At 35.6% G+C, this 288,358-nt stretch overlaps 3 protein-coding genes, 2 long non-coding RNA genes and 1 pseudogene across 10 annotated transcripts; 3 read left to right on the top strand and 3 right to left on the bottom strand.

Annotated features, from left to right (window-relative positions):
* Window positions 1–12,761: 12,761 nt before the first annotated feature.
* LOC118613862 lies at window positions 12,762–14,876 on the bottom strand. The gene is made up of 2 exons (XR_004955976.1): window positions 14,787–14,876; window positions 12,762–13,632 (listed from the first exon to the last, which is right to left on the bottom strand). It is a non-coding gene; the product is annotated as an uncharacterized LOC118613862 (long non-coding RNA).
* Window positions 14,038–122,075, top strand: EEA1 (early endosome antigen 1). Of its 2 annotated transcripts, XM_036237973.1 has the most exons (30): window positions 14,038–14,281; window positions 35,382–35,474; window positions 41,848–41,973; window positions 46,199–46,326; window positions 50,345–50,399; window positions 50,491–50,556; window positions 52,428–52,467; window positions 53,356–53,469; window positions 54,126–54,247; window positions 55,120–55,275; window positions 62,129–62,245; window positions 69,145–69,483; window positions 74,619–74,768; window positions 75,781–75,900; window positions 82,541–82,744; window positions 85,421–85,621; window positions 86,547–86,660; window positions 88,826–88,981; window positions 90,754–90,893; window positions 96,850–97,180; window positions 98,233–98,334; window positions 100,096–100,290; window positions 105,606–105,788; window positions 110,644–110,829; window positions 112,023–112,154; window positions 113,123–113,308; window positions 114,249–114,487; window positions 114,754–114,874; window positions 117,701–117,799; window positions 118,507–122,075. In XM_036237973.1, exons 1-30 carry the CDS (start codon window positions 14,258–14,260, stop codon window positions 118,627–118,629), a joined length of 4,362 nt encoding a protein of 1,453 aa, XP_036093866.1. In that variant the 5' UTR covers window positions 14,038–14,257; the 3' UTR covers window positions 118,630–122,075. The 2 variants fall into 2 exon arrangements, with proteins under 2 accessions (XP_036093866.1, XP_016003135.2); XM_016147649.2 differs by lacking the exon at window positions 41,848–41,973 and having other exon boundaries at window positions 14,039–14,281.
* A 1,349-nt stretch (window positions 122,076–123,424) lies between these two features.
* Window positions 123,425–185,079, bottom strand: PLEKHG7 (pleckstrin homology and RhoGEF domain containing G7). Of its 5 annotated transcripts, none has more exons than XM_016147668.2 (17): window positions 184,906–185,066; window positions 181,224–181,945; window positions 180,674–180,696; window positions 167,240–167,367; window positions 157,886–157,926; window positions 154,096–154,191; window positions 153,258–153,401; window positions 149,435–149,530; window positions 148,781–148,882; window positions 145,340–145,453; window positions 139,086–139,260; window positions 137,432–137,547; window positions 136,986–137,079; window positions 131,756–131,835; window positions 129,674–129,827; window positions 125,923–126,020; window positions 123,425–124,848 (listed from the first exon to the last, which is right to left on the bottom strand). In XM_016147668.2, the coding sequence occupies exons 1-17, from the start codon at window positions 184,934–184,936 to the stop codon at window positions 124,741–124,743; spliced, it is 2,322 nt and encodes a 773-aa protein (XP_016003154.2). In that variant the 5' UTR covers window positions 184,937–185,066; the 3' UTR covers window positions 123,425–124,740. The 5 variants fall into 5 exon arrangements, with proteins under 5 accessions (XP_016003154.2, XP_016003146.2, XP_016003171.1 ...); XM_016147660.2 differs by having other exon boundaries at window positions 154,096–154,194; window positions 184,906–185,065; XM_016147685.2 differs by lacking the exons at window positions 180,674–180,696; window positions 181,224–181,945; window positions 184,906–185,066 and adding an exon at window positions 173,001–173,276.
* LOC107512299 (40S ribosomal protein S24-like) lies at window positions 150,614–152,276 on the bottom strand. Its single transcript, XM_036237975.1, has one exon. The coding sequence runs from the start codon at window positions 152,259–152,261 to the stop codon at window positions 151,929–151,931; it is 333 nt and encodes a 110-aa protein (XP_036093868.1). The 5' UTR covers window positions 152,262–152,276; the 3' UTR covers window positions 150,614–151,928.
* Window positions 185,080–239,309: 54,230 nt separating the features above from the next.
* On the top strand, window positions 239,310–239,428 carry LOC118614749 (annotated as a pseudogene).
* Window positions 239,429–249,592: 10,164 nt separating this feature from the next.
* Window positions 249,593–263,656, top strand: LOC107512312. The gene is made up of 3 exons (XR_001597258.2): window positions 249,593–249,691; window positions 262,933–263,073; window positions 263,549–263,656. It is a non-coding gene; the product is annotated as an uncharacterized LOC107512312 (long non-coding RNA).
* Window positions 263,657–288,358: the final 24,702 nt, after the last annotated feature.

The following is a 288,358-nucleotide window of genomic DNA, read 5'->3' on the forward strand; positions in this document are numbered from 1 at the left end:
TACATTTTCTTTATTCATTCATCTATTGATGGACGCTTAGGTTGCTTCCATATCTTGGCAATTGTAAATAATGCTGCAGTTAACATAGGGATAAATATATTTTTTGAACTGGTGTTTTAGTTTTCTTCTAATAAATAAATGGAAGTGATATTTCAGGGGCATATAGAAGTTCTATTTTTAATTTTTTGAGGAAACTCCATACTGTTTTCCATAGTGGTTACACAAATTTACATTTCTATCAACAGTGTGCTAGGGCACCCTTTTCTCCATATCCTCATCAGCACTAGCTATTTGTTGATTTTTTGATGACGGCCTTTCTGACAGGTGTGAGTTAATATCTCATTACAATTTGATTAGCATTTCCCTGATGATTAGTGTTGTTGAGCATCTTTTCATATTCTGTTGGGCATCTGTATGTCCTCTTTGGAGAAATGTCTATTCAGGTCCTTTGCCCATTTTTAAATTGGGGCATGTGTGGGTGTGTATGTGTGTGTTAAGCTGTCTGAGTTCCTTACATATTTTGGATAGTAACTCCTTATTGGATATTTGTGAATATCTTCTCTAATTCAGTATATTTCCTTTTCATGTTGTTGGTGGTTTCCTATCCTGTGCAGAAACTTTTTAGTTTGATGTAGTCCCATTTGTTTATTTTTTCTTTTGTTTTTTTTTTTAATGTATCTATCCAGTTTTTCCTACACCATTTATTGAAGAGACTGTCTTTACCCCATTGTATATCTTTATCTCTTTTGTCATAGATTAATTGACCATATGAGAGAGGATTTATTTCTGGGCTCTCTAATCTATTCCATTAATGTGTGTATCTGTTTTCATGCCAGTACCATGCTATTTTGATTATAGTAGCTTTGTAGTTTAGTTTGAAATAAGGGACTGTGACATCTCCCACTTTGTTCTTTCTCAAAGTTTCTTTGGCTTTGTGGGGTCTTTATGGTTCCATATACATTTTAGGATTAGTCTAGTTCTGAGAAGAATGTCATTGACATTTTAAGAGGGACTGGATTGAATCTGTATATTGTTTTAGGTAGTAAGGACGTTGTATTCTTAATTTCCTCTTCTGATTGTTCATTATTGATGTATAGAAATGTAACAGATTTCTGTATATTGATTTTGTATTCTGCAGATCTACTGAATTCATTTATTACTTCTAATCTTTATTTATTTATTTTTTTGGTGGAGTCTTTAGGGTTCTCTATATATAGTATCATGACACCTGCAAATAGTGACAATTTTACTTCTTTGTTACCAGTCTGGATGCCTTTTATATCTTTGTCTTGTATGATTGTTGTGGCTTGGACTTCCAACTGTATACTGAAAAGAAGTGATGAGACTGAGCATCCTTGTCTTGTTTCTGATTTGTAGTTTCTTGAGCGACCTGTAGAGGAGGAAAAATAATCCTCTCTCTACCCTTCTAGAGGCTGAGATACCCTGTAAACACACACACACACACACACACACACACACACACACACACACACACATTAACAGGGGAAAAACAAATAGAAATATAATAACATGTATGCCTCATGCATACATGGGAGATACCAGGGGAAAATGAGTAACTCCTCCAGGTGGCCTATGTTACCAGTTTAAATACCACCTCAGGCTAAAGATGACAGAAGGAAAGGTGTGTGTGGAAGGGGGATGGGATAGGAATTTACTAGGAAAATTATGGTAATCAATGGTCAACTTAGTAATGCAGATTTAAGTTGGCGTCTTCTCCATTCATAGATTTTTTAGAAAAATGTAGTCATGTTCCTCTTCCTTATGGAAGTAGATTTCCTTTATAAAAGTAAATGACTCTTGTGAAAGAATAATCTCTATTATTTTCAGAGCTTCTCTTGCATTTGTTGTTTCTAAAAATAATCAGCTCAAAATAATTCTTGTACCAAAGAGGCATATTTTGGAGGTGATATTCTGCTACCTGTCAGAACAGAATTGTCAATCTGGATTTCAATGAATTAGGCAGACCTATTGTTTTTGAGGTTAATATCATGTTCTACAACCTGAGAGAGTGGTATTAAGCTGAATGTGGTCAGGATACGCTACCCCTAAATATGCCACTTTGGTATATTGATAATTTAGAGCTGAAGTAATTCAGAAACAGCAGATAGAGTTAGAGCTGTGGAAATAAATTTCTAGGCCCAAGAGGGACCCCCTTATGCCTGGGGTGCCATGTCAGCAAACAGAAAATTAGATAATTTTTATGTGCCTGTAAATGTTCTACTTGACCAAAAACCTAGTATATTCAGTCAGCCAATCTCCAAACACCAAGCCCACTCTGGGCATTCTCATCCCCCAAAAAAGCTTCACCATGTGGCTTCAGCCAATTAGATATTTTCTATTTGTCTCTCCCTTGTTCTTTATTCTTTATCCTATAAAAGCATCTTGCCTTCTGCCAATTTTGCAATTCTTCAAAAAGAGGCTATCCAATTCATGAAATGTTAGTTTGTTTATATCACCTGAATTGTCTTCTTTAACCTTTTCTTTGTTTTTTTTTTTTTTTAACAGTTCTCTGCTTTCCCGTGTTCTGCCTAAAAGCTGGGCATAAATTTCTCCCCTTTCCTGCAGCAGGATGAGGAGAGCTAGCCATATCGCTGGTCATAAATTGAGGCATATAAAACATTTTTAAGAGTTTATTTGAGCAAAAATTGATTCGAGTCATGCAGCACCAAGCCAGAAGTGGTTAGGAGCACTTGGCAAGATTTTTATAGAGAAGAGGTGGAAGGAAAGCAATGAAATTATTTGATTGGTTATAGCTTAAGCAGTTGCATTATTTGGGAAAGTCTAGCTGGTTGTTGTGACTGCTTGTCCTTGGGCTTTGATTTCCTAACTTTGAGGTGTTTTAGGCTTAGGCTTTGGTTTGCTTACAGAGGATACTAAGGCATTAGAACTACATTAGTCTAATGGCCTCCTTGTTTAATTAATTTATCACACTGGAGATGGAGAGCTAGCACAGAGATGAGTCTGCATAAACAAACCTTACTAAAATTACTCTTATCTTCCATTAGATCCTTCCATATATTTCCTAGTCACTTTCCCACAATTTATCTGCCATGGAAGCCCCAAACTCCTTTCCTTTGTCTAGTCACTTCTCCAGAATGTATCACTAACCTTTATTAAAATTATATAACTCCCAAGTTTAACCACTTTTTTAGGTTTCTCACTTCTTTTTTTTGTGAAGTCCTTATGAAAATATACATATTAACATCAATAAAAAGCATGTGCCTTTTCTTTTGTTAACCTCTTTTTTGTAAGTTTAAGTCACATCCCCCGAGGTACTTAAGCTAAGAAAGTGAAGTCCTCTCCTACATGGTAGAAGGAAGATTATTTTCCAAAGTTGTACTTAAATCTTCTTCTCAGTTTGATTTGTTCGTTTGCTTGTTTTCTTTTAACTAAGTGTCCATTTTAGTATTAACCACAATCTATGAAGTAAAATACATTTTTGGGTCCCATTTAGCCAACTAATCTGTAACAGGCCTTGTCCTTAAAATATTTTTAAAAAGTGCACCACATGTTATTTTCAATGTAATCTTGCAAACGTGATGTTTAATATATTTTAATGTCATTTAGAAGTGATAATATGAATGAGGTGATTGTCTTGACTTATCAGGTAGACTTTGTCTCCCTTAACAAAGAAAACACTTTTCTTAGTACAGGTAGATATAGATAGAGTGAGGAAGATGAGAGGGACAGAGGGGGAGAGAGACAGAGAGCTTCTTTCACCCAGAATATTTTTTACACAATAATAATTTAACTATTAATAACTTAATAATTATATTAAGTAAATTATTTCATCATGTCTCATTGCTCACTCATGCTACCATCTCTATAGTAATAAGACATTCAGATTAGTATTTCATAAGGGATCATTTATGTGAGCCCTGACTACAAACAGTACTCTAGATTTTCAGAATATTTAAGTAATCTATGGACTTAAGCAATGCACTGTTTGAATTAGATGGTCTCTGGAATCTTCTGCTACTAAATTTCTATCAAATCATAAGGTGAGATGGAAGTGCATTAGGTCTAAATTTTATACAACTCATCATTCTAATTATGCCTCCCAAGGAGGCCAGCTGGCTAGCTGTCAAGAGACTTCAGGAAGTTCATTTGCACTGGTAAATTCACTGGGGTTAAAGCTCTGAATCTTTGCTTTGCAGATTCAAAACTTGAATTTTTGTCAGCACATTAAAAATGAAGTTTACTCTTGGCAAACTCATATTATTCAAGCCTATAGAAACTGAAATGTCATTTTATTAATTTACAATGGGAAATAAAATATTCATGTGGATTGCTATGCTTGCATCAACAGAACCAGTGCATTTACTCTTTGAAGACAAATCTACCCAGGAAGCCAATTATAATCGAAAGTTTGTGGGAGTCTGTATTCAGGACAAGAGGAGATAGTTGAATGATGTACCTTATGGACACTTGTCATGTACCCCACAGTATTTTGAGTCTGTAAAGTTCTGTTCTCCATAACAGGGAGAAGTACAAATCAGAGGTACACATAGGCCATGTAGCTTAGTTTAGGGGAGGGTGTGAGAGCTAGGGATGAGTAGAAATTAGACAAAAGGAAGATGAATGTAGGGAACAGTCCAGACATATGGAGTAGCATATGTAATAGCCCACTAGTAAAGGAGAAATTGTGATGAGCCAGGAACCTGCAATTATTCAGCATGCCTGAAGTGACAATATAAAGAAAATAATGTTAAGAGATTAAGGGTGGAGGGGTTGCTGGGGCAGGAGTATGCAGAGCCTTGCTAGCCACAGTAAGGAGCTAGGGTTTTTATCCTCAAAATAATGTAGGGAGAGTAGCAGAGAAAGATCACTCCAGCTGCAGTGTGGAGAATGAATTGTAGGAATGCAAGACCAAAATCAGAGCTAAGTTGCCACCCAGATTAGAAAGGAGTGACTTGAAAATGGGGCTATGTGAGCTAGAATTCACAGGTCTGGGTGATTAAATATAGGCAGAAATAAAAGGGGAACGAAGATGACATTCAGATTTCTAGCTTGGGCGTGGTGGTGCCAGCACATAGGGAAATGAATGAAGGGTGGGCAGAAGAAGAGTCAGATTAGAGTTTAGACATTTGAATTGAGTTTGAGGATACTGTAGGCAATTGAAGCATATTTATTCAATAGACTGTTAAATATTTGGGTTTCACGTATAAAAGAAAGAGCCAGACTGAAAATTTGGGGATCACTAACAAATAAATAAGATGTAATAGAAACCTTAAGAGTGTCTGGTAAACCACTGAGACTGTATGGGAGGTAGGTAACAAAGGTCCTGTAGCTGTAAATCTAGGTGAATCCCACCTCATTTAGCCAAATTATTAAAATCAATAAATAATGCCAGTTACTCTTCCATGTACATTCTGATAATATCCTTCCAAAGTTGAGTAGTTCTAGTACAGAAAACTTGAAGTTCAAGGTTATGACATGATTTTCCAAGCAAGGAGACTTCTTGGAAGGCATAGTGAGCTCACAATCACATAATAAAATATTCTGCTTGTATTTGTGAAACAACTTTATGCTAGCCTAGAAGTCATACAGTGACTGTTCATTTGAAGGAAGTCGCTACCTTCAAGGGAAGAAGAATTCAGTTCTATCTTTTGGTGGGAAAAGTGTCAAAGAATTTGCAGATAAGTTTTCAAAACATCGCAACTAGGGAAAAAGGAGGTTACATATTTTGGATGGTTTACCCGGTAAATTTACTACCAATGACTGGTCTGAAATTTAATTTTTTCTTTCTCTTATATTTCTTTCTCTCTCCCTCCTTCCCTCCTTCCCTCCCTTCCTCTCTCTCTTCCTCCCTCCTTCCCTTCCTTCCTTCCTTCCTTCCTTCCTTCCTTCCTTCCTTCCTTCCTTTTTTCCTTCCTTCCTTCCTTCCTTTTTTCCTTCCTTCCTTCCTTCCTTCCCTCCTTCTATCCTTTCTTCCTTTTTCTAAAACTCACTTACCACTATTGACTGCACACTGTGTCACAATGAATAAACTCCAAATTCAATATACATAAATTGTTCTTTGAAAAGTTTTTATAAAAAACAATACAAATTTATGATCTTACAGTTCTGGAGGCCAAAAAAACTGGCCATAAGTCTCACTAGGTTTCTTCAGGGGCTGGCGCCTTCTGGACACTTAAGGGAAGAGTGTTTTCCATGTCTTTTCTTGCTTCTGCATTCCTTGACTCATAACTCCTTCCTTGCATCATTCCAATCTCTTGTTTCCATTGTCGCATCTTCCACTTCCTCTTTTGTATCAAATCTTTATCTCTCTCTTTTAAAAAAAATTGTGATAAAATACAATAACATAAATTTACTATTTTAGTCATTTTTAAGTGTACTCTTCAGTGGCATTGAGTACATTCATATTGTTGGGCAACCATCCTACCATCCATTTCCAGAAATTTTTAAGTGAAAAAAGTTTTAAAATGTTTGCCGTTATTTTTATATTTCCTTTCAGTGGTATATGGAGGGAATCACAGCTTTGTAGGCATGGATAAATTTCACACTTCTGATCCTCAGTGAACTTCATCTCTGATATTTAACATAGAGCTGTAGACAGCATATATGATGTGTCTAGCACTGGACCATGCTCTTTGCTCCTAATAACTTAGATTTAGTATATCTGAACCTATAGAATCTAGTTTATTTTCCAACATTCCTCTAGAGGGAGGATAGCTTGACTCCTATTTAACACAAGGTCTCAACTGCTCTGCCTCGGGAGTTTGAATTTGATTCACTCACTGCATCTACTGGCTCCTTTGCCCTTTGTCTCCTCCTTGGGCAGGGTCAGTGGAAAGCACCAGCAAGAAATCCAGACATATATTCTCTTGGTACCATGTCTACGTATTTTCTAAATATATGTCTACTGAAGGTCACAGCTCATGTCCTGCAGCTCTCTTTCATAGTTCTCTTTAGATTCTGGTAACTGCTTCCTCTTCTTGCCCCTTCAGGCACTAGTTCAACTAGATATATGGTAACTCCTGCTGTTGCTAACCTAGGTGTGCTTTACCGTTTCTTACTGGTTTTCTTAACTTCTGACCATAGGTATTTAAATAGTCTCCTTTAAAATTTCTTCAATTCTACTTTACCTTCTGGGCCCCTGACTGATTCTTTCTTTCTTTTTCCTTTTTTGAAACAAATCTCAGAACCCTATTATGTAAAATATAATAGTGAAGCTACATCAACTGACATGAGGGTGAATAATTGCTTATTTCTCCCCATCCACTGAGGTTGCCATTGAGAATTTAGGGCTTGGAAAGACACACTTAGAAAAACACAGGACTTGGCAAATCCGAGGGAATACCAGCCTTAAACTGTGCTCTGATGATATCTGTCTACCAAACTTATTAAACAACTTTATCTGACCTCACAAACACGCTTGAGAAGCTTGTGAGAACAAAGCTTCAGATATTAACTCTGTGGAGGAGGAAAAACATTCTCTTCTTCCTTTCTGGGTCCTTTTGCATACATGGGAGAGACTCAGGAAGACTGAATAACTTCCCAAAGTGACCCAAGCCATCACCTTGAATACCATCTGCAGCTAAAGACAAAAGAAGATGTTGAGGGGAAGGGGAAAAGCCAATTATGGGAGGATACCAGGAAAAGCAGTCAACAAGGGTGAGGTTTTTCTGCAGAGTGAGTTTTTGTCTTCTCAGTTGGAAAGAGTTTCTAGAGACTGAGTCATCCTTCTCTTCTTACTACAGAGAGAGACAGGCTTACCAATGGAGATTTCCCTTTTATGTGTAAATGTCTCTTACAAAGGGTAACTTCTTCATTTTCAGAATTTCTTCCAAATCTGCTGTTTCTTAAGAATAACCAGCCTAAAATTATCCTTATACCAACAAAGCATATTTTGGGGTGGCAAATTTTGCTCCCCTCCAGTTCCATTTCTATACCGCTTTTTGTAACAGTACTTTTGGTTGGCTGTTCATCTAGGAGGTCCATAGGTTTGTCTCAGTTAGAACTGATAAAAATGATGATTTGGATTTGAACATCAATTTCACTTTGATTTATTACTTTTTTTTTTTTTTTTGCAAACAGGCAATATAAAGATATTTGCAAGATCAAAAGATAAGTTATCCTAGATCCCCATTGCTTTTCTAATACCCAAATTGTGTAGTTTTAGGAAACCCACATGGAATGGGAAGTCTACCAGGTCAGAAAGTCCCAACCATGAACTTTCTGTGTATGACTGGAGGAGCCATATTGGCACTCAAGAGTTCCACTCTATAGATGGGAATTTTTGTTTGTGTCATCTCTACATGATTCCATAGTCTGTTTTGTATGCCATCAACTTGTGGTTTAAATGTAATAAGTTTGGCTATGGCCTATCACATGTAGAGTAATAGCATTATTTTTAGTAGATCTTAAAACATAACTATTACTTTGGATTTTCCCTAAATTTGCCTCCAAAGAAATTCTGTGGAGACTTGATATTTTTCTTGAGGTTAATCAGGTCTATTAACATATAGGGAAAAAGCAGTAGAGAGTTTTGGAGAATTCATGTATCTCCCCATTTCTTTGAAGTCTTCATTTTTGCCTCTCTCCTCTTCCTGTCCCCAAGGGCTGAAAGAAGCATAAAGTGACATTGGGCTTTGATGAGTTGGTTCAGGGTGGTTGCAAAATGTTTAGAATATGCAAACAAACAAACAAACAAACAAAAAACCCACTAAGAATTATATAGTTTAAAAGGGTAAACTTTATGGTTTGTGAATTATATCTCACATTTGTTTTAAAGGTACAAATAAATAAGCAAGAGAAGAACATTTTTTTAAGTGAATAATTCAGTTAAAAAAAAAAAAAGATCTACTTGATGCCATATAGCTGTTTACTAGTCCTGTGTGTATTCCTTAGAATCCCTAAACTATTTTTGCCTTACTTATACAGAGCTATCATCTGCACTTTGCTCATTGAGTTGTGATTTTTTACGGATTGCTTCTAATTGCAAATTAATTATTTGGTTATCACACAAGAAATTAACAAGAGAAAAAATGTTCTAATTTATAGAAGGTGGGAAATAGGTTGTTCCGCATAAATACTAAGGAATTTTGAAATCAAGAAATATCCATATTATATTAAAAGAAAAATGAATACCAAATAGGATCAGAAGATTGTTGGATTGCACTCGATATTGTTGGATTTGTACCATATATTCACAAGTAGGAAGATGTTAGTTTCAGGAACCCTATAAGGTTACTCTTACAGGAATAATTACATACACCTCTGTTTTACTTAGTTTGGGCCACTATAACACAATTCCACAAACTGGTGGTGGAAATGTATTGGTCACAGTTCTGGAGGCTGGAGTCTGAGATCAGAAAGTCTGGGTGCCAGAATCATTGGTGAGGACCCTCTTTCAGGTTTCAGACTTCTTGTTTACTCACATAAAGGAAAGGACTATAGGGCTCTTTATATCTTTTATAAGAACACTAATCCCATTCATGAGGGCCTCACTGTCATAATTTAATCACCTCCCAAAGGCCCCACCTACTAATACTACCACCTTTGGGGGTTAGGATTTCAAGATGTGAAATTTGGATGGACACAAACTTTCAAACCATAGCACCTTCTTTCTTTTCTTTATTCATTCATCAACAAATATTTATTTATTGCGAACCATGGTTGACCACTGCTTTATTGGAGATACAGCAGTGAACAAGAGATAAGTTCCTTACACTCGGGGAACTTACATTCTTCTTGGGGAGACATAAATAGACAAACAAGAAAAGTCAGAAATTTTAGTTTTTTTTCTGTTGTGCACAGAATTAAAATGGGTGATGTGATAAATTGGAAACCACTTTAGATGAGGTGATCCTTAAAGATATCTCTGGGGAGGTAACTTTTAAGGTACTGTATGAATTACACAAAATTAACTAGAAGATATCAGGGAAAAACATTTCCTAAATAGGAAATGGTTGATGTAGAGGCAGAAAATAAGCTTTGTGCAATTGTGGCATAAAGGTTCAGACAAAGGGACAGTGTTAAAAGTGGAAGGCAAGGATGTAGGCAGGGCCAGATCTGTGAGCCAGGATAACGTATTTGGATTTTATTGTGATTATAATAGAGAGCTACAACAAAGGAGGACAGTGACATTATTCCATTTGCATTTTTAAAAGTTGTTCCTAGATGCTATGTAGTGAATGGACTATAAGGAAACCAAAATAAAAGCAGGGAAACCAAACAGGGAACTGTAGTCTGGACACAAGACAAAGGTGCTATGGACTAAGGTGACAACGGAAAGAAGTAGCAGATTTAGGATATGTTTTGGAGGTATACCTGTCAGGATTTTCTGATGAATTGGCTAGAGGCACAGGAAGTGATGAGGTAAGGAGAAATCAAAGACAACTCCAAGATTTTTGTTTGATCCAACTAAGTATCTAATAGTAGTACATACCGAGACAGGAAAACTGGTGAAAAAGCAGTTTCAAAGAACAAATGAAAGTTTTGCTTTGGCCATGTTAAGTTTGAGATGCTCATTAGACATAAAAGAAGAAGTATGAAGTAGATGGTTTGTTATACAAGTCTGGAAATCTGTGGAGAGGTCAGCACTGGAGATTCAGACTTGGGAATCTTGGGCACACAGATGAAGTTTAAAGCGAGGGGACTGACTGAGATCACTTCTAGGCTGTGTGTGATAGATAAAGGAGGGGTGTTAGGACAGAGTGGGGAGCACTTGAACATTAAAATATACAGTAGGGAAGCTGTAGATTGAGTCAGAGAAGGAATAGTTATTGAGGAGAAAAAAGCAGAAAGTGCATTGTCAAGGAAGAGAAGAGAATAAAATAATTCCACAAGAGACTGCCCAACAGTTTTGAATATAAATGAGAGTCAAAGTCAAAAATGATAAAGTCATCATTGGATTAGACAACATGTAGGTTATTAGTAATCTTAACATGAGCAGTCTCATTGGAGTAGGTGAGAAGGAGGCTTGACTGGAGTGGGTTAAGAAAATTCAAGGTAAGACAGTGAAACAATTATAGGTGTGAAAGTCATTTTAGAGATCTAGAGAAAGAAGACAGGAGGAAAGTGTAACATAAACGCTGCTGGACTGTGTTGAGTTCCAATTAGAAATCTGTGGCTATAAGGCAAAATGAGCCCAATAGCCCCAGTTGTACATGTGCATCTCTAGTGATATTCAGCTGCTCCTGTGCAGCACAGAGTAGGTAGATAGCTGGGTTTGGGTTCTGCTAGATGAAAACAATAGAAGAAGAGAGAGATGAAGAAGTTCGAAATATTTGCAAGAATGGGGGGACTATAAAGTTGAATCATGAACAACTGGATTCTGATGAAAATGACACTAGGGAAATGGCTAATAGTAAGAAAGAGAGGACAATGGACCGGAGATCTTGGTGGAGTCAAAGAACTGATAGACTATTAATGTAAGATAGATAAATGAATAGGAATTAGTGGCCAGATAGGATAAGCAGAACTGTTATGTGTGGCAAGCTGCTAGATTAGTGAAACGTATTTTAACATGATCTCTCTCATCTACTGCTTATTTTCTTTTGCAGAATTAAGTTCTCTAGTGTATGCCAGTGATGGAGTTGTCATAAACTGCAGGGGAGCACACAGATTTTTGAATAATCCATTTGCTAAGTGGTAGATGAGAGTCTATTATATTAGTCAAAAGGTTCCACAGGGAAATTCTAACAACAGAGATGGCTTTAGAATGTAACATTAATAAGCAACTAAATTAATTCCTGAAAGACAAACAAAAAAGAGAAACATATATCACTTTAAATGGAAAAACTGTTTCCTTTCTCTGCTTACAACACTTCTGACACTAAATGTGTGGGGTTTTATTTCACACCAAGCAATTCTCCAATTCTCCGGACATCAATTCAATTCTGATACTAACTACCCATAGTTAACACAGACCCCACAGTTTAAGGGTTTAGTCCTACAGAATACTTTCAACTTCAGAGATCAGTTGAAAGTCCCAGGTTGTCATCTGTACTTCATACCAACTATGTATAAATTGAGCATTCCCACAACACCATTCTCAGGTTCAATAATATGCTCTACCAGCTCATAGAACTCAGGAAAACACTTTGCTTACTATTACCGGTTTCTTATAAAGGATACAACTCAGGGATGGCCAAATGGAAGGTATGCATAAGGCAAGGTAAAATGGAAGGGCTGCAGAGCATGCCTGTTCTCTCCAGGCATATCATTCTACCAGCATCTTGATGTGTTCACCAACCCAGAAGCTCTTCAAATCTCATTGTTTGGGATTTTCATGGAGGTTCCATTACATAGGCAGGATTGATTGGCCACTGGTGATTAACTCTTGCAGCTCCTCTTCCCTTTAGTAGATGGAAGCAGATGGTTCTTAAAATTCCAACCTAATCAAGCTTGGGTCTTACTGGTGTTCAGCATTATCCTAAGCTATCTAGGGAGCCCCCACCATCAGTCATTCAGTAGCATACAAAAGGACACTATCACTCTGGGGATTCTAGGGTACTTAGAAGCTCTATGTCAGGAACCAGGGTCAAAACTCAAATATTAGAACAAAAGGTGCTTCTAGCACCCTAACACGCAGGAATTCACGAGGGTTTTAGAAGCTCTGTGCCAGGAATTTGGCACATAATAAATAAATATCTATTTATTATTTCACACAGTTTTATCACCCTAGTCGGCTAAAATATTTCCCATATTGTCCGAAAATAATGCACCAGTGGCTGGAAAGATGAGAAAGTGTGGGCTTTGCTATGTTTGCTTGGAAGTATTTAAGTGCACTATTATCAATAGTGATTAATAATGTATTAGTTGTAGGCAGGGTTGTTTTACTGCATGCACAGTAAAAAACAGAACATGTTTGGGATAGAAACAACACATATCACATAATATTTTACACTTTACAGAACACTATTACATTAATTCACTTGAGAATAATATTTGCTGCATCTTTTCAAGATACTTTCCAATAAGCACTCCATTCATTGCTTAGTAGACTTCAGTCCCCCTCCCCTTCCCAAGGTCAGTTGCATTCATACATCTAGTTCCCTATTTAAATAACATTAAAGGCTTCCCTCTTCCTCCTAGGGTTAACAGTCAAACCATTTAGATTGTGAATACTAGCTGAACGGTAAGACTCTAAGCTGTGATTTTTGAGTTTAAACGACATCGTTCTTGGAAGTTAGTTCCAAGTCCACGTCCTCGTTTTGGCATATGGTTTATTTGTGAACTCATAATTTTTTCTTAATCTGTAAAACAGACGCATTAACACTTCATATATCTATATCAGAATAGGTTTTAAAATTCTTTAGAATGGTCCAAACATGGACTTTAGAAAGATAAAATGCAACATGTTACCGACATAAGTCCATTAAATATTGTTATAGTCTCCAAGAGACAATCTCAAACTTCTCTTGCTAACTTAAATTCCAGTTTCGTCCTACCCTTTCTTCTGATTCTTTATTTTTCCTTTGTCTGAAATTGGAAGCCGGAAGGGAGCAGGGAAAAGAAACAAGGGGTCGGACAAGGGCAGCGAAGCCCAACACACGGGTCAGTTAATTGTGTCTGCGATTCTCTCCTTTGCTTCCACGCAGGGGCTAAGCGCTTCCAGCAGAAATGAGGATCCAGTCCAGGTTCAGTACAGGCAAGGGTCACCTGAAAAATTTTAGAGAGCAGCCTGAGGTCTCGCCGCAGATACTCATCCCCAAGCCGCTTCTCCAGTCACGGTCGTGGGCACCCCCACGCCTGGCCCCAGGGGTTCCAATCCATTTTCCTAGCGGGCACGCGGTCTGCGCGCGGGCGCGGCCTCTGACAGAGCGCGCGGGCGTGCGCTCGGCGGCCACTGCGTTCCCGAGATCGCCGGAAGGAGCGGCGGCACCAGTATCCTGCCTCCTGTCCGTCACGTAGCCGCCCACGCCGCCGCCGCTGCCGATTGGCGCGGGGCCTGGCCAGGCCTTTCCTAGCCCCGCCCCCTCCGCGGACGGACAGGCCGAGTGGGCGGGGCGGTGGCGGGCAGGCAGGCCCAAGCTGTCAGTTACAGGGGTGGCCCAGCCGGCGGGCGGGCGCTCGCTGGCTACCTCGTCGGTCGCTCGCGCGCGCTCCCTTTCGCCTCCTGTGGGGAAGTCGGGGCCGCCCGAGCGGCCGCCGCCACCGCCTCGCCCCGACCTCCTCCCTGGTCCCCTCCAGGCTCAGTCCCTTCCTCTCGCTCACCCCCGAGTAGTCAGTGGCCCCGCGCTGGGTCCGGAGAGTAACCGCGGCGGCGCCGGGTGGTGCTTAAACCATGTTTAGGAGGATTTTGCAGAGGGTAAGAGAGTGAAACCGTCTTTCCGGCAGCACGTGAGCGGGAGAGCCCGAGCCCTGGGCTGCGGGTGCCGCCACCTCGCTGTGGAGCCGAGGCGGCGGCGCGGGCGCCCCCTCCTTGGCGCGGGCTCCTTCCTTCTCTAGGCCCCGCTGCCCGGGAGACGATTAGGCCGCGGTCGTCCGCCCCGGGGTCGGGTCGTGGGGGAAGGGAGGGCGGGCGGGGCGGCGGCGGGGCCAGAGGCCGGAGCCGGGGCCGGGCGCCCAGGCCCGGCGCGCCGCTCTGGCGCGGGGCTGTCGGTGCGAGAGGGCAGCGGGGCGGGAGGGTGTGGTACAGGCGCGTTCCTCCCAGATCCTAGAATGGCCGTGTACATGGAGAGTTGTGCCCGCGGGACCGGCCCGCCAGCCGCCTGCCGAGCTGGAGATGGCCTCGTGGGAGATTGTGGGCGGCTTGCTTAGCTCTAACCCACCGTTCCTGGCCAGGGTACCCCCCAACTTTACACCACACGCACCTGCCACGTACGGCTTCAGTTTCTCATCTGGACGGCGTTGGAGGGTAATGTGGTGAAACCCGGCCTAGCATGGGCCCAATCGTGGTACCGTCTCTTAACTGGCAAAGTCAGCTGAGAAGGAAGATATTACTCACTGTTGGAAACTTTTTTTTTTCCAATTAAAATTGCGTTCTCCCCTCCCAGCCAGTCCCTTTTTTGACCTGTCCAAGAATAAATCCGCAGTAGGCTTTAACCAGTGGTATACACTTAGTCCTTCACTTTCTGTCAGTGCTATCTGTATTTGAAATCTGGAAAAACTCTAAGATATAAAGATTAGAGTATTGGAAAGCTGTAGGTGTATTCTTTAGGAATCAGTTCTTAGAATAACATAAAATCTTTTCCAATAAGAGTTACTGTACTAAAAATTTTTGTTTTAGATAGCTTCTTTTTTTCTCTTTGATAGGGTGCAATAAAATGTAAATGACTGCATAGTTGGTGCCAAACCCATTAGATGGTATTGACTGAGTAGGGTAACTAGTTCAAAAGACAGAAGAAATTAGTGAATTCGTGATATTCAGCCAAAGAATGTGCCAAAGAGCCAACCATTGTACAGGAAGAGAGTGTACTTGCTTCTGCATAGCTTTTGTGAGATGTTTAAGTCATGTGAAAGTTGGTCGTATATATCAGGGAGAGAAATGGTTAGCTTTTGTATCTGCCACCCTTTATTGACTTTGATGATGTTTTTCAGTGGTTTCGTCAGAGTTTTTGAAATCTTGATAAGCTGGTGATTTTGGCAGTAGCCAGGGCATGCCCTTTGCTTTTGCCGTCGGTTCCTGTGTTCAACAGTAAAAACATCTGTGCATGATTTACTTGTAGTACTTAGAGATTTTTCTTTTGTCGGACCTGGAGGAATAGATTACCTCATGCCTCTGATTTTTTGTCATAGTTCCATAACTGAAAATTAGTTTGCCTGTGGTTTGTTTTCAAGTTCATGTATAAAACAAAGTGTTGGCTGACTTAAGAGTAGCTTCTGGTAGTTATAGATTAATTTTCAGAAATATGGAATGCTTTCCAGTATTCTTAGCTTAATGTTGTTAAGCACTGGTGTTGGTGCATACACAACTGTTGCAGAAGTTCCAGTTGAAACTACAGATTTGGAATTTTGGTTATTGCTGAGATGTGATATGGAATCATCACATAGGAATAAGTTGATTGATAACAGTTTCTTAACCATGGCACTATTGATACTTGTGACTGGATAATTTTTTATTTCGGGGGGCTGTCTTTTGCATTTGTTAAGATGTATAGCAGTATTCCTGGTTTATACCCACTAGATGCACACCCAAATCCCTTTCCTCCTATTGTGACAACTAAAAATATCTCCAAGACTTTACCAAATGTCTTCTAGGGGCTCAATTGCCCCTGGTTAAGAACCACTGTGTTAAATGTATATAATCTTTTATAGGAAAGTTTGAATGGTTTCTCACAGGTAAATTTATTTATTTTTCATTGTACTTATATTGAGCATCAGTAAATGCCAGTTATATGCTAGGGGCTGGGAAACAGTTAAATAAGATATGGGCCCACCATTTACAGCTCACAGCTTGGTTATGGAAGTGGACATTTAAAAGTAATTACATGCTAGATTAATTGGGTGGATCACTTTGTAAATTATATAAACATCTAAAAATGCTATGCTGTACACCTAAAACTAATATAAAATAATATTAAATGTCAACTCACATTGGAAAGTAAAAATTAAAAAAATGTAATTACAGTGTTATGTAATGGAAGAATGGAGAGTGCACTGGATGCTACTTTGTAGGAAGGTGTTGGGACAATCATGAAAAACTTCAGGGAGGAGGGCATATCTGGCAGAGGGAACAGCAAATGCTATGACAAGGAGTCATAAAAGGGTGGATAATATTAGGGGAACATAAACAATCAAGTTTAGGAAGTGAAATATATCCAGGGACTGGTGGGAGATGAAGGTGCAGGAGTAGCTACACACCAGATTATGACAAGCCTGGAGTGCCTTTGGAGTTCAGCTTTTATCTTGTAGATGGGTCAGTGTTAATGCTCAGAATTTTATAAGACATTTCAATAAAAACCTTAAAGAAATCTTGTGATTTTATTAGTACTTTAGAACCTAGAATATATATTTTATTAACTCCACAGGTGATATTTACTAACAAGTATAACTGGAATCTTTAAATTATGTGTAACAGGGTAACCATTTTATTTTACCCCACCCTGATAATCTTCTCTGCAGAGATATTAAGATGTAAGATTAAATCTAAACTTGCTGATTTCAAGATTTGTTTGAAATGGACTCTATGCTTTGAAATTATATTGCATTCCTTTAATGTTATGTTTTTAGATGGACTTTTCATTTAACTGTTATAATTTTCTCCTAAATAATGTCCTTTAAATAGCATTTTTGAACGTAGAAACAAGAAATATGCTTATAATAACTTATAACTCAGTCTTTAAACATCACCAATAAAGTCCCAGGGTACTTTACAGAAAATTTAGTTTCTAGTTCTCCTCCTCCTTCTGCTCCTTCTCCTTCTCCTTCTCTTTCTAAAGGGTGTCTCTCTGAGACTTGAAGGGTCTGAAGAAAATATCGAGGTAGCTTCAATATATATGTATTGACTTTTTGGCTTGATAGTCCTTTGAAGAGACGTGTGAATTTAAAGTGCTTGATGGCCAGAAAGATGATCAACATTTAGTACTTTATGTAGTTCATAAACTTTGTTGCAATTTTTTTCTTAAGGAACTTACTGTGATTTAACATTAGTGTATTTGATGTACTTTTACTGGTATATATCAATGATATTGCTAAAGGAAAAATGAATTTAATTATTCTAGAATTGTAGAAATAGAAGGCTTCTTTTCTAGTCAATAGGCCTAAAATGAAGAAGTAGAAACAGAGATTCAGTGATTTACCTATAGCAGCATGGTTAGTAGATGTCAAAACAGACTACAACCAATTTTGTCCAACTTCTAATCTATTTCCCTTTTCCTGGCACCTTGTTGCCCTTTTCCCCCACACTCAACTGGTGTGATTAGCACTATACTAGTCACTGCGGAAGGTATAGGAAAAATATGAGACATAACTTATAACTTCTCCCTCAAGGAACTGATATGATTAAGTGCGAAAGTAAGTGATATAGACAATGAAGGCTTTAGTAATACAGAGGAGGAAAGATCAGAAATCAACCTGTGCGATGTGGTTTTGGTGAATATTTGTGATTAGGAGAGAAAGAGACAAGTTTCATTCTAGGAAGGAGTTAAAAAATGAGTGAAGACTCGGAGATGGGAATGAATTCATTCTCCATGCCTACCCTCCTTCCTTTGCATATCGCCTTTCAATAAGTAAATATTTATAAAACTTGCTATGTGCTAGATACTGGGGATACAACAGTGAATAAGACACAATCTCTTAATCGCTTAAAACCAAGTGACTTTTAGAGAGAGAGATATGTTTAGAGTAGAAAGAAATTGAGAGAGAAATTTACAAACATAGTGTTATACCTCGTTTTGGATATTCTTGTCTAGCTCAGCCCTGTCCAGTGCAAATGAGTCATATATGTGATTTAAAGTTTCTACTAGCCATGTTGAAATAAATTAAAAAGGAAGAGGTGAAATTAATTTTAAAAGTGTATTTCCTTTAACCCAATATATCTAAAATATTTTTAAAGTAATCAATATAAAAATTAATGAGACATTTTACATTCTTTTTGTACTAAGTTTTTGAAATCTGGTATGTATTTTGCACTAACAGCACATCTCAATTTGACCTAATCATATATCAGCTGTTTTAACTGCCTCAGATAGCTAGTAGCTACTATATTAGATAGTGCAGGTCTAGTTGAATAAATATATTTATAATTTTTAACTTTTTATTTAGAATTAATTTCACACTTATAAAAATTGCAAGAATAAAATAATACAAGGAACACTTGTATACTCAATCTAGATCGATCTATTATTAACATTTTATTCTATGTGTTTTATCATTTGCTCACTTTCTTTTCCCTTCTCCTTCGCCTTCCCTTTCTTTTTGTCCCTCACCCCTTTCCTCCTCCTCTTCCTTTGTGGTGGTGGTGGTGGTGGTGGTAGTGGTGGTGTTCATCTTTCTTCCTTCTTTTTACTCCTCCTTCTCCCCCTCTCCTCTTCCTCCTTGCACCCTCTTTCTCTCTAATTTTTTTTTTCTGAATCATATCAGGATCAATTATGATCCTTTACCTCTGAATACTTAAATGGAGGATAGGGATATTTTCTTATATAACCACAGTATAGTTGCAGATGACATAAGTTTACATTGATTCAATTTACTATCTATCCATAATCCCAGTTTGTCAATTGCTTTGATAATGTCCTTTGTACCATTTCCTCCTCTCTAGTATAGGACCCAATTAGGGTTATATATTATATTTAGTTGTCATGTTGCTCTAGCCTCTTTTAAAATAGAAAATTTCCATAGCATTTCTTTGTAATTTATGACATTTGTGAAGAATGCAGATCCTCTCCCGCCTCCCCCCCTCCCACCCCCCCAGAATGTTCCTTGTGTTACGTTTGTCTGACATTTTCTTGTGATTAGATTGAGATTATTCATTCTTGGCCAGAATGTTTCCTAGAAGATGTTGTGTCCTTCTCAAGTTTTCACATTCGGAGGCCCATGGTGGCCTTCTTTCATGGGAGATGTGAATTTGAATTACCTTGTCAAAGGTCAAGGTGTAGTTCTGTTTTTTTGACTAGATAATATTTTTTTTTCCTTTGTATCTACTAGGCAGATACTCATAAGACCATGCAATTATCCTGCTCCTTATTAAAAATTTCCCTAGATTTTGTATCTATCATTGATTTGTGCCTGATTTAGTCTTCACCACAATAACTGCAAAATGATGATTTTCCCACGCCAGCATTTCTTCCGCATTTATCATTTGGTCTTTGGCTTCCCCTCGCTATGTCCCTTCCCTACTGGCTCCCTTCCATCCTAGTTCTGCCTCCCTTCTCTAGCAATCCACTTTCTTCTCAGCACCATTTTTCCTTCCTTCCTTCCTTCCTTCCTTCCTTCCTTCCTTCCTTCCTTCCTTCCTTCCTTCCCTCCCTCCCTATTAGCATGGATTCATAATTTCATTTTTTTTATGGTTTATAGCTTAGCACTGTATTTAATTATTTTGGTGCTCACATTGTCTCAGGATTGAACAGTGGGAGCCCCTTCAAGATGGTTCCTGTGCCCTTTTGACATGTCCCTATCATTTTTTGAGCTCTTCCTTTCTGCCAGAACAAGGCATTCCAAACTTATCCTTTAACTACCCTTTCCCAGCCCTAAAATTAGCCATTTCTCTGAGGAGCCCTTTTCTTTTTAGTAGAGAATGGTTTAGAAACCAAGGTCTGGGGTGACTTTCCTTCTTGTTTCTTTTGGTGGACAAATCTAACTGAACTTTTGAACTTTATTCTGTAGACATTGGAAAGTCAATAGATTTTATTCACCAGTAAAATATGTTTAACATATAGGGGAGGAAAAATTCTCTACCCTCTTTGGGTCTTTGGATAGGAGAAAATGATACAAATTTTATTACATTTTTACATGTATATGGGAACTTTCACAAGAGAATGAAGACCTGAAGAAGTGACCAGAGCAGAAAGTGTTTATACCTTTTAGACAAACAATACACTTGTGAACAACTGATAAGATAAAGGGGTTTGGGCTAAAGGTAGTAAATGGTGAAGAGGTAACTAGGAAGATAATGGTGAGTTTAACAAAGTTAGTTTGTACAGATTTCTCAGCCCCAGATTCTCTGTCTCTGGTGATAAGGGTGCCTTCTACCCTTTTGGTACAGGGAGGATACATTTTACATGGGAATTTTACCTCCTACTTTAAAAAAGAAAGAGGGTCAGAGTGTTTCATTTGTTTGTTTATTTGTTTTTTGTACATGCTGTTTCTTAAGTGCCTTTAGCTAAAAATAATATGCCAAAGTGGCATATTTTGGGGTGGTATATTCTCTTTTTTTCAGGCACACAGTAGGAGTTAATCATATTGATTGAAATGAGTATCGAAAGGAATGGGAAGATTAATTTGCCAGTGTTTCATGTGATGTATTAAAACTGTAGAAGAGTATAGGTGGAGATCACATGGGAGTGATTTTAATATTTTAGGCATAAGTAAATATGATTTGCATTAGGATACATGCTATGTGAGCAGAAAAAAAAGTGATGAATAGGGACAACCTTTGACATCGCTATCTCCTAAACATCTATTATGGGCCTACTATGTGTTGTGGACACATTGTTGAGTAAAACAGACATGAACCCCTGAGGAGCTTAGTGTCCGGGGGAGGAGAGAGGAACTAAAGAATCATATAACTATATGGTCACATCCTTGAGTGGATATTAGGAAGAAGAAGAACAGGTAGCCCAAGAGCACATAGCAGGAGGCCCTGATCTAGAGAAGGTGTCCCAGATTAGTTACACATTTAAGTTTGATGAAATTATGGCTCATTTATTGACATGAATTTAAAAACTAGGATTAATTTTCTCTGTATGGATTTATTTTTAGCCTTTAACTACCCTTTCCCAGCCCTAAAATTAGCCATTTCTCTGAGGAGCCCTTTTCTTTTTAGTAGAGAATGGTTTAGAAACCAAGTTTTCTCTCCTAATCCTGGTGGTCTTTGGTTGGAGTTAGAGATAATATAATTAGTGATTAAGAATGAACTCTGGAGTCATACTATTACAAAGCAATGTGATCAGTGTTACTAGATATACAGAGGAAGTTTGTGAGCACAAAAGAAAAAGTAATTCTGTGGCAGAAGGGTGAGGGATAAGGGCAGAGACAGGGAATGGAGATTGTCGAAGGCCTTACAGAGTATAGAGGTGTCTCAGGCAAGATGGGGTGAGAGAGAGAAGGCATTTTAGAGACAGTGACCAGGTCAATAAAAGAGCCTGAAACAGCCTGGCACAGCACAGCAAAATTGTGAGCATTTCTGCATGTGTATGAAGATAGTTATAAGAGATGAGACTGAAAAAGGTTTTGGATTTTATACTACAGACAATAAGGAGCCATGGAAAGTTTTTAAATGATAAAATTTTGTAATAAGGAAAACTCACAAAAATATTTTTCCCAGGTAATCTTTATAAAAGGTAAATCCTATGAATCACTCTTCTGTCTAAAGTCTGCTGGTGACTACTCAGTGCCCATAGGAGATGTTCAAATTCTTTACTTTGGTACACAGGCCTATAATGCTCTGGTTCCTTTAACACCATTTCAGGCTCATTTCCACATACACCTCTGTACAGGTACTGACCTTGCTGTCCTCACTAATTGTATTTCCCACAACTTACCCTGTTCTCTCATTCTGTCATACCTCTGTAGAAGCTTTTAGTTCTGCTCAGTGTTCTACAATCATTGCTCAGTTCAGGTGAGTTCTAGGACTTATTTGCTTACTTATTTTCTTCTCCTAAAGCACACCATACTAATTAAGAGAATGGGCTTTTAGAATTAGACTGTCATTTGAACCCTGCACTCCTCAATTAATAAGGGTGAGATCTTATGCAAAATTTCAAACTCTCTGAGACCCAGTTTATTGAATTGTTGACAATAATATGTACCTTACAGTGTTATGGGAGGATTAAATGAAATAATGTTCATGAAACACTAACCACAGTATACCCAGCATTCAATAAACATATAGTATATAGTAGCTATTGTACTATGAATCTCTAGAAAATTTATTACATTGCTTTTGTAATTTGTTTACTTGATTCCTTCCCTACTAGACTGAATTTTCTTAGAGTGGGGATTTTATTTTCTTTCTTAGTGTGCAGGATTTAATGTGTGCCAGATGCTTAGTTGTTTTCAATAATAAATATATGTTGACTACTTGATAGCTGTGTAGAGAGGACGGGTCTATTCAGGGAGAGACCAGCTAGAAAGTAATAACCTTTTAGTTCCTACAATTGTTGCACATTAGAATCATTTGGAACCCTCTAAAAAAGAAAAGATTCCCAAGTCCCTTTATTGAATCAGAATTTCTGGATCTCTGGTTGTCGGTCCAGGGGATTGATGAAAGCTTGAATTCAGGCAGTGGCTTTGGGGCCAGAGAATAGATTGATTTTTCAATAAAATTAAGAGATAGAATTGGTAAGATTTGTTGACTTGTGAGTAGTTTGGTTAGCAGAGAGGATGGTGGAATGGACTAAGGTAAAGAATAGAGAAGGAAGAGCAGGTGTGGGGAGGAAGATGAGTGTGAACTAAAGGTGTGGATATCTCAGTGGAGATGTTAACTAGGCAAGTGGAAATATAGGCCCAGCACTCAGGAGACATGCAGAGGCAAGAATTAGATTTGTGTGAATGTTAAAAAGAGAAGTCATGTCAAACAGGGATTGAGAAGAGTCTCCTGAATGGAGGAGTTAGATCATATCTAGTTCAGTTTTAGGAGAGTCATAGGGAAAAATGACTGGGAAGTAAGGAAAAAAATGTATGTTGCACAGACTACACTTCCAAGAAATATGGAGAAGAGGAAACAGTAACTAAATATTAAATGAACCAATGTAATCTGCCATCCTTAGACTTTGTTCTAATAAATGCTTTTTATTTTCAAGAATCACAAATTTTATCAAATCAGTTTAAGCTGAAAGAGGATTTATTGTGAGGTTTCAAATCAAAGAATAAGATTTCCTATACAGCAGGTCTCTAGAGAGTAGGATTTAGCGTGGTGTTAGAGGCGGCTCTTCCCTCTTTCTCGCATTCAGATGGACCACTGGCATCTTGTCTCTGCATTTCTACAACCATCCTCCTTGCTGCTGTTTACTCGATATGCTCAAGACCTCAAATTACCATCCGACAACATGATTCTACTTGCTTATCACCTTTCTTTACATAACTAACTGGCCCAATGTCTAAATTCCCAAATCATAAGAAAAGAGTCTAAAAATGTCCTCTTTATCTTTTCTTGTCGGGTCATACACTGGTCTCTGGCTGGCCAACAGAGTTGCTTCTTCTGGGTCAGGTGATCACTGTTGGTTTAGTCATCTGGGGTTGGGAGTAGAGTGGGGTCATATGGTACTTAGGATTCTTCCTTCTCAGAGTTGGCACCCTGAAACACGTCTTTTACAGATCATTTTGGAAATAATTTTGTCTCTAAAATAGTGATAATAATTTTGATTAGGTTCATTAGGTTCTAGGAATAAAAGGTCCAGTTTAGCTCAAAAATAAGATAGTGGTGGATGTGCTTGGCAATAAGAAAGATGGAATTTCATGGAAATTCAAAATCAAAAATTTAACATGGGGTGGAGCCTCTGAGACATTTTTATTGAAAGGCTTTAAAGGATGCATGGCAGTGCTGTTCAGGACCTCCATGATAGGGCTTTATAGGTTTTTCACTCTAGGGTTCCATTGTTAAAGTATTCAGTGATTCTTCACATATTTGAGTCTTGTAGCTATATATTTTTGTTTCTGCTATCAGCTAATTTTCTTATCTATTTTAGCTTTTTTTTTTTTCCCCCATAGCTTCTGCATATTCAGAGTCTGTGGTCATTTGAGACTTTGGCTGGGTTATAACTTTGATTTGCTCAAAGTAAGGTAACTTACTTTAGGTTGGATCCATGCCTATTACATGCACTGCGATTGATTGACATATTTATTACATTTACAAGAATAATTTAGTTGCATAGCCATCTGTTTAAGTATTATATGGGCCATAGCAGTAGATGAAATTTAATAAAACTTCATTCTTTCCCTCATCTCAGTTTTTAATATCAGACTATGATTGAGTTTTATGTAAGTATGCTAATATAAAAGTTTTTCCAGAGTCTCAGTGATACTTTATTTGGACTTTATTAGCTATGTAATATTTGGAAAATGATTTAAGAATTCCTATCTTAATATGGTGCTATGCCAAAATGTGTTGTTGTGTGGGATGGATTAAGTGGTAAATCATATTGAATAAGATCTCTGTTAAAAAAGTATGAATTTATTTTATTCTCTAAGATGTTTATTTTTTTCAATATAACATCCGTTTTCAACTTCTAAATATTTAAAGTAATAATTTAGTTTAAAAATATTTAACTATAATAAAAGAATATATTCCTGGTTATGAAAATCATGTACATCATGGAAATTTGAAAAGTTTTAAAAAGAAAATTGGGAAGAAACATAGGGCTGTAGCATAGTGGGTAGTTTAACAATAAGAAAAGAAATTTTGAAGTCAGGTGGAATTCTAGCTCTGTGATCTTAGCTAACAATTTATTTAGCTCTCTTAACCTTATTTTTTACCCTTGACTAAATGGGAATGATCCCTTTGACTTAATTCAAAGGATTGGTGTGAGGATTATAAATAATTTATAATGTAAATAAATTATTTGCTGTTGTGCCTGTCATGGAGATTATATGTTAGCTATTATTATTGTTAATAGAAAGATAGAATATTTTATTTAGCAGGCTACCAATTGATATTTTTTTAACTGGTATAAAACTGAAGTTTCTTATGTGCATGATTTTGAAAATGCAAATGATCTAGGGGAAGTTGATTTTCTGAGCTTTTCAATAAGATCATGCCTTAGGGCTATTTTGGTTTTAAGTGTTTGAGTATAAAGGGACCAGAGCAAGTAGAGAAATCACTGATTTTGGAATCAGAAGACCTGAGTTCAGGTTCTACCTCTACTACTGTTGTGATGTTAGGCAAATCATTGAGCTTTTCTTGGCTTGACTTTCCTTAATCTTTCTGGTGAGGGCACTTTTCCCCCCCTGACTTAGTTGCTTTTGAGAGGTAAATTACTTAGGTGATTTCTGAAGTGCTTTTAGGGTAAAAGTGTTCTTTGAAAACCAAGGAAGTCCCAGGATTTTGAGTCTGCAGATCATTTGCAACCCCAGAATAGCATTTTAGGTATGTTATATAACAAATCCTGATACTTTTTACTCTGTTTCTAGCATTTTTGCTGAGAAAACACAATGTCTTCAGGAAGGAAGGATTCAGTGATAAAATTTGATAACTCATGTAAAGTGACTATCATAGCACCTTGCACATAGTAGGCTCTGAAAGAGGTCTTCTCTACGGAGATCTCCTCTCACCCAGTGTTTTAGCCCTGTATGGGTATCTAAAATGCAAGTAAGGTACATTCATTATAATGGATACTTTGGTGTGCACCTAGATCTCCTTTCAGGATGAAGAAACGTTCCCCTAGCTACCTAGAGCCATGGCTGCCAAAGCCTCCTAACTTCTTTGGGAGTCACCCTTACAGAAGGAAGTTGCTCACCCAGGATTATGTCCCCTTCCTGGAAGTAGTCTGCCCTTAATTACTGGTCTATGTGGGGGATACAAAGAATCATTATCCCCTTGCTTTAATTTGGGACTTTTGTGAGGGACCATCCCAGCTTCAGGACTCTTAGTAGGATTAATTTAGGCTACTGTTGCAGTGTGTTACTGATCAATACTGTTTAGTTTCTCCCTGGGCCCACACAGGTGTTTCTGAGAGCACTCCTCAGTAAATCTCGAGCTTGCAGATTTTAGAGGCTCAGAGTCTGTTTCCTTGGAAACCTGAATTACGAGTCATCTGCTGTTTGGATAGTTTTTCTCAGAGATTTTTGCATCATAAAAGATTATTATATTCAGGATGGATTTTAATTTTATGAACGTTGTGTTCTACTCCTTTGAAATTGATATTCTACATATCTTTTATAACAGGAATCCATGGCTAGTAGATTAGAATTTCTGTTAGATTCTGAAATGCTTAGTAGTAGGTCTGCAAGCCTTTTTGCTGGGATTTTGAACATGGCGCATAGATGCTCTCCTCAGGCAATTTTATTATCAGCACCTTTCCCAGTTCCCTCAAGTGATTTTAAGACAAAAAATGAAAAGTGGCTTCTTCTCAAAACTAGACTATGAACCCTGATTTTGTTATATTTTTGTGTCTGTTTGTCCGTATTTGTTGCATCAAAACATTTAGTACTCTAAACTTGTTTAAAATATGTAGATCAATTTTAATTATATGTTAGATATTTAAAAGCATGTTAGATATTTAAAAAATTTTTTTTTACTTAATATTGAGTTAATTGTATGATGTCTATAAACCCAATTTAGTTAGTAGTAACATCTATAATTACTTTGAATAGTCTTGGTCTCTAACTGACTTGACTGCTTTTATCCCACTGATTTGGCTGCTTTTATCTAACTATTGTCTAACTATTAAGTTACTTTCGTCTAACTATTAATAACCAAATCACTAAGTTTTAGAGTTTTAAAAGTGTCCATAAGAAAGCTAAACATATATAGAGATCAGAAATATATTTAGGGCCCAAACGAATCATGGAATGAGAAAAGCTAGAAGGACCCCATGATCTTGTCCTGTCCCTGCAATTTATCAGTGAAGAAGTTGAGATTAGAGAAGTTGTCTTGATGGGTATCAGAGAGATGACCAAGAAACATTTTAGATAGTGATAGTCTCTCTAGATTACTGAATTGGGACCTGAAAAACCCGTTTTATTTATTTTATTTTTTTGAGAAAACTGTTTTTAATTGCAACTCTACCATTCGATAGCAGAGTGATGTCAGGTTAAGCCAGTTATACTTTCTAGGGCTTAATTTCTACATCTATGAACTTAAACAATTGTAACGTGATTTCTGAGTTGCTTTCCAGCCTTTAAATTTTGCTTCTAGGTCTTTTTTGAGAGAAGTGCACTTAGTGATAAGTGTCTACTATTTATAGTATATCTACCAAATGCCAGGCACTTATTCAAACATGTTATGTGTATTATTTCATTTAATCCTCACAATTCTGTGAGGCTGCCATTATTCTACTTTACAAATGGGAATTAGGGGCTTAGAGAGAGGTTAAATAAATTTGCAAACTGGGTAAGTTGGAAGTTGAATGCAGATCTGTATGACTCCAATTTATAAATTCTGAATTACCATACTTAGATTTAGGTGGAGTTATGTTTTTGGAACACTTGACAGGCCCTGCTGAAAACAAGAGCCGATTGCATTTAGATAGGTTAGGCAGGGAAGACAAGATACAGAAGTATGTTGTGTACTGGTGGATGAGAAATTTTGGAGAGGGCTAGAATCAGATGCAACAGGGGGCATAGTTTCTTAGAGGCCACTTTGAAAGACAAAATGAATAGATACTGCACTCAATTTAGCATTAATAATTTAACAATATAGGTGACTGTATTTGCTTGCTCATGGAAGTTGTAGATGGCTCCAAGTTAAGTGGAATTGCTCACATTTCAGAAAATAGAAATTGTTCTCCACTGAAAGCTGATGTAAATGAGTTAGGGTTAAGGTATATTTGTAAAGAAGCTTACTATTTAGATGATATGATAGAAAAGCATCTATGGAGTTTTATGGTTCCATAAGTTTTTCAGGTCAGGGTCATATTATTATAAAAGTCTGCCTTTAGGATCTGATACTGATCAGGATATATTCAGTTTTAAGAAGGTGGAGAAATAAGGAACTCTTAGGACAAAAACATAATTAGTAAAAATGAAGTATGAGACAAAATTAAAGGTATTAGAATTGTGATGGATATAAGAATGAAAGAGTGTTAGTGACGGTTTTCAAGGCTGAAGATTTAGAGCAGGCAGGAAATTATTTAAGTGACATTTTCTATGAAGTTTAAGGCTGACAGCTAGTAGTGAGGATTAGGACTACAGTAAGTATAGAATGAGAAATAGAATTTCCCTTCTCTAATAATTATTTCTAATAGTTTCTTGTGTATTTCCCACAATTTTTGATATATATGTATGTATGTATGTGTATATATATATACACATATATATGTATATATATATACCCATTAACATACAAATATGATCATACTCTTCACGTAAGTTTGAATTTTTTTCACTTAATATACTTTGGCGATCTCTTAGAATCAGCACTTTCAGAACTACCTCTTATTATTTATTTTTTTATAACTGCATTATATTCTATTTAATGGATTATCAAAATTTTATTAGTTTCTTATCGAAGGACATTTAGTTTGTTTCCAGTTTTGCAATTGTAAGCAATACTGCAGTGAACATGCTTGCATATTTGTATATGTAGGTGGTAATTTTGTGAATTTGTCCATTGGGCAATCCCTAGAAATGAGTCAGAGAGTATGTACATTGTTTGTATTTAGTTACAGTTCCATTAACAATGTTTTAGAGTGCCGATTTTCCAACACTCTTTCCACCAATGAGTATTGTCAAAGAATAGGAACATGTTGATTTTACTCAAATATCCTGAAAACCAGGTTGGCAGTTTGTCATTTTTAGTCTTCCAGTTTCTTTTAACTTAAAAAATTAGAAAAGGTGGAAAAGAGAATGATGTAAATTTTGGAGTAGTTAGTTACATTAATCCTTTTTAATGAATGAATCCTATTGTGTGTTGGTTAAATTCAGATGGACACTTTTATTGTGTCCTTACTAAAAACTAGGGTGACCTCATTCTATGTAGGGCTCCCATCCTCAAAAAAGGTTCCTTTTTTCTTTTGTAGAGAAGATATGACATTACATCTACTGTGTGTAATTATATGTATTGCTGCATAAAAAACCACTCCCAAACATTAGCTTTAGCTTAAAACAACCACCATTTTATTTGCTCCAGATTCTGTAGATCAGCAATTTGTGCTAGACTTAACTGAGTAGTTCTTCTGCTGGTCTCTCTTGGAGTTACTCGTACAACTGGAGGTATCTGTTGGTTTGATTGGAATGGATAATCTATGGTGGCTTTACTCAGATTGCTGATTACATTTACTAGGCCGCATGTGTCAAGGCTCTCCTGGGCTTTTATTGTAGCAGAAGGGTTTCCAGCAATGAGAGAGCAAATTCCATTGTGCAAGCACTTTTCAAGTCTCTGTATCTCATTTGCTATTCTACCATTAGCTAAGGCAAGTCTCATGGCCAGTTCAGAGTTTGTGTGGGAGGATTACACAGGAGAATTATACAGGCATTAAAACATAGGTGTGATTCATTGAGGGTCATTACTGTAATAATCAACAATAGACACTACTTTCTTCTTTGTATTGTATGAGTAAATGGTATGAGTAAATGGTATAAATAAGATAATAGAATTTAAAGGACAGAAAGATTTCTTATCTAAGGGAGAAGATTCAGGAAAGGTTTTATGATGTCATTTAAGTTGGAAAGACTGATTTTATCAACAGTTAGAAAATGGTGATTTCTAAATTTTTCGTTCTTTCTACATACATTGACATTTTCTGTAAAGCACTTTTTAATATCAGCTAGGGCTATTGGGTTGTCATGAATTTCAGTGCATACAGGAAAGGTAGGATCAATGCTTAATATTTTTCACTTAATTACTAATTTTCGGAGTAAGATTTGGTACTCTACTTTAGTCTTTTGACTTTCTCTTTACTTAAATATTTTATGAACTCCTGGCTTTATATTTAGTTATTGAGTTTCAATCGATTGTAGTCTATGTGGTTTTTAATGTGCAAGTTATCATAGCTTTAGCTAGTGGAAGTGCCTCTTTTACCATTTGGGTGATCTAAGCTCCAGTGCTGTCCCAGGAACATTGGAGATTGTTGGTTCTTTTCACTGCCACAGAAACAATTCCAGCTCAGTGAGAGTTACAAAAGGTAATATTTATTAAAGGCATGTTTTGAGGTAGAAATGGGTCACACCTAAACTGGCTAACCTCGTGGAAACGAAAGTACCCTATGAGGATCAGGTTACAGCAAGAAAAGAAGGCTTTAACAAGTTGGAAGTGGGAAGGTCTGAATTATATTAGGACCACGACCCGGTGATTACAAAGACATTCCTAAGTGATTGGCATGTAAGGTCATTTTGTTTGACATTTGGCTGCTATATAACACTTTGCCTAGAGCTCATGTGCTTACCCAGAATTCAGCCTGTTATAATTAGAGTCATGAACTTTTGGGAATAGACATGGTATTATATGATGGTATAATGAGGCTGAGGTTGTGGGCAGGTTAGGGTAGTACCTTCTTCACAAGTATCTCTGGCTGGGTTAAACCAGTTATAGGTTTATTGCTGTCCAGTCCTTTGTTTCTCAGGATGCAGGAGTGATCCTTTAACTACAAATGGGGTGATCTTTGGGAAGTCTTTGTGCTGGGTCTTTGTTTCTTTGTTCCCTTGTCGCTCATGTCTGACTAGCTACCTCACATTCCAAAGTGACTTTTTGTCATTTTGACAGGAAAGACCCTTTTAGTGTTTGATAGCTTCCTTGCTTTTTGGCACATCATGTCTTAGATTTATCTTGTATCGATTCTCCTCCAGGCCTAGAATCAGCCATTTCTTCACAAGTCCTGTTTCCTTTTAGTGGGGAATGCTATTTAGACATCACTGTCTGGGCACTTAATGTGCTTACTGATTGTAGGTTGTCATTGCTTTTACGCTTTTAAGTGATAAGTATATATGTATATATACACACATGTACATACACACAGATATAATCATATTTAAAAAGCAAATAAAACATGAATTAAAATTATTTTTGTTATACTGAATTTTTTGGAACATTAACATAATTATTTTCCCTAAAAATACATAAAGTGGCTTTTAAATAGCAATATTACTGTTAAGATTACTAAGCAAATTTTACTACCTTTTTTAGCAGTTCCCCCCCCCCCCCTTATACTATATCTTATTAAGGCTATATAGTCTAAATGCTGTATTCTTAAATCACTTAGAATAATTTTTTTCTCTCTGTGGCTATACCACCAACCTGAGATTCAGTTAGGTTTTTAAAATTAAAAAAAATATTAATAAATACTAAATCGTGGTAACAAAATTTACCATTTTTACCACTTTAAAGTATGCAATTTGGTGGCATTAGTACATTTATATTTTGCCACCATCACAACTATCTATCTCCAGAATATTTTTATCATCCCAGACTGAAACTATGTACCACTACATAGTAACTCACAATTTCTGCTACACCTTAGCCTCAGGTAAGCACTATTATACTTACTATCTCTACGAATTTGATTATTCTCGGTACCCCATATAGGTGGAGTTATACGTATTGGCCCTTTTGTGTCTGGCTTATTTCACTTAGCATAATGTTTCCTAGGTTCATACATGTCGTAGCATGTTTTAGAATTTCCTCCCTTTTAAAGACTGAATAATATTCTATTATATGTATATACCACATTTTGTTTATACATTCATCTGCTGGTGGACATTTGAATTGTTTTCATCTTTTACCTATGGTGAATAATTCCGCTATGAAAATTGGTGTACAAATATCTATATTATTAGATTTTAACTGGTTTTTAATAAATGAGGATTATTATTAACTAAGAGAACATAGGAGGTAAAGCAAATTTTTTTGCTGGGATGGTAAATGGTTGAGATAAATAAAAGTTTGATTTTGGTTATGATTCATTTCAGGTGCTATGGGAAATCAATTAGGAAACAATTGGAAATGTGGGTGTTGAGGTATAGGGTACTAAAGTAGGTCTCTCTTTTATAGTCCTGGTGAGAGATGATGGCACCTTGAACTAAAGAGAGGGAGAAAGGCTAGATTCAAAATTTATGTAGTTGATTGAATTAACTTGGTGTTTAGATGTGAAGGTTAAGGAAGGGAGCATGTAATGCTTTGGATTAGGCAAGATGGGTATGTGCTGTTTCTATAATTTGAGGTAGCGAATGCAGATGGGTGAAAGGTTCGTGATAAAAGGTAATGAATACGATTTTAAATAAGCTGACTTTGGGGGTGCTTTCAAGGGATTCAAGTAGAGATATTTAGCAGGACAGGAAAATATGAATTTTAAGTTTAGCACAGATCTAGATTAGATTTAGAGTTTTATTGTCAGCATTGGGTGGGGGTTATTAAAATTAAGAAAGTAATTGAAATTACCTTGAGCAGGGAGTCCTTAACCCCAAGCCCAAGACTGCTACTGGTCTGTGGCCTGTTAGGAACAGCGCCACACAGCCGGAGGTGAGCGGCAGGTGAGTGAGTGAAGCTTCATCTGTATTTGAAGCTTCATCTGTATTTGCAGCCACTTCCCAGTGCTAGCATCACTGCCTCAGCTCTACCTCAGATCATCAGGCATTAGATTCTCATAGGAGCCTTGGTCTCTGGTGCTAAAAAGTTTGGGGACCACTGAGAGAATATACAATGAGCTAAGAGGTTGAGCATGAAAACTTCCTGGGTAGCCCTGAGTTGCTTTCCATGAAATTTTAAAAAAATTTCCATGGAATAGTATTTAGTTGTAAATAAACCTTCTCACTTCATCTGTATGTTGTCAAATCTTAGCTCTTAATAGTGGAAAAGGGGTAGTGAGGGTGTTCAGAAATCTTTGGTTATCCATTTATAGTACAAGGCTCAGGTAATGTGTATAAAGCACTTTTCTCAAGGTCTGCATGTAGGAGGTGGCTTTTCAAATGTAACAAATTTGTGGAAATCTTCCTAATTGGTTTTTATAGTGGCCTGAGGATGAAAGGGAAACAAAATCAATGTTGAAAGTTACATTTTCTAAGATGTCTTATAAATCCTCAAGGTTTTGAGGTTTTTATGTCATTTAATTTTTAGTAATTATATGCTTTCCAGTTTCAGAAATAAATTTGCTAAATATAAGGTATGCATAATATCCTACAACCATGTTTCCCCCCGCCCCAAAGACTTGCAAAAGCAAAAACTTATTTTTAGTTAACTCATCTTTTCCTGGGAATCAATTCATTATTAACTCAACTTTGGCTGGTTTGCCTTGTTTGCTATCTAGTTTCAGCTAGAGTGATGTGGGTTGTGTATTTTCTTATTAAGTGTTTATTATGGCTCTTCTGTGTACAAAGACTGTTATAGTTATCATTTTAGTCAGTTTTAGTGCTTTGAAGATAGGTAAGATTTAGAGATGAGGTTCTTTAGTAGCAATGAGACTGTGAAACTGATTTGAGTAATTTTCCCATTGAAATTTTTGCTCTCTTCCTGATTGGTCTTCTCTTTAGTGAAGTCATATGTAGTTGGGGATGAGGAGGTTGTTGAGAATTTGGAATTTTTGACTCAGTATATCACCAGATATTAGAAAAACTTTTGTTATTCATCTACAAATATTTGCTTTTTATAAGCTACTAGATGCTTGTTCTCTGTTTTTTTTTTTTCTCTCTACTAGATTAATATTTCAATCACATTTACAAGATATAGCTATTGGTTACTTTGGATTACAGCAGTGTAATTATTCTCACATTTAGATTATTTAATTGTATTCAGTGTACAACTAGTCTGAAATAAGTAAAATATGGATTTCAAAGAAACTCCATTTTGTTAAAACTCCTGTGATAGTGATATTTTCTTTCCAGGAGCAGTAAACAATAGTAATTTTTTTATTTGCTTGTTTATTTGCACAGTTAAGTGCTTTTCTTTCTTCAAAAGCTTGATTCTTTGATATCTGTTTTTGCAGAGATTAATGCTGCTTTATATCAATCATATAGTTGCAGATAATATGAATCCGCTTTTATATAACCAGCAATCTAGGATAGTCTGTTCTTTGTGGGTATACATTCTTATTTGGTTGAAGTAAATACTTTGAATACCTCTTGGCCTTATTTAGGTCTGTTTACTAGGATAATTTTAGCCAAATTTGTAAAAGAATATTTTTGGTGATGGTAATAAGATTATTACAGGATGTTTGTGCATTGAGGCAAATGTGTAGTGAATTGTTCTAGATCTTGGGTGCTTGAGGTGCATCTCAGTGAAGATGTCCAGTGGAAAAGCAGTGATTTAGTGGATTAGTGATTAAGAGCCAGACTGCTTAAGCTAAAATCTTTTTTTTTTTTCTTTTTCCATTTATTAGCCATGTGACTTTGGGCAAGTTACTTAGACTCTACCTTGGTTCTCTTTTATGTAAAGTGGGAATGATAGTATATACCATAAAAGTTTTTTGACGAAGATTATTGAGTGAGTTCTTATGCTCTTAACTTTTTTGCCCAGTGTTTTACTGAATTTCCAGTTCCTTTAAGATAACACCTAGGTATTAATGAATGATATTGTTAGATGATAACTATTGGAGTGGAGGAAAAAAAGACCTTTAACCCTCCAAACTGTTTCTTTTAGTGATGGAATATCAAGTATTGGAGACAGATTGGTAATGGTTAGCATGGATGGTAGATAGATGGATAACTAGATAATGTGGACAGTATTGGTCTTTTTAGCACTTCTCAAACCATTGTAATTTAGTTGGTGTAGTAGAGCAATGCAGAGGAATCAGAAGACCACAATTTTAGTTCTGCTTCTTTCTGATTTTTGTTCAGAACAGTCTTGAAAAGTCCTTTAGCTGCGTTGAATCTGTTTTCTCATATACAGAGATAACATTTATCCTGCCTCTCAAAGAGGTGTCTTATGATTAAATAAGGTATTCTGTGAAAGTGAGTGAAACTATAAAGCACTATATACAAAAGTAAAATTTTTATTAATTTAAAAAGACTGAAAATGAGATAATGCATTTAGAGATCTTTATACAGTATTAGGTACAGTTTTCAATAAAGGGTAGCTGCTAGTACTATTATTATTGAGAAGACGTCTACTTTTTTATTTGTAAGGCTATTTCTGATTACTATGTAGGTTATTAAATTAAATAGTTCATGAATATATCGTTAATATATTCTGGTTTGATTCCCTCCCCCTTCTGTTTATATTTCAGACTCCTGGGAGAGTTGGCTCTCAAGGTTCTGATTTAGATTCATCAGCAACTCCTATTAATACAGTGGACATCAATAATGAAAGCTCTTCAGAGGTATGAAAATAATAATTTGGCAATAAAGTTCAATATTTTTAGCAAATATTTAGAGTAATGATTGGTAATTTAAATTTTAGTAGGAAAAGTTCTCATAAGTTATTTCTTACTAAGAAGTGCAGCTTTTGAATCATACATGTAGATGTATATTGGTGCCTAATTGTGAGAATGAGAAAATGAATATTAAGACCGAAAAATATTATTGCCAATTTGTCTTTAATGCTAATGTTATATCAACTAATGAAGCTTAAATCTGTTGATAAAGAATTTGTGGTTAATAAGTATCCATTTATGTGCTTATATTGTCATGAATTATTCAGTTAATGAAAAATTAGGTTATCTATAAAATTTATATATTATTTTCTGTCTTCATTTATGACTTTATAAGAAATTTTTGATAGCTTATTAAAAGTTAATAAGTCTAAAATAGAAATAAATTTTTGAGAAGTCAGCCTTGGTAGTTGCTTTATTATTATTTTTTTAAACAAACAATATTTCACATTATAGAAAAAGGAGATAAGAAAAGAGAAGAACATAAAACCACCTATGATACTGTCTCTAAGAGATCTGTACACATCTGCTCTGATAGTTTTTGTCAGTTGTCCCTTTCTGGGTCTGATGGTACCACCTACTGAGTCCCCTTTTCTCTTTTCTCCCCCTTTTCACCTCTTGGTTGATGAGTCTCTCTCATGTTAGTTTCTGGTTATTTTTCCCTTTCTAATAATTAATCTCTCTATTTTTTCTCTGACTGTCTCTTTATTCGTCTATCTTCATGTATATGCATATTAACCATAATAAGATTTTACAAGATTGTGAGAGCGAAAAGTAACAGATGGACTCTATTAAGAACAAATTTAAAGAAACATCTTTAAAAAAAATTTCAAACTGTATTCATGATATGGTGAGCTCAAAGTTCTCAGCCGTACCCCTGGAAATACCTATTAATAATTGTTGATCTCAGACCAAAAAAAATAAATCTTTAATGAGTAATGAATAATGCCATAATGCCTGATAATCCTGCTATATTTTCTTATTAGGGTCATTTTCCTGCTCTCAGAGATAGTTGTACTCCCTCCTCTATCCTCAGATCTCTCGTGTGTCCTATCCTGTTCTCAGCTTCCCTCCGTCACCTTCTATTTCATTGAGAAAATAGGAACCATTAGATGAATATTCTCGTTTTGTCACCAAAGCTATTCTTACACCAGTGTTCTCTTTCTTACTTTAATAATTTAAGTTACTTTTCCTATCACATTTTAACCCTTTCTTGTGTTCTTTGGATTCCATTCTCTCTCATATTCTCAATGTATCCTTTTTCCCTCCTGCCACTTAAGTTTCTGCCTATGTCATGAACTATTTCCATCAGATATAAATACTACTCTAGAGGTACCATTAACCTAGGACTCCCTTAAATTAAGTTCTGTGCTTGAAATTCTTCAGACTACACAATAATATAACTTTTAAGTACTAACCTAATTTTGGGTGATTGACTATTATGAATTCTTGGGGAATTGTTTTTCCATGTGTCCAGTGCTAGGATACAGACTTGTCAAAGTCTTGGTCGGTCTCTCTCTCTCTCTTTCTCTCTCTGTCTGTCTCTATTTCCCCTCTCTCTCCCCTCTCACTCTCCTTCCTCTTTCCTCTCTCTCTCCCTCTCCTCCTTTCCTCCCTCTCTCCTTCTTTCGCCCTCCCTCATTCCCTCCCTCTCTTTGTCCCTCTCTCCCTCCTTCTCTCAATATCTCAATTCCTCTCAGTTCCGCTCTCAGGCTCTATATTAATAGTTTCTTTCTTAGGTTTGTTTCCTTATTACTCTGAGGCTGGCTTCCCACTTTAAACAAAGTCTAGGTTTTAATGTTGTACCCTTTGCTGCCTTCTAAATGGAATTTGAAATATCATGGTCTCCAAGACTTTAAAGAAATAGAAATAAAGCAATAGTTTGCTTTGGTGCTCATTTATATCATGTTTTATATTTTTTATTATATTTATATATAATTTATTATATATTTATATATTATATTATATATTTATTTATTATATTTATATTTTATTATGTAAAATATAAAACACATATATAAAACACACACATATATAATGTCTTAGTCAGTAGGGGTTATTACAGCAAAAGTACAATAGACTGAGAGGCTCAGACAATAGACATTTATTTCTCACAGTTTTGGAGTCTGGGAAGTCCAAGACTAAGGCTCCAGAAGATTCTGTGTCTGGTGAAGGCTTGCTTTTTGGTTCTTTGGTTCATAGATGACTGTCTCACATGGCAGAGGGGTGGGAGAGCACTTGGGTCTCTTTTACAAGGGCACTAATCCCATTCATGAGGGCTGCATCCTAATGGACTAATTATCTCCCAAAGGGCCCACTTCCTAATACTATCAAAATTCATATATTTACATATGAATTTTGGGGTACACAAATATTCAGTTCATAACAAATGTATAATATGTATAATACATAATGTAATAAGTGATGTTTTATATCAGTTAGTTGATATTAGGACAGTTGTTCAGACTATTTAGCGTACTGTATTGTCAGGAGCAAATGTCTTTGTTCACTCTTTATTGCTTTCCAATCTGGCTTCCATTCTTAGTACCCACTGAAACTATGTATTAATGACCTAAATAATGCCAAATCCAATTTTCATTTTCCTAGTCCTTTGGCTAGAGAGAGCAGCATTTTCTTTGGGCTTTTTTCGTAAGTACCCATTGAAGTTTCCAGGTTGCTAGGTTCTCCAGCACCTAGTATGGAATATATGAGACAAAAATAAAACCCAGAGTACTCACTACTCACTACTGTGTCAGTCTTTGGGTCCAGAAATCTTTAGCTTGTCTGCCTTCTTCTCTTTACCTTTCACAGTCTTCTGATGTTTGTTTCACATATAATGTCTAGGGATTTTAGCTTTACTTAGAAGGAGGAATAGGGAACAGTGCATCTATTCCATTTTGCCTGGAACTGAAAATCTGCCTATTTAAGAAGTTGGAATTATTTGTCTTTTTATTGTTGAATTATATGAGTTCTTTATCTTTTTTTTGGTACAAGTTCTTTGTCAGTATTGTGATTACCTCCTATTCATTCCACTGGTGAGGGTTATGGGGATGACTGAACACAAAATTAGTCCAGCTCTGGACAGATGAGATCAAGGGCAGTTTATTAGTCACATATGCTCACAGTCTAGGGAAGAAGTACATTACATGTCATGCAGGACCACATGAGGATTGCACTTGAGAACAAAATGAACAACAGGGGCTGGGAGAGGCAGGCTTTATAATGTCAAGAGGATGAGGTGCCGCATGGTTGTGACAGGAGGATGTGACTAGCTTGTCTGAATAATTCCATAGACTGGTGGGGAACTGAAACCCACTACTCAAGGATAAGCAGGCCCTGTGCTTGTTTCCTGTGAAAAGGAGGGTTGTTTGACTGAGGACTTTATCTGCTGTTGTGGAGTGGGGAGGAAAACTTGCAATTAGGCCATTTGAAACCTTCCAGTTTTACCAGGTGTCAAGGCAGCATATAATAATGGGCCTTAATTTTAAGCCTTACACCATCATCAGATATATGTGATGTAGATATTTTCTCTCAGTTCGTGGCTTGCTTTTCATTTTGTTAATGGCATTTTCAAAGAGAAGAAGTTTTTAATTTCAGGGAGGTCTAATTTGTCAGCCTTTTCTTTTATAGTTAATGCTTTTTGGGTTTGTCTATGAATTTTTTTGCTTACCCCAAGATTACAAAGACTTTCTCTTATGTTTTCAAGTCTCTGATTTATTTAAAATTCTTGTGTATATGAGGTGGTGGTTGAGATTCATTTTTTCCCACATGAATATGGAAACCACGTTTTTCTATGTAGTTGTTTTAGAACAGTTTATCGAAAATGTTACCTTTTCCCATTGAATTACATTTTCACTTTTGTGAGAAATCACTTGACCTTATATGTGTGGCTGTATTTCAGTGTTCTTTATTCTGTTTCACTGATTTTTATTTATATTTGTATACTTATGTCAATACTGTCTTAATTACTATAGTTTCATAATGTCTTGAAATCAGATAGTTTAAGTCTTCCAATTTTATTGTTCTTTTCTAATTTGTTTTTATTATATTATAGGCTTCTTGTACTTCTATATAAATTTGAGAAAAGTTCTACTAAAATTTTTGACTAGGATTATATATAATCTACAGAATAATTTTGGGGAGAGAAGCCATCTTCATACTGAGTCTTATAATCCTTGCACACGATATAATTCTATTTCTTTAATTTCACTCAGTCATGTTTTGTACTTTTCAATGCAGATGTCTTATATATCTTTTATTAAATTTATTTCTTGGTAATTTTTGTTTTCCATGCTAGTGTAAATGGTATTTCTTCTAATTTTTTTTCCATTTGTTTCCGTGATGTAGATGTACAATTGACTTTTGTATGCCTATCTTTTATTTTACAATTTTGCTGAATTTGTTTATTTATTCAACAATTTTTTTTTGAGAGGGTGGTGTATTAGGGTTCTCTGAAGAGAAACAGAACCAGTAGGTTCATATGTATGTTTATTCTCAGCACCATAGAGCACAGTAATCACACTCAGTAAATACTTTTTGAATAAACAATCAAATGATTTTATGTGGAAACTTATAGTGAAGAAACCAGAGTAAAATGAAAGGCATAAAGCTGTTGTAGCAAAACTATGCAATGATACCTTCTTTTAAAGAAGTATTATTCTGCAGTCATAGCACTTGGGAACTATGGTTTCCTGAAAGATATCTCTTTTATCATTAAAAAAAAATTGAATTCATGTTCCTCACTTTCATCCCCTGGCTAATCTACTTTAAGAGTTGTTAACAAAAGGAATAATGATATTAACAACAGCCAACATTTTTTGAGTGTTTTCTTTGCACTAGGTGCTATGATAAGCACTTCATATGTATTATCTCATTTAATTCACATGAGACGTATATGAAGTCGCTGTTATTGTTCTTTCACTTAACAGATGAGGAAACTGAAGGTCATAAAAGCTACTAAGAGTAGCGTGAATCCACGATTCAAGCCCAGTCCTTCCTCTTAAATGCTACCCTGCCTCGCCTCCTACTTTGGAACATTATTTGCATCTTTTTTTCCTTCCTTGCTATTGTTGTAAGTGACATTAGCGACTCAGGGAGCATCTTAGCCTCCCAGTTCTTAATATTATCAATGCAAAAAGTCTTTACTACGTCTTTTCTGGCTACTCAAGCCATGGCAGGAACTTTTCTACCTTATTATGAGGCAGAATAATTTTACCTGAAATATTAAAATCATATCTCTCATTTCTTACCATAACTGTCTATCCTTTCAAAAAGTTTATCATATTTTTACTACTTAACTTTGGCCTTGCTGAGTATTACAGGTTTTCATTTTCTATAATTTCTTTTAGTCTTTCAACATTTCCAGGCTTTGTTTTTTTTCCTTTCTAACCATACATTTAATGACAGTTGTTATTGGTGAATACTCACAATGTGCCAGGCACTGTACTAAGCATTTTATGTATTACACAGTAACTCTAGAATAGGTGCTAATATCAAGCCCATTTTATAAATGAGAAAACTGACATTTAGCAAGTAAAGTGATTTCCTTAAGCTCATATAGCCAGCATTGGTTAAGAGTGAAATCCACATCTATTTTTGACACCAGAATTCATGACATTATAACTTTTATATCCTATTTTCCTTCACCACTGTCTTCATTTTGTTCACTTTTCCCCTGATACTGTTAATTCCTTTATTAACTTGCCTTCTACTACTCCTATCTGATAGAAGCTCAAAGCATAGATCACTGTAACAGCCCTCATTTTAAAATACAGATATTGTTAGGTATAGGTAATTTAGGAGGTTGTTTTAAAATGATATTATTTGGCTTGGAAGAGTAGAAGGGTCACCTACTTGGGATTACAGGTGTGGGCAAGAATGGAATCTCAGGCTAGCAGAATATGGTGAAGACTAAAAATTGATTTCATTATAAGAAATTTAGAATATTATATCACATGAGTACTTTTTATACCTACTAGTCATTTCTGGGTCTAAAATAAAAGCTAAATTGCTAATAATAGTTCTTAGATAGGTAAGGATAAAGTGCGATCAACAACAATAATAATAATTCAACTACAGCAACTGGTTACTATAATTTAAGAAAAAATGAAGCAATGGGAATTTACAGCATGACAACTCATTTTAGAAGTCCTAACTTTGAGTAGATCTTTTTTACCTTTTGTACACTTACTATCTGAAAATTTCCTTTACATATCTTAAAAAGTGATACAATAATTATTTTTCTGTTGTGTCTATTTTCATTGTCTGTATTTGTTTTATAAATAACTTTATGTATATCCTCCTAAAAGTTGTTATTTCACAGGGTTTCATCTGTCCATTATGTATGAAAAGATGTATAACTGCTATTGATTTGTCGGAGCATTACCAGAAAGTGCACGCTGAAAATGAAACAAGAGGACAGGAACTTCTTAATGACTCCAGTGTTACTGTGGGTCCTGTATATTTTGTTTTAGCAGCTTGGTTATGGGTTGCTCAAAATAACTTTGTTTTTCTTTGCCTTGGTGTTGCTTAACCTTTATGCTACAAGGGAATATGGATTGCTTTAATTATGCATGCTTTAAAGAAAGTTCAATAAGGAAAGAAGCTCTTGGGAAGCTGGCTTGGTTTCTCTTGCTGTTTGCAGCTGTCTTTTTGTGACTCTAAATAAATATAAAAGTTTAAGTTAATATTTCTGCGTAAATTTTGTCATAAAGTTTGACATGTGAATGATATTTTATTTCAGTGTTTGTAAGTTCTTTATTACATAGGTTATGTTTTACGAATGCATTAAAATGCTTTACTCTTACATAGAGGACTTTACATGTGAACTGTTACTGTTTTTATTTGGGAAAATATACAGCATTAGAACTGAATCTACCAGTCTCAATCTTCATTTTGACTACCCAGACCTGAGGGAAGTGACAGAATGGCATGCATTCATTATTAAAGATGGATCACTCTAATGTTTCTCAGTAGTACGTGGGGATAGTGCAGACCTAAGGCTAGGCGTAGGATCCCAGTAAGGGGAAGTGTTGCCAGTGTTAAGGCTGGAAAAAGTTGCTCAGGTGATCCTGATGTATCTCTTTTCTTTGAAAATCACTACAGTACTCTAGGGGGTGGTGGTGGTAGGGAACAGCTTTTCCTTTGCTACTTTTACAAATCTTACAAAAGAATGAAACTTTTTGTACTAGGAAAGACAAAAAAATCAGACATTTTTCTGTTAGATAATTTTGTATATAAGGAAACATTTCAGCAAACATTTACTTAATTAACATATTAACAGAGTACCTCTTAGTTGCCAGGTATTTTGGTAGGTAAAGGAGTTAAAAAGATAAGTAAGATATGATTTCTACCCCCAGGAAGTTTCTATGATAGATTTTGTTTGCAAAGCATACAATGGCTAATTCAGCTTGAGGGGAACTCTGGAAAAACTTCACTGGGGAACAGTGAAAGCAGACATTCTCTAGGGTGATGGGGAAAATGGTGCATATAAGAGGACAGCAGCTAAATTAGCTGGAGCAGTACCAGCAAAGATAGAGGCATGAAAGGTTCTTGGAACTCTGCTTTGCATTTTACCAGTTGTCTTCCTTCCGGAACATATGGGTCAACTCTTCTGCTTTATCAGTTAGCCAAAATCAAAAGTGACCATCTCACTTACCTGTCACTGTCCTTTTAATTCAAAGGATATTCGGTACAACAGGGATGCCATAAGTATCAAGGTAAAGGAAGTTCTTAGCTGTAGTGGATTTGAGGAAGGATTACAGATAATTGAAATTTAATAATAAGCAATTTATTATTTTTAATCTTAAGTAAACTATGTATATGTGGGAGGGTGGAGTTAGTTTTTTTTTGAGGGGGGGAAGTTGGTGAGAAATTTGGAATGATTAAGGGAAATAATTGTAGCTGGTTGTTCTTAGTGTTTTATTGTTTGCTTACAAAACTTTTGCAGACATTCTCTCTCTAGCAACCTCAATTTCCTTGAGATTGTTCAGAAATAGAGGTGGAGTCACTTAATGTCCAGAATTAGTATCACAAAGTCCCTGACCTGAAGATCATGCACTCTGTTCATGGAACATCAGTCAGGCACTCATTCTGAACTTATTTTACTTTTATTTTAAATGAGTGATGTGGTTTTAATGAACTTTTCCTTAATCTACCCTTTCTACCCATAGAAGGCTAGCATTGCTAGAAATAGCATGCAAATAATTTTTAGAAATCATTGTTGAAAGAGAAAATAGGGTGTAGGAAAAATTATAAAATATGAGTATAGGAATTAAAGAGGCTTGCCCAAATTAATAGAGTGAATGACACCCAAATCAATGATTAATATTTTTATATCTGAGACATCAAGCAAAGGTTTAATACCATTCATTTAAGAAGGTAAGGAAGTATATGTATTTTAGAAAGATTTACTTTTATCAGTAATATCTCAAAATTAGAGTTTTATTTAAACATGCAAGCTCTATTCACATGGAAAATTCACTTAGGAAATATTTTTATAATTAAATATATTTTAAAATATACTGAAGTTTTCAAATTTTTCTTGAGAAATGAACCAGTTCTTTCTAGACTATTAATCTAGTAATATTTAGAAGTTTTAAGAAGGTGTGGTACATCTTAATGTGATCATTAGCTTCTGGCATCAAAACTTGGAAGAACCATGACTTGGAAGCAGAGACAATTGTCAAAAGCCAGAGTTGTAAAGATTAAATAGTGTCATCAGGATGTGGGCTTCTCTGAGAAATGCTCTATAATTTGCCTTCTCTGCACTCGCAGAAGTTGAAACACAAAAGAGACATGACATGTTGAATGTTACAGGGCTTCATGTGCTGTTGCACTAAAGGCATGTCAACTGTTATGGAAAACCGTTACTGGGCAGAAGAAATAAGAATGCCAAATTAAGCGTAACGTAGAGACAATATGAAACATGATGGTAAATAAGAGATGGTTTTGATGAAAGAGAGCATAATACCACTAGATTAACTCACAGACTGGGGGCGTTCATTCATTCAGAAGACAATGCTGTGTACCAAATATCTCTGGAGCCTAACGGCATTATTCTGGTGTCCAAAAGCACACCCTCAGTAGTACTGTCTTTGCTCATTTCAGGAATTTCATACGAGATCATTGCATTTACTCACCTGTTGTTCCTCTGCCCTTCACTCTGGTTCTAATCAGAACATATCTTTGTTTCCCAAATACAGCATGGCTGTGTTTCATGCCTCTTCCCGAACCTTTATTCATATTCCACCATTTACTTAGAATGCCTTTTTTTTTTCCTTCTCACAAGAAACTACGTATTCATTCTTTAGTACCTAATTCCAGTGTCTGGTGTACATTATATATGTATGTATGTGTATTTATATATATTTTTGTAAAGCATAATATGTATGCACATTTGTTTATTTTTTGTAAAACATTAACTGCTGCCACAGGCAGAGCTGGATACCTCTTCTGTGTTCCTAAAGTTTTTTACATAGACTTGTGTTATAGTGTTATCTGGTAATGTATGTCTACAGATCCCCAATACTCAGTGAGCCTTGACTATGCCACATAATGTGTATAAATGTTAAATGAGGATACACTATTTGCATAGAACCCAACAAAGAAGCAGAATTTTTATTTACTTTTAGTTTTTACATGTTCAGAATATTATTACTTAGCTCAATCATTCCTTGGAAGATTTGATAATCTGCACATTATTAAATGTCTTTTTTATTTGTTCGTTTATTTTACCAAATTCTTCGCTGCCAGTTTCATTCATATTTCATTAAATAAATATACAATGTAGAAAATATGTAGTATGTTCAAAATTCTACATTAGTCATTAAGGAAACAGATGAAAAGCTTCAATGTGTTGTGTATTATAGTGAATGTGGAAACTTGATGAGCTAATGAGAATAGTGCTGGAGGAAAAAGCAGTATATGCAAGGGCACAGAAGTGTGAGATACCAGGGTGTGTTTAGGGAAACACAGGTACGTTAGTATTGTTGGAGCATGTTGTATATAGAGTGTGAGATGTCAAGAGAGAATAGTCATGCAGGACTGTGTATGCTATAACCATATAATGATTCTGGGATTATTTAAACATTTTTTAAATTTTATGGGACTATATTAATTTTAAGCTTTTGCAATGTTAATCTTAGGTTAGCAAGGAAATTCGTTTCTCAGCTGTTGTAGATAGATACTCTGTGGTAATTATAAGTTATATACTACATTACCTTTTTCTTCAGTGATTAGAATGTTTCACGTTCTTAATTTTTTTTTTGTTATTATTCCTATGGAACTGAAATTACTAATGAAATATTTAGAGAGAGGGAGGACATGATGGCAAATATTCTCGACTAGTCTTCTAGTTTCGAATTAACTTCTCAGATTAGAATTATATACTGTAACCATTAATTTATTCAACCTAAAAGATAGTTATAAGGGCTTTCTTTATATTTTGTAATCTCCAACCAGAAGAGACAATGATGAACCTTTGTACAATACCAGAATGTGGGATTAATACCATAAATTGTAATTTACTTGATGGCATCATTCTTTGAATAAGACACTTGACTATATATTATAATATATATATTTAAAAATAATATATTTAAAAATGTATTTTAAAAGAATTATTTTGCTGTATTAAATATTATTTTGAAAGCTTTCTCTACCTTTTTCTATAGGGTTTCATATGTCCCCAGTGTATGAAATCCCTTGGATCTGCTGATGAACTTTTCATACACTACCAGGCAGTTCATGATGCTGGTAATGATTCAAGTCATGGAGGAGAGGCTAATCTTGCTCTGAAGCGGTACAGTATAATAGTTTTGAAGTGTAATATTGTTATGAATATGTAATATCATTGTTTAATCGTGAAAAATTAGTTTGTAAAAACAATAGCATTTTTACATCATTTAATTTAAATCTGTTCTCCTTTAGCATGCTTTCTTCCTTTATTGTTATAACCTATTCTGTCCTTGACCAGCAACTATCTATACCAGCATCTACAACACGGTCCAGAAGTTATGTTTTTAATGAAGATTGTGAGTTATCAAAAGCTTAAATTATATTTAGCATATTCTGTTTAATAAAAGATGATATGCTCTGTTTAGAAGATTTTATAATTTTATAGTAAGTTGTTAAAATAATGAATTTAGCCAAGAATTACAATTTAATAATTATTAAAAAAATTTTTTTATAATCAGAATATAACAATAAGCACACATACACATTCTGCTTCTTGACAATTTTGCCTGACCATTTTAAGAATTAAATTAAACTAAAATATAATTATTTAAAACAGCAGTCACAATATAACTTTGTTTTTCTTTTGCTATTAGTAAGAACTCTTGTTTTAGAACCCCACTAAGGAAGAAAATTTGATTTCATTCTACTTGTAATTTTTTTCATGCTTTTCTTTAAAAAAAAGTCTTTTGGTTAATCTGCTATAACATAAAGAACACCATATAAAAATCATTATGATTACATAACTGTGGTTGATAGATAATGTAGAACTATAAAATATGACTGTTTTAACTTACTAAAATATGTGGGAAAAAACAGTGCTTTTGGGAAATATGAATCTTTCCTGTTACCTGACTATAAATGCTCCTCAGTATTTTTATGTGTGAATTAATAATTTGTGGTATAATTTTTTTTGTCATTTGTTAGGAAATAGATATAAAATATGTACTTAAAGCACATTATAAATGTTTTTTATATTTAATATCAATTTAACAGAGTTGCTTTATCAGCTATTAATTAGACAGTGTCCAATATATTGGACTTTCAACATAAAATCCTCCATAGTTTATCCTTGTTTTTGCTTCTTTTCATTTAATGTTTAGCTCACTGAGGCCTGGCTTCTGCCATACCATTCCGAATCTGCTCCTTCAAAGGCCAAGAGTAACTTGACTTATTTTCATTTCTTATTATGTCAGAAGAAGAAATTATCCTTTATCTTCCTAGGTTCTTTGAGTTAGTCTAATAATTAAATTGGCATGAGATGGAATAGCAAGAGAAAATAACCAAATTTAATTACATATGTACTTATGGGAATCCCACATACATGAGAGAGTCAGAGACCCCACATGCATGAGGGGTTCAAAGACAGAAAAGTAAAAATGAGATATATGATATTCAAGCTGAAGAATGAGGTAAGGTACCTTGGGGTTTCGAGGGGAGGAAGGTCATTTACAGGATAAGAGCAGATATTGAGTAATTAGAAGTTTGCCCAGCCCTGGGTCATAAAAAGTGATTATTATTATTACTATTTATTTTTTATTGAGGTACTTAGATCTTTATAACACTTAACTGAAAGCTACATTTCTGTATGAATGGAGTTTCTTTGGTCTTGTGTCTCTAGGCTAAAATTTTACTTGTAGCCTTAAAATCTGATGCTTTTATGTTGTTGGGTATCTCAGAAAGAAGATGGGGGGAAACATTTCTTTACACCTTGGAGTATCTCAGACTGGTTGTTTCACATCAGTGCAGATAAAACTATTTCATTTTTTTTAATGAAAGAATAGAATTTTATCATTCTCCTATTGATGAGCATTTAGGATATTTCCAGTGTTTTACAATTACAATGATGTGATATATATCCTGATGGATGTATCATTTGCACATGTTTGAGTGTATCCGTAAGGTAAATTTCTACAAGTGGAAATTTTGGACAAAGTTTTTATTAAAATTTTTATAGAAGTTGCCAGTTGACTTTCATAAATACCCTAGGTTGTTTTGATATGTTATGCATTTCAAAAGGTTTTCTACTGTAGGCAAATTACTTTCACAAATCTATTGGAATGGCACTTTAAAAAAGATTAATTGGATCAACTGAGCCCACCAAATTAGAGTTGAATTGGAATTATCTTCTTTGGAATTTCATTACATTTTACATGAGCCATTTAACTATATTGTTATTAATTACTTACTTTATCATTTTAGTTTATATATAGAATGAGAAGATTAATAAACAGTAGAGAAAACTTAAAACATATCCACACTTGAACATCTTGAGAGTCTGGCATAGACAACTAATGTCTGTTGAATAATGAACAAATTCTTTACATATGAATGGCTATAAAAGGTAGAGGACTTATTTCTCCATCTCTTACATTCTGTTAGTTGACATTTTCTTTCCTTTTCTACTATTAATCCTATTTCACAGATAAAACTGACTCTGTTCTTTTATTCTCTACCTCTGCCCTTATCCCAGAGAATAATTTTCCCAAAAATATGTTCTATTATCTTTTACCTTGCTAATAATGCTTGTGATGTGGACTGTCTTTTCCGTTATTAGAAATTATCCTGTTCTCCTATTCCCTTTTACTAGAATCAATTCATTTGAGTATTTCTAATTAACTCGTTTCAGTTCCTGTGTCTTCTACCATGGTAGGCATTTGTATTGACGTGGAAGAAGGCGAGTCCTTTTTTTTTTTCTTTTTTCTTTTTGCCTTTGCTTTTGTATTTGTCTTCGTTTTTGCTACTTACAATCCAACCAGGGAAGATATATTCCTAACATCCAGGAGAATAATCCCCAAACTCTTTTATCATGGAATCTTTCCTCATTAGAACCTACAATGGTCTCCTGCTAATCATTCTTCGTCATACTGATTCTTTGGTGAGGGAAACAGAATGTGAGAAGGTTCTGACAGGAAATAATATGTCAGACTCAAGGAACAGAAAGAAGCCAATGTTATTAGAGCTAAGCGAATGAGGGGGAGAATTATAAGGCGGGGGACTAGATGATGCAGATTTTATAGTCCTCGTTAATGAGTTTAGATTTTATGCTAACTGCAGAAGGAAACTATTGATGCTTATTGTTAGTAGATTAATGTAAGCTAGTTTGTTGCTGGCTCAGCCACTTGACAGTCAGTTATATCATTATTTCCATGATAAAGTATTTTTCCACTTACAAACAACGAGCTTTAAGAATAAAATTATTTTTCTACGGTTTTTGTATATATGCCACTATACATAAAATCTACAGTTTTTATTTTTTTAAATTGAGAAAATTAGAATATTAATATATAGTTGTCAGCATTTGGGCTGATTGGAATTTGGTGTCACCCCAATGGTAGCGGGGAGAGAGGTGGATAACTATGGCACAGATGTGTAGTTAGCATTTTCCCTTGTTTCTTCCTCAAATGACTGCAGTGAAGAATCACACGTCATTGAGATTTAATAGTTTTATTAAAAGTATATTTTCGAAAGACAGTGCCCCAAGAAGGCACATGGTCACAGCTATGAGAGCTTCAACGGAGTGCTATAATATCAACCATAACAACACTGAGGGCAAAAAGAAAGGGGCAAAAAGGAGGACCACAAAAAACAGAGCCCAGAAGGGCAAAAAGGGCCCAGAAGTGGGAATGTTTGCCTTATATTTGGGCTGTGATGGGATGATTCCAAAGGCATTTCTAGGTGGTTGGCAAGTGAGAGCATTTGATTGACACCTGGCTGCTATATCACTTTGCCTAGTGAGCATGTGCTTACTCAGAATACAGTCTGTTATAATTAGATTCATGAAATTCCCGGCATAAACAGTATTATAATGACCTTCTGTGCAGGTGTCTGTAGCTAGATTAGGCCAGGTAAGACTGTGACCCTCCTATTCTTTGTCTCTGGGGATTCAGAAGGGATTCTCTAACTACCAAAGGGATGTTCTTTGAGTGGTCTCTAGGTTGAGCCCCTAGTCCTTTGTTTCCCCCATTGCTCATGTCTGACTAGCTACCTAACATAGTCACTAACCATGATTTGTTAAGAGACAAAATCGTTAATTAAAGAACATTAACTATTAATTTTCTCCCTCTCCCCCCATATATGTTTAGAGATGATATAACACTACTTAGACAGGAGGTCCAAGACCTACAGGCTTCACTTAAGGTAAGGATAAAAATGACTATATTTGTTTATCTTCAGTGTATCAGGTAATATTCTAAATTTGCTAATTAAAAATCTTTTTTTTTTCCTTTAGGAAGAAAAATGGTACTCAGAAGAATTAAAGAAAGAATTAGAAAAATTTCAAGGGCTTCAGCAGCAAGTAATTGTTTTTAAGTACTTGAAGTGTGTCTGTTAGTTGTTTGTTTTAATTTCGAAAATTAAACATAACACTTTTCTTGTAAGCAGGTAGCCTGATACAAGTAACTTATTGATTTGTTTCCTGTGTTTAATAGCCCACAGTATATATCTATTGTTCCTAATGAGTGCAAACAAATATATGGGAACCTGAGATATAACTTCTCGAAGGTACTCCATTAAAAATCGATTACCTGTGGACTGTTTTTTTTTTTATAGTAGGCTACAATGTACCTAATAGTTACAAAATATAGGTTCGAACAATAGTGAAACTCTTCAAAGCATTTGTGGTTGTGACAAGTTGGAAATGACTAAAATGTCCATTTGCAGGGAAAGAACTATTATTAACTGTTATAGGGAAAGTTGTTTGAAAACATGGGAAAACTGTTGTGTTAACAATGTTAGGTTTTAAGAAACTATAAAAATAGCCATATATATGCGTACACATACAAGACATATATGTACTATATGACTTTACATAAAATAGTACATAGGAAAAACAAGAAAATTACTTTGGTATCAAAGTGGTTATCTCTGAGTAAGATTCTTTTGATATCTTTGATTATAGTTTAGTGTATTTTCTAGGTGAATATCTTAGTCAATTATGATTTTTAGTATAAACATATTGACATTTATACTAAAATTAAATAAATTGCATAAATAATAGTAGAATAATGAATTTTACCAAATCCATATATAGTTTTCCTTTGTAAGAATAAATTGAATACCCTTCAATAATAGTTATAATATTTTTATCAAGTAATTAGTGATCCCTTTCCATATTATCTTAGAACATTATGACTCTCAGTCAGTCTTTTTGCCTTTTAGACTTTTCACCAAAAATTGTCATTTGGACTAGAAAAGGCAAAAACAAATAAATGGATAACAAGTTATCAGTCTTATTACTACTCAGCTTCTATAACTGAGATTGTATTAAAGAGGTTTTTAGTAATCTAAAATACTTACAGATTATTTACTCATCTTTTACATAGATGTCATTAATAAGTCACACATGGGCTATATTATTCTCTGTACCTGAAAACAGAGGAAATTGCTTACTGCATTTGAGATGACTATTTCACATTTAATAAGTTAAATAAATTCTCCTCAGTGCAAGGTGTGTAAATGGACTTGTTGGAAGATTTACCTTTGGGAGAAAATGCATTTGAAATATTGACAATTCTTGGCAATCAATATGTCAAAATCCAATGTTTAGAAAAATAAAAAGTTGTACTATGAAGTGCTTCATTAAACTCTATCAGATGTATATAATTCTTTAGAATATGAAAACAATGACAAGGCAGTTTATTATTTTGTTCCTAATGCGTGTGATAAATTAAGCCTTATGAGATATATTCTTTATTTCTGCTTCTTTTAAAGATGATTTATGATCTTGAATTAAAAATTTATGGTTTTAAAGCCAATTTTTTAGTAGTAGTAGTTCCATGACATATTTACCTTATATAAATTTTCAAATATTATAGGATTGAATGTTGCCTGCTGACTTAAGTGTCTAGAATCTATGTTTATAAGTGTAATAATTTATATTTGTTACTGAATTTATGGAATTTAAGATGCTATTTATTACATGACACACAGTTATTTCTTATATGTTAATATAAAAACATTCTTAGAACTAGTGAGCTGCAGTCAAATTATTATACCAGTCTGCTTAGTGTTACCTTAGAGACCTGGAAGAATGTGAGCAGGACAAAACTTAATTTTCATCAAAATCTGACAGAATGTAGCTTTCAGAGACTTTGTTAACATTGGCAATTATAACAGCATTGGATTTTTCACTTAATGCATTTATTTATATCTTTTGTTTTCATTGAGGAGCCTAAACCTGATGGATTGGTGGTAGATTCATCAGCAGGTAACTTTACTAAAAGCAGATTTTTTTTTTCATTTTTCTTGTTCTCTATCTCATCCGTCCTTTTAACTTTTTTCTTTCTTTTTCTCTTATGCCTGGTATATGAATTTTGTTTTGTGGTTATACTTTATGGCTCTAAAATAGTGAAGATAACAATCATATTTGAAGTTTACAGTGCTTGTTACCTGTGAACTTTATAGTGTAATAATTTTATTAAAATCTTAGTATTTTCTTAGTTCATTATATTCTGAAGTTATAAATAAACTTCTGGAAAGTTACATTAATATATTTGCTTAATTAAAAGTTAAATCTATATCAAGAAATGATATACTGTTTTTCTCTTGAAATCAAATGATGAAACTAGTATCTTTGTAACTGACTTTAACTGGAAGAATGCTCAATGAATAACAAAAATTATATTTAGAGGTTAGTTGCCTTCTGAAATCTCTTTATGAGAATGAAGTATTAGAAATTGACCACATGTTTTAATTATTTTAAGACCTTGATTGTTCTTTAACCGTTTCTAATTTTATTTCACATTATATTGAATTTTGGGAGAGAAGCAGTATATATTCCTTTTTGGTCAGTTGATAGATATAATAGGAAAATCACTGTGAAGTATGAAATTAAAAGAATTTTTAAGATAAATGTTTATAGATTATTTGAATGTGATGTTAAATATTCCTTTCATTTATTTTACATGTTGTCAATTATGACGTGTTTCTTCAATGAAGCAGAAATGCTAAATTCTTGAAATGTGAAGATACTCTACTTGTAATTGGCAGTAGACATGTCAATTGTCTTTACTACTGCAATGATTATGATATAAGTAATAACAATTTAGCAAATGAAATTAACATTGTTTTTGAATAAATACTGTATTTTTTGTAGAACTACAGTCTTTGGAACAACAGTTAGAAGAAGCTCAAACAGAAAATTTTAATATTAAGCAAATGAAAGACTTATTCGAACAGAAAGCAGCCCAACTTGCCACGGAAATTGCAGGTAAATTCAATAAGAATTTTTAGCTAATGCATCAGTCTCATTACCTTTTTGCCATTATACATCCTAGAAATACACATTGTATTTTAGTGATAAAGCATTTGTTATAGAATATGGTGGTGATTACTGGAATTTAATAGCAGAATTGCTATATAAATTATTCTGTTTGTCCTCCTACCTCTTCAAGGGACTAATTTTTTCTAGAATTCCTTATTTTTAGAAAAAATGAATTTTCTTTTGGGGTATCTTAAAGTTTAACAAGTAACATATTGAAGATATTAAATACTTGTATGGATTTAATATTTTGTTATACTATCAGTTACATATATTATTATTTTTTTAACTATATACTTTTAGGTAAAATTTTACATTTTGTCTATATAAATAAGGTATGTAGTAGAATTTATATAGATAAAAGCATTTGATTATATTGTTTATTTAATGTAATCAGAAGTATACTTTTATTATATATGTTTGAGATTATCTAAAGAATGTGACTTTGAATTGATGTACAGATATGTACTACAGTGTACAGGAATATGTTTATGGTTATCTAAGGAATGTGACTTTGAATTGATATACAGATATGCACTACAGTTTACAGTTATAAAATTGTTTTTAATGTCATGAAACTAATATATATATATATCTTTAATTAGATATAAAGTCAAAATATGATGAAGAAAGGAGTCTTCGAGAAGCTTCTGAACAAAAAGTGACACATCTGACAGAAGAATTAAACAAAGAGGCAATTCTAATTCAAGATCTGAAGACTGAACTGGTAATTTGCAAACCATTTATTAGAACGTGTACCTTTATAAAATGAAATACATACTCTGATGAAAAAATTTTTTAAATATAGCTTGAGTCAAATGAAAGAAATAAAAAATTCCCTGCAGTTCTACTACCTTTGTATATACCATACATGATTTTTAAGATAAAAATAGAATTTTATGATAACATAATTTATTACCTTTACATTTTTATTTCTATCTTAATATCTTCTGTCTTAATAGTAGTTTCCATATATGCATCTCTGATCCTGACTTTCCTTTACACCTTAGGATACTTCTGATTGCATTTATAACTTTCATTTCGAATTCAACAAGTATAACATTAAGTCATCATTTTCCTCCATTTTCTGTCATTGGTACTGTAAACCTCCCCAAGCTTAACAACCTTGGGTCTATCTTTGACTCATTTCTGTCCTTTATTTAGTATCCAATAAATAAACGAATAAATGAATCAATTACATTCAATCTGGAACAAACACTGATTATACTTAATTACATCTGCTCCTTCTTCATTTTTATTACCAGTCTCCTAAGATAGAAAAGGAAGGAGTGTACCATTTATCAAGTGATTATTATGACCAATGGGTGTAGTTCATGAAGGAAAGGAAAGCATAGAAAGCACTATGGATAATTGTGAATTTGCTATTTCGTACCTTGAATGGTAATACTGTTAAGTATCAGATAGAGTATCATGAAGAGAGGCTTGTTGGGGGAAGAAATCAGTGTTTGATATTTGAAGTTTAATAATTGATATTAAAGATCATTTTCATTTTTATTTCTTTGTAGTGAAACCATTTAAAAATATATATTATTTTAGTTTTTCACTGTAATTTTTAATGAACATCATGTTGCTTCACAGCTTCAGAGACCTGGTATAGAAGATGTTGCTGTGTTAAAGAAAGAACTGGTCCAAGTTCAAACACTAATGGATAACATGACTTTGGAACGTGAGAGAGAATCTGAAAAACTCAAAGATGAGTGCAAAAAGTTACAAGCAGATTATGCTAACTCAGAGGTAATGAAGTTCAGTGTACTTAAATGTGATCAGTATTAACTTGTTTATACTGTTGAGAGAAGCCAGGATTTGAGATTTTTTTTGAGTGACCTATTAAAACAGTATTTGCCTTTTTAAAATTTGCTCTGAATAATATTTTTATATAGTCAGTATGGTCTGAGAGTCAATATTTTCTTCTTTGCTTTATGTTGCTAGACACTTAGAAAAGAATGTTTGGGTAAAGGAGTATTGCTTTATTTAATAAATGATGAATACTGTGTAGAGATGATGTTTAAAGTTAAATGTGCTCCAGGCTACTTAGTAAGTGGTAATTGAATTTCTTTCAATTAGGTCGAGGTAAAGAAAGCATTTGTAATAAGTGTTCTACAACTCTTTCTTGGTGGTATATGGGTGCATATTTCTTTATAAATCAGCCATTTCATTGAGTTGACATTTGTTTCCTTGTAAATTATATGCACTGGTCCCAGTTTTCCTCAAAATAAATTGTTCCTCTTTCCTTCATGAGATATTTGAAGGCTGTTCATATTTACTGAGATTCTTTTCTCCTTCAGAATAAATATTCTCAGTTCTTTTTATCATTTCTTATGTGACATGACTGGCTATAAATCTCATATAATTATGTCAGCACATAACAAGTTCTAGGATATGTAATAAATATATTTGCAGAAAAATGCTAGCCTTCATCCTTTTTACTGTATAGGAGGTATTGTTATGACTACTATTATTTGTAGTTCTTAAGCTCTTTCATGTGATGTGGACCTGTTTCTCATATTTCCAGTTTAAAAGTAAAGTTATAGTGACCTTTCAATTTGTATTTCTGTCTTAGAGTTTTTAAGCTGATGATTTAAAAGCCACTCTATTCATATTTAGAAATATATTAAAGAGCAATGAAGTATAAATATTATTGACAATCCATGTCATCCTTTTTCTTCTTATATCTTATCAATGGGGGAGTAGTAAAAGTTTATAGGTATAACATACATAAGCATGTGAGGCTTTATGATGCTTAACATTTCAGATGTTAAAGCTTGTGAATTTCAGGCACAGATTTCCCAAAAGTGATCTTTGTAGCCCAAAAACATATAATCCCATAATTTTTCAAATAATTTCAGGGAGTTTATGAACCTAACAGAGACAGTTAAAAGCTCCTAATGTGTAATCAAGAGAGGCTGAATCAAAGAAGTCTCATGAGAAAAAATCCCATTTAGATAATGTTACAGTAGAAATACTTAAACCTAGGTGAATCCAGTCATTTACTTTTGTGCTTTAAAGGAGTTCAAATATGTGGTGACAGAAGGAGATTTGACTTTGGATGGTAAACTCACAATGCAATATACAGATTGAATATATTATTGAATTGTACATTTGAAACCTATATAATTGTGTTAACCAATGCCACCTCAATAAATTTAATTAAAAAAGAATTACTTTTAAGTCTTCCTGCCTATTAGTATTTCTCAAATTAAAATAATTATACTTTTTTAATTAAAAACTTTTAAAATGTTATTTGAAATCTCAAAATGAATCAATAGAGTGCTTAGAATTGAATCACAGTAATGGTAGTTTTAGAATGTCTATTTTAAAGTGCAATCCTTCCTGACTTTTTTCAGCTGGGAATTATGGAGTTATTGTTGTTATACAAGTAGAATTTGAACAAGGAGAAGAAATTTATATATTTACTTGTATTTTGGGAAAAATATTTTTGAGTAATATTTTATTTAAAAATTACTCCAAATTTCATTTGGAAGACTTTTATAAATTTATATTTTTATTCATATAGATTAAAGTACCCTGATATGTAATGAGAAGAGGTCACTTACAATGAAAAAGTTATAACTAGAGTTATAAAAGATTGGGGATGATAGGATTTAGTGTCTTCCCACATTGTCCTCCTGTCTACACGGTTGACTAGGAGAGAATGACTTTTTTTTCTCTCTAGGAAAGATATTTCTAGGACAGAAGGAAAATGATTTAGAAGTTCATTCTTTACATCTTAACTTCTTTCAAGTTTTCATAAAATTTCTATTTCAAGTGTTTTAAAGGAAGTTTTAAAATAAAGAGATTTATTCTTGCTGAATAATTGGTGATTTGATATTTTATTATATCTTTAGTAAAACATAGATAATATTTACTCTTAAGTTAATTAATAAATATATAGTGATTGAGACTCCAGATTGTGTTGAAATATTTTGAACAACTTTAAGAAATGGTAACATAAGAGTCAGAAGGAAGTTATTAGAAACAAACTTACTTTTTGAACACCTCTAGTTTTGGATACTACATTAGGCACTTTAAATACGTTAATTAAGTTTGTTACATATATGGAATCTGAGGCTCAATCTGAACTTGTGCAAGGTCATACACCTAATATAAAGCTAGAGTTAGAACCCAGGTCTTATCTAAAGCCTGTCTTCTTTCTGTATCATGTTATCTCCCATTTTAGGTGGTCTGATGATTTGCCTTTAAAGTAAATTTGTGCTGTTAATCTTGACCTAAGACTGTTATTACTTTTTATATGTTGCTATATTGTATATTGTAATATTTATATTGAGTATAGCTTAAGGTAACTTTTGATTCGTGTCTCATACCATTTTTTATGTGTAAAGAAGTTAATGTTTGAATACTCCATCACATTTATTTGTTTATAACTATTTGTTTTTAGCTTCTGCTTACTTTTTAAATAGATGGCATGTTTTTTATTCAATTCCATTTATTCTGAGTTAAATGTGATGGTAAATTATAGTGCTTAAAAAGTTAATAGAAAAATTTTATTTTCTGTATTACTACTTTACCGAACTTAAATATTGACATCAGAAACAAAACACATTAATAGGAATTAAGGAAGCTAAAAAAATCCAGTGGTTTATTTGGTATTCTTAGTTGAGGATGAAGATATATAATCTGGTGTATATTGTTAAACATGTCCTTATATTTTATTACTTTCATTAAATATATACCTTATGAATTCATAGACGGTTTTTTAGGGGGAGAGAATCTAGATATTTTAGAAGGGAATATAGAAAAGTAATTCATTCTGAAAGATTTGAAAGCATTTTATAAATACTAATTAAACTATTTTATAGATCAGAAATTGTGAAGATTTAAAGCTTAAAAAATATTATTAAAAATTTACATTTTTGAAAATATCAAAGCTGTAATTAATTTATATTTAGTATGGTCTTTAATGCAAATTATTTTTTAAGTAACTTATTTGTATTCCAAATAAACTCATTTGAATCCCAGGTTTACAAGCTAAACTGTTGATAAATACATGGAATAAGTATGATTACACTCAGCATAGTTATTAAGAGAGTTATTAAGGAGAACATTTAAAAATGTGCTAATATAAGAGATCAGATTTAGCATTGTTTTTGACATTATTTTATTGTGCATTCAATGTGTACTTTTGTCAGTCTTGTTTTCCACCTTTCATCCATCATTTTATTTTTTTTTCTGCTTTCTAATGGAGATGCTTAAACTTGAGGTAATGTGTTTTTGGAAGGCTTTTAATATTAGTGATACTTTTATATAATACCTTTGTCATATGGCAATTTTGTGTATTAAGGCAATCTTAGAACTTCAAAGATATGCTCATTTTTGTTTTTATTAATCAAGCAAATTTTTGACTATATTTAAATGACTTTACTAAGAGTAGTAGAATATTTGGACAATAACTATAGTTCTGTTTGCTAGCAGGATGTTTGCTCAAAATATCTTTCCTTAATTATTTTGTAATTTAAAGTCTTTTAGTAAAAATTAAATGTCTAATTCAATAACATGGCTTCAAGGAATACAAACTGTTTATAGGGCCTGATATACTGTTTCAATGGACAAATATCTATCAACTCCTTGGAGATAGAATCGCTCATTCCTTCAGTGGGTATTTTTGAATGTCTATGTGTCAGCAGCTTTTTAGGTGTGGGGAATATAACAGTGAATAAGACAAGAGTGCCTGCCCTCATAAAGCTTATATCTCTTTTTAGAAGCTGAACAATATCTGTTAACCAAATCATGATAGAAAGTCAGTAATATGGGGTGACTCCGTAATGTAGTGGTTAGCACATCTGCTTTACATGCAGAAGGTCCTGGATTTGCACCCCAGGTGGAACCATGGGTCATACCCCGGGTGCCAGGCCCCGGGTGCATGCTGTGAGTGCTTGGGAGGAGACGCCCCACCTTCAGATATCCCATTCTTACGGGGAGATGGCAACATCGGTAGGTCAGGAGTGGAAGTGGGGAGGGAATTAAAGTAGGTAGGGGGAAGAAAGTCAGTTAATGCTATAAAGAAAAACAGGATATACAGTACCGGAGGTGGGAATAATTTGGGACAATTTTGAATAGAGTGATCAGGCAAGAAGTAAGCAGGAATTAGGAAGTAGAGCTGAGAGCAATAAGAGGCAGTGCTAAAGCTTTCAAGGCACAGGTGAGCTTGACCTGTTAAAGAGGGAGGAAGGATGGGGTGGCTAGAGCAAAAAGCCACTTTTGTTTAAATTTCACTATAGTGATACCTGAACAGTGAATGTATTTATTTCTCAGGAAATTTTGTCCTTCTTTAATCTTTATTTTTTCCCAAATATAAGCAAATACTTGATTATTGTTAAAGATGCGTTATGTGCAATAAAGTTAAAGTTCCTGTAATTCACTGCCCTCCCCTTCCCCATAATTAAAATGTACCTTTTGCTGTATATTCTTCACACATTTTTCTTTTTTCTTTCTTGTATAAATTAAAAAATTTAAATGCTTGTATTTTTCTTTTTAAAAATTCTAGTTTAAAAAAGATACTACTTAGTGTACAAAGGATAAATGATACACATAATGTTCAATTCTTTAGGTGTTAACATTATAAAATTATAAAAACATATCTAAAAACTGTAAAATATAACAAGATATTTTTAGATATTTCTTTACATTTTCCTTGTTTAGTTTCTTTTACATATTGGAATTTATCAACAAGGTAGACACTAGAGAGGTGTTACACCTGGCTTACTACAGCTTATAAACTTTCAAGTGGAATCATGGTGTTTAATGAAATATACTCATAATTTGCATTTTAATATGTATAGTTATTTATTTCTATTTATTATGTGTTAAATCCTCTGATAAGATATATATAAGTAGGAATTTAAATGTAATTTATTTTCTTTTGTGATAAGTTAGCATTTGCGCTATATGATTAAAATATAAATATTTAAAATAGCTGAATTATTCCTAATATTTCTGTTAATATTATTAATGTTACTAACAGAAAATGATTCTGAGATTCCAAGTTGTTAGAAGTAGCATTTTGAAATAAAGTCCCTGTACCTATATCCATGTTATCTATGTCAAGGTTACATAATCAATTTAAGACAGAAGGTATTAAGATATACTTTTAACTTGAACACAGTTACAAATACATGAATAGTTCAACATTTCTTTCTTTGAAATATGTATATGTTATATATTATATTGAAACATCCTGTATAAGGTATAACTGTAAAGTAATGTGACCGATTGCCTTTCAGTGTATCAGAATTGGTTTGTTTACATAAATGTTTTTCGTAAGAGATCAGGCCATGGATATAATCTCAAGACACGCTGTCATTTCTAAAAACATTTTGAAACCTCTTTGAATTGACTTTTAGCCAGTTTAGAAAACACTCAAAAAGCTAGCTTCATTAATTTATGGTTATTAAAATAAAAGAAGCCTAAGTGTTTGATCATTTCAGTTCAGTCGCTAACCTTGTTTACTAGGTGGTTTCCAAAACTTAAAACCAAAGCCGCTGTAAGTAGATGAAGATACACCACCAAGGAGAATCCTTTTAAAAAAAAAAATGCCACACTTTCTGGAAGGGTTTCCAAAAGAGGAATAGCAGAAGATCTCTTGGTGTTAATGTCACAATAAATTAATAGCTCTTTAAGTTTTCTTTCTTGAAGATGAAAGTACTTATTTATAATATATAATGAAGGTAACTGCTGATGTGTTTATTAAGAAAAAATTTTAATTTGTCTTATTCATATTATAAAGTTTAATTTTTAACAGAGTAGAGACAGTGAAATAATTTTAACTTTAAGAATGTAAAAACTAAAAAAATCCAATAAGCACTATTAGAAATATAAAATTCTTTTGTTAATGTCACAGGAAACCATACTTTGAAAGCAATGCTTAGTCTTTTTCTCTAATGGTTAAAGCTTTCATGTATAGGGAGCCTATATTTTCTTTGCTTACCTTATCTTTCTTTTTTATTATTTTAAATGACATTAATTTTTATTAAAAATGTTAAAATACATTACAGCTAATTCATGTCCAGATACTGTATCTGATCATAGAGTGATGCAGGTTAATGAAACTATGTATAACTTCCATTTGATAACTTCTTTGGACAAATACTTTCCGCGACAGTCAAAAATATGATTCACTACCTTTCAAGGTGATTCTTTGTATGTTTGCATTTAACATGCTTCTAAAATAAAAAGAAAAGGCTATGCTATAGAAATGAGGAGAAAATGTAGGTTTAACCTGCATACCCTCTTTAAATTCAGGAGGATTAAAGTACAATTTTAAAGCCAGTAAATTCAAGTTTGCAGTTTGATGCTTACTTCAGACACATAATATAGGATGTCAGGTTTTCATGTATTATTAAATAAGTGAAATTGTGTATTTTGGATATATTTTAAAAACGATTTTTCACCAAAAAAGATGTGTAATGGTAGGATAAAGAACCAAACTGAAATTTTAAAATATTATTTCAATTTAAGAAAATTGACAAAAATTTATATAACCTTAAAATCTTTGGATGCTTCCATTTCCTTTTTCATTTTAGTTTGCTTGCTTGCTTTATTTATTTGTTTATTTACTTATTTATTTATTTAGGCCACAATAAGCCAGCTAAGGAGTGAACTTGCCAAAGGCCCCCAAGAAGTTGCTGTGTATGTGCAGGAACTACAAAAACTTAAAACTTCAGTTAATGAATTAACACAAAAAAATCAGGTGAGAATTTAAAAACTACATTTGTGATGAATTGAATTTCTATATCCTAAATTTTAATCTTGTGTATGTTATTTGCATATGGGCACAATACAGTGTGACTTATACTGTATTTTTTTTTTAGTGTTAAGTATATTGACATTGTTATGCAATTAATCTCCAGAACTCTTTTTATTTTACAAAGCTGAAACTCCGTACTCATTAAACAGCTCCTCATTCATTGCCACTTCCTGCATCACCATTCTACTTTTTATATCTATGCATTTACTATTTTAAGTATCTTATTAGTGGAATTATACAGTTTTTGTCTTTTTCTTCTTGTCTTATTTCACTTAGTGTAATATCCTTAAGGTTTTCCTTGTTTTGATATGTGTCAGAATTTCCTTCCTTCTAAGGCTCAGTAATATTCTATTATATATATATATATATATATCATATTATCTATTTATCTGTTGGTGGCCACTTGGATTGCTTCCATCTTTTGATTATTGTGAATATTGCTGTTGTGAACATGGGTATACAAATATCTCTTGGAGACTCTGCTTTCAGTTCTTTTGGGTATATAGATAGAAGCAGAATTGTTGGATTATATGGTAATTCTGTTTTCATATTTTTTAAGAATGACCATAAACAGTGCACACGGATTCACATAAACAGTGCACAAGGATTCCACGATTTCTTTACATTTTTGTCAACATTTGTTATTTTCTGTGTGGTGTGTGTGTATGTGTGTTCATAGTCACCATCCTAATGAGTTATTGCATCATGGTTGATTTGTATTTCCCTAATGGTTAGGGTGTTGAGCCTCTTTTTATGTGCTTCTTGGCTATATAATTTCAATAGGGTTTTTTTTTTTTTTTATTGTTGAGTTGTAGGAGTTCTTTCTGATTGGACATTAACCCTTTATTGGATATATGATTTGCAAATATTTTCTCTCCTTTCTTAGGTTGCCTTTTCACTCTGCTGTATCTTTTTGTTAAGGAAAAACACTCCTATGTCTCCTCTATTCTTAATAAATATTCTGACACTGATGTGTCAGTGTCCCACACCTCAACAGTTTTGTGACACTAGCTGGGTATCTGCAATCTATCTCAATTCTGGGACTGCTTACGTGGAGATAGTATCAGATCCTACAGATAAAGGGTTCATTCTCGCAATACTGTGACTGCTCCCTTCAGATGTCAATGGAAATCCAGCTTGTTACCTGTAATTCTGACCAACTGGCTATAAATGGGAGGTTACCACAGCCCCCTCCTGGGGTTCAAGTAATTTGTTAAAGTGACTCACAGAACTCAGGAAGACATTTTGCTTACTAGATTACTGGTTTATTATGAATGACTATAACTCAAGAATAGACAGATGAAGAGCTGCACGGGGCAAGATATGTGGGAAAAGGCACTGAGCTCTCATGCTCTCTCTCTTCTCTCCACATGTTCACCAACCCAGAATTTCTCCAAACCCTGTCCTTTTGGGTTTTTATGGAGTCTTCATCACACAGGTTTGGCTGATTAAATCATCGACCATTGGTGATTGATTCAGCCAGTAGCCCCTTCCCAACCTGGAGATGGTGGGTGGGACTGAAAGTTCCAACTTTAATCTTGGTTGGTTCCCCTGGCAACCAGTCCTCATCATTAGGAGCTTTCAAAAAAAAAAAAAAATCACCTCATTAATATAAACTCATAGATATTTGAAAGGGACTTGTTATGAATCACAAAAGACATCTTTATTGCTTTTATCATAAAGAAAATTCCAAGGTTTTTAAGAATCTGTTCTAGAAATGGGGATGAAAACCAAATGTATATTTATTATAAATCACATCGTACCTTTGATGCACAGTTTTTAATTTGATGTGTTTCCATTTATTTTTACTTTCATTGCCTGTGCTTTTGGTTTCATATCCAAGAAATCATTGCCAAATCCAATATCATGAAGCTTTATTTTGACTATTGTAGTGTTTAATTAACTTTGAAATCAGGATGTGTGAGGCCTCCAACTTTCTTCTTTATTTTGTATTTTATAATGTCAATATTTCCCACCTTTTTTCTTTATAGATGAACAATAGATAATATTAATTTGGGGGCAAAGAAGGTAATGATATTAATACTCCCCCCCCATGTCTTTACTTTTTTGGTGGTGAGAGAATAGCGAGTTAGTAAACCTGTATATTCAAATATATGGAGAATATGTTGTCTTTGCTTTAATAACTTGAACATAATATTTTGACGAAATATAACAAGTGAAAAATCAAGAAAGAAAAGAACGTGGTAGAAGGGAAAAAAGAGGATCAAGTACATAAAAGAAGCCACAGTCATGAGTCTGTAGGAACTGAGCAGGGCAGCTGAGGACAGGACATTGTGGACATCACTCATTCATAAGGTCACCAGGAGTCAGAGCTGACTCAACTGTACATTACATGTACATAATTGGTTGTAAATATTAAGGTTTTTGACAACAGCCAGGTAACCTAGCTTGGAAGCAGATCCTCTAACTCTTGTCAAATCTTCAGAGATGCAGTTCTGGCCCACAGTTTACTACAACCTCATGAGAGACCCTGAAGTAGACCCTCTCATCTAAGCTGCTTCTGGATTCCTGACACACAGAAACTGTGAAATAATAGATACAATTTTAAGCTGCTAAGTTTGGGGGTAATTTGTTACTTATGCCTTGGAGAACAGTTCTCAAACTTCTTGATCTCACGTCAGCTTTACATCCTCAAAATTGTTATGGACCTCAAAGTGCTTTTATTTTGAGAGGATTATATCTAACATACATATTAATATATATGTTAGAAATTAAAACAAAACAAAATTTAAAGTATTTATTTAAAAGAACATTAACATTAAACATTAAAATTAAATATTTACATAAATATCATTTCTTATGAAAAGTGACTGTATTTTCCAAAACAAAGAATAGTGGTGGTGATTTATATTTTAGCAAACCTCTTAATGCATAGCTTACTACAGGACAGATGGATTCTCAGTCTGCTTTTATATTTCATCTGTTATGATATCGTTGAAGGGTATGAAGAAAATTCAGTCTCGCACAGATTGCAGTTGGGAAAGGAAGAGATATCTTAATAGTCGTTTCAGATAATTGTTGCTATTTTTATTTGATACTATACTGAAACTAGATAAAGTGTAGTTTCTCAAAAGTTGGTTACAGTGTAGACTCTCAAACCATATCGGTGTGGTTTTTGTACTTTGTAACATTAAAATTCATTCCTCTATCTTGCCTTTGAGTGGATCTTTCCTGTGCATGATTTTGTAACATCGTGCATTAGTCATGTGGAAAATATTGGTTCACCAAGCTATGCAAACCCTCCAAATATTGACACGTTTCATTGTACAATACAAAAACAATCACATTGGTCAATATTACCATCAATCTCAGAATCGGCTTTAAGTATGAGGAAGTGTCAAGCTCATCGTGGTACAAGTTTTCCAAAATTCTAAACCCCATTTGAAAGCTTTAATTTTACCCTTGACAGCAAATACTGTCAGTTTTATTTTTCGAAGTGACAGGTTCTCTTCCTCCCCACGTCTGAATAATCACAGTTCGTCTGTCATTTTTTCTAGTAAAAGTGTTTCATGAAAAAAAGCAACTAACTTAGTTTATAATTCAAATACATAAATGCTTTTCCATGTGGCAATTATATTATTCTTTAGAATGTAGTAGAAGAGATCCATATGCACTTCCTATTTTTTTGGTTTTTCTATTTCCTTGCAATTACAAATATTGCAGCTATGAATATTCACATCCAAATCTCATGTATTTGTGCAAGAATTTCTGTTATATACTTCCAAGTGAAATTTCTGGGTTGTAGGCTATGCATATGCTCAAATTTACTAGGTGACCTCAAACTATTTTCCAAAGTAATTATACCAGTTTACCAGGATTGGTGGTCTGCTTCTTAGAAACTGACCAAGATGTATACATGCAGTAGATGTTTATGTCCAAAGTCTTTTCAGCTTAGTCTTTAAAAATTCTAAGGAGCATTTCACAAGGCAGAGGGGTTAATAACAATTCATTTTGAGAACTAGATATACAGAAGGCATGGGAATGTGTAAGAACACAAAATATGAGGCGTTGAAGTGCTACAAGTAGTTCGATTTGTTCTTTCTTCCAAGCTGTTTTGAGGAACAAAGGAGATGAGACCCCTGAAACCACTTTGTTAGCTATCAAGTATTTAAAAAAAAAAAATGCTTTTTTTTTTTTTTGCATTCATTCTTATCACCTGGGCAAGTAGCAAGTGAATAATGGAGCCTAACACAGGGAAATTGACTCTGTAAGAAAATACTTTGAGAAAACAATTGGCGAAAAAACCAAAAGAGGACTGGACATTTGGAAGGAAAGAATTTTCCTTGAGCAAATGGTAATTATGTTATGAGTTAGGCTTAACATTCATTTTATAATATAAACTTGAATAGGATATATTTGGGGGAGCACGAATTGACTCACACTGAGTCTCTAAATTGTGTTGTGAAAAAGTTATTGGACTAAAAATTATAATATGTGACTACCACTTGGCAAAGTCGTATTGGATTCTTTCAACTGTAGCTTCTTCGTCTATAAAATGGGGATGGTAATGCCTTTTTCATATTTTGGTGTAAGGACTAATATAGAGAAATAAATGTGCCATTATTATTTCCTTTAATGGAGTCTAATGTACTTAAAAAAATCAATCTTCAAAAGCCATGTATTCATTATACTATTTTGCTTCTGATTCCATGCGAAGACCATATTGAGAATGAAAAATTTATAGTGCTAAATATAGTTAGCCTTTCGCATACAAAAATTATGTAGTGTGAGTGGATTAGGTTCTTTTAAAAAGAAAGAAAGTGATTTAGGTTCTTTTAAAGAAAATTTAATTGTCTCTCATCTGTACAATAAAGAAGATAGGTTTTGATTAATTGCTTTTGGACAAGTGAATTTTAAACAGGCAACTGTTATGTATTTTTGCTTTTTAAAGGATTAAGCTGTGTGAGGGGTCATTTATGTATTGAACTGGTGAGATTACTTGGTAACTTTATAAGTAAGCCTTTGGGGAAGAAGGCTCACTAACTCATTAGAAGCTTTCATTTTTGTAGAATGTTTTAAAATTATATCTTACCCAAGTTCTCAGTATTTGTAAGCATGGTTGCATTTATGAAATTCAGTACTTTAGAATTTTTTTCAAAAAGGTGCAACATATTTATAGTCAATGAATAAACTTAATTTAGCTTCTAAAATTTTAAATTTAAATTCTAAAATAAATATCATTTTCTGAAAGAGAGAATGTAAAATTATGTCAAGAAAGATTTTGAGTTACTAATTAGTAACACAGGAAATATTTATAAAGAGAATTTTCCTATCATATAGTTTGACTTAAAAGTATTATTTTTTTTTCTAATCTTTTGACTCTACTTTCTTTATTTTTTAAAAATTTCTGTCGGTTAGTCAAAGCACACATCTCTTGGCTAATTTTGCTGTAAACCTCTGGTTACTCTTCTTACCTCTCAGGTTTCTCTCATCTTGTCTCTTACCTATACTTACACAATCTTTCTGGGCACTGCTTTTTCTATAGTATATTCTTACTTGACGATTTATATCACTGCCTTTTTTCTCACACAAGTTACTGCTGCCTTTCCCTCCTTGGTACCTAGATTTGTTACTCTCATTGAGGTGACAATAGTGTTTGCTGTTTCCCCACATAAAACTTGTCTGTTCCTTTCTGTCTTTTCATATTTTTGTGTCTTTTTGTATAGAGCAGATGGCATGAGTCATGTATATGTATTACTTAACTCATCTCACCACTTTTCCAAGCTCAAACTTTATTTTTAGGTGATCATAACTTACGAGTTAGCTCCACCTGACTTTGCTCATTTCGTTTTTTAAAAAATTATGTGCTTAAGAAATTTGACACAGCTTTTGTATTAATCCTATTTTGCTGCACAGTATGTTTTAATGTTCTTAGAAGTTTTTTTTTTTATGTGTGTGTTTCATTTAGATTATAGTCTGTTAAAAGCCCAGAGTCTTTGATTGTCTACTATTTCTGTATTACCCTCTTGTAGCACACGGAATATAAAAAGTGAGTATAATAAATGTGCATGGTTTGACTCACCAAGTGCTTACAGTGGCTTCTTATCTCGGCTATCTTTCTTACAGAATTGAGTCAAAATCCTAATTCATGTCTTATGTGTAAATATGTTGGCTTAACATGTCCGTATATTAATTGTAAGAACTACTGAGATCAGACTTTGACATTGTATTAGGCTGGCTGATTCAGATCTTTGATTGGAAGTATCATTTTATATTTAGTATATGATAATGTTGAGTAAAATAACAAAATCTAAAGCAGGTAAGTGACATTTTTAGATCACTATTTTTACATACTTAGAAATTTCAATTAGTGTTAAAATTGTGACTCTTAAAAACAGTCTTTGTCAAGAAGAACAAAGATCAGGAATGAGTAGGATCAGACATGCTAGTATAGCGATATAGTCATGATAAGCTCTTACCAACTATGAAGTTGCAAAGCCAGAAATCAGAATTGCCATAGTATATTGTTGTTCAAAGTAACTTTTGATGATAGGAGGTAGTTTTAATTTTTAACTTAAATGAGAGACTATAAATATTCGTACTCTAAAGAATCTAGCAGATTTTAGGGTTTTGATTTTATGTCAAAATGTTGTTGGTAATTTTTAAAATATGTTACAGAGTTTGGTCAAGTGGACCAATAATAAAATTATAAGTTAGTATGTAATAATTTAGCTCTTCTTGGCTAGAATATTTTCACTGTTTTTGTGTTGTAATATTGGCTAAAACATTTAAGAGGAGATGGTACTACTCTAAAAATTGTTTGAAAAACTATAATCATTAAAAATATTAGAAAAGGAAAAATTGTTAAATTGATATTTCAGAACTTGACTGAGAAGTTGCTGAAGAAAGAACTTGACTATACTCAGTTAGAAGATAAACATAATGAAGAATGTGTAAGTAAAAAGAATATACAAGCAAGCCTTCATCAAAAAGACCTAGATTGTCAACAGCTTCAGTCAAGATTATCTGCATCTGAAACCTCACTGCAGAGAATACAGGCAGAATTAGGTGAAAAGGGAGAAGCTACTCAAAAACTCAAAGAAGAATTATCAGAAGTAGAGACCAAGTACCAGCATCTTAAGGTGGAGTTTAAGCAACTACAACAGCAGAGAGAAGAAAAGGAGCAGCATGGGTTACAACTCCAAAGTGAAATTAATCAAGTAAGAGATGTGACTTTTACTAACTGTAATTCCTCCTATGATTTCTTCTTAGTGTGTTTGATAGTTATTTGATCATAATATAGCTTATTAAAAGTTGTCATTTAACAAAATTAACTTACTATTCATAACTGTAGCATTGAGTCAGATCTCATTTCATTACAGTTTCTTTTTTTTAAGAAGAGGAAGAAATGATAGCATCTGCCATAGTATTGTTGTGAGGTGTTAATGAATTAATACATATAATTGCTTAGGATAGTACCTGACACATGGTAGATACTCAGCAGGTATTGGCTTTATAATTAATTCAAATTGTTGACTATTCTTCAGTTTAAAAATTCTCATCTTTTTTTGTGTTACTCAATTTTCAAAATATAATTATTGTTAAACCAATAGTATAAAAATTAGATATTTTAAAAGAAGAAGACATTTAGTCCTAGCAACTATTTTTTATAGGTAAATAATGTACATCAGATGAAATTTAATGCAAGTTTTGACTTTGCCATTAACTGACTTTTTAAATTATGTACTTTATTTTTTATAGATAACATTAAAAATTGGTTGAAAATGGATATTTTGGGAAAAATAAAGTCCTCAACTACTTTTTTTGATAATGTTCAACTACTTTTCCTTAAATGGCAGTGACCCTTGCTTTTGTGTCTTCAATTCTTCTTTCTTCTTGGCCTGAGATAGTCTTCCTATTCCTCTTCTCATTGATGAATACTAATTTTACTTGTCACTTTTCTAGAAATCCTTTTCCGTACAATATCGCTTCACTGCACCATCTCCCCTCCCCCCCCCAAATAAATAAAAATGGTTTAAGCATGTACGTATCTTGATCGTTTCACTTACCACAGTATAGAGTATAGTTATATTGTTATACAAGTTTCTTCACTAGACTGAACTCTTTGGATGCAAAGAACATGTCTTATTTATTTTTTATCCTTACTACCTGGCACATTGCTTGTTAAACAGCAAAGGTTTTAGTGAGTAAGTGAATTCATAATGGAAGAAAGGCTTTGGGATATCAGTACATAACAAAAATAAATTAAATGACTCAGTTCAAGTAAACAAATTGGGCATTAATGGTTTCTAAAAGACACCATGCCTTATTGTTAGGAGATACAAAAATGAAAAAGGATATAGTATCTACCTTAAATGATTATGTAAATCTCATTGAGGATAAGACAAGTACTATCCTGTACCAAAGAACATGAGAAATATAGTAAAAGATCCTATATAGTATGAGAACTTGAAAGAGCTCCTCTCCTGTTCTCTTCCCCATATAGTACTTCATATTGTGTAATTATTTTATCCAGTTATATGATCAGGAAAAGTTTTGTATGAGAGAGAAGTGGTGCTTGAAATTGTGAATATTGGATAGGTTTAGGCAAGTAGAAGTTTGAAGATAGGTGGGGATTTCAGGCAGAAGGATTAGCGAGAGTAAACTAGTAGCAGGAGAGTATTGTAAGAACCAGGAAGGGACACTGATTTGCTCTTAGGATAGGGTACGTGCAATAAGAGTGGACTATTGTGTCTGGAAAGAACATTTGGGACTTTATTATGTAGGTTGCCAGTGGGCAGAAGGGCATCAGGAATTTTTGAGAACCAACTTAGATATTTTTATAGGAAGACTTGAATATGTAAGGATTTGCTTTAGTCACAGTTCTGTACAAAATAAAGAGATCATACTGAAGACCTTGAAGTGATACCATTTATCTTCTTTCTTTCAGCATGCTATCTGGATTCTACCATCAAAATATGTCTCAAACCTGTCTACTTCTTTTCATCTACACTGCTACTGCCCTTAACATTAGCCACCATCATTGCTGACCCGAGCTACTGTATTAGCCTTCTTACCAGTTTATCTTTTTCTAGTGACCTCCTTAAACTATTTTCCGTCAAGAAGACAGACACATATTTTTATAACATGAAGAATATCACTTTATTCCTCTTCTTAACACTCTGCTTAAAGTGGCTTTGCATTACACTTTGAATCAAAACCAAATGTCTTAATTTGGTATGTAAGTCTCTGTATATAGTATGGCCCACACTATGTCTTCAAACTCATCTCCTACCACTGTGAAGCCATGTTGGTCTCTTTTGAGTCCCTCAAATACACCAACACTTTAAGTACTCTCCTGCATCATGGTCCTCTGCCTGTGTTTTTTTCTTTTTAGTGTGCTCTTGACTTCAGTTCTTCAGAAGGCTGGCTTTATTTCCTCAATAAAGTCGTCCAGGACCACTCGGTTTAAATAGCTTGTTTTCCATATGTTCTAGACCTGATCTTTATTTCAGCAAGCTGCTTCTTTCTTCCCTTTTACAACACTTTGTATTGTATATTAGTTTTTTGTTTACTTCCATATTGTCTACAGGTCCCATTGGACAGTGAGTTCCTTAGTGTGAAGAACTTGTTTTATACTATATTCTATCACCCTGTATACTTAGTGCTTTTAGTAAATATTTCTTGGAAGAATGGAAGTGAACCTCATCTTAAACCTTTTTTTCAGTTTTATTAAAGTGTATAGGCATGAACTAGGTTTGGTTTGCTCTCCACTATATCATGCTCAGTATCCGTTTCAGTGCTGACAAAGATAGGTAGCTGGCAATTGTCAATAAAAGAATTGAAAACAAATTAGCCTATATTCTTCATGTTTGTGTTCATGAACACTTCTAAAATAGCCACAGATGTGCATATAGTGATTTGTTACATAATTAAAAGATTAGATGCCATAAGTTTAACTTTTAAAAATTATCTAACATGCCATCTTGAATGGCGCAGTGGTTTATCAGTGTGGATTTAGGAACTAGCTGCCTGAATTCTAGTTCTGTGGCCTACAAATTCTGATCCTGGGCAAGTTACTTAATTTGTGCCTCAGTTTGCTCATCTATAAAATGAGGATAATAATGGAAACTTCTTCATAGGGTTATTATAAGGATTAAATTAGTTCATATTTGTAAAGCATGTAAAATAGGGCCTGATACATAGTTAACATTATTAGGAATATAATGAGTAAAGAATTATGTATTTACATTTACAAAGCTGAATTTATTAAAGAACATATACATGTATATGTATACCTCAAAATGTGACTTTGAGGTAGACGATTCTATTAAGAATTCCAATGTGTATTATTTTTACTTTTAATTTAACCTATTTTTGTTTAAAATATTTACTCTAAAATGGTATAGGCATCATTGTATAAGTGATTTTGGCCTGCTTCCATACTTGAGTAGCTTTGATTTGAGAGTCATCATTTCTTTATTATAGTTGAGGGATTTATCAGGAATTATACAATAATGAATGACAAAGTTACAAAAAATACATTTCCTTTTTTTTTATTCCCTTTAGTAAATCTTCACTTTAGAGCAATAGTTATCTTTAAGTTGGTGGTTCTCAACTCTATTTGCACATCAGAATCATTTGGGAAAATTTAAAAAATTACCAGTATCAAGGGCCTCACCCTGATCCAGTTACATCAGCATCTTAGGCATATGCCTGGCCATTCGTATACCTAAAAGTTTTCTTTGTCATTGTACTGTGCAGTTGAGATTGAAAACTGCTACTTTTTAAAGTGTTACTTTTTGGCAAGCGATTTCTGAACTTTCCTGAATCCAAATATCATCTGATTCTTGTTATGAAAACATGGATTTCTCAGCTTCAGCTCAAATGTACTAAGTGTAAACTTCTAGAGAAGAAGTCTGATTATCTGTATATTAACAATGAGATCAGGAGATCACTCTCCAGCAAGTTTAGGAACTAGACATGGGTGATGCCTCTTTGTAAGAGATCAAGCAAATACTTAGATACTTAAAAGTATAAGTTTTAAGGCCCCCTTTGTTTTCACATATCAAGATTGTGTCTAATTCTTTTAGTGAGGAGAAGGTTGGGTAGTTATGCTAATTCTGCATTAAAAAAAAAGAAAATAAAGGAGATAGATGGCAAGGTGCTGGCTAAGGACAAGGATGGATGCATTCTCTTTAACTTATTGCTTCCTGTTTTAGATAGATAGAAGCATATTTTACTTTAGAAGGTAACTTTTTAAAAAAATAAAAGATAGGATATATTCCGATAGCTAAAATTTTTTCATAGCATAAGAATATAGTGGGTGTCCACTTTTCTGATAAAACTTTAGTTTTTCCTTGCCAACTACGCATTTTACGGAGAAATGTGCAAGTATAGAGCATATAAGTATAAATATAACACGAAGGCTATAGATTCTTAATATTTTAAGATTTAACCTGAATAGGGTTGATTAAAATCAATTATATAGAATGCTTTTTATTAATTTTTAATTTTGCTGAGGTAAAATTTGAGGATGGTGTGTCGGAGCATTCTTGGTGCATGAGCTTTGTTCAATGTCCTGCGTCCTTATCTGCATGCAACTCTTTTTTGTTCTATACTCACAGCACTTGTGCAGTAATTCTTCAGAAATGAATAAAACTTTTATCTTTTTTAATGGAAACTCCCCCAATCCAGGAGAAAGTAACTGTTATTTCTGGTGGTATTAGAGAAAAAAAAAAGAATTTGAGAAAGTGATGTTTCTAAGCTCTAGGTCAAATTTCTCCTTTGGCTTTAACTGGGTGACAATTTTAGAGTTAGTGAATGAGGTTTGCCTAATGTTAAAAAAAAAAATTCTTTTCCCTATTTTATTTAGAAATTATGTACAATTTGGAGGGCTTTGGAATGCTTTGTGGTCTCTTCAATAATCAGTGCAAGAAGTCAATTGCAGTAGTTCATAACTATGGAAAACAATGAGAATCACTGTGAAATGTTTTAAAATATACTGTGAAATAGGTCTGAGTATGCCCTGAGTGTCATAATTTTTAATTTTAATTTTACTGTTCTAAGTTTCTCAAGTACTTATGTTCAAGCAAGTTCCTCTGGTTCACTGTATTTTGAGAGCAAGAAAAGCAGAAACCGTGATGTTTTATGTGATTCTATAATTTTATGTGATTCAAATTCAATTGAATATTAGGTTCCCCAAAGTATTATGAAAATTATGGTATTATACTTATATTGGAAAAAAACAAAACATTGTTTGGAAAATAGGTGGTAGTAGTGATGGTGCGTGCGCGTGTGCGTGCGTGTGTGGGTATTTATATATACATATATATATATACTTTTTTTTTTTAAGTTACATGGCAAACTTCTGGAGACAGAGCGCCAACTCGGGGAAGCTCATGGCAGGCTGAAGGAACAGAGACAGCTTTCAAGTGAAAAGTTGATGGATAAAGAACAACAAGTGGCTGATCTACAACTCAAACTTTCTCGTTTAGAAGAACAGGTAAGCTATCATTTCAAATGAGTTTATAATAGCAAATTTAATGATAGATTTGAGACATCTTGAATATTGTTATGGTTTAGGCTTCTCATTCTCAAAAGCTTTAATTAATTGGACAGTTATTTTTTTTAACTTTAAATTGTGATATTTATGTCTCCCAAATAAAAACATCCTACTTATTAATTACATTAAGTTATTTTGTTGTGACTATATGCCCTAAAGCTCTCAAAAAAAAAAATGTACACAAATACTATTCTTTCAACTTTAGGCAGGAAAAATTCTGGGACTGAATCTCTGTCAGGTTGCTAAGGAGGAGCCTTCCTACCCAGGAAGGACCATTTCCTAATAAAACAGTGAGAAATGAATGGTAATGAGGATCATTAATGACACATAGTTGGTACATATAAACTTTGAATTTTCATTTAAGGAGTCACACTTTTAAAAATTATGCATATGATTGACTGCTTTCCTAATTAAAGGTGTAGTTGCCCAAAATGCTAACTATTATTAGGTTAAAGAAAAAGTTATCATTAAATTGTCTTTAATTAGAATTGAACAAACATTGAGAGTTAAAATCTGTAGTTTCAGCTACAGATTTTCTAGGCCACAAATCTTAGATATGTTAGATGATCCTATTCTTTTCAATAAGTGATAATTATGACTGTTATAGAAAAAATAAAGCAAATGTTAATACTGTATTTAGATTATTGTTACAAAAAATTGTATGTAATTCCTTAATCATATTAGTATACAAAAACAAAAATAAAGTAAATGCCAATGTGGAGAAAGAATTCGTTCTCAGGATGAGAGTCTATTTCTATGAAATAGCTTCTTAATCATAATATTAAGATTCTATAAATAATGAGATACTGCTTCTTAGGTTGCTCTTATATATTGTCTGAATTTAGTTTTCTTTTCAGACTTGAAAATTGTGAGATTTGAAGTAATGCCAGATATTTAGGAATGATAGCATTATGCCTTTAAGTTGTCAGCTGACAGTCTTCATTTTTTTAAGTTGAAGGAAAAAGTAACAAATTCCACAGAATTGCAGCATCAATTAGATAAAACAAAACAACAGCATCAAGAACAACAAGCTCTTCAGCAAAGCACTACAGCAAAACTTCGAGAAGCTCAGGTAAATATCATTTGAATTATTAGTCTTTTAAACAAAAATAGCCAAATAATAATTTTTTTGTTGTGATAAAACTAGATAATGCAAAATACTTTATTATGAAGGATTTCGATAATTTTCAATTCCTGGACAATAGGAAAATCTTTCTCTTTTGATTGCTATGTTGAAAATGTTCTCTAAAATATTTTAAAATTATTATTGCAAAGAGATTTGTTATATATCATAAGTCTATTTATAAATACTTATTAAATTTCTTTATTAACTAAACCTATTAAGTTTTTAAATTTAAATAAAATGTGTTTAAATTATTTTTATACATGATATATTATTTAATATTGTTTACTATTATTTTTACTTATTATTTTTCAATTATTGTTGACATACAATATTATATTAGTTGCAAGTGTATTATTTAAATAACTTATTTGAAAAATAAAAAAATACAAATAAAATTTTCTGGTTTAGTTAGCTCAGTAAAAAAGAATCTCTTGTATTTCCTGCAGCGGAAACTTAGTGTTTGTTGGTCATGGCTTTCCCCGCTTCAGAACTGTCATATGAACATTGGAATTTTAGGTATAGAAAGTTTAAGTGATTGATTAAATTTATACATATTCTATAGCATAGCTTAGAAGATTGAAAGAAGTTAAATTTTTTGTTTTCTTATGGTGAGGGGGAGGGGGAACCCAAATATTTGAAATGAATTTGACTTTGACATTTACTTATTCCTTCAATCTTTCATTAATTCACTGAATATTACTGAGCACTGTATGTCAGGCCCTGCGGTAAGCACTGAGAATAAAGAGATGAGTAAGACATAGTGCTGCCTTCTAGGAAATGGCAATCTAATGCTGTGCATACAGAAACAGTGTTGGATTTAAAGGAAGCAGTAAGTAACATGCCTCTTTTCTTTCTGAATTTGGAGAGTGGCATTGAAGTCACGTGGACAGAGATCAAAACACTGTATTCATTTATTCTTTTATTCAATCAACCAACATGTATTAATGTCTGCTCTTAGCCATTTGTGGATATGGTATGAAGAAGAAAACAGGTAAAAATGTCTGATCTCATGGAGCTTAGTGAAGGACAAACAATAGCCAAGGTAAAAGGGAAAATATATTATGTGTTAAATGGTGATAAGTGCTAGAGATAAAAAAAAAAAAAGAGAGAGAGAGAGAGAGACTGGGAGTAGGAAGTATTTGGGGAGCTGGAGGTCAGTGACTGAACTGTTAGATAGCATTGCCAGGGAAGGCCTCTCTGAGAAGATGAAAGTCCTGAAGGAAAGGAGAGTGTGAGCCATGTGGATGTCAGAGAGAAGAGCATCAGTACCTCAAAAGGTCACGAGGCAGGAGCACTTAACATAAGGAAGCCAGTGCCTGGAGTGGTGCGAATGATGAGAAATATTAGAAGGGACACAGAAAGATCATAAAGGGTCAGAACATGTTGAGCCTTTTAGGTAATTTTAAAGATTTTATTCTGAGTGAGATAAGAAGTCACTGGAGGGTTTTGAGCAAAGGAGCAACGTGACCCGAGTTAGAATTTCACAGGATTACTCTGGTTGCTGTACTGAGAGTAGACTGTAGGGGCACGTGAATAGAAGTAAAGATATTAGCTAAGAGATTACTACGATAATCTAGACAAGAAATGATATAGGTTGGACCAGAGTGGAAAAAGAACAGGTAGTGAGAAATGGTCAGAACCTAGATGTATTTTAAAGGTAAAGCTGACATATTTACTGATAGATTGATATGGGGCTTTGAGAGAGAAGTCAAGGATGATTTCAAGGATTTTGGCCCAGATGGTCAGAAGGGTCCAAGTTAATCAAGATGAAAACTGAGAATCCTTTTAGCTTCGGCAACATTGAGGTCATCAAGGACATCGATAAGAGCAATTTGGATAGAGAAAGAGTCTGAAAGCCAGATGGAGAGAGTTCAAGAGAAAATGGGAAGAGAGAAGTTTGATCAAATAAATATGGATAACTCTAGGAGTTTTACTGTAATAAATAGCAAAGGAATAGGATGGTAAAGCTGAGGTAGGGAATTTGGCACAGGTCTGCAGCCAAATGGACTTTCTTATACTGTGTACTCTGAATTGAATTCATTTAATTGCTTAGAGACAAAGCTAGAAATGATAGCCTTTCACCTTTTTATAGACAATTGTCTCTTAGACTGATGGGAGAACAAAGGGCTGAGTTATTAATCCAAACTTAGTTTTTAATACAAATTTCCCAATTAAATTCTCATTCTCTGGAGAGGAATAAGAAAAAGATGGTAAAGAAGCCCGGCAAAGTCTCTGATATGAAAACATGAAAAGCCTAAAAACTAATAAAAGAGGTGTAATGCATATATACACACACCTAGAGGACAGTTATCTAACTCGGATAGAGTCTGAAAAAAAAATCATTAAAAACGTCTTAGAAGTGACAATCTGAGTTGCAAAGGATGCATAGATGTTTCTGGGTTGCAAAGATGATGATAGTGAGGACTATACCCCAAGGAGAAGTTACAAGCACCAGGATACTAAAGCTTGTGTGAACTAAACTGTTAGGTGTTGCTGGAGCTTTTACTGTAATTAAGAGATTAGAGAAGACTCCAGAGCATTAGACATGTGTAAGTTTGTGGAAGGCCTTGTGTGACATTTATTTTCGAAGATAGAAAGGTATTGAAGGTCTTAAGATAGAAAGGCCATAGCCAGATTTGGTTTTTAAATAGGTAATTCTTGTGGTTATATGAAAGATGGATTTTGGAGGGAATTTTCTGAAACAGGAGATCAGTTTACAAACTAATAAATGGAGTAGTTTAGATGAAAAGTAATAATGATCTTAGTTTAAGCAAATTTTAAAAAGAAGTCATAGGAACAAATATGAATAATACTTGGGAAGTAAATAAAACTTGTTGACGTAATAGTTGTAGAGAATGAGAGAGAAGGGAAATGACTTCCTGACTGATAACATTGAGTGCATAGTAAATGGAGGTGTCATCACTGTGTTTCTGAACATGAGACAAATGGTTGTCACAATATTTAGGGAAACGTGAAGAATGCAGTTTTGGAAATGTCTTGAGGCACCTATGGGACATATTAATTTAAATATGTTGTATATTTAAATATGTTATATATATTTATATATGTTGTATATACTAGGTGTGAGAGACATCAGTATATAGAGGATAAATTAGAATAGATATGGTCAGCCACGGAAGATATATAGTGAGAGAAATAGATAACTAGTAACACAAGACTTCTGGGAAACACCAGCACCTAAGGTGATGGATGAGTAGAAGAAGAACAGTCCAGAGACAGAATGATCAGAGGAATTAAGGAGAATCTACAGAGTGGAAGCTAAAGGACTTCAAAGGTGGGTGTGTGGTGGGGATGCCTAGTATGATAAATGAAAGATATCCATTAGATTAGGCAATTAAGAAATAAATTAGTGACTTTGTCAAACATAATTTAAATAAGACGATATAGATGAAAGTCTGATTTTTGATTGATGAGTAAATGAGAGATGAAGGAGTTAAAAATATGCAAATGTAAATATACATTATTTTGAAGTTTAAATGTTAGTTATATAGAGAGTGGGCAGAAACTGTAGTGGGGCTTGGTTCAGGAAGTGTTTTTGAGAATGAGAGATAACTGAACATGTTTATAGTCTAGGACAAAGGGACTGGTAGAAGAGGGTGATTGAGGATGTTGGAGAAGGAGAGGTGACTGAAGGAATAAGGTCCTGATAAGAAGCTATGATGTCAGTCATATAATGGGTGGTGATAAATTTGAATTTATCCTCTATTTTACCCTTTGAAGCTTGAGGAAAGGAGGCAAATTGGATATAAAATTATATTTTTTATTATATATAATAAAAAATTATATATAATATATATAATATATGTAATATATATTATATAATAAAAATATATAATAAAATTTTTTATTATATATAATAAAAATTATATATAATATATTATATATTATATAATAAAAATATATAATAAAAATTTTTATTATATATAATAAAAAATTATATAATATATGTAATATATTATATATTATATAATAAAAATATATAATTTTATATCCAATTTGCCTCCTTTCCTCAAGCTTCAAAGGGTAAAATAGAGGATAAATTCAAATTTATCCTCTCTCTCTCTATAGTTTATATATATATATATATATATATATATATAATTTTATGAGTAAGGAAATGAAAAATCAAGGCAGATATTCCTGCAGGCCCCCCCCCCAAATCCCCCACCCCTTTTCTTCAATATAGTTGGAGGTAATAGCTGAATGTCAGGCAGGCAGACACTGAGAATTTGAGAGAATGTTTTAGCCATTACATAATTATTGAGGGGCGTGTTTGAGGGTGAGAACCTCATTAAGTGGAAGGATTGACAAGATGACTGAGTATATAATGGAAATTGGGGTCTAGAAAAGTTGGCACCAATCTGTGGAATTGTGTGATTTTGCTCTAATTGTATTTAGAAATGTAGGAGTGGAGGAAGCAGATTGCAGTGTTGACATAGGATTGGGCCTTTTTCAGGTGGCTGTATTGAAAAGTTGGGGTAAAAGGAAATGGAGACTGTAGTTGAAAGAATAGTTAAGGTCTGTTCTATCCACATGTGAAGTTCAGGAAGAGAAGCTAGGCTTATTCTAAATAAGCTAGAAGAAAATTGAGTAAACGTCTCTTTGACATTGAAGAACAGAAATGAGGCTATGAAACTGGAATTTGATTAGGAATCGTCACAGAGTGGGATAGATGAAATTTTTTATTTGGAATAGTTTCAGGAAATTACAAGATTCTACATATGAGTAGTTGAATAGAATGAGTAAAGATCTAGGAATTAAGATGATGTGAATGTTGAGGCTTACTCTTAATTCTCTGTGTATTTTGTATTTCCCAGGAAATTGGCAGAAATTGGGATTGAGAGAAAGACTAAATCAGGTCTCAAGTCTTCAGTGAATGAGGTAGGGATTTATAGATGATAGCAACACAGAATAGAGGGCAGAATAAATGAATGACACACTCCCCAAAGCAGTGTGAAACTTACATAAGAGAGAGTGTATATGGTGGTGAAAAATCAGGAAAGGGTCAAGCTTCCTTGCTTGCGCAGAGGAATAGACTTTATATATCAGAGGGCATTGAGGGGGAATCAGTATCTGCAGAGGGAGAACGACATTTCAGTTATGTTTTGGAAATAGTTACTGTTCCAGAACAAAAAACTTAGGTCCGTGGTTCTAGACAGTGGTCCCAACCTTTCTGGCACCAGGGACTGGTGCTTCTATGAGAATCTAATGCCTCATGATCTGAGGTGGAGCTGAGGTGGTTATGTTAACACTGGGGAGCAGCTGCAAATACAAATGAAATGAAGCTTCACTCAGCTTGCCCACTGCTCACCTCTTGCTGTGCCACCTGGTTTGTAACAGTCTATGGACCAGTACCTGTCTGTGATTGGGGACCCTTGTTCTAGAAGATTAATGGAATGGAGGCAGAGGTCATTTGTAGTAGGAAAGAAAATAAGGGCTGAGAGCTTAGGTTGCCTTTCATCATTTTTATAATTGAAACTTGGATAAGAAGGATATTTGAAAGTGACTGATCTTAAGTATTTTCATACTGGTACAAACCATTGAGGAAACCAGGTGGTTGCTGGCTTTGTCTTACAAGATTTTGTGGGCTATGATAAGATTTTCAGAGGGGCTTTTGAGGACCTTATTCTGGGTAGAAGATCTTTGGCTTTTAAAATGATTGAGGCAGAGTCAAAGGCTGTGGGTAGGACAGCTTTAAAATGTTAATGGGCATTGTTCTGGATGTGGGCTATTGCATTGTATTCTGTAACATTGCTCTGGTAAAGTAAGAGAAGAGGGCTCTCTTCATGTATCAATAGAAGAGTCTTTTTGTGGTACTGAAGTGACCCTTCATAAGTATATGTGTTAGAATGCAGTCATTTATTTTTCTGCTAATTGAACAAATATCTCAGAGCATATATGTCTTAGATAATATCAATGAATAAAACAGGCAAAAATCCTCACCTTCGTGGACCATATATTCTAGTGAGGGGGTGAAGGGAGGCCGATAAACATGAAAAATAAGTAAATTATTTAGTGTCATTAGAAGATAAGTACTATGGAAGGAAAAAAATATTCAAGAGAGGGAGTATTGGGAAAGGTTGCAATTTTAAATGTAGCGGTCAGCGTAGGCCTGACTGAGAAAGTGACATTTGAGCAAACATTTGAAGGAGAGAGCATGAGCAATGTGATTGTGCAGAGAACGTTCCAGGGAGAAGAAACAGTGCAAAGGCTCTGAGGTTGGAGTGTGCCCGGTATGATTAAGGAGTAAAAAGGAATCCCATTTGTCTCAAATAGATTGAACAAGAAGAGCAGTAGGTGGTGAGGTCAAAGTGTGACAGTAAGAATGTGGTTATTTGAAGGGTTTTTTGATGTTAAATTTCAGTTTATTAGCAATAATTTATAGTAAATATAAAGTACTATTGAATGAAATTTGCCCTGTTAAAATCTACGATTAGTAAAAAAAAAAAAAAAAAAGTAAGACTATGAGTTGGAGTCATAAAATTTATTATCAATCATTTTATGTTTGAAGAATAACTTTTTAAGTGTTCTGTCTTTAAGGTTTGTAGTTTTTAATTCTTTGCAGAATGATTTGGAACAAGTACTACGTCAAATTGGCGATAAGGACCAAAAGATCCAGAATCTTGAAGCCTTATTACAGAAGAGTAAAGAAAATATTTCCTTACTAGAAAAGGAAAGAGAAGATCTTTATGCAAAAATTCAGGCTGGTGAAGGGGAGACTGCTGTTCTTAATCAGTTACAAGAAAAAAACCATACATTACAGGAACAAGTAAGTCAAATCTAATCTATTTTTAGAATTTTCTTTTATTTCTTTAAATCTTATGAAGTTCTTTATTTAAATGATTCTTTATTCTGGTTGTTTTTAGTACTTTCTATATTATATATTTTTGACAAATACCATCTCATTTATCTTAGAGGTTGCTTGCTATTACAGTGGAATTAAGTTAACATGATTTGAGAAAGGAAACCTCAATTAATGTCCCAGGATATAACTTATTACCTGTGGGATCATGAGCAAATCATTTTACCATATCAGTTCATTTGAAAAATAGAGATGTTATTAATAATCATACTTGCCTCATGGCATTTTCTTTTATTTTGAAAAAAGAATAACTAAATACATTTATAAAGTAAAAGTACTAGATAAGTGTTAGTTGCTATTTTGTATTGGTTAACATACAGACTTAGTGGTTACTTATATTTTGATGATATATACACCTTTGGAATATGTAGCTAATAATAATTTTGATGTTACTGTATTCTAAAATTTGTATATAGTTTAAGAGACACTTATATTTTCAAATTTTCTTTCAGTCTCTTTCAGACTGAGAGAGACCCTAAACATGACCCTGAAAAGAATTTATAGTTGTTTTAGGGGGAAGAATTTGTCCATTGAGAGAATTTTAATTATATAAATGAGAAAGTATTAAAGTATCAGAAGTTCATAGCACTTTTCTAATTTGGGTATTAGGATATAACACAAAATTTCCCCCCAATTTCAAAGTAAGTTAGCCTTGGTTACCCAGTTTTTATGACGAATTCTTTGGATCAGTTTTAGCTGCAACTAACATACAACTTATCATACAAATATAACCAGAAAACCTTGTGCATTTTTTAGAAAAGAATAAGTAAAAATACTCTTAGTCCTTCCACCATAAACAACTAGAAAATTGGAAAGCTATGTGCAAAACCACTGTTTTTAGACATTATACAATGAACAGTACAGGGCTTTAATCCTTGAGAGAAGAGAGACAAATGAAATCAATCTTTTGGTCACTCCAGCTTTGGACCTGGAAACATTTTCCAGACTGTGGTGCAGATTGGAGAAATCCAAGGAAAGCACTGTGGTCTCACTGAATTGAAGAGAAATTGAAGTTAAGGGAGGTTGAGGCAGTTCAGATTTGTAGGGCAAAACATCAGAGAAGAGGGAACATGGGAAGATAAGCTCCAGAAATCTGCACAGGGATCCACTTGAGCCTTGGCTGAATGTTAAGCTTTGTCTCATAAGGTGGGATTTCATGAAGCCAGCCAATGAATAATTGTTAGGATATGCAGGCTGAAAAATTATCAGAACTCACAGTGCTGGGAAATGTTCAATTTCTAGCCCATCAGCAGAGAAAGATGTGGTTGAATCCTTGGGTGGCAGGGCATTCAGTAGAAACTCCAGAGATGTCACATCTTGGAAGGTAAAACTAAACTATCCCTAGAGTAAAAGCTAGTGCACACCCAGTCTAACAGAGCATAAAACCAAGCCTCAAAAGGATCCAGTTGAACCACAATATATTAACTGCCTACTGGAATAAGATTCCACATTCTTTGAAAGAAGACAACAAAATTGTGAGCTGTCATATTAAATATTAAAAACTACTAGACATAAATAGAAAACATGAGAGCTATAAACAGGAGAAAAATCGTTTAGCGGAAAGAGACCCTGAAATGAGAGATAGTGGAGTTCTTAAAATATGCTAATGTATATAGAAGAAAAACTATAATAATGGAAGTAGAAGTGGAAACGATAAAAAAGAACCAAATAGAATTCCTAGAGATAAAAGAAGATTCGAAATAAAAATTGCATTGGATGGGCTTAATAGATTAAACAAGTAGAAAACAATATCAGTAAACATTAAGACAGATGATTGAAACTGTGTAAAATGAAGCACAAAGGAAAAAAAGGGTAGAAAAAAATGAATAGTGCCTTAGTGACCTGTGGGACAATATCATGTATTTAGTGTACATAAAATTAGTATCACAGAAGAGTAAGGAGAAGGAAAATATTTATAGAAATAATGACTGAAAAATATTTAAATTTTGTTAAAAATATGAACGCATATTCAAGAAACTCAGTGAAACCCAAGGTATGCCAAAAAAAAAAAAATCAGATGATTTGGATTTTATCTATATTAAAAATGTAAACTCTTCAAAAGATACCATTATGAAAATAAAAGCCAAGACACAGATTAGGAGAAAATATTTTATATATATGTATATATATAACAATTGAGAAATAACCAGACTGTATAAGGAAATTTTATTAGCAGATCAGTACTGGGACTAGAGATGAGTGGAGGGCACTGAATGCAAAGAGGCATGAAGAAACATTTTGGGGAAATCAAAATGTTCTCTATCTTGATTGTGGTGATGGTTAAATAAACATATATCTTTATCAAATTTTCTCAAACAATAAAATTAAATTCGGTGAGTATGTAAACTATAGCTCAACAGAGATGGATTTTAAAATAGTAGGAATCTCTGAATTTAATGTCATTTCTTATGATTTTGAGATATTTACTTATGTTTTGAAAGATGTAAATAATTCTTTTTGAAAAAAATTTGAGATAACCAATCATAGAGCATTTTAATATTCTCATGGTACTTAAATTTGGATTTCTTAGTTCTTGTTATATCATTTGAGACCTTCATAATTAGAGTCTTGCTTGTGTGATAGGTAACTCAATTGACAGAGAAGCTGAAGAATCAATCAGAAAGCCATAAACAAGCTCAGGAGAATTTGCATGACCAGGTGCAAGAGCAGAAGGCACATCTTAGAGCTGCACAAGATCGTGTCCTTTCTCTAGAAACCAGTGTCAATGAATTAAATAGTCAATTAAATGAAAGCAAGGAGAAGGTCTCTCAACTTGACATACAGGTAATATTAAATTATGCAATTTAATGAAGCACTAATTTTCCGTCATAAAAATTTTAAAATTCTGTTGCCCTCTCTCTGTCTCTCCTTTGCACACTCTCTTTTTCTCTTACTGATTAATAGAAAAAAATTGGAAATAGTAATTAAGTGTTGTATTTAGACAATTTGTTAAGCTTTCGTTTGCCTTTTTTTTCCTCTCTTCTGGAAAACTATACCTCCCGAAATCACTAGATGTTTTCTTTGTTTTCGTGAAGTCCTTATTATTGTTTTTGTAGTTCAAAGAAGTTTAATGTTATACCATTAGCTTTCTAGGTTAAATATTTTTTTATTTTGATTTTTAATTTTACTTCAAAGGTATGATTAAAAAACTTTATATGGTACAGTAAAGTATTTTAACATACATTCTTTCAGATACCAGTATAGAAATTTTGTTTAATAAGTCAGTTATGAGGTGGAAATTAAGACATTTCTCCATTCTTGTCATTGGTTTCTTATTCTATATTATAGTAGAGAAAGTTATAGAACCATTTCTAGGCCTTGATTTTCTTAATATTATTCCTAATTCCACTGACAATAAGAAATAATAAAACAGAACTAGGAAAACAATACACATTTGTTTTTCTAAAATATAATTATTTGTTAGATGAGTTAAATGATAATCCAGTATGTGGATGTCCGATTTAAGAGAAAGAGAAGTGTCTTGGTAGAGACATCTTCTCATCATTTATCCAAATATTATTAGAAGTCTTCTTCCCTACTCAATCTGGAGGATTATCACATACTTATTTTTTAGTGTTTAAATTCTTATGGTTTTTTTTGCCAAAGGACTTAACTTTTAAAACTATTTAGTGACAAAAGCAATGTATGTTCAATCAAGGGGAAATAGAGAACTAAGTATTGATTAAATGACTTACAAATTTTGTTACAGATTAAAGCCAAAACTGAATTATTGCTGTCAGCAGAAGCAGCAAAAACTGCTCAAAGAGCAGATCTTCAAAATCATTTGGATACAGCCCAGAATGCATTACAAGACAAACAGCAGGTAGGGGGAACCTGATGCAGTTGATACCATAACCTCATGTTCTGGTAGATAAATTAAGTTCAAACATGCATAAGGATGATAGTTTTATATAACATTGTGCTTGACTTGCTTATTCCCTTTAATTTCTTCCTGAGTTTAGAACCAGTTGAATGATAGGTGCAGGAGTAAGACAATTGAAGATAAAAATATCAGTTTTGTTTTTGATATGCTGAACTGCAGCACAGCCATGGTTGGACTTTTTAATATTTCCCCCTTCATCTAAAATTTGTTGCAGAGCTGAAATATTCACTCTTAATTGTTGAAATCTGGCTTCATCCCATCAAGTGCCGTGACTGGGAAAGAGAGATAGACTTCCACACCTGTTTTTAGTAGACAATCTGGGCTGTGACCCAGGTAGACTTACTACTTGGAGGCAGAAAAGAGCAACATGTATTCCATCTTAATAATAAGAGTTATTCTCTTTTCTTGGGAGTAGGAATAAGTGGGGCTGGAGGGAATATAGAAGTTTCCTTTATCAAAACTTTGATAAAGCAAAAGTATCCTACTTAGGGCCAAGGTCAAAATGCTAGTAGGTTATTCTTACCAGGTAGGAACTTTTAAAATTTATTTTTTTATCTGAGAAGTAATACTGGATGTTAGTACAATTTTTTAAAACAATGTAGTAGTATATCAGGTTAACAAAACAAAACCATTTTCCATATTTACCCTAAACCCCAATCCTGTTTTCTTCTTTAGATGGAATGATTACTATTTGGTATGTATCCTTCCAGATTTCTATAAGCATTGAACAAATGTGTGTATGCATATGCACACACATACACACTCAGATGTTTTTCATTTAAGCACAAAAATCACTATATATGTTGTTCTGCAGCTTGCTTTTTACTTACATTATTGCTAAACACATCTGGAATGTGTTTTCTAAGCATAAGATCAGTGCCAGAAACTATAACGGAAAAATTATAAGAATAATTACATAAAAGTTTAAAATTTATCTGCCAAAAATATTACTAACAAAATTCTGAAGCAAAGAGCAAAAGAATAAAACATTTTCCAAAGTATGTCTGATGTAGGGTTAATATCCTTGCTATTTAAAATACTTTTACATAAGACATAAGTGAACTATGAAAAAGTAAATTATCAAAATACATATTAGTAAATGTTCAGTTTCATTAAGAATCAGTTGCAAATTAAGACAATAGTGGAATTTACCCTGATTGAGAAAATGTGCATGTGTATGTACTTAACACTGGAAGGATTGGAGAGGGTATAGAAGAATGAGCCACTTTTATACCACGCTAGTGGGCAGTATACATTAGTTCAACCTTTTGATGGTGGTGGGGGAAGCTGTTTGGCAATCTATTTCAAGAAATTTGTGATTTTTCATATTTTTTAAACTCACTTTTAGTTCTTTATTTTAAGGGAATAATCACAGCTTTAAGGATGCTGTTGTTTGCATTTCTGTTAATAAATGCATAAAGTTTAGTAGTAATTTAAGAATTTAAAATAGGATATTTGGATAGAAATGGTCTGTGTCAATAGAATGGAAATTTATGCAGTCTAGTATAATGCTATTTTAGAAAATTACAGTTTCATGATATATTGTTATGTAACAATTAAGGTGGTTACAGTAAAACAGTATGTAAAGTGAGATCCTGTTTTTATTTTAAAAGTAGTACAAATCAAAAAATAGAAACTAACATACAGAGAAGACTGGAAGGAAAGTTATCAAAACAAATGGTGGTTATCTGTTACTAGATATTCCAAATGAATTCAACAAGTATCATAGTCGTATCATAATTATTTATATATATATATATTTTAATGTTATTTTAAAAAATGGTGTCTTGAACATTTAAAACATTTAATTATAAAACTCTTATTTTACTATTAGTTTATTATTCTGTTGTCTCTTTTGGCTTCCTAGAAAAAGTTATTGCACTATTAGGCATATAAACTTAGTTTATCAGACTAGGTGCAACCTCAGTTCAGGTGCTTTATATTGGTGGATAAATGTAACCACTGAATTATCATTAGCTTTTGTGATTTTACTCCAAATAGGTTCTTAAATAAAATTTAAGTTTTCAATTTTACTTTGACCAAACATTTGGCACTACAATAAAGTAAACCTTACCTAAGTTTTCTTCACTTTTACTTCTCTATAGGAGTTAAATAAAATCACTACTCAGTTGGATCAGGTTACTACAAAGTTGCAGGAAAAGCAAGAACATTGCAGTCAGCTGGAAAGTCATCTTAAAGACTATAAAGAGAAACACCTCTCTTTAGAACAGAAAACTGAAGAATTAGAAGGTCAAATTAAGGTTTGTATAAAAGAAATTGAATTTAGCCATATTTTCTATGGCTTCAGCAATGGAAATTGATGACTTGATGGAATCAAAGATTTTAAATTTATAAGCAAAGGTGAAGTGATGTAAAATTTTAAAATAATGCTTGTAATTTTAATGTTTTAATTTTAATTTCACCTGACTTTTAATTTCTTCATTAATGGGTGGCTTTTACAAATGACAGTTAACATATATACTGGTTCCATTGTAATGTGTATTACAGAGACGATTAACCAGGGATTACACTGTAATTATTAGGAATTTATTTTTTTGTTATTGTGAAGTCTCTTTTGTTCTATCAGTCCCATCTCCTTACCTACTATTCCCATATAATATTGGAGATATGGTAGACTTCTTCCTTTTTTTAACTTTACATTTATACCCTTTGGATTTTGTTTCTAATTTCATAATTAATTTACTCTATGGTGGACTGCTTCTTACTTTAACACAACTCCAAGTGAATGTGTTGATTTACTAAAGAGACTAAATGACCAGACATATCAGAGAAGGGTTTTACCTGAGTCCTTTATCCTTTGCATTGGAATTACTATCAGTTAAACAAAAATGTCTCAAGTTAATAAATATAAATACACACACATATATAAATTATATATATATAGACTTATTATTAGTTGTTATACATTATCCTTCACAATCATTATATAATCATGGAATATGTATATGTGTGTGTTTGTGTATAGATATATAGATATATATGTATTCACACCAGTATAATATGGAAGGAAAATTCCATTTACAATTCTGTTTATGGGTTCCTTTTTCCTTTCTTTATGATCAGTGGTAATAGTAATGACAACTTTATATAATGGTTGGAAGAATAGAAAAAATGTTTTACTGAAAAGTATCTAATGAGAATTCTATTTGGATCTCTTTTAAAAATATTTCTTTAGAACGAATAATGTCTATTGTGATTATCAGATCTTTAACATTTTATAATTATTATTTAGGAAGTATTCCATATATCAATATATTTTATAGAAATAATATTAGTTACATCAACTATCCAATGTAAGTGTTGAGTAAGAGGCACAGGTACCTAGATTACTTTATAAAATATTTAGGGTGCAAAATTGTTACAACTATACAGGAATATGCATTACTTATAGATATTCAGCCTATATTTAACAGTTTGTTTTATAAATTTGTAAAAATACACACAGTTATATGTAATGTAAGAGACAGAAACTACACTATGAAGACCAATCTCTAGATCAAGAGATTAAAGAAGCAAAATCAGGAATTTAGTTGGCTTTATATTTCGGTCAATAGGTAAAATGAGAAGGATGACATGACAGCTTTATTTTAGTTTTGAATATCTACAATGACATCAGTGTTGTTAACTTTGGGTAAAAAAGAATATATTATAAGTGGGTCCATATATGAACTATTTACTTAGTTTTTTCATACTTGAGTTAGAGATTTTCTCCATTTTATAAATAAAATTATTTTAAGTCTGTTTTTATATTCAGAGATGATTTTAAAAAGTAAAAACTTAGTGACCGTCTGTCATGTGTAAAGCCTGCTGCTAGCTCCTCTGAAAGACTCTAAGATAAATAGCTGCTTTACTCAGTGATGGGTTCAGCATGTACTTTTTATTATAACATAAATATTTTATGGTTTTATTTTATTGTGCCAATACCAGTTGGGTATAAAACAAAAGCATTATAATATTTAATAATAATATTTATTGATAGTAAAATGGTTACTATGTTATATTTCTTCCATAGAAACTAGAAGCTGATACTCTTGATATTAAAGCAAGCAAGGAGCAAGCCTTGCAGGATCTACAACAGCAAAGACAGCTGAACACGGATTTAGAGCTTAGAGCCACAGAGCTGAGTAAACAACTTGAAATGGAGAAAGAAATGTAAGCTAAAAAACTTAAGGGAGAAGATTATAATCTAAGTATTAAAATTTCTTTTAGATTTTGATTTTGCTATCACAGTACTTAAAGATTTATTAAATGTTTCTTTGTGTTGATTTTATAAACTGCTGATGTTGATGTGAATGAAAAATAAAGCCATCATAATATGGTTAAATTTACTTTCACTAGAAAAGACTGAAAATTTGAGGCATTTAATTTCAACAATAATATGGTACACATTTCTCTGGGTTAAACCAATTGTTTTGAGTTATTCACCAATTTGAAAAAATTAATGTAATTTAACCAATAGAGGGGTGTTTATATATATCACCCAGAACAGTCAAGCTTTTGCTTTGAGACACTGTACCAAGTAGGGAATGGATATGTTCTTATAACAAATGATCTGTTTTAGCTTTGTGATACATTTTGGCAGATTGTTTATATATATGACACATTTTCAAGCCTTTTTTTTCCTAACAGTTTTGCTTTAGGTTTTTTGGTGGTATCTTTCAATGAATACAAGTTTTAAATTTGGTTAAATTCAATTTGTCTTTTTCTTTTATGTTTAGTGTTTTGTGTTCTTGCTAAGAAATGTTTGCCTATTCTCAAGCGTTGTGAAGAGTTCTATTATGTTTTTTTTTTTCCCTAGAAGTTTTGCAGTTTTAATTTTTACATTTAGGTCTAGGATTCACCTTGAACTTAGTTTTGTGTGAGGTGTGAGATAGGAGTCCAGGGTCACCTTTTTGCCCATACATCATTAAGTTGTTCTAGTATCCTTTGTTGATAAAACGTTTTTTTTCTCTCGTTGAATTGCCTTGGTAACTTTGTCAAAAGCAATTTATCTAATATATGTAGGTCTATCCATGGACTCTCTTCTGTCCATTAGTCTGTGTATCTAATGGTATCTTGACACCAGTAACCATCCTGTATTGATTTTTGTACTTTTGTGGTAGGTCTTGATTTCAAGTTGTATCAGTTTTCTAACTTAACACTTTTTAAAGATTGCTTTGACTCTTTTAAATCATTGCTTTTCCATGTAAATTTTAGTATTAACTTGCCCATTTCTACAAATAAAATTATTGAATTTTGATTGGAATTGCAGTGAATCTGTATATCAGTTTGGGAAGAATTAACATTTTAACTATATTCAGTCTTTTAATCCACGAATATGGTGTATCTCTTCATCTATTTAGGTCTTTCTCTGAGCAACATTTTGTTTTTAAAATAAGGATCTTGCACATTTTTTGTTAAATTTATTTCTAACTATTTTGTTTTTCAATGCTATTATAAACGGAAGTATTTTTTACATTTAATTTTCTGATTTCTTATGGCTAGTATAAAAATACAGTTTTACATATTGACTTTCTATGCTTTAACACTGTTAAATTTACTTTTTTTAAATATTTATTTTATAGAGTCCTTAGAATTTTATGTGTAGACAGTCATGTTATCTATGAATAGCAACAGCTTTACTTTTTTTTTTCATTCCATAGGCCTTTATGTCTTTTTCTTGATTTATTGCTGGCTGACACATCCAGTAAAATTTTTAATGTAAATAGTAATAGTGGACATCCTTGCTTTGTTCCCAGTCTTAGAAAGGAAACATTAAATATTTCATCATTAACTTAGAGGTTAGCTGTTGGTTTTTCCCACATTCTTTATCAGATTGAAAACCATTTCCTTCTATAGTAGTTTTCATTAAAAACATTTTTATCAATCAACTTCTTTTTCTGCATTTTTGATATGATTATATGGTTTTTCTTCTTTATTCTGTTAATATGGTGAATTACATTGATTGATTATTAAATATTAAACCAACCTTACTTACCTGGGGTAAATCCCATTTGATTATTCTGTATTATTCTTTTTACATATTACTATATTTAATTTAATAATACTTTATTTAGAATTTTCTGTACATTCATGATGGTTATTTAAATGGAGAAAGAAATGTAAGCTAAACTACTTAAGGGAGAGGTTTATAATGTTCTTATTTATTTATTGGTTTATTATTAAATTTATTTAGATGACATTGGTTAGTTAATAAGATAATATAGGTTTTAAGTATACAGTTCTATAGTACATCATCTGTGTATTGCATTGTGTGCTCATCACCCAAAGTTTGGTCTCTTTCTGTCACCATGTATTTGACCCCCTTTACACTCTTCAATCTTCTCTTATCCCCTTCCCCTCTGGTACTGTTGTCTATGTCTGTGAGTTTTGTTTGTTCATTTGTTGTTTTCTGTTTTATAGTCCACATATGACTGAAATCATATCATTCTTGTTCTTTTCCATCTGACTTGTTTCACCTAGCATAATACTCTCAAGATCCTTTTAATATCATTGTCAGGGTTTTAGAATCATGGTTATGTTGGTCTTAAAAATGAATTGACAATATTTCTTTCTCTTTCTGAAAAAGTTTATATAAGATGGATATTATTTATTACTTAAATGTTTGATCGAATTTACCAATAAATTTGCCAGTGAACCCACTGGCCTAAAGTTCTGTCTCTTAAGTTTCTTCTTAATTTACTTAATAGTTGCAGGGATATTTTTATTTTCTTATATTTTTTCTTGAGTCAATTTTGGTAACTGTTATCTTTCAAGAAATTTTTAAATTTCATCTAAACTTCAAATTTATTGATATATTGCTGTTCATAATATTATTATACTTTTAAGGTCTTATAGGATTTGTAGTGATGTCTCATTATTATTCTTAATAGCAGTAATGTGTTCTCTTTTTTTTTGATCAATGTAATTAGAGATTTATAGATTTTATTTAAAAAAGTTTTTATTTGATTTTCTTTGTTAATTTTCTGTTTCATTTTTTTCTCCCCTTATTTTTCATATTTTCTTCCTTAGGCTTTGGGTTTAGTTTGCTCTTCTTTTTATAGCTTCTTAATGTGAAAACTTCCCTCTGACTGTCCACCTTTTATAGTCATTTTCTCAGTTTCTCACCCCCTTTGCATTTTGTCAAATGCTAGATGTCGGATTTCTGTAGATGGTAGTTATGTGTCTTTATTCTAATAAAATCTGTATAGTATGAGTTTTTCAACAGATGGAATAAATTATCTTGATGAAGATTACCCTTTTTCTCATTTACACTAAGTAGTTAATGGGCTCATGACAGCCCTTAGTATAAGGGTAGATTAGTTTAGAAGATATTAAGCCCCTCAAAGATTCATTGGTAAATGAAATATCAAATGTCTTTGAGGCAGAGAGGATATGTGCCTCTGGATGCATGCCATATAGCCATGAAAGTGCTGAATTGGGGACATCTTTCCTTCAGTCCTAAGGTAGAATTAATTTCTTGCCTAGCTTGTCCTTGATGTTGATTGTTGGATTAGTTTTTCCTATGAGATCTGCAGTGGACACCTAACTCACCAGAATTTTGATGAATAAAAATCAGTTCCACCCCATTTATTTGGGTGTCTTCATAGGAGGGCTATGACCAGTCACACTTCGGTAGATTTTGTCTCTCTCTAAATGCCAAAGAGGCCACTCAGATAGAGTTGACAGACTTCATCTGTGTCAAGGGAGATTGGAGTCCTTGACTCTTAGTAGTAATAAAACCCCAGAGTTAATAATAAATAAGTTTTTTCACATCTTCATGGTTTCATCTTTGTTTTAGGAATGATAATGAAAAATGTCTTATTTTCACATCTAATAAATTAGATCCTGATACTTTGAATTTGAGGATATTGAGGTACATTTTGAGCCTCAAATGACATTTTTTCTGTTAACATCATAGTTTCCAGTGCCTATGTATTTGGGGAGCACATCTGATCTTGTATATCACCCACTGAATGGTTTGTTACCTTTGAAACCTAGTCATTGGTCCATGAAGATCACATCTGTGTTGGTGCTTGTTCTCTTTTCCAAGGCTCCTCTAGCCCTAATGGTTCTTTCTGTTTGTAAAGGGCTTAATGGAAGTGGACTTATTTTCATTCTGTGTTCTAATGTCATGGTTCAGAACTCACTCAGAGGTTTCCACATCATATGGGGGTAGAAAAACCTTTTATTACTAAGATCTTTTTTTGCCTATATACTTTATGCAAACATTTCTTTTGTGGGATCTTGCATTTCTAGAGTATTACCTAGGAAAGGAGAGCTGAGTAAACATATCTGGGATTTGATTATATCCACTCCTGATCCCCGGACTCAGCCCAAGTAACGATACAGGGTTTCTCTTTTTCAAGGCTCATGGGCATCTATGCATCCAACTCTTTCCTTTCAGCTCACATCTTACAATGTATTTATATTACTGTACATGTTAATGTATTTTCTAATATCATTTGTGGTATCTTCTTTGATGCATAGATGACTTAGAAATATGTTGTTGATTTTCCAACTATTTGGACTCTTCTAGATATCTTATGTTATTGATTTCTAATTTAATTCCTTAGTGGTCAGAGAATATACTGAGTAAAATTTAGACTTTTCAAACTGTCTTATTTAGGGCCAAGTGTATGGTTTATCTTTGTTAATTTTCCATGTGCACATGTGTATACTCTGTGTTTTTAGATAAGATGTTCTGTAAATATCAATTGGCTCAAGGCGATTGATATGTTCTATTCTATATCCTTGCCATTTTTTTTTTTCTTTTTGTTCTGATTCTTCTATTAGTTTCTGAGAAAGGGGTGTTAAAGTTTTCAGCTATGATTGTAGATTTATTTATTACTTCCTTTAGTAACTTATTTTCTTTTTTAAATCAGTTTTACATTATTTCTGTTTGCCTTCTTTGATTCACATAATTTTATGATTTTAAAATAATTATCTATGGAAAAGTTAAGTAGCGTAGTAAATAAATATGTCAACTCCTAATTTTAGCATTTCTTGACGGGATTTTAACTATATTAAAGTGGTAAAATAATATTAGTTAAATGATTTTTCTATTTAGACCTTTAAAAATTGGTGAGGTACAGTATCCTATAAATGTACTTGGCTTCATCTTTCCTAGCTACTTTTTTAAAAAGTGAAGGTAACTTTCTCAGACTAAAATTTGGAAAATTTTAAGGTCGATATTGCGTTAATACCCAGCTTCAAATATGTGGCTAGTACATCTTTCAGCGACCTCTCTTTAACATATTGTTGAATTTATACTGATTATAAAATACATTGGAAATAGTATACACTCAAGAAACATTATTACTTTGCATCTGGTTTTATTTTAAACTTTTTAAAATGGTTGATATTTAATGTGTGTTTTTTAGTGCATAATATGTATATAATGTTATTACTTTTATGAAAATGAAAAAAGTCTTTAATTTTCCTAAAGCTGTGCCTTCATTCCCTCATTCTTCTAGCTTATTCATTCAGGTGTAAAGCAGTTATGGCAAGGGAGAAATGATAACAAATCACAGTATAATCTGCTAGGCTCTTGGGTTAAAATAAATCTTTTGTCTTCCATTTGAAATGAAATATTTTTTTTATTTATTTAATTTATTATTTCTGGGTTAGCCTTAAGTGTTTTGAAGTTTAAGACCTATCAAGCACATAATGTGTTTTATGTTTTTAAGAAAAGAGGCAAAATTATCTATGTGCTTGAATTCCAACACAATAAATAGGTTCTTCAGGGTACATGGAAAACTTTCCTTGCTGTTGTAGATTAGAGGGTCTGCTATATGTACAGTCTTCTTTAGGGATCCATTGTGGTACACAAAACCGGATTAAGTCAGGAGACTTATGTGGTCTTGGCTTTACCACTAACTTATTTGACTTGAGGAAAATCATTGTCATGTGGTAAATGACAACATTATATAGGTGTTTTTAAGGCATTTTTAAGGCATTTTTTTTGTTGTGTGTTTTTATGACATTTTTACTTCTTAACTACATAAGAAAGTTAATAATAATTTATTTGTTAATTTTGAATGGTAAATTATGATTATTAATTTCAAATGGTAAATTAGGGATGGGGAATCATGCATTATTGTTTAAAAATTGTTTCTTGAATATTTAGAGTATCCAGTACAAATTTGGATCTACAGAAAAAATCTGAAGCCCTTGAAAATATTAAGCAAACACTTACCAAGCAAGAAGAAGAAAAACTAATTCTAAAAAAAGAAATTGAAAATTTAAATCAAGAGGCGAAGATACAGCACAAGGAATTGAATAACAAAATTCAAACAGCAGTAACAGAACTACAAAAAGTAAAAATGGAGAAAGAAACTCTAATGGCAGAGCTTTCTGCAGCAAAAGAGAAATTATCAAAAGTTTCTGATTCTTTGAAGAACTCCAAAAGTGAATTTGAAAAAGAAAATCAGAAAGGAAAGGCTGCTATATTAGATTTGGTTAGTTGTTTACATTTACTTTCTTAGGTAGAGTGATTTTTCTTTATAATATACTGATTTTTCTGCTTAATTCACTGTTGTCTTTTCATACTACATTTAAATGATTTTAAATAGATCGTATGAGGAAAGGAATTGAATTGTTTAACCTAAAAAAGAATATATTGGCATGTGTATGTGTAATTTTCCAAAGGCCTAGAAAATTTTCAGTTGACTATGTATGCAGTCTTTATCACTGGTATTATGTGAGATTTGGGAAGAGAGAGTTGTCCTCAGGGAGATTTCCACAGAGATATAGCTACTAGTTGAAACGTTATGCACTTGTCTGGAAAAAAAAAAAAAAAAAAAAAAAAAACAAAGATCTTGACAACTCTTTTAATTCTGGTACTATAAACTTTCTAATCTTTATTTAATATTCTAAAACTCTGGAAAATACTGTGTTTTAGAGATATCATAAAGTCCATTTAAACTAATGAGAAAAAAAATCTGTCTCAGGAAATGTAAAAGGGAATGTATTCTCAGAAATATTTTAACCCAGAATAGCACAGAATAACAGAGAAAGGAAATTCTTTTTTTCTCCATATGAAGGTTAGTGAAAGTGTTTAGTAGTGTAAAAAACATATAATGTTAGTATGTAACATTTATGTTCTTTTCTGTTCGTTGAAACATATTTTATCTGTACATCTTCCCTCTTAAATTATGTGACTATTTTTTATTTATTGTTTTAATACTTTCTGTTAAAAATTTTCCTTGCCCTCATTTTTTGGAGCTGATTATTCTACTTTTAAAATTGCATGAAGTTAATTATAATTAATTTTGTGACATAAAAGTATTCTAAAATATTATCTAAATATTATCTTAGCCTTTTCCTGTCTCTCCCGCATTACTGCTATAATATTTGCCTGTTTTTATAATTGAAATGGAAGATTCTATCCTATCTTAAACAGTCAGTGATTCTAGTTTACTTCCTTGTGTGGATCTTACTAAGCTAATAAACAAAACTTCTTAAACTTACTACAAATATTTTCTGCATAATGTAGTTTCTATTTTTTTAGGAAAAAACTTGCAAAGAATTAAAGCATCAATTTCAAGTACAGATGGAAAGCACACTTAAGGAACAGAGTGAACTGAAAAAGTCACTTGAAAAAGAGAAGGAAGTAAGATTTTTTTTTTTCTGTAACATAAAATATGTAAAGCATAATAGGTCTTTATATTTTAAAGATATTTTTACTCTGATACTTAAATCAATGGAAGGTTTATTTCTCTGAAATATAATGAATTATATATACATAATTTCAAATTGTCATTTCTGTTCTACCTATTACTAAAACAATTTAAGTTAGTTTATAATAAAAGATCCCAAAATGAAGGTTATAAATTAATAAAGATGGAAAACTGAGTTGATTAACTATTTAGTTATAATTAGATAATCTAGATTAAGGAATATTATTATTGTTGGGAAAAAAACTTGATAGGCATTCCATAAAAATGACCTTTTAAGGGCTCTTTATTTTATAGACATTTATATTAATGATGTATTTGGATAACAGTTGTATAATAATCAAGAGATTTTTTTGGATGGTTAAGGCTTCTATTTCCATCAAAAACAAGCAAATGAGTAATGGCTATAATATATAGTTGTTATTCTCTGAGGATATATGTCTAGCAACTACAGCCCAAGCATGTAGCATTCTAAAGACCTGATTTGATAAAGCAGCAAAACTTAGTCCTGACAAGTCTTTAATATGAAGTCATGGTGGCTTAGTGCCCAAGCTCTGAATCCAGATCGTCTAGGAGTACATCCTGTCTGTGCCATTTATTAGCAATGCTGTCTCACCTTGTTTTAGGCAGATTACTTAATCTCTGTGCTCCCATTTCCTCAGCAGTACAATGAGGCGAATAATAGAATCATGTCACAGATAATTGTGAGAAATAATGGGTCAATTTATTTCAAAGTGCTTAGAACACAGACTGTAACAAAATAAATGCTCATATTGTTAGCTATTATTATTGCTTATCATAAAATAATCATCATTACTGTTATGTGATCTGACTCTTGTTTTGCACAAAACTATTTATGTTGTAAATAAGCTGAAGCATTTGTATGTAGCACAGAAACTTTTTAAAAAGTAACTTTGAATATGATCAAATGCTCAAATTAGGCTGTTAATGAAATATACATAAAACTCAAAAACATAACTTTGGCTGGAAGGGTAGGAAATAAGAGCAGTTCACTTTAGCCACAGAGAAACCTGTGTGACTTCTGTATATCTAATTTTGAACAGAAAGGTATGCTAATAGATTGTAAAAACAAGGTAGTGGCAAAATATGTCCCATTTCTCTAGAAGAAACTGTTGTATGATGTAGTTTATTGTCTTCAGACACATACTAAACATATTTGCCAAAAGTGATTTGAGTTTTATCATAGTTAATATGGAGCTCTTCTTTCCGATTAACCACAACTTTGGGTACAATGCAATATACAGATGATGTATTATTGCATTGTACACTTGAAACCTATATAGTTTTGTTAACAAATGTCTCCCCACTAAATTTAATTTAAAAATAGTATTTTGGAAACAAACAAACAAAAAGATCTGTGGGCAACAGGCTCAGTTAGCATTTTGAGAGTATTCTAGAAAGACAATAATCTAAAGATTGATGTTGATGCCCTTATTTTCTATGATACAAGGGAATACTATCTAGTTTATTTACAGGTTCTACCCAAATATATAATCATAAATTAAGAAGAAGGCAGGCACCTTGAAGGCAGAGATTTTCTTTTGGTTTACTACTGATAACTTTGGCCAACAGGCTTACTAGTTTCTACCTATAATAGTACTTGGCATGTAGTAGATACTCAGTAAATATGTGCTGAATGAATAAATTAATGCTCAACACATTTTATTTTCTTTTAGACTTCTCATCAGTTGAAGTTGGAACTCAATTCAATGCAGGGACAAGTCGTACAGGCCCAGAATACTTTAAAACAAAAGGAAAAAGAAGAACAGCAACTACAGGGGAACATAAATGAGCTAAAGCAATTGACTGAACAGAAGAAAAAGCAAATTGAAGCATTCCAAGAAGAAGTTAAAATTGCTATTTCACAGAAGGTAGTGATATAGTTGTATACTTTTTGTCAGAAAAAAAATCTTTATATTTAAGAATAATATGATATCATAGATGAGTTGCAACAAAGAAAAATCTATATATGCTGAAAATATTTCGAAGTTAAATGTATAGAAGTACTTAGTTGTGTGATTAAATATCTAAGTCCAGATTCCCATTCACCATAACCATGTCGTCAGATAAGTCTTATTTAAAATTCTAGTACTAAATCATTTGTCTTATAGACATAAAATGACCTTTTTGTAAAATAACATATAAATAATACTTAATATCAACGGAATAATTTATATAACATTTCTAATGTATTTGAAAACTTAAAAGAATTTTAAAAATAAATTGTTTTTATTAAGGGAAAATAATCAAAAACAATCACAAAATTCAGTAGTATAGCTTTCATATAGTTAATATTGTTTGATATTTTAAGTTGCATCATAATGGTCTCCATTTCTAAACTTATTCTAATTTGATTGAGCATCTATTTTCATTCTTCTGTATGTTTTAATACTTGTCCAGATCAAGAGTTGATAAAAATGGACTATACTTGATATTTAAGCAAAATGAATTTTCCTCTACTGTTGGTATGTGTGTATCAATTGTTTCATGAAGAAAGAAGTAAAATCCCTACTATGTTGAACAAACAACATATCATGTCATTAAGAGTTGGCTATCATATTACTAGAGAAAAAATTAATTCCACAGTTTTATATTTTATGTTGACCACTGTTTTTATATTTACTATTATGCCACTTTATAAAAAAGTAATTTTCTAATAATACAAACAAGAGTAGACAAATTTTTCTATCCTTTTTCTTTGTGTTATTATATGTAATCATAGGTCAGGATATAATTATCACAGAACATATTTTGTTGTATGCTTTGTTATCTTGAGGTCATTTTTTTCAAAATCTATTAGCTTTATATACATGTATTCCCCAGATATTCATTTTTATTACATCATAACTTAGTGAATTAAAGAAGCAACTATTTTTAGCACACTTTCTTTTTTATTAGATTATTGGTTACAGTAAGATTTCTTTCAGATTTATGATTAATGTATATTACCTATATTTTGCATGGCTTTCTTAAATGACACTTTAAGGATTACGAGATTTAGGGGAAATGTTCTTATTGGCAGTTGTCTTAGCTCAGACTGCTGTAATAAAAATATCATAGAGTAGAGGGCTTGAAAAATAAACATTTATTTCTTACAGTTATAGAGGCTGGAAGTCCAAGATAAAGGCACCTGACATCCAGTGTCTGGTAAAGGCCTACTTCCTGGTTTGTAACAGCTTCCTTCTTACTGTAACCTCATATGGCAAAGAGAGAGATTATGTCTCTTATATTTCTTCTTAAAAGAACGCTAATTCCATTCATAAGGATACCAACCTCATGACCTAATGACCTCACAAAGGCACCACTTCCAAATACCGCCATATTGAGAATTAGGATTTCAACTGTGAATTTTAGGGGGCCACAAACATTCAGCCACAGAAGTAGTTCATTTATTAGTTAGTATATAGATGCTAGAATATACTTCTTAACCTTGGGGAGGACAACATTTTAGGTAATAGTGAGTGGATAGCTAGTCTCTCTAGATTCGAATTGGAATTTAGAGTAACTGGAGAATTGTTAAAAGGCAAGAATAGTTAAAGATTTTATTGATGAACAGTATAGCATCATGGAAAGAAGATAAATTTTGGAACCAAGCAGATCTTAATTTACATTTTATGTAATACACCTTGAGTTTATGCTCACAGGGAAGTGATTCATCTTTCTGAGCTAAATAAAATGGAACCATAGAATTGTTGTGAAGATTGAGATGATATATTTACCTAGTACTGTGCCCAGTGCAATGTGGAAGCAGCATAGTTGTTGGATATTATATGGAAGCATAGCAGACTATGATCTAAAAGTGTGAGTGTACCTCATAGGTCCTGCTGTAATGGTCTGTGACAAAGTTATCACTGACCCACAGTGAAATAGGAAAACCAAGGATTGTGTTTAAATAGGAGGTATAGATGTATATTGTATATGTGTACATCTTATATGTATAAAACATAAGTTACATATATTTTGTATGTATATATTTACATATAGTCATACTTTTGATTTACATATAATCATTACATAATCATGCATATATATATATATATATATATATATATATATAATTATATATATGATTGTTTGGGAGCCACTGATCAAGGATTCATTCTGCAAGCATGGTAGAAGTCAACAGTCACCGCACCGACCTTATTTGAAAACTAATATGGTAATACAAAATGAATAGGATACGGCCCCCTATTCTCAAATAGCTTATCATTTAATGAGGAAGCAAGTATGTAAAGAAAAAGCCATAATATATAAAGGACAATGAAACAAGAACTTAAACAGAAATATAAGGAAAATTAGAAGTTAGTAAAAATTTTGACTGGCTTTAAAGGAGCTAGCATTTGAACTGGGCCTTTGAAGATGATTATGATTTTTAAAGGTTAAAAAAAAAAGATGTCAAGCATTTCAAAGACAGGAAATAATATTGCCAAAATGTGCAAAGCTTAAATGTCATTTAGAACATTAGAGATTGGAATGCATGGTAAGTGCCAAAGCGAAGGGAGATAAGGCCACAGAATTGGATGAAGCCAGATCACAGCAGATGCATGGTTGTTTCCACTACAAATTTTTAATATTGGAGGACTAAAGGGTTTAAGAAGGGAGAAATGTGATCAGACCTGTTTTAGAGCAAAAACTTATCAGTTCGTGAAGGATAAACTATAAATGCCTGACTTTCCTGCATTCTGCTTTGGGGGTTTGGATTTACTGCTATTAAAGTAAGTATCAAACTGTTGCATTGATTTTTAAAAAATTTAACTTTCCCACTACTAGATTTGAGTTTCGCAACGTTAGAGAACGGTGTGTTAACAAATAAGCTATCTTTTTTTTTTTTTTTTTAATGAATAAATGAATTCTGTCAGAGTAAAGAATAATGAAGGCCCAAAGATAATCCTTAAATGTTGTTATGGACATTATTGAGACTTTGCAGAGGGCTTAATTGTAAGGACATAATTAAAGAGAAAGGACACTGGTTTTGTGAAAAAAATGTTAAAGAGAAGAAGTAGTATTCTACAAAAGAAAATGTGTAGATGCAGTATAGTCTTAAACATGATAAAAGATGTCCGGGAATTCTTCACCGGGAAAAAAAATCTAAATTAGAGGAAAGGAAAGGAAGGTGACATAGGATGTTACTGGATGTGTGAGAAGACTAGCTCCTGTTTCTTCCACAGGTAGTAATTACCACCTTCTGCCAGTCTGCCTCCTAAGGTCTCTACCCTCGCCCTCTTCTCATTTCCCACTGCCACAGTCTTAGTCCAGGCAATCGTTTTCTTTTACCTACACCATTACAATAGCCTCTAAACAGATGTTTCAGGCTTTTTCACCTCAAATCTATTTGTCATTTATTTAGTTAGGAAATGTTACTAGGCTCCTATTTTATGCCATGGCACAATTCTAGGTGTTGGAGATGGACGGACAAGGAGCCTACTCTGATGGGGCTTATACTTTCTGAGGGAAAAAACTAAACAGGATTATGTGAAAGGTGGTGATTAGACAGAGTTCTACTAAAGGCTGAGTGATTAAAGAAGCCTCTCTGAAGATATTTGAGCTGAAATACAAGAGGTATCCATAGAGAGGTCAAAGGGGATAACTAATACAAAGACTTTAATGGTAGGACAAGCTTGGTATTTTCTAAAAAGAGAAGACAAACAGGTTAAGTATAGTGGAAGAGAAGAGTAAAATGAGATGAGTGCAAGGAAGTAGACAGGGACCAAAGCACGACATACATGTAAACTTGCAGATTTACGATAACAGACAATGATATATTTTGTTTTATGGACAATTCTAATCCATTGGAGAATCTTGAGCAGAGAATGGTATAGTATGACTAAAGGAAAATAAAAAAGCCAACAAGGAAGTCATTCAAAAAACGGTTGTTATAGTTAAAACAGTACATGATGATGGCATGAACTAACATGTTAGAAGTGGAAGATTTAGTAATATATTTTGGAAGTTGAGTCATTTGGACTTGATAGATTAGACGATAAGAAATGATGGAAAGGTAAATCAAGACTAACTAGATTTGTGACTTATGCAAGTGGGTATATTCATTGAGGGAAGTATTAGTTTTTTGATGAGCAGGCTGTAGTTTAATGAAGAATTTCACTAGAGATATCAGTCATTCAAGTGGGAGAGTCCTTGGATAAAATGAGCCCAGAGTTCAGGTGGTGAGATTGGAGCTAGAGATATAAATTATGGAGCTAGTAGTAATTAAGTTATATTTAAAACCATGAATCTAGTTGAGATCTTCTTGTAAGAGACTATACAGAATAGAAGAGGGCCAGGGACTGAACCCTGAAGCCCTGCAGTATCGAAAGGTCAAACAGAAGAGGAGTTAGCAAAAGATTTTAAGAAGGAATGACCAGTGAGGTAGAAGGAGAACTTAAAACAGAAGGTGCCCTGGAAACCAAGTTGAAGAATGTTTCTAGGAGTGGACATCATCAATTATTTTAGGTACTGCTGGGAAGTCAAGTAAGATTTAGACAAAGGCATGAATTTTGGATTTTGAAACAAGGTGGTTGCTGGTGACCTCAATAGCAATTTCATTGAAGTAGTGTATTTATTTTAAAAGCCAATCTCTTTAAAAAAAAATACTATACATACATGTATTTTAATTATGTCATAATTTGTACATGTCTCCTGAAACTTCTTAAAGATTGAAGACAAGTTTAGAGTTTAGAGGAGTTGGACCTTTGCAAGATTTTCTTTTTCTGCCTTAATGTTAATAAACGTGACCTATAAAAATTTCCTAGATTATTCTTGAATTTCAAAGAGTAGAAACAATAACTTCAGCAGAGTAATGGCTTTTTAACTTCTTTCATGTAGAAATTTTCTTTAGTTTAACTTTAAGCTTTATCATCTTCTAAAACATCTGGTATTGTATCTCCCATCAGAATGTGGTGGTTACTCTCAGTCTCCTGAGACCTTGATACTTAGGACTTCCAAGTGAAATGCTTTTTTTCTATATTTGCTTTTTTGTTTTTTGGTTTTTAAATTGGGATTTGTTAGATTTTTTACTTCTTTAACTTTGTAACTGTGTGGTAAATTACTCTTTCTTAAAGTAGAATTTTAGGGCATAAATGCAGTTCAGTTTGTCCTGAGGAATATTCTTAGTTTTGAAGATTTCATTTTATATTTGTGACTGGCTTGTGGTATGCATACCATTTTAAATAACTATTGTATGTTTCAGACAGAGCTTGAGAATAAACTACAGCAGCAGTCAACACAAGCAGCACAGGAACTCACAGCGGAGAAGGAGAAAATATCAGTGTTACAAAACACCTATGAAAAAAGCCAGGAAAGTCTAAAACAGCTGCAGTCTGATTTCTATGGGAAGGAATCCGAACTTCTTGCCACAAGGCAAGATCTTAAGGTATAGTGAACTATATTGTATTTTAAAAAGTTAGTAAGTTTATAGACATTAATTAAATGATTGATTTCAACCCAAATGGGTAAGAGAATGTTAGTATTTGTGGAATGTCATACCTGTTTTCTATTAAATTATTATTTTTGGAGTAATAGGCTTTTAAAAAATTATTTTATGATAAAATATTATATATGTAACTATAGGCATTTAAAATGAACATATCTATAATAGGAAAATAATTTGGAAATATGCCAATTGCTACATGATAAGCTTATCTAAGAACTTTGCTGTCTTTATGTAAAAAAAATAACTTTTAAAAAGTATTACTCTTAGAAAATCTAAGGAGTTTTCCATGTAAATCACTTGTGAAAATGCAAGAAATTTTATTGTTGCTTATCAGGGAGTATTGACTCTAATTTTAGATATTTGTTATCTTCCCAAAACCACTAGAATGGCTGGTGATTAAAATTAGGAGATCATAGCTCAAAGTAAACTTACTCTTCATTATCTAAACATATGGGAACTTTATCCTCAACAATACTATATGATTATAGAAAGCATCATGTTTATTAAAACGTAGGATATGGAAAAAGAGCAAACAGTTTTTATGTAGCTTTTTTTTTTTTTGTTATGATGAAATGTTATACTTTTTGTTATGTTTGTATTTTTTTTAATTTAAAGTGTATTATTAAAAATTCTGAAAATCATAGAATATTTATATATGTAATATATATAAATATACTAAGTCTATATTTTATTCATAGACTGTTATAGGGAAGGCTTTATGAAGGAGGTAGGACTTGATCAGGTCCTGAAGGATATATAAAAGTTGAATACACAGAATGTCCTGAGAAAAATTATTTCATTCAGGGGCACATTTGGGAAAAGGTGCTGCATTGGGAATACGCAAAAGCCAGGAGTCAGTTAACATAATTGTCTTGCTGGAGTGCTGGTTTGTGTTTAGAAGGTAATGTTAAAAAGGTTGGGATCAAATTGTGAAGTATCTTAGATGCCTAACAAGGATGATTGGACTTTATATTGGAGGGGAAGCTAAGGGTCTTCCCAGAGGAGTAAAATGAAGAAAACAGTATTTTAGTCATCTTAACCTGAAAGTGGTTTATAGACAGCTTAGATTAGGTCTGGGATAAACTAGTGTTAGGGAGATTAGTTAAGAAGATATCTCCCTTCTTTCTGTCATAAATTTCAGTGATCAAGGTGTGAGTTGATTAAAACTGGGATTAAAGTTAAAGAGGATGGAACAGAAGGGATTTATGTGAGAGACATGATGAAGCAAAAGGCCTGAATGCATACAAGCTCTAAGGGAAGTGAGCAAATCAGTGGTGACTAATGATTTGACAAAGAAATGGGAAATTGGGTAAAAGAATTTTCATAGTGCCAATAGTAGAATATATATGGCTAAGTTGAAAATTAGTAAGAGTTGTTATAAGAAAAAAATAACACCTGAAACTTAGAAAGTGTCTTATTTGCTATACTCTCTAAATTATTATTATTTTTTCCTTACAACACTATTGAAAGTCAGTAAAGGTTTGCGGGAGTTTTAGACTTTATTCTAAAGGCAGTAGGGAACCACTGAAAGAATTTGTCCACATTTGAATTTTAAACCAATGACTGGTTACAGGATAAGGAATGAATTGTAGGGGGTCATGGCCGAAAGTAGAAACTAGAGAGGAGACTGCAGTAGTCCAATTGCAGATGATGGTGGTGTGGGCTGGTAATAGTAGAGAATGTGGATGAATTTGAAGAATATTTAGGTGATAGACGAGATGAAATTTGACTGATTGTAGAAGATCTATGGAAACCATACTCTTTTTTTTTCATATGGGTGTATTTTACCGAAGAACATAACATAGTAACAGGACTTAGATCTTTTAAATCAATATTCTTTAACTTACTCAACAACTATTTTTATGATGTCTGAAAGTTACATCATTTACTAATAGCTTTATATATGAAAGGATAATTCAAATGTAATTATGGGCAAAAGTAAAAGAAAGATAAGGTCGTGGTGGAGTTTTACAACTATTAAGAAGCCATGGATAGATTCCTCTATCCAAAGCTTCATTGTGCAGACTGAGACCCATATTGGTTTGTGACAAGCCTAGGGTTGCACAATAATAGACCCATGATTATATCACAGTTCTTCTGATTCATAGCCTTTTATTCTTTTATCATCATTTCACTAGAGTTTTTTTTTACAAAATAGAATATCGTTAAATTCTATATTAATACTTCAAAACACAAAGGATCTGAAATATTTAGGAAGTTATTTTTTTTAAAGGAGTAACTTCCTAGGGAAGTTCTAATGATATTATATGAGGCCAAAATAAGAGATGGTTATCAGCCATTATTTTTCTTGTGCTTCAGTGATGTTATATGATCTTCTATGTAAGAGAGAGAGAGGTTCAGAACCATATAACATGATGCCTACCTAAGGCAAGACTGCCATCTGTGGGCTAACAGTGTACACCAAGACACCTGTAGAATGGAAGATGACTGTCTGGCCTAATCTATGCCTTTAGCCCCATCTACTGGATTATTTATGAAATACCAAATTTGTTGACTGGATATTTTAAATTGTGTGTACTGTGCTAGTCTTTGTTGTTTAGGAAAGATAAAAGTGGAATTTAACTGTAAAATTTCACCCTATGTGAAGTAAAAATTCTAGGGTAATAAGTTTAGAATTAAATATAAATCTTCTCAGCCTAGTACTTTTCCTTATGTCATTTCATCAGTCATCATGAAAAAGTAGTACCTAAAATTTTTTCTTTCATTTTAAAAGAAGAAAAGGAAAAATTGTTGAACAGACAAAAAATGTAGCTAACATGGAACACTACAAACATTCTCTTTAGCTACAGTACTATAATGTGATTGAGGTATTTATTTAGCATCAAGGTTAATAGTTGATATACTCAGGGACTTGTCTATTCCAATGGGAATGGATGTGTTAAAGATAGCCCCAACTAAACCATTGAATAGGAGAGAAGCGGTCCCTAAGGGAAGAGATGCTGAGCAGGTGAAAATAACATGGTCTGTAACAAGAAACATAAAAAGAATATTGAAAATATATGGCAGTATACCACTGAATGACAGATGAATATTCAGAGTCAAGGTAGAGTGATATGTCTTGGCATCTTCAGAAAAGAGTAGTCCAAATTTTGAACTTGACTTTAATGATCTTATCACTAGGTTTTTGTGAGTTTAAAATTTTATAGGCTTATTTAAACCATGAGCCTTTTGGAATTCTTGTTGTCAGAGATTGGGTGTACTGTTGCTTTGAGGCTCTAGCAAGCCTTTGTATTCTTTAGCTTTAGCTCAGGACCTTTATTACCTAATTACAATTGCTGTAGACTGTATGGACTAGGCATTACCAAATTTTATTATTTTTATCTGACATCACTCTCACTCCTTGCGATATGTAGGTCAGTTCCCACATACACCATGGAGTCTTCTGTAAACATTCTACAGAAAGCTCTCACACTCATCATTTTTCTGTGCTTTTGGCAGATAGTAAATGCTCTGCTCCCTTGTACAGCTTTCATTTTACATACCGGTTCTATTTTTTGGGCTACACATAGCTTCTTTAAGTCAAGGACCATCTTATACTCTCATGTCTACTTTAGTAGTATATACAGTTAATGGTTAGCTGCTTGATTAATAAAGGACTAGATGAATTTAGGTCTTTCCTGAAAAAGATGCCTTAGGGTTGCTTCTTTGTATTCTCCTGGAAGCCATTGAAAATAGAAATTTAATTTATATCGTAAAGCTTTCTGAACTGAATTATTTATAAGGAATAAACTTTCTCTTTCAGGAAGCTTAAGAAGCCCCTTAAATAAGGTTTTCATTCATTTATTTATTTTCATGTGTTTTTTTTTATTGACTGCTTACTATAGCTAAGTCTAACCAGCATGAATTCTTCCTGAATTTATCTTCCACCTCCTTTTCTATATATTTAGAATAAGAAAGATGAACTTATTCTAGATGGTAGAAGAGCATCTTCAAGTTAGTTCCCTTCCCTACTGATTCTTAGCAGTAGAAGCTGAGAGTGGCAAGATTTCTGCCATTTCTATTACCTACCTCTTAATACCTCTTACCCTATCTGCCCCAGATGAAACCTAATAAGTCAAAAAGCTTGCTCTTTTCCCTAGCTGTGGCTTCTCAAAATATTTGGGCCTTAAAACAGTCAGCAACTATGGACTGTGTTAACTGACAACATAATTTCTACCATATAGATGGGAAGTTAAGAGGGTAAGGCAATGCACTTGTCAGAAATAGAGACTCAGATATCTGGTTGACTTTCTTCTTTTCATTCACATGATTAGGTTGGCAGATGTGAAATGGTTTTTTTGTTTTTTCTTTTCAAGACAGAAAAACTCTTTATTTATCAAAGGTTTTAGCATGTCAAGGGATGTCACAGATCCTATAAAACATATATACACACATAACAACATTTAACTATATCTTTTTAAATAGTTTTTTCATGTCTCTCCGTGTCTTCTCTCTAAGCATATCATATGTATATTCTCTGAGTTTGTTTGATATAGCCCCTACTTACTTAATATTCCTTCATATCACTTAACCAGTAAATACTTACAGATTATTTCTAGAGGTTTAAAGAATTACTTTAGCTTTATTAAGTATTTTATGCTGTATTTTTTTTCCATTGGCAAGAGAGTTAATTGTCTGGCATTCTTTGTTTTTTTTCCATAATCTTACTGCAGGTATGGCACAATAAACTATCTTTTCATAGTTTATTGCTTTCCATTATGCTTGTGTTAACTGTATGTTTCTGTTGAACTTTAAAAAAATGATATAATAATTTGGAGAAATTGTTTTTTATAAGTCTATAGAAGAGAAGCTTTCTCTAGCACAGGAGGACTTGATTTCAAACAGAAATCAAATTGGAAACCAAAATAAATTGATTCAAGAACTAAAGACTGCCAAGGCTGCTTTGGAGCAAGATGCAGCAAAGAAAGAACAGCAATTGAAGGAGCAGTTTAAAGCACTACAAGATATTCAAAAAGAAAAGGTATTTCATTTTCTGATGAAATCTAGAATCTTAGAGTTGAAATGGCCATAGAGATTCTCAGTCAAACCTCTTACCCTCAGTATAGGCACCATCTTTATTTTCAGTCATTTTTGATTAAACACTTATGGTAATTAGAATTTAATGCTAGGTCATAGTTATTAAACTAGCCTTCTTTACATTTCTATCCTTTTTTTCTTACTGCTCTTTTTAGTTTTTACAAACTAATCAGTTTTTCACACCAAAAATATATATTATAGTTCCTTAACTGTTTCTTATATAACATACTATCCTCTAGATGCATGAATGAGATAATAAAAGGTCTAGAAATAATTCTTAAGCTTATTAAGAATTACTAAAATTAAGAACCATCATTTTTTAATGGGAAGTAGGGGTGTATTTTATTTAAATGATGCTAAGTTATGAAGTTAAAAGCATTGTATTACATAACCAATACATTTAAAAATCAGTTAAAATGCATATATGAAAGAGATATTCAGATTCTAGGGAACATTTTACTTAGGGTTTTATAATTCAAATCATGTATTTTATTAGCTGATAGGATATTATTCTAAAGTCTATAATTTCTGAAGTTCTTGTTATATCTCAATTGTGCAATTTCTGAAATTCTCTTTAACTAAATTTGGAGATGTTTTTGTAGGGGGGCAGTGAAGCTGGTGATGCTGTGATGAAATTCATAGTTTGTGCCTGAAGTTTAGAAAATTCTGACAGAACTATAGTTTGCGGGCCTTTAATTCCAAGGGCTATAGATTAGGCAGATCTTGTTTTAGTTTTGGCTCTAAATTTAATGGATTATTTCACTTCTCTAAATCTTTGTTTACCTATAAAATGAGGATTAAAAAGAGCTACCTAGTTTGGAGATTAAATTAGATAACATATAATACTCCTAGCTAGGTGTCTTATATAAAGATAGTGATAGTAATAATAATAAGAATGATAAGAGTATTAATAAGAGCAAGAATGGTAGTTTTAGTTAAATTTTATAGTATTCTTACTTTGGCCAGTATTAACTTTATTATTCTTATAATGATCTAATTATTGTTCACATTGTATAAATAAGGACACAGAGGCAAGAGAAGGTAAGTAAATTGCTCACTTTAACTTAGGTAGAAAGGGGCAGAGACAGTGTCATACATAGTATCAGTCATTTTTATTAATACATCATTTTTCTACAGTCACTCAAAGAAAAAGACCTAGTAAATGAAAAATCCAAATCAGCCGAGATAGAAGAAATTAAATGTAGACAAGAAAAAGAAATTGCTAAACTAAGTGAAGAACTCAAGTCTCACAAGCAAGAAAGCATAAAAGTATGTTAAGATAATCATGTTCTTCCTTCTGTATTGTATTATTGTTATTTAACTTTTAAAAATATATATTATTTACTTATTGAACCTACTGTATACCAAGAACATTGCTTTGTTGTTTTTGACAAATTCTCTTTCTCTCAGAGTACTGTTATGTTGCATACTATCTATATACATATTGAAACTGTTACTTTTGTTTTCAGATTACTGAATAAAGCAAAATAATGCTAGAAGTTTAGATTTTGTTGAGATGATAATCAAGAGAACTCTTGATTTAGAAAGTTATGTTTGTTAGGTAGTTAACTTCCAAATATGTAATAAGAGTTTAGAGTTAAGATTTTAAGGGATTCCGTTTCTTCAGTTGTTTTCTTCCTAAAATCCTTTAATAATTTTTTGAATATTTTTTCCTGTCCTAGGCATAGATAGGGTGCCAGTTGAAGAAACTAATTCATAATTTGCTCTGAAAATGTTATTCATTTTCTTAGTGAAAGGTTAGATTCTCTTGAGTACTCTCATAGTGCCTTTTACATCTATGAGTATATTTATAATTTTGCTTTATAATTATCTCTATATTGTGTCATTATGTTCTTCCTGATTGTGACTTCCTTAAAGTATGGATGTATCTAATTCATCTTTGTATATATCCCCAGTATCTCATACAGTGTATGATGCTTAAATGGTAACCGATGAACACTTGCTAAGTGAAGAAAGGGAAATTGAGGGTAGAAATTTTTCACATAATTCAATCAAAGCATGCATGCGAACTGTCACTCGAATTTAAATGATTGTTGAGCAGGTGGTACATTATCTTGGATCTTTTTAGCAAATTGAAATACTTAACTTTAAGAAACTCATTAGAGAAGAAGCTAAAACTCATGTTGGATATATTGTTGTGATAAGTTGCCTAAGTTTCAGCTACATTTTGAAATATTTATTATAAAGGATAATTTATTTTTGGCCTTTTTCAATAGGAGGTAACAAATCTCAAGGATGCCAAACAGCTTTTGATTCAGCAGAAATTAGAGCTTCAAGGGAAAGTAGATTCCCTGAAAGCAAACCTTGAACAGGAGAAGAGAAACCAGCAAATGCTAAAAGAACAGGTGAAAAAGGAAGAAGATGAGCTCAAGAAAGAATTTATCGAGAAAGAAGCTAAACTGGTCAGTAAGCTAATGTTGGGGAGTGTGTTTTGTACTTGATTTTGTAAATCAATTCAGTAAGAGGATTTTTCTACCTAGAAGTTATAATTCCGGTTCTCATCTAACATTTTAATTTTTAAAAAAGGAAATTCGATTTATTTAAATAGCTGATGCATGGGATTATTTTATTCTGTAATTATATTTTGGTTTATATAAGCAAAAATCCAATAAAATATAATTCAAAAAAGAAAAGAAAAGAAAACCACTTAGTGCCAGAAAAAACATACCCATAACATTGTAGACTGAGGTAAATGGTGTGAATGCTAATCATGTTAAACTCATTTGTTTGGTCAAAGTGAATGTTGATAAGAGAGAACGGAAACTTCCATTTAAAATTATGATGACTAAAGCCTACTTTTCCTTCCCTAAGTCGTGCACGCCAAATGGGAAGCATCTGGCTTTCCTTTATTGGATTAAATCCAAATATCCCCAGATAACTTGACCAGTGAATGTTTTAGTTGAAGAATTACAGTTTCAAATGCACACAGTGAGTTGAAGTATTTTATTGGTTTTTGGCAGGTTGACAGAGACTAAAGGATTTATGTGGAATTTGAGACATTAAGAAAAATGCTAGCTTTGTCTCCAGGGCATATTGCCATCCCTACCTATATGTTCTTCCCCTGTTCTAGTGGAAAAGGAAAATCTCAAATTGCTTTACTTTAGCTTGATCTCATAAGAGGTTTGCCGACCATCATTTTAGCATTATGGCCTTTGAGCCAATTCAAATTACAGAGATGTTTGTGGACTCAATTTCATTAGTGTATACTGAAATATATTCTCCTGTCTTTTTTCCTGAAGAAGTAATATTATTTGTGTTGCCAGTATTTTAAATTCAATAACTAAAATTTATTTTGAACTACTTTTGTAATAGTTTTTTTCTCACTGTTTTTCCTTTTCTCAGCATTCTGAAATAAAAGAAAAAGAAGTAGGAATGAAGAAACATGAAGAAAATGAAACTAAACTTACCATGCAGATTACAGCATTAAATGAGAATTTAGGCACTGTGAAGAAGGAGTGGCAGTCTAGTCAACGGAGAGTTAGTGAACTTGAGAAGCAGACAGACGATTTACGGGGTGAAATTGCAGTATTAGAAGCAACAATTCAGAATAACCAAGATGAAAGGAGAGCACTACTTGAAAGGTGATTGATTTCTAATAAAATTAATTTATTTTCATTCTAATGGTAAAAAGTTTGTCCTATGCCACAGTTTTTAAAATATAAAAAGAGTCTTGGGAAAAGTGTAGAGCTCCTGCAGGAATTTAAGTAGCCATTTGAAAACTTATCCTTAAAACAATCAGATAGTAGAAATTAATGTTATATTTAAAGTTACTAAAGTAGTTAATTATCTGTGTTCTAGAAGAGTCTTTAATGATTTTTAAAAATTATCTCTTTGCAATCTGTTCTAGATGTCTTAAAGGAGAAGGTGAAATAGAAAAACTTCAGACCAAAGTGCTGGAACTGCAGAGAAAGCTGGATAATACAACTGCAGCAGTGCAGGAGCTGGGCAGAGAAAATCAGTCTCTTCAAGTAAGTCCTGTGGCGATGGGAGGCAATGTTTTGGTCTAGCATTTACCTCTTAATAAAAAGCATATTTTCAACCTTTAAAAAAACCTCAATATATTTGCTAAATACTTTTGAGTGGTTATTGTCTATGTAGCAGTATTATAGACATTATAGGTTATTAAACATAAGGGAGAAAGAACTTGTTTAAGAGACCCCTGGGGTCAGTTAGAGAGCTGTGTCATTCATGAGTTGTCAGTACTGGGAAAAGCCAAAAGCACCAACAAATAGATCAGTGGCTATGAATATTTGAATATGTACTCGGAGTCCCAAGGGAGGATTGATATTTAGGGTTAGAATGACTGGGAAATCACCAAAACTTAGAAATTACCAATGTCTTTGAGGAATAAAATTTGATTTGAGTGATTGATGACTGATTTGTCATTCAAACTTAAAAATGTAGCAGCTTTTGAAAATGGAAGTTGATCAAAATACTTCTTTTTTTTTTACTTTTAATACTAATTTTTATTTTTTAATTACAGCTGACATACAATATTATATTAGTTTCAGGTGTACAGCATCACGATTATACATTTAAATAATTTACAATGTAATCACTCCAATAAATCTAGTGCCCATCTGACAACATACATGGTTATTACAACATTATTGACTATATTCTTCATGATATACTTTACATCTTCATGACTTTTGTAACTGCCAATTTGTACTTCTTAATCCCTTCCCCTTTTTCACTTGCTCCGCCCAACCTCACTCTCATATGACAACCATCAAAATGTTATCTGTATCTAGGAGTTTGTTTCCATTTTGTTCATTTTGTTTAGATTCCACATGTAAGTGAAATCATATGGCATTTGTCCTTCTCTGTCTGACTTACTCTACTCAGCATAATACCCACTATGTTCGTCCATGTTGTAGATGGCAAGATTTCATTCATTTTTATGGCTGAGTAATATTCCATTGTATATAGGTACCAACTCTTCTTTATCCATTTATTTATTGATGGACAGCCAGGTTGCCTCCATATCTTGGCTGTTGTAAATAATGCTGCACATGGATGCACATGTCCCTTCAAAGTAGTGTTTTGGATTTCTTTGTTTCAATACCCAGAAGTGGGATTACTGGGTCCTTCTTTGTCTCTTGTTACAGCTTTTGTTTTAAAGCCTGTTTTGTCTGTTATAAGTATTCCTATCCTAGCTTTCTTTGCTTATTTGCTTCCGTTTGCATGAAATATGTTTCCATTCCTTTTTCAGTTTGTGTGTCTTTTGATCTGAAGTGAGTCTCTTGTAGGCAGCATACATAAGAGTTTTTTTTTCTTATTCAGCCACCTTATCTTTTGATTGGAGCATTTAATCCACTTAAAGTAATTTTGATATATATGTAGTTATTGCCATTTTATTATTTATTTTTTTATCTTTTATTCTTTTTCTTCTTCTTAAAGAAGTCCTCTAACATTTCCTGTAATACTAGTTTGGTGTTGATGAACTTCTTTAGCTTTTTCTGGTCGGGGAAGCTCTTTATCTGTTCTTTGATTCTCAATGACAGCTTTGCTGGGTAGAGTAAACTTGGTTGTAGGTCCTTGCTTTTCATTACTTTGACTATTTCATGCTAATCCTTATTGGCCTGAAAAGTTTCTGACAGTTTTATGTGAACTCCTTTGTAGGTAACTAATTGCTTTCCTCTTGCTACTTTTACAATTCTCTTTGTCTTTAAGCTTTGGCATTTTAATTATGACGTGTCTTGGGGTGAGGCTTGTTTGGGACTCTCTGTGCTTCCCAGGCTTGTATATATATTTTCTTCACCAGGCTTGGGAAGTTTTCTGTCATTATTTATTCAAATAGGTTTTCAATTTTTTGCTCTCTCTCTTCTCTTGACGTGAATGTTGTTATACTTGATGTTGTCCCAGAGGCCCCTTAAACTATCCTAATTTGCTTGGATTGTTTTTCTTTTTGCTGTTCTGTGAGTGCTTTATGCTACCTTATCTTCAAAATCACTGATTCAGTTCTCTGCTTCATCTAATCTACTATCGATTCTCTGTAATATAGTCTTCATTTCAGTTATTGTATTCTTCATTTCTGACTGGTTCTTTTTTATTTCTAACACTATTTATGTGTTTTCTATCTCTTTGTTAATGTTCTCACTGAGTTCATCTCCTCTTCTGCTAAGTTAATTGAACATTTTTATAACCAGTGTTTTGAACTCAGCATCTGATAGACTGCTTGTGTCCATTTTCTTTAGTTCTTTTTTTGAGCTTTGTTCTGTTCTTTCATTTGGGACATGTTTCTTCCTATCCCCATTTGGGTTGCCTTCCTGTATTTGTTTCAATGTATTAGTACGGCTACTATGTCTCTTGGTCTTAGTAGAGTGGTTTTAAATAGTAGGTGCCCTGTGGGGCCCAGTGGCGCAGGCTTCCTAGTCCCCTGAGCTGGGTGCTGTAGGATTATCTTATGTATGGTTTGTGTGTGCCCTCCTGTTATAGTTGAGTTTGGTTGCTGTTTGTACATCAGCGAGAGGGATTGACTCTCGGGCTGATTGGTTGTGAGGACTGGCTGGTGATTCTAGTGGAGGAGCTGTTGTGCAGGGGCTGGCGCTACTGAGCAGGATTCACTTTAACAGGGCTCTGGTGCCTTCCCAGTCTTCCCTTGGGGTATGTCCTCCTCAGATGTGGCCCCAGTGGTGCTCCAGCTCTGACCAAAGTATTTCCTATTTTTAAAATTTTATTCCTTTATACATATAGTCAAAATTTTATAAAACTCAAGCACTGAATTAGAAAGTATCAATCATTCTTTAAAACACTGAATATTCTAATATATTAAAACTTTTTTTTAATAGATCAAACATACACAAGCATTGAATAGAAAGTGGGCTGAAGACAATGAAGTACAAAACTGTATGGCCTGTGGGAAAGGCTTTTCTGTAACAGTGAGACGGGTAAATGATTTTGTTTATATTGCCATGGTTATAAATTTTATTCCTTAGTGACAATTAATGTTTTAACAATCAAAAGAATTTTGACAGATTAAAAATAATTTTGCATTTTTTGATGAATTTACAACCACATAGAATAATTAAATTTTGTGCAGTTTAGTTTGTGGTTAGCATATATGTTTCAATTTTAGTTTTAAATTTACTCATTACCTTCTTACAGAGTTACTACTCTCTGGAATAATCTTTTTCTGAATAAGTACACCAATATTAAACTCATTTGTTTTAGTCATCATTGCATTCTTTTGAAGGAAGAGAAAACAGAGATAGAAAAAGAATATTCTAAATAATACCATCATTTGATTGTTTTAAGTTTATATTCTTATTGAAGAAATTATATTAAACATTTGGCAAATAGTAATAGTTTTTCACCTTATAGAGGTACTTTATTGACACTTTAAAAGCCTCCTGTTTTTTTGAGAATGCCATAATAAAATCTATATAAATATTTAACAAAGTATATGATAAATAGGAAACATTCAGTTTAACTAAGGAATTAAATTGGCATATTAAAATATTATGTTATTAAGTATAACACTAATTACTTGAAAGTTAATATATCTTAACAGTGCAGTTTGCAGTATTCTTGTAGTCTCATAATATATTTGGTGTAGTTTCTGTGCTTAATATTGTTTAATTTTTGTCATTTACAGCATCACTGCAGACAGTGTGGAAATATCTTCTGTGCTGAATGTTCAGCCAAAAATGCCTTAACTCCTTCTTCTAAGAAGCCTGTTCGTGTCTGTAATGCATGTTTCAATGATTTGCAAGGATAATGGGTTATCATAACTTCAGAGTACTATTACACTAACATAAGATTTTTAATAAATGTACTTAATAGAGGTCTTGGACTACTATTTGATTTGGACAGTGGTTGCAATACTAGACCAAATTAGAATTCGTATATTTTGGAATGTTACCAATATCAAGTAAAACTCTTCTATTTTTGTGCAACTTGGGCTCATCTTTCATTATTTTTTTCCATTGAACCCCTGGAACAGCTTTCATGCCAAGTCTAGAATTAGCAAATGAAATGTAAATAAACTTTGGACAGAAAATATCGATGTATTTTTTTAAATATTATTTCATTATTCACAAATGACATGAATACACTTCCATAACTTGCTGCTTCTTTCTCTCAAATTTCTTGTACAGAAATGTACATGAACTATGTTATCACATCATATATGTTGCACAATAACACTATATTAAATATTCTCTTCGTGAAGTTATACACAGAAATATACAATTTTTGACTCTTTTTTTCTTATATATAGGTCCATTATGTTACATTATGTTATACATTTATTACTTAAGTGTTGTAAACACAGTTTATGTCAAAATGTATATTAACCATGAACTCAAACACGGTTTTTGTTTTAACAATACTAATTAAATTCTCTTTGGGTGGATTTTATGAAAACCTCTGTAAAATCAATTTGCTTACTTTATGGTTATCCTGAGGTTGTATTTTAAAGATTAGGGTTAATTTTTCTTATTCTTTTTTTTTTTTTCTATGTTATATTTAAATTCTCACATATTCTCCATTCATCCTACAAGGTTTCTCACATTCACCTTGGGTGGAGAATGAACAATAGAAATTTCGTAAAGATCCTATTCTCAGTTTCTTGTAAGTGGAAATTCTTCTGAGATTAGCCTTTATTTTATTCCTTCACTCCATCTCTCTAGTATCTTCAGGAATCTATGTTTTTTTTTTTTTAATGGACCTTCTTTTTATCTTTATTGGATTTAACCTTCCCAAGCATAGCCTCAGCTTTACTATAATTGTTCCATAATTTTTTCATCTTAAAGCCAATGATATTGCTATAGGCTTATCTGTGAAAACAAAATATAAACTGGTAAAGAAACATTAAATATTCTACTTTATATTTTCTTCTTACTTAATGGGGAAGAGTTTTTAAAAGTTGTGAACTTAAAATGGTTAATTTGGGGTTCCACATCAACTGGTAAATCTTTTTACTTTGCAAAAATAATACTGTGTATTTACCTTGAAATAACAACTGAAGAATAGAGTTTCACTAAAAACAAATTTATTTAGGAATACCAAAGTTACAATCAGAATTGAAACAGAATAGCTAATTGTAGATATTTAAAAATTAGCTTATTTGTTTGCTGACAGTGGAACTGTACTTTAAATTATCATAGTTTTATTAATTTGGAAAATAGGAAAACATTTGAAGAGAGAAGCCATTAATATTGATTTATTACTCTTTCTAGAGAAGAAATGTTAAATTATGCATTTGTTCAGCACAGTTATTTGATAGTAAGAGCAGGAAAGGATGGGAGTTAATATTTCATTTACAATAAATAGTTTATAATATATACTTGCTTTCAAATATTATGACAAAATGAAATTATCATGTTTATGCTATACCTATAACATACGTAAACTAAAAGAGATTGTCACATAATCATTTAATTATTTTTTTTATAAAAACAATTAATGTAAACCCTATTGTCAGTAGCTGTTAAGAACCCTGATTGAAGCCTCGGACTTGGATAAACATATATCCTTTAGCATATATAATGAAGAAATACAATGGTTCTTTATTAAACATACTTGGATAATATAAAATGAGCTAAAATTATGCATTTTCATATAAATCTTTTTAAATAGTCAATTCTACATTTTCACATGTAAGTGACAATGTGCTAGAAAAATAGATATTAACAGCACCATCTGTTATTAATTCTTTTAGGTAATAAAACCATGAGAATTCTTCTGGATTAGAATATTTGGGTACAGTTGGATCTAATTGGGTACACTGAAGGCTTTTTCCCTTATTTCCCTGCCCACATTGTCATAAAAAAGTTGTGGAGGCGACAAATAAAACCATAGGTTTCATCTAGCTAATCTCATTTCATAAGTCCTGAATAATTTATCATAGGCTATTATACTAATAATATTAAAAATGAAGTGAACTCTCACTAATTTAAAGTGTTTTGGAAAGAAAAATTAGAGGGTTTTTTTTCTTTTAATTAAAGTCATCTTTTGAGTCCTTACCGACCCTATATTTTAGATATCTGCTGGTACTATTTATATGTCAGTGAGTTAGAGTAGTATGGAGTCCCAGCTCTTGGCTCTAATACAAAACTTATTGGCATCACATGTTAGTAAATTCCAAATCCAGCACAGAAATGTGAGCTAGGATCAAGTCTTTGCCGGGTTAGTGTACAATAAACTAGGTCTATGGAACTGTTTAATAGAAAAAAGATGAAGCAGCTGTTATGAGATTTGTTCCTTTAGAAGGAAAAAGTGGGAAACAAACACAAAAACCTCAAGGCAGTGTACAAATGACATTTTGTTCAACTACCTCTTAAAGTGGTATTAGCTAGTTTGATAGTTTCCTCACAGTAATGTTAAATAGTAACTGCCAAATTTGTTAGTTTCCCATCATCTCTCTTAAAAAGGTTTTATGATTATTTTATAGTTTTGAGAACTTTAAAGCCAATTTTTTTTAAACCTTGCATTTGCATAAAAATGTTTAGCTTTTAAGTGGACAGCAAATTATGATCATATATTTTGATATTCATGACCTATTTGACTATAGCAGTTTTTTTTTAATGCACTTTGGCTATAAAACCATGGATGACTTGATCCATAAGATTTCAATGTGCCATCCATTTAGTTCTTCTAGACATGGGCTCAATGAATGGTATTCTGTAATTATAATGTGCCACACATTATTGTGTCTTAATCGCCCTTTGCCTGAATTTTAATGATCAATTTGTTATTGTTGCAGATGTGAATATTGTGCATAAACTTACTAAATTCATGTAAAATTGTATAAAATAGAATTGGAAATAGCTAAGTTCTTTTGGTGTAGGAGTAATGAATTTATTGTAACATGATGCAGTTATGTATATGACATTCTGTACTTCTTTGAACTGGATCATATATTCATATCTTCTGTAGATACTTTTGCATGGATATTTTCTCGTTTAGTTTTTGGATTATTTGTATTGTGTTTATTACTTGTGATTATGTAGTTGTGCCTTATTTTGTGAGAGAGTTTAGCTCAGTAAATACTGTAATTTCTAAACTCAGTGATTGGAAGGTTATCGATTATAAATGTAACTGATAAATTACATGACAGCATTTAAATCTGTATAAAGAACAATGAAAGGATCCTTATTGAATTGTTGCTTTTGTTTTTTTTTTAATATGTTAAAGATGATATTAAAAAGACATTTCTTTCTAGTAGATGTATTCTGTGACTATAAATTATTTTGCCTATTTAAAAAGAGAGCAAGCTATTAACCATTTAGCAGTAATTTATTAACAGAATGTTAGAACTTTGCACTTGGATATAGACATTAGATAAGCTTTAATGTTCAGCTTAGAATAGTAATTAAGTTCATAATTTCAAGGGAAATTATTAATGCCATTTTGCTCGACATTCTTTTATTCTATTCATTATTGTGAAGAATTAACAGCACTAAAGAGAAATATTAAACAGTATTAATTTAATCCCTTCTTTCATTGTATATCTAAATTTAATACTTTTGTGAAGGCTCCCTGTAGAATTATTTTTTACCTTTTTTTCCCCAGGAGCCAAAGTTCCAGAAGTGTTTTTTTTCATTTTACTTTAACATGTTTCTCTCTGGAGAGTTTCTGTTTATATCCTCAAACACTTCATCTAGTACATATTAGACATGTTCTTTTGTGAGCTTTATAGAATTCCAGTTTAAATATATAGCATATTCTTTTTAAAAATTTTGTTTTACGGTGGTAAGAACACTAACCATGAAATCTACCCTTGTGGCATTCTTTTAAGTATATAGTACTTCAGATCTCTACAGCTTAATCATCTTGCTTAACTGAAACTTTATGCCCATTGATTAATAACTCCCCATTTCCCTCTCTCCCCAGCCTTTGAAAAACAGAGAAATGATATTTCCATTTGATTCTTTGATTCTGTGGATTTGACTATTATTAGATACCTCATGAAAGTGGAATAATATAATATTTGTCTTTCTATGACTGGCTTATTTCTCTTACCGTAATGTCCTCAATGTTCATTCATGTTGTCATGTATTTCAGAATGTTTTCTTTTTTTTTAAGGCTGAATGGTATTCTATCCTATACATATATGCCATATTTTCTTCTTTCATTCATCTGTCAATGCACATAAAGATTTTTTCTGCATCTTGGCTATTATGAATAGCACTGCAATTAGAGTGCTTTGTGTATAGCATATTCTCAAGCTATTTTACTTTCTTGATGTTAATTTAGTTAATTTTTTTCTCTCTAATGACATTTTAGAGAGAAACTAGTCTTTCACTTATATGAATATATGGTTACTGGACTCATGGGACTAAAGGAATCTTGAGAGATCACCTTGTCCTAGTTCATTGCCCTTTTTCTAAGTCAGCTTATATCTAAAAATCCCTGCAAGATGGTTGTTAATTTTTTTCTAAAAATACCTATATACATTATATTTTGCCCAGAAATTTTTTCCTAAATCTTCTATGTTGTCTTTTGAACATAAATTGCTTTCGATCTCATCCAGGTCCCATCACTAGAAACTCACTTGAAGTCTATTGTCCTCTATTTATTTCTCATTTATTTTTGGACATTAAAAATAGTTATCACTTTCCAGGTTTTCTTTTTATTTTCACTTACTCCTATAAATGTCTGATATTATTACACAGAGACTATGATGCTCCATTGTAATAGTACTTGGCCTTTGAGCAAGAGCCTTTGTGCTATACTTGTACTGCCTGGTTTGTGTTTTCCTCAAAGAGTTAATTATACACATGACTTCCCCAAGCATCATCTTCTTTATCCCATTCTCCGACTTAAAAAAGATCAATTAAGGTATCATTTATCTTGCAGCCCAAGTTGATAAATTTGCTACTTCCATTGTGTAAATTGTACAAGGTACCATGGCTGAAACTGAAATTTGTGGATTTCCAATATATATCACCTGACCGTCAGAACTAACTTCTTAAATGCAATTAATAGCATATTTCACCATGATAGCATAATGCTTCGAGCTGCCTTTCTTAATAAAAAATTCTATGAAGTTTCGAGTACTGCCAAATAAAGCCAAGTGGCTGTACTGTGCTAAAGCACACACGCAAGCACATACACATGACCAGATCCCACTCGAAACCAGAAAGTTTTATGACAAACTCCATCATTCTTCACAAATGAGGTTTAGAGAAAAATATCTTACTATTTCTAAAAAAATCTCCCATATGAAAGTGAACCTGTAGAACTGGAACAGATGTTTGCTTTTTCTTTCTTAAAATAGAGGAATTTAGTCTTTGGAATTTTCTACTTCCAAGTTAGAATATTATAAAACATACCTGAGATAAGTAAACTATTGGAGAACAGAAATTTAAAAACTGCTATTAAAATGTAGATCTTATTTATTGCTTAATATATTAAAACAGCAATCAAACTTTGTATCTGAAGAATTACCAATGTGTGTGAGGTAGGACTATACAGCAGTAAGACTAATTTAGAAGCCATGTAGGAAAGTTTTTTTCATGATAGACATACACTAAGTAAGATGCTGCTGGAATTGCTACTGCATACGAGCAGTGTTTTCCTTCATTTATCTGATCACCCACCCTTTACAAATTATAGCACCATACTTTACTCTTACCTCCTGTAAGCCTGACTGAAACATTTTAAGGTAGTCTGAATATCAGTATGTACTTGTCAAGAAATTCCTCAGGGTTCAAATTTGTTGCAGTCATTATTCCTCGATATTGAGGATTTTACTATCTAAAATTCTAAAATTCTGGAACTCCTTTAAAATTCACATTCCTCTCTAACTCATCACTAAGTATTATGAAAGTTTGAATGAAAGAATATCTCACTCTCTCATATATGAAAAGTTTGCTTTACGTCCCTAAATTTCAGAGGATTCTACAGGCGATGTGAATAAAGATATTTTCTTGGTTTCCTGACTCTTGGTGAAGCAAGAGATTGCTGATGTTATTTGTGTCATCCACGTTTTCTGTAAAATAAACAAACAAACAAATAAATAAATAAATAAATAACATGCATACATATATAAATACATACACATACAAACGCACAGTGGGGCAAAGACAGGAGAATGTTAACTTGACAATTTCTCACATATTTGGATTAATATATTTTTGTATTTACTGACTTGCTCTTTAAAACTGAGGACTGATGAAACATTTACATATTTCCCACTTTTTTTCTTACATCTAATATGTCATAAATATCTCCAATCATATACAGAAATGCAAATGGATTAAATGAGTATGGTCTGCAAGTGAGGTAAACAGTCATGAGCCATCAAAGAATCATAACAATCAACGATGTCTAATTAGAAAAATGGGTACTGAGAATATAAATAATTCGAACATTAAATTTGTCGAATTTATGTTTTGTATGGGAATAGAAGTTCTTAACCAATGGTATAATTTGCAAAATAGACTGAGGAAGGGGACCCAGAAAGCAAAGTTCTTAAGAAGAATGCGATATTTCATTTATCTGGCCACCTTGTTGCCGTGATGATGAAAGCCTACCAGAGGAAAGACAAAAATGGAAACATCTAAAACAGAGAAACCAGAGTCAGACAGGCAGCTGCTCTTCAACTCTATTGCTGAAAAAATAGTATATTTTCAAAGGTTGAAGAGCAGACTTGACATTGTTCATTAGCGCGGCAGCCCCTCACTTAAGTCGACACCACATTATTTGTGTACTAGGCCTTTGGAAATTGATTGGAGCATCTTAAAATCAATCATGAAACCCATATCAGTCCTTTCCCCATTTCATACAGAAATTGTAGAATTCAGAAGCCATCCTTGAGCTTCTGCTGCAGAAGAAAATGAGGGAGGCTGTGTCAACTCTAATGTGAGGAAATTGTCACCTCGAGGTTTCTGAGCACCGTATGGACTACATGTCTATGCTCCTCCTGTCCTCTCAACTTCTTCCCTTCCCAGAGCTGCTGAGGGAAGCACACAGAACTTCTCATTCGCCTTTACTTAGGTTTGGGGTGATGTTTTTCCTGATGTTAAATTTGAAGAATCAGAACTTACAAAATTGAAATACATACTTTGATGTTTTCCGTTTGGGCTTGTAATAAGAATGCTGCTATACACTGCCGATATCTGTTTTCATGTTGAATAAGAAAAGCATTTCTTAGTCCAAAGGCTAGAAAAAGATCACAAAGACAAAAAGCCAATTCATTTAATAGGAAATCTAAATAGTTTCTCCATTCTTCTCAAAGAACCTGGAGTTTTTGTTTGTTTGTTTGTTTGTTTGTTTTATTAATGAAGGTGGGAGGTTTCTGTAGATTACAAAAAAAAAAGTCTGATTTCAAGACCAAGACTTCACTACTATATTCAAATAGAGCCCACTTAAATATGAAAACACTTTCTTCCTTAACTAACAACTCTGGGGCTTGATGAAATGCAACTATGGCTGAAAATGGGCTCTTCTGCAAGGAACCATAAATTAGCATATTAGTAAGATTTTATGTGTATATAATATAGATAACAAAAATATGGAAAATAATGGAATTGTTGTTTCTTTTTTGACCCCCACACTCCTTTTTAAGTGTTTTATAACCCAGCAAAGCAAGGGTTATAAACAAATTGAGATGTGACACAGGTACAAAACTACCTGAGTGCTTCACAACAGGCCAAGAAAAGCCAAAAACTGACTCAAATAAAATCCAACATCCTCCAAAATATGTGAAGTGTAAAGGAAAACAAAAAGAAATGTTGGCATAGATTCTGTGTTTGCAAAAGAAACAGTCAGGTCTGTAATTTCCTAAGCTGTCTCTTAAAGAAATACAGGGAGAGCGGATTCCAGTTTTATACAGCAGAAGCTCTTAAAATGGAAGCTTCTTCCTTGAATTATTAATACAACACAAGGAATAAAATTCTGTAGCCTATACATCCTTTCCTTAGTTGATTTATGTTTAGGGACAAATCAAACGACCAAACCAGGGCTGGCTCCCGATCAGGTCAGGTATTTCAGAGAAGAGGAGAAGGGTGCTATTTTTACCTGGATGATCGTTAAGCTGATGCTTGTCCACTGTCATTATTTCTATTTGTTGGAGTTTGTGGATTTAATTAAGACTCAGTGAGGCAGGTTGGGCCTCATTTCAGAATCAAAGCGAATGTGAGACTTTAATTTTTTTAACTGCAAGAGCTATTCCAGTATCACAAGTTATGCCCAATCTAAACCTTATAATTTCTAAATGCTATGACAACAAAGTCTGTTAATATCATAAAACTCTGTCCTGCTTCTTTGAAATGAGAGGACTTAAACCTGTTAAAATGAGTTTTTGGGACAAAAAAGATCCCTCTATGTTTTACTCCCATTTTTCTTCTTATAAATTCCCTACGGTAAGTGAGGCTTTAAAGGTCATAGGTTGCTGTTCTTGGCTGGATTTTGGAATTCATTTTTCTCAAAAATTACAACTCTAGTTATTAGTTATTCAAGGCATCTCTCATTTCTTTGGTATAAGGGGATTTATAAGCAAAAAGACCTGGTATGGCTAGGTTTGTATAATAAAATAAAAAGATAATATTTGATTAAGAACAGCTCTTTTCCCTCTGACATTCTATTACAATGATAAATAATAATATAATAATTGACACCATTTATTAAGCGCTTACTGTGTACTGGGCACTATGTTATTTTTTTTTTCCTTTTCTGTCATTTAAACCACACAGCAACCGTATAAGATAGGTCAGATAATTCCCAATTATAAGTGAGGAAACAGATTTAGACTAATTTTTCCAAGATCATACAGTAAATGATAGAGTAAGGATTTGAAACCAGGTTTCTGTTACTCCAAAGCTGTCTCATCTTTTTGTGCCCTATACTCTTTCTCACTCTATAGTAATTTTGCCTCATGCAGTGACTGTATCCAAACAGTCTAAATAGACCAGAAAAATATAAAAACACAGAAACAAGAGATGGCAATGGACAAATCGAAAAATAACAACAAGAAAAACACGTAGTTTTATAAAAGTACTGTTTATATTAAAAAAAAAAAACGAAAAAAGAAAAAGGAATAGAGGAGAAAAAACGTACGTCTCCCAAGGTAATCAGATTTCCCATAAAATCCAATTTTTAAACCTGGCAGTACTGTGGCTGAACTGAACCCAAGCTGCTGCCACTCTTCCATGTGGGGTTCTGACAGCTTCCTCCCCTCAGGTCCATTTATCATGCCAGAATCTTCTACTATGGCCACTAGAGTGAGGGAATAAATTCCTGGCCTAAGATGTCCTCTGATATGACATTTATTCCCATGAAAAAGTAAACTTAAACAAACAAAAGGAAGTGATTTCTGGGCCTCACATACTGAGTTTCTCCCATCTACACTGCTCTGCTGTCCACCGAGCAAGGAGAAGGGCTTACACCAGGTGGAGAGTGGGGGGTATTATCCTCACAGGCAAAGATCCTGTCACCCTGAGATGTCCCTTTTTTTAGGCTCATTCCTGAAATGATCCCTGGCTTATGCAGACTTTGGCCTATAGAGGCCGTGATGGGACACAGTCGAGTCAGGTATCAGAGGGCTTGGGGCGTGTCCAGATCACTTTCCAGTAAATCATAGTGGAAGTAGAAAGAATAGAAAAAGGAGACAGAAGGTTCTGGTTCTGGATGCAAGATTCCTCTTAGTGGGGCTCTTCTGTAACCATTCAGTATGTAACCATTAACATATGTAAAACATTTAAATACATAACTTAGTTATGTAACAACTGTGTAAATATTTGCTATTACTACTATTCATTTGTGTATTCCTTCATTCATTCGCTATGTAATGCTGCTCTGTTATCCATGGGTGGGTCCTATCCCAATCATTGACGCTCTGGACTGCTGGGGTGGGAACTGAGGGGAATGGTGGTTCTCCCTCTGTTTCTGCTCCTCCCTTGCAGCAGAAAGGCAGTCCTCTCCTTCTGGCTTCAGCTGGTCTCCTAGGAGCCTATATGCAGGGCAGAATGACCTCCAGCTTCCTTCTGAACATTGCCACGTCCACCCAACACTAAGGAAATCGAAATGTCCTTTCAGTCCTTCCAGTACCAGGGCTTTCGTGACAGAATTAACTGCTCTTTTATTGTTTTGAGAGCTTGCCAGGAACAAGTCCTATTTCTTAGTCATCTTTGTAACTCTAGGGTACCCAGGAAGTTCTCTGTAGACATTAAGGAAATGCTTGAAAAATTAATGAAAATGATATATATTCCTTACCATGATACACACACACACACACACACCCCTACCTACATATATATATATATATATGTAGGTAGGTAGGTAAATGATAGATAGATAGATAGATAGATAGATAGATAGATAGATAGATAGATAATTTCTGGCATATTTCTTTCTATAGAGCTATATAACAAAATATCTTAGGCTTATATAACACATTGTGGTGTACTAGGGATTTATCAATAGGAACAGTACTAATAATGGTAATAACCATACTAAAAATAGCTATAATTTGAGTGCTTTACATACATTATTTCATTTAATTCTCTTGGCAATCCACTGGTCTAGATATTGCTATCTCTATTTATCAAGAGAAACCTGTGGCATAGAAAATTTAAGCTCCTTGTCTATGGTCACATAGCTGGTGAGTGGCAGAGCTGGGTCATCCAAGCACTGGAAACCAAGTCCAATACTTTTTCCATACAGATTTGTGGATTGAATGATATATAGCTGCATAGAAACTCGGTATTGTCTTTTATGAAGACTTAAATTGGATTCATGTGCGGTTACCAAAAATGGCCAGTATAAAACTTTGTGATGGCAAACAGATAAGCCGAATGATGAAAACTGACACGTACCTGACACATGAAGTGGATCGATACTTTTGACTACCAATCTATCGAGTGGAATGGGTTGATCGAGTACTGTACAGGAACCACCCTCTTTTATTACTGTTTGCAGCTCAGGAGTAAGTGAATGACACATTAAACTGCTGTCTGAAACTCCAACTTTCTGAAATTAAAGAGGGAAATAATGCAGTTAATAGGAAATAAGTATTGACACACATACCTAAATTGTATCCTTAAACAAATTGATTTTTAGAAACAATTGCTTGAAATTCAGCTTACTACTCTTTCTGGGTCTTGAAAAACATTTTCTCAAAGTACATAGTGATTTGAAACACAGTTTTCTGAGACCTAAATTTAATTACCTGAATAAATAATGTGTGACATCTACAATTGGGAAGCATGTTAATCACTATCACATTGGTGGGAAAGTCTTCATTTCCAGTATCTCTCTATAGTACTGAGTGAGATGAATGAGAAAGGGGAGCCTCATTTTGGCCAACTCTGTCATGGGATCAAATACTAAACTTTAAATAGATTCTATGCTCTATAATTTATAAATAATTGAAATTATTTTGAATATATAAGATGTTGAAGTTTTAAAAACAGGTGCATTAAATTGCAAAGATGAATTTAAAACAGATAACATTTCTTTTTTTTCCCTCTTCCAAAATAAGTAAAACCCCATGTCTTCTCTGGGTGGTTATTTTCATGCCTATGAAGTCAACAAAACTCTCCAGATTTACTAGACAGAGTAATTTAAAGAAGGATTTAAAATATAACATTTCTTATTTTGGGATCAAGTTGTGAAGCATGAATCCAGAATATTACCTTATAATATGGTGAATATGGGCTGCCTTTAACTCGGGTTTGAGCCATTATTTGAAAGGAAGTTAGCTGTGTTTAGTGTCAAGGTTTTGGAAGGGATAGAGATTTTCAGAGCTTGTGCTGTTCAGAAATGCTAGTCTGGACAGCGTAAGAGAAGAGGCCCTTCAAGTTTCAAACCTGTGATTCTTAATATTCTCCATTACCCACTTCTTTTCCAATGACCATTCAACTATTCACAGATTAATGGGTGTCTATTTTATTGCTTAAAAATCCTTAAATTATTTAGCTCAACTAACCAACATGTCATTCAGAAGCTCAGATTATTAAAAGATATGAGATATCTAGTATCATGATCTTATATCTGTGTAAAGCTAGTCATCTGGTAAAGAAGTGGGTGAATGAAACATTAGATATCTCTGATGGCTTAAGACATATTACAGCTATTCCTCCCACCTCTAAGACAGGTGCCTGATTGTCTTACAGAAGGCCCCCTCTTCATGATACCACTCCTTTATACCATTCAGGGGACAGACTGTGACATGGGAAATTAAGATAGAAAACCTTTAGTGGACCACGATACCCATGGCTTCATTAGTAAAAACAACAATAGCAGTAGCCATTAATACTTAAGTAATGGGAAAAACCCCTGTTTTCAGAAGAGATTTTGTGGCTTTAACTCCAAGTGACTCACTTGGTCTGTGATGCCAGCTATACATTTGTTTGGCTGTTGCCGTTCTTACATCCGGGTGGATACTGAGAGATCAGGGCTTCTTCCACCGTGCCCCCAAATCATTATCTTCCAGGAATGATGTGAGCTTTCAAATCAGAAGGAGTGGTGGATACCACCTGGGCACATGGCAGCAGCCAATTTAGAGAGTCCCCCGACTTTGGTAGCTTTCATTGTGGCGGACAATTTGGATGATGAAAGGGTCAATATGGACAAAAGCATTTTGGTTTCACTTGCTTAGGCAGGTCAGGAATAAAATCCTGTGGCTTCTGGGACTTACCTTGAAAGTGTACAGGTTGTTATTCTAAAAATGTACATGTGTTTTGACATTCTTAAGAAATGTAACTTGCTTTCATTATTGTTATTTTTTAGTTTAGAACTATATGATTGAAGAAGACAATATTTTATAATGTCTCCATTTTTTTAGAGGGTGAATCACCCAATTTGATGTATAAGAATTTCTTATTTTTTTAACACGACTTTTCTGGAAATAGTTCAAACTTATTTAGCAGATTTATTTAAAAATAGCAGCATTTTACCTTTTTGTTGCGCTTAGTTTTCGTAACTAAGAGGAAATCATCAAAGAGAAACAGATAAACATCTAGGAATCTCGTACTTTCTGAGGAAAGAAAGAAGGTGAAATTGGGGTTGGAAATAGTAAGCAGATGGTTTTTTTTTTAGACCAAAGAATCTCTCAGAAAACAAAACAGTCCAGGCATCCTGGCACACCAGGCTGGTAACTCAGGGCGCTCCTAACATATGGTCAGAACACTGCGCTACTGTTGGACTGATTTCTTCCTGAAGCAGAGATTTGAAAAGAGCCCAAGCTCATGACTTTAAAGACATTGTATTCGTGATGCATTTCATGTAGGTCTAAGATGACTTGTATAATATTTGTAATGGTTTCGACTAAGATGTTGAACGTACAGTATTTTTGCCTTTCGACTCATCTAGGTGGAATAAGGAAGTAATTAAGAATAAATGAAAACATAGGAGTGGAGCCCTGATCCAATAGGATTAGTGTCATCATAAGAGGAAACATCATAGAGAAAGCCACATGTGGACACTGAGAAGGTGGCCATCTATAAGCTGGGAAGAGAATTCTCAGCAGAAACCGAATTGGGAGGCTATTTGATCTTGGACTTCCAGCCTCCAGAATCATGAGAAATAAATTTCTGTTGTTTAATCCACCAAGTCTATGAAGTTTTGGTAAGGTGGCCCTAGCTGATTAAGAGTTATTTAAACTTCTTGTTTCTCAAGTTTGGCAGTGTGTCTATAATGTTTAAATATTCTTCATGTAGCTTTATATTTATAAACTTTTTTGATAGCAACATAAGGCAAATAGGCTTTTCTCTAGGAAAGAGTTAGTAGAAGAGAAATCAAATATTAGAATAAGGTATCCCCCTCTCTAATTTCACTCTTTAGAAATTAGAAGAAGAAATGGTTAAATTTAAGCGATTTCAGAGGAAAAGACAGTCTATTTAGAGGCAGTCTGCGATAGGTACTTAAAATAAATATAAGAAAACTCAGTAAATATTTTTTATTCTTCTTCTTTATTTATTTATATTATTCTAGAAAGGTTTTCTCATATACTTTTACCCCTGGAAATTTGGTGTCAAAGTTTAAGTTAATAGATAAAATATTTAAGAGTCATGTCTATTTCCTCCCCTTTAAATATAGAGAAAAGATTCTTTCCATATTTGCGTAGAGAAGAAATTAGATATTTTATTCAATCTTGAATCATCCTCGAATGTTTTTTGAAACATTGTATTCTATCATTACTGGAAATTCATCTGTTCTTTGCAAATGAGGCTATGGCAAAATTTTTTAATTGTCCCTCAAAAACCATTCACCCCTTCTTTTGTAGTAATGGAATTTCTGAGTTTTTTTTTGTGGGTACAGTTATACTGCAAATAAATACTACAACACTCAGCTTTTTTTGTAGCTAAATATGATTAAATGACTAAATTCTGACCAATGGAATATGAGCGAAAGGGTGCAGTTTCTGAGTCACATCCTTAAATAGCAGGGCTTTGCTCTCCTATTCACTTTTTTTTCCTTGCCACCAGCTGGACACACTGGTGATTCATCTTCAGCCTCAGAGAAGAAAGCAATATCCCAGAGATAGCAGAAAAAAAACAAAAACAAAAACAAACAAACAAACCAGAAGAAACCTGGGTCCCTGATCACTCCATGGAGGAGGGCTGTCACAGAGCTCAGCCTTTTACATGGGAGAAAAATAAACCAACTATCTTTTTAAGGGATTATTATCTCCCTCTGTCTCTAGTGGCTGAACCAATATCCTAATACACACATAATGTTAAGAATGGGATATTTGGACAAAACTAGACCTTCAGGACCTGTTAAATGTTGTTTTCTCCAACCTCTGCCACTCATATGTAAATTAGGTTGATGACTGTCAAAATGAAATAGTTTTATTTTCTCCTGATAATTTTAACTATTTTATTTTAATAAATAGGCAGTGAGCACCTTCTATGTCCTAGACTCTATTTTAGGAAGTAATGATTATTTTATCTATCATTCATTGAGGCCCTAGGTTCCCATCAAGCAATCAACAAATATTAAGCACCTGCTATGTGTCAATGATGAAGATAGAATCTCTACCTTCAAAGAATTTTAATTCTAGTGAGAGCAGGCACATAATGAACATGTAAACAAGATTTAAAATAAGATAAATTCAGAAACTGATAGTGCTAAAAAGTAGATATGAAAGAGAATGACTAAGGAGGGAGATTGTAAGCATAAAGTCAGACTCTTCACATTTGTAATCCCAGAAATTTGAAGTTATTAGAATCCCAGTGAAAAACTTTAACCAAATAATTGTATTAGACTTAACCAATGAACATTGTGAATCTGAAATTCTGCTTAGCTAAATGCTACAGAACCAGATATGAGACTTCCAGATTTGTGCAGTTCTATCTTGACTAGGCATTTTTTTCTCATGACTTATTCCAGTTCTGCAGTAACTTGAATGATACAGGTTCTTTAGGTGTTAACAGCTGTTGGACCATCATATTTGCACCTTACTCATTTTTCTAGTTAGAAATACTAATCTGTGGGTAGCAACACATTTGTGAAAGATATCCTGGAGTGATTCCAGTGGGAAGTTGGCTATGCTCCAAAAGTTATGAAAATTTGTACTTTCTGGGAATGAGAAAATATACTTATTTGTTTATAATAGTACAGTTTTTAAAGCTGGAAAAAATGTTAAAACAAAATATATAAATGTTAGATATCATCATCATTGTCATCATCATCACCATCACCACCATCAACAATATTTACAGAAGAGATGAAGGGAAATTAAAAAATTTTCCCAAAGCCTGCCATTGGAGCTAGATCCCCTGATTCTTGGTCTAATGTTTTTCCATTTAAAATGATGTCTTATTTCTTCAAACACTGTTACCCCCACCCCCACAGCATCTCCATGCCAACTGAGTCAAAGTCCCAATGACTTTAATTTTGACTTGATATAACTAAATGCTACCTCCTCTCTGATGGGACTTGAACACAGCAAATGCCATTAAACAAATGCCTGGTGTTAGTGACATTTATGTTGCTCATCCACATTCTACCACATTTAACTCTACAAGAAACTTTTTCTGAAAAATTAGACTCCTTCTTAGGCCAGTTTCCTCACCCATGCTTCCATGCAAACACCCCACTGCCGTGTGACCTGTGAATAAACCCCTGACACGGCTTTTCACCGAAAGATGGTCATTGTCATGTTCATCCAACTTGCACGTGGCTTCTCACCATTCCCACACATGAAACCTAAGATTGACTTCCTGATCCACTTTACTCTGTCACCCTCAGAGTGATGGACCAATCTTTCAGACACAGAGATTAGAACACTTAAAGGCATCAATCCATTTTCTCTTTAACCATTTTGTCAAGCATAAAATCTTCCTATTTTGAGATATCTCTCACATTCATCCTTTTCTATCCATGCCCATTTCTAACATTTTAGGATGGGCCAGTGCATCTCACAGTGTTGGAAAGTTCATAGATAGGCCGAAGAGGTAAATCAAAATCTCTGATAATTCCAGGTTGAAGACAATTTTGGCGGGAAAGGCATGTTTGAACAAAGAGCCGTGTTTTACTTTATTACTTTGATTTGGGCTTGCCAGAAGATATAATTATTTTTGAAATTGTAAATAACATCAAAGAAAATTTAAAATTGCTATCTTTCCAAATGAAAGTGGAAGGGTGGTGATCTGTAGGTTAAGAATGGTTGAGAAACACAGGCCTGGCTCTTCCTGCCTCACCTGGCTTCACTGTGGAGCTTCCGGGCAGGTCTCTGCTTTGGTCTCCTCCTCTAAATCCATTTTGTGCATTGCTTCCAATAGCTCCTTCTTCAACTTTTAAGCCTATCACTTGTTGTTGGCAATTTCCTGGGTGGGTCCTCCTGTTTGCCTTCCAAAGCAGCTGGTGCCATTCCATAAACTGAGGCAGCCTGGCTTGGGTCTGGACTCTGCTGTTAACCTGCCATATACCCCTGAGCATGATATGGAACCTCCCAGGCCTCAGATTTCTCACTTATAACATGGGATTAAATCTAACTTCTCTATATATGTCACTAGAAGAAGAAAATGCATAAAAAAGCCCTTTGATGGAAGATGCTGGGTGTGTCTATCTTTCCCCGTCAGCCATTGCCGGGTGGGGGTCATGTCCCAACGTATCATCTTGTGCTACACCTAACATATGGCAGAGTCTCAGCAAATATGTATCGAATAGGAGTTGTTGCTTGGAACTCCTCGCCAGATCTCACACTACCGTAAATAGGAAACCTCACACTCCACAGGGCTTCACACGCAGTAGGTATCCAATCAAGATTTTGTGCAGAAATGAATAGATGAATGAATGCAAATCTTGTTTCTCCAGGCACTCCTTTCTGATCACAATATTTGCTGAACACTGATTCTGTGCCAACCATTCTTTCAAATGCTTGTACCTCCATTAGCTCATTTAATCCTCACAACAAAGAGGAGAGATTTCCATAACTGGCCCAAGGTTACACAGACAGAAAAGGTTGAGCCAGGACATGATCTGGCAGTCAACCTGCAAGACTTGCCCTTTTAACCACTCTAGCAGAGCTTATTCTCTGATGTGGCTTCTGCCTCCAGGACTTTTCTCCTGCTATAGTCTTCATCTGGGTTGTCCTTTACTGATCTCCATCTTTGTATCCCCCAAGCCTACCTCTAGTCTCAGGAACCACATGAAGGCTTTTGTGGGTACTCCAGCTTCAGACCCTCTTCTATTCTGAACTTAACTTGCAGGTCTGCTCATGATGGCAGAGCTTCCCAACTAGAGGGTCAAGGATTATACAGAATAATAATTCCATATCCTCCAATAGTACCCACCTAGCACAACACGTTTTACATAACAGGTTCTCAGTCAACACTGACAAGGTGATTGCCTAGCTCACTGGAGTAGTAAAATGATGATAACAGCTGACAGACTGTTTATTATGTTCCAGACCTTGAGCTGAGCACTTCATGTATGTTATTTCATTTTAACAACAAGATAGATATAGTTATCCTATTTTACAGAGGGAAAATGGAGGACACATAGTTAGTTACACTGTGAAATCTTTGATCAAGCTCACATCTGCCTGACTCCACAGGATGTCCTGTGATTCACATCTTCCATAGGCAAATGCAATTCTTCCCGCCCTTCAATTAGCAACAGTTGGCCAAGTTACAAGGGAGCAAAGATGTCAAGTTTTTAAAGGAAGCAGTTATTTACCTGCAAGAGTTAATTTTCCCTCATAGAGAAGGTGTCTGTTGGTCGGTGACAGGATGCTTTCTGCCATGTGTTCTTTAAAAATGTGTTTCAGGCACTTGAGAAACGGGAGAAAAATCAAAGAGAGGTTGTTAGTGATTGGAAGAGAACCCGTTCCAGCAGCTGGGGCAATGTGCTTTATCTATAAAGATCAGGACATTTAGAAATGCCAGTAGATGGACACAGGAATGAGAAAGAATGAGAAAACCTCTCAGAAGGACCACGCCAAGAATGGCGTGATGACGTCAGCCTCCCTACGTACAATGCCATGTGAAAGAAGGCTTTACTTGTTCACAAAACTAGATTTATTTTTCAAGTGGACAGCTGGGCACCTTGAAAGTCTAGTCTATTTCCACCTGAATGCCAGACTTCTGGAAAGGAACATAAGTCTTAATTGATCCTTTTTGTACCTCTGGAATGAAAAACCTTTTATCTCTATCCCAAAGTGGAGGCCACACTATAATCTCCTGTAGGTGTCTCAATTTTTGGAAATTGTCAAGCCACTTCACTTTTCCTTCAAGATCCCCTGAAAAACAAGACACATTCAATATATTTTTAAATTCACGTGACATTACAGCATAAATTTTAACCAAGATGCACAGTAATCATTTAGAGACACTGCCCCTGGAGTAAAACCATACTTTAGGTTCATTTAACGTATTGTTTGCAGTTTAAATGTCTTAGAAAACCCCACTAATTTGGAATTAGTCTCTTGCAGAGAAAAATGAAGCTTAAATAATTTAATTCAGTAGGTTGGAAATGTATTGTGCAATTTTATTTAAATAATACAAATAGTGTCCTTGGTAGCTTTCTCTTATTCCCCATACAACATGGCCTGTAATTAGAAGATGAAAAAAAAATCAGACTAACTAGGATGAACATGCCTTTTTGTCTTAATCATAAAATATGCATTTCCTTTATGATAAGAATAATTATTTTTTTTAGTGAAAACTTATTTTCTCTTCTTAAGATTTGTATTAATGTTCCAACATTTTCTAATAACATATTCTACTGAGGTTTATTAAATGATTTTTAGGAACATGAAGGGCAAGCCATAGGCCCACAGAATCACATGGTTAACAGAATCCTTGAGAATTTATCATCTTTAAGCTCATAGACTTAAAGGAAGGCCACAAGGATCTCTTCCCCCAACTATGAAAATCCATATTTTATTGAGAAATCCCCAGAAGGGATGTTATTCTCTTCCTCAAAAACCTATCAAAATGAATAATAATCTTCAAAATTACTCTGAAAGTTTTTAAAACTCTGCTTTTAATTAAATTTTTGTCTTATTCATTTGATAAGCTTAATTTTAGTTCCTTGGGTCATTTTAGAATTTGAGCAAAAGCTTTAAAAAGAGGAAAGAAACTCCCATTTTACCTTTAAACTTGTAAAAGAAAGATATCATTTCTTCGCAGCTGATAATCATAACTTTGACTTGTTCCCTTTGACACTCTCAGGAAATCTTGGCTTATGGGCATATATCACAAAATTCTTTGGATTCCATTGTACAGAGCTACTCTGATAAATTTAAGTCATCACAGGTCTTGCTCTGTTCCTATTACCAAATTTCAGTTTTAAAGATCACAGTCGGCATTATTTTTAGATTGTCCCTGGATTTCAGTGACCGAAAAAAAATGATGAATAGTAACTTGTCCTCCGGAAAGGCTTCCCATGGTGTTTATTCCCATGTGCTTTGTGTTTGGGCTCAGTGTGGATGTTAAAAACAAAGTGCCTTCAATCATCTGGGAAGTAGAACTTTTCCTGCCTGAACTCACATCTGAAAACCTTGGAGACAGCCACGTCCTGCGTAAGCTCGGTGGTAGAGTTCTCATAGGGTTCACCAGGATGTGACTGGGGCCCATTGTTTTGTGTGTGTTTGATACACAATTCCCTCAAACCCAAATCCACATTTCCCAGAACCGTGACCTCAATGCACTGGAATTACCTTCTAAGATGGAAGCCCAGATTGTTCCTGGTAGCCAGAAGGCCCCCCGCCCCCAACCACCAACTCTTTGATTAAGCTTCTACTGGAGCGCGGGGTCACTTATCTCAGGGACTTACGGATCGACTTTTCCACCTTTTCCTTGATGGAGTAGATCATGATTTTCTCAGCAGAGTCTGTACTCCTTTTCCAGATATTCTTCAGCAACAAGGGGTATCGAGTCAGCCTGTGAAGTGGGGCCACTAGCAGCTCAGGCAAGTGAAGGCGTCTGCACTGTTCATTTTGCTCACACCACTGGGGAAAAAGCAGACATTCAGAATATCACTTCTCCTATCAAGGCCTTGAGAAGCCTGGACATGAAAAACTCTTAGAGATTTTATTCAGTAGTGACCTAATGCAACCGTGGGCTTGCTGGGAAAATTTATAAGCTACAGAGGAGAATTTGCTTTTGAAATTCCCGTATTAAACTGTCTTTAGCAAGCATCTGTCTACCAGTGCCAAATTCAGGGTCTGAAATGGGTTTCTTAGATGTGGTTAGGAAGTATTATTGAATATTGCTGACTAACACTGTTACTTCCCAATGAAAGAAATGAGAGAATCCTTCTTCAGATGTCTCACCTTCCCAGTATGGTGATGAAGCAGCGGTCAGCATCACCAATAACATCACCACTCAGTCCTCCTAAATGGGGAAATTTATCAGGATTTCAATGCACAGGAAAAGTTTAAAATTTGTTAAATCCCCTGGAGAACACGTGTTCCATCAGAGGCAGTCACGAGATGTGTTAATGTGTGTGCTCCAGCCTTGTTTACCCTTCTCGTTTAAGAATTTGGTTTCCCCCTTGGCTCTGGGGGGAGATTTCTGATTTTTCCAGCTCTGTTCCCATCCCTGTTGTGCTGCACAGTTAAGAGAATTGCAAATCAACACTGGTGGGGTAGAAGGAAAAAGGATTTTTCTTTTTGAATTAGGTCCTTGATCCTCTTTTGTTGACGAAGATCAGAATAATATAAGAAAATAAAAATAAAAGTCCAAGAGGCTAAATTGATCAACATGCTATAGAGCAGAGAGGAGAGAGGAGAGGGATAAAGACACAGATAATTTTCAATAAGGAGAGTTTGGACAAAGAGGCAGTTGCACGGTGTGCAAGCCCTGGGGAAGACAGGAAAAAGAATTGTAACAAGTATTGCTATGGAATATATATATGGTTTCCATAAATGGTATTTGAGAAACAAATAAACGTGAGAATAGCTTATAAATTTGTTTCATCTGCTGGACTGTTTTTTGAATTCAACACTGTCTTGAACCTGAGGGCTCCTGGCTTTTGCACAGGTGACACCTGACTCATGGAGCTAGGTCTCTGGCTACTATGCACACAGGTTCATCAAGGAGTGTTTTTGGAGGATGTGTTCTCTTCCTGTTCTCTTCCCCCACCTACCCACACTTGAGTTCAGCTGTAAAGAAGTCTTGCTTTTGCACTAAATGATTTTTTTTTTGTACAGACTATTGCCTCTTTTCTGTCTTTCATGCTCAGTCCCAGGCCAGGTTATGTCCTCTGCTTCGTGACCCAGACCCTCGGGGCCAGCCTTAGGTTAGCGAAGGTACATTGTGGAAGGCTCCCTCTGCTTCCCCAAAGATAGCTTCATATATCTTTATGCCCAGATGTTGGCCCTTGCATTTTAGAGATCTGGGTACAATTGACTCAAACCCCCACCAAGTACAAAGCCCTCCCTTAGATATTTACAAACTCAGTGAGAGGCTGAGATTCTTATGGCTTCCTCTGGCCCCCACACTCCCGCACGTACGCACACTGTTTCTTCCCTGTACAGCTTGGGCCAAACGTCAAACTTAGCCCCTTGATTATTTGATTATGTTGGTTTCCACTGTAATCCCATTCATACCAAATGTTTTATGAGTGTATATGTTTATTTTACTGAAGATTTTGGGTTGTTCAGGAGGGATCGAATTCACACTCTCCCTCCCCCCTCCTTTATGGTTTCATTCTCTTTCTTTCTAATTATTTTTTCATTATTAAATGTTTTGGGGGTAACATTGGTTAATAACATTATATACGTTTCAGATGTACAACAATATAATAATGTAACATCTGTGTACTCTATTATGTGCTTACTACCCAAAGTCTAGTCTCCATTCTCTTCTTTGGAAAGAGAAAGCTTTTCCTTTCCCTTCCCCTTTCTAACTCCTCTCCTTTTCTCTTTTGGCCTCATGCTTAGCAATTTGCACTTGTTTTTCATAGCTTGACTGTGTCCTTGGGAGTTTCACCCTCCTGCACTAGGAACTTTATTGAAGTATTTCTTCTGAAAACATCCAATGTTCTTCCTCACAGAAATTCTGTTGGCATGATCTTTTTCACTTTTCTATATACAAAAGGCAGGTCATGAAAGTAAGCGCAAGGGTTCATGGTAGATGGAGCTTTAGGAGCCAGGCTTTAAGGCTTGCTGAGGTGGACTACCTCCCTTTCTCCATACTTCAGATTCTTCTTGGTGGAAGGCAGTAGGTCACCTCCAAGTTCTCATCCAGCTCAAAATGGCTGGGATTTCCATCAAAATTGAAAGGAATGGAGAAGGAAGCAGGAAATGCAGATGTGGAGAGGTTGGGAGTGGTAAGGAGGGTAAAGAAGAGATGTGAAGAGGCCTTAGTCTGTGATCATAATGGCTGATTTCCATGCTGACTCACTTATTGGCAGCAGCATTCCAGCGCAGGTGTCTGTGAGGTCCAGTAACAGATTTCTCAGCAGCAGTTAGGTATTCCCTCAAAACACACAGCTACTGCCCCAAATTTCCATGCCACAGAAAACAGCTTTGGCTGCCAGCACCCTCTGTTATTCAGGGCAAATGTGAAAACACCCAATGTACACCAGACTTCAATCAAACAAGAAGCATCAGTGGCAAATAATTGAGACAAGGATCCAGGCAAGGATTATTAGAAGCTTTTATCAGAAGAGGCAAAAAAGATATGCAATGATTCTAAAAGTAGTAAAAACTTTTGTTTCATCACTCTATTGGCTTTAGCTTTTTCAGGTCCATTAGGAGAAAAAGGAACATCTCTGTCAAGAGAGGTTGGACATAAAAGCCATTTTTATGGATAGGTCTAGATCAATGGAGGCTGCTTTTGTTTTGTAATAAATATTCAAAGTGTTTAGAGGAACAGTAAAAGGAATTCAGGGGCCCAAATAAAAATGTTCTTCTCATAAATTTGTCCTGGTGGGATGTAACATTGGGCTGGGGCAGCCTGCATTCTTGAAATCTTAGGGAATTTATTAATATTCTCTAATCTCATCTGTGACGTGTGGATAACAAGAGTAACTACCTCAGTAGTCTGGTGGAATATTTAAAGAATTTTTTTCCCCCACAAATCTAGAAGACAATCTGATGATAGCGAGAAGGGAGGGAAGTTGAGGAGCTGGGAGAAAGGGGCAAAGGGGTAAAGTAGTCCCTTTAACATTTCTTGTAATATTGGTTTGGTGACGATGAACTCCTTTAACTTTTTCTTGTCCGGGAAGCTCTTTATCTGTCCTTTTAGTCTAAATGATAGCTTTGCTGGGCAAAGTAATCTTGGTTGTAGATCTTTGCTTTTCATTACTTTGACTATTTCTTGTCAATCCCTAATGTTTCTGTTGAGAAATCAACTGACAGTCTTATAAGAGCCTCCTCGTAGATAACTAATGGCTTTTATCTTGCTGCTTTTTAGATTCTCTCTTTGTCTTTAACCTTTGGCATTGCAATTATGATGTGTCTTGGTGTGTATTTCTTTGGGTCCATCTTGTTTGGGACTCTGTGCTTTCCAGGCTAGTATGTCTATTTCCTTCACCGGGCTAAGGAAGTATTCCATCGTTATTTCTTCTAATAGGTTTTAAGTTCCTTACTCTCTCTGTTTTCCTCTGGTCTATGATGTGAACGTTGTTATGCTTGATGTTGTCTCAGAGGCCCCTCAAATTATCCTCATTATTTTGGATTCTTTTCTTGTTGCTCTTCTGTTTGGATGTTTTTGCTACTTTATCTTTCAAATCACTGATTTGATTCTCTGCTTCATCTAATATAGAGTTGGTTCACTCTAATGTATTCTTTATTTCGGTTATTGTATACTTCATTTCTGACTGGTTCTTTATTATGTTTTCTGTCTCCATTTTTATATTTCCTATTTCTTTGATGAGGTTCTCACTGAGATCATTGAGCATTCTTATAACCAGTGTTTGAATGTGGCGTCTGGTAGATGGAACACCATGAAGAGACCTGATACAAAGTCCTAGTCTCTTTCTCTGCATTATTTTAATTGTCTCTGAAAGAGCAGGGCGAATTCTACTTCTATTATGGTATACAACATGATGTACAGACATTAATTAAACCCATGCCCACACGATGTGGAGGGTAAATTCATCTCAGTGCATTCATAGCCCAATTTCAGACACAGATTTAAGTTCTTCAACAACAGTGTTTTAATCAGACCATAGTTGGAGAAAAAATGTCAGCTTCAGACAGGTCCTAATTCAAATCCTATTTCTGTCCACCCTTGAACAAAAGTATGTTTCACTGAGTTGCCCGATTTATCTAAACTTTTGAAAAATGGAGATAGTATAAAATCCCATAGGGTTATTGTGTAAACTAAGAGTTCGTAGATGACCAGCATACAATCTAGTGCCTGGCTGTAGCAAGGGTTTGAGAAACAATCACCTTTATTATTATTAATTATAATCATTACATCTTATGATTATCATTATATTTATTATATGTTGTAATTATTTTATATTATTATTTTCTTAATTATCTGTGATGATGTTTTTGTTCTGTAGTACGTTCGGTGGAAAGCCGATTCACCTTAATTCCTCAAAAGTCTCTTGTTGATTCCTCACCTTTGTTTCATTGCTAACAATTCCTAGGCAATGGGAAATAGCCCTGAGGAGCTGGAAATAGTTCTAATGTAAAGAGCATTGGTTTTTTGTAATTCTTTTTTTTTTTTTTTTTTGCCTGAAGACCTTGATCATGTTATTTTTTTGCCACTTACTGGCCAAGTGACCTTGAAAAAGTCATATAATCTCTCTGAGCTTCAGGGGCACATATGGACAATGTGATCAACTTCATAGTTTTGTGCTAAGGATTAAAAGAGATGTTTGAGAAAGTGCCTGGTAAATCATTATGCATTATAAAAATATAGTATGTTTTCATTACAACATTGCCTTCTTTTCCCAAAGTATCTTTGGATGCTATGTATATTTCACATATAAATATAAATCACCTTTTTACATCACGATTAATAAGGGATTTTCCACAGGTATCTGAAAATGATGGCTGAGCCTTGTTAAAATCTCTGCCCAACTTAAAAGAGAAAGAAATTGACCCAGATTGTCCTCTGTTCGGGGGCTTTGCTGGCAGTCTTAATCCATTAGCTTCCAGGGAAAACTTTTGTAACACAATTATTCGTACATTTAGAAATCTAATAGCGTTCAGTTTTTAGTTTGTGTAGCAAATAAAACACTGAAAGTTTGAAGTTACAAAAATAAAGCAAAGTTTCTCCCCCAGTTTCATTCCTCCTTTCTTATCCATGCCACACCCAGGCTTCCTGGCACATCTGGGCCCTAAGAGCACTGATTCACAGCTAAGTTGTTGGAAACTATGGTAGCTTTTCTTCCCACACCTCTGAGGTGATTCTTTCCCAGGGGCTTTTTGCAGCTGCAGAGAAGAGTTAGTTTTCTGGAAAGACTCGGACTATTTTTTTCTGGGTCATACAAAAGGGCTCTGATATAATACAGTTAAGACTAAAAAAGTGTCAAAAGAGGGGTCAAAGCAAGTAGAGAAGTCAAGGAAAATTCTTTCCATGTTGGCTTATTAACAAATGCGGAAGGTCCTTAGCAGAAATTCCTTGTCTTGATGCTTTGGGACCCACAGGGTACAACTCCAGGGGCAACACTTGCCTTGTGCTCTGTGATGTGCTCTAGGGGGTGCCATTCACATACAATACAAGGTAAACTGTGTGCCAAGTTTTTGTGCAATAGGATCTTGCTGGGACCAAATCCTCTGAAAGCAAACTTCTTGCCACAAGCAAACTTGGTTCTTAGTCTAGTTTTCTCCTTACAATGGACCAGTTTCTTCCACAAACTAACCAATGGACAAATAAAGTATTTTTAGCCTCAACCGAAATTTTAGGAGGGGCATTAGATGATATGTTTTCAGGTATGTGCCATTTAAAATTCTTAAGTGTGCAGCAGAAGATGTATTTATGAGGAAAGCAGATTTGTAGTTAAATGTATTATTGATCATTTATTTTTCTTCTTTCTCATTTAATTGGGTATACTAATTCCTAGTACCTATTATGCCAAAGAGTCCCAGGAAAAATATAAAAGAAAAGAAAATGGTACTTTACTTTTAAGTAAATTCCAAAGTCGTTTCTCTGCCTCAGGCTCTCAAGATAAAAGACAGCAGCTGAATAATTCAGGCAGTAGGTCTGGTGGCTCTGACAGAGGCTCCCTCGGAAATACTGCAAGAGGAAAAGAGCAGGAGGAGAATCAAAGGGCAAGGGCAGCACAGATAGACTCTCTTTCTCATCACTTTTATCACTTACTAGAACAGAGAAAAGTGGAGGAGTCACTATCAACAAGCAGGAGTTATGACTGTATGGATAGAAACAAGTTATCATCAGAATAAATATTCTTTTAAAAGATGGCATTCCCACAATAAACAGTTAACTTCTCCATAAATCATTTTCTTTATCCATACCTAAATTTTATGAAGGACATCTTGATGTAATTCACCCTTTACCTCTGTTTATACTTTGTTGAGGTCTACACTCTCCTCATGGTAACTGATAATGAATATTGCATTTAATTTCAGTGCTTATGTTGGTTTATGTTGAGTTTGTGTTGGTAGTAAGTGATTAAAATAACAACACTCAATTTTTCATCAAAACTTCCTTAAAAATATCCTTAATTCTCCTGGTGGCTTCTAAAACTCTAGAGTCCAATTTGGCACCTCTACTAAATGTACTGTGTTTAGTAACATGCATTTTGTATAACAGTCTTACTAATCTAACACTTATCTTCTCTTTTCTTTATAATTTCTATTTAATGTCCTAAATTTGCTGTAACAACTATACATTTATAAGCCATCTCAAATTTATTTTAGAATAAGGCAAATGGTCAATTTATATCTACATATTCATAAATATAATGGTTGAACAGAGCACAACACACAATGTACCACTATCTCAATTAAATGTCTTTCTTGGCAATGAATTATTCTTTACACTTCGCCAGTGCTTCTTTCTCCTTACTGACAGACCTTCTTTTCAGGATTCCATGGTGCCTGCTATGTTGCTAAGCCTATGGGCTCCTCGATATATTTATTAATTAATATAGTGAATAATGGGTCCCATTGAGGAATTTTCAATAGTGTCATGATGTGGTGGAATGAAAGAAGAAAGACACAGTTTTTAGTTACATTATAACTACAGTGAGTACAGAAAGCAGACCAAGCCTAAGAAGCCACTAAAGGAAGTGACAGTAATAAAGGCAGAGATAACGAAAACTAGCAAAATATTGTTACAAGACAGAGGAGAAAATGCTATGGGGGAAAATGTCACGTTTTGGCTCCAGCAAGAAGTAATTTGAAACACATGATCTGAATTTATTTTTTAGAGGGCAGAGGGGTGGTTGTTGGTAGCTTGGAGATAAAGAGAAGATTTCACAGGGCACTGAGATGCTTTAGAAATATCATTAGTAGGAGGCAACTTTTAAGACCGTATATGGTCAGTCTTAGAAATCCAGTGCCGCAACCCATTAGCTATGTGACCTTGGCCACATTTTCTAACCTTTTCAAGCCTCAGTTTCCTTCTCAGTAATTTGTTCACATGGCTCATAACAAAATGTGAATAACAAAATGTTCCAATTCTAAAGCTGGCGAGCTTCTTGTGAGGCTGTAGTACTGTTCATCTATTTTCCCTTCCTGAGGAAGATTATATGTACCAACTCTGCTGAAGGTAGGCTTGGCCATGTGACTTCCTTGGATGACGAAATGTGAACGGACATGCCATGTGCTGCTTTAGGCAGAAACTTAAGAGTCAGTGAGTTCTCTGCCCCAGTCTCTTATGTCTTTGCCACTGGTCACACTCCAGGTGGTGGTTGCTCCCCCAGCATGTGTCCTCAGCACGGGTCCCAGAGTGCGGACAGTGACAAAATAGAAGTGGAGCGTAAGTGAGATATGAACCAAGTGTTTGAGATTTGGGGACTGTTACTCTGGTACGACTGAATTTAATCGGAGTGATAAAGGACCTTTTAAATTTAGGAAAAACTTTTATGCTCATCTTTTCACATCTGTAACATAATATGAAGCATTAGCATGTGGGTTATATTATGGACCTTTAGTAAAGAGTCTATTAATATCCCTTGCTTAAGCAGGTTATAAGTTCACTTACTCTATGCTGTAAATGTTCTTGTCCCCCTGAAATTCATATATTGAATCCTAACTTTCAATGTGATGCTATTAGGAGGTAGTGCCTTCAGGAGATGATTAGCTCATGAAGGTGGAGCCCTCACGAATGAGATTAATGTCTTTGTAAAGAGGCTCCAGAGACCTCTCTAGCCCCTTCTGCCATGTGAAGGATACACGAGAAGTCTGTGACTGGAAGGGGCCCTCACCCAACCATTCCAACCCTGATCTCAGACTTCCATTCTTCAAATGTGAAAAATACATTTCTGTTGTTTATAAGCCACCCAGTCTGTAATGTTTTGTTATAGGAGTGTGAGTAGACTAAAAAACAACTTATGTGTTTTGATGAGAAATTGGTATTTTTCCAGACTATTTACTTAAAACTCAATTTAAAATTTTTCTGACTTTAAGTAAATTGAGAGAGCCCACAATTTGCTACTTTCCAACACTTTACATTTTTCTCTTGATTTTTTAAAAGTTTTCTTATTCGAATCCATTTTCAAAGTTCACTAAAGGATCTCCTTACTTTTTACCTAGTTTCTTGCTTATTTTTGTCTCATTAAATACTCCTTCTTCTTCATATCTTACCTCAAGCATCTTTGCCCCAAGAAGAATTTCCAATCTGTAACTACCTGACAATCTGCCCCAACCTAGATTTCTTTCATAATATCTGTTCCCTTTTTCCTTAGCATTGATCTCACTTTGATTATATAATTATTACTGTTGTTACTGAATTAATTTCTCCTCAACTAGACTGAAAACTTCCCATGACCAGAAATGTGTCTGGTTTTGCACGTTATCGTGCACTGGGTACCAGCCCCATGTTTAAGCACCTGATAAGTGCTCAATCTATGTTTTTCAATGGATTGTAAGAATATAAATCTTGCTAAATGAGAATTCAGAGGGACTGAATCTAAAAGCTCAAAGTAAAAAAAGGGGGGAGGAGGCCCGAATATCTACTCAAGAAATAAACAGCATTTATCAAACCAGGGGTACAGGTTTGAAAGTTCATTTATTTATTTGTTTGTTTGTTTGTTAATTTCTGTGAGACTGGTGCTTTTCTTAGAAGAACAACTGAACCATGTAATTAGTCCACACAAACTATTGCCATGAATATTGCTTTAAACTGAAGTCATTTAAAAAACAGACTTGGAAATGGGTGTTCCATACTCGCAGGTTTCTGTGTTAATAAAACCCACACAAGAGAGGCGACAATGGGAAAATAGAATCTGCAAGTTATTTTTGAAAACATTGTGGGAGGGTGCTGGTGGAACTTCCTCAGGAATAACAACAACAACAACAAAAACAAGTAGATATTAACAACTATCCTGGGATGCAGGTGAATTTATTACACGAAGCTGAGATCTCAGGAGGATTTTACCTTCTTGAGCACGGAAATGAAGTCCATGGATGGTGAAGTCTCAGAAGCACCGACATACTCCTTGATGATGGCAAAAAGACTAGTCACAAAACCAAAGCTTGTCTAGGGCCAGAAAGAAAGAACACAAGAGTAGGCACACAGCTGGGGGTAAGGAATAAATATTTGATGAACTTAAAATATCATTCTTACAGATGTTTTTCATTTCAAATTTATCTTCTGACAAAATTCAAATTTATTTTCTTTTTCAATATATATTTCCTTATAAATTTTTTAAAATAAATTTATTTTGGAATCTCTTTTCTCTTCCTTTTTAGGGGAAAGATATTATTTATAATACATGTGAGAAAAGGATATTCATTAAGAATAAACATTTATGAAGATGATGGAGATCTCAGGAACATGTTTACTTTCTTAAACAGCCAAGGAAATATTAAAAAGGTTACTGAAGGCCGATATTTGCAATCTATTGGAACGATATCAATGCATGTTTAGATTTCTTTCTTATTAACCTGACCATAAAGTTATATAGGGGAATAAACCATATTCATATTCCAGTACGAAATACAAGCCACAGAAATGGAACAAGCATGCATTTTTACAATCCTCAGGTGAATTTTAAAACATGTCTACTGACATCTTCCTACTTTGGCTCACCTGACTTAACTCCTCCAGGTTTGCAAAAAGTCTCCATAAATCCACATCCAGGAGATATTCATGAGTTTGTAGATATTTTAGTGTATTCATGAAGATCTTAAAAAAATAAACGCACATTACTTTCTATTTTCCCATTTTGAAACTTGGCTTTTGCAAGAACATTAAGCATAAACCTCCTGAGTATAACTTTACAAAACAGTCTAGAAATCGGTATTTTTAAGGCCTAATGATTTTTCTAAAAACAAATGATGACATTTAAGCTCCGTAGAACATATGGAAAATGTACTCTTCTGTATCAAGTTGTTATTGCTGATAGGTTCCCCAACAATATTCCTGTCGAATATAATCTGTTCAAATGGGCTTTCTCTGCCTCCCAGAGTCAAAGAAATCTCACAGGTTCTCTTCTTGCCAACAGCACTAATGATACCAAAACATTCATGCTAAGTTCTCATTTATTCTTTTCTTTGCGAAAGATCCAAATATCTTTTGCTTTCAGAGAAATGATGAGCTAAAAAGCTGATCACTGGAAAGGTATCTAGATTTGGATAAAAGCATTAAATATTAGTAAAAACATTAAGGGGGTCTTTTTTGATACTTGATATGATGCTTTCATACAGCAAGTCAAGAAAGAACTACAATCCTCACAGATAATCTTCCCCTCATTCTATAAACTAAAGAGAAATCAATTTATCGAAATAGGAATACTTTGATAAAAATGATGAAGCATTCAAAGGGAACAATTATCTCAAGAATATTAAGTGTGAAAAGACTGGACTTTAGACCACAAACTTTCCAATTCCCATTTTCATATTACTTAATTCATGCAGTGAATGGGACTCAAACTTGCTTCAGAATCACCGAGAAGCCTTGTTAAACCACAGATTACTGGACTCCACCCTCAGAGTTTCTGATTCAGTAGGTCTTTGATGGATTCTGAGAAAATGCATTTCTAACAAGTTCCCAAGTGATTCTGATGGTCTAGGGAATATACTTTGAGAACCACGGACTTAGTGCTTCCCCAAATCTATATAGTATTGGTTGTCAATATCCAAGTATTTAAGATATGTAACTATAAGAAACAGAAGTCATTACTATAGATAAATTGGGAAAATTTAGAAAAAACAGTCTTTTTGCTATAAGATTCTTCGCTCTACTGAAAATTTTGCCATTGTTAAAAAATATCGAGTCTTCCAGGATATTTATTTTAGCATTTGAATTTACTAATTATAAATATTCCAATTTATAAGCAACCTTGGGAAACATAATGATTGTATAAAGAGAGAAACATGTATCCTATAAATACACTAGGACTTTGGAAAATAAACTAAAATTGGTCTTTTTTTTAAACAGAAAATTTTAATTTGAAAAGTTCGTAGCAGCTGACAGTGGAACAGCAAGTTCTGTGCTATTCGTTAGGGCAGGGGAGGTAGTACAGATCGGAGGGTTCACGCTCTGCAGCTTCAACGCTCCCCTTCCCTAACATCATCCTGGTTTTGACCCATGTGTCTACTCTTCCCCAGGCCTTGGCGTGCCATGTGGAAAGCAGACCTTACTCTCAGGGGTATGTCTTGATTGCCTTAAGCCCATCAGCACATTTCTTTCTTATCAGAGTAGTTGGTTCAGAAGTGGGCATGTGACTTAAGCCAGTTCAATCAGAATCAAATTCAAGACTTTTGCTATAAATGCTGAAAAGAGGATCTCTCTTTCTCTCTCTTCCTCTCTCCTTCCATGGGCTTAAGGACAGCAGCTATCTGTGACTGCAGCAGAAAAGCAGCCATAAGATGAAGCTGATGCCATGGAAGGCAAGAATGAAAGATGAAAAAAAAAAATTGTCCTCGATCAAACAAATGTTGAAATCTCGCCTACTTCTGGACTTTACAGTCACGTGGATCAGTAAAATCCTGTATTTTTTTAAAGCTAGTTTTCTGTATCCTAATGATACACTCTCTAAGTTTCCATTTTCTCAGAGTCTTTGTGGTTTACATTTTGCTGTTAAAGTATATGGTGCTGTGACTGATGATAAATACTACTTACAGAAAATAATAACTGACATTTGTATGTCATTTGATAGATCTCAAAGAAAACTAATCTGATCATCACACTGTTCAGATGTTATGAGACAACCAGAGATGATATTGTCATCCCTTTTCTATACAGGACAGGGATTGTCATATGACAGCCTGTGGGATAAACCAGGCCCACTACCTATTTTCATAAATAATGTTTTATTGTAACACAGCTATGCACATTCCTTTATAAATTATCCATGGTTTCTTTGCACATTCCTTTATAAATTACCCAGCAGCTGAGCAGTTGTAATGAAGACCACGTGGCCTGCAAAGCCTAAAATATTTACTATCTGGACCTTTATAGAAAACGTTTGCCAACTTCTGGTTTAGGACATGGCATGGAGGACTAGATTTTACTTTTTTCTTTTTTCACTTAAAAGTTCTTAGTTCATTAATCTTCTCATGAAAAATGTACTCATGAATCTTTACTCTTTCTCTTTGCCTGCACCAACATTGACCTTTGTAGTCCCCCTAACTTTTTTCATTCTGTTCTTGTGTACCTTTTGCTGTTTTCTTGAGGTCTTTTTATGCTCGTATAGGCCATGTCTTGCAAGTCTGTGTTCGAGTTCATTTTTTTTTGCATAATCCAAGGAATCATAAATTATGCCAAAGTCAGTTGTCTTGCCACCACCAAAATGGATTCTGAATCCAGATACAAAGATGACATGTGGTGTGGTTTTGTACATTTTGGCTAGTTTTTCCTGAACTTCTGTGTTAGGCACTGTTGCCTTTCCAGGATAAAGGACATTGCTGACCATTTATTTCCATTGAGGTAGTCACTCGGTCGTGAACTTCCTGGTCCAGAGAGTACTGTGTTTTTTGTGATGGCAGCTGACCCTCAAGCAGCCAGGGAGGAAAAAAAATAAAAGCAGAACTAGACTTTTCTAAGGTCACATGACGAGTCAGAGACAGATTCAGGACTTGAACTCAGGTCTCCCAACACAGTACTTTTTTCTGTGTAAGAGACTAGCCAGGATTCGAAAGTGCTTATGGGCAGAGGCGACCTTGGGAGCAATGTGGCTCTTTTCCCCCAGTGGTCTTGGAAGGCAGTAAGACAGCTGCTTCCTTGCCCTCACTTGCCCTCTGGTTCTCCTATAAGGAATTCTCTGCTCAGAGCCTCACCAGATGAGGGCTGTAGTACTGCATAACCTCAGGGTCACCATTTACATGGCAGACATCATGAATGCCTTGTGTTTGTTAGCAGTCTCAGCAGGAATCTTCCTTTGTCTGTAAGTTCCCTGTGCTCTGGTAGCAAGTTGCAGGCTCTAAATACAACTTGGTAAACTTGGGTAGTTTATGTGCCTCTTCCCTATATTAAGACAACCCTATTGCATTGGATATAGATGGCTGCCTGGAAATCTCTAACTGGCCCTGCAGCTGATAGGTAGCAATGGCCTAGCAGCGCTCATGAGGGAGAAAGAGCTTCAAAAGAGGAAGCTGACCAGTGATGGAATGGCACCTTGAGGGTGGCTGTGAGAATAGGCAGAAAAGATTCGTACATCAGATGAGGAGCTAGACTAGTTTACTTAGAAGATCACATCCTATCCTGAGAGGTTATGTTTAAGAAAATAATGAAGAGACAACCAAGTAGTAGATAATAGGTAAAGTTGTTTTTTTTTTAAGATCTCCTGAAAAAGGAGAACTCTAAGGCCCTCCTCACCAGCTTTTTTTCTTCAGCATAAAAAGGGAAAACAAATCCCCCCAAAATCAAATTAGTATTGTCCATCTACTACAAAAATTAAACCCAGCATTACCATCTTAAGAACTAATAAATGGTCCAAGAAATAAGTGCATTCACTTGTGAAAAGTTCCCACATGGCCTCTTGCTGCTTTCTTAAGTCTAATTGATCAACGGGAAGTTTTTGATGTGTTTCCATGACTTCATTCCAGGTCTTATCCTGCACATAGGAGAAAAGAAAGAACAAAACATTTCTGCTTCGTTGGGTGGCCCTGTTCATCATTTGCTTCGACTTGCCATACAGCAAGAACAAGCATTCCTGAATCAGGTTTCCTGCTGCAGGCCTCCCTCTTGGCTGTGGCTCCTTAAGCTGCCCAAATCACAGTCCTCACTGTGTGGCTTTGGGATGCGTGGCATATGTTATTTTTAGTTCAAATAAAAAGAAACTCAAATTGATCTCATTTTGTATTTTGCTTGAGAATTTCATGAGCCTTTTGCAAGTTTATTGCAAAAAACCCCAAACACAGAGCTGGGAAGTTCAATCCAGGTTCCTCCAGCAAAGCTTGTTGCAACTAACTCCTGAAGAATCATAAAATGAGAGTTTTAAAGTTTAGAGAGACATTTAGAAATAGTCTTATCAAAACTAACTTATTTTTTGAATGAGGAATTTGGGGCCCTGAGGTGAATAAGAGTAATAACTGTCAAAATTTGTACAGGGCCTCTCATGTCCATTGCTGTATTTAAGATGAAAGGACTTTCATGAGTTTTCAGTATGTATTAGAGAGAGCAGACCTTATCTGGCCCAGCTCCGGACTCCTCTCCGGCACTTTGCTGTTACACGAATAAAGGTAATAAACTAATGACTAAAACAAGAAAAGAAGCCATGCTACATAGTAAGCAATTTGTGAGATTACCTTAAGGCTGTGGAACTCATAGCCTCTGAAGTCTGTAATCTTCACAGAGGAAAGGCAGTTTTCCAGATCGGATATATGCTTGTGTTTGTCTTTGCCCTGCTTGAAGATGGTTAGAAACAGGATTTTCAAACATGAATTCTTTAATGACACGACTTTGGTAGCCTCAGTATCTTTTGTACTTTCATTCCCTAACGTGCATCAGAATAGACTGCGCATTTTGTCTATAAGCCACTAACAGTGGAAAAGCCATGTCCCGGGCACAGCCTGACCCACAGAACCACAGAACGTCAGATCTGGAGGACAGAAACTGATGAGAATGTGTGATCCAAACTTTTCATTTTACTGAAAAAAAAAAAAAATCCAAGGCTTGGAATGGTTATATAGTAAATAGGTGGACTCTGGGTCTCACACCCACTTTGTGGGTTCATATAACATTCCTCACAGTTCTAACTTTTCCAAACACAGAATTATAGGACTTTAGCATCAGAAGGTTCCATCCCTCATTTAGCATATTACTGAGGAAAGCCCAGAGTGCTAAAGAAACACAATAATTCTCTGCTAAAGAATACTAGAATATGCTGGAAAGTCTAGCTTTATGCTGGAAAGTCTACCCATTTATTCTTGTCATTGTTTTTATTTTTAATAATGTTAGTTTAAAAAATTCTGATTACAAAGGAAACATATGGTTATTGCAGAAAATCTGAGAAACAAAGAAAAACATAAAGAAAATCAAAGTTACCTGTAATCTCTACCCTCAGATAAGCACTGAAAACCTGTTTCTGATCATATTTATAATTAATTTTTACTGGTGTCATATTTGCACATTCTTGCATAACTTGCTTTTCCAAATTAATGAGTTGTGACTTTTTTGTTTACTCATTCAATATTCTGTTGCAATATCATGAATTATCCACTTAAAGAGTTCATTTTACCACCTGAACCAAAAAGAAGCTATCCTATAATGATGTGTAAGGTTTTCTAAAGTCATCTTGGCTGCATTTCAAACAAATGTTTATCACAAATAACTTTTTAACTTGTTCTATTGCCTCAGGATGCAGGATGCTGGCATGGATCTAAGCCGTCTGGTGGAAGTCATTCAACTTAATGTTAGTGAGCAAGAGAAGGCAAGGGTTATCTGTTGTGGTGGATAGGTAGCAGCCTGTATTCTGAAAGGAGATCCTGTAATAGTTTCAGTATGTTCTAAAGGGCCGAGGCTGATTTCTCTGGTAAGGTTATGGCATGGAAAGAGAAGAACCTATTAGAGACTCATTAGCTTCTACATTAGCAAAGAAATCTTGGAGCAGGTTGGGGACCACCTACAGCAACTGGGACATATGCCTTTTGTTGCAGTCACTATAGTGACTGCATGTTGTAGAAATTTAAAAAAAAATTTTTTTAATTTAAATTTAAAATTTAAGCTTCTCTCTTGAAGGGCACTCACTATGGCTTTCTATGGTCTTACCAACCTCCTGACCAAAGTGCTTGGTGGATACACCAGTGAGAAGGGAGGGCACAGTCCTCTCTGAGGTCACATTAACTCTTCAGAGTAAATCAGAGTAACAACATTGTTGGAAGCACAATGTTGCTTCCACTATGGTGGCATTGGCAAGGAGAGACCATGAGAAAATTTGAAGGGTTTTTGAGAGGATATGGAAAGTGAAGAAGAGTAAGAAGCCATGGTTAATTCTGGGGTCTCAAAGTTAGTGACTAAGATGTGAGTGGAATGGAAATTTATAGTAGGCACTGGTGACATGGAAACAGAGTAAAACAGGCACATATGACATATGAATGTGAATATACACATTTTAGAATGGTTGACAAAGAGATGGCTTTGAACCTATGAGAACAGACAAGATCTTTGAGAGCACTGTTGAGATATAAGAGGGAGAAGTGTCCAGGTCTGGTTAAGGAGCACCACAGATGGAGAAATTCAATGTTGGGGCTGAAACAGACTCAGAGCCAGATGGCCTGAGACTGAGGGGGACAAATCCCTACTCTGCCGCTCATAAGCTATGTGACCACAGGCAAGCTACTCAACCTCTCGGAATCTCAGTTTCATATGTAAACTATGACACACATAAATAGGAACACGTGTAAATAGAAACAGTGGTTAACACCATGGTAAACATTATATCTTATTACTAATATTGTTATTGCTGGTTGGGAAGAAAGGAAGGGTAGAAGCAAGGAAGGTAAGAAAAGAAAAATCCTAGAAGAGATCGGAAAAATATATTACAACAATGTAGTGGTATGTTTGTTATATTTATATGGATTATCATTTATATAGATATGGATTACATTATAAATAAGGCTAGAAGGATGAAGGAATAAATAGACATTAATTTGAAGGACACATATACTGCATCCTTCAAAAAATGAATGGCTCTTCATTACTGAGAACATTCATTGGCTGAAACATTTTGTTATTCCACTAATTATTCTGTCTTTGCGTATCTTGACCACTGCCTACCAACCTGCAACACTGTGCAAGCCATTTATCACATTTTTTTTTTCTAATTTACATGGTAATCCACCCTTCTCAATTGTGAGATGACAATGGACATCTTGGCATCTTAGGTATCCAGTCCAGTGCATGGCACATACGTTGGAGGTTCTGTTGGACAAAGCCCTCAGAGATTCCAATCCCAGCTGCTCCACGTACTGCTCTATGACATTGCCCAAATGAAGTCACCTCCCTCAGCTTCAGATCCTTCCCTGTAAAAGGTTGGTAATAATGCCGGCCTCACAAGGAGGTTGTGATGAGGAAATAAATGGAATAGCTAGGATAGGAACCTCAGAGAGATTTTAATTTAGCTACAGTACTTAAAAATTGTCAATGTGTGTGTCAACAAAATCTCTGAAGTAGCAGTATGTTGATAAACTGATTGGAGAGGCCATGTGGGCAGATATTTAATAGAATGAGGTACAGTAACTACCCATAAGGCCCTACTATTGCTGCGGTGTGTGTGCATTACAACTGGTATTGCTGGGAAAACACACCGTCGGTCCTCCCTTTTTCTCCAGAAAAGAGGAGTGAAGAGTCAGGTTGTGGTCAGAAATGCTCCTTCTCTCTACTCCCAGCATGCCTGGAGGAAAGGCTGCATTGTGGCTAACTCTTATCTTAGGCAGTAAAGAAACAGGGACCACAGATGTTGATTTATGACTCTTTAATAATTGATGGTACTAAGAATGAATTAAAGGAAAACACAAGGATTAATCCAACTGGCTTTCCAAGAAATAGAAGTGTATTTGTGGAATCTGTTTCTGTAACAGCTCAGTAAATGTTCAGTGTTCCCAATATGGATGGTACTGACTGCAAACTTGGGTATATACTTATCAAGTTTACTTTATCAAGTGAGCTGTGTTTCCTAAACTGTATGAAGTTATAAATTTGGAGTTGTAAAGCATCACAATATTAGTATTGCTGCTGCTGCTGTTGCTGCTGCTGCTGCTGCTGCTGCTGCTGCTGCTGCTGCCTCTTCTTCTTCTTCTGCTGCTGCTGCTTCTTCTTCTTCTTCTTCTTCTTCTTCTTCTTCTTCTTCTTCTTCTTCTTCTTCTTCTTCTTCTTCTTCTTTTTGCAGAGCTCATTAACCACTGGCAATTGGCACTGTTTTACTGCACGAAATGGCCTCATTTGGCATGTTCTGTAGCCACTACTATGAATGTGATGGCATAATTTAAACTTCATATGCCATCTGCCATCATGCAAAGATAAAGTGACTCTTTAGCCATTTCTTATTTAGCTACAGGAGGCTTAATTAAAACAAAAATGACAATGCACAACACTTACCACTCCTCTCTTGGAGAAAGGCCATCTTGGCTTTCTGGATTCTGGTGGGTGAAATTAAAGAAAATACATTAAGACTTTGAGTAACTAGTGATAGATCATTGCAGTGCTTTAAAAAAAACCTGCTTTTTTAAATGAGCAAAATAGAATTTGTCCTTCTTTAATTTCTCTTTTCTTGGGAATGCCCAGAATAAATATTTACATTTATCTAGATGAGTGAATGAAGCAATGTTGGAATCAAAAGTTGGTGTTCCATTGCTACCTGAAGGTGATGTTGTCCTGTTTCTTGACTAGAGTGTTTTTTAGCTTTCTTTCCCCCATCACTCAGGGAAAAACCTATAAAATGTAATAAATATGTTGAATAAGTTAAAATAGAGTCAAAGGACTTTGGGACTAAAAGGACTTAATTATTATAGTGTTCTACCAGAAACCATTCCAGCATGTAGCCTGACCAAACTTGAGATTTGAAGACTGCATCAGCCTGATAACCCCCAGGTGTCCCAGGTGTGGGTAAATACAGACCCCTGAAGTAAGGGAACATCAACACAGACCAGTCTTCGTGTGGGGGGTTTATTATTATCCCTGTGAATTACCATCCAAGTAGTCCTTAGGGGTTGTTATGAGTTGAGAAGGAAGTCATTATTCAATAATATTGTTTTGATGATTAGGAGTAGAGATAAGATTTTGAACTCTTGATTTATTTTTTTTATCTATTTGTATTATTGCCAAGAAAAAGCTGGGAATCATCTCTTAGGTTTAGATGAGATGTTCTGATGTCTTATAGGTGTATCTCTTTCGGTTAAGTTCATCAGGAGACTTTGCATAATACTTTAATCAGATGGAGACAATTACTTGAGCAGTATTTACTATAAAGTATGTGTTTGAGGGACTTTTTCTACTGGAAAGCACCTGTCCTTGGAAAGCATTTGTCCAATGGATTATCTTGCTCACTCTGAACTCCGACCACCTTATTGATCTTTTTAAAGGGGATATTAGGTAGAATCTTTGGCTCCACTACACTTATCCCTCAAATGCTCGGTAGTAAATTATTATGTGCAATTTGAACCAGATTAATTGAGGTCTTTGGTCTTGAAAATTTTCTCTCTGCTTTTCTAACTTCGGGGATAATTTTAGGGTCTTAGGAATGCTCTAGAAATATTCAGAAGATTTAAATGAGTCTTTATTAAATTCACAATCTTTTATTATCTGTATTAAATGTTAAGCTTTGTTGAATCAGAATCTCTATTTCAGCAATAAGTTTAAGTGACTCATGCACATCAAAGCTTGAGCAGCACTGTATTAGATCATGATTTGGGGATATGAGAGCTTTTTCCCAAACTCCTTAAGAAGAGGACAGAAAGGGAATTGGTGGGAATGTTGCATAAATTTTACTATGTGGTATCTCTTGTGATGCTAGGCAAACAACTTAATTTTAAAAAAGTAGTTGATTTAGAAGCAGTATGCAGCAGTTATGACTTGTTCCTTAGCATGGTTCTCAAACCTTAGCTGGCATCAGAATCCCTCAGAAGGCTTTAAAAAACAGATTACTGGGCCCCACCCCCAGAGTTTCTAATTCAGAAGGTCTGGGTGGTAACCCAGAATCTGCATTTCTGACAATTTCCCAAGTAATGCTGAAGTTGCTTATCTGGGACTAGCTTTTGGGAAACAATGCTTTAATTGTTAACCAGTTTAAAGCTTTTGCAAAGCATCATGGAACATGTACTAACTTCTCTTAAGGTTATGCTGTGTTTAGAACCAGCTCTAATTTCTTCAGCTTGTTATTGAATAGATCACTCAGTCACTCTTGGTTTGTTCATTTGAGCGACTGTCATTTGAGACAGCAGATCTTCATTTGGACTGCTGTGTCATTTAAAACAGGAGATGGTAAAGGGATCTATAAAGAAGGAAGAACTACACAGACTTATTTATTTATTTATCCCTATTAACAAAGTTTATTTTTTTTAAGTTTGCAATTTTTTAATTAAGTTTCTTGGGGTAACATCGATTAATACAATTATATAATTTTCAGGTGTACATTATAATTTGACATCTATATATTCTATTGTGTGTTTACCACCCAAAGTCCAGCTTCCTTCAGCTACCATATATCTGATCCCCTTTACTCACTTCACCCTCCCACAACTCCTTTATATTTGACCCCCTTTACCCTGTCTATGTCTTCCCTCATCCCCCACTCCCTACCTTCTGCTAACCACTAGTCCATTGTCTATGTCCCTGAGTCTTCGTGTGTCCTGTTCATTTGTTGCTTTTAGGTTTATATCCCACACATACATGATATCATGTGATTTTCAACTTTTTCTGTCTGGCTCATTTCGCTTAGCATGATTATCTCAAGGTCCATCCAGATTGTTGTAAATGGCAGTATTTCATCTCTTCTTATGGCTGAGTAATATTCCATTGTATATATGTACCATAACTTCTTTAGCCAATCATCTATCATAGGACACTTTGGTTGCTTCCATATTCTGGCCAATGTAAATAATGCTGCTGTGAACATCGGTGTGCAAATATCTTTTCAGATATGAGTTTTCAAGTCTTTGGGGTAAATATCCAGTAGAGGATTGCTGGAACATATGGTAGATCAATTCCCAGTTTTTTGAGAAACCTCCATAATGTTTTCCATAGTGGCTGTACCAATTCGCAGTCCCACCAGCAGTGTATGAGGGTTCTTTTTCTCTGCATCATTTCCAACATTTGTCATTACTTGTCCTGTTGATTATAGCTATTCTAACAGATGTGAGATCATATCTCATTGTGGTTTTGATTTGCATTTCCCTAATAGCTAGCAATGTTGAGCACCTTTTCATATATTTGTTGGCCATTTGTATGTCCTCTAGAGAGAAGTGTCTGTTCAGGTCTACTTTCTATTTTTTGATTGCATCATTTTTTTTTTTTTTTTTGTTATTGAGAGGTATGAATTCTTTGTATATTTTGCACATTAGGCCCTTATCGGAGGCGTTGCTTGCAAGCATATTTTCCCATTCGAATGGTTGTCTCTTTATCTTGTTGATGGTTCCTTTTGCTGAGCAGAAGCTTTGTAGTTTGATGTAGTCCCATTTGTTTACTTTTGCTTTTACTTCCCTTGCCTTTGAGGTCAAATTCATAAAATCCTCTTTAAGTCCAAGGTCCTTGGGTTTCGTTCTTATGTTTTCTTCTGAGCATTTTATTGTTTCAGGTCTTATAGTCAGGTCCTTTATCCATTTTAAGTTAATTTTGGTGTGTGGTGATAGAAAACAGTCTAGTTTCATTCTTCGCAGGTGGCCTTCCAAATTTCTCAACACCATTAATCAAAGAGGCTTTCCTTTCTCCACTGTATGTTTTTGGCTTTTTTTGTCAAAAAGTATTTGCCCACATAAATATAGGTTTACTTCCAGACTCTCAATTCTGTTGTATTGGTCAGTGTGTCTGTTTTGCTGCCAATACCATGCTGTTTTGATTACTGCCACTTTGTAGTATAATTTGAAGTCGGGCAGAGCGATGCTTGTAACCTCATTCTTTTTTCTCAGGATGGCTTCGGCAATTTGGATTTTTTTTTTTGTTTGTTTTGGTTCTTCAATACAAATCTGATGATTTTTTGTTCTATTGCTTTAAAAAACGCCAATGGAATTTTGATGGAGATTGTGTTAAATCTATATAATGCTTTAGGTAATAAGGTCATGTTAACTATATTGATTCTTCCAATCCAAGAACATGAAATATCTTTCCATTTCTTTGTATCTTCTTTGATTTCTTTTAATAGGGTCTTGTAGTATTCATTATATAGGTCCTTTACATGTTTTGTTAAATTTATTCTTAGGTATTTTATTCTTTTGTTGCAAATGCAAAAGGAATAATCTTTTCCACTTCTTTTTCTGACACTTTATTCTTAGAGTATAGGAACACTATAGATTTTTGAATGTCGATTTTGGATCCAGAGATTTTACTGTATTTGCTTATTGTTTCTAGTAGTGTTTTTGTGGAGTCTTTAGGGTTTTCTATATAGAGAATCATGTCATCTGCAAATAGTGACAGTTTGACTTCTTCATTTCCTATTTGAATGCCTTTTATATCTTTCTCTTGCCCGATTGCACTTGCTAGGACCTCCAATATTATATTGAAGAGCAGTAGCGACAGTGGACAGCCTTGCCTTGTTCCTGATCTTAGAGGGAAGGTTTTTAGTTTTCCACCATTAAGTATAATGTTGGTTGAAGGATTGTCATATATGGCCTTTATTATGTTAAGGTACTTTCCTTCTATGTTAACTTTTGTTAAGTGTTTTGATTATAAAAGGATGCTATATCTTGTCGAAGGCCTTTTCTTCATCTATTGATATAATAATATGATTCTTGTTTTTTAATTTGTTTATGTGGTGTATCACATTAATCAATTTGTGTATGTTGATGGTACCTATGCCCCTGAGATGAAGCCCACTTGATCGTGGTGTATAATCTTTTTAATATGTTGCTGCATTTGTCTCACTAGTATCTTATTTAGGATTTTTGCATCTGTGTTCATGAGAGATACTGGTCTATAGTTTTCTTTTTTTGTGTTATCTTTACCAGGTTTTGGTATCAGGGTGATATAGGCCTCATAAAATGGGTTGGGAAGTATTGTCTCCTTTTTGATTTTTTGGAAGAGTTTGAAGAGAATAGGTGTTAAATCTTCTTTGAATGTTTGGTAGAATTCACTGGTGAAGCCATCTGGTCCTGGACTTTTACTTTTTGGTAGGTTTTTAACGATTGTTTCAATATTCATATTGCTGATTGGTCTATTTAGATTTTCCAATTCTTGATTATGTCTATGAAGATTGTATTTCGCTAAGTACTGGTCCATTTCTTCTAGGTTATTATATTTGGTGTTATATACTTTTTCATAGTTTTCTTGCATGATCCTTTGTATTTCTGAAATGTCTGTCATTTTTTGTTTATTTGTGTCCTTTCTCTCTTTTTTTAATGAGTCTACCCAGGGATTTGTCAATTTTATTAACCTTCTCAAAGAACCAGCTCTTTGTTGCATTTATTTTTTTTATTGTTTTTGTTTTGTTTTGTTTTGTTTTCAATTTCATTTATTTCTGCTCTAATTTTTGATTATTTTTTTCCTTTTTCTGACTTTAGGCTTCATTTGTTCTTTTTTTTAGTTTTTAAAGATGAAGCATTAAGTTATTTATGTAGCCTCATTCTTATTTTTGGAGGTAGGCCTGTAATGATATGAACTTTCTTCTTATGACTACTTTTGCCATGTCCCAAAAGTTTTGATATGCTGTACTCTCGTTATCATTCATTTCTATGTATCTCTTAATCTCTTTTTTTATTTCTTCCCTGAGCCAGTTATTCTTCAGCAGCATGTTGTTTAATCTCCATTTATTTGTGGTTCTTCCTGATTTCTTTTTACAGTTGAATTCTAGTTCAACTAAGATTATGATCAGAGAATATGGTTGGTATGATTTCAACCCTCTTATATTTATTTGTTGAGGCTATCTGTGTGTCCCAGTATGTGATCGATTCTTGGGCATGTTCTATGTGCACTAGAGAAGAATGTATAAGCAGCTGTTTTCAGATAGAAGGCTCTGTATATGTCAATTATGTCCAATTGGTGTAATGTGTCATTTAAGGATGTTATTTCCTTATTGATTTTCCATTTGGATAACCTGTCCATATCTGACAGTGGAGTATTTATGTCCTCTACTACGATAGTATTTTGTTATATTTCTCCCTTTAGTTCTGTTAATAATTGCTTTACATATTTTGGGGCTCCCTGATTGGGAACATAGATATTAATAAGTGTTATGTCTTCTTGGTGCATAATTCCCTTTATTATTATGAAGTGTTCCTCAGTATCTTTCTTTACTATTTTTTTATTTTGAAGTCTATTTCATCCAATATTAGTACTGCTACTCTTGCTTTTCTCTGAATGCCATATTCTTGAAATATCCTTTTCTACTCTTTCACTTTGAGTCTATATTTGTCTTTGGAGCTGAGATGTGCCTCCTGGAGGCAGCATATAGTTGGGTTTTGTTTTTTGATCCATTCTGCAACTCTGTGCCTTTTTATCAGTGAGTTTAGTCCATTTACATTTAGGGTGATTATGGAAATATGAGGTCTTCTTATAGCCATTTTATGATTTGCTTTCTGGTAGCTCAGTGTTTCCATTGTTTCCTTGTCCTTATGTTTCTGTTTTCTTTATTTTGGTTGGCTTTTGTGGGTTTTGCCTTTGGTTCTTCTTGTTTTATGTTATATTCTTCAGTTCTGAATCTTTGGTGTGTGGTTACCATTATGAATATGAAAAAGATAGTTATATATATGTAGTCGTCCATTTTCTTCTGCATGTGCCTTATCTCCTTTCCCCTTTGTGAGTTTGGACCTTTGAATCCTCCTCTTTTCAGTCATTGTTGTCTCAGTTTGTCCTTATGTATGCTGAATGTTCATTACTGTCTTGCTATAGCACTTCTCTTCTTATTATTTAAGCTTGTAATGCCCTGTTCTTAGTAAGGGTTGCACTCTGCTTCTATTTGCTCCTAATTCACTTTACTCCTAATTATATATTTGTTTTGTTTTGGCTTATTTTGTTATTTTGTTTTAGTTGAGCTGATCCCTTTCAGAATTTCCTGTAGTGCAGGCCTCGTAGTGGAGAATTCCCTCAATTTTTATGTCTGGAAAGGTCTTAAGATCTCTTTAATATCTAAAGAAGAGCTTAGCTGGATACATTATTCTTGGCTGGTATTTTCTTTCACTTAATAGTTTTAAAATTTATTCCCTTCCTTTTTGGCTCGTATGGTTCGCACTGAGAAGTTTGATTATAATCTGATGGGTTTTCCTTTATAAGTTACCATCTTCTCTTCCCTGGCTGCCCTGAGAATTCTGTCTTTGTCATTGATTTTCGATAACTTTAATACAATGTGACTTGATGAAGGCCTTTTTGGGTTGAGATAATTGGGTGTTCTGTTGAATTCTTGAATTTTAAGTTCCATCTCATTCCTTAGATTTGGGAAATTCTTGTCCACTATTTGTCTGAAAATACTTTCTAGTCTCTGCTCCTTTTCCTCACCTTCTATAATGCCCATTATTCTTATGTTTCCTCTCCTGATGGTATTAGCTAGTTCTTGTATTTCTCTTCCATTATTTTTTATTCTTCGGTTTTTCTCTTATTCCATGATTTATTTCTAGATTTGTGTCTTCAGTATCACTGATCCTTTCTTCCATTTGGTCGACTCTATTTTCCAAGCTTGCTACTTCATTTTTTAAATCTTGCAGTGTGTTTTTAATCTCCAGAAGTTCTATTTGGTTCCTTTTGAGGGTTTCTATCTCCTTGCTCTGCTCACTTAGTTGTTTTTTCAATTCCTGAAATTGTTGATTTGAGTTGTTTTGGATCTCATTGAGTTTTTTCAGAAGTATCATCCTGAATTCTCTTTCATTTAAGTCACATATTTTTATGTCTGTAAGTTAATTTTCTGGAGATTTTTCTCTTTCTCTCTGAGATGCCTTGTTATCTTGGTTGTTCATGGTGTTTAATGGACTATTTCTCTGCCTGAGCATTAATGGAAAAATGTGTTCTGTTGTTTTTCTGGAAAGAAGATTTATTATGTAAACCTCTCTCTTAGCCTGTTACAAAGAAGGCTTTTCTTTTGGTTTCCAGTAGGTGGCGTTGAAGCCTTTTGGATTCCTGCTTTATATAAAGCCTCAATAATATCTTTTTTTATTTTCTTGTAGATATTTAATCACATTTGCTATTCTCATTTTCAGCTCCTGTCAGTGTTTGCAACAGTTTTGGTAGCATTTTCTCAAATGTCCCTGGGGCTTCACTGTGATCAGTCTCGGAGAGTATTGGGGGAGGGGGTCCTCTGGGTTGTGAGTTGGGGATGTGGCTCAGCCTTGGTTTTGCAACTTGGGCTGGTAAAAATCAACTGTTGTTTTTCTGCAGTCCCTTCCTGCTTCTCTGCTTTCTGCCCTGATGACTGGGCCCTGCTGCTGGCCACGTAGATGTCCCGGCACTTCCAGGCAGGGCTGCTCAGGGAAGTCACCACACCTTCACCCCTCCCTCTCCTCCTACAAGAAGCTCTGGAGGCTGTGAGAGGCAGCTTATTTATTTCTCCAAGTCTACCACCTGACACCCAGGGTTCTGACCTGTGATAGTTTTTATGCACAGATCCCATGCTGAGATGTGCTGGTGTGCAGTTTGGGTGCTTTTTGTTCAGTTTTAGATGTTCAGCTTATTTTTGTTTCAAGGGGAGAGATCTGAGAATGTCTTTCACTCTGCCATGTTTCCCAGAATCCCCCAAAGTTTATTGATTCTGGGCTCACTGAGAAGCTCCACAGATATTTTCCCTTCGGGAGCCCGTGTTATGGCTCTACAAATTTAGTTATGATTTATTTACTGATAGTTTCTGCATTCCACATGCAAAGACTACGGCTGCCAATATCATGGGTGGTTGACGCAGGCTGGTGGAGAACACACAGAACTCACAGTCAGAGGCCCAGATTCCATTCTTCTGACAAACCAGCTTCTCTTTTCTGGGTCTCACTTTGCACATATGTGAATGAGGAATGAGCTGGATGGTTTTTAAACCATGTTTCCAGGTGTCCTAGACTTCTGGGGATGCCTGAGAGGTGAAGATTCAGAAATTGCCCCATTTTCAAACATTGCAACCCCACCTAAACTATTTTATACACTGGATTTTCAAATAAGGATTCTTTTGCAAAAAGGGCTCTGCTAAGAACAAAATCAGTTCAAAAACTACAAAATAGATAATCTTTAAGTCTCTTTCTAGCTCTCGAAAGCTATCTTCAGAATCATGGGGAATGTACTCCAAACACCACAGTTGTTATTTTCTTTCACAACTGAATTAAAAAATCAGAAGATTTACCCCAAAGGTTGCCTCTCTCTAATTTGCTCTGAGAATAATCTGCTGTCACCAGGACCTCTGTCTCCACATGGTACCACCTGGTTGGAAGATACCAATGTGAGGCTGATGGCCTGGTGTGGGGTGGGGGTGTAATATTACAACAATGAAAGGGGAGGTGTCCACCAGCCCAGAGAAGGCATTTAACTCCAAGATGACGATCATCACTGGTATACCTGTTCCAGGTCCTGGACCAGGGGCAAATTATTTGCCAAAAAGACCTTGTGATGGAAGGCCCATACCTGGTCCATCTCTGTAAATGAAATAGCCATTACCAGAATGGTATTCAGCTGGTTCCAGTAACTCATGGATGATGCCTGTCTTGATTGGTGAGATATCTGTTTTAACTTTTCTGTGTCTTATGCTCTACTTGTCATTAAATATTTTAAAAATCCTCCCTTCTTATTATAATATTCTTCCCATAGCAGGCATGTACTATAAGTATGCTGAGTAAATGGGACCTGAATTCAGCAGCAGAAGTGGGTGGCACAGGTAATCAGCAGCTCCATCTGACACCAGGAGGTCCCCAGGGAACACCTCAAGTCCAGGTAAGTTGAGCACCACAGAACTCCGTCTACGCTCGTAGAACCTGTGCTCGAGAGACAGAAGACAGGTTTTAGAGCCAGCATATTCTAAGGCAGGTATATCATCCAGACCACCACTGGGTGTTTGAAAGAGACTGTTGGAAGCCTGATTAATGCTTGTTTTTAAGGAAGCATTTGGAGGCTACCCCAGGCTCCAGGTACAGAAGGGCTATAATGATACATACCTCCCGCAGGTTTACTTGATACCTTTTTGGGCTGTATTAACCATTCATGATTCTGACTATCCAAAGCAGAATAGGTCTCTTGAAAATACTAGATATGTTCTGACTCAGAAGAACACTAGGAAAAAGCCCTCACACATGAAGCTTTGCAAATTATGTATACAGGCTCAGAGGGAGCAGGATGTATGGTCATGACCACCAGCACCCTTAGAGATCTGAAGCTCATTGTTTAAAGCCACTACTTTTATTTTCCCTAGAGAAACATGAGCACTTTTTTTGGAAAAGCTTAGCAAACAGGCCTATCTACCTTCTTCTTTCCTCTACCCCATTTCAAGAAACTTCCTGTCTGTCGGATATTCACAAAGTTAATGGTTGACCTATCAGGCACAGTGTGGGGCAACTTCAAAGCCACAAGGCATATGTTCGGTGATATCTAAGGAGAAAAAGGGGTAAGGAACCCTAGGAATCTGACTGACGACATCAAATTTCAGTGATTTTCATAACTTTCCCATCAGAGCTGTTCAACCATTCCTTTGGTCTTGTCTGAGGAGCGAGATATTCCCTCTACTTATTCACTAATGTGATCTCTAAATTCTCTCTCTCTCTCTCTCTCTCTCTCTCTCTCTCTCTCTCTCTTAATCAACAAATAGCTTAACATATAGGTACTTTATGTACAGGAGAATTTTATCTCAATTTACCAACAAAAATATAGTTATGCAATTGTCTTGAAAGTTGAGAGTTTGGGTCTGTTGTACATTGGATATAATTTCGTCCATTGCTGTGCAGCTCTCCCACTTTCCCCACAGAGAGGCCATGCCTGGAGCCCTATTAGTCCCCATTCCAGTCCTTTCTCTGCTACTTTCATTTTCCCTCCTGCATACTGCTTACATCCTCCATGTTTTGTAGCCAAGTTCCATTCTTTGACCTTCTGCATGAATAATGGCCTTTCTGCCTGCAATTTCATCTGTTGCCTCATAATTTTACATTCCTTAGTCTCATGCCTTATTTCTTGTCAATACATCTGATGCTGGGGTCCTGGTCATGCCCTGTTAGGCTTATCATGCTGTTGAGCAAAGCTGGGTGTGTATTAGAATATCTTGTGGAATTTATTATGATACCCATCTCCAAGATCCACCCTTGGGATGCTGCCCCAGTAGGTCTGAAGATGAGCCTCTGTATCTTTAGTTTTATCCAGCTCCCTAGATACTTGCTACAGCTGGAGATCAACTCACTTTGAGGATACAAATGTTTTAATATAGGCCTTTCCTACTTTTAGATTTTAAAGGTTGTTTCAAATTTTCAGTCTTTCGCTAAATGTGTTTCCATATCATTTTACTTGTGAACAGTAGGACAAGTCATTTAGGAATTTCTATTAATGAATAGCCTATGTCCCATACACTTTTACAAAATATATAAAGTAGGGCTGAGACTCTTCAGGTAGATGCCATAGAGATAAAAGAAAGTTAATTTTTAGTCGTAAAGTTTTGCTTCTTCTAAGAAGTCTCCCCTAATGCTCAAAGAAGTGATTTCTCATATTTGTACACTGCTGTGCGTCCTCACTAGATCAGGTCCTTGGCATCTTCCATCTGTACTAAGACAGTTGTCTCTTAACTTTTTAATGCACCTTTAGCTTTATCTTCTTGATTCTATCCTACATCCAGTCACTAAATGTGAGTTATCCAAAATGCAAGTCTGACTTAGTACGTCCTGGCTTCAAATACTTTGGTGGCCTTTCATCTTGTATCAGATAAAAATTTTAAAAACATATACACAAACCTTCTATGATTTGACTTCTGATATTCCTTACTTCAAAGTTTATTCTCTAAATACAGGGAATGGATTGTAATCCCCGCACAAAATGTTTCACAGTTTAGTGTCTTATCTGGTAATGTTTTGCCCTCTCCAAGACTTTCTAACTCCTACTCACTCTATGAGATCAAGTTCCATTTCTAAGTAACTTAAAATGGAAATACTTAGATAAAATTGACTCGAATTTATTCAATTAGCTGTATTCCTGGGGTTTTAAAATCCATTTTGACTGTCCTTTCTCTGCTCTTCCCCCCCTCCCCAACCCCCATCCTACCCCCACCGCTCTCTTTCTCTTACTCTTTATTGGAAAACTTTAGGGTAATGTTGCAGACACTGCACTAGCCAACCCAATGTGCATGCTCTCCATTTTTCTTACTATCAAAACCTTACTCTGCTTGAGTTAATATATTTACTTGCTCTGATGTCCTTGTAGCTAGCAGAAGCCATGTGACACATATCTGGCCAATAAGATCAAAGCATAAATTACAGGTGTGACTTCCGGGAAACTTTTTCAAAGGAGACAGAGTTAGTTAACTTCGTCCTTTTACCTTTTGCCCTTTGCCTTTCTTGTTGTTTTGAATGTGGCTTGATATCTGAAAGTATACCAGTAATCTTGCAAAGATAATTGCAGAACAGGAAAGCAGGAGCCTGGCAGGTTGCTGACATTTGCCCTGGCCTGGGCTCTGGTCATATAACAAGAGAAATACCTTTTATTTGCATAAGTTGTTTTAGTTGGATTCTGTTGCCCACAGACAAATGCTATCCTGCAAACAAATAACACAGATCTCTCCATCCTGGACTTGCATCTCTAAGAATAAGGTCATATTTTGGTGTTCTGCACTCCTGTGGCTTGTTCACCACCTACTTATGATGAGGTTTCAAAAAAATTATATCATTAAAGTTACAACTTCTTACAACTCTTCCCTTTCTATTATTTGCCAACCCAGTCAGTGTTCATGGTGGTTAGATGGGAATTGGAAAAGTTACAGTAATCTGACTGAAAAATATAATTCTAGTTTCACCATTTTGGATACAGGACATTTTGGGACTGGCACATTATGAATTAGCGGAATACAAATCCAGCCAAGAATTTTCAGTGCTATTCAAAAGATATTAGATAACATAAAATATTGGAAGCCCACAAGCAAAAGTCCTCTGAGAAGAAATATTAAAAACTTTCCCATAGACTTCATACTTTTCTTGATAAAGACCCTAGAAGCATTCAATGAGATTTGGTATTTTGGGGACTAGAGAATATCGGAAAAGTTATAATAATTTGAATGAGAAATGTAATGTAGGTGAACTTTAGGGAAAAGTTTACTACTTTGAGCTTGAATTTAGATGTTATACAATCTGATAAGTTTCTTAAGACTGTGTAAGAAATCTTTATAATTCCCTGGAGATCAATGGAGTGGAAGGATTAGTCTTCTCCACCATGTTTAGTTTGGCTTATGTGTTTCTATTCATGCTTCTGTAGCTCTCTGCATGTTCGTTAAGAATGTGGAGTCAATTGCCTGGATTTTAATCTTAGCTGAGTGACCTTGATTAAGCAAGTTAATAATCTCTCTGGCCCTGACTTTGCCTTTGCCATTTGTGAAATGTAGACAATAATCACATCTATTTATTGTGTGAAGATGGAAAAAGATAATCAATATAAAATACTTGGATCAGTGTCTGGAACTTAGTAAGCTGTCAGTAAAGGCCATTATATTGATTACTGAATATATTATGATTTAATGTTCAATTTATGCGCCTGTTTACTTCAGGAGACTGCCAGCTCCATCAGTGTAAGAAACATGTCTTATCATCATTCATGTTAGTGGATGCTCATTTAGTACTCAGTCCATTCTTATTAATGAACACAAAGAAATGCAATACTCCTCTAATGTCATCCTCCTTCATGGAAAGTATCTTCCTTCATAAGATAGTTTTGTGGATTCATGCCTTATCTCCCCTCTTAGCCTAAGCTCCTAGCTCCTGGTCTCAATTCCTGTGTTCAGATCATAAACATTTGGTGAGCCAGTGGAACCATAACCAAACCTGCACATCCAGAGTCATCGCTGTCATTTCCTACCATGAACTCCTGCAGAGCGTGTACGCCAGTCATAACTAGCTCTTCCCCATTCTTTAAACTTACCTTGCATGTCGCACCTCCACGTCTTGTCTCTGGTAGTCCCTACCTTCCTGCCTTTCTCCACTTTGTCTGCCTGGCAAACTCACATTCCTCTCTAAATTCCAGCTTAGATTCTTCCTCCATGAGTCTTTTCTAACCTGCTCAGGGAGAGCCAACTCTCTCTCCCTCCCTCTCCTACCCCCACGTAGTGTCTTTATTTTATAATGATTTCATCGAAGCCTCATGCTGTGTCTTATATATCACTGAATCTAAGCACCTAAAGCAGGTATTTTCAAAAAGCTTGTTGAATAATAGGCATGCTGATCTATAGAGTGATAGACACACATTTCTCAAATGAGATTGCTTTTCCACTCTGGAACATGAATGAACAATTATATGCATATACAATAGCAAAAGGAAATTTGAGTCCTTCCCTTTCCATCAAAGGGGGTTAAATTATCCCTATCCATTTCTCCCTTGCCCGGGGTAACTTCTAACATAAGGCATCCATTTAGAAGCACAAACATCAAATTTTGGAGTTCAATTTGCACATATGGAGCAGAGGGAAGACAACTGGTTCACACAGGGTTGGAGCTTTGACACCAGGATGCTCATTTTAGAAAGGTGGGCATGTCCCTGGAAGGGCATAATGGAATCTCTTTTAAGTTCATCAGAAGAGGGATTGGGTTAATAAAATATCAAGAATGAGAGTTGCAACCATATGAATACCTAGGAAAATAATAAGAAAGAATATTTGTACATAATAACATAAAGAGACATGGACTGGTGCAGAAAACATGCCCTTGCATCACCCACGCATGGTGGTGGACTAGATTTCTGAAAAGGAGCCCATGTATGTGTCAGCCAGTGTTGCTCAGATTGTTGAATTCATGATATTGATGCAAATCGTTGCATGAATTCAGAATGACTTTGAATTTAGTTTTCATGTCAAGAGGGGTGTTGATGATCCCAAATTGGTATCTTATTTTTGCCATTCCCAATATTAGAATTATTTCTTAGAACAAATAACATGCACACAGGAGCATTGTGTTCAGTTCTGGATTGAATATCCACTGAAAGCAATCATCGAAATAAATTTATAATTTTGAATCTCCTCCCTCAAACAAAACGGTGTGTGCATGGGGTTTGTGGCATTCTGTGGGATGAGGGTGGGGAAAACATTTTTTTGATACTAAATTTCCTCAGGGGAAGATTAAGCTAGAAAATGAACTAATAATAAATGCAAAATACTTGGGGTGTGGCCGGCAACCCACTGACATTGTGTAAGTACAGTATAACTTCATGCTGTCTTTTGTTTGGGAATGCACAACTTAACAAACATCCTTGAGAATTGCTTTCTTTTTTGGGGGTGGGGTAGGGTGATGCTTGGCTATTCTGGTTCTTTGCTTCAGGAGGAAATTTCAGACCGGGGAGATTGTATAACTGGGTGCCTGACCCAAACTTCACAGCCCTCTCACTTACCGGCCACCGCCCGCTAACTCCCCCACTCAGAAACCCCAACACAGCCACTAACCCTGAGTTGCGTTGCCCCAGGCTGGTCAGATCCGAAGGGACTAGTCCCATGGTGGCTGGAATAATCTTGTCTCCCTTCTGGTACCAGAACGGCTCCTTTTTCTGTCCTCTGCTGAAGATCTGAAGGTCCATGATGTGGGCTGGGATGGCAACAATTTAGAGAATCCAGAGAATTCTCTCCCACTTCTGAGCAAGCTGCAGACCCATACGTCAACACTTAACAATGAGCCTGCTCCCCCATGTCAGTGACAGAAAAGTTTCTGGTTGGTGGAAATGTGTTTCCTGGTGGACCTCAAATGCATATACTGTGAATAGTTTGGTCTTGGTGAATGTTTTTCTAATTTAAATCAGCTGGAACTTACTGAGCACCCACTTTAAATAGACACCCTGTTAAGTGCTTTTTACATGCATTGTAATCATTTTCACAAGCATCCTATAAAATGGAAATTACAGTCCTTATTTTAGAGTGGATGAAACTGAGGCTTAAATAGATAGTTAAGGAATTCACCTAAGGAATTCACAAGTCTGACTCCAAAAACTTGTAAATAGAAAGAGGAGAAAAAGATACTATAAAACATTTTAAAGCACAAAGTGTTTTTAAAAATCAATATAATTATGGTTACTACTTTAGGTCAAAGAGGGGGTATAGTGGGTTGAATAGAGGCCCCTCAAAAGATATGTCCACATCCTGGAACTCTGAATGTGATTTTATTGGTAAAAAGGATTTTGCAGATATAATTAAATGAAAGATCTCAAAACGAGATTGTTCTGGATTATCTAGGTGGGCCCTAAATCCAATGACATGTATACTTATGAGACACCTAGAGAAAAGACAGAGAAGAGAGAAAGCCATGTGAAGACGGAGGCAGAGATGAAAGTGATACAGCAGCAGCCAGGAAACACCTGGATGAAGAAGCAAGGAAAGGTCTTCCCCTGGAACTGTCACACGCAGTGTGGCTCTGCTAACATCTCGAGTCTGGACTTCTGGCTTCTAAAACAACGAGAGCATAAGTTTCTATTGTTTTAAGCCACCCATGTAGTGGTAATTTATTACAGTAGCCACAGGAAACTAATAAAAGGGCAATGCAGTTGAGTGGCGAGAGCACTCCATTTATGATCCCTGAGCTTCATTATGTATGACCTTAGCACGTCACTTTCTTGGGCCTCAGTTTCCTTATGTAGAAAATATCTATGAGGCCCTTTCCATTTCTTACAATCTACCAATCAAGGATTCAGGAGTAAAGTTCTCACTTTCTCCCACCAGTGGCTAGTGGGCTGAGGCAGCAATTATGTGGTGACTGAAAATCTTATTATAATTCTTAATAAGATTATAATTATAATTATAATTATAATATAATTAAAATTATGTTATAATTTGGAGAAGGCACAATCTTATTCTTTCCCCTCATATGAATGTTGTCCAATGTGTTTTTCTATCTTTTCTTTTTATTTTCTTTTTAATTCAGGCATGCTTATCAGGTCTCATTCCTCAGACCCTATAGTCCTTTCTGAAAGTAAAATTAACGGTAAATGTACCTTTTTCCGCTGGCGGCATTCCAGTAATTTTGTGACTAGAAAATTTAGGTGTTCTACTTTAAGAATCATATTGTTTTGCCATATGTAAGAAATACAGTGTAATTTGGAATGCTTGCTTATAACCATGGTTTGATTACACAGGAAGAACACATTAAGAATCAGGAGCAATCTTTTTAAAAAAATCTCTTTCTAAAATAATCAACAGAGAAATGACAACTCAACTGACAAATAAGAAACTGTAGCTCTCATAGTTAAATCTGGAATATATTTTTCTATTATTAGATTCAGAAGATTGTTGGAAACTTTCCTTTGCATCTTCAACTATAGTTTCCAGTTCAATTTTCTACCAAAATGTTCCGTTTGCTAGAAATCCAACTGAGAAGACAGAAAGTTCACTGCCCAGGGCCAGACATATAGTGGTCACTTCATAGATATAGAGTGACCGAATGAAAGACTCTCTTTGGCATATTGTTTTCTGGTTATCATATCATGTCAAAAACTTTATTGGATGAGTATTTATTAGATAGGAAGACACATCAGTTTGAACACAGAATAAATACAATCTTTAGAGTCTTGTCAGTGTGGAAAACACCCTGTCCTATGGCTATTTGGGCTCAATCAATAAGTTATCAAACAAACATGTTCAGATTACCAGGGTAGTTGCTGGTAACTGTCTAGAACTCCCACCGTCTTTCTAGGTTACTATTTCTTTTGGAAAAGAGTCAGAATGCTCCCCAGTAGGATTAAGCAATACTTGTGTAAATACCCATGAACTCAAGGGTTGTTCAAGAGATACACACAAAACTGATAAGAAGATGGGGAGGATGAAAGGAACTGGAGGGAGACAAATAAGTAGCTGGAGGAAAATATATACAAAACCAAAAGAGATCGTACAATTTTCCTACGAGGCTTGTCCTAACCAAACTAACCAATTGACTTATTTTTTTCTTCTTTAAACATTTATTGAACACATAATATATGCAGGCAGTGTTCTAAGCACTAAGGATATAGCAATGAACAAAATAAGCACAACCCCTACTTTCATGGAGCTTGCCTTATAGAGCAGCAGTCCCCAACCTTTATGGCATCAGGGACTGGTGCTCCTATGAAAATCTAATGCCTGATGATGTGAGGTGGATCTGAGGCAGTGATGTTAGCACTGGGGAGCTGCTGCAACTACAGATTAAGCTTTGCTGGCTCTCCTGCTGCTCACCACCTGCTGTGTAACAGGCCACAAACTAGTACCAGTCTGTAGCCCAGGGATCTCTGTTCTAGAGGAGCTGATGCCAGTGGGAGAATAACACATAGTGTCTGATGTGAAAGAAAGCTGCCGGTCCACACTCTACTCTCCAGACCAGATCAGGAAGGTTTCCCTGCCTCCCTCAGGCTGCAGTTGCCTCTTTTGACTAATTGGCAATATATCATTCATGTATCTGATCACTAGGCAAAAGAAAGGTGTAACTATGTGAGGTGATGGATGTTAACTAAACTCATGGTGATCATTTTGTAATATATGCATGTATCAAATTATTATGTTGTATACCTTGAACTTATACAATGTTATATGTCAATTAAATCTTAATTCAACTGGAGGAAAATGTAATGCAATAAAATATGATGCCACAGAGTGCAGAAATAAAAGACAAAAAACAAATAAACAAAACAACAATATGCCATCTATTAGTCTCTAACACCTTTCTAACAGGCTTTAAAGCTCCAAGAGTGCTGGGACAAAGTCTTCTCTCTGATATTTCCCAGTTTACAGCCAGTGCTAGGTAGATAACAGGTTTTAAATACAGTCTGTGGAGGATATAACACTGTATTGAATCTAATGTTCAGACACATCAGATGAGTTTCCTGTAATACATCCGTGGTCAGAATATTTTATAAAGAACAAATCAATGACTAGCATACTGGAAGTGCTTAATGAATAAAATAAATGAATAAATGAATGAATGGTTTCTTTAAAGAAAAATAACAGCTAATATTTTAGTTATGTTACTTAATCATATCAAAAGCCTAATTAGTTAGGTACAATTTGTGTCTCCACTTCATAGATGAAGACTTCAAGATTTCAAGTTGTTAAAGAACTTGCTTACAGTCATGCTGCCAGGATTCAAACACAGGGTTTGATCCCAATGGGTCTTAATGCTACATTATGCTGCCCCATTAAGTGTAACTCCAGATGGCTTTGGCGGAGATTTTTACTGGAATTCAATGTTTTTGTCTGGTTTTTTATTTAAGATAGACTTTTAAATACCTTGTCATTTGGTTTTCATGACACTGTTGCCCATGTTGATAATTTGGATATATTTAGTACTTATTATTTTTTTAAATTTCCTTTTGAACACTGGAAGTTTATGTTAGTCTTTGTTCTTACAGATATACTGTGTACATTTCCCTTCTCAGCTTTAGGGCTGATCTGAATATTAGGGGAGACTGACAACTTACTCTGAATATAAATTTTTAGGAGTACCAGGAAGGTCTCCCCACCCCCAAAACCTTCCCCACTTGCTTTTTGATGTTTAAAATTCCACCAACACAGTTTCACTGTTTGGTTTCAAGTCATGTTCTCTGTCAAAATGTAAATACGTCTGGGAGAGATAATTACCACTGTAAATCAAGCAGTCTGCCAGACTGGCGGTTTTCCTTCTTTCCTCTATCTTTTCCTTCAATAAATACTTGTGGAGATAGATTCTGGCTGGGTGCTGGGTGCTAGAGGTTTAGAGATAAATAACTGGTCTCTGCCTTCGGGAAAGTCTTAATTCTGGAAGCAGATAAATATAAAAGAAATGCAGTACAGTGGTTCAGATGCTATGATGGAGGAGTTTACAAGATGTAGGAAAACCCAAAAGGGAGGAATATACTGGTCTGCTTGGAAAGTTGAGTGTAGATATCTTTTAGCTCAGAGTCCTTCACATTTTAGTAAGAACAAATTGTAAAAATTATTTTCCAGGAGGTATATTTTGGTGATAGGAGAAGGAGAGTGAGTTCACTGAAATATTAGAGAACAAGACAAGAAGTTTACAAAGAAAAACCTGGAATCAAAGTCTTGAAACTGAGCTGATTTTAGAACTGAATAGATTGAGCCTTTCTTATTTACATGAGTTTGCCCAATTGTCAGGCCATGTTGTTAAAATGCTATAATACAAGAAGAATCAGTATTTCTGAAAAAGGGTTTCATATCTGTTCTACAAGGCATAATGTTTGTTGTGATTGACAACCACAGAGGCAAGCATTTCTTAATTGAATATACGTCGGAAAACTTTTTCTATAAAGAGCCAGGCAGTAAATACTTTAAGCTTTCTAAGCCATACAGTCTCTGTAGTGACTACCCAACTATACTGTTGCACAGCCATGAAAGCGGCCATGGACAGTATTTAAATGAACAGGTGTGGCTATGTACCAATTCCACTTAGTTTACAAAAACAGACGGTGGACTGAATTCAAGCCATAGACCATGGTCTGCTAGCCTCTGGCTTATACCATTTAATAGGCATATTAAATTCCTAAGTTAACTAAGTTTAAATAAAGGTTTTGAGGCAGAGCCCCCAGCTCCTGGATGGACAGCAGGGCCTCAGGTGGAGCTCTTTTTCTGACATTGTATAACTAAACCTGGTAAGTAGGGGAGGAAGTAGCCCTTTGAACAAATGGCTGCCATGAAAAAGACTGCAGAGACATGACAAAGACGAGAGAGACAGAGAAAAAGGCGCACAGGCGATCTTTGTGCTATGGATGGCTAGCTGTTTACCAAAGATTCATGCTTAAGGTAAATTTTTTTATTACAAATTATAGATTAAATGGTCTATGACTGCTGAAAATAATACTTTTTAAATGATTAGTAGTAACGTATAAATGTTTAACGTATTAATTTATAGGTTGTAGTTACTTAGTCTTTCATTTATTCATTTGGCAAACCTTGGCTTCTACATGCCAAGTATTGTACTAAGTCCTGGAGAAACAATATTAAATAATTCAGGCTCATTGCTACATATCAGATATCTAAATTACCTCCCCTCTAATTCTCTGTTGTGATTTGTGACTGTGACATGCCGAACTCCACAGAGCTTTTATTAAGGCCTCAAGCCCGTTGACTAAGTTGTTCCTTTGCATTTACCAAGACTACTGTTACTGTCTTACAAAGATTCTACATGTCAGTAAAAACTACCTACATGTCATCTTTTGCAAATGGCTCGATCTGTCCCATCATTCAGCCTTTATATCTGCTAACTCCATCTTATAATCAAAGCTGGACACAGAAGTCACCTTCTCTGGGAAACATTCCTTGTTTAAAGATCCTCAGATATGTATCTCATTCCCTGATGCCTTCTCTAATCAAGTATCTCCTCAAAATCTCCATTCAGATGTTCCATAGGTCCTTAAACTCAACATGTCCAAACTGGAAGTTAAGAACTATACCCCTATTCTCTCTTCCTCTCCTCTCAACATTACCTAGGTCAGCAAATAAAACCATCTGCCACCCAGTGGTACAAGCCAGAAACTTGGGGATCATTCTTGATAACTTCTTTCCCTTCATCCCTTATGTTCTACTAGTCACAAAGGCTAGATGATTGCAGCTCCTAAGTAGCCCATGAACTGAGATACTTCTTTCTAACTCTACTGCCTTATCAGAGCCTAACCTATCAGTGTCTCATACCTAAACATTCTAATTGCTCTGCTGGAATTCACTCTCGTCTAAGTCTCATGTCTACCCTATATCTATCTGATCATATCAATCTATTCAATGGTTTTACACTGCTCTTTGGATAAGGAACAAAATCCCTAAGCATTTTACTAGACTATGAATGATTGAATCTAATCAACATCATCATCTTTCTCTCAAACACTCTCTTTTTAACTTTCTCTGACACATCTCAATCAGGTATCATTTTAGAGCCTTATTCTAGTTTGTACCTGTGGAAGATTTATATTAATGAGCCCATTCTTCACCAACCCCTGTATCTATACTATTTGTCACATAATGTTTCAGTGCTCTTCCACTGTTGGTGACACATAATTTTCTTCCCTGAAGTTCAGCCATGTGACTTTCTTTGGCCAATAGAAATAGGCAAGACACAGAACTCAGGCTCCAAGAAGACATGAATGTCTCTGCTTGTCCTCTCCCATCACCTTAAGAAAAACAGTCATGTCCAGGGTAGACGTTTAAAAAGGATGAAGAACATGTGGAATGGCACTATCCAGCTCAGTGCAGCCTAGATCAACTGACTCTCAGCAGACACATAGATTTATGAGAAACAATAACTGGCTGTTATTCTAAGCTATTGAGGCTTGGGATGGTTTGTTACTTAGCAATAGCTAACTGATACACTAACAAAATAACATGCAGTTTCCTGTGGCTTTGTAAATATCTTCCTCCTTCCTTCATACATTTAGGTCAACTAGGGTTAAAATCAACTAAGATTGCATCTTTCCTATTATGAACTTAAATTTTTGCTTGAGGATTGAGGTCCAGTAATAAAATAATGGTTAATTCCCTGAGAATTCTTCCATGACTTTCCAAATAAAATGAGACCTTTTCTGCCAGTCCCACAAACTGGGTGGATGAAATTGGGCGTGGATCTTTTCCTTGCAGGCAGAGAAGATCTTCATCCCTGGGAGGGATGGCAAATCTATTGCCACAACCTGAGGACTATACTGAAAGTTCAGAGCTGTTTTCTGAGGTGATGCTTATGACAGATGGTCCAAAGGCAGTTTGTCATAACAGGCATTTTAAAAGTTGTCCTAGATTTCATAGCACGTGTTGTTTCTTTAATCCTCATCCTCTAAATTTCTCTTTGAAAAGCTCTTGAATGTTTCTGTCCTTCCCAATTTCTCTACCTGTCAAAAGCTATTACTAAGTGGATATTAATTAAGCCACAGGGCCAATTCATTGACAATTCGAAATGAAAACCATGACTGCATGTGGCTGTCATAACCTGCCCTCAAAAGCCACAGCCAAATGCTGTAATTTTGAAATTAAGAATCTTTCGCTTATAAATGGAAACAGTGACTTGAGGACTATAAAACAAAGTGCCCTAATTATTAAGCCATCGAGTTTGCTATGTCAGAACAGAAAAATAGATATAAAAGAAATGGTCAACAATTTTATAGCACAGGAGAAAATAAATACACACGTACCTGGATCGATGTAATTCTTCTCCCTGAAATAAATTTTTAAAAAGTATGTTTTAGTTTTGCTTATATCCACCCCAAATTCCTAAGCAGACATCTTGAAAAGAGAGGCAATAATTTCCTTAGTGAAAATGTTTAAAATTGTTTTTGAAGATGGGAAGATTTGAAATTTGAATAATTTGCTCTTTCTCTCCTTTTAAACCATCCAAAGCAGGTTGTCTTCAAATAGTGTGTATTTGCAAGAGGGCCACCTTAACTGCCCAATGCATGGCATACCATCTCTGGCCTGACCTTGGTGGGCCATTTCTTAAAGTGCCTTTAAAGACGCAGAAGATGAAAGTGAGCTAGATCTCCATTCTCCATCTTTCCTAAACCATTGTAGCCCTTTAACTTGAGAGTCAATATGTCCTAAAGAGCATGTGTCCCCTCAGCTGTGATTTCTTGAGTTATCTCCCATCACAGGAATCCCTTGCCTCTGGGATCATGTGGAAACCCAGAGGCCTATTTTGCTTTTTGGTCCGCTGAATGAGAGGCAGGAGGCTTAGAACTGTGTTACCTGAGGCCTAGGGAGCCGAATGGTGGAAGCGGGCGGTGAGTGGCCTCCTCTTCCTGGAAGAGAGGCCTGGGGAAGGGACCCCTCCTCAATAGGCTGAAACATGAGAAGGGCATCCTCATCTGTGGGCCCTGTTTGGGGCTTGAATGAGTCAGCTGTCTTGAGGGCCCCTTTGGGGTCCAGAGGCAATTTTGAGTGGAGTCTCGAGGACAACATAGAGTGCGAAGAATCACATGGACTTCCAGGTAGACTCTTGAAAAGGTAATACGGGGAGCCTGCAGGCTTCCAGCTTCCCCAGGAGGGCCCTTCCAAGGTCTCTTGCTGAGGCAGGGAGTGGAATGTTCCCCAGCTACTGCCTCTTAATCTCCTCAAAGTAGGAGAGGTGGAAATTCTGCCCGGGGCTTGCCGGTCAAAGTGGAGAAGACTCCCCTGGTTCTCACAGTTACTCTTTGACAAGCTCCTCAGGGGGCTCAGAGGAGAGGCCCCAAGACTTTGGGGGTCTACCTCTGGCTGGGATAACTCTGTCTTCCCCATGCAGCTAAGAGGCCCTGTGGCTGAGTGCTTCCAGGCGTCGCTGTCAGAGTCGCTGTTCTCTGGACCATTCTGCAATTGTTCAGTTTCCTCACCCAAGTACCACTCTTCCTCTGGTGTGTCTTTGTCCTCTTTCAGAAGATGATTACAGGCAGGTTGTTGCATCTTTAGTGAGGAAGAGCAGAGTGCAGAATCTGTCACAAATGAGGAAGATTGAGATGAGAAAAGAAAGGTGTCTGAAATTTCACATGAATCTTCTAATTCATCACAGGAGACAGGTAGAACCCAGTTAACAGTGGCATCCTTTACACTTCAAAGATAATTAACATAAGTGAGTCCAGTTTTCTCATCTAAATAGTCTGTATGTTGAAATTTGTTTATTGTTTATTGATATCCCTTCCAGGTTCAAACAAAGAATCTTCTAAAAGTTTTAGCGATGTAGGAGACTTCTTGGAAGCCATATAGCTCATCGCCTTTTGACTCCATTTTAAGGGAATCATATAAACATTAAATATTCCTTACTGTATGTATGTGCATACATACTTTGGTATACTTTGGGGATATAACGATATAAGAACCAGAAAAATAAAGCCCCTTCCCTCAAGGTTTAAATGACAGAATGATACATGGTTGCAAAGATATTAGTATAAAGTATTTCACAAAAGACATTCTAGACTTTATCCCCATGTTTTAGAAAAACAACTTGTAAGTCTGAATAGAAAAACTTGGATGCCACCCAGATGCCCTACTTCTTGTGATCAGAGGTGTTTCCCAGATTCACTAATGCAAACTTATCTTCCAGTTAAGCTCTTCTCATGGTCAAGCAAAACTGATTCACCATTTGACAACTCGATTCATGGTGATATAGAAATGACTTATTGCAATTCTATTATTTTGTAGTTTCCCACATGAAGAAATGTAGTTCTGTGTGGGAAAGCATCATTCCTTATCCATTGTGTCAACTATTGCATAGAGTTATCTTTTGGTAATTTATAGACCTGTTATGTGACCATGGAACAGATTATATTACCATCTTTCTTTGCCATCGGCAATGTGGAAGGTTGTTTCAGACTGTGCATTGCTTATTAACGGATAAAATATCAGTAATTGACCTCATGTTCTGAGATTTACAATAATAGAATTTTAGCAAGATGACAATTTGAAAGTGAAACTCAGTGATCTGGAACCCTTCAAGAATGAATAGATATGGAGAGCCAAATATTAAGGATAACTAGTAATTTACATTTTTAATGCTATAGAATTTTAATTGCATCAACAAAACCTTTTAGTAGAACTTTTTCTATAGTGTATTCTTTGGTTCCTCAACTTAATAAGAGAGAATACTGAATACCAATAAATCTTTTTTCGATGACCTGGCCTTCTTATGTTGATTATCACTCACAGTACTAGCTGAAATACAGTGATTATTACTATATTTAATGTAGTTTTATGAGGAATGCAATACTTGTTACAGATTTTTATAACATATGATTATTTACCTCACACTAAATGACCTCATATGATGTACTCCCCAATTTTTATCCATGACCTTTCATTATAGTCTGTGTACTTGACTATGGCAGCCGCTCTTTCCTTTAATTTGTTTCTTCTAATTTGTTTCTAGCACAGAAGTCCCAAAACCCTGTGTAGAGAGAATAGGCTCTTAGATTTACTTTTACCAGCAAAGAAGAGGAGCCCAATGTTAAGATATTGTCATGAAATGCTCTGACATTGATTTGGGGGACTTTGTGTTCTCTTATTTTTACTCCCTGGTTCTCATTTGGTTTAAGGTCAAATGAAACTAACAGATGCTAAATTTTAGAATGAAGAGTTATTTGAGGAACTACTTAGAGGCCAACTAAAGTCAATTCAACTCTTATCTGCAATTCTTAATGCTGGGTTTGTTTTAATATTTTGAGATGAGGACTCAATTGTTATAGAACTTCACACGTAGAACAAAAATGCAGGAGGTACTCTTATTTTGGGGGGCAGGGAAGTGGGTAATATAAGTCAAAAACTGGTTTTGTTTTTAGATTGATAATTTCTGGCTGCTGCTTTAAAGGCAGATACCAGCTTCCCTGGGAAAGAACGAAAAAGTCCATTCTGACTATTAATGAAAAAATGCATTAGGTCTCTTTTCAGGTTCTAAACTGGAGGAGCCAGTTCCTCATTCTTTCACCTAACAGGCGGCTAAGCTGAAGACTGAAGTTACAATTACTTTTACACAGGTTCACACCCAAGGGGTTTTCTTATTTCTTCTTCTGTGTTTTTGTATAGCATTTTCTGAGTCCTAGGCAGCCGCACCCTTACAGGAATTCAGCATGTTTACATAGGCACTTGCATAATAGTTCTATCAGAATTTTTAGTCCTTGGGTTTCCCCTCTGTCCTTGTGCCTTCTTTCTTTTCCTTTGAGGGGTTAGGACACTGCTTTGGATTTCCTTTCCAGTAGTCCTGACACAAGGTGTGGTGTCCAGAGGAGGTTATTATGTTTGATGGGACTTACAGGTCATTAAGTATTATTTATTGGCCAGTTTCTCAAATATGGGAACCAAGGCAATAGTAACTGCTGACATGACTCACCGCAGAACCAGAGAAATTTTAAACACAGCATGGTGGTTTGCAGAGAAAAGAGTGCCCAGGTTCTGGACAATTTTCTTGCTCTCCCCACCTCGTCTCCAGCTAGTCTGTGACCTAGGACAAGCCACTCCCCCTCTGTCAGCCTCCAGGTCATCCAAGTACCTTCTTCACAGGCTCTTTGCAAGGGTTAAATGAGAAAATGGCTGAGTTTCCTGGGAGGCCCTCCCTAAATGATTACCCCTGTGGATATGATAAGGAGTCAAACGTTACCAGGCGAATGTAGGCTAACTCCTCTTTTCTGTCTTCTAAAAGACTAAATCAATAAATGATTATTATATAGAAAATTCACCAGTCTTTGATCTCCCAAGCTTTTAGAACCCAGCAAACATCACTGTTGGGAAGCAATCTCAGTTTACTTGAAATTGAACCATACAGGTTAATAATTCATTCATTTTTTTTTTAGACCTGGAGAGGCCAGCAAGACAAGACCGAAAGAAGCTGGTCTTGTCAGGATCTGAACAAACAGAAAGTGCAAGAGGGAAACCCGAATAGCAAGCCGAAGGTCGCCTCTAATACCTGTGGGGTGATCTGCCTCTGAAGGTGACATTGTCCAGGTGGGTTCTAACAAGAGAGTCAGCAGAACCACAAAGCCAGCTGCCAGGTGAGGGCTTGGAAGAACAGGTTCCACATCTGTAACAATGATCCCTCTTGGGCTGAGTGCAGGCAAACTTGATGCAAGTGGAAATGAGGAACTGGCCTCTGCCCTCCTTAGAGACTTTCCTAGTTACTCATTTATAAAAAAGCCTAAAGGGAAGCAAATTCAGAATCTAACACCACTTAAGAAAAAGGGCGATTTGTTTATACTGAACAATGGCTGATCCAATACAGAAATGATGAAAATGTGGCTTTTTACTTCCCTTTTAGGTATTCAATAATCACCATTGATAGTTCAGTGAGGCAATTCCAGGCTTCTATGCTGTTTATTTTCTCAAAGATTGTGAGAATCATTCTTTTTGACTTTGCTTTCATCTTAAAACATCTTGTGTGGATCTATTTAATTAGTGAAATATTTTGAAAATCATTGAATAATAAAGAAAATGACCATTGTAACTTGGGAACAAGCTTATAGCATTAATTTTAAATAATTAAAATGCAGATAGAAGGCACTTTATTTACTAGCATTCTCATTAGAGCAGTACCCTGAAGAAACTGTATTTGGTGTCTTAGTGGAGACGTTGCATACACTCCCAAGAATATATGCACTATTAAAAAATATTTCTATAGACTCTTTATAAGAACAAATTAAAATGAATTCCAATTAGGCTTAATTTACTAAATTTTTTATTGTTTAGAATCATTATATACTTGTGAAGGTTCCTTTAGATCAGTGATTCTCAAAGTGGGGCGCCTGGACCAGCAGCATCAGCATCAGTTGAGAAATTATTGGAAAAACAAATTCTTGTCCTTTTCCACCTCCTGAATCTGAAAAATTTTGGAGTGGAACCAGAACTTTGTGTTTTAACAAGCCCTTCAGTTGATTCTTAAAAATTTGACAACTGCTGCCTTAGGGGAAAAATGAAAGTTCTAATTTATAGATATCGAATTTGTGATAACCTTTGTATGAGTGTTCAGTTCTCTCATATTAGACTTATTGGAACATCATTTATTTAGAACATTGGAAGATGACTTGGCTTCCTTCTTTCACTGCTACTGCCACCACCACTGCCAAACCAAAAAACACAGTATCGCGGGCATTTCTCTATTTTGCCAGCATGGAGCATATAACAGTCTGAATTCCTGCCAAGGCTGTCTAAAAACGAATTGTTTCACCTTAAGAAGAAAAAAAAATAAAGTATTTAACTTTTGGCTTGTGGAACGAAGGTTGTACTTTATCTTCCAATTCCTTCGTGCACGCATGATTGCAAATCCATCTCTCCTGGAGGATAATGATAATGGGATATTTGATCTCCATCCCACAATTTACAAATTCTGGTTATAACTAAAATAAGAAAATTAAAAATCTGCAGAAAGGTCACAGAGAATTATCAGGGGAAAAAATAGTGCAACCTGTAAGGAGAAGGAGAACAAGGAGTCATTTTGCATGGGGAAGGGACACCCGGGAGAAAGGCAATTCCTAGGATCAACTTCTCCTTTAAGACCCTAGGAAACCTTTTTGAAAGCCAAGGTAGTCCTTTATCTCTCAGTGTGACACATGACGGTTCTCTCTAGTGCTGCAGAGGGAGCAGCTTTCCTTATGCTTTTTACCTTCTGCCTGAGTTACTCCATCAGAAGTGTTGGTTGGATTGAAAGCCCCCTGGGATGCACCAAGCAGTCTAAGGCCTGACAAGCTGTTTTTGTATCATGAATATCCAGATCTCGGGCTGAAGTCTGTGGAGTTCTGATTGGCTCTTCAACTTAAAAAAAATTAAACAAACATTAAAAATTAAGAAATTTTACAGAAAATTTAGATTGCAAGCTTGCTTCCTTTCTTTTTCTTATTCTCTTTCTTTCTCTTTCTTTCTTTCTTTCTCTCTCTCTCTCTCTCTCTGTCTCTCTCTCTCTCTCCCTCCCTCCCTCCCTTCCTTCCTTCCTTCTTCTTCTTCTTCTTCTTCTTCTTCTTCTTCTTCTTTCTTCTTCTTCTTCTTCTTCCTTCTTCTTCTTCTTCTTCTTCTTCTTCTTCTTCTTCTTCTTCTCCTTCCTTCCTTCCTTCCTTCCTTCCTTCCTTCCTTCCTTCCTTCCTTCCTTCCTTTTTTTTTAGATAACTAGTCTGGTAACACTGTATTCCTATTTCCATGCTTCCATATAAAAGGACTAGATGTGAGGACAAGCTCCCTTTCTTAGATAGGACAAGCAGTAGTGCCCAGTTCACCACACTCTGCCACTCCCTGATGTAGGCTAACATTGGCCACTACTTATCATTGTCCTGTCAAGTTTTATTTCTTTTAACAGCACTGCAAATAATGGCTCCAACCTGTAAACAACCCCAATGCCCATTTCACTAGGATGTCCGTCACCAGCAGACGAATACTTTCATATATTCAACTAGGAAAATTGCTATAGTCTCAAATATAATGTTCTGTGAAAGAAGCTAGACTGTATGATTCTATTTATTTATCATGGGCAAAGTTAATCTGTAGTGTTAGGATGAAGGTTTTTCCTTTGGATGAGGCACTGACTTTGGGTCAGCAGTGTGGTTTCTGGGATGCTTACGAGTTCAATTTCTTGATCTGTGTGCTGGCACCTGGGTGTGCTGTACTTATTCTATTTGCCATTCCTGTAGAGGAATATATGTTCTTGTTTGGTGTTGATTTACGGCCAGGAGAGAGTGGGACTGGGTTCTGATTGCATGTAGGTTAATGACGAGATATCTCAAATAGAATTTGTTTTGAAAGAAGAAATCAGAAAAATATAATTAAATCATCAGATTGCTTGCTCAGTGATTTGGAAGACTAAGGGGCATGGAGAAGGATCTAGAGGCACAGCTGCCGTCACGACAGTCACTCGCGTTTCGTGCCATTGCGCAAATGCCGGATGAAACAGCTCTCCATCGTGCTCTATTCTCTTCTTGCTGAGACTTCTTCTAATCTTTCATGGTTATGGGGAGAATTCCGTTCCTTGTCCTTGTAGGTCTGAGGCCTTCGGGTCCTGGAGACCACTTGCAGTTTCCTGTCACATGCTCCTCTCCATAGGCAGTTCACACTACACTTGCTTCTTCAAGTCTTTCTCTCTAGTCTGGTAAGAAGGAGCCTCATAGATATATTGTAACATAATCCCAGAAGTGGAATTCCATCACTTTTGCCATATTCTATAGGTTAGAAGCACATGGGTTCCACCACGCTCAAAAGGAAGGGATTACACAAGAGTGTGACTTGGGGGTCACCACAGTCATTTCAATAGCAATTTAGTTTTCTTTTTATTTTTAGAATTGTTATGTGGCCAGACTAAGATATGTCCCTAAACTCTTGCACCATTTCTTTCTTTTACTCTTTAACATCACATTGACCTTAAGAAAGGTTTTAGTGTTTCTGAGGGATAAAAGCCAGTGTGGAAAAGTGGAAGTAAACCAAGCAACCTTATTACAACCCATGAAGTAGGCACAGCTAAGGTTTCACAACTACTTAAGCTGTCCCTGGCTCTGCCCCAGCCCATCTGTGTTTGCATACAGCCAACAGAGACATTGTGGAGTGTATTTCTTCTGCTAATTTGAGTGTGGGCTGCTTCGAGTTTTACTTTGTTGTTCGACAGGGGCTCAGAGTAATGCTTCGACTTACGTGAACCAGTGTGTTCGGATGTTGACTGAACCAGTAGCAAATTGCCTACCTTGGAAAGTGTGGAGATGAGATGTAGGTGTGAAATTCATTTCTAAATGTGGCCCAAGTCCTCAACTGCTGCTGATTTACCCAGCGAGTTTCTTCCAGCTTGACTCAGGCAGTTTTTAGCAATGACATTTTTGAAGTGACCGAGTTTGACTCCCTTGTCAGAATTCTCACTGTGAAGAATTTAATGACTGCAGTAACAACCCTGGAAATGAGTTTTAAAAGCCCAGTAGGAGGTAAAACAAGCTTGTGAATCTTATTTTTAAATGTAGTAAAGCTAGGACAGATAATTTGGCTGAAAATTATCCTGTTTCTGGTTCTTTGTGATTTAAGACCCATTGTTAGATTTCGTCCACTTCCTTATGATCTCCGTCCTCAAGTCATAATTCTAGCATAATTATGTCAAAATTATCTCCACAGTAGCCAATTGTGGTGTTACAAACAGAGAATTATGACTTTAGTTGGTGAATAAGCAGAAGCAGCAGGAGCCCTGGAAATGAGAAGCATAAAGCTTCTGCTCTTCTGAAAATGTTCCTGAGGACAGCAAAGACAGTGGGGAGGGATGAGAGAAAATATGGTTTGTTATATAAGCCAGAATCATTTCTCAATGGAAGGAAGGTGGATTCGGTTTTCTCCAATGACAGACAGTCAGGAGTCTTTCCCAAGCAAAGGGATGCTGTGAGAAGGATATTACTGTTGCTTATATGTGGATGTAAAGTTTTTTTCAAAACACAATACATACAACTTCTTATATTACCTACAGTCATTATATAAAGATGGAGTCATCTTTAAACTTTTATGACCAAAAAGCACTTTACCTGATTTTAATTTTTATATTCTTCGCATGTAGGAATATTTCTTAGATTATTGTTCAAAGGATTATCATAATCAGAAACTGATTTTTGTGTAGAATAGACTGGTGGGCACATTTACTGTGAGATGCTCAATATTACAAGGCTGATTATAATACATTAGAAAATTAAATAATTATTTGCAAATAGTTTTTTTTTTTTTTTTGGCAGAGGTTGCCATATTCTGTGGCTATATATTTTGTTTAACTCTAGGAGTACCCTTTGTGCATGGCTAAAGACTCAGCATTCTCACACAGGCAAGAAAATTAACTCAGGAGAGAGTCCACATGGCCCTGTCTAAAAAAACAATGCTTTATATTCTTATTTTCTACTTTTCATAGATAAAGATAATTTTTTATATGTAGCATGCATTAATTTTAACATTGTATGTAACAGAGATTCTCCTGCTATGTTTTTGGATGAGATGAGGAAGTGTGGGCTAAATTAGAGTTTGGGTAGGTCAATAGGGATCAACTGTAGTTTGAAAGAGCTCATAATGGTAAGTGTGGAGGGCAGGCGGTATAGAAGGGCCACAAGTTTCTGCCTTTGGTCTGTGTTTATTGGCATTTTTTATCAGTGTTGGCATGACAGAATAGAGGTCCTGTTTATCAGATTTGTGGATGCCACAGTGATAGAAGATGTGGCCAACCAAATAGAGAAATGAACCAAAATTATACAAGACAATCCTCATCACTAATTGGAATAGTGAAATAAATCCAGGAAGATAAGAAATAACTGGTATACACATTAAAAGAGATTTAAGTTTTTCTTTATTTTATTTTAATTTTAGATATTAAAAAGGTTTGAAAAAGGAAATAAAATTTAAGATTTTCTTATGTATTTATTTTCTAACTGCTAACATTTCAACACGTTTTCGTATAGATTTTTAAAAACAATTTTTGTGTGTATGCAAGCTCATACAAATATTTTATTTATATGTTTTAGATGCATATAAATAATATAAAAATATGTTGTCTTGTGAAAAAAATATTACAGGTATTAAGTCTTGCTATGATCTGGATATGTCACCCCAAATTCATATGTCAAATTCTAACTCCTAAAGGTGATGATATTAGAAGGTGAGGACTTGGGAGGTCATGACCCTCATGGGCGGCATTAGTGCTTCTATAAAAAAGGCCCCAGAGACATCTCTTGTCTCTTTTACCATATAAGAGAACAATGATAAGGTACCAGCTATGAACTAGGAAGCAGGCTCTCACCAGACACCAAATCTGCCATTGTCTTGATCTTCGACTTCTCAGCCTCCAGAACTGTGAGAAATAAATTCCTGTTGTTTATAGGCCACTCAATCTAAGACACTCTATTATTGCAGCTCAAAGACAAATCCTCCTTGACTTCCCACCCAATTTCAGGACTTGACTTTGTATTTAAAAACCTTTCAAAACAATATGTGGTATTGTTTTGTATGTTTTAAAGTGTATAGGAACAGCATCATGCTGTACAATCATTATTTTGCAACTTGCGCTTTTCACTGAATAGTATCTTTGAGGTATAAGCATGTGGATACATTCCTCTGAGAGTAAGAGCTCACGTCCTGACATAGCCTACGGGCCCCTCCATTATTTCTAGGCCCTCATCTCCTGCTATGTTGCCCCTTCTGTCACACTGGCCTTCTTGCTGCTGCTTGAACACACAGAATGTGCTTCCACCTCAGGGGCTTTGCACTCGGTGTTTCCTCTGTTTGGGCTGCTCTTCCATTAATATACTTATGGCTTGCCTGCTCCAAACTTTTCAAGCCTTTGCTCCAATGCCACTTCTCCCTAAGGCCTCCACAATACACAAACCATACCGGTTAATATAGCAAAACCTCTCCCACTCTACTGTTTTCCTCATAGTGGAAATAATATTAAGTATGCTCATTTTCACTTTCTTCTCAATTTATCTCAATTTACTTTCTTCTCAATTTATCAGGATATAGGTTTATCAAGGGCAGGAATCTGTGTGCTTTGTTCGTTAGTCTCTAAAAATGACCCATATATTACTTATTAAACAAACAAATGAACATTATTTATGACCATCATTTTATTCATTCATTTTCCTACTGATAGTCATTTAGGTGCTACTATAAAAGGCGAGGCCATGAAAACACTTGTCACCAATCTCTTTGTGCACATGTGTGCTTCTGTAGAATTGCTGGGACATGGAGTATGAGTATTTTCAATTTTAGAAGATACTTCTAAATGTTCCTCTCAGGTATCCATTCCAATTTATACTCCCTCCAGCAGAGTAGCTGTTCCTCTGCATTCTTTTCCCACTTTATATTATCAGATCAATATTTATTTAGATTTAAAAAACAATGCTGTAAGTATGCATGAAAAACACCTTGATATATAAAGATAAAGAAAAGACCAGGGGATTGTGAAAATCTATATTATATTGTTAAAAGAAAAGAGGTAACAAATCAATACTTCTAGCATGAGCACCTTTTGTAAATAAAATGTAAATAAAAATTTTATACATAACATATTTTATTTTGAAATAAAATAATTTTATGCACTAAAAAATTCGGGTGACTAATCACCAAAATACTAATAGTAGTTGTCACTCAGTGATAGGAATGGATGATTTTAATATTTTTCTTTATGCTTCATTCTTTTTTTATGACAATCATATTTTAAAAAATAATTGTTATTATAAAGAAAAATAATCAAATTTGTATTAATTTATTGGACTTAATTTTCTTTAATTATAAGATCATCATACACTCTTTGTAAAGCAACAACAAAAATTGCAATCAAATGCAGTAGAGTAAAAAATGAAAGTCTACACCTCCACTATTTAGAAGTGGCTATTTTTAAATGTTCGGTGTGTATCCTTCCAGGCTTCTTGGTGTGTACTTCAACCATTTGTGTGCCAGAAAATGTATACTTCTTATTTTTTAAAATGGAAAAATTTCACACAGGCAAAACTTTCCATTTTTCCTCACTCCTCCTCCCCCTTCTCCCCATACCAACAGTTCTGCGACCCAATGTGTGTGTGTGTGTGTGTGTGTGTGTGTGTGTGTGTGTGTGTTTAATTCCAACTAATTCTCTGATACCAGCTGGGTGTCTTACAATTCATTTCAGTTCTGTCTACCTGGAATTAGCATCAAATCCCACAAATTAAGTTCTCAGTCCCACAAGACTCCCCTTACTTCAAATGTCAATTGCAAGTCACCTGTACTTCTGACCAATTGGCTATAAATTGAGGTTTCCACAACCCTCTTCTTAGGTTTAGTAATTTTCTAGGACAGCTCACAGAACTCAGGGAAACAATTTTTACTGGTTTATTATGTAACAAAAGATATGATAAAGGATACAGGTGAACAGCCAAATGAAGAGATACATAGGGTAAGGTCTAGAAGGGTCCCGAGCACAGAAACTTCTGTTCCCATGGAGTTGGGGTGAGCCACCCTCCTGGCACATGGATGTGTTCAACTTAGAAGCTCTTTAAACTCCTACTTTAGGATTTTATGAAGTCTTCATCACATAAGCATGATCGATTATTAACTCAATATCTTGTCCCTCTCTCCTCTCTGGATGATAGGGAGGGAGCTGAATTTTTCAAGTGTTTAACCATGGCTTGGTCTTTCTGGTGACCAGTCCCCATCCAGGAGCTATTCAGGAGCCCGCCAAGAGTCACCTTATTAGAACAAAAGACACCCTTTTTGCCCAGGAAATTCTGAGAAATTTAGGAGTTCTGCCTCAGAAACTAGGGTTGAACACACACACACACACACACACACACACACACACACACACGTGTGTCTTTCAAAATTTTACATTTCAAAGTTTACATACCATTTTGCAAAATTTTAGATGTAATCATGCCTTTATTGATATCACTGTCACCTAATCTATAGCACAACATTGCTAGATGAGAGTGATTTCCCTCCACCCCTTCTCCTGGTGGTTGAATCCTTTTTCTTTTGGTTTCAGTGGAGGTGACTTTCCTTCCTTCTTCTCCTTAACAAAGAACTATGTCTGGTCAGTCAGCACACTTTGTCACTGGCCCACATATGGTTGGTGAGGAGTTGACAGGCATTACAATTCAGGTCAATCAAGACTTTTGCTGGAGTTCAAAGAAGCAAGTGCTCCTTGCTTTTTAATCACATTCTGCGAAGATGATGTTTACTCTGGTTTGTTCATGGCCATATTTGCTACCATGAAGGAACATATCCATCAAGAAGTCAATTCAAGGAAAGTAAAGCATATGGATACCTGAAGCCAGTTCTAATCTTTTACATATCCCAGCTATATGATAAATTCTCCCTTTCAAAGTTAGTATTAGCTAGGTTTCTGTCACTGGTAACCAAAGGAGTCCCAATGAACACACAGTAGTATATAATCAACAGAAATGAAAATATTTAGCTTTTATAAGAGACAACTAAGGGTATGTGAAAACTATCTTCCTTCACTTAAAAGTTGTGTGAAATTTATAGTAACAGACTTATTTTTAATGGTTTTATCCAAGAATTAAGTTGTAATTTACACATAAGTAGATTGTGGTCTTAAATAAATAAAAAAAAAAACTTGTAAAAATGAAGAGCTGCTTTGTAGGTATTCAGAGAGCCTAGAGCAGGAACATGACAGCATGAAACTTTTAGATACAAACGGCATGTTGTGTGTGTGGCCCAGCTCTTGGTTCTCAGTCATTAGGAGTGGCAATAATGGAATAGAGGAGGCCCCCACTGGAATATCAGGACCCCCAGCTTGAGCCACAGACGAAAGATGGCAACACGAGTGTGTTGACTTCTCTAAGAAGGGAAAGAGCTGTAAAAGAAAGGATCTGGGCTGAGGTGACTGGGGAGCTGCTGATCTACTGTAGTGGAGCTTATTATACTATGAAGTTGTTTTAACATTAAAAATCAATGTATATTATAAATAGCAACATTAACAACAAGAAAGAATCATATGACGTGCGATTGTTTATTGCCAGTGTTGTCTTTCTCCATTATCTCTCTCTGGTCCTTCTCAGACTCCAATTATATATATATTTCACTATATCTCACATGACTATTATATTCTGCTGTTATTTTTATTTCCTCCCCCCCCCCCCCTTTTTAACTTCAAGGCTTCAGTTTGGAAATTTTTCATTGACCTATTTTTTATTTCATTAATTCTGTATTCAACTTCTTGTCTACTGTCAAAATCATCCATGAGTTCTCAGTTTCAGATATTTTATCTGTTCAATTTAGAACTTACATTTTAATTTTTTAAAATCTTATTTAAATCTTATTTAAATTTTTTTCTCATTTTTTAAACATATTTTTTATTATATTTATCATAGTTATTTTAAAGTTTTTGTCTGCTAACTCTAATATGTGGATCATGTTTAAGCCTGATTCTACTGTCTCTTTTTTCTCTTGATTACAAGCTACTTTTTTCATGCCCTGTTTTAAAATGCTTGGCAGTTTTTGATAGAATGTCATATACATGTTATAAATAAAAGAAGCAAAAATATTGCTAGGGAGTTTTTACCTTTCCTTCTGTTTAGCAGCCAGATTGAAATGTTACACACCTCAGCCTAACCAGGTTTTTATTTATGTAAAGCTAGGTAGCGGCTTTGGTTAAATTCAATTCAGTCCTCCTCTGTTAGATGTCTCAAGATCTATTGAATGTTTGTTACAGAGCACTCCCTCTAGTGGAAATTTGTTGCCTAAGCACTGTAAGACAGAGATTTTATTCAACCTTTCCGGCCCATCCCAGCTCCTTGCTGCCTCAGCACTTAATAAATGTCTTAGGGGAAAATGGCCACATACCTGCGGCTCCTCTGGATTTCATCTGCCACACCCATGCAAGTAACCATCAAAACAGTCCTGGCTTTTCTCACCCCTGAGTCGTGTTCCTTTGTCTCAGTCAAGCCAGTCCTCCACTCATACTAGATTTAGCATATATCCCCAGGGGAAAAAATAGCTAACAATCTCAGTTCACATAGAAAAGTCTTTTCACTTTTTTCTAGTATTACAGCTGGAATGATGGCTTGCTGCTACTACAGTCTCCTACCTAGGAAATAGAAAGAGATGTCTGGGCCCCGGTAATTCATAGCAGCTTTCTCCAACCACCTCTTCATACAGGGCCAACCTCTCTAAGTTACTTGGAACTCAACAAACAAATGTATATGCAAACAACGTTTTGACACTTATTTTTTTAATCTCCCAGGATCATGCACATGTAGGCTATAAACACAATAACAACAATAAAATAAAAAAACAATTTATTGAGTATGCGTTATGTTTTTGGTGGTCTAAGCCCTCGCTCAGAAACTCCATTATTATATCCTTGTTTAACAGATAGCGAAATTGAAGTTCCAAGAGGTAAAGTATATTGTCCGAAGTCACTCAGCTCTCAGCTAATAATTGGCAGAGCTATAAATCAAGCCAGGTCTATCTGACTTCTGTTACTCTTAATCATTCTTCGATTAATTTTTTTGTCAAAAGAAGGACATTAGCAGTTATAAGTCACAAAGCATAATAATAGTGCCTCTGTCATATGTAACAAATTTGTTCACATTGAAAAGCAGATAATACTAGTGATCATTCACTACCATATAAAACTCCCATTTAAAGCCATACATGAAAAAAAATATGAATAACGTCTTGATATTTATCAGGGAAGATCTCCATATTATTTATTTCAAGTATTATTTCAAGCCAACTTTTACTATTCCCACAAATGATTAAATTTCAAAACTTTTAAGGACTAATATTTAAGCACCATTTTGATTTTTTCGCACTTCCTCATCTGCAGAACTATGTATTTTGGAATTTGTGGAAAGATGTAAAAGCAATTTAATTCAGAGGATCCATAGAGTAAGGCTAGCTTTGCTGAGTTTTGCTTAGTTTTGGTTCTAACTATTCTTTCCCATAATTATCATTACTCAGAGATTAGGGAAATAGAAGCCTCCTCCACTCCTTATTACTACATGCTTTCCTTGATTCTAAATGTAGTTTTACTCCATTGTTTCTCAGACACAATTATCTCACTAGAAAGACTGTGGCTGTATTAGCTTGGGCTCATTATATATATATATATATATATATATATATATATATATATATATATATATATTTCTTCTTCTTCTTCACATTTTTATTTTTAAGCTTTTAGATGCCCTTGTTCAAAATTCCCATGAGTGCTTCCTTCCTTTCCCATGGTTCCTGCAGCAAAAAAATCAGTCTCAGAAATTTCCAACTAGCAGAGAACAAAGAGAAAGTCATAGGAAATATGATGGTGACAATGTCTGCTCCTCCTGGTATAATCTTTCAGGGGAACTAACTTCTTAGGCTCCACAGACAGCAGAGAATTAAAAACTGAGAGGAAAGTACAGTCACCAGCCCAAATCCTTTTATCTATCAGTCACAGAAACAGAGCCTAGAGACATTAAACGATTTGCCTGAGATGATTTTGTTTCTAGTGGGATGCTGGCATTAATATCCAGGAATCCTGACTTCTGGTCAGTGTCCTCTCCAAAGCCCGTCACAGACCAAGCCCTTGTTATAAACCCACTCCAGGCAATGCTGAAGACTACACAAGTATTTATGTTTTATGACTTGTTCCTTCATAAATTGACATTTCAGGAAATCTCATTTTTACCTGTTTCAGGTGAAGGCAAGATATTCAAGGAACTGATAACCATTATCTGTGACACCAGAGAACTTAGTGGCAAAATTTGTTCTGATAGTTTTGACTTTGGCCATTTTTAAAAAATATTATATCGTGTAGAAAGAAGTCTGAGCAACAAAGAGAGATTATCCTAATCAGAACTAGAGAATTCTCTAAGTATTCAGTCTTGTGTAGGTTCACAGCATCTGTTGAGCTAAAGAAATAGTGAGAAATAAGGCTTTTGGTATGTGAGAAGCAAAATGAATGTGAGGATATTTATGAAAATCTGTATTTTGTGGATTTATTTATTAAATGTTTATTATTAATACTTACTATTTATTTATTTTATGGATTTATTTAATCACTTTTAATTTGCTCTTAATCCCTCACTTCTTTCATTATTTCTGAGATTTGGCTCCACTAAGCTTACTGTAGTTTGTTCTGATTCTAATATTTGGTTCATTAGCCACAGTACTTCCTAATCAAATTATGTCCCTCAAATATGCCAGTAAAAGTCTATTTAAAAGCATGTTTAGTTTATACTTTGCCTATTTACCTTAATCTTTTTATTATGCTACAGTGTGATAGAAGAGTTCTGTATTGGAGGTAAATTCATACTGAAGTTAACATTAACTTACTATTTCAGGTTAACAAACATTTAAATAATAACATAAACAACAACAACAACAACAATCATAGAATTTTAACTTTGTGCCAGGCTTTAGAGGCAACAAGATGAATGACAGACAGTTTTTGCTAATTTGCAAACCCCCTGAGAGTAGACCTGGGTCTCCTTTATCTTTCTCTTCCTCTTAGCATCTGGCCCAATTCCTGTTTACAGCAGAATTGGAATTTTACTAAACAGAAGGGTTTTTTTTTTTTTTTTCATTAAACCTGGAGTTAAACATACACATAATGTGTTGGAGAAGGAGATGGGTATGTAATGGTGACTGGACATAAAAGTTATGCTGTGAGGTCAAGCATCTCTCTTCACTGAGAAGGTCAGAACGAAGCAGCACTCTGAGGTGATTTGTGTGGAGATCCTGATGCCCAAGGAGTACAATAGGAGAGACAGACACAACACTTCAGCATCTTGGAGTCATAAGAATAAGATAATGATGATGATAATAGATTCTATTTATCGAGCATTTTAAATGTACCAGGCGCTTTTGTATGTTATCTTTTTGAATCAGTTTGACAGTTCTGCTTGCTTTTATATTTTAAATATATATAAATAAATATATTATATATATATTCCACATGCTATTATATTTTATTTGGTCCTTGTGAAGATGTTAATTGATTTGTTCAAGGTCACATGGCTAGGAAATTGCAGAACTAGATTTAATCCCAAATCTGTTCAAATCCAAAGTCTATGTACAAATAGTCAAACTGCACTCCCTCCCTATGTATTCTCCCTCAGAAAATGGCTTAAATCAACCTCACTTAGGTATTAGGAGATATTCATTTGTCCAATTTTTTCATTTTATTTCCTAAATGGCATATTCCTGAAAGTCAGAGTGCATACATATTTTGTTCACTGTTAGGAAGAGTGTCATAGAGCTGAGATTTCCCTTTTCTATTTCAAATTGGTGGAAAACTGTCAATGGTGAAATCTTAATTAGTAAGTAATCAGAATTGTTGTCTCTGATACTGCCTGGCTATGCTCAGGTTTATGGGCAGCCAACCAGTTTGCCAGTTCCCTTTCCAGCAGCAGCAGTGGCCATGAGAGGGTGCTCTTCACCTCCCTGCTTTCTACCTTCTGGTCATCTCAGAGTAAAGGAGTCAAGGAAATGGACAGGAGAGACCTTGCACCTGAACTCTACGATCTTCCCTTATTCTGCAAACACATCTCTTTGCTATTGAGGAGAGTTGTTTCTGTGCTGATAATTAATCTTCTATCTTTCTTATCTCTACACTGAGATTGTAAAATGATTTCCTGCTCAAAAATAGCTTTCAATGTTCCGTGGAATAAAATTGAGATATCTTCAAACCCCTTTGGACCCTGACTCCAGAATGTTTTCCCATTTTTTTTCCCCCTCACTTCTATCCCTTTAATCCTGGGTCCTGAAACAAGCATCTTTCCCAGACATACCTGTACCTCTTCTTTGTTGCTGTTATCCTTTTGAATTTCTTTCTTATACCTAACTTTCTCATTTAGGATTTTATCAATATCTATAACAAAAAGCGATCCATTTTTTTCTATCTAAAAACTTTATCTTCTTGAGTTTATCAGATTGACCTTATAATAATAGAGCTGTAGCAAGGTCTTCAGTGGCTTATTTTAACAGCTGGCACTGGAATAACTCTTAGGGAGGAAAACACATTGATACATTGATAAGGTACTCATAGGAAAAGATAGTGCTGGCTTCAGCAGCAAGAACAAAGGTTATGGTTATTCTTCTCTGAAGGAGACAATGAAATAAATGTCTTTGTGCTTTTGAGAAGAAAAGTGGAAGGAGAGGAGTGAGAGGAGTGTGTATGTGTGCAAGTAGAAAGAAGCCAGCCAGATGTGTGCTGTTGCTGGGTTTACTCAGGGGTGAAGGCGCTAGTCAAAGAGCTTGTGTGCTCGATTGGCTAAAAGGTTATCTTAAGAACAGAGAACTCTAATGTCTAACCTGAATCTTCAGTTCAATTTGAAGTGGAATGCACCACTAAATGTTAACTCTTCTTTGTAAACATTTAGTAAATTCAATTATAACTAAAAATATTTTTGGTGTGCAGTTGTGTACACATTTGGGTGTGTATACATGTTTGTGTGAAAATAAGAAGGGGTTGAGTTTCCTGTTTCTGCTGCAGTGGTAGCAAATTGAGTCAGTATTGGCAGCAATGACTCACTGGAATTGCAGGAAACTTGGGACAGGCTTTGAACTTTGAAAGGTGGTTCAAGCCAACCTTATTTAGGTCGTAGGAGAGAATTATTTGTGTACTTGTCTTATGTGATTTCCTAATGACGTACTCTCAGAAGGCAGTGCTCATACATATTTTGTTCATCTAAAAGATCTTATGATGTAATATTAATAATAAAAAATAATGAAAATGATGATACCATTGCATCATCATAGATACATTATAGATTCCATCTACTGAGCACTTACAAATGATAGAAAGAGGCATAAACTCAAAACTAAAAAATATAGATTTGATTTCCAAAAGTTCTATATTTTAGTTATGTAATGTTAGGCATTTTTAAATGAATCTTTGATTTCACATTTGCAAAATGGAAAAATACCAGCTCTAATTCATAGCCTTGCTGTGAAAATCAAATTTAGTTGCTCACTCGACAAGTCTTTATTGAGTGCCTTGTATCTGCAGAGTCTCCTTCAGTATTTCTGCCCTCTTCCACTGTGGTCACGCTGCTGTTTTTTCCCAACCTTGGGGTCATGCTGTCATCCCTCTTGACATTGTCCTGGATGACTTGGTTATTAGCTCGGTCCTGACGTCTCTCTACTCCACTGGTTGCTTCGCAATGGTGGGGGTAATGGTTCTCATTTAAAAAGTATTGAAATGTTTCTTGTTAAGCCTCTGAACTGGGTCAGTACATTCTTACTTTCTTGCTGCGGCCTTATGATCCTTGTATTTTATCAGTTATTAATATTTGATACACAGCCGGGTTAGTCTGGATAGAGAGAGATCAGTGATGCTGTGGTGTCGAATACAAAGCTCCAATCACCATCCCGTGTCCAGGAACTATTCTAGTGCTCCTTTCTCATGGGGCAAGTGCCTTCTCTACCTGGTGCAGGGCCCTAGAGTGTACAGACTGGGGGCTTTTTCCTTCCTTGTCTGGGAGTCAGTCTTGGAGGCCAAATGCCATCTATAACCTGCTATTGTGCTTGCATCTGTGACAGGTTTTGACATGCCTGATTCTGGAATGGACATTGAGAATTGGCTTCATTTTAGGATCCTTGTCATACCTGGATATTTATTTTTCCTTTAGTCAAAATAATCTCTGTCATTGGAAAGCAGGATAATTTTCCTGATGGGTCAGCGTTTTCCTTAGAAAACACTTGTTGAATAGTTATTTTTGTACTGGACACTTTGCTAAGCATTGTACAAGATTATCTCAGCCAACTCTATAAAAAGCCCTATGAAATAAATACACCTATTGTCCCAATTTTACTGGGTGTAACTGAAACCTAGAGAAGTTACTTGCTGGAGGGTACCCAGCAAAGAGTGGATGTAGGATTTGAACCCAGGTCCTCTGACTTCAGAGGCCCTTAATATTTTGCTATTTTGTACGTGGCTCTGGGCTCTGAGCCTTTATTTACAACTTTCTAATAAGGGCTAGACATAGAGTAATAGCACTCAAGCATATCCCTGTGGTGATATTCTTATCCTAGAATTGTCTGAAACTCCATTCTTTTCCAAGGGGTGTTCAGAGAAGCGGGATGAAATCATACACTTCTGCAAGGACTTTGGGACCATCAGGGCAGGCCCTTATTACACTCAGCCTGTGATCTCTTTGGTTCTTTGACCCCTAGTTCATGTGCCTTGAATATCAGGGCTGGGTCCAAGGTTTTGGCAAGCCCTTTGAGCCCACAGAGAAGTGGACAAGGCCAGGCTAACCATGAGGGGCTCTGGTTCTGTGGGGTTACAAAGTCCTGTTGGAGATGGCCAGGTTTCCCCACTTTGTTCTTGGTGTGCAGCAGAGGAATTCAGAGCTGACAAAACCTTGTAGATCACCTACTCCCAGCCTCTCATTTAGCAGCTGTGCATAAGCAAGCATGACACGCACCTGTGCTGCATTTACTGGTTATTAACAGTAACCTGGCTGCCTGTTTTTCCATCTCATTTGCATAGATGGCTCCAACGAGACTGAAGTGGCAACAAGTGGAAGCATTGTGAGGCAAGGGTCAATCTGGTGACAGTTTTGTACACAATCTTTGTTTCTCGAATATTCAAATGCATATGTGATCCTTAAAGCATGAAAGTCCCTGCTTCTTTTGCCTGTGAATCTGGATATTATACCTGCTTTCTCCTCTGGGGAAGTTAATGTTGGGCCGCCATAGGCATTACAGAGTCTGTCTGGCTTTGGAAAATCATTTGCATGTCAAGAAGTCTTAAGCATCACCATAATAATCAACTACATCCTGAGATCTAAATCCTTATCACTCTTTAAATATTAATTAGGAAAAATATAGCTACTTTAGGGGAAGGGATTGTGTGTGTGTGTGAACAGGAATATACTATTCTTTATTTATGTTATAGTTATCCCTCTAATCCACCATGGAAGATTGGTTAACTGCCTTTTTATAATAGGGTTAATTTACAGAGGATTGTTATTTTCTCTTTTTTAGTTTCAGATGTGGTCATGAGCTTTTCAGAATTTAAGTCAAGTTTGAACAAATGGGAGAAGGGAGTATTTGTCTGCAAAGAGTATTTTTTTATGTGAATAAAATAGAATTCACAGAGAAGCAATTGCAATGGGAGAGTGACAGTTGCTGAACGTAAACTCCTATGAGTAATTAATGATGAAATAACTCAATGATTTCAGTTTTCATATTCTGTTAGTAAATTTTTATGTGTGCTGCAAATCTGCCCCACTGCTATTTAGTAGAGCAAAGACAGTTCTATTCCTTGTCTGCTATAGCATTTAACAGAATGACTCAGAAGTCCTTCTGTGAATGAAGACACACCTTTATTATGTATATAGTACATTTTAATGTAATCTTCATTCATTTATATTATTGAATGACAGTTGTGTAAATACATAAGGAAAATATATCATATGTGTTTAATAGGTAGATATGAAGGTTTAAAGAACAGAAACACTCGCACACAAAAAAGGTACTTCATAATTTAGTAGAAGTTCTTAGGTATGAAGATGATGACATAAGGCATTAATTTGCCCTTTTAGAAGAGACAGGTATTGGGCTACACAGAAGGCACATAAGGGCAGCGAAAGCAGAATTCCTTACACTTAAAAATCTCAAGTGCTCAGCTCACAAAGCCATGTGCATCATTGTGAGGGGATCCATGAAAGTTCTACAATTCCTCCATAGTAAGTATAAAGAGAGAAGCATTGAAAGGTGAATCTGCTAGAAGAATTTGAAAGCATACTTGATGTTCAACCATGGATATGTTTCCTATTGTTTTAGTTATCTGTTGTAGAACAAATTATCCCACAACTTAGTGGCATAAAACAACAAATGCTTTTTACCTCACAGTTGCTGTGGGTCAAGAATCCAGGTGCAGCTTATCTATCTGGAAGCCTCTGACTCAGGCCTCTCAAGAGGCTGCAATCAAGGTGTCGGTGGAGCTGTGGTCAATCATGGCTCCCTCGAAAGAGAATCTACTCCCACACTCACTGACATGGCTGTTGGTGACCTCAGCTTCTTCCTGGCTGTTGGCTAGAGACATCAGTTTCTCATAGAGTGGTCCTTTCCATAGGGTTGCTCACAATACAGCAGCTGGCTCACTTCACTTCTTAGAGCAAGCAAATTAGAAGAGGGGGAGTGTTCAAGAGAAGTCACAGACTTATTGTTACCTACCCTTGTCCCATACCTTTTGCCGCATTCTAGACTCAGAGGGAGTTACTAGGTCCAGCTCATGCTCTAGAGGAGAGGGTTATGCTGGGGCATGAATACAGTATTAGGAAGTGAAGACCACTGGGTGCCAACTCAGAGGCTGCCTATAGATGCACCTCTTGTTCAGTGAGCTGAAATGGGGCATTAGTACCTACAATCAGATAGCAGGGGAGCTCAAGGAAGGAACAGACATCTAGAACCATCATCAGCTCCTTCTTTGTGGGCCGTCGTTGCACTGGCCTCTGAGACATTCTAAGTGAAGCAAATATGGGATTTATATCAGGCTACTGAAACTAATATCTCCAGCCTCTGGCTCTCATGTCAACTCTGAAGGTCATGCCAGCAGTGTGGTTGGGGCAGCTAGCACAGCAGGGCATCGGGCAATTGTGCATTGCAATTTCAGGGGTAGTGTCCGGAAAACCAGCCACACAGCTTTGGAATGTCTCCTAACACAGGACTGAGCCATTGAAAGGCTTTTTTGGCACCTGGGAATCAGACCCACTAACTTGTAGATAACTTTTTCTTATAGCTTATAATGACAGATATAAAGGATTTTCTTTAAAAAGGACTAATTTTTATGGAGATCAGATCTTTGGACATACTTGCTTGCACCATTTTAAGGCCCTGTAGCAAAGTATTTGAAAATAGTCTTCAGGGTTAGAGTTGAATTTAAGTGTTGGCTTATTAATTGGGTAAGTGTTAACAAGTCAACCAACCTCAAAGTCCCATTTTTTTCACCTGTGAAATAGTGACCACATTAGCACTGCCCTCCCAGCTTAGAGGAGAACTTGGGCATCATCTGTGATCATCTGTGTACAGGGTTACCCCACGCTGCTGTGGTTATAATGATGTCTGTGAGAAATGTAGTCTCTACTCCTCAGGTTTTGGTAGAAGGACTGGGATTTTTACTCCAATCTCCAATAATTTTTTTTAAAAAAGAAAAGACAAGATGGGAAGAAATCTACCTTCTCCCTGTCCCTCCTCTCCTTTTTTCCTGGAAGTAGAGGAATAACTCTCTATCTGGAGATTTGAGAAGAAACTGAGCATGCTCAATTCCATTTTGTTTTCCTCCTTCTTTATAGAGGGGAATATTCAGGAAGCCTAATGTGACCACTTTTTCCAATCCAGCCATATCAGCAGCCATAAAACTGCTAGTTTGATCTTTATCTATCTGTATTTTTTTTTTCAGTTAATTTCACACACATAGGAGTGGTATTACTTCTCAGGTCTCCAGCACCCCCACAATTATCACTATTATTATTTAGGCTGCTGTGCAAACGGGCCCAGATATTTGTGAAAGTCAAAATGAAGATGAAAACATTCTTTAATTTGAAACAAACTCAGTCTTTCTCTGCTTTTCAAGAGATCTCTTGCACCTTTGTGGGCGAATCAGTCCAGAATTTGGGGTTAAATTATCCACGAGGTGCTTTTTTTCTGTTTCTGTGTGGAGCGCATAGAATGAGTCTGACTCTTGAAGGCCGCAGGTGTTACTACAAGCACAGGGTCCCTCCCACACAGAGTCCCTTCCTCTGGGCTGTGGGAGAACAGCTGGGGTACAGGGGTGCGGTGGCTGCCACTCTGCTGCTGAGAAGAGCTTCACTGGGAGCCTCTGCTGGGCAGGTGGCCAAGAGGGATTTTAGTACTTGATCATTAAATCTGCAAGCTGTTGGTTCTCAAATAAGAGTCCTTTGCATGTTGAATCATCTCATCTGTGAGCAAGCTGTCACTTCCTTCCCGCTCTGTAAAAAATATTTTCTAAAATTAGCCATTAAGTTTGTCATAATTGTAATTACAACACCAAAAAGCCACACCTGACAGAGGCAGAGAATGCTATATAGAGCTTTTACTGATGGCCTTAAAATATACCCCCTTCTTCTTCGAGTAAAAGAGGAAAGAAAAATAAAAGCAGTAAAATTAATTGCTAGTAATTTATAATTAATGTTGGATAGCTTCACTATATCTTTGCTAAAAGCATATAAATATTTATTTTCACCTGCTAAAGAGTCACTAAATTCATTTTATGAGGACAAAATGAGGTAAAATATGTGAAACAGTGTCAAGCACCTATAGCAAGTTATCAATAAATATTAACTAATAATAATAGTAATAAAAACAATGAAAAACCATACTTATCATCAATAGGATGACCATCTACAAATGCTACAAGGAAGGCAGCCTGCTTCGGGCTGTAGGAAAATTTAGTGACTAAGCCGGACCTGCAGGAGCCTGTGTTCCTTCAGGGATATGTTTTATATGCATAAATACCTGAGTAGCACAGACCCTACTTTAAGCCTAAGCAGAGTTGCCCAAACTTGTGTCCCAAACAGTATTTTAGGAGATGTTAATTGATGGCTTGAAGAAAAAGTCAAGATGTGATGCAGACATCATAGAATATTACTCAGCAATAGAAAAGAATGAAGTCTTGCCGTTTGCAACAACATGGATGCAACTAGAGCTTATTATGCTAAGTGAAATAAGTCTAAGACAAATAACATGTGATTTCACTTCATATCTTAAACAAACAAATAAATAAATAAACAAATAAGTAAATAACCAACCAACCAAAACAGAAACAGACTCTTAGGTACAGCGAACAAACTGATGTTCGCCAAAGGGGAGGTGGTTAGAGATTGGGTGAAAACAAAAAAGATGAGAGGTGAATGAGAGAGGCGGGGTGTGGGGCTGCCATTTAAGTCCTCTGAACCTTTTGTTTCCATTCAACTACCCTGCATCAATAGAGAAAAGGTGCAGCACATACAGAGAGTTAAGGTTCTCCTCACCTTGAGTCCAAAAAATAAGAGTTTGGTCAAACCAATTTGTGAAAATCTGCATTTTAATCGCTCCTTTTCTCTAGAGAGTCACAGGGCATGTTCGGTTTTCATAGCCTCTGAGAAGTCCCAGAAGAAAGAAAGCTGATTTCTTTTAACTCCCTCCCCTAATCTAGCATAGACCCTCCATCCTCTACACTGTTACTAGAAGGGTTGTTTCAAAAGACAAACAGCGGCTTCGTGCTTGAAGCCCCCCAATGACTCCCCATTGCTCTCAAGATACATTAAAATCCCTTCAGCGTGGCCCGCGCGGCCTGGCCTGTGTGGCCCGGCCCCAGTTCTCCCGCTACACCTCACTCCACATTGTTCTTGGCTCTGGGCACTGCTTCTCACTGGCACCGTTTCAGATCCCTGAACATGACATGGTTCTTTCTGCTACAGGGCTTTTAGACAACTCTTCCCTCCCTTGTTCCTTCCATATTTACCCATTACCCCTCCTCATCTTCATCCCACTCTGTCATCACTTTCTCAGCCTCGACAGTGCTGGTCCTTTGCATCTCTCATCCTGTGTGTATTCGCTGAAGGATTTTTGTTTACTGACCCCTCCTCCCACCAATACTGTAAGATTAATGAAGGGACACGTCCTCCAAAGTTCTGCCTACTATTTCAGAGTAATACGGGCTGCCTAGTAAGCCTACATATGGGGTGGGTTTGATCATTGCAGTACTATTTCTATTGTTTTGTTTTGTTTACTGTAATTAAGACTCACTATTTCATATTAGGAAACAATGATGTACAGAGTAGAACATAATAAGGGTCCTACTGGAGCTATATAAAAAAGCAGGGCTGTGCATGTATATGGTGAAGATATATCTCCAAGTAGTCACGATAATTCACATCTATTAGGTACTTTATGTGGCCTAAGTACTTTTCAGTATTTACTTAGTTAATTTTCAGAGAGCAAACTCTATGAGTCTTTACAAATGAGGAAACTAAGACAGAGGTAACATGTCTAATGTCATGCTTCTTCTAAAAGGACAAACTACAGCCTTAATCCAGGTAGCTTGATACCAGAGCTTGTCATATTGGCAATAGAAATGGCTTCACAGAAGAAGGGGCTTTTAGGGTGGATCTTGAAAATTAGATGAGATTTGGATATTGACAAATGATGGTAGTTGGAAGTGGAGGATATAAAAGGTGAAGGCAAAGGCCAACCATTGGGGAGAGGTAGAATGTAGGTTCCTGAGTTTGGCAGGACTGGTGGGCAAGGAAAACGAGTAGAGAGAAATCATGTCTAGCTGGGGCTAGACACTTGAATGTTGTCCTAAGAAATGCCAATTCTATTTGGAAAACAGCAATGAGTTAGCAGAGGTTTGCATTCCAGGATGTATAACATCAGAATTCAGCTCTAGGATGGCCAGGCTGTCATAAGGGTGTAGGATCAGTGTGACCATATCTTGAGGATAAACCTGGATTATACTTGTTGTTTCGAGGTAGTTATGAATAGTGCCCTGTTTCACTGTTAAAAATATCCTGGTTTAGATGATAAATTAAATGGCCTCCCTATATAGGCACTATTGGAGGTGAGGAAAGACTACAGGCTAAGAAGGGAGGTCATTTCAATACTCAAGGGAGAGGGGGGCAGTTTTGGAACTAAGAGAGAAGGTGGAGTTAAGAGCTATGGCAGCTACAGGGTGACAGTATTTCATAAACATGTGAGTATTTAGAAGCAAGAGAAACTGAGGAATCACAGGTGGTTTGGTTTTTGCATGGCTGACCAAGTAGACAGTAATCATTGTATCTAAGTCAGGAGCACAGGGACAGGAGCAGATTTGAGATGGATGGGTGGAGAATGGCTCTGGGCTCTGAGAATGATTTATTTGACAGGAATCAGATGGAGATGTTGACTGGTGTCTGACGGTGGGGCAAAGGTATAATGGCCACTGTAACAAGAAAGTATCTTCAGACTGAAAAATAATGCAGGCAACTCCATAAAACATAAAGAAATTTATTATAGGGCATTTTACTTACAGGGATGTAGGATCATGGAAGACAGCTAACCCAGCAGTTCTGTTATAGAACTTTTAAAAAGAGTATAACTCAAGTTTTAAAGATTGACAAGACAAAGGGACAAAGAATGCAGTACATGCCAGGGGCCATACCTCCTGGTGGTCTTATGATGGATGATTATTTATAATCCATACTATCACCAGCTTGATATTTATCTATTTTGTCATGCCATTCCAGCCATTACTAACAAAAATATTTATGGCTAACTTTTATAGAACACAGATAATCATCAACTAGAAGGCTTTGATATGCTTACCAAAGACAGTAATGTTGGTCAAAGGTCACAGCATGAAAGAAATCTGGGACATAGAGATGGAGTTAGTTTTGTATGCATTTACATCTACACACCAGAGTGCTGAGTCAGCAAACCTGGGCTGTGGGACAAGAGTCTCAGGACTGAAGATTCAGATTTGAGGTCCTTTTCACAGGGATAGTCAAAACCAGGACAGTGGTTGAGAGTAAGGTCAGCCTCGCTTATTTACTCCTGTGTGTGTTTATTAGAAAAAATAAACAGGATGGCTTAAAACAATGAATAGCAAAACCCCAAGATTTCAAACTTGAGAGAAGAGTTAACTAGTAAAGGAAGCGGGGAAGAGGGTTTGCTGAGGTTGCTGAAAGTGCAGTAGAAAAAAAGGGTTCGAGAACAGACCATGGAGAAGCTCTTAAAGGGGCGATCTGGGTGAAGGGTAAGGTGGAGAAGGAGCTGAACTTTTTGAACACTCTTGTTTATCACTTCTCTCACTACCATTTTTTCTCCCTAGCTCTGGGACTGTTCCCAGTTTCTCTCTTACATTCCCCAAACTTTCTCTGGTTCCCGGGTCTAAGATGAGCCTGCTGAAGGCATTCTCTCCTATCTGAAATTTGGAAGTTTCTGTCTGATCTGTGATTGCAACCACAGTGCATGAAAAAGAGCTATTTGTGGGGGCAACAATTCCCTGAAGAGAAAATAGGGGTCAAGGCACTTGGAGTAGTAACACTTGAAGGGTATCATTTTTCACCTTACTTTTAATTCTTACTTTTGCCTGGCTTACAGCCCTGCTTTCTCCTTTAATGACTGGCAAGCACCTCTAATACTTCATCAAGAAGCCATGTCGCTGAACAGCAAGATGTTTTTCTTACAGAGTGCCAATAGGTGACTCAGCTAATTTGAAAACTTTTTTGCTCTTCTGCTCCCCTACCTTCTCCCTCCTTGTTGCCTCCCTTCTCACCTCCTGTGCTCCTCCCTGACTCTCCCTCTATCCCCTCAAACCTGTGGAAGAAACATGCTTTGAGGAATTAGATCTTACACACTTGTATACCTTCACTTTCTTCAAGAGAGTCTCCACAACAAAGAAGAAAGTCATGGCCTACTGAGGTCCTAATCATTTCATGATTATGTGTTGAAGTTTTCTGGCGCTATGTCTTCAGGCTCCGTGGGTGTCCTGGCCAGTGCTTGTAGCACCACAGTGCCCTTTGGGAGACTGATATTGCAAATTCTCCTGGAGATTTTGGCTTCGCAAAAGAGGTTTGATGCCGCTGAAAACTGCCAATGCACATAGGAATGGAGTGCCAGCCCAAGTGCCAAGAGCTGGAGACTAAAGTTTCTGATTTCTCTCCAAGGACCCTGGGGCTCAGAATCACCCGAGTCATATAGAGGTTCCACTTAAAAGAGTCCTCAGAGGAAATATGTCACTCAAGCCAAAGGTCAAAACTAATTTATATATATATATATAAACCCCACTCTTCCAGGGATTGTTTTCTTGAATTAAAACAAAACAAAACAAAACAAAAAACCCCTAAGTGTTAAAGGACATCTTTTTCCTGGCCTATATTTTCCCTTTCCAGATTTTTATTAGTTGGACTACTCCAACCCACATTCAGATCATGTTGACAAAACCAGAAGACAGCATGCCTTCTGAAGCTCCAACTGACTATAAATCTCTTCCCAGGTCAAAGGCTTGCTTTCCATTTAACATAAGAATCCACAAATTAGTATCCTTCAGCTCAGTCGTCAATGGAAGAAAAAGAGTAGGCTTTCACTGCCTTCTACCACCAGAAATCGAAGTGATGGTGCAGAAAACACAGATATTAATCCGAGCCAAGTTAGGTTGGTTTGAGAGACTCAGGAAGGAGAGACATGTGATTTCCTTCACAACCACATCTTTTCTGAAATCACTCTCATCCATCAGTTGCTGTCAGCTACATACTGGCTGGGAGTTAATTTCAGCCTTGCTGTTACTTTCTAAAAGCTATCAATTCTTCTGGAACTTAATAATTGCATAATGATGTGGCATCCAAGGTCAAGGCTCATCAATATCCTAAAATATACCACCGGGGGGTCATTAATAATAATGGAAATAATAATAGAAAAGTATTAAAATATTCACGTCCTTTAGTCTGGTTTCTTTTAGACTCTTTTAATATCTTTCATAATTTAAGACCCATTAATTTATGTTAATCCCAATTTAAATTGGGATCCAGCTCATTGTATTTGCAAGAAACCTGGAACTGAAGTCCAGGGGTTGGATTCTAATACTGGTGTGACCTTAGATAAGTTCATTGTCCACCACGCTCCTCAGTTTCCTCATTAGTATAAGGGGACATGTTATCTCCCATACCTACTGCACAAGGTATTGAAAATAAAAAGGACTTTGGCAGGTATAAAAACCACATATAAATACATCAGATTATTTTTGTCCTTTCTGTCTTACTTTGAGAATTTAAAAGTTAATTAAAAAAAAATGTATTTCAATAACAAACACAAATAGAGTCAGGTTCTTAGGCAGAGGAAGAAGCATACAGAAAACACAGATTTCTCACCCTTTAAGGTGGGGCCTAGGAGGGGAGATGACGGATATGTGGGAGGGGCCAATGCTCACGGATGACTGACAGAGAAGCAAACACCAAGAAAAGCCCCCTTTTAGATGGGAGGTTAACTACCATCTACCTAAGACTTTCCCTTTGCATTCCTTTCTGTAATGATATTTACCACATACTTGGTTAAAAAAATTAGAAAAGTCATCAATTTGGAGAATGCGCTCAAGTCAAGGCAATCTTTTGGAAACCAACCCTTCCCTCCAGCTTTGTCATCACGGTTACATCCTTGCCTCTGAATCATATGTAAATAGAGGGTCAGCCTAGGAATGGACAGCCCTGTAGAGACCTTTATCAAACTGGAAGGGCCCATGACACAAGTCATATGTAACCAAAGATAGCCAAATTTACCGTTCTAGGAGTTTCTGTCAGCAAATGGTTACATGTTTTAGGTTCAAGTCTGTCTTGCAGGGAGAGAAAATGGAGAACTAGAGATGGAGGGCGGATGGCAGAGGATTGAAAATATGGCTTCGATAGGAAAAGAGATGGAAAGAAATAAAGGCAGAGCTTTGACCTGTACACAGAATCACCCTCCCTAAGGGAGGGACTTGAAAGTGGGAGAGAGGCAGGCAATTATTTGAGAGGCTCATAGGCCAGGAGGAATAGAAAGTTGTTCTTTTAGAAAATATATTTTTATTCCTTAATTGTTATTTGGACCATGTTTTATGAGTTTTTATAGAGCCATAAAGGTTCTCAGAATTGCAGATTTGATCATTGAAATCACAAACAAACAACATATTCAAAACCCACAGATCCAGGTGCTCTGCTGGTGCCTGCTACATTCTGTTAGCACCTTTGGGAGTGCCTGATCTAACAGAAACCAAAGATGTTTTGCAAATGCTTATACTGTACCAATGATTTTGCCTCTTAGCTAGAATTGAGACAAAGCTTATTGTTTGGTATTACAAATCTATGTTGAATTTATTTCCCATATGCCCTTTTCATGTCCTTTAATGAAAAGCATATGAACAAGCATTTGCTTTTTGTAACTGCAAGGGTGATAACATAAAAAAATAATTAAAATTCCTTAATTTATGTAAGGGTATAATGAATGCAAATTTAAATAGAAGAGGAGAGAACCGAATGTTATGTTATCTAGATGTTACGCTTCTATTAATAAAAATATAGTGATTACTGGTGTTCTGTGACTTGTCAAATATATTTATCTCCTAGATGATTCTCAGGAAAGTTTTATGAGTTCTTTTGCTGACTTTTTACTCCTAACAGAGTTAATGATTAAAACTTACATGATATACTAATTTCCAGGGCTCCAGAAGATATATTTTGTTTATTCTTGCTCTAGTCTTATGTGTAATATGAAGAAAATGTATACAGAATATAAAAATTGGTCAACATAACAAGGAAACCATTATGAATTTCCCACATGTGAAGAGAAAATCAATACTATGGCCGAAAGTAGAAACCCCTGCAGACTTGGTAGCAATGTGGCTGCTACTGGGCCAGCCGAGGAGACCTCGTAACTGTTCAAGGAACACATGCCTTCTGGCCAAACCCTGCTAGGTACGTTTTACACCTTGCCCGAAGTACTCACGACAGTTCTGCAAGGCAGCTATTATTCTTCTTGGCCTTTTCCCCTTCCCCCATTTTACAGATGGGGAAACTGAGGCCTAGGTTGATTCTAACGTCACCGTTGCAAGGGCACACAGTTAGCAAGTGGCCAATGTGAATTTAAACCAGGTCTGTATCCAAATAGCTTGTTCTTTTCACCATGTGCCTTTGCCTCTCAGTAGAGGGGATCCTGAGAATGTGAATTCTCTTAACAATTCTCTTTATTTAATAGGTTATAGCCACAGACCTGTATATTTTGTATGATAGAGATCTTGAGCCAGTATTAGTTAAAAGCTACCTAATTTTGAAAGAAAAAAAATGAAATCCTAAAGTAATCTTCTGGTGATATTTATCTTGTAAATTGAATTGGCACACCACATTGAGAGGTACACCTGCGTTTTTCTGGGGTTTACCAAAGATTCAGGAGGTAGGCATTAAGTTGCTTTATTATACTCTCAATGTCTCTCCATGTTTTGCAATATTACGCATAGTACTAGAACAACATCAGCAGAAGAACTCATTCTGTTTTTATATTGTACTTCCTATTTTACAAAACACTTTCCCATCTACTATCTCATTCCATCCTCATGCATGTTGCACAAAACCAAAGATCTACTAAAGACAAATTTTCATGATACTTCATTTTAGAGGTGCATAGGTTTTCAGTGACTTGCTCCCAGTCCTGTAGAAGGTGGAGGCAAGACATCCATTCACGACCTGGGAGGGCAGGTCCAGTTTCTTCTTGGGACCACCTCACCTCCCACTGGTGTCCTGCAACTCCCGGGGTGACTCTGTCCCTGGGCTTTACCTGTAGGCTAAGGTGATCTTTAAGGCCGGCAAGAAAAGTGTGTGCTTCTCCCCCTCATTGCCTTCTGTGCAGGATGCCCAGTGCTGGCCACTGCAAGGGAGTTCCTCCCCACAATGGGAATTCGGTTGCTACACTTTCAACATTTACATTTGGACTTGGTAACTAAGGGAAGTTGGTTAATGATTTAAGTATCCTGTTTTTATTAAAGGTATACAAAACGTTATCTGTTAAGAACAAATGAGGACATAATCACTTTTTCTGAATAATTTTAAAGAAGTATCCTAGTTTCTTTCTAGCTCTCTGGCTAGATTCTACCCACAAAGCTGGCTCTGGAGGAACATCTGATATTTTACATCATTTTTCCAAAGGACATTAGGATGAAGATGTTTTTGGACACTTCTCAGTTTTAGTTCCTAATATTTGTGGTAGTTATTTAATGTCTGCTCTTATTTTCCTCAAACCTTTGCTATGAGTCTTTTAAAACATTACTAACCATTTTTTTTTGTGCATTATTTCAGGTAGTGTCATATAGAAATTCTCCATTGAAATGTTTAGTCTCGTGATTCGTTTCCTGTTAAACATTTATGAACTGAAACTACTGCAGGTAGTAGACAGCATAATCCCCTGGATTCATCTAATTTTTATTAGGATTTAATATGCAAAAAGGAAATGAACATTTTCAAAAAAGTACATTTTTTGGATATATGTGTGTGTTCAACTCTCTAAACTGAGTAGATTTAGCAAGATCAAAGTTGTTGACTTTGGTTTCTGATCTTGGTTTTCATTTGGGAACACCATATGTACTATTTAGCAATCAAACTTTATGTGGCGTAACTTCTGCTTTGTTCTATAATTGCTTTGAAAACCTCTGACACCCAAATCTCTTTCCAGTGAACTTTGCTATGGTAATTTTCTTCCTATAGCTTAAACATGTGGAAATATGATTCAAAAGAAATCTGTTTCTTTTTGAAGCAACAGATCAATGGGGTAATCCATCCAATCCATGTCTGGAAACTTCTGATGCTTTTCCAGCTCCTCTGTGTCTCTTGTGACCCTCAGCCAGTCAGTAGCCAAATCTTGCAAATTCTGATTCAGAAATTCCTAACTGACAAAGGCTTAGCTCAGGTCTCACCTTCTATTGCCTGCACTATTTCCGTCAGCTTCTTCTCCTGATTTCAGGTGCATGATATCATCTGGATCCACATCATCTCTGTACCTCATCACATACTTACCTTAGACATAAAACAAGAACAACGACAAAAACCAAAACAAACAAACTGACCCACATCTTATCATTTTCTGATTCAAAATCCTCCATTACCTATATGGAAATTGTCAAAGATAAACAAAACTGTATACTAGTTAAGGTGGTAAGAGCAGATTTGATTCAATAATATACTATTGCCGAAGGGAAAAGAGTCCAGTGTGGACTGAACTCAATTTTGGTTTGTACAGAGATGATGGCATTTTAAAGAGAAAATGAGGGAGTGAGTGAGTGAGGGTTGAGTCAGGGATGTGAACAATCACAGAAAGTGGAAAGAGGGGTTTGGTCAATGTGAAACTCATCCGGTTTTGCTAACTGGCACTCATCAGCGTTAAGCTCCTATACTCCCACAGAGGCTGGGAGACAGGGGTTCTATCTTTAGGTGTTGACTAAACAAACAGTAAATTCTCTTGGCAGCCTTGAGTTTTCTCATGCAGGCACTTTAAAGAGGACTAGGGTCGTGCTACAGATGCAGCCTTGAGCCCTTAGAAATTATATTAGTGCTTCTTTAAGTTTTCATAGGCCAAAGTTGAGGCCTAATTGAGAAGAAGCCTCAGAGAGGCCTGGCTAGAATTTAGTCAAGGAGAAAATCTTTGTGAAGCAAATCCAAAGTCTTGAGCATGGTAGGTAAAACTTTGTATATTTAGACTTCCTTAGACTCACCTCATGGCTTTGTGTTCCAACCACATTTTCTCTTTAAATGTACTCTTCCAGATCTGCACATTTGCATGTACTGATTCATCTTCCCAAATATATTTCCTTCTGAAGAGGAAATTAAAATCACCCTTCTGGAAGTTCTTCCAACCCTGGGGTCACAAATCCACATCCATCTTCTAGATTCTCAGAGCGCTTTGCTCATAATTGTAGAATAGCATACTCTACCTTGTCCTGTTTTCTTGCCCCAAAAAACTAAACATGAAGAGGGAAGAACCACATTATTTCAACATTTCCTAAATGTCAGTATTTAGCATACCACCCTTTTCCTGCCTATGTGATGTCACTGGAAACCACGATGGTTCATCCAATGGCTAAAGTGAATATTGTGATATTCAGGAAAAGTCAGTATCTATGTCATTCACAGTTGTTGCATTTCTAAGCAGTATGATTCCTGAATATCCTGCAATAGACAAAAAAGAAGCCAGCAGACAGAATAAGGCAGAGCTGAGATGGAACATAATAGAGCCAACAAAGGAAAAGAGAGAGAATGAAAGAGACCTCACACTCTGGTGGAACCCTTGACCTAGTTGTACCTGATATATCGCTTCTGCCTTCCCAGATATAAAGTCCAGTTATGCAGAAATTGCAATATGTTCACCAAAACTCATTTTTTCCCCTCTGGTACACACAGCTAAGCTATTTTCATCCTTCTTTTCAGTTGGGTATGGTCTTGAGTTCTCACCAACCGTGCCTGAGGCACAAATAACCATGCTTAGCACATGAATACATCCCATGAGGGATCTTTCATTTCCTTTCCCTATTCATTGGGTAGGAGGCAGCTGAAGACTTGGAAAAGTGTGGATCCTGCAGCCATCTGATTAGAATACCAGAGTTGAACAATGACATGAGCAAAAAATAAATGTTCATTGCATTAAGACAGTGAGATTTTGGGGTTTAATATTTTCAACAACTAGTGATTAATATCTTAACTAAACTGCCTAATAGTTAATCTTTCAATTGCTTAAACTAATTTAGATTGCATTTCTGTCACTTGCAACCAGAAGAGCCCTGCTTATATTTGGTCACTTGAATATAATTAAAGGGAAGAAGCAGCAGAGTTACAGTAAAAAAAATGCTGGACTTAAAGTCAGAATATCCAAGTTTCCTGCCTTAGCCCTATTAACTTTATAATTTTCATTAAGTGCAATTTGGGTTTACATTTCTAAACTGATTTACTTTCTTGGGCTTGACTTTTACCATGGCTTTCTAGCTAATCTAATCTCCACTTTCATTATTTGATTCCTTTTGCTTCCACAGTGGCACTGTGAAATTTATTGGTTATTTGATCAGACAATCAGCCCAGTGATTGTATTACGTGGCCTTTCTATTTAGTATTTGCTTTCTTTTCAGGTACTTAGAAAAGTCCTAGAGATAACTTTAAGAACCTCTTCCCAGGTGAAATATTTTTAAAAATTGTCTTGGAAATTTTCAAACATATACGAAAGTAGAGAGAATAGCATAACGAACTGCTATGTAGTCATTATTAGCCTTCAAGCATCACCACTGTAACATTTTGCCTATTTTATCTCTTCTATTCCCTGCCCTCCCTCCCTTCTTTTTTATTGTTGGAGTATGTTACAGCAAATTCCAAGCGTAATTTTATTTTACCCCTAAGTATTTCTGTGTGTATATGTGTATATATTTATCGTACATATGTATGCATATAAGTATTACATATGAATATTTACATTTATATATTTATGTCCCTAGCAGATAAGGGTGTTTTTTAAACCTAAGTACAATGCCATTATCACATCTTACAAAATTGATAATAATTCTTTAATAACATCTAATATTTATTTCATTAAAATTTTTTTCTGCTATCTCAATAATATTATTTTAACAGTTGATTTGGCTTTAATCAGCATCCAGATAAAAAAAAGATCCACACATTGCATTTGGTTGGTATGTCTTTGAGTTTTCTCTAATCTGTAAGTGATTGTAACAGTTTTACCTGTAAAACCACTGCAAACCTTAGCAGCTCGAACAAACACTATTTAGCACAAGATACTGTGGTTTGGTATTTGGGCTGGGCTCAGGTGTTATGGGTACTGGGCCAGCAGAAGTCTGGCTAGGGTAGGGGTAGGAGGTTAACCTGATAGGTTACCTTTGCTCTATGTGGCCTGTCATCCCCCAGGAGGCTAACCAGGGTTTGTTCACATGGTGCCAGATTTTCCTAAGCAGCAAACAGGAACACTCACAAGGCCTCCTGAAGCCGAGGCATGCACTGTGCATGTTGCTTTATCAAACTATAATTGGCCAAAGAAGACATGAGGCCAGCTCATATGCAAGAGGTAGGAAGGTAAACTTTACTTTTTAATGGGAAAAAATGAAAAGTCACATTGCAAAAGACATGGTTCTGTAGTAGGGGAACGATTTGTGGTCATTCTAGCAATCTACTTATAACCACTTTCCATTTATTCCCAGGCAAAAATGTTTGAAATTCCATAACCCTTAAAAGCTGTCAAAGAACATATATTTTCTAAGGGTTATAATGTAAGTTCAACCTAATTATTCTTAAACTAGTAGAAATTGATCACTTATAAAGTTTAAAGAAACATTGGATTGAGAGCCATAAAATCATTTTGTTCCTACATACAAAATTTATCTTGTTTCCTTCAAATAACACATTCAGTTCATGAGTAATTTATTTCAAACACATCTTTACAGTGTCTTAATGTATATAACTAGAGAATAATAAAAGATTTTGAATAGTTTTAATTTAAGCATATGAGTAGCAAATTTTTTTTCTCCTTCCAGAGGGTTATCAAATGCATGGGAAGCATCTATTTCTCTGGTCAAGGCAGTATTTCTGTAGGAGACAAAAAGCTATTTATGAAGGCTATCTGTAGACCAAGGGCCTAATTTATGTGATGAGAACATTTCTTCCAAGTACTTTGTAATAAAGAGAAATTATCAACTGTTAATACCTTGCCAGGTCAGCTTAATTTGGTTGTAAAAAAAGTGATGAAAAGGTTGATGAAACAATTGCAAACCTTTACCGAATATATAGCTTTAGTTGTCTGGCTTTAAACTTATATGCATTACTTGGGATGTGCTGGAGCCAGCTCTTACCAGCTTGTGGAAGCCAATTGTACTCATCTTTTTCTAAGTTTGTGTTCAGTAAAATCACATCGATAGCTTGTAATTGACCAGAGTGGGAATATGTGCACCATGGCAATTGGAAAATTCTACAAATCAGAATCCCCCCTGCTTTTTTTTTTTTTTTTTTCTGACGGGCAATTGTTAAACATTTATAGTGTACCACTGGCCATTGCCCACATAAAAATAAGTCGCCACTTCCTAGGAACACTCAAAGAAAGTTTCTTTTGTTTTGGAGGACAGCCATAGTAAAGGAGAGGAAGGCTTTTACTGGGTGTCTTTTCCATCAACCTATATCTCCAGATGGCTGGTAGCCTAGTTGGATCAGAACAAAGAAAGAGTCCCTTTGAAAACTGAAAGCGGCCAAGTCAAGAGAGAGAGAAAAAAAAACAGGATGTGTGCTTGGTAATTTGCTTAGCCTATTGACACGGATGTTCACCAAACTCAAGCTACACATGCTCTTTAGCTTGTTTCTTAGTGTTTAAAAGTCATCTGAATCTGTGAGAAAGAAAGGCAAACACAGAGATGTAGAGTACAGCATAGGGAATATAGTCAACATTATTGAAAAACAAGAAGCAGAAATTGAAAAAATTCCTTCTATATTAGAGAATTCTACCATTTAGCCTGGCATGAACCCCTTACCTGCCACAGCATTTCCCATCTGTAAGACAGACAGGAGACCTGTTCCTCCCACTGTGAACATAGTTATGGTTAATGCCACATTGCTTCTTACTGTAGAGTAAAGCTGGAATAGAATGAGGTTACAGAGGAGAGTCAAGGTTCTTGTGGGGAAGAGCTGGGAGTCACCAGATAAGATCTTGCTATTGAAAGTGTAGTTTATGGGGCAGCAGAATTCTCACTGCCTGCAAGCTTGTCAGAATGCAAAAATTTCAGGCCCCACTCAGACCTAGGCATCACGATCTGCATTTTAACAAGATCCCACGTGGTTTTTATGCACCTTATAAGCTTGAGAGTGATCTAAGTGGTGGTTTATTCACAGGGCCAGAGAAATAACCATATGTTTTCTTGTAGAGTGTACATTTTAATCTTATTTCTAGCTCCCTTTGTTTCTTATCCCTTGTTTTTCCACTTTTAGGTTCTCATTTAAGCTTCATGCTTAGCAAACTGCTTGTCCTTTCCAGGAACAACATTTACATAATCATCAGAGTAGAAAAATGTATATTAATTTACCTAAACTAGTGGTATCTTGGGTGTATGGGAAAGGTGAGCATTAACTCCTCATCCATAATAACAGTTATCAGTAGATTAGGTAAAAGATGTAAAAATCAAGAAATAGCAATATCATCATATTACTAAGAGATATGAAAGCAATAACCAAGATTAAAAAGGAATAGTTAAATGATTTAAAATAGTTGGCTCTGAGAAGTCAGATTTTTTTAAAAAAAAATTCTATCTGGACTATTTTTTTTAATGTGTGCATATATTACTTTGATATCATTTCAAGATGCCATACAATCTTTCATTTTATGCATCCCTGTAAACAACTTTAGATTCTTTCTGAGAACAAGGTGGAATGTGAACCAGCAAACAAACTAAACCAAAAATCTTCCCCAGGGAAAACAGGCAGACTATAATGATGGCTAAAATAGAAAACACAGTGGTTTATTCAAGGAAAATTTGTCGAGTATGGTAACGTAGAGAGGAAATGAACTGTTCATACCAGTGGTGACCTTACAGTGGTGATCTTATATTTGAAGGATGAGAAGAGGAAATCTGGGGATTAGAGGAGAGATGGAGTAGACATACAAGGTGGTGCTAGGTCACTATCCATGAATGAAGTACATATTACTAGGGGAGGAACTGTCCTCAGAGAGAACTCCCCCAGTGATTTATCTGCCATAGGTGAAAGACTGTCAGATACTATAAGAGACATTAACTATGGAATCTGGGAAAACAAGCCATAGAACAGGAACGGACTTTAAAATCATTTAGAACAGTAGTTTTCAAACTTTATTTTAGCCATCGAGGCTCCCTCGCCCTCAAATTAGATCTTACTCTGATTTCCAATGTATTAAAACCGAAGCAAGTAGAAGTGTTGAGGTTGAAGCGGAGGGTAGAAGGCCTTGGGCCAGCCTGGTCCCATGAACCTCCATCTTGCCCTCAAGATGCTCTGAGCAATGAAAGTAGAAATAGAAAGTAAACTATGTGGCAACTCACAAACATCCTTCCTTTTCCTAAGGCTTGGGAAGATCCACGTGATTTGTTTATGATTATGTATAAGGTCGATGGCAGAGCCAAATCTTGACTTCAATTTTCTTGACTCTGAGTCTTGTGCTTGTTTCCATTTATCTTATTGCTGCATGACATGGCTAGAGATTAAGTCAACTCCAACAGACTGTAAATTCTCTGAAGACTGAGATTGGGCTTAGCTTCTTCACTGCTACAGAATGCTTGACATGAATGAAGTAGGCCCTCAAATATTTGTTGAATAAATGAAATATACAGTGCTATGTTGGCTTAATTCCTTGATGCTAGGGAGTGAAATGGAATTAAAAGATGTGAGGAGTACAGTTAATTCATCTTGTAAGATTCTTTTCTCCAGGAAGAGAGGTTAGTTCCTTGAAGATAAATGGTTTACTATTTTTACCTCTTTAAGACTTAGATGATCCATTCTCTATTCCTCTTCAGTTTGGTACTCCTTAGCAGAGAGTTTTGATATGTTTGGGATTAAGAATTTGTCTGTATTTCTTTAAATAGCCCAGAATGCAGGCCATTATTTTAGACCAGCTCTTTTATAAGCTTTATTTCTATGGAGTTTGACTTTGGCTATGGAGATACATGAATGGGATCTCTTCTCACATCCCCACAAGTTGAGTTGAAGGCATGTCAGCAGTGGCATCTCTTAGAAAAATCTTTATTCAGTTGAAATCAAGCCCTCTTCAGTTTGCTTTGCTACAGATAGCAGAGGCAGCACCTGGACATAATAACTCAGTTGTGATCACTCACTGTAATTGCCTTTTAATAGCTTATTTTGAGAAGGGGGCTCATGCAGAAAATCTGTATCTTGGTGTCAGAGTTTCTATTCAGCTCAGGTAAAGATGGAAGCTAAATACCATCTGTTTGATGACTTCCACCTGTGTTTTAATAGGTACCTCTCCTTCTCAGGTGTCCTGGGCAATTGATAATAAGAATGAACATCAGAAGAAATACATTGGGAGGAGAAAAGAAAGAGTAAGCCATCAACTCTTCAGATACCACAGTTACAGGCAATAGCTCAGCTTGACTGCCAGCATATTCTCTAGGGCCCTGAGGTGTCCAAGTTCACTTTGTTTTTCTTTGGGAAAATTAGCAAAAGGTATTGGTTGGCTCACCTACCAGCTGTGTCTGAAACAGCCTGTTTAGGCCAGAGTGAAATGGTTAGTTATTCCTCCATCCTTATTAGTTATTCCACAGCACTGAAGTTACCTTTCCAAAGAAGCAGCTACAAAGATCATTTTATCTTCAGTGCCAAAGAGTGGGCTGGAGAAAGCGCTGCCAAGACTTGTAGCGCTGGGGATGACGGGTTAGTTTTTTTGCAGGCAAATCAACCAGAGAGACTTTTCAAAAGTTGGCATCAGGACTTTTTCTCCTTTTTAAAAATTCTGACAATAATGAATGAAGCATGTTAGGCTTGTTTTCAATTATTCAACAAGTCCCCATTCATTAGAAACCAAGGCAGCGATTCCAGCTGCATTTCAGTGACTTTGAAAGTGCAGTTCCCTACTTGGCCTAAGGTTGAGCAATTTCAGTGCTCTGCATCCATGCTGCCAGCTCAAGTATTCCTGGAGTGATTAAATATTTGCATATTCAGGAAAGAGAGCCAAATCTTTCCCACTTGAGTTTAGAGGGCTCAGGGCTTATTGTTTGTTTCTAAGATATGGAGAAGTGGGAAATACAAGAGTTCTGCCCTTGTTCTGTGTTGCAAGGGAAGGAAACTGTCACATAGCCATGTGGGTGGGACCTTTGGATGACCCAGCTCACTGTCTCCTCATCACGTTTGCTCCATGTACTAAGAACATTGTAGGTTTGGGAATTCATATTCTTATGCCTGGGAACATTCATCACCATAAATCTAGACTTTTGGATATTGGAGTGGTTGAAAGTGAAATCTACTTATATTCCTTAGTCCTAAATTGTCATCAACTATAAGATATACTCTGATTTAATGACATCTTTTTTAGAAGGGGTAATTGGGTGCTGAGGAGAAGGAAAAAAACAGACAAATACATATTGACTATAAAATACACTTCAATATCAGAAACATCAAATGTGAAAAAATTGCATTTTAGCCTTGAGAAAAATGTTATGAAATCATGGGAAAATAATGTTTTATCAGAACTGAATAGACACCACAAGGACTGCTTCTTTCTTTCCCAATTACTCAATACATCTTTGAAGGCTAAGGTGAGCTTAAAGATTTTATTGCTTCCTGAAGGACAAAGAAATGGTGACAATAGTGATAACCATGTAGAACAACAGCTATGTGCAAGACACTGAGGCAGATGCTTTGCACATGTTATTTACAATACATTTTATATAATCTGAAGATGTGGTTATTATTAGCCCATTTTACAGATGAGGAAACCAAGGCTCAAGAAGTTTACCTGACTTGGCAAAGGTCAAAAAACTACTAGAGGATGAAGATGCGATTTGCAATGTGCTGTTTGCCTCCCCTAAAGCCACGCTTCGAGAGTAGGGGGTAATGAGATGTTTCCGCTTCAAGTCAAAGAGCAGCAAAGTGGAGAGGGAGAATCCTAGGAAGTGTCAGGGAAAGAAAGGTCTCTTCAGGGCTTTGAGGAGGAAAGCATGGTTCTTTTCTTAGCTCTATAATAATAATAGCAAAGTTTATCATGTGACAGGTTTAAGGCCAACCACTTCTCACATGTCGTCTTGTTTAATTCTCACAATGGCCCTGAGAAGTTAGTACTATTCCCATTATACAGACAAAAAATTGAGACCTGAGAGGGAGTTATTTAGTTGTTAAGGTAGAATTGTGATCTGACTCCCAATCCTGTGCTCATTACCAGTAATTCATTTTGGGACAATCATGACTTATGCTTTTTCTGACAAGTTAGGATGTCTCTCCCATACTCTCTCTGAAATCTCCATTTCTCCTTTAGCTGCCGCTACAACCCCCTCCCTGTAGTTTACTTGACTGACTTTGTTAAGCCAGGGATTTTTTTTTTCAAGCTCACAGCAAAGAAACCACAAGGTGGCAGTATAACATTATGCAGTTCAAACATGGAGGCAAAGACATGAATCTTCTCAACTGTGTTAACCAGAATCGACTCAAATCTCAGACAGACTAACCATTGACAGTAAGATTGGCCTGAACAGTTTATTCTGCAACACATGCGAACACATGGAATTCATTCCTCACTAGCTAATCCGAGAAGAAAGGACCTTATGGACCTCAGCTGAGTGATAATGGCGGTCCCAACAGTAAGGGGTAGGGGGTCTAAAGTGTTCCACCAAGACTTAAAGAACCAAGAAAGGCTATTTCTCTTTTTAAAACATTTTGCATCCTGCCTCTCCACTTCCCCCTCCCTATTTAGATTTTATGTTTGAAAAGTATAACAGTGAGGGAAAGAACAAGGCTGATGGGAGAAAGGAAAAGAGCAAGGCTTTGTTGTCAAAGGACATGGGTTCAGAGTGTGCCTGGGATCCTTTCGGGTTGTGTGATGGTAACCACGAGGCCCAATCCCTGGACTCATTTCCTCGTGCTGACCTGGGAGGACAGTGCCTGCCCTGCAGATTGTTTGGAATATTAAATAAGGCAAAGTCATGAAGTATTTTTAGGTGCTTAATTATGGAAACCATGTGTTTTCTTCAGATGTTTGTTTCCTTAGCTTAGAGAGGTATGGCAAATAATAGAAAGACCAAGATTCCCATCAAAGAAAGGAGAGGAAGCACAGCTGGGGTAGAAATCAATACACAGTCTATGGACAAAGAGAATTCCTGTTGATCTAATAATATGAAAAATGTTTATGAGGCTGACAGAACAAAGGGAATTTAGTTTGTATTTCTCTGCATCATTTTATACTTTGTTGTATAGTGACAAGAAGAAATAATCATGCTTTTCAAGAGGAATGGGAAAATATACATATAGGAATATGTTTGATTACTGAAAGTTCTTAGGTACCAGTTAATGTTTATAAATATGTATTTCCCAGATCATTCTTCACTTGTGTTGTCTAAATATAGACCAGTATCTGAAGCATTTCAAACCCAGCTCATTATTTACCGGCTTTGTGATTTAGAGCCAGTGACTTAACCTCAGTTTCCTGATTTGAAAAATGGGGAAAATTGTAGAAGCTTCTTCATAGGCTGGCATAAGGATTATATAGAATAATGTGCGTAAAGTGTCAAACACAAAGTAAGCTCTAGATAAGTGCTGTTCATTGTTATTGATAACTTTTCCCAGTTACAATAACAATAGTGCTTTTCCTGGGCCAAGAATTCAGTAGCAGCTGGGAATCTGGTAATGCCTGAAATTGCTCAACAAAGAAAAAGAACAAAAAGCTGGGCTTCTCCTTGCAGCTCTCTGTTGAAAGATTTCCTCATATTTTTTCCACATTCTTTCAGGGCACTTACAGCAGTGCCCATGATTCTATATCAGTCAAACTGACTCTCTTTTGCACTTAAATTGAATTTTGGGGGACTAGTTGAGAGCTTACCAATTCTTTGAACTAGAGACTTCAGCAAGGCAGTAAGGTCAGAGGAACCTCTGGTTTTCACTGACTCAGAAAGTGATGTCTCCACAAATAACAGCACTTCTTGACCATAATTTCAATTCCCTTACTTCCTGATCCTCAGATGCTTCCATTTTAAATCACTGTTATGTTCAGTAATAAAAAAAAAATCTCCTAACAAACAAAAGCCCATGACCATATAGTATGACAGGTGAATTCCACCAAACACTCAAAGAAAAATTCATTCCAATCCTTCTCAAACTCTTCCAAAAGAAACTGAAGAGGAAAGAACATTTTGAAATTTATTTTATGAAGCAGGCAATGCCCTAATACCAAAGCCAGATAGGGATGCTACAAAAAAAGAAAATTATAAGCCAATATCTCTGATGAACATAGATGTAACAAAATACTAACAAACTGAATTTGAGAACACATTAAAAGAATCATTCATCATGATCAAGTGGTATTCATCTCTGGTAAGCAAAAATGGTTCAACATGGACAAATCAATAAAACTGACATATAATATTAACACAATAAAGGATATAAATTATATAATCATTTCAATTTGAGGTTCAGAAAAAAACATTTGACAAAATTTAACATCCTTTCATGATAAAAACTCACAACAATTAAGTATAGAAGGAATGTTCCTCAACATAATAAAAGCCTTATATATCAAGTCAATAGCTAATATCATACTCAATTGTGAGAAATTAAAAACCTTCTCTCTAAGGTCAGGAACAAGACAAAAATACCCATTATCACCTTTTCTATTCAACATAGTACCAGAAGTTCTAGCCATAGGAATAAGGCAAGTAAAAGACTAAAAGCCATCTAAATCAGAAAGAAAGAAGCAAAGTTATCTGCTTTCCAGATGACATATTCTAATATATAGAAAATACTAAAAGGTTCAAACAAAATAATGTTAGAATAATAAACAAATTCAGTAGAGCTGAAGGATACAAAATCAACATACAGAAATCAGTTGTGTGTCTACATGCTAAAAATGAACTATTTGAAAAAGAAATGAAGAAAGATATTCCAATTGCATAGTATCAAAAACAATAGAAGAGGGGAAAAAATGGCATAGATGATAGAGGCTTTGTTCAACTCTCCTGTGACCAAATCAAAATTGTGACAGAAGCATAGAGCAAACAGCAAACAAAGTTGCCTGAGATCTAGATGAACAGAAGCATTACAACTAGGGAGGGAAATAAGAAATCGCCCTGCAATGGTAGGAGGTAGGAGGGGGTGAAGACATGAGGTTGCCTGGTTCAGAGCAGCTGAGTGGGACAGATGTCTCTGAAATGGTTTGTGTCTGTGAGTGGACTTTCACAGTGATGGACCTGCTTGCTCTGAGCAAGAGCCACGCCAGCTGCTCAGGGGGCACGAGGGACTTACAGGATTGTTGGAGTGAGGGCTAGAGATGAAGATCTCTCCCAGGAAGAAGTGCTGGCAGTACCCATTGTTCCTTTGTTGAGCCCTCCCCAGAGGCAGCATTGCTGTAGCTGAGATGTCATCAGCTGCCTAGAGGATTCCCTGAAACTGTCTCCACAACTTGTAAGCCCACCCAAGCCACATCCAGTTGTGTATTTGGTAAATCCAGTGCTCCTTGATGAACAGCACCAAGACTCACACTGGTGGTAGCTGGCCTCGGTTTCTGCTGTAGTTTCTTGAGGCAGCTGTAAGCACAGCATCTTGGGATTGCTTACTGAATCTTAACAGGTGGCCTTGGAGGGGCATGAGCTGGGGGTAAACCTCATATGCAACTGAATCCCACTCAGGACTGTGTCACTGGACACTTACCACACAAAGCCACACGAATAAGTCCAAGAAGCTTAAGAGCTTTATTTCGTACATAGAAATAGACAGAGAAAGACAGCCAAAATAGGAAGACAAAGAAGCAGAAACCATAGGAGAGAACAGATCCAAGAATAATGGAGTCAAGCAATCTAACAGATGCAGAGTTCAAAACACTGGTCATAAAGATGTTTAGTGAACTTAAAGGAAGGGTAGATGAACTCAATGAGAACTTTAACAAAGAGATTAGAAATAAAAATGAAAATGGAAATTATAAAAGGGAACAAGTCAGAAATGAAGAATACATGATCTGAGATGAAGAGTGTATTACAGGGAACCAATAGAGTGGATAAAAAGGAGGATCGAACCACAAAGGATGGGGAAGCTAAGGATACTCAGTCAGAACAGCAAGAAAAAGAAGCAAAGACTATAATAATAAGTTAAGGAGACTATTAAGACATAATTAAATGTAAAAATATCCATGTCATAGGGGTATCTGAAGGAAAATAAGATGTCGAAGAGCTATTTGAAAAAATAATGATGAAAACGTCCCTAACCTGGTGAAAGAAATAGGCATACAACTCCAGGAATCTCAGAGAGTCCCCAAAAACAGGAACCCAGAGAGGCCCACACCAAGACACATCATAATCAAAATGCCAAAGGTTAACTATAAAGAAAGAATATTAAAAGCAGCAAGAGAAAAGCAGTTAGTTACCTGCGAGAGAGTACCCATAAGACTGGCAGCTGCTTTCTCAAAAGAAATTATGCAGGACAGAAAGGGTTCGCACAAAATACTCCATATGAAAACCCAGGATCTACTACCGAGAATACTTTATCCAGCAAAGCTATCATTTAGAATTGAAGGACAGATAAATATAAGCTAAAGGAATTTATCATCATCAATCCAATAGTATAGGAAATGTTGGAGGGACTTCTTTAAGAAGAAAAAATATGTATCAAAAACATGAATAAAGAAGAGTAATGACTATATTCCTATCAACAAGTACTTCAAATGGAAAAGAATCAAGTGTTCCAACCAAAAGATAGAATAGCTGAATGGATAAGAAAAAAGACCCCCTATATATGCTGCCTACAAGAGACTCACTTCAGATTAAAAAATACACACAGATTAAAAGGAAGGGGTTAGAAAAAGGCGTTGCCTTGATGGACCTAGAGGGTACTACATTTAATGAAATAAGTCAGATAGAAAAAGATGAATATCACATGATTTCACATACATGTGGCATCTAAAGAACAAAATAAACAACCGTAACAACATAAATGGAAATGAATTCATAGATACAGAGAATATTTTGAGGGTTACTAGATGAGAGGGGGGTTGAGGAGACAGTGAAATAGTGCAAGGGGATTAAGAAGTACAAATGGATAGTTACAAAATAGACATGGAGATGTAGAGTGTAACATAAGGAAAATAATTAACAATGTTGTAATAAATATGTAAGAGGGGAAGAAAGGCACTAGATTTAGTGGGGTGATCACTTTATGAGTTATACAGATTTCTAATCACTATTGTCTATTATATTTCAATAAAATCAGAAAAAAAAACAATAAAATACTCAGGAATAAATTTAATCAAGAAGGTGGAAGACCTATACACTGAAAGCTAAAAGACATTCTTGAAAGAGATGGAAGAAGACACAAATAAATTGAAAGATATCCTGTGTTCCTGGATTTGAAATGTTAATATTATGAAACCATCTATACTACCCCCAAATATCTACAGATTTAATGTAATGCCTATCAAAATTTCAATGCCGTTTTACTCAGAAATAGAAAAAAATTATCTTAAAATTTGTATGGAATCACAAAAGACTCCAAATAACCAAAGCAATCTTGACAAAAATAGCAAAGCTGGAGTCGTCATGTTTCCTGATTTCAAGATATATTATGAAGCTATAGTAATCAAAACAGCATGGTATTGGCATACAAACTGGCACATAGACTGTTGGAGCAGAATAGAGTGCAGACATAAACCTGTGCATACAGTCAACTAAGTTTTGACAAGAGTGCCAAGAGCACATAATCGGGAGGATAGTTTCTTCCATAAATGGTAGTATAAAATCTGGATATCCACATGCAAAAGAATGAAACTGGAAACCTATTTTATACCACTCACAAAAATTAACTCGAAGTGGATCAAGGCCTTAAACGTAAGACCTGAAAGTATAAAATTTCTGAAGAAAACACAGGGAAAACAATTCTTTATGTTGGTTTGCAATGATTTCTTAGATAAGACACCAAAAGCACAAACAAAAGTTAAAATGAACGAGTGGGACTACATCAAACTAAAGAGTTCTGCGCAGGAAAGGAGACAATAAATTGAAGATACGATTTTTAGAATGGGAGATTATATTTGCAAACCATATATCTGATAAGGGATTAATGTCCAAAATATATTAAAAGATTCATATAATTCAATAGCAAAAATAAAGCAAATAATATAATTAAGAAATGGGCAAAGGAACTGAAAAGACATTTTTTAAAAAAGACATACAAATGGCTAATAGGAATTTAAAAAGGTGCTCAACATCACTAATAATCAGGGAAAGGCAAATCAAAACCACAACGAGATTTCATCTTACAACTGATAGAATGGCTATCTTTCAAAATAAAGAAATAACAAATGTTAGAAATGATGGGAAGAAAATAAAACCCTTATACATGATTGGTGGAAATGTAAATTGGAATCGCCATTATGGAAAACAGTATGACAGTTCCTCAAAAAATTAAAAAGTGAACTACTATATGATACAGCAATCTCACACCTGGGTATATATCTGAAAGAATTAAAATCAGTATCTCAAAAAGATATCTAAACACCCATGTTCTTTGCAGCATTACTCACAATAGCCAAGATATGGAAACAGTCTAATATCCTTTGATGAATGAACAAAGAAAATGTGAATATATATATATATAAATAAAAATTGGGATATTATCCAAACATTAAAAAAAAAAGAAAATCCTACCATTTGCGACAACATGGATGAACCTGGGGAGCATTATGCTAAGTGAAATAAACCAGATGGAGATAAATACTATATGATATCACTTATATGTGAAATGCAAAAAAAAAAAAAAAACTGCATTAATAGAAACAGAGAGTGGAGTGGTGGTTGCTAGGGGCTGGGAGGAGGGGGAAATGAGGTGATATAGGTGAAAGGGTACATACTTTCAGTTATAAGAAGAATGAGTTCTGAGTATCTAATGCACAGCATGGTGACTACAGTCAATAGTATGGATGTTGCTTGGTATAGATCTTAAGTGTTCTTACTACACACACACAAAAGTTAACTATGTGATAGATGTCTTAATTATCTTGACCTTGATAATTATTCCACAATGTATATGTTTATCAAATCATCACAATACATGCTTTAAATATACACAATTCTATTTTGTCAACTATCTCTCGGCAAAGTTAATGAAACAAAACAAAACAAAACAAAACAAAACAAAACACAGTTATGTTTTCCTTTCAACCATCCTTGTGGAGTTGAGTATTACTACAGAAATGCCTATATTATGTAGATTGGGTGTTTTCAAAGCATGGTCCCTAGACCAGCAGCATTAACATCATCTCAGAGCTTGTTAGACATGCAAATTATTGGGCTCCACCCCAAACCCCATTTCAGAAACTCTGAGGTGGTAGGGTACAGCAATTTGCATTTGAATAAGCCACGTAATTCCGATGTGTGCTCAAGTTTGAGAATTCTTTACTCCATTCTCGAAAACAAGTCACCTCTGCAACATCAGGATGAGTTGGTGCTTGTTTCCAAGGACTCAGCTATTGAGATCAAATTCATGATGTTGTTCTTTATGGTCTTATCTGTATTTTGTCATATAATCTCTACATTTTGCCTGTAGAGAAACCAACAGGATTCTTACTACCAAATCCAGTTTCTTATTCTGCCTGCATACACGTAAATGTATTTGTCAGATTTTCCTCTATTACTCATTATTACAAATTGTGAGGTTGAAACCATTAACTGAATTTGCCCTTTTAAAAAATGAACAGTAAAATATGCCATCTCATTCCCTAATGATTATTTTCTTTCATGTGGTTTTTTTTTTTCGCTTTAGAAAACAAAGATAATCTTCATGATCTTTAATCTTGAGACTAAAAATTGAGAATGGGTTGAGGATGTTGAATGGATATGTGACAGCAATTATGATTGCTTCAAGAGTTACAGTAATAACACCAATGACAAAACTAATATATTAAATAAGGCTAATACAGTCATATAATTTACAAATCACTGTCATGTATTTTCTTATTTAATTCTTACTTTTACTATATGTATTATCCTCATTTTGAAATGGGGAAATTGAGGTTTAGAGGGATTACACTTCTATCATTGAGCATCAAATGATGTGTGTGTGTGTGTGTGTGTGTGTGTGTGTGTGTGTGCGTGCGCGCGCGCACCATATGATTTTAACCAGAACTCTCTCTTGGAATAACAATAACAACTAAAGCATATTGGGTGCTTTCTATATGCTGAGCAGCATGATAAGTGTGTTTTGTTTTAATTGATTTATGAAACAACTCAACAAAGCAGTTAATATTTTTATTCCAATTATACAAATAGGAAGACAGTCTTAACAAAGGTTAAATAACTTGCCTACGTCATTAATAGCGTTAATGAGTGATGGAACTAGGATTCAGACCCAGACTGGCTTTCATTTAAAACATTTGTTCTTAGCTTATTTACAGGATCTCTTGAGATGCTGCATCTGCGAAGGAGCTTCGCCTTTCAGAGACAGTTAATTCTATGAAGGGAATTTCACCTTCCTCTGTTTTCTGTATCCAGTAAGAAACATAGCAAGAAAGAGCCACAGAGACTCCATTGAAGACTTAACTCCTTCAAGCCAAAGGACTGTGCTATTATGAAATGGAACTCATTCCCTATTTATTCTATCACTTGCTATCAATGGTTTATTTTCTCAATGCCCATCTCTGTCCAGAAAGGATTTTAGGAAGCTATAAGTGTCACTAAGAAATTTCACATAATCCCACAAGAAGCTTTATCTACAGATAAAAAGGGCTGGCATTTCCTAAGAGGCCAGTCTCTAAGTGAGTTATTTAAGTTAATTGGGATATTCTATTAATTTCATCATACAAAGGGCCAGGTACAATCTCAGCTTGAGACATCTACCTCCTACCTGTCCAGTACAAAAGTACTTTGGATAAACTAAAAATAATAATAATAATAATAATAATAATAATAATAATAATTACAAATTGCTTTGCCAATAGTCAAATGGTACAGAAATACATAAAGCAAAAATGAAATCAAAGCTTTTTTATAATCAGATTTTAACATTTGAATGCTTCTGGAGATCAAGCATTAAATAAGGTCGATGGGGAAAAGATAATAAAAAATATTCCGGAACCAAGCACTTTCTGAATCCTATTGCAATAGAAACAAAGTCCACTTTCCTCTTTAGCCTTGTCAAGTCTGCTCCCAAAGGCTGAGTAGCCATCATGGGACTCACCTTCTGTGGGGCAGTAGTTCACTGTTTCTTTGACACTAGCATGATTCTTCCTCGTTCTTAAGAAATTACTCATGTATACAATAGTTGCATGCCACAATACTATTAAAGACCTCTAAATTCTGACCTTTGATTCCATTTGTAAGTTTTTGTTTTTCTGGAAATGGGTTTATTAAGATGTAATTCACATAGCGTATAATTTATATCCCATACAATTTACTTAAAGTGTACAATTTGAAGGTTTTTAGTATAGTCACAGAGCTTGCAACCATCTCCATAATCAATTTTAGAATACTTTTATCACCCCAAAAGAAATCCAGTACCCTTTAATTTTTACTCTCTAATGTTCCCATCCCCTCCCCAAACCACAGCCTTAGGCAGTCATTAATCTTGTTTCTGTCTCTCTTGATTTGCCTATTCTAGACATTTTTATGTAAATGCAATTTCTCAACATGTAGCTCCACTAGGTCATTGAGTAGGTGGGATGCTATGGTGGCAGAGAACATGGGACACCTTTGGTTTCTACTCTTGGCCTCCTTTCCTACCACCTGGGCAGAACCAAACATATTTGCAGTTTCTTTGCTTGTCAAATGAGAATTTTTTTCACTTCCTTTCTTTAAAACTTTAGATTTTGCAATCATTTCAAACTTACAGAAAAGTCACAAGAATATCACAAAGAATCCCTATGTACTTTCCCCCAACTATCCCATTTTTGATAATATTTTATCTTATCTGGCTTCTTACTCTTTCTCTCTCTCTTCACGTGTGAATTTTTCTCATTGATACAATTTTTTAAATCTAATTTACAGACCTTGATTGAATTTTGCTAATCCTCCCAATAATGTTGAGGATCTCTGACAATTTCTCAAGCATTCTTTGCTTTCATGACCTAGACATTTCGAACAGAGTAAGTCATTTAGTTTGTCAAATCCCCTTCAATTTGGATTTCTATGATGTTTCTTTATGATTAGATTAGGTTTTTTTTCACTTTTGCACTATATTCTTACTCTTTCAATACATGTTGATTTGTCATGTTACTGGTAATAATAATCTTGATCACATCATCAAGGTAGTATCTGCCAGGTTTCTCCACTATAAAGTTACCACATTCCCCTTTACATTTAACAATGTATCACAGAGAGATACTTTGAGACTGTGTGAATATCATCAACCTCTCAACCCTTAGTTTTAGCTTCCACTGATGATTTGTGATTAAATCAATTATTATCCTGATACACTAGTTACCACATGATGATTTCCCAATTTCTATCATTCCTTCTAGATTTATTATTTGCATTTTACTATAAAATAGAGCTTTTTTTATTATAATCCATTATTACAATCATTATTTATTTTTGCTTAAATTATTCCAGATTTAGCCAGTGGGGTCTTCTTCAGTCTGGCTCCTGTGTCTTTTTGACATGCCACCATCATTTTTTTTTCAATTAGAGTTGACACTTCCCCATTATTCTCTAAGCACTTTTTTTTTTTTTTTTACTTTCTTATGCAAAATGATGTTCTCGACTCAGTTTGTACATGTACTGCTCTAACTCTGGAGCAGTTCCTCTAATAAACTCATTTCTTTTCATAGAAAAAGAATTTAGAAATCAATATCTGAGCGCTAGGAGTGTTCATTGTTACTGAGAGTTATTAAGTCTCGGCCCTCTTAGTGCATAGAGCTGGGAAACATATGTATGTATGCACACACTCATGTGTGTGTGAGAGTTTATATGTACTACACCCTATATCTTTTAACATTATGTATTTCTATCTACCTATGTGAGAAATTATGATATCTCCTATTTAAATCTGATGTCATAGGGTCCATTCTAGTTGTCCTTTTCTTATTTGTACAGTCATTCTCCTACAGTAAGAAACCTGACTAATACAAAAGGTAGGCAGGGGCCATATTATAAAAAGTCTCGTATATCATACAAAATAATTTGACGTGTTTTTTTTTTTCTGTAGGTGCTGAGAGCTATTTATTTTAGCCTTAAGCAGGAAGAAATTTGATTAAATTTAGTTTTTAGAAAAGTTGCTCTTCTGCATAAAGAATGAGAAGGAGTTAAGAGTGGTAGTAGAGAAGTAAGAACACTACCATCGTCCAGAGAAGATATGACGAAGATCTGGTCTACAGCAGAAAGATGAAAAAGGACGAAAATCTTGGTGCCTAGATTTGGGGGATGTGGAGAGGGGATGCAATATTTCAGGTAGGTTAGAACCTGATGAGATGAGAACAAATTTATTTAGCCAAGGGTATTAGTTTGCTAGGGCTGCTGTAAGAGATTACCACATACTGGGAGGCTTAAAAATAGCAGAAATTTATTCTCTTACAGTTCTGGAGGCCAGAAGTTTGAAATTTAGATATTGGAAGGGGTGGCTTTCTGGGCACATTCTGAGGAGAATCCTTTGCATGCCACTCTCCTCAGTGGTTGTCAACATTCCTTGATATTCCTTGGCTTGTAGATGCAATCATTCCAACCTTTGCCTCCATTTTTACATGGCCTTCTCTCCTGTGTGTGTGGCTCTTATAAAGAGACTCGTGATATTAGGTTTAGGGCCCACCTTATCCCAATTTGGCCTCATCTTATCTTGATTACAAAGGTTCTATTTCCAAATAAGGTCACAGTCTGAAATTGTGGTGGACGTTGACTTTGGAAGGGGGCCGCTATTCAGACCAGTACATCAAGGACATGAAATTGAATAAGAATTGAGGCGAAGAACAAATACATGTAAGATCAGTTGCCTCCCTCCCCCATCCCTACAGGGACATACTGTTACCAAATAGCAACTGTACCAAGTATGGTTTTGCCAGAATTTGTAAGTTCACCTTTCTGGAAGAACTTAGACTAATTCTTTATGTAATCTTTTGTGAGAGAATGTTACAAACGTCTGAGTATTCTTGTCATTGAACCTAATGAGCTTTATCTTTATCTGTAACAGGGAAGGGGAAAAAAAGCTGAGTAACCCCTGGTGTTCCCGAGCAAGATCTCTGCCTCCAGGTTTCCACTGTCCATATGGGGCTTCATAAATGACATGGCCAAGGTCAATAAGTAGCAGAGCTGAGACTGCAAGACAGGCCTTTTGGTTAATGGGGTGACATGCCCTGTTCTACATGGGACTGTCCAGTTTATACCAGTTATTCTGGCATAATTATTAAGAGGTCCCCCTTTACTTTCCAAAATTTTCTAGTCTGTACAGCAGATTGTATACTCATGCTATCTCTGACTCTTTGTCCTGTACTCATTTTTACTATGATGCAAAACCTGCCAAGACCAAAGAAAATTAGCATCTTTAGTTGAAGAGGCCTAAAATACAAAATTGGTTTCTGGGACAGAGTTTGCCTGCTCTCAATCAGTTTTCCACAGAGTAATTGGAACACTGAGGTTTGTAGTCATGATAACTGCCAAGTGAAAAAAAGTTTCATCCAAGAAGTAAGAACACTTTATGGATGAATGGCTTTCTTAAAACTGCAGAGGTCTGCAGCTAGTTTGTTTTAGGCTGATCACTTTTAGAAACTTCTCATAAAATGCAGAAAGACAAGAAGCATATACAATTGACCCTTGAAGAAACCAAATCCGAACTGTAACTTGTTGTATTTGTTTAATAAATTGACTTTATTTTTTTAGAACAGTTTTAGATTTACAGAAAAGTTGAACAGAAAGTACCAAGAGTTCCCATATACCTACCCCTCTCCCTCAATTTCCCCTATTATAAACATCTTGTCTTAGTGTGGTACATTTGTTACAATTCATAATCCCCTATTGATATATTATTATTAACTAAATTACATAGTTTACATTAGCATCGATTCATTGCATTTAACAGTTCTATGGGTTTTAGCAAATGCATATCGCTCTGTATTCACTATTACAGTATCATATAAAATATGATACTGCCTTAATGTATTCACTCTCCCCTTCCTATCCTCATTCCTCTAGCAACTACTCATCTTTTTTACTTACTGTATAGTTTTTGCCTTTTCAAAAATGTTATATGGTTGATATTCCAAGTTGAATTGTGTTCTCCAAAAAGGTATGTTTTTCTAACCTCTGGTACCTCGGAATGAGACCTTATTTGGGGAGGGAGTCATGGCAGACATCGTTAGCTGAGTTGGGGTCATCCCAAAATATGGTGGTCCCTTAATCCAATACGACTGGTGTCCTTTTAAGAAGGGGGAAATTTGGACACAAACACAGGGAGAACACCGTGTGATTAAGACAGAGACAAGCTACGCAGCTGTAAGCCAGAGAGTGGCAAGACTGCCAACAACAGCAGAAGCTAAGAGAAAGTCAGGGAACAGACTCTCCTCTTGACCCTTGAGAGAAAAAGGCTCTGTCAATACCTTAATTTTGGATTCTAGGATCTAGAACTCTGAGAGAAATTTTTTTTTTTTCTTTTAAGCCACCCAGTCTGCGTTAATTTGTTACCATAGCCCTAGGAAATTAATACATTAGAATCATACATTATATAGTCTTTCCAGGCTGGTTCTTTAACTTAACAATGTATAATTTAAATTCTTCCATGCCTTTTTGTGGCTTGATAGTTCATTTCTTTTCATCGATTAATTATATCCCATTTATGGATGTACTTCAGTTTATTTATTTATTATTTATTTATACCTACTAAAAGACCTATTGGTTGTTTCCAGTTTTTGGCAACTATAAATAAAGCTACAATAAACATTTGCATGTAGATTTTTGTGCAGACCTGTTCTATATTTAGCTATTATATTTTCTCTCACCTTTTGTTCATCCATCTGCATTTAAGGAACAAGACATCTGTTTATTCCTCGGTAGTAAGTAAATTGCCTTTGGCTTTCCCTTAATTCATTTAACAAATATTTATTAAGTACCTCCTGTGAGCCAGACATTGGGCTAAATGGTGGAGCCCTAATAGTAAATAAAATACAGATGATTCCTGTTTTCATGAAGTCTTTAGTCTAGAGTCAGAAATCAAAGAATTCAAATGAGCTTATAAAGAAAATAATTCCAAATCACGGTATGTCCATGTAAGAAACACATAAGGTGCTAAGATTAGAAACAATGAATTGGACGTGCAGGAGCAATCTCAGGAAGATGGTGAGGGAGAGGGTCATGTGGGACTGGGCCCCTGAGCTGGGAAAGACCTTGGCATGTGCTGGTAACAGAAAGGAGGCGGAGCGCCTGAAGTGTATTGAACTAGGACAGCACAAGGGTACTGGAGTGAGATGAAGCCAGAGAGGGAGGCAGGACCACTCATACATGGTGAAGAGCTCAAGTTCTGCGCTATCGGAATAATTGACAATGGGAATTATCATCAGCTAATTTATGATTTTCAGGGTCATATGTTAATGTCAGAGAGCTATGCTCTGGACAAATATCAATCTGAGAATTTAGAAACTTCCTCCATCCTTCTCCTTTCCCTAGTGAGATTTTCTGAAAGGTCTAGATAGTAGAAGGGCTTTGTCATGGTGTTCTAGAACTTAGTGTCAATGGTGTTCCCTGGACTTGGATGTAATGACTTTATGTCGTCTCAAGGTTAGGCTGCTGTAATAGGCTATTTCATACCTTGCCCAGTTCAGATGGGGACAGAGACTACCCTGTCTTGGACTAAATCCATTTCTATATTATTACATAACAGTGACAGTTGCTGTTTCAAATAAAAATATAGTCGGTTCTTCTTCTATGACTAATTTGGCCTGATTGAACCAGATTTAAATAAGATTATTTCCCAGTCTACCAGATAATTCCTTCAGATCTTAATAGGTCATGTAATAATTAAGCAGTTTTTATTAAAACACATACACACAATACACGCACACACACATGCCTAAGCAACCAAAAAACTTGTCTAAACTCAACCATTAATATTTCATAGAATACTCAAATGAAGAAGGAAACTTTTGACAGCCTATTCCAGAGGTTGCCCACATTTGTGTATGTTAATTTTGCAGATTTAAACTGGCCACGTAAAAATAATTGAGAGAAAAATAAGCCAAAATCCTCTCAATATCCTTCCTATTGAAAAAGACCTGTTAATGAACTTGGACAGGCATAGCTGAAGTTGAAGAAATCGCACACTTGTGAATGAACAGGTCATTGGTGGGTTCTTCTGGGTCTACAATTCTTAGTCAAGGACAATTGCATGACCACCTGCTGAAGGTCAGGCATAGATAGTAATAGATGATACTTTATGAAGCCTTTACTAGGTCCTAAATACAGTGCTAAATTCTTTTCATGTGTTACTTTGTTTAATCCTCACAACAATCCAGTAAGATAAGTGTTACCCTCACCATCCTTTTACAGAGGAGGCATTAGGAATTTGCTCAAATTGCCACAGGTGGTAAATGGCATAGCTAGAATGTGAACCCAGATATCAGGTCAGAGCTTTCCCTCAGGGTCTGTGCCATGTTATACTGTGCTATTTCCCTCGGTTACAGGTGCTGGGGAGTGGCAATAGCCTGAACTAAAGTGGCAAATCCATAGCCTGGCCAGGAGCCAAGGGGCCTGGTAAAAACACCTGTGTCAAAATTGGAACAATGGTATATAGCCATACCGCCCTGAATAAGCCCAATCTCGTCTAATCTCAGAAGCTAAGCAGGGTTGGGCCTGGTTAGTACTTGGATGGGAGACCACCTAGGAAGACCAGGTGCTGTAGGAGTGAAAAATAAATAAGGGATTGTAAGCTGAAAAGGTCTTTGCAATCACCTTAAAAAACAAACAAACCACTCCCCCCCCCCCCAAAAAAAAAATTGGAACAAGGATTATTCACTAGGCTAATCAGCTTTCCTCCATGAATATAAACTGAGGAATATAGCAGAGGAATATGAAAAGAAGGGGCCAATACCAAAAACTCCTGAGGAGAGAACTCAGATAAACTGAGGCCACAGGGCCATAGAGGTCTAGAGAGGTTGTGAATGAACCAAAGTGATGATCAGCCAAGAGTATTAGTTAGCAGAGGTGTAAGGTAAGGAAAAGATGCAAAGTAGAGGATAAAATAGTCATGGGAGGAGAGAGATTATGATGTGACAGAGAGTTTAAATGAATTCTAGTATCCAGAAAGATAGAGACCACTTCCCAGGTCATGCCCATATTCTCTGATACCCCAGAGATGCTCAACAAATGCTGGTGGTGGGATGTGTCAAGAAGGAAGAGGTCTCCCAGGTGGGAATCTGGGTCCTGCTGATGGTAGCACACCTGACGGCGATTTAAGAACTCTTGAAGCTGGTGCGATCGCTCAGCGCCTGGAGCCAAAGGTCTTTCAGGGGATACTTCTCTCTCTTTTATTGTTCCTTTTTTTCTCATGAGATTCCCTTATCTTTTCATGTCAAGAGTATCATTTTGATAAAACCCATGTCTATTTCTTCATGTTGCTTAAAGCTACTTTTTTGGGGGGGAAAGGGGATAAGGACAATTCAACAGCAGAGAACATTGTTATCATTGGGGATAGAAATAACAACATTCAATTCTACCCAAGAGTGATAGCCTTTTAAAAATCTAAATGTGTAAAGCTAAGTTTCACCTAGATTTTTTAACACCTTAAGTGTAACAAATTTCAAATTACCTTTCGATGGTGAAAGATATTTTGTTTTCTTTCTTTTGCAAAAAAAAAAATCATGCATTGATCATGCATTTACATAATAATCTAGATAATAACTTCTAATTTATTAAAATAATTCACAAAATCTGTCTCATATTCTATTCCACTGTCAAATATATGCCTCAGGAATGGAGTGCAAGTCTAGTTTTACAGAAATATTTACATCTTCTAATTTGTTCCTTGGTACCCAGTCTTAAGGCTGAATTTAAAAGATCAGCTAAGCGCCATGTAGCGCATGCTTCATGGAGTGAACACAAGAGTTGATTCAATAGTCCTGATTTGTAGTTCTAATTATGCCACTTTTCTGACGATAATTGCAAGAAAATCATTTAATAACTATAAAGCTTCAGTTTTTCATCTGTGAACTGAGGTATGTAACAGTAAATTTAGTAATATATATTTAACAAGATTTTTGTGAGATTCTGATAATGCCCTATATGTGAAATCTTTAACATAATGATTATAATAATTATTCAGGCTTCCCATTAGCATAAGCTGTTTCAATTTTGCTTTATTAATATTTGTTGTATACTTCTTCATTCACTGGCTGGATGACTTCGAGCAAGTCATTTAATATCTTCGTCATTGTTCTTAGGACCAAGACCAAAATCTGTAACTTGGTTTGTCTCTCTATTGCAAGAAAAACTTCCCTCCCTGTCCCAGCTCTAGATGCGCTGGCCTTCTTCAGATTATGACAGAGTGGAAAGGTTTTCTTTCTATCCTAGAGCCTGGTACATATTTTTCCCTCTCCTTGAAGTGCTCCCAACTCTAATCTTGCTCTACTCCCCTCTTCTCTTAGTTAATGCCTAAGGATCTCAGTTAAAATGTCACATGCCTGGGGTAATCCTGGCCACCATTGGGATAAACTCAAGCCCACCTGTTATGGGCACCTGTACTAGTCTCTACATCTCCTTCCTTGTATTTTTTACTGCGTATTATTTGTATGACAATTGCAGTATGTTCCTGAAAGCAGAGACTATGTGTGTGTTGCTTCCATTGGGACCCGAACACATATCTCAGTGCCTGGCATATACTGGGAACTTGATAAATATTTGTTGACTGAATAATAATAAAAAAAAACCTTGAATACAATTACTAAAACGCATAATGCAAAGTAGGTATATTACATAGTCAATGCAAATTCATATGCACAACATATATAACATATTAATATGCACTAACAACTATATCAGGTACTAGAGAAAGTGATCAAATACATGAAATAATTAATTACTTTACCTATTGGTTTCATAGGAATTGGGTTTGTCTACAAGCATATATCATTTATAAGCTAATATAAAATAGTTAAAAATTGGTACTTGAGAATATATAAGTATAAAAAGGTAAGTCCAGGTAAAAAGCTAGAATAAATATTTAGATCAGAGAATCCTCCAGAGTTAATAAAATTGAACTGTAAGTGTAATTCTAAGCTTGCTGAGGGCCCAAACAAAAATACAAATATGATCAGTTATATATGGGCACTGACCTGAGGAAAAAACACTCAAGCCTTCTGGGAAAAGAAAGCTGTTCATGGCACTTCTTTTTTTCTTTCTTTTTGGAGGAAATTGTTGTGAAGGGATAGAACTTATTTTCTTCATGGCTCCTTGAGCAGCTTGGCAGCCTTCCCAAACCTGCATCATTAGAAGGTCAGAGGTTCTCTTCCCAGATTCTCCTCTCCTCAAACCTCCCCTCCTCTTTTCTTGTTTTCCTTCCTTTTCCCTCCCATCCTCACTTTTCTTCTTTTTCTCTCCGAAATATTTATCTTATTGCAATTAAGAAATAAGCTTAAAGTGTGGTCGTTCCCAGAACCGGGGTGGTGATGTGGGAATGTCTAAATTGGACGGGTCTTAATTCGGTGGTGCAGTGAAAACAGTTTGACAGACCCTCCTCCAGTGCTCACTCCACACTCACCTGGAGGGAGTCATTTGATCTCTCTCAGTTTCTGTGTCTAAAAGGGGCTGCTGGTGCCTCCTTCAAAGGGCAGTTGAGAAGATGAATGAGAGCACACCTGGAGCTGAGCCCATGTCTCATAAACGTTTCTTTCTTATATATTTCTCCCTCCCTCTAAGAATTGGCATAAGAATCAACAGAGATATTATGTGTGTTTGAAAGACTGTTGTGTATGTGTGAGCATGTTTATATTCTAGAGGCCCATGGAGAGGAGAAGCTCACTCTACCAGCTTAAAAAAAGGTGGTGGTGGTATGTGTGGGTGGTTGGGTGGGGGGGGCGGGGAGGGGTGAATGTATTTCTGTTTGCTAATGATTTCCTCCCCTTAATTTTATTTTAAAAATATTTTAATGTATTTTTTACCCAAAGGGGGGAAAAAACAAGGAATTATTCATGTCTTCTAATCATATAAATAATTTAAAAATATATATGCGTACGTAATTAAAAAACATCTCTTTCTGCAATTAATAAGACATTGCAGCAGTGGTATATACAAGTCAAAACAAAACAGATGTCCACTATAATTGAAAAATAAATTAAACACACAACAACAACAAACCCCAGGAAGTTGTGGTACAATCTGTACCCATGGCCAAGAGTCTGGAATAGCTTAATAACTGAGCTTAAATTGAGGTTCCCCACCTTTACTGCCTCTATGCTAAAACACTGGACTCTGGCTTGGCTGAACTTATTCACTGCCAGAGATTTCTCTGTCTATAAAATTCTCAGAAAGCTTTTTTGATCTCTTGTGCTAAATTTCTGCATTCAGAAAAAGAATAATTGTAACTAGATTATAAAGACTATGATACTTGAGCAAATTCTTCTTGCCTTTTTATCTCATTCAAACCATATTTTTCCATCTGGGAAGGTCAGGGGAAATGTGTAGTTTCTTTAGCGGCCATCTCAGATATGGTTGTTTCTATGACAAAGTCTTGGGAGTGACAAAGGATAGTGGTTACTGCACTGTCAAGAGAGGGACATGATTATTTGTACAGTAATTTCCTCTCATTTTTTCTTTCCTGAAAGAAAATATTCTGGTAGCATACAAAATCTAAAATTGGATACTCTGTATCTATCTCATTATGGTTTTGTGGACAAAGGAACTAAAAACAATGGTCGTTTAAAAATAAAATTGCTTTGTTTCCTCTGGCAGCATCAGAAATGAAGACACTTTTACCAAGAGAAAAGGGTACTAAATGTGTGGGTGTAACAAAAATGTATCTAGCACTAAATATTAGAAATGGTAAGGACTGAGTGGAGTTTACATAGAAATTCAGTATGTTTATCTCTCTCTGTTAAGAATATTTAGATTTAGTAGTCTATGGATATTATTGAGAAAAGTTTTAATGACCAAAATCCATTCAGAAGTGATATTGACTTGGCTGGTGGGCCGCTCTGATTTAAACATCTAGCATTTCACTGACTTTAGAAATTTTCTATATTTAAATTTACCATACTTGGAATAGTAACCCCAATGCTGCTGCTGAAGGCAATCTTTGTGGTCTTTGAAACTCTATTGCAAAATCATGCATTGGGTCTGGCAAACCAACATTTCCATCACTGAAATGAACATAGTATTTACTATAGTACCTACATAATATGTAATAAAGATAAACATGTCATCTTCCCCTCATCGATGTACTTACTATGTTAAGTGTAACTCAAAGTCCTTCATTGGTATAATCTCATTTAACTATGAGTTAGCATTATTAACTCTCCTTTTACAGAAGAGAAATGAGGGTTATGTAAGTGTGTATAGTGGAACACACATGCCAATCCAGAGTCTTTGGCTGTGGAATTGTCCCTCTAAATTGCCACATGTATTGCTCATCAAATATCTAGTTGATAGTTACTAAATTATTAGCAGAGGAATGAACACTGGTTTGTGGTCCCAGCTCTCCAGCTATTTCTTGTGTGTACTTGGGCATGTTATTTATTCTCTGGCCTTGGTTTCTTTATTAGTCAACTGTGGAGAGTTGAACTAGATGGGTTTTAAGATTCCCCTTATCATCCTATTGTATGAGCCTAGGATTAATGTGAATTGCTTAGGAAGTCTGAATAATCTGATAGAGGGGTGACCGTTGTGGTGGGCATTATAGCTCTATATTTTATAAAGGAGAGTTATTTAACAATAACTCAGAGCATAATGGTACAGTAGAAAAGAACCCTAGACTAGACTCTGGTGACCTTCTGGAAGGAGGACAGATATGAGTAGTAACCTGTGCTATAGACTGTTTTTGTCACCCCCAAATTCATATGTTGAGACCTAACCTTCTAAGTGATGGAATTAGCAAGTGGGGCCTTTGAAAAATTATCAAAAACTGCGGGTGGAACCTTCATGGGCGGGATTAGTGCCCTTATAAAAGAGGCTCTGGAGAGCTCCCTTGTCCCTTCTGCCATGCGAGGTTATAGTGAAAAAACAACCAGCTATGACCCACGGGGCAGGCTCTCACTAGCCACCAAATATGCTGGCTCCTTGATCTTGGCCTTCTAGCCTCTAGAACTGTGAGAAATAAAATCCTGTTGTTTATTGGTCACTCAGTCTATGGTATTTTGTTACAGCAGCCTTAACTGTATCAAGACAACCACTTACTAGCTACATAAACTTTATCAAACAATGTAGCAATTCTAAGTTTTGGTTTTCTCACCTGAAATATAATAACACAACGTGTGTCTCATACTCAATGTTTTGAGAATAAGAAAAATGTATATGAAAGCTTTTTGTACATGAAAAAGTTATTAAAAGAATTATTTAAAAAATATTGATGAGCAGCGACCAAGAGAAGAATGAAAGTGAGTTTGGACTCACTAAGTTTGGATCATGTCATAATGTTATGGGCTGAATTATGTTCCCCCAAAATTCATATGGTGAAGTTCTAACCACCAGTACCTCAGAAGAATGAGACTATATTTGGAGATAGGGCTTTTAGAGAGGTTAGTAAGGAAAAATCAGGTCATGTGGTTAGGCCCTAATCCAATGCAAATTCCTAATAGGAAGAGGAGAGTATAACACAGACATATGCGACCATCTGTAAGCCAAGTAGAGAGGCCTCAGAAGAAAACAAACCTGCTAACTGATTACAGAACAAGTATTCACTGAAGACTGTATTTTGGGGCCAGCACTGCAATGCAAGAGAAACAGTAAATAATTTTTGCTCCGTTTAGGTTTTGAGATCCTTCTCAATGCTGCCCCTGATTCTATTCTTGTGACCCTTCTCCACAAGAGACAGGTAACTACATGATGGTCAAGCATATCAGATACACCTACGCTGTCTCATTTGCTTCTCTGCACTGGGGCTGATCTGCTCACTTATGCAACTTGTCTTTTAGAGCGTGAACAACTCAAGGAGTTCAATCTTGCTCATCTTTATATCATGACTGCCTACTCCTGTGCTCAACAAATGTTTGTAGGAGGTCTGTAGGGCCTGGCAGTCTATTTCAGTATATGACATGATTAGAGTAGTTTTATATAACAACACAACATATTATAATAATAATAACAACAGCAACAACAATAATAACTATTGTTTGTTGATAACACAACACTCAACCAACAAAGTGTCATTACTTGCATATACACCACATTTGGATAGTCTATACATTTGACCTCTGTCATTTCCAGGCAAAGTTTGGAACTTTGGATATGAAATGATAAATTGGTGTTCTCAGCTTAGTAGAGTCGCCTCCCAGTTGATAGTTCTGTTCTGACAGCATCTTCCATTTTAAACTTTATAACAATGGTTTATGCAATAATTTGAATTTTAGTGCACTTATGCATTTATTTTATTAAAATACATGGAATATAAAAACACATAAGAGTGGTGATTTTAATATCAAGTAATTTAATCTTATAAACTTAATTTAATTTAGAAAAAGATAGAAATCATCAGAATGCCAAAAACTGGGAAATTTATCCTTAATTGAACATTTATTGATCATAAGCCAGTGAACTGTGGTTCAATTGTCAAAGGAAAAACAAAATTATAGAATATGTACAAAATACTAGAAATCCATGGTCAAAGATTATGTTTAAAATGGAGATAATTAAAAATTTTATATTTTTATAGCACAGGGCAGGAACATGGAGTCTCACTTATATAATATTTAATGTAATATGTAAGAAAATTGGGAACTTTATATGATTTGCTTAGTTCTCCAAAAAACTCTTCAAAGTAGAAATAGTCCTTACCATTATAGAGAAATCAAATGCTTTGCAAATGGTTAACTATATGTATTAATTCACTAAGACTGCCATAAAAAAGTACCATAGGCTGGCTGGGTTCAACAAAACTTTATTTTCCCACAGTTCTGGAGGCCAGAAGTTCAAGATTAAGATTTTGACAGATTTGTTTTCTTCTGAGGTCTCTTTGCTTGGTTTACAGTCACCTTCTTATTATGTCCTCACATGGTCTTTCCTTGTGTGCACTCACATGTCAATGTTGTAAACTCCCCTTCTTATGAGGACACCAGTTATATTGATTAAGGCCCAGCCACATGACCTCATTTTACCATAATTACTTTTTAAAGGCTCTATCCCCAAATATAGTCCCATTCCTCTGACATTGTGGGAGTTAAAACTTCATCATATGAATTTTTTGGGTAAACAATTTAGCCCGTAACAGTATAATGTGATCCTAAGTTAGTAACACTAAGCTAGTTTTTGTTTTTGTTTATTCATTTTTTTAAGAATAGGAGATGTTACATTGAGGAAATAGGACAGAGTGAAGACGAAATAGAAGGTCAGTGTGGGAAAGTGTGGTTCAGAGCACCAGAAACAGAAATTAGCTGTGACAGAGTGAACATTTCTTTCTCTGAAGCAATGTTTTGCTTTTACATTGTTGATAGAATAAAAACAAAAGAAAACAAATCAAAACAAAACAAAAAAGAACCCTGTGGCTTTAAGTGATTTGACCCCAGTACGACCTTTATAGAACTAGAGCGAGGCTGTACTTCTGCTCTGGGTCATCATACAATGGCTGCTTCACTGTCAAATGGCCAAGGTGCTCAGAGAGCTTTCATCACCCTATTCGGGTCATCCCTGGGACTTAAAGGGGTTCTGGTTATAAATCTTCAAAAGCTCTGAACTACTTTCTGCACCCACAGGCTAAAGGGTTATTAAGTTCATTGCAAAGAGAGATAAAATTAATACTACTCGATTGAGCTAAGATCACCATATTCTAAAAGCAATTAAAATATTTTGACCTTTGAAAAGTAAATCACTAAATTTCAATGTTAAATTTGAATCAGAGAAAAGGCAAATAGTGAATTTAATAAATATGAATGAGTTACATAACTGAAAAATTGGGGGAAGATTTTAGTATATAATTTTCTTTAAAAAGTAATTTTGCAATAATAAAATCCAGATTTTTACATTCCCTTTTATATTGAAGAAGACTAATATTTTGTGTGTATGAAATATATCATGTGTACCAAGGAATATATATTTAGGTATGTCACTCAACATTTCATTAGCACTTCATTTTTTTCAAATATTCAGAAGTCATTTATCTTGTCATCTCAATTGCCTGTACAGTAAAGCTTGGATATAAGCAGATCGACTTCTGAGAGGAAAAAAATGGATGTTGAGTTCTGCTTGAGTACTGAAGTATTAGAATTTAACTCATAGGAGACTCCCTTAGTTGTCACTCAGAGCCAACTGATTTATTTTTAACTAGCCTAATAAGCCTGATTGTGAACATGCAAACTGGAAAAGGGCTTCACCAAAATAGGCACAAAAAATAATGAAGGAGCTAGAGAGAAATGATAACAGAGTTAATTGCCTTCAACTGACTATACGAGGCCCACAAACGTGAGGGAGTACAATCTGCTTTACTCTGTCTACAGATTCGAGTAATAATCTCATTCAAAAACTTTCTCACAGAAATATCCAGAATAATGTGTGACCAAATATGCAGGCACCTTGTGGCTCAGTCAAGTTGACGTAGAAAAATAACAATCACAACTATATTACATTTAGAAAACTTATTTTTGATCATAAAATTAATACATGCTGTCATGGGAGTTTGGATAACTGAAAAGAAATTTGCACAACTCTGTGCCTAACACAGTACCTGCGAGTGGGTAAATGCTCCAAAAGTGAATATTCAATGAATGAATACATGAATGAATAAATGAATATAATTTAAAAAAAAATCTTTGTTAATATCTTAGTGTTAAGGCTTTTTTTCCCCTGTTTATCTTTTTTGTTTTACATAGTTTAAACAATATCGTATGGGTTAAACTTGGGTTGTTTAACTTTGAAAGTGTTGAGTCACTACTTTCTACTAAACGAGTGTGAAGATTTATCACCTGGCACAGTGTCATCCTCTGGATAACAAGTGAAGACAAAGCACTGGCTTTATCAATCCCTCTTGCAGCATAGTCTCTTTATGTTAAATATAAAATATTCTTGGCTGAGGCATGTAATTTAAAACATTTTTTTGGAATTTCTATAATTATTGGAAAAACTTAGGAATTATCCGTGTAGCTAGAAATTAGGGCAATGTGAATATGTGCATAAAAACATCTATTTTGAATTATTTGATTTTGGCTCCAGTTCCATAGGATCTGGGCTTCCTATGAGGGGGGGCGTAAATAAGGAGAATTGCATTAAAAAAAAGAGAGAGATCAGAATGAAAGACTCAGTGCCTTGTAGGACAGGAGACTGAAGCCAAAAAGTACCTTAGGCAAAAGAACGATTCATTAATTACTAGTGGAATAAAAATTTGAATCCAAGACACGATATTTCTCTTGATGAGTGACAGAAAGGCTTGGCAGTTGGAGCAGTGGAACAGGAAACAAAAATGAGCATTAAGATGTTAATTTTGTTACCAACACATTGGATTTAAGACATTGCATCTTTCTTTACCATAGTTTTGCACCAAGACATTGCAGCTTTCTTTACCATAGTTTTCATACTGTAAAACAAAGACATTAATGTAATTTAATTTTGACAGTTTATTTGTGAAATCATAATTTTACAATATAAAAATTATGAAAATTAATTCACTCAAAATATGCATTAGACAGCTATGATACGAGTTGCATCATATTTGTCTTTGTAAAATGCCGAAGAAGTATGACCTTCCTTCTATGGTCTGAATGTTCACATGCTTCAAAAATTATATATTGAAATCCAAAGCCCTAAAGTGACTGACTGTATTTGGACATAGAGGGTTTGGGAGGTGATCAGGTCATGAGGGCAGGCCTCTCGTGCATGGGATTGGAGCCGTTATAAAAAGTTTCTGGGTGCTCCCTCACCCTCTTTCACTTTGTAAGGACACAGTGAGAAGTCTGCAGTCTGCAGCCGAAAGACGGCTCTCTAGAGAACCTGACCATGCTGGCACCCTGATCTTGGACTTCCAGCCTTCAGAACTGTGAGAAATAAATTTCTGTTGTTTATAAGCCATGTGATGTGGTCCGTGGTAGTTTGTTTTAGCAAATGGATTAAGATAGCTCCCTATCTTTGTGACATTTCAACCAGGGCTTTGCACACAGCAGGTGCTTAATAAATGTTGCTTAAAGGTCTCTATCTTCACAAGCTTTCATATAATTGGAGAAAATAAAGACACAGCTACAGATGCAATGGTGTTGTGGCAGTCCCGCAGCCATGGGATGCATAGTCGATCCTGAACAAGCAGCAAGCGAGTGTCCATGCAGAGAGAACCTGTGGGCAAAGTGGCTCAGGAAGCTTTATGGGCCAAGCATAGAAATAAGTCTCAGGTAGGTGGAAAGAGGAAGAAGGCGCTGCAGGGAGCCACTATCAATCTCACAATTTGTGGAAGTGGAAAATTCACGTGCAACCAAGGGCTTGTGAGAAGCGGTGGAAGATACAGCAGCAAAAAAATCTGGGCTGCCTATGTTGGCCCTGGGCTACGAAATGGGGACTTTGTTCTTTATCCTGTAAACAGTGGCTGCCTTTGTTTTTGAGCGGAGGAGTGACAAGATTAAAGTAGCATTTTTAGAAAGATCTACCAGGTGTCACAAGAGAAATGAATTGGAGAAGACCCAAACTGGAAGCAGGAAGCTATTAAGAGATTTTTAGCAGAGTCTAGGTATAAGATAATGAGGGTCTGGTTTTGGGAAATGGAAATAGAAGAGAGCAGATGGTTCAAAGGACAGATGTTAGTGGAAGAATGGATAGAGAGTTGGCAGAGTTTAGTAACTGGAAAGGGTGATGTCTGGAAAAGGAGGAATGAAAGACAATTACATTTGAAGCTCAGGCGGCTAGAGGAACAGTTAGCCTTTGATAGGAATAGAAGAGAAGCACAAAGAAAAGAAAGCAGGAATAAAGGAAAACTAGATGATTTCAACTTTACATTAGTATATTATTATTAATGGTACAGCACCTAATTCAGTATACCGTACACAACACCTTATAGTTTACCGGGCACTTTTCCAGGTATGGTATGGCATTTGCAATGAAGCTAGAATAGCCCACTAGACATCCACAGGTGGTTAGAGAGGTGCAAATATAGAAGAGAAGGCTGTAGAAATAGTTTAGAAAGCCTCCACATGATCATGTGCAGAGCAAACAGAACAAAATGACTCATTTTAATCTCCTGTTTAAATATCGTTTGTGTTACTTAGTTTGAAGTCATAGTTCTGTGACAATGATTAATTTTTAATGTTTACTTCTTTTCCACAATAGCTAGTGAGCTATATTTCTAAATGTCATCAACTAGTGTTTTGAAATAATTCTTCAAATAATGTTTCTATCCCATCTTAGCATAACTTTTCTTTAAATTTTTTTTTTCTATATATATAATCTTCATTTGCAGATTCAACAATATTCTGGAACAAAACCAAAACAGGATCTGCTGTTGCATGTTTTTATCAGCCAGTGCTGAGGAGAGTGATTGGCACACTGAATTGCAATGATATTATTAAAATTCATGAACCGAGAATTACCAATATATAATATTAAAAAGTGTAGTGGGTGCTAAGCATCTTTGACACATTCTCTAAAGCTTTAACTACCTTGGGGAAAAAAATGTTAGAAGTCTGTCAAGAACATATTGGATTTTCCTAAAGCATATGGTGATGAAATAGAATATCATTTTATGAGAAAATATTGTCATACTGGCTTCCTGGCCCAACATGTCACAGTCATTTTCTATTTCTATTTTGCAGTTGTCTTTCTTTTATGCCCTTTATTTCAAGGATGAATTTCATTCCTGGTCTTGGAAGTGTGTAATTGTTTCACTCCTCTCTCTTTCTTTAGGCCATTTGTTTGTTTCCATTTTTTTCTTCTAGAGTCTTTTGTTCTCCACAATAAAGTCTTTGTACTACATTGCAAGACTGGGAGGTATGTGCTGTGATCAAGGTTTTGTTTTGGCTACACTAAGAGAGTTTACTCTTCCAACCCTTTCTCCTCTACATGATTTGTGTGATGCTGTTTCATCCTTTTTCTAAACTAATTGCTTGCATCTCAGACCTGGCTGGGATGCAAGAATGGAAATGATTATTCTCTAGCCTGCATTAAAACAAAAATGCATTTTTATTTCAAGAGGATGATGGACAGAAAAAAAGAACCACTGGGTGCTTTTACCACATTCTCTGTTTGGTCCCCTTGGACTCTTTTTAGCATTGAAAGTGTTCCCAGAGTTGGTCTAATCCCACATCATTCAGTTGGTTGCAGGCGGGGATGTGGGTTGGCATCCTCTAGGGGTGGCTGGGTAGTAAATTCAATTTCTAAATTCCTGGAATTGTCATATTAATCTGTTTTCTAAGGCAACTGGGGAACAATGCAGTCTTCCCCAAGGACTTTTATTGTTTTAGAGTGTTAGAGGCCAAGTGGGTATTTCTGGTTGGCTGTGAATTTCAAATTCTTTGCTGTACATCCTCTTAATTAAGACCTGGTGAGCTTGGATAAACTGTCCTTTGACCAGCCCCCTACTTAAGGCAGCTATAATACAACTCACAACCTCCATCTTCCCCCTCAGTGAGGGCAATAGTAACCTTTCCCTCAAGGCATTTGAGACACTACCAGTTTTAAATTTCATGCCAGAAAATGAACTGGGAAGACATGGCTGAAGCCTGGACCAGAACAAAGATCAGGCAGTCGTGTGCCTGGAGCCCACTTCTCTGGGGATATACCCCAGTTGTTGAAATTCATCCCGGAGTCGATTCAATCAGCTGTTGTTCTGGGGAGAGACATCATCTACTTGAAGCAAGATGGAGGCATGAATTCACAACCTATTCAGGACAGTTAGAAATAGTGCAGTAGACAAACATTCTCTACAAGTCGGTAAATTTCCAGAGGAATGTTTTGGATATAAACCATTCAAATAAACACTATTTAAAAAGCTATAAACATTATTTTAAAAAGAAAATCATTATGTTGACACATTGCAGTGGAGACATTTGAAATGGAGAGAAAAGTAAAATGTTTGGTCTTATTCAAACCCATTAATAACTCGCAGTGGAGCTCATATTAGATTTTTCCTGATTTTGAAAAGATTTCCATAGGTGATAGAAACTTGCTATGTAATGTCAAGGCTGCCTTTCTTTGTAAGAGAAGTTAGCAGAAGGTAAAATCCCTCCCCCAAATCTCCCATCTGTTTTCTCTAATGCAGTCCTGTCACCAGATATCAAATTCCAGGATGACAGTCTCTCACAGATGAGGTTATTAAAACAAGGCAATCAAGACTAGAAACATAGGTTTCTTAAAAATAACACAAAAGTGCACTTAGAACCACTATGACAAGACCTTGGCTTCCTTCTTTCTTCCCACCTTTCTCATTTCTTTCCTTCCCCAGCTTCCATACTTCTGAATTCAATCTGTTCTCCATGATATAAACATATTTTTTACTTTGCAGCATATATATTTGAGATCTAGATCACTTTAAAAGTACTTAGATGGGCCCATAAATGTCATCAAAATCTCTAAAATCTAATATTACTGATGAAAAAATTATTTCTTTCATAAAATTAATTTCAAAATAGTTAACTTCCACCAATTTTTAAATTTCTCCATCTTAGAGCTACTTTATAACCTCAGTTATTTTGTACTGCTAGAGCCAATTTCTCCTTCTAGAGTATTTTTTCCCCCAAATTTCACTTATTGAAATCCTTTTTATTGGTCAAAACTCAACTCGAATCCCACTTTTTAAGGATGACCTGCTCTCAACAAATATCTGTTGAGGGTCCTCTCTGTGCCAGGTTGCATTCTAAGGATTGGGGACACAGCAGTGAACAAGGACAAAGTTCTTGCTCACATGGATTTATATGCTAGTAGTTGGATATAACCATTGATAAATAACCAAAAAGTAAATATGTAACATGTGAGGTAAATAGAAGAGGTAAGACAATAGGATAAAAATAAAATTTCTAGGGTAAGAAGCTAGAAAATGATGAGGAAAGACCAGTGAGGAAAATATAGTTATTCTTCATTTTCTACACATGTAGAATGCAATCACACTTAAAAAATTTAAATGCCCTTTTTTTTTTTTTTTTTAACATGAGAAAATGAAGTAAATACCTGGGGTGTTGTAAGCTGCTTGCAGACGGGAAGTTATTTGGCTTTATGTTCACTAGTGTCTTGTATAAAACAGGAGCCTAATTAATGTGCAGTGCTCATGGTATCAGTAGCACACAGAAAGGTGACAGTGTATCCATACACCATTAATACATGTTGGTGCTGTATAATCTAAATCACGTCAAGAAATGAAGAGAGTGTCTTGTCAGCTGATTGAGGAGCAAGAAGGGACAATGGAGGCAGGAACCAATCTTCTCAGGCTAGGGTGTGTCAGTGGTGGATCTCAGAGAAACACAAAGAGTCGAGCAAAAATCCCTCATTTTCATGCCCAAATAGTGAGCCTAAAGACCCTCAATGACTGAGATTTTGAATACCACGCCAAATTTTCAGCTTCAATGTAATACCCCTTTAATTTAAAGCATTAATTTGCTTAGGTACCGTTTAATATTAAATGCTATTTCCCATTAAATAAGCATCTTTTTTTTGGATAACCTTTTGGTAAGAGAGCTAGCAAGACCAAACCTGTACCGCGTATCAACCATTTCCAGAAGCTTTAGGGTGGTAGAAGAAATGAGTCGGGAGTAGGCCAACAGTGGAAATATCTGTGTAGCTAATTATTAAGAAATTCATAATAGAGTACTGCATCACAGATCTTAGGAACATCTTTTAAATCAACAGGATCTATGTAGAATTTACAATGTATCAGGTACTATTCTAAGCATTTTACTTATCAAATGACATGGTGCCTTTGCAGTGTTACAGTGTTCAGACACTTCCATTGATCATCTCTCTACTTGATCTTTGTTAACAGTCTTGGTGGGTAGTCTTCACTACCTTTGGCCTTCAGATAAGGCGAGGAGAGTGGTCATTGCCAGTGAGCTAGGTAGACTCTCACACTGTCAGAGGGCTGTGGACACCAAGCTCCTGTGACCATCCCTTATATTGAGCAAATCCATGAATTTATACAGGTATTATGTTAATTTCTAACTTCAAAACAAGTCACATTCTTCCAGCACATCAGCTGTCTGGTTAAATAGTTGGGTTGTGATGTATTCATTTCAAAGCTATGTTTAGGGAAGTTTTTAAACCCACAGTGATTCAGTCTTCCTCTCAAAGCTTCTCTGTTTTAAAATTGTTAAACAGTTATTCTAGAGAATGGTCATCTATTTAGGAAAATTTTTAAAAGTTGGAATTTTTTTGTATCTAAAAGAAGGCAATTAATGCCTCCTTTTTCCTGGTATCAATGTAGTTTTTTAGTTTTGACTACCTTTAAATATGAAAAGGAAAATATAAAATAAAATATTATATTTTAAGTGAGTAATTAAGGCCTTAATCTAAAAATACATCTATTGTTAGCAATCTGAAAATATTTTCAAAACAACTCAAAACTATTTTCTTTATTTCTCTCTCATGAGGTGTAAAAAAGAAGCATAAGAAACCAAAGTATTTTTACTGACTTTTTTTTCTTTCTTTCTTTCTTTTTTACTGAGTTGGTAATAAAATTCTGGACACAGAGAAGCTAGGTTGGAAAAAAAACACACTTTATTCTCTGGTTTCTTTACTTAATGTGAATGCTCTACTGGTTCGTTAGTTACTAACATAGCCTTTAGAACTGTCTTACTCACAAAATGGGGTATTGATTCCTTGGTTTACCCTTTTTTCTTCTTCTTACTCAGATTTCCTTTCATTTCCATAATAAGGAAGAGAGGAAATGAATTACTAGAACTGAATACTGAAATGATAAATAAAAACAAAGTGTGTAAACCAAGAAAGCTATACCAGCTGTAATTTTGGTCTGCTTAGTAAGTAAGATTTATTTTCATAGAAAATAGTCACCTTGTATTCTGGAAACCACCAGTATGGTAGTTATATATCGTGAATGACAAGCAATATTTTTTCCAACTTAAGATGACTCATGGACTTTAGATAGATAGGATCACAAACTCAAAGGGCTAGCCAGGCTGAGTTATAGAACAAAATGAAGTAGATTGGGTGTGAGAGATACTGAGATTTGCCTGAGTGTGGAGACTTTTGGTGCACAGGTCCCACACGCAGCAGTCTGCCTATGCTATTCCAGCTGATTGCTTCCAAGTGGGAATTTGGGCTCTGGGCAGATGATTTCCCTATTTTTCAAGCTGGGGATTGAGACTTTTTAAATTAAAAATTGGCATCCAATTCACACATATGGACTGGCCTCAGCTTGGAGGGAGCCAAGGTTTTGCCTATAAGAGAGAAGATGCCTCTCTACTTTTTTTATTGTTCATTTTATTGCAAGACCAGAAACGGCAACAATGAAGCCCTTAGAACATGGGAATGGCACTTAAGACATTATTCTTCTAATGAAGTTGTCTATTTTTAAAGGCTCCAAGGAAAGCTGTTTTAGAGGGGAGCCCTAAGAAGCCACTTTATATTCCAAACGAACAGTAACCATGGTGTTTGGAAAGGACAGAGTGTCCTAGACAAGTAATAGAAATAAGTAAAATCCTTCTAATCTCTCAGGACCATTCTTAAATGCCACTTACTCCATGATGCATTTGCTTTAAAACCAAATGTGACATCTATGCTATCCACCAGAGCACTGTGAATAATAAAATAATATTTTATCCAGAGTGATATTCAACAAAAGGCATAATAATAGGTTTGTTACAGATAGTGACCAATCAGAACATAGGCAGAATGTAAGAAACCAGTACAGATGTGGTGATGTATAACAGCTAATTACAAACCTTGTTTATATCATATTTTAATATCCTAGAATTTTGCTACTTAAAAGGTATACCTCAGACCAGCTTCATCACCTGGGGAACTTATTAGAAATGCAGAATCTCAGGCCCCATTCCAGACTTACTGAATTGAAATTTACATTTTAACGGTCTCCCCAAATGATTGATATACACAATACAGTTTGAGAGCACTGTCTTGGGACACTGGATATAGCTCTTTTTGTCATCTACCATATCTTGCCTTGTAGTAAAGTTATTTGTTACTACTAATAGACTATTAATTTGTTTAAGGTTTACACTTTTTTTTTTTTTTGTAAAGGCTACATTTTTTTTTAATTCTACTGTGTTTAGCATCTTGATCATAGAATTATTTTAAAATTTGCATTGAATTGAATCAAATGTTTTTAGAAATGTCATATAATAATAATTATAATCAGAGCATCTCCGTTTGTTGGGTGCTTTCTATGTGCCTGATGTGGAGTTAAGTATTTCGCAAATCTTATTTTATTTAGTCCTAGAAATTAGGTAAAAGGTAGAAACTGTTATATTTCTGTTAAAATGAAGGGGCTGAGGATTCGAAAGTCTATGCAACTGGTGCTGAGACCTGAAGGGGAAGATGGGGGATAGCTTTGCCTGATGCTACGCCTAAGCCTGCACTACTAGCCAACTTGGGTGGTTAGATGTGAATAAAGGAATTAAGAGAAGATTGGGAGAAAATGATTTCAAGTTTGTGAGACTAGGAAAAGGATGTATTATTCCTGATGGTATTGGATGATTCATCAATAGTTGTCTTCCAGGATCTTGTTCCTTAATAATGGAGTATTTGCTGGTGAACATTCATCCTTGGCCAGAAGATGGAGCACTTTTGTCTTCATATTTTATTGATTCATCTGCCTGGAGATGAAAGGGAAAGAAAGAACATTTTCTGCCCGTGACAGTCATTTTTCCTTTTCTCCTATAAGAGTGAAAGGAATTAAGAACTCAGTTAAATGTGGGAAAAATGATGGAGAGTGGGGAGAGAAAAAAGAGAGGAAAATGTCTCTTGGCTTTTCAGACCCTTCCAGCAAGGAGCAAAGAGCTCGACAGATTATTCTGTGGCTCAGAAAAACCTAATAACAATTTAATGGGACCACCAGACAGTATTATTATGAGGTGATAGGCAGTATATAATTATTTTTAACATGTGTGTGCTTAAGGCTTGAAATGTATCATAATGCTGCCCAATACTAAAGAAATATAGATGAAACGAATAATTTTCCCTGTGTACTGGGAAAGAAATCAGCCTAAGTAACCCACTGGGGGTTAAAACCATAAAATGAAGAGCTTAATGAAATTAAGGCTCTGCAAGAGAAAGTGGGATTCTCTTTTAAATAAACAAGCTTTGAAATATTTTTAAATGCTCTTAGGAGGAATGTATTAGATTATTCATAAAACACTCACTTGGAAAGAATAGTCTCATGCTACATTTCCATACCGCTTTAAGAGCTAGCTGGTGAATTCTGCTGAGATTTTTTGACACTTTCTAACAATTAAGCCTCAGGAGATATTTATTTAGTGAAACATCACTGCAAGCAAAACAAACAAACAAAACATTAAATCTCATTTCATAACCATATATACCACTGCCCCTACAATTTAAGGAGCTCTTCCAACAGCATCCTAGAATAATTTTGTCTGCAGAATCTGAGAATTTGTTAGCATCAGGTTAATTGAAAAACATCAGAACTTTTATACATATAATATCAAAAGTAGATGAATAGATCTAATGAGTAATTTCTTAGATTTCAAGATTAATTAATGTCTTACCCTGTGTATCTATATACCATGCTTTGAATATTAAAAATTTGATAACTTTAGAAAGTTTATAAAGTAACATTAACCAACTCAGAAAAAGTTTACTCAGAGTCATAAATGAGTTACTTGTATTTTTTTTTTTACTTTAAAAGAGGCAATTGAAAGAGCTAATAAAACTTTTCATATAATATTGCTTGAACTACATTAGAATTTATGGCCCTTTTAACATTAAATACCTTTTCTTCGAGTTGGCATTTTCTGTTTGTACAAAGTGTAAGGCAAAAGATGAAAGAAATGCTCTAAAAAACTGAAATCTTTCCAGAGACGATCATAACAAAAATTATCCATTGCAACTTTATACTTAAAGCCCTTGATGAAATGCACATGTCAAATGAATTTTTGGAGAAGTTCTTTCCGCATTCTCTCTTTTAAAAGATTAATTCATTTAACTGAAGGAAAGGAAACTGTACTCAGGCTTGAAATTTTGTTTGGAAACAATTAAGTTCTATCTTTCCCCAAAATATAGATTCTGCAATTAATGGGGAACTTGGCTAGAGGAAGATGGTTGACAAAATATAACTAGACGATTTGAGTTATTAATAGCATTTGACATAGAATTTACTTACATGGAAGTTATACTTTTAAAATATGATGAAAAAATACTTGGCATTTGTTTTGGGAAAATATTCCTTTTTTAATAAAAACAAACAAACACCCTACACTCAAAGAAATATCCTCATTGCCTTTAAGTAGAGGGAAGTGTTACAATAATAACACTTCATTTAAAAAATTATTACATGTAAAACTTATTTTGAAAAAGTAAATATTCTCATCTGTAAAACATCTTTACATCTTTTTTTTTTTTTTTTTTTTGCTTTCAGATACATCTAGTTACTAAAAGTGGTCTAATAAAATTTTGTCTGGTAGAGAAATTTAGGGGAATTGTTTTAATAGATACGAATGATTTTTAATTAACATTGTCAGTAAAAGCATCCTTCTAAAGTCCTTGAAAATACTTAAAAATGGCTTTTTCTTTTCATAGATGGTTTTAATTCTGATTTTTCTCTCACTACTTTTTCCTTCATAGATAGCAAAAGACAGTTTAAGTTCCGTTCTTGTTAGGTATCAGACATCTCCAGTAAGGTATGATTTAATGAGATGTTAAACACCTGAAGACCTTTGCTGTAGCACTTCAGCATCTTGTGAGGCCATCTGCTTTGCACAGGTGAATGCGTCAACCAAATCAAAGAGAACACAGGTTCTCTATCTCTGGATCGTACTTCAATGTATTGAGTCCACACTTGCCTCTCGTCTTAGCTTCCTGTGAAGACCCGGAGAGCTCTGGGACTCCCAATGGGTCTGCTTCACTAGGGCCCTGGTCTGTGCTGAGGATCGATTGGCTGGAGCCAATGTGGAATCTAAGCAGATAACTAGAGGTTGTCCCTAGTACTGCAAATCTAAAGGTTGCTTCACAGCCCAATTCATGGCATCTTCAACAAACAGAAGGCCAGAGGCTGCCGTTTTCCTGCCCTTGACCTGATTATTTCAGGAACCCAGACAAGTGGTCAGGGGAATAAGACTCATCAATAGAAGCGCTCTTTGAGAAGGCCAGGAGGGAATGCCTCCTTCTATCCTTTTTGTTTAGATTAGTATTTGCTAGGGGTGTGTGTGTGTGTGTGTGCGCGCGCGCGCGCGCGCGCGTGCGCGTGCATGTTTAATTTATACTTCTGCCAAAAAAAAAGAAAACCCCACATGTACATGGCTTGTAACCATGGAAATAAAAAAAAATAATGCTTATACAAGGATTATAATAAAATAAAAACAGTGCCTGGCCCCACCTTATCCTATTCCATCTTGGTTTTCTACCTCTTTACTTCAGAAGTAACTGCTTATAAATTGTTCAACTCTTCATTCTACTATTTACTTTCTTATTTCTAAATAATGTGTTTCTACAGATATTTCTTGATTTTCCAATTTTAGATATTATCTATTGACTGCCCACAAATCTTTCAAATATAGTTATATCATGTATTTAGTAAAACACTTTTAGTTTTTATTATAAGTTATATACTGTATTTTATATTACCATCAAATGGTTTTCATACCTGAGTCATATAGTGTACTGATTACATTTTCTTCTATAATTTTTCTTCCTCTAGTGTTAATATCGTCTGTTTTTTCTTTTTTTGTTTTGTATTCTTTAATGAGCCTCTAATAGTCCCTAACATATACTTAGCAAGTGCTACATGCTTAATATTATTGTAAATAATTTATAGGTAAGGAGTAAAGAGATAGAAGATAGAACATGTCATACCCTCTTGTAAAAGGACAAAATCCAAGTTCCTGTTATACCACATAAGATCTGGCCCCTGGCTATCCCCTCAGCTTCATTCCTTGTCTGCTCCTTCCCCTTATTTTGCATTCCGGCCTCACCAGACTTGTTTTAGATCTCAGAATTTACCAAGCCTGCTCTTCTTCCCTGGCCTCTTCACCAGCCCCACTGTTGCCTGAATCACTCTCCTACACCCCATTATTTGACTCTTGTCCATCCTCAGGTGCCAATCTTCCCTGACCCCTAAAAAAACTGTTAGAGTGTCTTGCAATGTGCTACTTTAGCGGTATGCTCTTCTCACTCACCACTCTCTATGTTTACTGCTAGGTTAACATCATTTTTTGCTAAACCATAGGCTCTGTGAAGGCAAGTCTGGGTGGCCTTGTTCTCTGATGACGTGTAAATTTGACATGTAAAGTTTTGACTGTTCATAAATTTTAGCTGTTATACCATGGGGACTCTAAGGAGAATGACAGTGATACAAAAGCTCGTCGAAATACTGCAATGATTCAGGCTGAGAAAATCTTATGTAAGGGTAATGAATTGTTTACTTATATCCAGTAATTCTGTTTCTCCTTTATAAATTGCCTAACCTTAAACTGGTTGAGACTTGTTGCAACTACAAAATGAAAGACAATGTAGCTTTTAGATTGGGCAATCTGGGAATCCTTATTCATATTTTGCAAATGATCTGGGAAGCCTCAAAGAAGTAAATTAACATCTTTGAGTGTCAGCATGTTTGGCCATGTATTTTCTAACCTCCCATCTCTTATAACACATTTGAAGGTATGCCGTGCCAAAAGCAGTTTGAGCGGTGAAACTAGAGAAACCAGTGGGAACTCTGCTTTCATGGAACCTCCAGTCTAATAAGAAAGACAAACAATCAGCAGCTAAACACATAAATATGTCCATGCAGATTGAAAAAAAAAAAAAGATGTCAACCTGGAGATCCAATAGTGATGGAGAATAAAGAGGGAGCTCTACCGAAGTGGTTGGGGAAGGAGGCCGGGGAAGGAGGCCCTGAGGATGCATCGTTGAAGTAAATACCTTGTCAGGGACAAGGTATTTCCACCTGAGGGAATGCAAGTTTGAAGACTCCAGGATAGATGATAGTTATGGTGGTTATGTCTCTACGACAACGGTTATGTCAGGGACGCAGAAGGTGTCTATTGTGGCTGGGACGGAGGAAGCAAAGGAGGAAAGGCTCAAAATGAAGTGTGAGAGACAGGTAGGAGCCTCATTGTTTGGGGCTGTGAAGTCAGTGCAACTTGTCTGCACATGGGCTGCTGGTTTACAAACTGCTGGTTGGCTGTCTGTGATAAGAAAAAGAGCTGTGCAGATGTAAATCAGCTGTCGCCTACACTTTTTGGTTAAGCCTAAATATATATACATACACACACATGCACACACACAAGTAGCAAAATAAAAGAAGGAATAAAAGAAGGAATATGCTGCTTTATATTTACGTTCTGATGTAACTTCTTTACCGGTTATGGACCAAACACTGAAAGATTTTCAGTGCATGTGAATGTGCAGTGGTAGTGAGGGAGTTGGGAGGAGGGTAATATCATGATCAAGTTCACTTTTCAAGATGCTTTCTGTGACTGCAGAATAGAGAGTGGAGTGGGAAGAGGTAGGAAAAGAGGTCTGTGAAGACCAGAATCTAGGGAAAAGATGACAATAGCCTGGACCAAGACGTCAGTAATGGAAGTGGAAGACTAGTGGACAGATCATAATATATTTGGAGAGAGAATCTATAGGATTTTCTCGTGGATTGGGATATGAGCAGTCAAGAGGGCAATTCAAACTTGACCTCCAGGTTTCTGTTTTTAACAACTTTTTGAATATTCATGTCATTGATAGATGATAACAGGGGAAGGCGAAGGAGTTTAGAATTGAGGAGATGGTATGCATAAATATTAATGGAGGAGGTTATAGTATTAAACTTTTTAATAATAGAAGTCTTTATAAAATTTCCATATGAATCAATGCTAGCATAACACATCTTTTGTCTTAGAAAATGCTTTTTTTTTTTTTTTACATTTTGAAAGCAGGAAAAAGATAAAAAGTTGTGTTGAGATTCAGATGCCGGGTGGGGTTTGGCTCACACATTAGCTGAGGGATCTTTTCGTCATGAGCTATGTGACTAAGTCAACCTATATAGCTATCATGAACTTGAGAGGTGCTTCTGAATAATTGAAATTATAAATGTTAAATCTGTGAATACCACAGGTACGTCCAGGGTGAGGAATAAGTTTCTTTTTAACTGTCAATTTTGTTTAATTTTAGTGGATGCTCAGAGAACTCTTGAGGCTGCATCTGGATTAAGTGAAAAGAGCACTGTCATCGGTTTTCTGTACATACCTTGAAAGCAGGAGGAACTGTGGCAGCAAGCAGGCCAACTATTTGCTGACCCTCTGCATCTATCAGGTATAGAAAATGAATTGGATAAATGCCTTGGCATGTGTGGCACTGAATATATTATTTCAAATACTGCAAAATGGAACGTGTGCTAACCTTTGAAGGGAATTGTCTATGTGATTAAAACTGGAACAAATTCTACGAGTTGGAACACAATGTTCTTACTGTTTCTTCCTTTGACCATGATTTTTTGAACCCAATCTGACTGATAACAACTGAAATGTCTTCTGGGATGTCAATACAATTTTGCCCTGAGATCCATTAGGGATAGCAAAACAGCCTGATGAAGATTGGCCAAATTCTACAGGTCTGGTTTGGCTAATTGCTTTGGAGTCAAATCGTATGGCTGCATCTGGAGATATAGCAGACCATTCTTAATTTTCCCCATTTTATTTTATGCACAATGACTATTTTGCTTTCTGTTTACTCATTTCAATTTAATTTGGCTCTATTGTTTCTTCCACTATCTCTGAACATTTCCCAGCAAATGGAGGCCTTTTGTTTTCCTATTCCAAAGAAGATTCAGGTGACCATGCGGAGTATTTTGGATTACCAAGAGAACTGAAGACCAGTTCAGATTCATCAGAGAGAGGCAGCATTTTAATGACATGTTGGGAAGGGTGCTTCCAACCTCGGGTCAGGTTGTGGAAACAGGAAGGTATGATATTAGAGATGATTTTTCAGGGACTCTGCCAAGTCTCCATAAATAATAACAACAATTATTATTATCCTGGTGAAGCAGACAAGGAATAATGATTTGAGAAAGTTGCCAGAACAAGTCACATCAGTTATATGGCCAAAATCCACAAACAGCCTCATTTTCAAGTAAAGAGAAGACACTGGTAATTTTTATAATTTAGATACTTATGTCAAGGAGCTACAAAATCCACCGTTTCACAAGAGGGAAAAGGGGTCACACTCGAAAGAAATACTTTTAACTTACCCTGAGATGTTCGTTGTGGGTGTAGAAATGTATTGGGATGTCTTCTGTTTATTTGAAAATATTTGCGTCAACTCATAGAAAGAGTTGGAGACATTTGAGGTCATCCAGTCTTGGTGGTTTCGAACTCTTTATTCTTTACAATAGCATGCTTTTTGAAAAATAAACTCTTTGTTAATTCCAATACAGAACAGGTAAAAGCAAAAATGATTGCGTAGGTGATGGAGTGGAGAGGAGGGAGCATGACCCACTTGAGTTTGTGCCTTTCTCCACCCACCTGTTTTTTTTCCATAAGACACTGCTGTTCTAAGGCCTCAGTTTGAAAACCACTAATTTAACACAACCTCCTCATTTTATAAGGTGACTTACCCAGAATCGAACAATTAGTTACCTGAGGGACTAGCTCCCTATACAATAATGTTTCCACTCCGTCATATTTGGCGTGTCAGTGAAGATCCTCCCGCTTCCTGAGACCCCCTCTAACCTTTTCTACTTTTCATGTCAAAAAGGTTCTATTCATTATTGTCTTCTTCCTATGTTATTCAATAGACTTTATCCCCATCACTGCAATTTTCATAACTGTTCAAAGAAAAAAGTATCTGTTTTCACATCTACACATGAGAGCACAGTGGGGAATATCGGATATGCCTTCCTCAGTTAGAGCCCACAGTGGCTGCGGCTCTCGAATGTACCCTGCGAGTGAGGGCCCCAGTCTGTGACCGATGCTGGGTGAAATGGGGGGAGGAAAGAGGAATCTGTCTTGCCTTTTATTCTATTCCCCCACCATGTGAAAGTAGAGAGCAATGCGAAATCTTCTGCAGGTCTTGGGTTGTTTGAATGCTGCTTCTCTTTCTCAGAACTGACATTGTGTCTGGCTTCTGATAAATGATAAATTTTCATATCCTGTTTTATGAGATTTTTAATCATGTGCAGTTAACAGACAGACTGTTATAAAGCATAATAATATCTATCGCTTGAACTAAAAAATGTTAATTTCGTATGGACTTGTAGTTCTAAAGATATAAACTCAATTTTTAGAGCTAGATGTGATCTTAGAGGATTTCTCAACCAATTTGTGTCTGTTATAATGAGGAGTTGAGGCCCAGAATGGTAAAGGACTGTTTCTATGATGAAGCAGCTAGTCAAGTCATGAACTCAGTCCTCCTTCATCAAGACCCAGTGTTTACCTCTCTTTTTGATTGGTTTGATTTGACTTAAAAATATGAATTGTTGTGTCCTCTAGTGCAAAATATCAATGAAAGAGAGAAATTTTTCTATTTTTTTGATGGGGAAGGATAGACAATAAAGATCCATTAAAACCTGGGCCCTTTATTTCATTTACAGAGGATGCCAGGATGCCAGCCCCTTTGATCTTTATTTTATTTTATTTTTTTGTTTGAAAGTGCAGTCAATGTTTCATGTTGGAAACTTAGGCATGGTCAGTGGTACTGGCTGCAATTTTTCAATAAATGACTGCACACTTTGCCCTTTATATCAAATAAGATGTTGTTTGAACCAATAGTTCCAATACTGTCAGGCCTATGGGTTCGAACTCCTTTGAGCTAATTCACAAAGTTCAAACTCATGGCCACTGATTTTACCAGCAAATATGGGCAACCATCAGGCACATATGGGATAATGGAACTGTAGAAGTCTATCATCTCTCTGTGAGAGATGAAGCGACTTACATATGACAATGATGAGAGGGGGCAGCCTTCATCATATTTGCTTCATCTGTATAAGCAAATTGTTGTTATTTTCTATCTTTAAAGGCACACTATTAGAATTGAACAGCTTGGACTCCAGAGCCGACAACCTGGGTATGAATCCCAGGCCTACCTGTTTCTGGTTTTGATCTTCATTGAGTTAGTTAACCTCATTATGCCTGAAATGTTGCATCTTATAGTTGATTAGTAAGACTAAACATCTCAGGGTATTCTCAAGATTAAATGAATGAATAGTCTTGTGTAAAGTAAGCACTTAATAAATATTATCTAATATTGTCTCCATATAGATTAAAGAAATCCACCAAACTTTAAGTAAATGTCAAACTCCTAATTGTTTAAAACTGCGATGTGAGAAATGTTCATGTTTGAAGCAGCCACATTTTGGGATAATTTTTTATGCTACTGTAGATAATCGATACCCACTAACTCTAATTGAAAGTCACCACCAATATGGTTATAGTCTAGAAATAGCATGTCTAATGTTTAATTCTTGTTATTTTGCATACTCGTTCAGTAAGCATTTGCTATATGCTAGGCTTTGCAGACACAAGAGTTAACTTTTAAAAAGATACCATCATAGGAAAAGGCAAGCTTGCATAATTTGTGGCAAACCTATTTATACAACTTTGCTAATTTATTTTAAACTATGATTTATTATAAATGTTTAGGTAATTTATTAAATATATAACTAAATGTCTTTTCTATAGTAAGAAAACAAAGCAAAAAACCTCTTCTAATTGTTTAAATGGATTCCAGCAGACATCTTACTTTCTGTGTTCAGGAAACTCTGACATTACCCACTCACTGATAGCTACTTCTGGGTAAACTTTTCTTGTTATTAAAGATCAGAATTAGCAGGTGGTCTGTTTTCTATAACTTTATTCAATTAGCTGTGGATCCTTGGATATTATTTATGTGGCATGCCCTAGGCCAGCTGAGCTAAGGGTGAGAGGATAAGTAGGGTGAGCACACAAATATGATTAACACATGGTCTCAGTTCTCAAAGGGCTTGGGGGTAAGAGGTGGGGTAGGGTGGAGATGTAAAGAAACATGGAATGGTCCTTGCCTTCAAAGAGCTCACTGTCTTGAGAGAAAGACTATCTGTAAACAAATAGTGACGGAGCTGTGAGAGATGCGCAAAGTACTAAGGGAGCACAGAAGAGGAAGTGACTAATACAGCCCTAGGTGACCAAGGAAAACTTCAGACAGGAAATGACATATAAATTGAGTCAAAGGATGAGTAACTATTTGTCAGACAAAAGAAAGAGAGTGAATTTTAAGGTGGAGGAAACCATATGTGCAAAGGCACTGAGGCACAACATGCAAAACTTGGCAATATTAGGGCAGCATGAGCAGTTTAGAAAGAAGCTGCCTGCTTCCATGACACATCATTGCCCAAGTTCCTTAGCTCAGCTGGCAGAGCCTGGCATGAGGTAGTCCCTGAGCACCTTCCAAACCCATTTCTTGTTTCACAATCACCAGCCACACAAGCTCTTTTTTTTTTTTTTGGTCCCTGGGTCATCATAAGCATAATCATTTCAGAGGCCTGCACCTTCTGTTTCTTATTTGTGGAATGTTTTTTCCCCTCTGTTTGCATGGCTGACCCTTTTTCACTCTTCAGGTCTTACCTCTTCAACAAGGCCATCGAGGGCCATTTTCCCTGAAGCAAGTCACTTGCTATTCCCTATCACAGCACAAATTACATAGAACGCATTGTGACCTATAATTATTTTTCTCGGTAACCTGTTTCTTGCCTGCCTGCTGCTCTGAAGTGAAGCATGAGATGTGAGGGTAAGGACATCATCTTGTTCCTGTTGTATCACTGGTGCCAAGGTCAGTCCCTGACACTATGCTTGATAGAAATTTGTTGAATAAAGAAATAAAAACATAAACAAATGAATGCATGAATAAACAAATGAATGCATACAAAATTTGTATCAGTATTTGTCTTAATATCTTCCATTTATTTATCCAGATCCAATCTTCACAATTCTCCAATCAATTTTGTGTCATGGAAGGCTGACCTGTATGAACCACATCAGTGTCTATCATCTGGGTTGGAGTTGGCCAATAGGATTGGAGCAGCTAAGAAAGGAGAGTTGGTTGGGATGGCCTTGAGCCAACTGCATCCCTCCCTTGATGGTCTCTGTAAGGGCCGTCTTCACACAGCCTCTCTATAAAGGAAAAGGAGAGTACACTTCCTCCTATCTTTCCATGTCACTATCCCTTATGGTTTTTCTATACTTTACCTACATCTTTGCAGGTAGTCCCTCTATTAATCCCCATTCGACTTACCTATGCCAATTTGTTTCCAGCCAGGACCTGGGGAGATATGAGAGGGCTGGAACCAAGTTAGAAAGGCCTTATGTGCATGTAAGAAGCTCAGATCATACTATTTGGAAATGGAGAACTATGAAAAATAGAGCTTTATGCAGGGATACAAAATATTGTAAAGTGTCGAACAAATACTTGGGGTTGGTATAGATCCTGTTCTCCAAAATTCTAATAGTGCATTACCCATCAGTGAAAAATGCTTGAGCATGTCCTGCTAATATATGCATATCTGTTTATTTGTAAAGTATATGCTTGCATGTGTACACTAATAACTTTTATATAGTGTAAAGTACAAAAGTAGATCTTAAATGGACAAGATAAAAATAATCTATATTTAAATATTTCAAATTAATTTTCAAGTTTTTTCTCACTAAAAATCATACTATTATTGTTCTGATTGCTCCTTTTTTAAGTGTTTTGTTAAAATTATAGATATATTTCAATATATGCTCAGAGTGGCATTTATTATCAAGGAAATTGCATATAAATCCATATTCCGAATCATTTTTGTGGTAACTTCAGTAGAGTAGAGATAGTTTAATCTCTTGTTAGATATAATTATATGATAATTGTTTGTGACACATAGTATAGTAACAAAGCACTTCTACTAAATGTAATTTGCTAATTTTCTTATTCTTTTTAAAATCTCTAGCAAAGTTAATGAAGAAATTATAATAATAACAATTTATTAAACATGTAATAAGTTGGCCCACATGATTAAATACAAAGAATCAGGGTTAAGATGTGGTTACATAGTGTAGTGGTTAGCACGTCTGCTTTATGCGCAGAAAATCCTGGGTTCATGCCTCAGCAGAGCCATAGTCCATGGCCTATGGCCATGCCACCCTGAACAAGTCTAATCTCAGAAGCTAAGCAGGGTTGGGCCTGGTTAGCACTTGGGTGGGAGACCACCTAGGAAGATCAGGTGCTGTATGCATAAAAAAAAAAAAAAAAAAAAGACCAGGGACTTTTGACACCTGATTTAAATAAAACTTTAGAACAATCTTGCAAGATCAGTATTATTTTTACCTTTTTATAATGAGGAAACTTTTTAGAAACTTGGAAAGATCAAGGAACTTGCCCAGTAGCTACTAAGTGAAAAGAAAGTTTTAATCTGAACTCAGGTTTGCCTGTGTTGGAGAACTTGTCCCTAACTTATCATATAATGCTGATAAAGAAAAGGGAAATCTGGGATGCTTTTATCAGATGGCTTTGACTTTCTCAATAAAATAGAAGAGGCAACGTGGACTTAAAAAGGTTATGTTCAGATAAAATTGGAGTGAAATGTGCTGATTACCCAGGTAAAGACAGTGCAACTTAGAAGCTGTTCTGTTCGCTACTCACATTCAAACCAAGAATATGACATTCTCAGCAAATTACTCTTATTCCATTATGGTTTCCCTGTGGTTTCTTTCTCCCTGGCTGGAAGTACCCTTGCACGGCACTTACACTTAATGCTGTGAGTCAATAAGAGTTTGGTTGGGGAAAAAACAAATCATTCATGTTTCCTTTATTTGTTATTTTTGGTTTATTATTCCTGGACCCAAGTCGCAAAATGTTGTGGCAAATGTCAAATAATTTTAAGAAGGAAATAGTGGAGACCACTCAAGAAAGCACTTGAAGAAGAGGGCTACAATGATAAGATATATGAACCTTAGTGAGAATGTCTGTTTTGCTAGCTGAGCAGATGATACTAATATCATCTGCCTATGAAGTGCCTATGATGCTATGGGCACCATCATATCCATAAAATGTCCTAAGACTCTTGATGCTGACCAGTCCCTGTCTTCTTTTACAGAGCCTCTCCCTCCAAAGAGTCATGACTGTAGACAAGGGTATAGGGATGGAGATGTCCTAGCACAGGAGATAGGAAGATAGCCTTAGAATAAGTGGGGGATGGGGAACGAGGTGGAAACTTAAATGAATTTTAGAAGAGCAATGAGGGTAAGGAATAGACCAAGAAGTCAACCAGAAAGAGACAGATGATTGCTGTCAGGTGACTAGTGAAAGAGTGCTTCTAAGTTCTAGCTCTTTAAAACACTGGGTTTTCTATATACTATTATGTACACCTGCCAAGAAGGTTGGTGGAGAAACAAGTGGCTTCAGCTTTTGGTTAATACATTTTCAAAGATTATAGTCTTGGGCGGGAGAGAAAAACAGAATTTTGTACCTATGAAGTAATTCATAGTAACCTACCTGGATGCCATGGGAAATGCAAAGCATTATGTTAAGATCATGAAAATGTAGAATTTTTATATATTCGCTATTATTTCTGAATAGGTCGAGCAATTCACACTGTTGAATTATTATGGTTTGGGCAATTTTGGAAAACGTTAAGATTTTCTCATAAGTCCATAGAATATGTTTCTATTGGGACATGTACCTGTGGGCCTAGATACACACTCTTGTAACCGGGGATAAAGAACCACTACTGTCTTTCTGCAGTGGGCCTCTCAGTCTCCTGCCAGCAATCAATAGTGCAATCATTCTGGACCTTGCATTTGGAGGTGGGAGTGGAAAAGGAGGTGGGGGTGCAGTTGGAAAAATTCACTAAAGCTTGAGACCTGTCCACTCCTTTCTATACTTAGCACTGAGCAAAGCTGAGTATTTCTTCTGCTTTACTTCTGTTTACTTTCTCTTCAATTTCCTCTTTAGCCACTGTAATAATACCTTTAAGAGGAGTTTGCAACTTAACATTGTACTCCTTCCCCATTTTTCTTACCCCTTATTCCATCCTGTTCATTGCACATTACTGACTTCCTTCTCTCATAGCAGATAAACTGTTCACCTGCTTTCCTGGGAAGACTTGTTTCATTTTAGCTCCTTTATTCAAATTCTTCTGTTTTCTCATTCTTGTATTCAGCATCTCTTCTCTTTCCTCTGCATGGACATTCAGTCATATTCCATTATTTGTTCAATTTCCTTCGCCATTGATAGCACTTCCTGTAGATGGTAGTATGTAGAAATTTTTCCCTTCTACTCAAAATATGTTTCCTCTTGAAATTTTAGCTGTATTTATCAAGATGTCATTTCAACTCATCTCTAACCTTTACCGCTAACATTTTTAAAAAGTATATATTTTATACAGATCCACTCTATTTCATGACTTATTAACTCTTTTCGGGTCCTTCTATTCTTTTAGCACCACATTGGAATGGTTGAAGGACAGAGTGGGGTTTAGTTTGGAGAAGAGAAGACAAGTTTGCCATGCAATTTGTGTTCAAATATATTGTGGGGAAAGGATTACTTTTCTTATAAGCCTAAAATGCAGAGTTTAAATTAATAAAAGCTAAAGTGAGGCAAATTTAACACAAATTTGAATGAATTTTATTACCACTGAGATTATCCAGAGATACACAGACATTCAAATTCAGGGTAGGTTGCTATAAAATAGATTCAAGCATCAAATGAGCTCTTAGGCCAGAAGGCTTCTAAATTCTCATAAACAAAGTCATTCCAAGTTCTCTCTCATTTGACTTATTTGCAGCATCATTGTGTTTATGTTATGTTTAATTTTTTTGTATATACAAAAAATAATGGTCATTATGAAAAATTTTAAGGAACACAACGTATACAAATGTCCAAGTCCCCATTGCTTCCCCATTCCTTCCTATTCACCAAGTTAGTACTGCTAACAGTTTAGTGAAGATTGTTAGGTAGATATGTAACTCTTTTTATCTAACTGTATATGCATCTTTAATAAAATGAGATTACACTATATCTAGTGCTCTTCAACTTACTTTTTGTCCACCATGGAATATGGTGTGCTGCCTTCTGAGTCAGTATATAGTTCTACCTCTCCGTTTTGATGGGTGCATGAAATTCAACAGTATAAATCAGGGGTCAGAAAATTTTTTTCCTTAAAGGATCAGAGAGTAAATATTTTTGACTTAGTAGTCCCTACAATCTCTGTTCTAACTATTCAACCTTGCCATGTAGCATTAAAGTAGCAATAAAGAATAGGTAAATAAATAGATAGGCCTGTATTCTGATAAAACCTTACTTATTAACAGTAACATTTTAACGTATAATCTTCATGTGTCATGAAAGGTTATTCTTTTGAATTTTTCAACCACTTAAAAATATCAAAACTGTTCTTCTTAGCTTGAGGCTGCACAAAAACAGGCAGCAGGCAAGATTTGGCCCAAAGGCTGTAGTTTGCCAGTCCCTGGTACAAATTGTTAGAGAGGGTTATTCTCTACACCTTGTGTACCCCTCCATGTGGAGTGAACTCCATTAGCATAAGAACCTGCCTTCTCCACCTGCTCACTACCACTGCCCCAGGATAGGTAGAGTGACTTGATACAATTGGTGAGGTTAGAGGAGGAAGCAGACATGTCCTTTCCTCCTTTTTTGTGGGGGGGGGGGGGGGATCCAGCTGCCTGCAGGAAGCATACACTTTTTGTCTTTTCCCTGAGGAGGCTCCCTAAACCAGCATACGTTATGAGCAGTCTGTATAAATGATCAAGCCTGTAGATTGACTCATTATTCCTTCTTGCTTCTCATGCTATTTAAAAGACCTATGTCCTATGGGTCTTTCTTTGAAAACTCTCACAGATATCTCTAGGGATGACCAAAGCAGTCGCTATATCTCCATCTCTTTTCTCTTCTAGACTTCTCGCATGCTATCATCAGTTTAATGTTCCTACAGCATGCCTTTGAGATGTCGCACACATCAATCTTTAATAAATCTCTATCAGTCATCAGATAAAGAATAATTCCTTAGATGACATTAGAGTCTTCTATATTTTGAAGCTCACTTATTATTCTAGCTTTATCCTTCGTATTTTTAAAAAGTGTTAATAGATATAAAATGTTTATAGTAGTGTCTGGCATGTAATAAACACTTAACACATGTCAGCTAAATTGTTATTTCATCACACACACACACCAATCACTTTTCAAACATAGTGACACGTTACTATTTTCTACAAAACTTGCTTTTAGCTATATTTCCCCTTTTATTCAAGCCATTTTCCAAGCTACCATCTCTGGCAATTGAAATCTGATTCAAACTCCAAAACCTGCCTGATGAACTTCTTTCTCTGTGCATTATGATCTTTACTTTCAGAAACCTTAATTCAGCAGCTGGGCTCAAAGAATGGTAAGTTATTACAGAGCACTATACAAAGGCCCTTAAGATCACAAGTATGTGGTAGAAATTGACATGTGAGCAAAAAGTTGCTAGAGTGTGTGTGAGGTTAGTTTTATGTGTCAATTTAACTGGACTAAGGGATGCCTAGATAGCTGGTAACATTATTTCTGGGCATGACCATTAGGGTGTCTCTGGAAGAGATTATCATTTGAATCAGTAGGCTGAATAAAGATGATTGCCCTCACCAATGCAGGTGGGCATCCATCATCTGCTCCAGAGAACCTGAGTAGAACAAAAAGGTCGGAGAAGGATAATTCACTCTGCTTCAACTGAGACATCCATCTTCTCTCGCTTTCAGACATGCTCTTATTTCTTGGGTTTATAGACTTAGACGAGAAATCAAATCATCAGTTTCCTAGTTCTTGGGCCTTCAGACTTGGACTGAATTACACCACCATCTTTTCTGGTATTCTAGCTTTCAGACAGCTGATCACTGCACAAGCCAATTTCTATAATAAATCTGCTCTTATAGGTCTCTCTACGTAGTCTATTGGTTCTGTTTCTCTGGAGAACCCTAACTATACGAGTGTTATGTGGGAAATGATGTAAGTAATTTCAAGGTAAAATTTGTAAATATAAGGGAGTGAGTCACAAGTTACCTTTGTGAATATTTATTGAATGCTTTCTATGTGGCATGCCCTGTATCACGACCTCATAGTGAGTAAAAGTAGACTTGGCCCTTCTATCATAGGAATGAACCATCTGTGGAAGGAGGTAGACATCAATCAATTAACTTCACATACAATATAAAATTAAAACTTAGGCAAACACAATGAAGGAAGGGGCATGGTCCTATGAGAGGGTCAGATAAGGGGATCTGACATTTGTGGTGGGTCAGCATGGAACAAAATGCATGGATCAGAGATATGTTTTAGAGGGATTGTCAAAAAGAGAATAAGTATGGCTGCCCAATTTATTCCCTTCTAAGCAGAGTTTTAAAGGAGAAATTGAGGTCCAGCAAGTAGGTATGTGGGAGAGATTTCATATTAAGAAAATAATTTATGCAAATGCACAGAAATATAATAGAGTATACTGAGTCAGGAAATACAAGTTATATAGTATGGCCAAGATGCAAGGAAGTGGTAAAGAGTGAGGCAGGAGAGGTAGGTAGGGATGACCAGAGATCATGAAGGCTCTTGTGTGTTATTGTAGGGAGGGAGACTGGACTCATCATGAGGAGAGTGAGAAATGCTGAGAAACTTTAAGCAGCAAAGCTACATGGCAGTTGTGTGGAAAATGGATAGTGGGGAGAAGTAGGACCAGTTTGGAAAAAAGGAGATGACTTAGATGGTCACTGTAAAATCCCAGAAGAGAGATGCTGAAGGCCTTCTTGGAAACTTGGGCATTGAGATCTTGATGTATTATCCTCATTAAGCACTGTTAAAATGAGGGAATGATTCTAGTTTAATACTCTACCTAGGTCTGGTTTTTGGAATCTGGGTTTTCAGATGGGTTCTATTTGAAGATGAGTTTCCATGATTATTTGTTTAGATTTTCCAGAAGTGGACCTCAGAGAAGATCTGAACGCAGGCGTAATCCTAAAACATTTTGATAGGTTAAGTGGGGAAGTAAAACAGTAAAGGGAATGTATCCAATAAAGAATGCATTAGAGATAAGATTATTACTGTGGGCAATTGGGGATTCAATCCCTCACGGAATCTCTGAGAAGTGTAGACTATCCACTCCAGAATTACCTGACCTTGGGGCAAGGGTGTTAATTCAAAATTCTATTAGTATTTGATAATAATATTGTTAAGTAATATTATTACTTAATAATAATTCTATTATTACTTTTGGACTGCCCCATTGTAGAAAGAGTGTGTTCTTACCTGTGGAGAAAGCCATCAGGCAGTGGGAAGTCAGTGGCATTTCTCTAGGCTTCATCCTAGATTTGTGATCTCAAGTGAATGAAGATTTTTAAGTGATCTGAGAAATTGCAGGCATGTTACAAGCATCTTCTGAGTATCACAAGAGACTTTCTGTTTAAGTGTCTGGCAATCCATCCTATGGACTCCACTGAAGCACTCCAAATAGGGTATAACAATGGTTTATGTGGCTTCTACAGCATATGGAGATCAATAGTGAAAAGCTTAAGAAGGTATTTCTTCTGATGGAAGAGATCTAAATCTAGGACATACATGAGGCATAGAGGGACTCTCATTAATTACATGCCAGTTATGTACCAGGAACAGTGCTAAACAATTTTGCACGCCTTGTCTAATTTAATGAATTTAATTGTGGCAGCCACTTTGTGAAGGAGTCATTGTACACTTATTTTTTCTGATAAGAAAATGAAAGCTTGTAGGGTAAAGTGATTTATTGAATAGTACATAGTGTATCAGTTACCTTTCTCTACAATAATGTTACATAACAAAATACAGTGCCTTAAAATAGGGTTTACTCATTTAGTTCACAAGTTAGCTGGACTCAGACAGGCAGTTTTTCTGGTCTGATGGGCTCACTTACATATCTTAGAGTCAGTTGACTGTTGGCAGGTTAGGATTATTTTGGCTGGGATGATTAGGAGGCCTCAGTGATGTTCCACTTGTCTCCCACCATTCAGTGTGCTAGCCCGGTGTGGCAATGGCTGAGGACAAGAGCATAACCTGAAACATTCAAACACCTTTTTTAACCCTCTGCTTGCAACATATCTGATGATAACCCATTGGCCCAAGGAAGTCGCATGGCTGTGACCAATGTCAGAATTTGGACACAGAAAGGGGGGAATAATTGAGGAATTAATATCATCAATCTACCAACTTCGCTTAAAAAAGTCACCTGAGGGTTAAACCCAAAGCCCTGCTGATATTTGTGTACCACGATGGTTTGTAAAAGGAAGCCCCATCTGAATTGGTTCTAGAAAATGTCATCACTGTTTTCAGAGAAGACACATTTATTTAATCTTCTGCATCTTTGCATTTTTTCCAGTTCAGTCTCTGGCCCAAGATGGATTTGACTCGATTCATTTATTTTTGTATTTTATTTTGTAGGGAGGGAGCAGGTAAGGAGAGAAGAACTCCAACACCATTTTTACTGATAGGAAGCAGTCCGTGACCACTGGACTCTATAAACCTCCATAAAGAACAATTCTTTATCAATGTGTATAAATTTATCTTTTCACAGATGGATAAAATGAAATGACTATGACGAATTAGCATTTAAAAGGACTTTATTAGAGTGGCAGCTCAGCCTAGGAAGATTGCAAGTTCAACATAAAAGGTCAGAAATATTTGTCTACCAACCAAGATCCTATCACTAAGCAGCACTGGATACTGCTCCTGCTGCCAGGGGGAGCCTTGATTTAGGAATGCATTCTTTTTCTCCTTCTCCTTCTCTTGCTCCTCTCCTTCTGCTTCTTTTTAAAGAAAAGTTGGGACCATCTCTTTGTGTCCTGGCAGGAGAAAAGAATAAGACTTGACCTCTTTCTGTTCCAACAATACCCGCAACTGCCTTATCCCATTGTCTCAATGTGTATCATCTGTCAGTCACCAACTCTCCTTCCAGGACAGAGTTGCATTCTTCTTGTGTTATCACTTTACTATTTAGTGTCCTTTCTCATCTGGTTTTGGAATTTAAAGGGGAAAAAAAGACCATGAAAAATGTGTAAGTTGGATGCTATTCATTCACTTATTCGTAAATAAATGGAAACTGACAGACACCTTTTCAGAAAATGTTTACTGTATGGACAAGTGTCAATGACATGGGCTGAAAGACGCAGCCTGGTGCCACCAGGACCAGCTGCTCCTTCAGCAGCTACCATTGTGTAGCCTTGCTTTCGTTTGGCTTGGCACATGAATTTTCAGCTTGCCTGACATTGTGTCTCCAAGGATACTTTATCTCTGGCACTGTCTGCTGAGACAATAGATGGGCCTTTTTACCAGGCCTGAAAGCTTGGGCTTTGTGTACTCTTAATCTCTGGTGTTACTACTGCTTACATAAGGATCTTGCCTGATGCCAACGGATGCATCTGCTGTTGGCCCAGTAACTTTGCTTCATGGAAATGGCACTTGATTTTTTGTTTTTCATGCTGCCATGCTGACATTTGCTAAGTTGGACAAATGTTTTTGTTTCCAGTGGAGAAGAAACACTGCTCATTGCTTAGCCAGGGGAATAGTGGATTAAGCTGTTGGATTTATAGCAGATCTTAGGCTGGCCCAAATCATGGATCCTGGATGATCTCTCCTCAACTATTACAAATGTGCCATTTGGGAGGCTATTGAGGAATTGGTGGTTGGATTCCTTGGGAATGCTTTACTTCCCTGTATGAACTCTAGATTGTACAGGCCTATTACACAGTACAACAAAGAAGTTAAACCCCTGTCCGTTAATTAGTCAATCATTGATTGATTACCAACAAGAAAAGTATACGTAGTTAGCAGTTGCTTGAATGCGGGGCACCATATTAGGCTCTGCATACACAAAGTGGCATTGTTTATAATCCTTGCATTAGAGGTCTATGGTTTGATTAAGAAAAATTATATAGGTACACGAAATACACATACAGACACACACAGTATTGTTTAATGCATTTAGAGAGGGGAGATTCATAAGGGAGAAATCATTGTGAGCTAAAATGCTTTGGGAAGATTTCCTTGAGAGGAGTAAAATTTAAACCTAATATGAAAGACTAACTGATACACTGAAGGTTGAATGAACCCAGATGGATAACAACACAGTCATAAATAGAACTGTTCTTAGATGTTCAATGGTTATTTTAAAAACTAAAGCACTCTATGCCTTTGAATATTGCATTTTTGCCACTTGAATTGACTTGCTATATCCTTTGGGGACCTCAGGAAACTGAGGGAGGAGAGGAAAGGATTGGCATTTAATAACTATTTTCATCTATCCTCTGCCGTGCTATCCACTTTACATATCTTATCTCATTTAGTTCTGTAGTTCTGTGAGCCATGCATTATTGCTCCTGTTTATAGGTGAGGAAACTGAGTTTCGAAGAGGTTGCCTCACTTGCCAGGTCTCATGGTTATCAAGTGACAGCCCTCTGCATTACTTACACACAGCTGATAACTTAATTGATTATAAGGTAATAAAAAGAGTAGACAAATTTAATATCAATTTGAAATGCTGCTCATTAAATAAGTACATGGTCAGTAACTATAAAAATAAATTTAAATTAAAAAAGAAAAATAATGTCAAAAAGAAATAAAATAAGACAGTTGATATGTATCCTTTTGGGACACAAATGTCATCAAGTGTGTCATGTGGCACAGGTAGAACAAGATATGTGTGTGCGTGCATATGTGGTGTTGAGGGCTATATTCTGAATTTGGTGAAATCTGCACATTTAGGTACTTACTAATTCAGCTAATGTCTGATATATTCGAATTCTCTTACAAAACGATGAACAGTTTCATTCTACTCTGAAGATGATAAATGTTCGGTGGCTAAAATATTACTTTGGGAAAACCAAAATAGACCCACTGCACCTAAAATAATCAGCCAAAAATATAAGGAAAAAAATAGAAAATGGAGACTTGTGGCAAGGCAGCACATTATATTTGAGCAATGATTCTCAAACTTTCCTCTGTGAGTCGTGCTCTGGCCTGGGCCATCTATTCTCCTGTGGGCCCCTCTTGCAGCGTCAGGGCCCTTTCACACTCTTGACCACCCATCTTCTCCTGTCTTGTCATGAATGGAGTATGAGGTTGCTTCACGCCAGCCCCCAGGGCAACGACTTGGCAGGACAACAGACTAGGGAATGTAATGATATTACTTGTGCAAGCGGTTGCTTACAGACAGTTTCTTTTTCCAGTGTTCCTTAGCTATCCTTGGTAAATCTCCAGAAGATTAATTCCCTATAATAAAGCTTCACTCCCTCTGTGACCTCTGGCTGAAAACATTACTTGGCCTCAATGTGCCTGGCTATTGCATTTTGGGCTTGTATATGGACCAGTTAAGGCAAGCATCCCTGTGCCCTACAACCAGGGCTGGGAGAAAATTTCATCCTTCCTACCTATGCCGCCTTCTCAAGAATTTGTCTCTTTAGGTCTTGCTGAAAAGTAACCTAACATAAGTTCTTCTGTTGCCAGGACCACCTGACTTGATAATCTACGCCAGCCTGTATTTTGCTGGAAGAAATGTTGAGACATTTCTTTTAAAACTTTTTCATGGTGACATATGACACACATGTAGAAAAGCACACCAACTTTATATTTTACTAAATTATAAAGTGAATGCTCATGTCCTTGCTATTTGGGCAAGAAGAGAAAATTGCCAGCACTTCAGAAGCTTGCCGAGTGTTTCCTTCCAACACACCTACCTCTTTTCTCTCAAGAGAGCCCCCATTCTGACTTGTTTGGTGAAGATTTCCACGTGTATGTTTTGATTATTTTATCAACAAACACTATAATTTGGAAAAAGTCAGATTTTTTAGGCCTTCGATCTCCTTCAGTTTAACAGGAAAAAACTTCATAATAAAATCTGGGAGGCTGCACAGAGGGAGACTTTAGCCCCAGACAAAGCTAGAGTCAATCCCCGCTTTGCCACTTCCTAGATGTATGGCTTTGGCAGGTCACATATACTCTGTAAAGTTTGGTTTCCTTATTGATGCAGTTAGGTGGGACAAACCCTACCCACAGGGATATTGGGCTGGAAGTGAGGTACTATATGAAGTCACCTAACATGTGTCAGATGTTTGGTTCAGCTCAGGAGCCCTTCTTGTTGGAGAAGAATGATGAGATGTGCTGTCTGATGACATGTGAAGTCTTCCTATGGTCCTGGCCCCCATTAAAACTTGCGTCTTCCATCCCCTGCCCCAGACAAGGCTTTCTGAGTTGTGCAGTTGTGATCATTCACTCATTCTTTCTTTCAGTGAACTGGGCTGGCTGCATGGAGGTATAGTAGTTGTGGAATAGCATCAGCTGAGTGGATGAATAAGTGAATGGGTCATTTACCGTGGCCTCTTCCCTCAGACTTTATCATCAGATTTGCACAAAAATGATGAGGAAAGCATCATGAGAAGGCAAGGCAGTATGGAGCATTGATTGAGAATACCAGCCCAATGACTTCATTCATTAACTAGTAATTGAGACAGTTTATTCAACAGTATCTGCTTTAGTTTACTGTGAAATGGGGCTAATAACAATAACTATCTCATAGGCTTGTGAGGGATAAATGAGAAAAATAGGTAAACCGCTTACAGAAGAGAATGGCATAATGTAAGTCTTAATTAAATGTAATTGTTATCATTATGAAAGAGTTAATAAGAAAATGCTGAGACAATTTGCAGTGAGGATGAATGAGGTAGAGAGACTAAATATCCAGGAAGAAACCTTTAGAAAGTTTTCAGGAGATTTTATTTGTTCCGAGCTTTAAGCCTGTATGGGATTTAGATTTAATTTCTTTTCCCTATTAAGACACTCATAAGTGCTGCTTCTTCATCTGAGTTCTTTCCCCACTTTGCCTGGCTAACTCCTCTTTGTCACTCAGTATCATTGTCTCCAAGAAGGCTTTCTCTTATCTGCCTGACAAGCTTAAGAAACTCAGTCGTAAGATACTCAAAGCACTATATGCCTTGTTTTTAGATCACTGATTATAATTTATATTAACGAATGTATCTGTGTTATCATTTGTTTAATTTCTAACTCTCCCTCTAGATTGTAAGATTCTTGAAGAAAGTGTTTGTGGTTTTGTTTTTCCCACTTAGGTTGTCCTCGGGGCCTGTAAACACTGTAGTAAACCCCAATAAATACTTGCTGAATGATGTCGTTTATATATTTAGAAGTGAGGAAGGTCATTTTAGGAAGAGATACAAATAAACAGGGTGAAGAAATGAAAAGAATCTATATGCAATTTATTTAATCTGAACTTCATCAAAATAATGTGCCAAAAGAGATAATTCTCCCTTTTGTTTTATTTTATTTATTGGGCTAACATTGGATAATAACAGTATGCAAGTTTCAGGTATACAACTTTATAATACGGCATCTGTATACTCCATTGTACGCTCACCACCCAAACTCTAGTTTCCATTCGTTACCCTATATTTGACCCCCTTTACCTGCTTCATTCTCTCCTCACCTTCCTCCCCTCTGGTTACTACCATAATGTCTGTGTCTATGGGTTGGTTTGTTCATTTGTTGCTTTTTGTTTCATATCCCACATATGAGTGAAATCATATGATTCTTGCCCATTTCCATATGACTTATTTTACTGAGAATGATACTCGCAAGAGCCATCCATGTTGTCACAAATGACAGTATTTCATCTTTTTTATGGCTGAGTAGTGTTCCATTGTATATACGTATCACATCTGCTTTATCTAGTCATCTGGAAAATGATACTTAGGTTGTTTTCATATCTTGGCTACTGTGAATAATGACAGAATAAACACAGGGGTACATATATCTCTACAAATAAATTTTTCAATTTTGGGGAGTAGGTACCCAGCAGAGGGATGGCTGAGTTATGTGGTAGCTCTATTCTTAATTTTTCGAGGAAACTACATCCTGTTTTCATTAGAGGCTGCACCAATTTATATTCCTGCCAGCAGTGTATGAAGGTTCCCTTTCCTCTATGTCTTTTCCAACACTTTTTATTTCTTGTCTTATTGATAATAGCCATTCTAACAGGTGTGAGGTGATATCTCATTGCGGTTTTGATTTGCATTTCCCTTATAGCAGAGATGTTGAGCATCTTTTTGTTTTAGCTACAGTTTCACAGAGACCCTGTGCCTCCTGCTGTTTTATAACCAACAAGAAAGTCTAGAGGGAATTTCAGAGGGGTGGAGGTAGGGAGTAGGGCAGAGGAAGTAGAACAGACCAAAGAGTGTCATCTGGGAGCAGGCAAGTCCTGTTGGTCTCTGTAAATCTTATTTTTGCTGAGGACAGCCCAGATAAAGGTCAGTTTGCTAGTTTGGGAATAGAGACATGACCAATGCATTGGGGAGACTAGGACCCTGGACGTGGGAGTCAGACACTCTGCTCTAAGTCCATCTCGCCTTGGTGATGTCCCTAAGGGCTTAGGGTTGTTGTGAGGACAAAACACACAGAAAGCACTCAGCCCAGTGGCCAATGTATGTTATCCACCTAGTAGGTTCTAGCAATGATTACCATTTCCAAATTTCCCCTATTCTAAGATCTGTATCCCTTTGTCCTATTGTAGTGTTTCTAAACTTGGAACTAGCCTTACAATTTATGTGTACTTTTATGATAATGTTTCCTTTTTATGTAGTAAAGCTATTATGAAATTGAAAGTAAGTTCTAGAATCGATAGTATCTTAAATGGATATATAATGTTATCACTATATTTTATTTTCCTCAGAAATAATGTCTCATATAGAGTTGAACCTTAATTTAAGGGGAAAAGAGGGGAATGTTTAAAGTCGTCACAGAGAATTATTATGAAGAAATTTCTAGGTATGTATAAAAGGAAACTATCTTGAGGAAGCTTTTTGGAAACTAGTAGATTATAAGAATGGATAGCTTTTGTTTCTCTTCTATCAAGTCACTTGTGTAATGCTTTTTTAAAGAAACATGAGAAATTACTTAACTAGTAAAGGACCCCACAAGCTAAAATTCTATTTATAAAACATTTCTTTTCAAAGAGTTCCAAGTACTTTGCAGACAGTTTCTAATAAACTCTTATAATATGCATGTACAATGAGGCCCAGGGTTTAGGAAAGTACAAATGCCGGAGTCATTTCTATTTTTCTGTTTTAGGACACATTTAAGTAACTTCTTAAAGGTCAGAAAATCAAGAAAGGCTGGGAAAAACTCTGTTTCTTAATGCCAAAGTTATTTGCCTGCTTTCTGAATATAATTATCATTTCATCAAGTATTTTTTTAAATTTTTTTTCTCCTGTTCATTCTATTTATTTGGACAAATTTTCAGTTTTTGATTTTAAAAAATTCTAATGTGTTAACTAAAGGGTGAGCTACAAAAATGACTGCAATTTGTTTATTTACTAAGTAATTTAAAATCTAAACATGAGAAAGCAACATAAATATCAACTCTTAGTATTAAAAATCTATTTCACGAACTTGAAAATTGGACACTGGATGTATGTACCCTTAGATATAATTTGTAAGCCTATATTTTCAAAGCATGTTATGCTAACAGATGCTATAAATACAAGAAAAATATAATTAGACAGAAATTAGGGAGAATTGCATGTGTATTGAAACAGCAAACATTTCCTTTGAAATATTTAGAATTAACATTATGTATCATTTTGCTACCAAATTGGCAAAAGCTATAATCACAAAGCATTGATCAAAAGAAGGGTCGATCATGTCTTCATGTAGAAACTGTGGTGGTCATAGAAACTATTATAGCTTTTCTGGAAGGTAATTTGCCAATATGCATAAAATTGCAAAAGTGAAAAGTCTTTGACCCAGTAATAGTATTTCTAAGAATATAAGTAATTAATGATAAGTGTACTTCAAGTTTTAACTAAGAATTTTCATCACAGCATTCTTTAAAATAGCAAAAATATTAGAAATAGCCTATGTGTCAAATATAATATATTGATTAAGAAAGTTATGGTACAATCATACAATGGAATTCTATGTTACCATTAAAATACCATTCTATGCTATATTAGTCGATATAAAAGATGCCAATGATATATTTTTAGTGAAAAAGAGCAGATTAGAAAATTGTGCTCCATCGATTATGAAGATATGTGTGTATACATGAATTTGTATATTTATAAGCGTAAACAATAAAATGATAACAATCATTTATGAGTAGTGGGTGATTTACATAGTTCCTTTTCATTCTTATCTAGGTTTTCTAACTTTTCTTCCATAAACACATATTACTGTTAAAATTTTTTAAATGTAACTGTTTTAATTTAAAAAATATTTTAATAATTGATGACATCATATACAGGAACTGATTGATGAGGGCAGACAGGTATGGGTGCAGTCAGTACCAAACCTGGGGTCATCTACCCCAGTGAGAAAGGTGCCTGACAACAGAAGATGGTGCCTAAAGCCAGAGTTTGAAAATTTGTTTTTTTTTCCATTTTACCTTAAGAGAAGAATTTTATAGCATCATTTGAGAACCCCTTAAGGATTTTAATAAACTAAAAAGGCAAAATAGCATGGCCTACTATGTGACAGCAGTGAGGTAAGTGGTCTCTTTTCTTGTATTTTTCTTTGCATCTATATCCAAGAAACAAAATGTTATATTTCCAAGATAACTCTTGGAAATCTTTGAAAGTTGCAGGTGATCTTGCATATCACCTTGTGTTCATTCTGCTTGTCTTTCTCTTCTCATTAGTCATAGTGTGTGCCTATGCTAAAAGATTTATTTGCTTCTGTTTTAAAAAAAGACATGGCTTTCAAGTCAGAGGATTTAGTCAATCCCTGTACCCTTTCAATTATTTCTAATTTCTTCTATTTTTGCTACGGTGTCACCAAATTCATAACTTTTTTTTCAATGGCCTGCAAATGTCTCCCTGTATTTTTTTCCCCTTCCTCGCTCCCACCCTTTTCTCTCTCTCTATCCCCTCCCAATACAAGCAGGAATATCTCTCTTTATGCAAATCTATCAATCCTATATCTCTGAAAAACTCTGACTAAGGGCTTGGACAACCATCTTCCTTTGACAATTCCTCATTTATATTTTTAATATTCTAAGACTTGGGCATTCTATGCATTGTGAAACGGTAAATAATAGACATTCTCCAGGCACAGAGGCTAGGGGGCCCTTCAGAGTCAGGCTTCAACCAGGGAAACTACAGGTGCCTGAGAAGGATGAGAGGTTGATGAGGTTCCTTCTGACCCAGTTAGTTCAGCTGCAGGGCCGCAGAGCCTCCACCAACCTGTCAGAGCACACTGATGGCAGCTTCTCGTTCCACTGGATATAACCATTTGCTGAGCACTTACTGTGCACCAAACATGGCATTAACCATATTTCTTAAGGTAAGTATTATTGTTTCCTGTGAACGAATGCTGTTAACATACTGCCCAGATCCTCTTTACCGCCACTCACCTACGTCCTAGCTGCTGTGAGTAATGGCTGATAATAACTTACATCCCTGGGGATGGGGGCGGGGTGGGTGAAAATTTCCTCTGATGAGTGGGAGCTGTCCCTCCACCCAGACCTCAGTCGATGCCTGACTGACTTGGGTGTCCAAACGGCCAGTCCCCTCATCTCAAGGCAGGACCAACTCTGAAGTCATTCATGCTTCGGAATTTCTTTGTTTGGCTTTTTCTCTTGTCCCATCCTGCTTCCCTTATTGCTCTTCTCTTGAGAATACTCTCCCAATAAATCACTTGAACAAAAATCTCTAGCTCTAGTTCTGCTTCTATGGAGCTTGACCTAAAACACCTCCCGTTTTACAAAGGAAGAAATTTGAGCTCAGAGATATTGAGTTTGTTTGCTCAAATCACACAGAAGAATGACAATACAAAATCTAGTTTTATCAGTTCTGCTCGATTATTGCACGAAAATTCCATCCAATGTTAATTTTGTTCAACATATCTTCCCCCTCCAAGTAGGTGTGGAATTGTAATGTTTGGGAGAAAGCCAGCCAGATTCAAATCCCAGAGTGCTGAGGTCTAGATAGTAATCCAACAGGGAGGAGCCAGATGGTGAGTCCGAGCAGGCTTTATAGAGATTCCACGGGGGTTGTGCCACCCCTCCACAGCCCACCACAAACTAGGGACAATTGGGAAAGGTGTATCTATTCAAGACGGTAGAACTGATCCAACATTTAATGAGCATGGCCAAGAATGCTAAAATGTCTTGCAATGTAGAAGGCAGTTTCACTCAATAAATTGTTCTGCACCAAATGCTAATAGTACCCCTGCTGAGAAACACTGCTATGTGCCCAGGGTCAAAAAGTAAGTGAGCCGAACTCAGTCATCAAGTCCAGAGGGCAAGGAGATGATGAAAAGGAGAAGACAAGCCAAACGAGGAGCCAGCCAGGCAGCCCTGGGCGGGTGCCAGCCAGGCCGAAGAGACGAGAGCGAGCGTTCCTGCTGTGTCTGCTGTTCTTCACGTCCAGTCTGGGGCATAGTGAGTCTGGGCCACTTTAAAAGTTTAGGACAAAAGGAGGAATCGAGGTGGAGGTCATGGAAACCCAGGAAGAAAGAGACTGTGTTGCATTAGATTTACTGTTTATTTATTTATTTCAACAAGCAGGTAGTGAGCCCTGTCATGTTCCGGAGCTGTGGTGAGCACTGAGAAAACCAAAACACATCCAAAAATCTGGCCTCCAGTCAATGCTAAGGAGTAGGTGCAGGAATGATTTGCTGTGTTTTTGATTTTGGCTGCCCAGCATCTGAACCTCATCCTATGCAGGAATTCTTTACCTTTTAAGTCTTGCTGGGCAGGAGGCCATCTCTCATGGGTAAGCTGAAATAACTGATACCCACTTTCCCAGCTCCCTTGCAGACAGGCCTGGATATCTGTCTTGGACTTTTAATCGGGAGATAGTTAGTTGCCCAAGAGTGGAGGGAGGGGGGAGACATGTCTTTTTGCCAGATGAAAGCTGGGTAATATTTGGGGCCTTGTTTCTAGCCACAGGAAGCGAGAGTTTGGATTTTCAGGCTTCCTGATGATTCTGGGAACTACCCAACATCGTTTGAATAAATTCCTTTCTTGCTTAAATCAGCCATAATTCCTTTCTTTTGTGGATGAGTATGAGCACCTACTATGTATCATTTGCTGTGAAAACCAAGCTCAATTAGACAAACAAAGCTCCTGTGTTCTTGGTCAGGATGACAAATGGGTACCCTGGTCAGACTCAGGGAATACTGTCTGCCTTATGGATAGAAACAAGAACTGTGAAAACTCCTAATAGGAAATAACTAATGATAACCCACATTGGACACAATTTGAGGGGGAGGCTAAGAGGCAGGGAGGCTAGTCGAAACAGAAAACAAATGAACGAACAAACAAAGAAAAACATGAAGGGTGAAACTCATGGACCTTTTGTCACTAAGTGATATAAAATGAGTCATGGGCCACACCCAGACCAGCTTGATCTTAGAAGGTAAATTTTGGAAACGGGAATTTCGGTGAGACCATGACTGGAGCATGCTGGTTCTCTGTCAGCCTTTCAGAGAAACACTGCCGGTAGGCTCAGATTTCTCTCTGCTTTTCTGTGGAAAAAAAAAAAAAAAAAAAATGAAGAACTCTACATAGTAGTCAAATTTCTGGCCTAGTTTATTCATAATTCTAAACTTCCTAAAGATTATCTTATTTCTTTCACTGAAAGTTTAAAATCCTACGATACCATCCAGCCTATTGTAGTTCATGCTATCTTGTATAAATTAAATAGAATTTTATTTTAAGGAAATGGGCATGGGGAATGAGTTCAACGCTCTAATTCCCTTTTAATACATAACTGTCATTCATTGAGTATCTCTTTCATGCCAGGCTCTTTCCCACATGGTATCTTTAATCTTCGAAACAGCCCTCGAAGCAGGCATTATGGGGTTAGTTTTATAGGTGAGGCCTAATGAGTTGACTGAGATCACAGAGCTGGTTGGTGACAAAAAAATTGAACCCAGGTGTGTCTGGCTCCCATCTTACCTGCTTTCCATGACACACACCATGGCATCTCCTTCTCAGGTATCATAAATCAAGGAATCACATATTCTAGGGGTAAATGTCTACTAATCCATTTTAAATTCATAACTCACTCCTGGCAGATGTGCCTGAGATATGCATTGAGCATTCTTAAGGGGTCGATTGACATTACTTACACAATCAGAAGAGATCAGTGGTTAATGAGTCTTTCTTACTTATTAAAAAAAATTTCTTGATTAGACATTAGGTTGTAAGACCTTTTCCAGGCCTGATTTCTCTGAATACTAATTAGCTTGGTTGGTGGGAAAATGCTGTTAGTTGGGAAAATCTGTTCTGAGGTCAAAGGCCCCAGAGGTTCTGTGACCACAGATTTGCTAAACCCTCACCGCTGTACCCAGCGGGGATATGGGCAAGCCAGTGTGATTAGACTATTATTAGAAGTAGCAATGATAATTAACATTTTTTGAGCACCTACCAGGTGTTAGTACAATACAATGCATCATATTTAGTACTCCGCACAAACCTGAGTTCCCACTTTTTAAGTGAGGAAAAACCTCTGGGAGGTTCAACAACTACTGAACATCATATAGACCGCAGATGGGCTATCTAGGGTTCAAACACAGATTTTTT

The sequence above is a fragment of the Rousettus aegyptiacus genome, unplaced genomic scaffold, assembly GCF_014176215.1.
Source record: "Rousettus aegyptiacus isolate mRouAeg1 unplaced genomic scaffold, mRouAeg1.p scaffold_m13_p_2, whole genome shotgun sequence".
Classification (NCBI taxonomy): Eukaryota; Metazoa; Chordata; class Mammalia; order Chiroptera; family Pteropodidae; genus Rousettus; species Rousettus aegyptiacus.

What these genes read in the sequence shown, in the direction of transcription:
- EEA1 (XM_036237973.1), top strand. Translation starts at nt 14,258, where the DNA reads ATGTTTAGGAGGATTTTGCAGAGG. An exon ending in AATTAGAAGGTCAAATTAAG is followed by an intron (nt 88,982 to 90,753) that starts GTTTGTATAAAA and finishes TTTCTTCCATAG; the next exon opens with AAACTAGAAGCTGATACTCT. An exon ending in CTTGAAATGGAGAAAGAAAT is followed by an intron (nt 90,894 to 96,849) that starts GTAAGCTAAAAA and finishes TTGAATATTTAG; the next exon opens with AGTATCCAGTACAAATTTGG.
- LOC107512299 (XM_036237975.1), bottom strand. Translation starts at nt 152,261, where the DNA reads ATGGTCAGCAATGTCCTTTATCCTGGAAAGGCAACAGTGCCTAACACA.
- PLEKHG7 (XM_016147660.2), bottom strand. Translation starts at nt 184,936, where the DNA reads ATGTCACCTTCAGAGGCAGATCACCCCACAG. An exon ending in GGGAAAATTAACTCTTGCAG is followed by an intron (nt 131,836 to 136,985) that starts GTAAATAACTGC and finishes TTCTTTCCTCAG; the next exon opens with AAAGTACGAGATTCCTAGAT. An exon ending in CGATCCACTTCATGTGTCAG is followed by an intron (nt 126,021 to 129,673) that starts GTACGTGTCAGT and finishes ATCTTTTTCTAG; the next exon opens with CCTTTGGACTAAGAAATGCT.